At 62.8% G+C, this 227,500-nt stretch overlaps 4 protein-coding genes across 6 annotated transcripts; 2 read left to right on the top strand and 2 right to left on the bottom strand.

The window, feature by feature from the left end:
* Positions 1–26,018: 26,018 nt before the first annotated feature.
* Positions 26,019–95,997, top strand: PPP2R3B (protein phosphatase 2 regulatory subunit B''beta). 2 transcript variants are annotated; one of them, XM_075999293.1, is made up of 13 exons: positions 26,019–26,330; positions 65,131–65,316; positions 81,486–81,589; positions 81,740–81,842; positions 82,476–82,550; positions 84,774–84,860; positions 84,977–85,133; positions 88,484–88,532; positions 88,981–89,070; positions 89,200–89,375; positions 90,565–90,683; positions 90,762–90,868; positions 95,733–95,997. In XM_075999293.1, exons 1-13 carry the CDS (start codon positions 26,034–26,036, stop codon positions 95,881–95,883), a joined length of 1,701 nt encoding a protein of 566 aa, XP_075855408.1. In that variant the 5' UTR covers positions 26,019–26,033; the 3' UTR covers positions 95,884–95,997. The 2 variants fall into 2 exon arrangements, with proteins under 2 accessions (XP_075855408.1, XP_075855409.1); XM_075999294.1 differs by lacking the exon at positions 26,019–26,330 and adding an exon at positions 32,230–32,606.
* An 8,135-nt stretch (positions 95,998–104,132) lies between these two features.
* On the top strand, positions 104,133–120,590 carry GTPBP6 (GTP binding protein 6). Its single transcript, XM_075999336.1, has 10 exons — positions 104,133–104,529; positions 110,869–111,006; positions 111,622–111,692; positions 111,782–111,912; positions 112,150–112,220; positions 113,370–113,528; positions 115,505–115,713; positions 117,279–117,427; positions 118,512–118,664; positions 120,049–120,590. The coding sequence occupies exons 1-10, from the start codon at positions 104,160–104,162 to the stop codon at positions 120,170–120,172; spliced, it is 1,575 nt and encodes a 524-aa protein (XP_075855451.1). The 5' UTR covers positions 104,133–104,159; the 3' UTR covers positions 120,173–120,590.
* A 4,581-nt stretch (positions 120,591–125,171) lies between these two features.
* Positions 125,172–151,759, bottom strand: PLCXD1 (phosphatidylinositol specific phospholipase C X domain containing 1). Of its 2 annotated transcripts, none has more exons than XM_075999350.1 (7): positions 151,647–151,759; positions 137,783–137,914; positions 132,211–132,347; positions 130,718–130,846; positions 129,010–129,165; positions 127,132–127,315; positions 125,172–125,532 (listed from the first exon to the last, which is right to left on the bottom strand). In XM_075999350.1, exons 2-7 carry the CDS (start codon positions 137,907–137,909, stop codon positions 125,291–125,293), a joined length of 975 nt encoding a protein of 324 aa, XP_075855465.1. In that variant the 5' UTR covers positions 137,910–137,914; positions 151,647–151,759; the 3' UTR covers positions 125,172–125,290. The 2 variants fall into 2 exon arrangements, with proteins under 2 accessions (XP_075855465.1, XP_075855464.1); XM_075999349.1 differs by having other exon boundaries at positions 151,655–151,759.
* A 33,001-nt stretch (positions 151,760–184,760) lies between these two features.
* LOC142865828 (regucalcin-like) lies at positions 184,761–200,073 on the bottom strand. The gene is made up of 7 exons (XM_075999203.1): positions 200,053–200,073; positions 195,013–195,178; positions 191,167–191,349; positions 190,182–190,397; positions 186,554–186,685; positions 185,178–185,332; positions 184,761–184,905 (listed from the first exon to the last, which is right to left on the bottom strand). Exons 2-7 carry the CDS (start codon positions 195,173–195,175, stop codon positions 184,855–184,857), a joined length of 900 nt encoding a protein of 299 aa, XP_075855318.1. The 5' UTR covers positions 195,176–195,178; positions 200,053–200,073; the 3' UTR covers positions 184,761–184,854.
* Positions 200,074–227,500: the final 27,427 nt, after the last annotated feature.

Here is a 227,500-nt window from a genome sequence, read left to right as displayed (position 1 = left end):
GCCGAGGCAGGAGGATCGCTGGAGGTTAAGGAGTTAAAAACCAGCCTGAGCAAGAGCGAGACCCCGTCTCTACTATAAAAACAGAAATTAATTGGTCAACTAAAAATATATATATATAGAAACAATGAGCTGGGCATGGTGGTGCATGCCTGTAGTCCCAGCTACTCGGGAGGCTGAGGCAGGAGGATCGCTCGAGCCCAGGAGTCTGAGGTTGCTGTGAGCGAGGCTGAGGCCACGGCGCTCACTCTAGCCTGGGCAACAGAGTGAGACCCTGTCTCAAGAAAATAAATAAAAATAAATAAAAGACGGTGTTCGCGACGCCCAGCGGTGTGTGTCACCTCCAGCGTTACCAGAATCCAGAATCCGAGCGGATTCCTCGGTCCTCCCCGCGCCTTGTTCACCCGCAGAGGCCGCTCGGGGCTTGGCCGGAGAGAACCACTCTCCCGAGATGAATCGGAGTAAAAATAACGACGCCACCCTCTGCGCTCGGCTTGCTTCTTTCCTCGATCCCTTTATCCTGCTCGGGATTTAATTTTTTTTTTTTTTAATTTTTAATTTTTTCTTTCTTTTTTTGTTGTTTTGAGACAGAGTCTCACTGTGTTGCCCAGGCTAGAGTGAGTGCCGTGGCATCAGCCTCGCTCACAGCAGCCTCAGACTCCTGGGCTCAAGCGATCCTCCTGCCTCAGCCTCCCGAGTAGCTGGGACTACAGGCATGCGCCACCATGCCCAGCTAATTTTTTCTATATATATTAGTTGGCCAATTAATTTCTTTCTATTTTTATGGTAGAGACGGGGTCTCGCTCTTGCTCAGGCTGGTTTCGAACTCCTGACCTCGAGCAATCCGCCCGCCTTGGCCTCCCAGAGTGCTGGGATGACAGGCGTGAGCCACCGCGCCCGGCCCCGATTTTTTAATTTTTTCACATGCCCCAGATCTTACAAAGCGCGGCAGTAGAATAAAAAAAAAATAAAAATAAAAACCAGAGTTTCTTTTCATTCAAGCTTATTTATTTGGAGATATATATATATATATATGTATGTATGTATTTCAAATTATCGAGACGTCCAAAGAGTAATTTTAATCTCCACGATCTCTACTTGCGGAGTCGCCTTTGCTCGGCATCCCGGGGCAAAGGGTTAAAAGGCGACAAAGCGTGACCGGCCAAACTGGGCAGAGACAGCCCACACGGGCATCCGGGGTTGTATATACCCCTGGGCTAAAAAAAAACAAAAAAAAGAAAAAAAAACTTCCAGGGCTTTAATTTAAAACAAAAAACCAAAACGGATACGAGCGCGATGAGTATAGCCAACTCAGACCCCATGAGACAGAGCTGAATTTTCATAGAAAGGCTCTTTATTTAAAACATTAAAATATATATATATATAAGAATCAAAGGCGCGTGAGGCCGGCCGCGCCCGGACGGATGTCTAAATCCGTGTCTGCCGCTAATCCCGCCCGGAGCGAATCCTCCCCGCCTGCCCCGGCCCACCTGTCTCCCCGGAGTGTGTGAAGGAAAGGCCGGGACCAGGGGACCCCACGGAAGAAGGCCGTCCTCCTCCTCCTCCTCTTCCTCCTCCTCGGAGCCTATTCTTAGCCACCGGCTCTGCTCCGGGGACAGTTTTCTCCCGGGTGTTGTAGGAACCGAGCCCCCGGCCGGCCCACGAAAGCCTCCGGAGAAGCTCGGGAATTTCCGGAGGGGCCCCGGGGGCCGGGCTGGGCTAGCAGACGGCAGCTGCTCCCCTCCCGCCCTCCTGCTTTCCTTTTTTATTTTTATTTTATTTATATATTTTATTATTTTTGAGGCAGAGTCTCGCTCTGTCTGTTGCCCGGGCTAGAGTGAGTGCCGTGGCGTCAGCCTCGCTCACAGCAACCTCCGACTCCTGGCCTCAAGCGATCCTCCTGCCTCAGCCTCCTCCCGAGTGGCTGGGACGACAGGCATGCGCCACCATGCCCGGCTAATTTTTTCTATATATATTAGTTGGCCAATTAATTTCTTTCTATTTATAGTAGAGACGGGGTCTCGCTCTTGCTCAGGCTGGTTTCGAACTCCTGACCTCGAGCGATCCTCCCGCCTCGGCCTCCCAGAGTGCTGGGATGACAGGCCTGAGCCACCCCGCCCGGCCCTGGTTTTCTTTATTATTCAAATCTCCCTCCTTGGAAGCTTTTTCTCTTCCCGGCTTCCTCCCTGCCCGGCTGTGTGAGCCCCCAGCTGCGCTCTGCAGCCCTGGGCCCCTCTTCCTTCCCCGGAAATCCCGATTCGCCCACGGGGGCGTGGAGCCCACGTCTGGGGCCCGTCCCGGCCAAAATGACGAGAGCGCAGAGCCCCAGCATGGCAGGCCGCGAGACTCCAACCCTGGGACGGAAGCCGGACGAGGAAGGCCACAAGGCGCGTGACTCTGTTTACCTGAACAGATGTCTGACCGGAACAAGCGGATCCATAGAGCCAGGAAGAGGATTCGAGGTTGGCAGGGGCTGGGAAGAGGGACAGGGTGATGGGAAAATGGGACTTCATATTACGGAGGTACAACAGTGGGAAAGTGCTAGGCAACACCCAATTATATGCTTATGAATTCACTGATGTGGTTGTGTTTGGCGTAATGAAAATAAATAGTTACCCCCAAAACATCCCCCACAGTGTACTCCACAGCAGATGATGGGCCAGGGTGTTCAGTGGCCCCACAGGCCCATGTCCTGACAGCTAAGACAACAGTATACATCTGACCCTAACCCTAACCCATAACCCAAACACCAACCCTAGCCCTAAACCCTAACCCTAACTTTAATCCTAACCCTAAACCCTAACCCTAACCCTAAACACTAACTCTAACCCTAACCTTAACCCTAAACCTTAACCCTAAACCCTAACCCTAAACACTAACTCTAACCCTAACCTTAACCCTAACCCTAAACCCTAACCCTAACCCTAACCCTAAACACTAACTCTAACCCTAACCCTAACCCTAACCCTAAACCCTAACCCTAACCCTAACCCCAACCCTAAACACTAACTCTAACCCTAACCTTAACCCTAACCCTAAACCCTAACCCAAAGGCCCAAGTCCTGCCTGCTAAGAAAAAAGTATACATCTGACCCTAACCCTAACCCTAACCCTACTAAGACAACAGTATACATCTGACCCCAACACGAACCCAAACCCTCAACCCCAGCTCCAACCCTAACCCTAACACCCAACCACAACTCTAAACCAAACTGCCAACCCCAGCTCCAACCCTAACCCTAACCCTAACCGAAACCCTAACCCTAACTGTAACCCTAACCCTAACCCTAACCGTAACCCTAACCCTAACTGTAACCCTAACCCTAACCCTAACCCTAACCCTAACCCTAACCCTAACCCTAACCCTAACCGTAACCCTAAGACAATGGTATACACCCGAACCTAACCCTAACCCTAATTCTAATCCGGCTCTGCCTTCTCCCTTCCTGGGGGACCGGCGTCTGTCCCGCCCCACCCGAGAGATGCCCCCGTCGGCTGGCAGTGCTGGCGGAGCCCTCAGCCCTCGCCGGCCTCCAAGAGCTGCCTCCACCCCCTGCCCTGCTGTGGCTTTAAAACACTGCGGGTTGCCGCCCCGTGGCTCACTCCTGTCATCCCAGCACTCTGGGAGGCCGAGGCGGGAGGATCGCTCGAGGTCAGGAGTTCGAAACCAGCCTCAAACGAGCACGCTCCTGCTCACGGCAGCCTCATTGGCCGGTCGCCGAAAGGCGGGAACAGCCCCAGTGCCCATCAAGGCAGAGTGGATAACCTCAACCTGTTCCAGCCACACGGTGGAATATTACTGGGCCAGGAAAAAGGCCCGGGGTGTCCGACACCTGCCACGCGACGTGGACGGACCCTGAGGCGTGGTGCTCCGTGGGAGAAGCCAGACACGAAAGGCCACGCGGAGTGCGGACTCCATTTGCGCGACATGCCCGGAACCCGCGAATCCGCAGAGTCGGGATGCGGCCTGGGCTTGTCCGGGGCTGGGAGTGGCGGAGACAGAGACTTGCTTTCGGGGCGACGGCACAGAGACGGGAAGTTTGTTTCCCACGAGGTGAGAATGTCCCAAAGTCTGCTGCGGTGACAGTCGCTCGAGTCTGTGAGTACACTTCAAGCATCCTCAAAAAATAAAAATAAATAAAAATAAATAGTACAAATGTTAAGGTTACGTAAAAAAAAAAAAATTAAGAGCCAGCATGCTCAGAGCCACTGCCTGGAACCCTTGAAATGGGTGACTTGTAGGACGTGTCTGCGTTGTATCTCAATAAAGCTCTTTAAAAAAATAAAAATAAAAATCGGCCGGGTAGCGCGCAGTGGCTCACGCCTGTTCATCCCAGCACTCTGGGAGGCCGAGGCGGGAGGATCGCTCGAGGTCAGGAGTTCGAGACCAGCCCGAGCAAGAGCGAGACCCCGTCTCTACTAAAAATAGAAAGAAGTTAATCGGCCAACTAATATATATAGAAAAAAATGAGCCGGGCGTGGTGGCGCATGCCTGTAGTCCCAGCTACTCGGGTGGAGGCTGAGGCAGGAGGATCGCTGGAGCCCAGGAGTTGGAGGCTGCTGTGAGCGAGGCTGACGCCATGGTGCTCTAGCCCGGGTGACAGAGCGAGACTGTCTCAAAAATAAATAAATAAAATAAAAATAAAAAAGAAATCAAGCAATGTCACATACCATATTAATAAACGACAAAAAAAGCATTTTTCTGTCGAAACGACAGAAAAGGCATTTGGAAAAAAATCCAACCACCTTTTGATGATAAAAAAACTGCATAAACCAGGGAGGGAGGCCGGGTGCGGTGGCTCACGCCTGTCATCCCGGCACTCTGGGAGGCCGAGGCGGGCGGATCGCTCGAGGTCAGGAGTTCGAAACCAGCGCGAGCAAGAGCGAGACCCCCCATCTCTACTAAAAATAGAAAGAAATTAATCAGCCAACTAATATATATAGAAAAAAATTAGCCGGGCGTGGTGGCGCATGCCTGTAGTCCCAGCTACTCAGGAGGAGGCTGAGGCAGGAGGATCGCTTGAGGCCAGGAGTCGGAGGCTGCTGTGAGCGAGGCTGACTCCATGGTGCTCTAGCCCGGGCGGCAGAGTGAGACTCTGTCTCAAAAGTAAATAAGTAAAATAAAAATTAAAAATAAATCAAGCAGTGTCATATGCCGTATCAATAAACGACAAAAAAGCATTTGGAAACGACAGGAAAAGCATTCGGGAAAAAAAATCCAACCACCTTTTGATGATAAAAAACCGCACAAACCGGGGAGGGAGAGGGACTTTCTCAACCCGGGAAGGGGCTGGGGCCCGGCTCGCGTCCGCCTGGGCCCGCCCCGCCGTGCAGGACAAAAGCCCGTGGTCGATGGATTCCGACTCACCTCCGCGACCCCGGGCGTCTCGGAAAAAAAAAACAAAAAAAAACCGTGACTTCGTGACTCCTCGTAAAATAAAAACGTCACGGAGGGAAATGAGCTACCGTTTCATTAAAAACACGCAACAAAGCGAATATTGCAACAGAGCATTTACAACAAAAGCACTTTTCTGTTGCTTCGAAAACAGATCACACACACAAAAATAACACAACGTTTTAGATCAAACGGGAGCCTGTAAATGTCAGCTAAAGGGTTTTTTTTTTTTTCTTTCTTGCTCGCTTGTTTTTTTTTTTTTTTTTTTTTTTTTTGAGACAGAGTCTCACTTTGTTGCCCAGGCTAGAGTGAGTGCCGTGGCGTCAGCCTCGCTCACAGCAACCTCAAACTCCTGGGCTCGAGCAATCCTGCTGCCTCAGCCTCCCGGGTAGCTGGGACTACAGGCATGCACCACCATGCCCGGCTAATTTTTTCTATATATATCAGTTGGCCAATTAATTTCTTTCTATTTATAGTAGAGACGGGGTCTCGCTCTTGCTCAGGCTGGTTTCGAACTCCTGACCTTGAGCAATCCGCCCGCCTCGGCCTCCCAAGAGCTAGGATTACAGGCGTGAGCCACCGCGCCCGGCCCTTTTTTTTTTTTTTTTTGGTAAATTTCCCCCCTTTACAACAGTTAGGTCTTGTCCCGAATTATGACCGCCTTGAACAAAAAGCACATTTTTTTTTTTGTCTAAAAGAAAAAAAAACAAAACAAAACCACAATTATGCTGTTCAATGTGTGGCCACAAAGATGTAGTGTGTAATACGAGGCCGTAAAGAAGGAAAAGCAATATAAAGTACGAGTGAGAGAGATTAAATTGTCTAATAGAAACCGGGGAAGGGCGGGGAGGAGGGAGGCAAGTCTGTTTTATGGAGAGAGACTCTTTCTCACGAACGTGCAATCGATGATAAGGTTTATACGCCCTGCCTCGCCACTTGATTAAAAAAAAAATTTTTTTTTCTTCTGTTTGTGAAATAAGCCCGCGTTCTTCCGAGAAGAGATGGGACAGCCGCGGGGTCATTTTCCCGTCCCCCGATCTGCAGAACGAACCCTGCCGCCTCCCGGCCGTGTCTTCCCCGGATGCCGACCGGCCGAGGTGGCTTGAAGCCACCGGGGTTTAACCCGGGGATGCCTCGGTTTCCCTGCCTTCCCTCCCCGAGGAAGACTGAAGCCACCGGAGTTTAACCCGGGGATGCCTCGGTTTCCCTGCCTTCCCTCCCCGAGGAAGACTGAGGCCACCGGAGTTTAACCCGGGGATGCCTCGGTTTCCCCACCTCCCCTCCCCGAGGAAGACTGAGGCCACCGGAGTTTACCCCGGGGCCGCCTCGGTTTCCCCACCCTCCCTCCCCGAGGAAGACTGAGGCCACTGGAGTTTAACCCGGGGCCGCCTCGGTTTCCCCACCCTCCCTCCCCGAGGAAGACTGAGGCCACCGGAGTTTAACCCGGGGCCGCCTCGGTTTCCCCACCTCCCCTCCCCGAGGGAGACTGAAGCCACCGGAGTTTAACCAGGGGACGCCTCGGTTTCCCCACCTCCCCTCCCCGAGGAAGACTGAGCCCACCGGAGTTTAACCCGGGGACGCCTCGGTTTCCCCACCTCCCCTCCCCGAGGGAGACTGAGGCCACCGGAGTTTAACCCGGGGACGCCTCGGTTTCCCCACCTCCCCTCCCCGAGGAAGACAGCACGGAGGGACGCGGCGCGGCCGGGGGTGTGGGACCCCGGGTTTTCCGACTGTCGCCGTCTCTTTGCGGGGAAATCGCACGGCTGTCATGGGCGACTATTTCTATCTCCATCTCCAGCCCGGAGGGAAACAGCAGCGAGCTTTGATGCCGCGGCAAAGGCATTTGGTGTCTAGGCGGGCAGCCACAACCGCCCGGCTGCCCGTTCCCAGCCGCAAGACACGCTCAGCTTACAGTTTTCTTTTCTTTTTTTTTTTTTTTTTTTGAGACAGCGTCGCTCTGTCACCCGGGCTGGACTGCCGTGGCATCAGCCTCGCTCACAGCAGCCTCCGACTCGTGGGCTCCAGCGATCCTCCTGCCTCAGCCTCCTGAGTAGCTGGGACTACAGGCATGCACCACCATGCCTGGCTAATTTATATATATATATATTTTTTTTTTATTTATTTTTTTATTTTTTCATGTTCCTATGGATTCTGATATTTTTTTTTTAGTTGGCCAATTAATTTCTATTTTTATAGTAGAGACGGGGGTCTCTCCCTTGCTCAGGCTGGTCTCGAACTCCTGACCTCAAGCGATCCTCCTGCCTCAGCCTCCCGAGTAGCTGGGAATACAGGCACATGCCACCGTGCCCGGCTCATTTATATATATATATATATATATATATATATATATATATATATTTTTTTTTTTTAGTTGGCCAATTAATTTCTTTCTATTTTCATAGTAGAGACGGGGTCTCAGTCTTGCTCAGGCTGGTCTCGAACTCCTGACCTCAAGCGATCCTCCTGCCTCAGCCTCCCAAGTAGCTGGGACTACAGGCATGCGCCACCGTGCCCGGCTAATTTATATATATATATATATTTTTTTTTAGTTGGCCAATTAATTTCTTTCTATTTTTATAGTAGAGAAAGGGTCTTGCTCTTGCTCAGGCTGGTCTCAAACTCCTGACCTCAAGTGATCCTCCTGCCTCAGCCTCCCGAGTAGCTGGGAATACAGGCACATGCCACCGTGCCCGGCTCATTTATATATATATATACATATATATATATTTTTTAGTTGGCCAATTAATTTCTTTCTATTTTTATAGTAGAGACGGGGTCTCGCTCTTGCTCAGGCTGGTCTCAAACTCCTGACCTCAAGTGATCCTCCTGCCTCAGCCTCCCGAGTAGCTGGGACTACAGGCACGTGCCACCGTGCCCGGCTCATTTATTTATATATATATATTTTTTTAGTTGGCCAATTAATTTCTTTCTATTTTCATAGTACAGACAGGGTCTCACTCTTGCTCAGGCTGGTCTCGAACTCCTGACCTCGAGCGATCCTCCCGCCTCGGCCTCCCAGAGAGCTGGGATGACAGGCGTGGGCCTCCGCGCCCGGCTAAGTTAATGTCTTTGAAACCAATCAGGTGGAGTTAAAAGACCCAAGGTGGCCGTTTCCTGTCTTCTGTCTTTCCTCCGAGCTTGCTAATTAACTCGAGGTTTGGAGAACCCGGAAAGCTCTCGCTTTGCTCAGTATACGTAACCTTAACATTTGTACCCCCGTAATACGCTGAAATTAAAAAATAATAATAATAAAAAAAAAAACCAGACAAGGAACAATGTTTGAATGCACGAGCTTCCCGTGCAAGAAGCCAATCTCCCCGAGGACCCAGGAGGGCGGCCACCGGGGGCCACTGGTTTAATATAGAGAAAGGGAGAGAGAGGGAGGTTGGTATCTGTGGAATTTCACATTTCAAAAAAAAAAAACAAAATGCAGTCGTGCAAGAAAAGATAAGGGCGTGCTGTGTGCCGGGACTTTTGTGCCCGGCTTTTGCTCCGGGGAGCCTCCGTTGGCATCTTAATGAGAAGCTGACTTTGGGGGCACGTGTGAAATTCCGGGGAGTCCCGTGCAGAGGACGGGGGTTGGGAGGGCACCGGGTGAGAGAGTCCGGGGACCTTTTGGGGGGGGACGACGTGAGAGGCAGCTCGAGTCACAAACTCGGGAGACAAATGGGGACCCCATGTCCCCCAGAGCAGCCAGGTGGTTGCAGCGGCAAAGGGGAAATTAGGTGTCCGCCCAGGGTGGGGCCCGATGTCATGGATTGAAGCCAGACTGTCCCCAGTCGGGTGGGCCCGGTGCAGGGAAGGGCTCAGCAGCCGCCTGAGTGTGCACGGCAGATCACGTTTCCCCTAAAATAAGCTCTACCCACAAGACAAGCCCCAGCAGGATTTCTGAGCATGTGCCAGATAGGAGCCCCACCCCGAAAATCAGCCCTAGTGATGGGCGTGGCCATGAAAATCAGTTCTAGTGGTGGGCGTGGCTATGAAAATCAGCCCTAGTGATGTGCGTGGCTATGAAAATCAGCCCTAGTGAGGGGCGTGGCTATGAAAATCAGCCCCGGTGATGGGCGTGGCTATGAAAATCAGCCCTGGTGATGGGCGTGGCTATGAAAATCAGCCCCAGTGAGGGGCGTGGCTATGAAAATCAGCCCCGGTGATGGGCGTGGCTATGAAAATCAGCCCTAGTGAGGGGCGTGGCTATGAAAATCAGCCCCGGTGATGGGCGTGGCTATGAAAATCAGCCCTAGTGATGGGCGTGGCTATGAAAATCAGCCCTAGTGATGGGCGTGGCTATGAAAATCAGCCCTGGTGATGGGCGTGGCTATGAAAATCAGCCCTGGTGATGGGCGTGGCTATGAAAATCAGCCCTGGTGATGGGCGTGGCTATGAAAATCAGCCCTGGTGATGGGCGTGGCTATGAAAATCAGCCCTGGTGATGGGTGTGGCTATGAAAATGAGCCCTAGTGATGGGCGTGGCTATGAAAATCAGCCCTAGTGAGGGGCGTGGCTATGAAAATCAGCCCCGGTGATGGGCGTGGCTATGAAAATCAGCCCTGGTGATGGGCGTGGCTATGAAAATCAGCCCCAGTGAGGGGCGTGGCTATGAAAATCAGCCCTAGTGATGGGCGTGGCTATGAAAATCAGCCCTAGTGAGGGGCGTGGCTATGAAAATCAGCCCCGGTGATGGGCGTGGCTATGAAAATCAGCCCTAGTGATGGGCGTGGCTATGAAAATCAGCCCTAGTGATGGGCGTGGCTATGAAAATCAGCCCTGGTGATAGGCGTGGCTATGAAAATCAGCCCTGGTGATGGGCGTGGCTATGAAAATCAGCCCTGGTGATGGGCGTGGCTATGAAAATCAGCCCTGGTGATGGGCGTGGCTATGAAAATCAGCCCTGGTGATGGGCGTGGCTATGAAAATCAGCCCTGGTGGTGGGCGTGGCTATGAAAATCAGCCCTGGTGATGGGCGTGGCTATGAAAATCAGCCCTAGTGGTGGGCGTGGCTATGAAAATCAGCCCCAGTGACGGGCGTGGCTACGCAGCGCGTCTGCACAACCCGTGCGTGTCATTGCAGAGCGGGAAAGAACACGAGCAGCCCTTCTCATCCGCCCCATCGTGAGAGCTCTAGTGCTCGACAGGAGAGATGGGGACTGGTGGTTCTAAAGGAAACTGAGTCACAAGACATTCAGGATGGGATTCGGGGTCTGGAGAGTGAGGATGATGTTCCAGAAGAAGACGCCTTCACTGTACTTCACTATACATTTGAATCACTGTAGATGGTTGTGCCGTACTTTAAAAAAAAATAAAATAACACGTCCCCTGAAAATAATTCCCAAGGTGTCTTCTTGAGGAAAAACAAATACAAGACCCTGTCTTGTGTTGGGGGAAACAGGGTGCAAGGGGACCTTTGGAACCAGGGGGGAAAAATCTAACCTTCTGTCCCAGGAAAAACAAATCACCAACTCACGCGGTCACTCCGTCCTGGCCCTGGAACTCTGCAAACGGGCGTTTCCTGCACTGTTTGCAAAGCCGAGCCAAGCAAGGCTAAAAAAAAAAATAATAATAAAATGCAACCAATGCCAAGAATCCCTTAATCCTCCTCCCCGTAATAGCAACACCACACCGACCCGCCCTTCCCCCAGCTAACCCTCCCGAAATAAACCGCTCAGCCCGGCCGCGGTCAGGTGACCGGCACGGAGGGGAGCGGACGGATGCCGTGAGCCCGCTGTGCCCGGGATGTTTTCAGGGCGCTGAAATCCAGTCCGTGGGTCCAGCGGCCAGAAATAGCCGCCCCCGCCCAGATGCCCGGCGTCCCGGGGGAGGGGCAGGGGCGGGCTCGGTGGCATTTGGTCTTCCTGGTTCCCCCGTGAGGGGGTGACAGAGTTGGAGGACATGTCCCAAGGGTCCTGTATTTATGTTTCCTCAAGAAGACACCCTGGGGCTTATTTTCAGGGGATGTGCTATTTTTTTTCACGTACGGCACAACCGTCTATATTGATTCAAACACAGTGAAGGCGTCTTCTTCTGGAACATCATCCTCACTCTCCAGACCCCGAATCCCGTCCTGAATGTCTTGCGACTCAGTTTCCTTTACAGCCACCGGCCCCGATCTCTCCTGTGGAGCACTAGAGCTCTCACGGGGCGGATGAGAAGGGCTGCTCGTGTTCTTTCCCGCTCCGCGACGACACGCACGGGTTGTGCAGATGCTGCGCAGCCACGCCCATCACTAGGGCTGATTTTCATAGCCACGCCCGTCACTAGGGCTGATTTTCATAGCCACGCCCGTCACTAGGGCTGATTTTCATAGCCACGCCCATCACTAGGGCTGATTTTCATAGCCACGCCCACCACTAGGGCTGATTTTCATAGCCACGCCCACCACTAGGGCTGATTTTCATAGCCACGCCCATCACTAGGGCTTATTCTCACAGCTACGCCCATCACGAGGGCTCATTTCCATAGCCACGCCCACCACTAGGGCTGATTTTCATAGCCACGCCCACCACTAGGGCTGATTTTCTGGGTGGGGCTTCTACTGCGCACCTGCTCAGACATCCTGCTGGGGCTTGTTTAGTGGGGAGGTCTTATTTTCGGGGAACACTCGATAGCTGAGGGCCTCACAGTGACCGTTTGCAGGTGTTTTTTGAGTCTTCTCCCCCGGATCTGTCTGGCGGGCCCTCACCCGTGTCTCTGTCACTCAGGAGCTGAGAGGCAGCTCGGACGGCCCCGTCAGCCCTCGATCTCTCCATCCTCTGAGCCCAAACCGGGTCCCTCTTCCCGGAGGTTCAGAGCACGCGAGACCGGGTCCGGCCGTTGCAGGTTGGCGTGGCCCGCTGAGGGTCAGGGCGGGTGGACCCGTGCGTGTGTCTGCTCCCAGGCGGGTGATTTCCACGTTCGGTATGTCCACGGGGGGAAAAAAAAAAAGGCAAACCCTGCAAAATAATTTTGAAGGGGCTTATTCCGAGCCAGATCTGAGGACCGTGACCGGGAGCCGCCGCCCTGAGGCCTTGGGCAAGTGCACTGGCCGCGGCCGGGTCCCGGTTCGGTTTTTAGACACTTCAGGGAGAGACGGGGGTCAGGGGTGAAGCCGTCAATCAACAGGTGGGAGGCGGTCATGGGATTGGCCCGAAAAGGTGGGAGATCTCGAAGGCAGGGGGCTTACACAGGTGACAGGTGGGCTTCACGGTTCTTGGGCTGGCAATTGGCTGAGAGAGCTAGGCTTTGTCTAAAAGACCAGAAAGGACATGCTTAATTTAAGATAAAGGGCCGGGGCGCGCGGTGGCTCACGCCTGTCATCCTAGCTCTCTGGGAGGCCGAGGCGGGAGGATCGCTCGAGGTCAGGAGTTCGAAACCAGCCTGAGCAAGAGCGAGACCCCATCTCTACTATAAATAGAAAGAAATTAAGTGGATAACTAAAAATATATATAGAAAAAAATGAGCCGGGCGTGGTGGCGCATGCCTGTAGTCCCAGCTACTCGGGTGGAGGCTGAGGCAGGAGGCTCGCCTGAGCCCAGGAGTCTGAGGTTGCTGTGAGCGAGGCTGACGCCACGGCACAAAACAACAACAACAAACGGCAGCTCTCAGACTGTCCGGCAAGCCCAGACGCCGGAGCCCGGAGTCCAGGCGGCTCTAATGCCGTGTGTGGCCGGGCCTCCCTGCAACGCCCTGGCACATACGTGGCCTCCGTCTGGGGCACGCTCGGGACGGCCGGCCCCGAAATAGCCCCCCCCGCCGGGTTCTGCACGGCCAACACGGGGCCCGGCCCCGGCTGTCCCCTGAGATAGGCGTGTTCCCTGCGCTGCTCGGCAACGGGACCCGGGTCTGCAGCTCACACGGAGCAGACGGCCCGGACACGCACGCCGTGACTTCCCCAATGCGGCCAAGTCCGTGCAAAGGCCCTGGGGCTGCAGAACAAACCGCGCAGGCTGCGGGGGGCTCGAACCGCAGGACGTGTCCCCTCCGGGTCCCGGATCCCGGGGATGCGGGACGCGGGGGTCTCGGGCCGCGCTCCCTCCACGGCTCCAGGGGAGGCTCCTTCCCGCCTCTCCCGGCTCCCGGGGGCTCCGGGCGTCCCTGGGCTTGTGGCCGCAGCCTCACTCCCGTCTCTGCCTCCTCCGTCTGCCTCCACGGGGCTTCTCCTCCGCGTCTGCGTGTCCCCCGCCGTCCCTTTTAAAGACGCCTGTCACCGGGGTCAGGGCCGGCCTCAACGGCCTCACCTTAACCAATCGCCTCTGCAAAGACCCGGTTTGCAAAGAAAGGCTCCGTCCCCCTGCGAGTCCGGCCTTCCCCAGTTTTGGGGTTTTTTTGAGACAGAGTCTCGCTCAGGCTAGAGTGAGTGCCGTGGCGTCAGCCTCGCTCACAGCAGCCTCCAACTCCTGGGCTCAAGCGATCCTCCTGCCTCAGCCTCCCGAGTAGCCGGGACTACAGGCATGCGCCGCCACGCCCGGGTCATTTTTTCTATATATATTAGTTGGCCAATTAATTTCTTTCTATTTTTAGTAGAGACGGGGTCTCGCTCTTGCTCAGGCTGGTTTCGAACTCCTGACCTGGAGCGATCCTCCCGCCTCGGCCTCCCAGAGTGCTGGGATGACAGGCGTGAGCCACCACCGGGCCTGGAAAACTTATTATTATTTTTTTTTCTTAAAGGAAAATCCGTAAACTGTTGCCTACACCCACACGCTGCGGAGAACGGTGAGACTGCGTTCTCGGCCTGGGTTTTTCTGGACTTGTCCGTAGCCTCGCCTTTCCCAAAATGATTTTCACCGGGGCTTCGTTTGAAATCACGAGGGCAGACAGTCGATTAAAGTCCGGAAGCTCGCGGACCGTTTTGACCCGCAGCACGTCTGATGCCTGGTGTGTGGGTTCCGCCTCCAGCGAGGCAATTCTCCAACTACCCAGTGGAATATTACACAGCCAGGAAAAGGAACAAGCGCCGGCACCTGCTGCAATGGAGCATGGTCCATCCACACAGTGGAATACTACACAGCCAGGAAAAGGAACAGGCACCGACACCTGCTGCAATGGAGCGTGGCCCATCCACACAGTGGAATACTATGCAGCCAGGAAAAGGAACAAGACCGGACTCCTGCTGCAATGGAACACGGCCAATCTACGCAGTGGAATATTACGCAGCCAAGAAAAGGAACAAGCTCTGACATCTGCTGCAACAGAGCATGGTCCGCCCACACAGTGGAATATTACACAGCCAGGAAAAGGAACAAGCTCTGACATCTGCTGCAATGGAGCCTGGTCCATCCATGCAGCGGAATATTACACAGCCAGGAAAAGGAACAAAACCTGACACCTGCTGCAATGGAACACGGTCCATCCACACCGTGGAATATTATGTGGGCTGGAAAAGGAACAGGGACCCTGACATCTGCTGCAATGGACCGTGGCCCGTCCACACAGTGGAATATTACGCAGCCAGGAAAAGGAACAAGCCCTGGTGCCTGCTGCAATGGACCATGGACCACACACATAGGGGAATATTACAGAGCCAGGAAAAGGAACGAGCACTAACACCTGCTACAAGGCAGCGTGGCCCGTCCACACAGTGGAATACTATGCAGCCAGGAAAAGGAACAAGCCCTGGCACCTGCTACAATGGAACACGGCCGATCTACGCAGTGGAATATTACACAACCAGGAAAAGGGACAAGGCCCTGACACCTGCTGCAATGGACCGTGGTCCTTCCACACCATGGAATATTACGCAGCCAGGAAAAGGAACAAGCTCTGACACCTGCTGCAGTAGAACATGGACAGTGGAACATGTCGGTCCACACAGTGGAATATTACGCACCCAGGAAAAAGAACGGGGCCCCGACACCTGCTGCAAGGGACCACGGTCCAGCCACATAGTGGAATATTATGCAGCCAGGAAAAGGAACAAGCCCTGACACCTGCTGCAATGGAACACGGTCCGTGCACACAGTGGAATATTACACAGCCAGGAAAAGGAGCACGGCCGGGGAGGGGGATGTCCCAGGACTCAGTCCCCCCCGAGGCTGTGCACCTGTGTCTGCGCGAGTCCTCCAGGTGAGGCCGGTCCCAGAGGGCCGACCCCGACTCAGAAGCCGGCTCCGGCCCGAGGGACGTCCCCACGCACACGGCTCACCCCGAGACCCTTCACCGAGTGGCGTCTGCAGGGCCGTGTGCAAACACGCCCCACCACGGGCCCGGCGGGTGCGGAGTTTAGAGGGAAACACGCGGCAGCCTCGGGCACGCCTGGCCGGCAGCGGGTCTGTGACGCGGGTCCCGTTCTGAGCCCCAGCCGGGAACCGATGGCCGGGTCTCCCCCGTCGGGTCATCAGAGGCTCAGATGGCCGAAGGCAGCGCCACAGATGGGGAAACCGAGGCTCAGAGAGGGCAGGGCGGGGCCCAAGGCAGGAACGACCAGAGTGTCCGTCAGGGCTGAGTGGACAAACAGAACGCGGTCCGGCCACGCAGTGGAATACTACGCAGTCAAGAAAAGGAACAAGGACAGACACCTGCTGCAATGCAGCGTGGTCCGTCCACACGGTGGAATATTACGCAGCCAGGAAAAGGACCGATCCCCTGTGCCCAGTGAGACGGAACATGGTGCATCCACACAGTGGAATATTACGCAGCCAGGAAAAGGACCAATCCCCTGTGCCCAATGAAATGGTACATGGTCAATCCACACAGTGGAATATTACACAGCCAGGAAAAGGAACAGCCCCTGGTGCCCAATGCAATGGAACATGGTCCGTCCACATGGTGGAATATTACACAGCCAGGAAAAGGAACAAGCCCCGACATCTGCTGCAGTGGAATGTGGCCCGTCCACACAGTGGAATATTACGCAGCCAGGAAAAGGCACAAAACCAGGCATCTGCTACAATGGACCGTGGTCCGTCCACACAGTGGAATATTACGCAGCCAGGAAAAGAAATGAGCCCCATCACCTGCTGCTGTGGAGTGTGGTCCGTCCACACAGTGGAATATTATGCAGCCAGGAAATGGAACAAAATCCAGCACCTGCTACAATGGAACGTGGTCTGTCCACACAGTGGAATATTACGCAGCCAGGAAAAGGAACAAGCCCCGATGCCTGCTGCAATGGAGTGTGGTCTGTCCACTCCACTCAGTGGAATATTACGCAGCCAGGAAAGGAACAAGCTCTGACACCTGCTGCAATGGACATGGTCCACCCACACAGTGGAATATTATGCAGCCAGGAAAAGGAACGAGCCCTGACACTCACTGCAACGGAACACGATTCATCCACACAGTGGAATACTACACAGCCAGGAAAAGGAACAAGGTCTGACGCCTGCTGCAATGGGATGTGATCCATCCACATGGTGGAATATTACGCAGCCAGGAAAAGGAACAAGCCCTGGTACCTGATGCAACAGAACTTGGTCCGTCCGCACAGTGGAATATTACACAGCCAGGAAGAGGAACAAGCCCTGACACCCACTGCTATGCGACGTGGTCTATCCATGGTGGAATATTATGCATCCAGGAAGAGGAACAAGCCCCAATGCCTGCTGCCACAGAACACAGTCCATCCACACAGTGGAATATTATGCAGCCAGGAAGAGGAACAAGCCCTAATTCCTGGTGCCACAGAACACAGTCCATCCACACAGTGGAATATTACGCAGCCAGGAAGAGGAACAAGCCCTGACACCCGCTGCTATGGGACGTGGTCTATCCATGGTGGAATATTATGCAGCCAGGAAGAGGAACAAGCCCCAATGCCTGGTGCCACAGAACACAGTCCACCCACACAGTGGAATATTACGCGGCCAGGAAGAGGAACAAGGGTGGGGCAAAGGCAATTTGCACGGCCCTAAACATTTCTCTCCCCCGGATACCCTGAGGTTTAAAAACAAACTAATAAAAACAAAAAAAACGGGATTGCCGGTTGTCAGGGGCTGGGGCCAGGGATGGGAGGGCCCGCCCACGGAGACGGGTGAGAATGTTCCGGAAGTGGACAGACACCCGAGATCCACTTCAAAACGCTTCCCGTTTCCCCACGTGAAAGTGACCTCCGTACAGAAAAAGGAAAACCGGCCGGGCGCGGAGGCGGCTCACGCCTGTCGTCCCAGCGCTCTGGGAGGCCGAGGCGGGAGGATCGCTCGAGGTCAGGAGTTCGAGACCAGCCTGAGCAAGAGCGAGACCCCTGTTGTCTCTACTAAAAATAATAGAAAGAAATTAACTGGACAACTAAAAATATACATAGAAAAAAATGAGCCGGGCGTGGTGGCGCACGCCTGTAGTCCCAGCTACTCGGGAGGGAGGCTGGGGCAGGAGGATCGCTTGAGGCCAGGAGTTTGAGACCAGCCTGAGCAAGAGCGAGACCCCATCTCTACTAAAAATAGAAAGAAATTAGCTGGATGACTAAAAATATATAGAAAATATCAGCCGGGCGTGGTGGTGCATGCCTGTAGTCCCAGCTACTCGGGAGGGAGGGAGGCTGAGGCAGGAGGATTGCTTGAGGTCAGGAGTTTGAGACCAGCTTGAGCAACAGCGAGACCCCTTCTCTACTATAAATAGAAAGAAATTAGCTAGATGACTAAAAATATATAGAAAAAATTAGCCGGGCATGGTGGCGCATGCCTGTAGTCCCAGCTACTCGGGAGGGAGGCCGAGGCAGGAGGATCGCCTGAGCCCAGGAGTCTGAGGTTGCTGTGAGCGAGGCTGGCGCCACGGCACTCACTCCAGCCCGGGTGACAAGAGCGAGACTCTGTCACAAGAACAACGACAACACAAAGAGTCGACCGTCCCTCTCACTCTCAGCCGCCGGTTCTCAACCCCACACCCTTCTCCGGCCTCCGAGAACCCGAGTGCCGCCTGCACCTCCGGGCTCCGCTGGCACCGGCCGAGAGGCGGGGGTCTTCCAGCCTGTCCACACGGCCTGCGCGGGGCCGCGGGGTCTACACGCCGCGGGGTCTACACGCCTCGGGGTCTACACGCCGCGGGGTCTACACGCCGCGGGGTCTACACGCCGCGGGGTCTACACGCCGCGGGGTCTACACGCCGCGGGGTCTACACGCTGCGCGGCCCTCCCGACCCTCCATCACCGCGGGGGAATCATCCGCCCTCGCTCCGAGTCTCCTTTAGGGAACTGTCGGCGGCCCGGGCGGTGCAGCCCTGTCTGCGTGTTTCTTTTCTTTTTTCTTTTTATTATTTTGAGACAGAGTCTCGCTCTGTCGCCCGGGCTAGAGTGAGTGCCATGGCGTCAGCCTCGCTCACAGCAACCTCACACTCCTGGCCTCGAGCGAGCCTCCTGCCTCAGCCTCCCCCAGAGTGGCTGGGACTACAGGCATGCGCCACCATGCCCGGCTAATGTTTTCTATATATATCAGTTGGCCAATTAATTTCTTTCTATTAATAGTAGAGACGGGGTCTCGCTCTTGCTCAGGCTGGTTTTGAACTCCTGACCTTGAGCAATCCGCCCGCCTCGGCCTCCCAAGAGCTAGGATTACAGGCGTGAGCCACAGCGCCCGGTTCTTTTCTTTTTTATTTTTATTATTTTGAGACAGAGTCTCGCTCTGTCGCCCAGGCTTAGAGTGAGTGCCGTGGCGTCAGCCTCGCTCACAGCAACCTCAGACTCCTGGGCTCAAGCGATCCTCCTGCCTCAGCCTCCCGAGTAGCTGGGACGACAGGCATGCGCCACCACGTCCGGCTCATTTTTTTTTTTTTTGTATATATATATATTTTAGTTGGCCAATTAATTTCTTTCTATTTTTAGTAGAGACGGGGTCTCGCTCTTGCTCAGGCTGGTCTCGGACTCCTGACCTCGAGCGATCCTCCTGCCTTGGCCTCCTCTCAAGTAGCTGGAACTACAGGTACACGCCACCACGCCCGGCTAATTTTTTATAATTGTTTTTAGTTGTCAGGCTAATTTCTTTTTCTTTTCTTTCTTTCTTTTTTTTTTTTTTTTTGAGACAGAGTCTCACTCTGTTGCCCGGGCTAGAGTGAGTGCCGTGGCGTCAGCCTCGCTCACAGCAACCTCAGACTCCTGGGCTCAAGCAATCCTCCTGCCTCAGCCTCCCGAGTAGCTGGGACGACAGGCATGCACCACCACGCCCGGCTAATTTTTTCTATATATATTTTTAGTTGGGCAATTAATTTCTTCCCATTATTTTTTAGTACAGACGGGGTCTCGCTCTTGCTCAGGCTGGTCTCGAACTCCTGACCCCGAGCGATCCTCCCGCCCCGGCCTCCCCGAGTGCTGGGATCACAGGCTCGACCCTCCGCGCCCGCCCGTCCGTCCGTCCGTCCGTCCGCATATCTGGCTCCTGCAGACCCGGCCGGCCGCTGCTCTGCGCACCTGGGATTTACCGCTGCAAACGCTCGGCCTGCCTGGGCCGCGGCTGCTCCGGCTCTGCACGCTCCCGGCTCGCGTCCAGTCGTAATTCCGGGCCTCCCTGCCTTCTTTTTCTGTTTTTTTTTTTTTTTTTTTTTTTTTTTTCCGGGCCCTTCCACAGCGGAGACGGGATCGCTCGGGTAAGGAGAGAACAGCGGGCTCCCCGCGATGCCAGGGGCGCGCCTGCCCCTCGGAGAACATCGGACAGATCCCGAGGTTTCCCTCCCAGCCCAGGCGAGCGCCCCGGTCAGCCGCCTGACTGCCTGCACCCCGGCGGCGTCTCCGGGCCCGGGGACACCCATCACCCCGCCCCGGGCCGCCCGCCGAAAACACCGCTGCGTGTCCAGGTCGGATTGGGGCTTTCCTCCCCTTCGCATGAGGCCTCTGACTCTCTTCCACCACCCAGATCCACAGACCTGTCTCCCGGGGAGAGCAAATCGAGTTTTGACAGAAAAATGCTTTTTTGTCATTTCGACAGAAAAATGCTTTTTTGTCATTTCGACAGAAAAATGCTTTTTTTTGTCGTTTATTAATATGGCATGTGACACTGCTTGATTTATTTTTTATTTTTATTTTATTTATTTACTTTTGAGACAGAGTCTCACTCTGCCGCCCGGGCTAGAGCACCATGCAGTCAGCCTCGCTCACAGCGGCCTCCGACTCCTGGCCTCAAGCGATCCTCCTGCCTCAGCCTCCTCCCGAGTAGCTGGGACTACAGGCACGCGCCACCACCACGCCCGGCTGATTTTTTTTTCTGTATATATTTGTAGTGGGCCAATTAATTGCTTTCTATTTTTAGTACAGACGGGGTCTCGCTCTTGCTCAGGCTGGTCTCAAACTCCTGACCTCGAGCGATCCTCCCGCCTCGGCCTCCCAGAGTGCTGGGATGAACAGGCGTGAGCCACTGCGCGCTACCCGGCCGATTTTTATTTTTTTTTAAGAGCTTTATTGAGATACAACGCAGACACGTCCTACAGGTCACCCATTTAAAGGGTTCCAGGCAGTGGCTCTGAGCGAGCCGGGAAATTGCGTTAGCCAAATACAAAATGCTTTTCCCGCCCCAGGGACCATCAAGATCCCAGGTCGGGGGGAGCCGGGGAGCAGGGGCCGGGAGGGAGGATCCAGTCGGAGGTGGAAACGGAAAACACAAGGCATCTTCCAACGAACGGACGCACGCGCGGGGCCTTTCATTTTCCCAAACTCGAGGCGGCCAGGAGCGATCGGGGGGGAAAGAGCAGGTTGTTTGTCACGGGCTCTTGCGGGCAGGTGGCGCGGTGACCCGTCCCGGTGAAGTTATGAGGAGACGATAACAGCGTGTGACCGAGCGCCCTAAGGAGCGAGCTAAGGAGGTCCCCCCAGTTGCAGATTTCGGGGAAGCCCGAGACGGGGCACACGCTTTTCAGTCTGGGATCCGGGAGGAGGCGTGAGGGAGCCCCCACGCCCAGCCGTGCCGGGCGGCTCAGACGTGTGCACCCGCCGGCATCTGTCCCGAGGACTCAGACATCTCTCGGCTCTGACATGCATCAAAAACAAACAAAAAATAAAATGTGTTCACAAGAGACGGCAAGCACGGGCAAGGTGCAAACCCACAGCGCCGAGATCCACCGCGGCTTTTCAAAGAAGAAGAACTCGAGACTCTCTTCTTCTTGCGAGATCTGGCCGGAGGGGTCGCCTTGGACTTGATTGAGGCTGAGGTTTAAAATCCAGCGGACTGGGTGGGCGCGGTGGCTCACGCCTTGTCATCCCGGCACTCTGGGAGGCCGAGGCGGGAGGATCGCTCGAGGTCGGGAGTTCAGAACCAGCCTGAGCAAGAGCGAGACCCCGTCTCTACTATAAATAGAAAGAAATTAATTGGCCAACTAATATATATATATAGAAAAAAAATTATCCGGGCGTGGTGGCACATGCCTGTAGTCCCAGCTACTCGGGTGGAGGCTGAGGCAGGAGGATCGCTTGAGCTCAGAAGTTTGAGGTTGCTGTGAGCGAGGCTGACGCCACGGCACTCACTCTAGCCTGGGCAACAGAGCGAGACTCTGTCTCAAAAAAAAAAAAAATCCAGCCAACGGACCATCGGGTGGTCTGCCCGGACGGGCAGGAGACCCACAGGGTTCTGGGTCTTTTCCCGAGAGAATCCACCGGTTTTAACAAGCACGCAGTGTACGAGTGTCCTGAGGCTGCCCTGCCAAAGCATCAGAACCAAGTGGCTTAAAACAACAGGAACAGGCCGGGCGCGGCGGCTCACGCCTGTCATCCCAGCACTCTGGGAGGCCGAGGAGGGAGGATCGCTCGAGCTCAGGAGTTCAAAACCAGCCCGAGCAAGAGCGAGACCCCGTCTCTACTAAAAACGGAAAGAAATTAATTGGCCAACCAAAAATATATAGAGAAAAAATCAGCCGGGCGTGGTGGCGCATGCCTGTCGTCCCAGCTACTCAGGTGGAGGCTGAGTCAGGAGGATCGCTTGAGCCCAGGAGTCTGAGGTTGCTGTGAGCGAGGCTGACGCCACGGCACTCTAGCCTGGACAGCAGAGTGAGACAAAAAAAACAGGGACGTGTCCCCTCCCCGAGTCCCGGATCCCGGGAGTGTGGGACGCGGGGGTCTCGGGGCCTCGCTCCCTCCACGGGCTCCAGGGGAGGCTCCTTCCCGCCTCTCCCGGCTCCCGGGGGCTCCGGGCGTCCCTGGGCTTGTGGCCGCAGCCTCACTCCCGCCTCTGCCTCCTCCGTCTGCCTCCACGGGGCTTCTCCTCCGCGTCCACGTCCCCCCTGCCGTCTCTCACGGGGACGCCTGTCGCTGCATTTAGGGCCCTCCCCGATCCAGGGTGGTCTCGTCTTGAGATCCTTCGCTTAATCACCTCTGGGGAGACCCTGTTTCTAAACGAGGTTCTGTCCCGGGCTCCGGGGTTGGGACGTGGACCCATCTCTTGAGGAAAACACGGCTGAACCTCCTGTGCCCAGGTTGATGGGGCACAGGGCAGGCGCCGTTTTCTAGAAGTTCCGCCGGGCTGGGTCTACACTCACAAAAACCCCCAGCGAATCCCACCCTGGCCCTTGTCCACGCTCGCCAAATGCCTTGCTTCTCCTCTCCAAAACAACGGTGCTGGTTCGTCAAACGTACGTCAGCAACGGCTTTAAAAATTACAGGGCGAGTCCCACGCAAAGCGTGCGGCTCTGTAAGTCTTTTTTTTTTTTTTTTGAGACAGAGTCTCGCTGTCGCCCGGGCTAGAGTGAGTGCCGTGGTGTCAGCCTCGCTCACAGCAACCTCAGACTCCTGGGCTCGAGCAATCCTCCTGCCTCAGCCTCCCCCCAGTCGCTGGGACTACAGGCATGTGCCACCATGCCCGGCTCATTTTTTCTATATATATTAGTTGGCCAATTAATTTCTTTCTATTTATAGTAGAGACGGGGTCTCGCTCTTGCTCAGGCTGGTTTCAAACTCCTGACCTCGAGCGATCCTCCCTCCTCGGCCTCCCAGAGTGTTGAGATGACAGGCGTGAGCCACCGTGCCCAGCTGGCTCTGTAAGTTTTATTTTATTTTTTGAGACAGAGTCTTGCTTTGTCGCCCGGGCTAGAGTGAGTGCCGCGGCGTCAGCCTCACTCACAGCAGCCTCAAACTCCTGGGCTCAAGTGATCCTCCTGCCTCAGCCTCCCCCCAGTAGCTGGGACTACAGGCATGCGCCACCATGCCCGGCTGATTTTTTCTATATATATGTTAGTTGCCCAATTAATTTCTTTCTATTTTTAGTAGAGACGGGGTCTCGCTCTCGCTCAGGCTGGTTTCGAACTCCTGACCTCGAGCGATCCTCCCGCCTCGGCCTCCCAGAGTGCTGGGATCACAGGCGTGAGCCGCCGCCGCGCCTGGGGCCTTGGGTCACGCTTTGATGTCTTGCTGCACCTGCTTGTCAACCTGGGGCTCGGGGCCGGCCCAGGACCAGAGATCCCACTGCAGGACACTTCTCAGGGCTGGGCGGCCAGGGTCCCAGCGGTAGTGAGCCGTCAACCACCTGGGGCCCCGGGTGAGGCTGGAGCACCAGGTGTGTGGACCGCAGTGGGAGGGCCGGCAGGCTGCAGAGACTGTGAGCCACACGGGGCACCTGGGCTCAGGTGGGCGGAGGAAGGTTCCAACTCTCCCCCACCTCCCCGGGACAATGCCCACACACATGCTGCCCCTGACCCTCCCTCCCCACCCCTGCCTTTCCTTCCCACCCAGCCACCACCCCTGCAAGGTGCATGGGACCCCGCCGGCCGGCCGGCCTTCCCCTCTGCCTGCAGCCAGCCAGGATCGCAGCAGCCAGCAGAATGCAGCCCCTGTGTCTGGGGTGACCTCCAGGCTCCTCCCCGGCCCGTCCAGCCTCAGGATCCCACAGCACCTCCTTGTTCTTCCCGGGGAGGGAGGCAGTGCCAGGGCCCCCAGGCCCGGCCCAGGCTTGAAGGCACATTCTGTGTCCGCCCCGGGTTTATTTCTGTCCCGTTGGCGTCAGGCCTCGCTGCCGTGCCTGGGCAGATAAAGCCCTCTTGTGCGGTTGGTCCAAGCAGCCCTCCCCTCCCACCCCCTGCAAAAAAAAAAAAAAAAAAAAAAAAAAAAACCACACTGATGGACCGCACAGTGACTTACAGCTCGTCGAAATGGCCCGGAGTGAAAAGCTCGCCTGTTCTGTGAAAAGACAAGTCTGCACACGACAAACTCAGACAGACACCTGCATTCACAGCTCCCGCCCCTCCCTCCAGAAATCGCAGCCGCGAACACACAGAACGTTTGCCTGCCAATTAATAAAAATAACTTCACAGGATTCCTGCGTGATGGCGCTCTTAGGAGCAAGCACACGCTGGTTTCTATCTGCAACAGGCCGGCCCGGCGGCGGCTCCCGCCTGTCATCCCGGCACTCTGGGAGGCCGAGGCGGGCGGATCGCTCTCGAGGTCAGGAGTTCAAGAGCGAGACCCCGTCTCTACTGTAAATAGAAAGAAATTAATCGGCCAACTAATATATATAGAAAAAAAAAATTAGCCGGGCGTGGTGGCGCGTGCCTGTAGTCCCAGCTACTCGGGAGGAGGCTGAGGCAGGAGGATCGCTTGAGCCCAGGAGTCTGAGGTTGCTGTGAGCGAGGCTGACGCCACGGCACTCACTCTAGCCCGGGCAACACAGTGAGACTCTGTCTCAAAAAAAAAACAAAATTAGTGACACGCATACTAAGTCTGAACCCACAATGCACACAGAACCCCGGGCCCAAGCGAGTTATCTAGTGAGCCTCGCTCTATCCATACAGCCCAGAATTAGGAGGACTCAGCCCATGGGAGACCTTGAAGCCACCCTCCAAAGGGTGCAAAAGCCTTCTTTGATATAAATCCAAAAAACAAGCAAACATCTCCCAGAACACGGCCAGGGCTAAAGGGCACAGGCGCACTCGTGCAGGACAGACGGCAATGCAATAATTGCAATCCATCCCTAAAAAGCAGCAACCTCATCCAAATAACGCCCCCTCCCCAGCAGAAATTATTATTTTTTGCAATTATCAAAGCAGCTCCTTCCCATCCCGGGACGCGGGTGCTTAAAGAATCCGACCTCCTGCAACCCGTCATCACTGCTCAAGAAGCAAAAATGCCGCAAACCGGGCCCCCCGGGTCAGAGGTCGCGCGTTCTCATTGCAAAACTGCAAGTCCCGGCTCCGCGCGGGCTCCAGGGCCGCCCACTGCGCATGCGCGCCCCCTCCCCGCGCCCCTGTCCCAGCGCACACCTCCAGGCCTCAGGCTCGGTCCCGGAGGGCACGTACTGCGCATGCTCGCCCGGCCGCCCTCCCGATCCCTGGCTTCAGCGGCACCCACGGCGCATGCTCCATCCAGCCAGTTGCCCCGCCCACCCGCGAGGGCAGGTACGCACTGCGCATGCCCGCACCTCCGCGGTCTGAGGGTCTCCCCTCTGGCGTGGGCCGCACCCCTAAAACGCTTAAGTGCGCCAAAGCGTACCGTGTCCGCGTTCGCGCCCCAGCCCCTCGGCCCCACGAGAGTCTCCTTCGAAGGCTCCGAGGCGGCAGGGCCGGCGTGCGGCGAGCCGCGCGGTCGCCGCGGCGATGACGTCGCCGCCGCGGGGACGTCGCGCGCGATGACGCGCCGCGTGCGCCCGTGAGTGGGAGCGCGGCCGGCGCGCCCGTTTTGAAGCCGCTTGGAGCCGCGCGGGCCCCGCCTCGGCCCCGGCCGCGCCCCCTTCCGCGCCCGGCCCCGCCAGTGCGCGCAGCCCCGAGGCCCGGCCGTGCCCCGCCGCCGCCCCGCGCCCGCGGGTCCGTCCGGAGGGCGCGGGGCCGGGCCGCCATGCCGCCCGGCAAGGCGCTGCAGCCGGTGCTGAAGATGAAGGTGGACGAGCTGTTCCTGCGCTGGCTCAGCGAGGCGGGCACGCAGCTCATGCTGCAGGAGTGCCTGCGCCGCATCCAGGCGCCCGCGCCCGCCCCGCCGCCCGCACCGCCGCCCGCCAGGCCCGCCCGCCCCGCCGCGCCCGCCCCGGCCCCCGCCAGGCCCGACCGCGCCCCCGCCGCGCCCCCGGGCGCCCCCGCCAGTCCCCGCAGCGGGCCCCACGCGCGGGCCGCGCGCAGGTCGGCGGGGACGCGAGCGGTGAGTCTCCCCTCCTCCCCCGCCCGGCGCCCGCCCGCTGACCCTGACCCCTGACCCCCGCACAGGGACCCCGACCTCCCGGCACAGGTGACCCGGTCCCGCTGACCCCTCCCCCCGCACAGGTGATCCTGTCCCCCTGACCCCCGCACAGGTGACCCTGACCCCTGACCTCCCCGCCCAGGTGACCCGGTCCCCCTGACACCCCCCCCCACAGGTGATCCTGTCCCCCGACCCCCCGCACAGGTGACCTGGGCCCGCTGACCCCCCACCCAGGTGACCCTGTCCCCCTGACCCCCCACCCAGGCGACCCGGTCCCCCTGACCTCCGCACAGGTGACCCTGATTCCCCACACAGGTGACCCTGATTCCCCACACAGGTGACCCGGTCCCCCTGTCCCCCCCCCCCGCACAGGTGACCCTGTCCCCCTGACCCCCCCGCACAGGTGACCTGGGCCTCCTGACACCCACACAGGTGACCATGTCCCCTGAGCCCCACACAGGTGATCCAGTCCCCCTGACCCCCCGCCCAGGTGACCCTGACTCCTCATCCCCTGCACAGGTGACTTAGACCCCCTGATCCCCCACACAGGTGACCCTGACCCCCCGCCCAGGTGACCCGGTTTCCCTGAACCCTCCCCCCCCACACAAGAAAGTCCCTGCACTGCAGGTTTCATCACAGACAGGTGCGGGTCCAAGTTGGTCGCACCTTCAGAGCTTGTTTTGAGGCTTGCACTGTGTTTCCCTGAAAACAAGACAGGGTCTTCTATTTATTTTTCCTCCAGAAGACACCCTGGGGCTTATTTTCAGGGGATGTGTTATTTTCCCCTCGAAGCCTCAGCTTGCAGCACGCACAGGACGGCCGGGACCCGACAGGGGGAGCCGACCTTGCTGGTGGGGCTGCCCCCACCTTCCCGGTCACCTCTGGGATAGTCGCTGTGACGATGGGGCAGACGAGAAGGGCTGCTCGTGTTCTTTACTGCTCCGCGGACGCATGGGTTGTGCAGAAGTAGCCACGCCCGTCACTAGGGCTGATTTTTGGGTGGGGCTTCTATTGCGCACGTGCTTAGACATCCTGCCAGGGCTTATGTTTTGGGTAGGTCTTATTTTCGGGGCAACGCGGTAGGTTGGTTTCTGTTTATCCACTTCTCAGCAGTCTCTTCCACTCCCCTAACCCGAGGAAGGAAGGAGCCTGGAGGTTTTGTCCCTCATGTGTCTGGTGGCAAAGCTACAGTAATTGGAGCTGGACAGCTGTCACTTTAAAAAAAAACAACAAAAAACCGGAAACTTCTGCTGTTTAATACTGTGTACATTAAAAGGAATGAAAGGTCGCCTCCAGACATTATAGAAAAATGTAGGGTTGGTGCATTTTTTTTTTTTTTTTTTTGAGACAGAGTCTCATTCTGTTGCCCAGACTAGAGTGCTGTGGCGTCAGCCTCGCTCACAGCAACTTCCAACTCCTGGGCTCAAGCGATCCTCCTGCCTCAGCCTCCCGAGTAGCTGGGACTACAGGCACTCACCACCACGCCCGGCTAATATATATATATATATTTTTTAGTTGTCCAATTAATTTCTTTCTATTTTTAGTAGAGATGGGGTCTCGCTCTTGCTCAGGCTGGTCTCGAACTCCTGACCTCGAGCAATCCTCCCGCCTCGGCCTCCCAAAGTGCTAGGATGACAGGCGTGAGCCACCGCGACCGGCTGGGTTTGGTGCATATTTTAGAACACTCCTGAACTCTGGCGTATTAAGAATATCCCAGCGGAACTTGTTGGTAACATTCCTGGTTTTAGGACTGGACCTCGGGCTCTGGTCCACAGCACCACGCATGTCGCGAAGTGGTAGTTCCACGGTGCAACAGTTTCCCAGCCATGGCGCCCGGCCGTCCAGTGCTCAGTGACAGGCGGGCGTCTGTCCCAGGAGAGCTCGTTTGTTTCCGAGTCACCGGTGGTTGTCTGATGTGTTCGAATGGCTCTGGAACGTCTCCAGAAAGCAGGAGCAGGGTGAGAATGTGAAGTAACACTGGGGGCAGCCCGGGAGACCGCCGTCTGGCCGAGGTTCTCCAGACGGGTCCAGGGGGGACTTGCCGGGACCCGCAGAAGCTCATGGCCCCGGGACCGTCCCTGGAGCGCCTGGGTGGACAAGGGGGTGACAAGAGGGAGGAGAAGAGGGGACAGGAGAGGGCGTCTCCTGAGGAGAGTCTGGGAAGGGGTGGGGGCTGGGTGGACAAGGGGGTGACAAGAGGGAGGAGAAGAGGGGACAGGAGAGGGCGTCTCCTGAGGAGAGTCTGGGAAGGGGTGGTGGGGGCTGGGTGGACAAGGGGGTGACAAGAGGGAGGAGAAGAGGGGACAGGAGAGGGCGTCTCCTGAGGAGAGCCTGGGAAGGGGTTGGGGGCTGGGTGGACAAGGGGGTGACAAGAGGGAGGACAAGAGGGGACAGGAGAGGGCGTCTCCTGAGGAGAGTCTGGGAAGGAGTGGGGGCTGGGTGGACAAGGGGGTGACAAGAGGGAGGAGAAGAGGGGACAGGAGAGGGGGTCTCCTGAGGAGAGTCTGGGAAGGGGTGGGGGCTGGGTGGACAAGGGGGTGACCTAGGGAGGAGAAGAGGGGACAGGAGAGGGGGTCTCCTGAGGAGAGTCTTAGAAGGGGTGGGGGGGCTGGGTGGACAAGGGGGTGACAGAGGGAGGAGAAGAGGGGACAGGAGAGGGCGTCTCCTGAGGAGAGTCTTAGAAGGGGTGGGGGGGCTGGGTGGACAAGGGGGTGACAAGAGGGAGGAGAAGAGGGGACAGGAGAGGGCGTCTCCTGAGGAGAGTCTTAGAAGGGGTGGGGGGGCTGGGTGGACAAGGGGGTGACGAGGGAGGAGAAGAGGGGACAGGAGAGGGCGTCTCCTGAGGAGAGTCTGGGAAGGGGTGGGGGCTGGGTGGACAAGGGGGTGACAAGAGGGAGGAGAAGAGGGGACAGGAGAGGGCGTCTCCTGAGGAGAGTCTTAGAAGGGGTGGGGGGGCTGGGTGGACAAGGGGGTGACAGAGGGAGGAGAAGAGGGGACAGGAGAGGGCGTCTCCTGAGGAGAGTCTGGGAAGGGGTGGGGGCTGGGTGGACAAGGGGTGACAAGAGGGAGGAGAAGAGGGGACAGGAGAGGGCGTCTCCTGAGGAGAGTCTGGGAAGGGGGTGTCGGGGCTGGGTGGACAAGGGGGTGACAGAGGGAGGAGAAGAGGGGACAGGAGAGGGCGTCTCCTGAGGAGAGTCTGGGAAGGGTGGGGGGAAGGGTGGACAAGGGGTGACAGAGGGAGGAGAAGAGGGGACAGGAGAGGGCGTCTCCTGAGGAGAGCCTGGGAAGGGGTGGTGGGGGCTGGGTGGACAAGGGGGTGACAGAGGGAGGAGAAGAGGGGACAGGAGAGGGCGTCTCCTGAGGAGAGTCTGGGAAGGGTGGGGGGAAGGGTGGACAAGGGGTGACAGAGGGAGGAGAAGAGGGGACAGGAGAGGGCGTCTCCTGAGGAGAGTCTGGGAAGGAGTGGGGTCTGGGTGGACAAGGGGGTGACAAGAGGGAGGAGAAGAGGGGACAGGAGAGGGGGTCTCCTGAGGAGAGTCTGGGAAGGGGGTGTCGGGGCTGGGTGGACAAGGGGGTGACAGAGGGAGGAGAAGAGGGGACAGGAGAGGGCGTCTCCTGAGGAGAGTCTGGGAAGGGTGGGGGGAAGGGTGGACAAGGGGTGACAAGAGGGAGGAGAAGAGGGGACAGGAGAGGGCGTCTCCTGAGGAGAGTCTGGGAAGGAGTGGGGTCTGGGTGGACAAGGGGGTGACAAGAGGGAGGAGAAGAGGGGACAGGAGAGGGGGTCTCCTGAGGAGAGTCTGGGAAGGGGGTGTCGGGGCTGGGTGGACAAGGGGGTGACAGAGGGAGGAGAAGAGGGGACAGGAGAGGGCGTCTCCTGAGGAGAGTCTGGGAAGCGGTGGGGGCTGGGTGGACAAGGGGGTGACAAGAGGGAGGAGAAGAGGGGACAGGAGAGGGCGTCTCCTGAGGAGAGTGTGGGAAGGGGTGGGGGCTGGGTGGACAAGGGGGTGACAGGGAGGAGAAGAGGGGACAGGAGAGGGCGTCTCCTGAGGAGAGTCTGGGAAGGGGCGGGGGGGCTGGGTGGACAAGGGGGTGACAGAGGGAGGAGAAGAGGGGACAGGAGAGGGCGTCTCCTGAGGAGAGTCTGGGAAGGTCGTGTCGGGGCTGGCTAGGCGACCTTGTGTGAGAAGGAAGTGGGTCTACCCTGGCTACACAGTGTGGTCCCAACCATAGCACCCTTTTCTCTGGGAAAGGCCGAATGGAATGGGGAGCGGAGTTGCAGGGGAGGGCGGGAGGCTGAGCAGGGCCAGCGTGAGGGTTTCCTGGTCGGTTACACTGTCTTCCTGTGATCTGGCATGGGACACTGGTGGTCACAGGTTACTCCAGACCCGTAGGGGACACCTCCCGGCGTGAATCTCAGTGAGTACTGTGCAAGCAGGGATGGCGGTGACTCTGTGTTGGTCCATGAGCTGTGACAAGTGCGCCCAGCAGTGAGGCGGGATGCCGCTGACCGGGGACCCGGGGCGGGAGGTGGGCAGGCTCACAGAGCGCCCTGCCTGTGCGGAATGGCTCTGACACTTGCGTGGGGCTGCTCTCCCCGGTCCGGGAGGGGACGCCCGTCCTCTTGAGTGGGCCTCGTCCACAATCGGGGCCTTCCCGGTGTGGCCTGTCTGCGTGCCTGCGTGGGTCTCCTTTCAGGGCTTCTGTGTTTTCCAGTGGCTCTTTATTTTTTTATTATTATTTATTTACTTATTTCTGAGACAGAGTCTGTCTGTTGCCCGGGCTAGAGTGCCGTGGCATCAGCCTGGCTCACAGCAACTTCACACTCTTGGGCTCAAGCGATCCTCCTGCCTCAGCCTCCTCCTGAGTAGCTGGGACTACAGGCATCCGCCACCATGCCCGGCTAATTTTTTCTATGTATTTTTGGTTGGCCAATTAATTTCTATTTTTAGTAGAAACAAGGTCTCACTCTTGCTCTGGCTGGTGTCAAACTCTTGAGCTCAAGCTGTCCTCCCGCCTCAGCCTCCCAGAGTGCTGGGATTGCAGGCGTGAGCCACCGCCCCCGGCCATGCGGTAGTTTTGTTGAGTTTAGTAGTTTTATCTCCTGCAGGCCTTTTTGATGCGTGCCGGTGAGCGTGGGCCGTCCTGAAGTTCTGCCCTGCGCTGCTGTGGCGTGTTGCGTGTGGCGTGTGCATTAACGGCTGCCTTAGTTCCAAAAGGGGGGCCCAAGATGCTCCGGGGTCCCGTCCCCAGACTGGCTCTTGTGGGCTTCGTGCCTGGCACCCACCCCCTGGGCCCAGGAGTGTCCGATTCCTGCCAGGCTGGTGGGGGAGGAGGCAGGGGAGCGTGAGCTAGTCCTCAGGCAAAGCCCTGAGCGCACCTGTTCCTTCTCAGGATGATCGCAGACAGGTGCGGTTATCCAGGTGCAGCTGGCAGGGAAGGCAGGAAAGCCGGCATACCCGCACTCCCCAATCTTGGGGAGAGAGCGTTGGTGTCCGTCCCCTTGGTGGTTCAGCCTCCCCTCTCACGCGGGCGTCCTGGGCAGTGTGGGCAGCGTGGGCAGAGCTGTGTGCGGCTTGCACTCCGTGCCGGGACGGGCTGGGGGCCGTGCAGGAGCGGCTGCCCGCGGGGGGCCTCGGGGGGCAGGGCCCTGCCTTCCAGCCAGGTCCGGCTCTGTCTCCGCAGACCCCACCTCCGGGGAGAGGGCCGGCTGGCCGCGTCCCGCGGGAGGATCTGCTGGTGCCTGTCAGGGCCACCCCCACGTGACGGCCGCTGGGAGACAGCTGCCTGCGCCTGGGACGCCCCGCCCGGGAGGGGAGAGAGGAGAGGGGAGAGGCCAGCAGAGCAGGCAGCGTCCTGTCCCCGCCGCGCACAGGGACAGCACAGAGACAGCCCGGACGGACGGCGAGTGGCGGCCGCCGGCTGCCCCCACGCCCCTCCGCGCCATGCGCCCCGCGCGGCCTGTGCAGTGCGCGCGGCCCGGGGCCGGTCCCCACTGCGCCTGGCCCGCGACCCATGGAGCGCGCTGAGCCCGCTCGCCGCCCCGAGCGCCCCGCCGGCCCCGGCCCGCCCCGCGAGCAGCGCGGCGCCCGCAGGCCCATGCGCGCCGACGGCACGCGGCTCCGGGAGCTGTCCCTGCGCCAGGACCCCGACCTGCGGCAGGAGCTGGCCTCGCTGGCCCGGGGCTGCGACTTCGTGCTGCCCTCCCGCTTCAAGAAGAGGCTGAAGGCCTTCCAGCAGGTGCGGTCCGCCGCCGCCGCCCTCCACGCGTGTCTGCCCGGGTGGGGTTCTGGTGCTCAGGGCACTTCCCTCCCCTCTGTGTGCCTGTGCGTGTTTTCCCTGCCCCCGTCGCGGGTGTGGGCCGGGCTGTCCCGTGTTGGTCGGCGTGAATACCAGTGTTGCAGGATTAACCGTGTGTGCGGGCGTGGACCGGGGTGTCCCGTGTGGCGTGGCGTGAATACCAGTGTTGCAGGATTAACCGCGTGTGGGGTGGGGAGTACGGGCCGCTCTCCGGGGCAGAAGCAGGTGTTTCTGTTTGGAACGCTGGCCGAAGCTCGTTAGGGAAGCAGCTCTTTGAAAAGGGCACCTGGCTGCTTTCCCTGTGGTTCGAGCTGCAAACACAAACACCCGGTGGAGTGAGCATTTTTCTGTGCCGATCGTCTGCAGAGAGACTTCAGGTTTAAATACAAGCTTGGGTTGTTGGCGATGATAAACACTTGGGAACTTCTCCACTCCGTCAGTGTGCTAGCGAGGCGTCCCCCTCCTCGCAGGAATGGGCATGGGCCGCATTCCTTCCTACAGCCGCCCGATTTGGTTTCCAAAGGGCTTTGTTGGGCGGCCACATGCCCAGCGACTCACCCGGCACGGGTTTTGTTACCTAATTGGCTTTGAAATTTAATCTCAACTCTCACAAGTGCCTGGGGTAGCAAAATTTGTCTGCGTCTATTCCACATCAGCTTTAAGAACGCCAAGTATGAGACTCTTCACTTAACAACTCGGGTATCACCTGGAGACGTTAGGTTTTGGCTGCGGCCGTATCTTGTCCTCACCTGGCCGCCCTCGGGGACCGGGGAAGATCTCTCCGTGACCGGTTCTCACACGCACACACGTGCTCCGAGGGCCTTGCATGTGGTTCGGGGACATTTGGCCCCTTAAACAGGTGCGTTTTCTCTTGGTTTAGGAGTTCAGTGGCCCCAAACACCAAATGAACCAAACCATCCTGTTTTGGAGGGAAAAAAAAGACCTGCTTTGCGTTGATATCTTAACTGCAATTTTTCTAAGATCACATCTCAACTTTTACACTAGGTTGAGTTTTTCCTGTCTGGCCTCTGTCTTACAAGTTTTGAAATTTTGTCTGTAAGCGGGTAGGCGGTGGATTTAAGTTTCTTCTGCGTTTTAGAGGAAAGTCTCTTGAAAATCCCGCTAATTTGGAGACCCTCAGCGTGAAATCGGCCTCACGATGAGCTTGTTTTAGTTGATGTGAAAATGGAAGTTTGCTGGTGCAAACGTCTCTTCCGCGGTTAGCTCGGCTGTTTGTGAGCGTGGAAACCCTCCTGCCGGCCTGGTGCTGCTGATCCGCTTGGGCTGTTCTGACCCGACAGAGCTCTTGGCCTTTGCGGGTCCCAGACTCCAGGAGCCAGAACCTGCTTATCAAAGTCCGGTGGCTTCAGGATGACTGTTCCTCTTACAAAAATTGCTTTTCGGGGCGCGAGGAATGGCCTTCACAGGAGGTTGGCTGGTTTCACAGGAAGAGTCTGTGTTTCTTAGGAGTGGGGGCGTTTGCTGCCCAAGGCCAGTGCTCTCCCAAGGGTGGTGGGGGCACTGCGGGCTGATTGGGGGCCTGGGGCTCATGTTGGGGAGCAGAAGGGACCTGTCCTGGCTCCGTGGGAGTGGGCATGTGTCTGTCTGTCTGTCCGTGGGGGGCGTGGCCTCAGTGGCTCACCTGCGGCGTCCGTGGCCCACCACTGCAGGTGGGGGCGCCGTGCCCCCCACCCTCCGACGCTCTCTGCGGTGGTTCTGGCATGGTTTTCAGGGCCCTGAGACGGGTGCTGCCTTCTGAGGCGCTCCTCAGTCCCACCCGGGAGCCCCCACAGGTGCCCTGTGCCGTGTCTTGTGCCTGTACCCGCCCCCCCTCCCCGCTGTTCCTGTTTCCATCCACCTCTGCTGCCCCAGCAGTGGGGCCAGGGCCAGACCCCCCACCCCGCTGCCTTCCTGTCGCGGCGGGTGGGGTTCTGGCCGCTGTTGGCTGTGGAGAGTGGGCAGATGGTGCGCCCACCGTGGGGTCAGGGAGGCCCGGTCCCCACGAGACAGCGCCCTGTTACGTGCTGCTCACTGCCACCTGCGCTTGGTCCCGCTTGCCCTCCTGGGGCCGCCCTGCGCTCCCCATCTGTGTGGGGTGGGATGGCCCTCCTGCCCGGCCGCCCTGCACTCCCCATCTGTGTGGGGTGGGATGGCCCTCCTGCCCGGCCGCCCTGCGCTCCCCGTCTGTGTGGGGTGGGATGGCCCTCCTGCCCAGCCGCCCTGCACTCCCCATCTGTGTGGGGTGGGATGGCCCTCCTGCCCGGCCGCCCTGCGCTCCCCGTCTGAGTGGGGTGGGATGGCCCTCCTGCCCGGCCACCCTGTGCTCCCCGTCTGTGTGGGGTGGGATGGCCCTCCTCCTGCCCAGCTGCCCTGTGCTCCCTGTATGGGTGGGGTTGGATGGCCCTCCTGCCCGGCCACCCTGGGCTCCCCGTCTGGGTGGGGTGGGACAGCCCTCCTGCCCGGCCGCCCTGCACTCCCCATCTGGGTGAGGTGGGATGGCCCTCCTGCCCAACTGCCCTGTGCTCCCTGTCTGGGTGGGGTGGGACGGCCCTCCTGCCAGGCCGCCCTGTGCTCCCCGTCTGGGTGGGGTGGGACAGCCCTCCTGCCCGGCCGCCCTGCACTCCCCGTCTGGGTGGGGTGGATCGGCCTGCCTCGGGGCTTGTGGACTCACACCTGGTAAACTGCAGTGCTGTGTGGCCGGCCTCACACCAGCCCTCCCTGGTGACGAGAGGCCTGGGAACCCACCTATGCTTTCTCCTCTGCCATTCCGGCTCCCGCACTTTAAACTTGACCTTTGTCTCCTGTTTGCCCACCCAGTGTGTCATTCCCAAGTTTTGGGGGTCCCTGGGAGACGCCAGCGCTGGCCCGCAGGAAGCTTGCGGTCAGCGGCAGGCCCTCCCTCCCAGGTGGTGACGGTTCACGCTGGACTGCCCACGCCCTGGCCAGTTCCCCTGGACCCCACGGTGCCGGTCCACACTGGACTGCCCACACCCTGGCCAGTTCCCCTGGACCCCACAGTGCTGGTCCACGCTGGACTGCCCACGCCCCAGCCAGTTCCCCTGGACCCCACGGTGCCGGTCCACGCTGGACTGCCCACAGCCCGGCCACGGGCTGCTGCTTCCTGCTGTGGCCTGGAGAGGGGCCGCCTCTGTGTGGGGACCCAGGACCCTGCGGGGCTGTGCACCCCATCCTGAGCGCCCGCCTCCTGCCGTCCCCGGCCTGTGCTGAGGCTCCCCTGTCACGTCTGGTATTGCTGGGGTCCCAGCGGGCGCCTCCGTGCCCCCACAGCGCCCTCCCGCACCCACCCACAGGATGCTCAGGCCGCCTGGCCGAGGGCCGGAGTTTGGGGCGGTGCGTAGCCCGTTTCCCGTGCCCTGGCCGCTCCCTCTCGGAACAGAGCCACTCCCCAAACATGCGTCCTCTGTGCGGACACCCTCGTCTCGTCCCAGGTGTTGTTTCTGTCATCCGTGGGCACGCTTTGCAGGACCGCGTGTGGCTCTGGAAGCCCGGGGGCGTGCCTGTGATTTCTGGAATCCCAGCGGGCCAGGGAGGCGTCTTCGCCGCCGTCTACGGGAATAGCTCTCCGGGAGGCGTCTTCACAGGAAGCTGCGCCCTGCACATTCCGGGTGGGATTAGGCGCGGAATGGTCTGGCAGCCCACGGCTCCCTTGTTTGTCTCAGTTCTCCCTAGGATTGAGCCTGCATGAGAAGGGTCCGTTCACGTACACGCGTGTTCGCGCAAACACACAAACACGTGTATTTTCTGCCAGTCACATTTCTGTCATCGGCGCCCAGTTGCGCACTGAGGAGTGGCCTCTGGTTCCCTCAGAGCCTCCCGGGCCAGCCCCCAGGCGCGGGCGTGTCGGGGAGGAATGCGCCTTCCGCAGCTGTGCCGGCCAGGGCTATTTATGTCCTGCGGTTAAGCGTGCAGGTCCATCCCCCGTGCCCTTTCCGGGGCTGTGCTGTTTGCGGTCGTCGATCGGTGCCCGGCATGGCGGGCTCGGCCTCCCATGTGCTGGCCTCTGCGTGTCTCCACCAGCTGTTCCCGGGCTGCACCGTGGGCCGGATCAGCCGAGCTGGCCCTCCCTCCCGGGACGTGTCACCGTCAGTGCTGTGGGGCCTCCCTGTCCCAGCAGGACACCCCGCCCGTTGGCCTGCAGACCCCGGCGTGCCCACAGCAGCTGCTTGGGTTTGCCGCTTCCCGCTACGGCTCTTAAAAATTTTTAACTTCTGTGTCTTTATGTCTCACTCTTTTTTTTTCTTTCCTTTTGAGACAGAGTCTCACTTTGTTGCCCAGGCCACAGTGCCGTGGTGTCAGCCTCGCTCACAGCAACCTCAGACTCCTAGGCTCAAGTGATCCTCCTGCCTCAGTCTCCTCCCGAATAGCTGGGACTCCAGGCATGTGCCACCATGCCCGGCTGATTTTTTCTATATATATTAGTTGGCCAATTAATTTCTATTATTTATGGTAGAGACGGGGTCTCGCTGTTGCTCAGGCTGGCTTTGAACTCGTGACCTCGAGCAGTCCACCCTCCCAGAGTGCTAGGATGACAGGCGTGAGCCACCGCGCCCGGCCCTTTATGTCTCTCTCATCAATGCGTATTATTCCTTTTTTCCAGGCTGACCTTTGTCTTTGAACTGGGGCATTTGGTCCATTTCTTTTGGCTTTTACTCCACTTGAATTATTTTCACTGTCTTTGCGTCCATGTTTCTCCTCTGCGTTCTTGCCTGCTGTTCACCTCCCCTTCCAGTCTGGAGTCTCCCCTTCCTACTCGCTTACTGCGTACCCCGGACGTTTCTCTGAGTCCAGAATGAATCACTATCTTGTCTCCCTCTAACTCAGACCCTCAGACACCCGATGGACTGTTGTTGCTGCTGCTGGCGTCCCGAGTTTTGTCTTTTTGTAGAGACTCACACGTGCAGTGCAGTGACCGAGCCTGTGGCCAGTGTGTTTAGGTTTTCCCACACGACCCCAGGTGACCTTGCTTCTGCGGAGCCCGGCCGTTCGGGGCGCCCTGCCCCTCCTGAAGTGCATGCCCCGCTTTCCCGGGAAGAACGGGTGTCCGCTAACGGCACACACAGCCTTTTTTTTTTTTTTTTTTTTTTGGTCTAAAAATGTCTCGGTGTTAATCTTGCGAGATAGTTCCCAGGACACGGAGTCCCAGGCCGGCAGCTGTTTCCGCCCGCTCCTGGTGTCTGCTGCTTGTTGGAAAGTCGGCTGGAGTCTGACCGTTAAGTGTGCTGCCTTGAAGATGGCCCCCTTGTGTTGCTGGTTTCGTTTTGTCTGCTTTTGCTGATCTTCTGGTCGTCTCGGGCGTTCTCCCGTTTCAACACTGTGTGTCTGGGTCTCTTTTCCCGGTCGTGCTGGGGTTCGCTGGGAGCCTCAGTCCCCGCACCTGCCTCCAGGCCTTGGGGCTGCCTTGTGAACACTTTCTTCACCTCCTTCTCTCAGTTCACTGAGCTCCCCTGCACTGTGTGTGATCTGCTCTTTAACTCATCCAGCAAGTCTGTGTGCACGTCTGTCTTTTTTTTTTTTTTTTGGAGACAGGGTCTCGCTCTGTTGCCCAGGCTAGAGTGAGTGCCGTGGCGTCAGCCTCGCTCACAGCAACCTCAGACTCCTGGCCTCAAGAGATCCTCCTACCTCAGCCTCCCGAGTTATTGGGACTACAGGTGTCTGCCACCATGCCTGCGTAATTTTTTTCTGTTTTCAGTAGAGACGGGATCTCGCTCTTGCTCAGGCTCCTCTCAAACTCCTGACCTCAAGCGATCCTCCCGCCTCGGCCTCCCGGAGTGCTAGACTTAGAGGCGTGAGCCACCGCGCCCGGCCCCAACTGTGTTTTCTGTTAATCTGTTTTTTCAGTTTTAGAAGTTTTACTTGGGTTTGTTTTTACTTGCTCTTTGCTTGTATTTTCAAGCTGCTGTTTTGTCTCTTAAAATGTACGAAGAGTATTTGGTTTATATTCTGATAATGCAAGAGTCTGAAGGCTGTGAGTTCTGGGTCTCTTTCCTTGTGCTTTCTTTCTGTGCATTTTGGTGATCTTTGACCGGGAAACACTCATTTTTCTTGGAACTTGGTCTCAGGAATTTTTAGAGTCCCAGATTTCCCCAAGAAGACCCTACGGCTTCCGGGTGCTGCCAGTCTGGGGGTAACGTCACATTTGTGGCGTGAGGGTTTTTGACCGTGCAGGTGACGCGGGCTCGGTGTGCAAACCTGAGTGCGCGTGCTCTGCGGCTGTAAGTGCTCAGGGAGAACTTGCCCGCCCCACCTCTGCAGCTCCTGACGCAGCACCGAGTTCGAGGCCTACAGTTGTCCTTTCATTCCCGGACGTTAGGGGTGGGGTGGGTATTTATTTCTAGCTCATTCTTCTCACTGAAGGTGAAGGCTCCTGGCATCCCCGCTTGGGGGGCAGCTTCCTGTGAGGACCCTGGATCCGCCTCCCGTCCCCAGAGCTCTGCCAGGCTGTGACGGGGACTCCGCCTCACCCCGTTGGGCCCGCACTCCTGAGGGCCAGCCTTGCCAGGCTCCGCTGGCTGTGCTGGGCTGCTCCTTCCAGGCACCCGTGGCCCCAGCCTGCCTTACTTCTTGCCGACCTATGGACGCTCTCTGGAAGACGTCTGCAAACGTTCTAAATGGTGTTTGCAGCGTCTCCAGCAGAAGGGTGGGTTGGTCTGCGGCCCTGGTCGTCGGAAAAACTGGTGCCCACAACTTCACTTGGGACGTAGGTCTTCTGCCTGAGTGAATTCCGTAGACCCCACTCCACAGCTGCGTCCGCCTGGCCTTTCCCGAGGGGGAGTTCCCGGAAGGCTCCAGGCTCCGTCCCCACAGCTCGAGACACGGGACAGGGTCTTCAGGGAGGACGCGTGTGGGACACAGGAGGATGCAGCCTCCTGCTGCCCTGGTTCCCGATTCACGTTCTGAAGCAGAGGCAGAACAGTGTGCGCCTTAGGTGGGAGTGTGACATACATTCAGCCAGCTCCCGTCCAAGGCCTGCTCTGTGCCCCGGGGTCGGGGGGATGCGGCCTGCTCCTCTGGTGGGGACAACAGAGAAACCTACTTATGAGGCCTGGGTGAGGGGTTGTGCAGGAGCAGTGGAGGGCAGTGAGGTGCCCTTTCCTGTTGTCTGTGAGGACAGGCTGTGACCTGTGACTGGGGGAGGGGCCTGTGCAGGAGCAGTGGGTGTGGTCTGTGAGGGTGACCTGTTACCTGGGGGTGGGGCCTGTGCAGGAGCAGTGGGTGTGGTCTGTGAGGGTGACCTGTTACCTGGGGGTGGGGCCTGTGCAGGAGCAGTGGGTGTGGTCTGTGAGGGTGACCTGTTACCTGGGGGTGGGGCCTGTGCAGGAGCAGTGGGTGTGGTCTGTGAGGATGACCTGTGACTGGGGGTGGGGCCTGTGCAGGAGCAGTGGGTGTGGTCTGTGAGGGTGACCTGTGACTGGGGGTGGAGCCTGTGCAGGAGCAGTGGGTGTGGTCTGTGAGGGTGACCTGTGACTGGGGGTGGAGCCTGTGCAGGAGCAGTGGGTGTGGTCTGTGAGGGTGACCTGTGACTGGGGGTGGGGCCTGTGCAGGAGCAGTGGGTGTGGTCTGTGAGGGTGACCTGTGACCTGGGGGTGGGGCCTGTGCAGGAGCAGTGGGTGTGGTCTGTGAGGGTGACCTGTGACTGGGGGTGGAGCCTGTGCAGGAGCAGTGGGTGTGGTCTGTGAGGGTGACCTGTGACTGGGGGTGGGGCCTGTGCAGGAGCAGTGGGTGTGGTCTGTGAGGGTGACCTGTGACTGGGGGTGGGGCCTGTGCAGGAGCAGTGGGTGTGGTCTGTGAGGGTGACCTGTGACTGGGGGTGGAGCCTGTGCAGGAGCAGTGGGTGTGGTCTGTGAGGGTGACCTGTGACTGGGGGTGGGGCCGGTGCAGGAGCAGTGGGTGTGGTCTGTGAGGGTGACCTGTGACTGGGGGTGGGGCCTGTGCAGGAGCAGTGGGTGTGGTCTGTGAGGGTGACCTGTTACCTGGGGGTGGGGCCTGTGCAGGAGCAGTGGGTGTGGTCTGTGAGGGTGACCTGTGACTGGGGGTGGAGCCTGTGCAGGAGCAGTGGGTGTGGTCTGTGAGGGTGACCTGTGACCTGGGGGTGGGGCCTGTGCAGGAGCAGTGGGTGTGGTCTGTGAGGGTGACCTGTGACTGGGGGTGGAGCCTGTGCAGGAGCAGTGGGTGTGGTCTGTGAGGGTGACCTGTGACTGGGGGTGGGGCCTGTGCAGGAGCAGTGGGTGTGGTCTGTGAGGGTGACCTGTGACTGGGGGTGGGGCCTGTGCAGGAGCAGTGGGTGTGGTCTGTGAGGGTGACCTGTGACTGGGGGTGGAGCCTGTGCAGGAGCAGTGGGTGTGGTCTGTGAGGGTGACCTGTGACTGGGGGTGGAGCCTGTGCAGGAGCAGTGGGTGTGGTCTGTGAGGGTGACCTGTGACTGGGGGTGGGGCCTGTGCAGGAGCAGTGGGTGTGGTCTGTGAGGGTGACCTGTGACTGGGGGTGGGGCCTGTGCAGGAGCAGTGGGTGTGGTCTGTGAGGGTGACCTGTTACCTGGGGGTGGGGCCTGTGCAGGAGCAGTGGGTGTGGTCTGTGAGGGTGACCTGTGACTGGGGGTGGAGCCTGTGCAGGAGCAGTGGGTGTGGTCTGTGAGGGTGACCTGTGACTGGGGGTGGGGCCTGTGCAGGAGCAGTGGGTGTGGTCTGTGAGGGTGACCTGTGACTGGGGGTGGGGCCTGTGCAGGAGCAGTGGGTGTGGTCTGTGAGGGTGACCTGTGACTGGGGGTGGGGCCTGTGCAGGAGCAGTGGGTGTGGTCTGTGAGGGTGACCTGTGACTGGGGGTGGAGCCTGTGCAGGAGCAGTGGGTGTGGTCTGTGAGGGTGACCTGTGACTGGGGGTGGAGCCTGTGCAGGAGCAGTGGGTGTGGTCTGTGAGGGTGACCTGTGACTGGGGGTGGGGCCTGTGCAGGAGCAGTGGGTGTGGTCTGTGAGGGTGACCTGTGACTGGGGGTGGGGCCTGTGCAGGAGCAGTGGGTGTGGTCTGTGAGGGTGACCTGTGACTGGGGGTGGGGCCTGTGCAGGAGCAGTGGGTGTGGTCTGTGAGGGTGACCTGTGACTGGGGGTGGAGCCTGTGCAGGAGCAGTGGGTGTGGTCTGTGAGGGTGACCTGTGACCTGGGGGTGGGGCCGGTGCAGGAGCAGTGGGTGTGGTCTGTGAGGGTGACCTGTGACTGGGGGTGGGGCCTGTGCAGGAGCAGTGGGTGTGGTCTGTGAGGGTGACCTGTTACCTGGGGGTGGGGCCTGTGCAGGAGCAGTGGGTGTGGTCTGTGAGGGTGACCTGTGACTGGGGGTGGAGCCTGTGCAGGAGCAGTGGGTGTGGTCTGTGAGGGTGACCTGTGACTGGGGGTGGAGCCTGTGCAGGAGCAGTGGGTGTGGTCTGTGAGGGTGACCTGTGACTGGGGGTGGGGCCTGTGCAGGAGCAGTGGGTGTGGTCTGTGAGGGTGACCTGTGACTGGGGGTGGGGCCTGTGCAGGAGCAGTGGGTGTGGTCTGTGAGGGTGACCTGTGACTGGGGGTGGAGCCTGTGCAGGAGCAGTGGGTGTGGTCTGTGAGGGTGACCTGTGACTGGGGGTGGAGCCTGTGCAGGAGCAGTGGGTGTGGTCTGTGAGGGTGACCTGTGACTGGGGGTGGGGCCTGTGCAGGAGCAGTGGGTGTGGTCTGTGAGGGTGACCTGTGACTGGGGGTGGGGCCTGTGCAGGAGCAGTGGGTGTGGTCTGTGAGGGTGACCTGTGACTGGGGGTGGGGCCTGTGCAGGAGCAGTGGGTGTGGTCTGTGAGGGTGACCTGTGACTGGGGGTGGAGCCTGTGCAGGAGCAGTGGGTGTGGTCTGTGAGGGTGACCTGTGACCTGGGGGTGGGGCCGGTGCAGGAGCAGTGGGTGTGGTCTGTGAGGGTGACCTGTGACTGGGGGTGGGGCCTGTGCAGGAGCAGTGGGTGTGGTCTGTGAGGGTGACCTGTGACCTGGGGGTGGGGCCGGTGCAGGAGCAGTGGGTGTGGTCTGTGAGGGTGACCTGTGACTGGGGGTGGGGCCTGTGCAGGAGCAGTGGGTGTGGTCTGTGAGGGTGACCTGTGACTGGGGGTGGAGCCTGTGCAGGAGCAGTGGGTGTGGTCTGTGAGGGTGACCTGTGACTGGGGGTGGAGCCTGTGCAGGAGCAGTGGGTGTGGTCTGTGAGGGTGACCTGTGACCTGGGTGTGGGGCCTGTGCAGGAGCAGTGGGTGTGGTCTGTGAGGTGACCTGTGACTGGGGGTGGGGCCTGTGCAGGAGCAGTGGGTGTGGTCTGTGAGGGTGACCTGTGACTGGGGGTGGGGCCTGTGCAGGAGCAGTGGGTGTGGTCTGTGAGGGTGACCTGTGACCTGGGTGTGGACCCTGTGCAGGAGCAGTGGGTGTGGTCTGTGAGGGTGACCTGTGACCTGGGAGTGGGGCCTGTGCAGGAGCAGTGGGTATGGTCTGTGAGGGTGACCTGTGACCTGGGGGTGGGGCCTGTGCAGGAGCAGTGGGTGTGGTCTGTGAGGGTGACCTGTGACTTGGGGTGGGGCCTGTGCAGGAGCAGTGGGTGTGGTCTGTGAGGGTGACCTGTGACCTGGGGGTGGGGCCTGTGCAGGAGCAGTGGGTGTGGTCTGTGAGGGTGACCTGTGACTTGGGGTGGGGCCTGTGCAGGAGCAGTGGGTATGGTCTGTGAGGGTGACCTGTGACCTGGGGGTGGGGCCTGTACAGGAGCAGTGGGTGTGGTCTGTGAGGGTGACCTGTGACTGGGGGTGGGGCCTGTGCAGGAGCAGTGGGTGTGGTCTGTGAGGGTGACCTGTGACCTGGGGGTGGGGTCTGTGCAGGGGCATTGGGTGTGGTCTGTGAGGTGACCTGTGACTGGGGGTGGGGCCTGTGCAGGAGCAGTGGGTGTGGTCTGTGAGGGTGACCTGTGACCTGGGGGTGGGGTCTGTGCAGGGGCATTGGGTGTGGTCTGTGAGGTGACCTGTGACTGGGGGTGGGGCCTGTGCAGGAGCAGTGGGTGTGGTCTGTGAGGTGACCTGTGACTGGGTGTGGGGCCTGTGCAGGAGCAGTGGGTGTGGTCTGTGAGGGTGACCTGTGACCTGGGTGTGGGGCCGGTGCAGGAGCAGTGGGTGTGGTCTGTGAGGGTGACCTGTGACCTGGGGGTGGGGCCTGTGCAGGAGCAGTGGGTGTGGTCTGTGAGGGTGACCTGTGACTGGGGGTGGGGCCTGTGCAGGAGCACTGGGTGTGGTCTGTGAGGTGACCTGTGACCTGGAGGTGGAGCCTGTGCAGGGGCAGTGGGTGTGGTCTGTGAGGGTGACCTGTGACCTGGGTGTGGACCCTGTGCAAGAGCAGTGGGTGTGGTCTGTGAGGGTGACCTGTGACCTGGGGGTGGGGCCTGTGCAGGAGCAGTGGGTGTGGTCTGTGAGGGTGACCTGTGACCTGGGTGTGGACCCTGTGCAGGAGCAGTGGGTGTGGTCTGTGAGGTAACCTGTGACTGGGGGTGGGGTCTGTGCAGGGGCATTGGGTGTGGTCTGTGAGGGTGACCTGTGACTGGGGGTGGAGCCTGTGCAGGAGCAGTGGGTGTGGTCTGTGAGGGTGACCTGTGACTGGGGGTGGGGCCTGTGCAGGAGCAGTGGGTGTGGTCTGTGAGGGTGACCTCTGACTGGGGGTGGGGCCTGTGCAGGAGCAGTGGGTGTGGTCTGTGAGGGTGACCTCTGACTGGGGGTGGAGCCTGTGCAGGAGCAGTGGGTGTGGTCTGTGAGGGTGACCTGTGACTGGGGGTGGGGCCTGTGCAGGAGCAGTGGGTGTGGTCTGTGAGGACTACCTTAGACTGCAGGACTGTGTCACTGTGCGTGGTGACTGTGGTCAGGGGGGACGTGACTCTGGGTAGTCAGAGGTGAGACTGCGAGTGCAGGAGTGCAGACTGCAGGACTGTGTCACTGTGCGTGGTGACTGTGGTCAGGGAGGACGTGACTGGGTAGTCAGAGGTGAGACTGCGAGTGCAGGAGTGCAGACTGCAGGACTGTGTCACTGTGCGTGGTGACTGTGGTCAGGGGGGACGTGACTCTGGGTAGTCAGAGGTGAGACTGCGAGTGCAGGAGTGCAGACTGCAGGACTGTGTCACTGTGCGTGGTGACTGTGGTCAGGGAGGACGTGACTCTGGGTAGTCAGAGGTGAGACTGTGAGTGCAGGAGTGCAGACTGCAGGACTGTGTCACTGTGCTTGGTGACTGTGGTCAGGGAGGACGTGACTCTGGGTAGTCAGAGGTGAGACTGTGAGTGCAGGAGTGCAGACTGCAGGACTGTGTCACTGTGCATGGTGACTGTGGTCAGGGAGGACGTGACTCTGGGTAGTCAGAGGTGAGACTGCGAGTGCAGGAGTGCAGACTGCAGGACTGTGTGTCACTGTGCGTGGTGACTGTGGTCAGGGAGGACATGACTCTGGGTAGTCAGAGGTGAGACTGCGAGTGCAGGAGTGCAGACTGCAGGACTGTGTCACTGTGTGTGGTGACTGTGGTCAGGGAGGACGTGACTCTGGGTAGTCAGAGGTGAGACTGCGAGTGCAGGAGTGCAGACTGCAGGACTGTGTCACTGTGCGTGGTGACTGTGGTCAGGGAGGACGTGACTCTGGGTAGTCAGAGGTGAGACTGCGAGTGCAGGAGTGCAGACTGCAGGACTGTGTGTCACTGTGCGTGGTGACTGTGGTCAGGGAGGACGTGACCTGGGTAGTCAGAGGTGAGACTGCGAGTGCAGGAGTGCAGACTGCAGGACTGTGTCACTGTGCGTGGTGACTGTGGTCAGGGAGGACGTGACTCTGGGTAGTCAGAGGTGAGACTGTGAGTGCAGGAGTGCAGAATGCAGGACTGTGTGTCACTGTGCGTGGTGACTGTGGTCAGGGAGGACGTGACTCTGGGTAGTCAGAGGTGAGACTGCGAGTGCAGGAGTGCAGACTGCAGGACTGTGTGTCACTGTGCGTGGTGACTGTGGTCAGGGAGGACGTGACTCTGGGTAGTCAGAGGTGATACTGCGAGTGCAGGAGTGCAGACTGCAGGACTGTGTCACTGTGCATGGTGACTGTGGTCAGGGAGGACGTGACTCTGGGTAGTCAGAGGTGAGACTGCGAGTGCAGGAGTGCAGACTGCAGGACTGTGTGTCACTGTGCGTGGTGACTGTGGTCAGGGAGGACGTGACTCTGGGTAGTCAGAGGTGAGACTGCGAGTGCAGGAGTGCAGACTGCAGGACTGTGTGTCACTGCGTGGTGACTGTGGTCAGGGGGGACGTGACTCTGGGTAGTCAGAGGTGAGACTGTGAGTGCAGGAGTGCAGACTGCAGGACTGTGTGTCACTGTCTGTGGTGACTGTGGTCAGGGAGGACGTGACTCTGGGTAGTCAGAGGTGAGACTGCGAGTGCAGGAGTGCAGACTGCAGGACTGTGTGTCACTGCGTGGTGACTGTGGTCAGGGGGGACGTGACTCTGGGTAGTCAGAGGTGAGACTGTGAGTGCAGGAGTGCAGACTGCAGGACTGTGTGTCACTGTGCGTGGTGACTGTGGTCAGGGAGGACGTGACTCTGGGTAGTCAGAGGTGAGACTGTGAGTGCAGGAGTGCAGACTGCAGGACTGTGTCACTGTGCGTGGTGACTGTGGTCAGGGAGGACGTGACTCTGGGTAGTCAGAGGTGAGACTGCGAGTGCAGGAGTGCAGACTGCAGGACTGTGTGTCACTGTGCGTGGTGACTGTGGTCAGGGAGGACGTGACTCTGGGTAGTCAGAGGTGAGACTGTGAGTGCAGGAGTGCAGACTGCAGGACTGTGTCACTGTGCGTGGTGACTGTGGTCAGGGAGGACGTGACTCTGGTAGTCAGAGGTGAGACTGCGAGTGCAGGAGTGCAGACTGCAGGACTGTGTGTCACTGTGCGTGGTGACTGTGGTCAGGGAGGACGTGACTCTGGGTAGTCAGAGGTGAGACTGCGAGTGCAGGAGTGCAGACTGCAGGACTGTGTCACTGTGTGTGGTGACTGTGGTCAGGGAGGACGTGACTCTGGGTAGTCAGAGGTGAGACTGCGAGTGCAGGAGTGCAGACTGCAGGACTGTGTCACAGTGCGTGGTGACTGTGGTCAGGGAGGACGTGACTCTGGGTAGTCAGAGGTGAGACTGCGAGTGCAGGAGTGCAGACTGCAGGACTGTGTCACTGTGCGTGGTGACTGTGGTCAGGGAGGACGTGACTCTGGGTAGTCAGAGGTGAGACTGCGAGTGCAGGAGTGCAGACTGCAGGACTGTGTGTCACTGTGCGTGGTGACTGTGGTCAGGGAGGACGTGACTCTGGGTAGTCAGAGGTGAGACTGCGAGTGCAGGAGTGCAGACTGCAGGACTGTGTCACTGTGCGTGGTGACTGTGGTCAGGGAGGACGTGACTCTGGGTAGTCAGAGGTGAGACTGCGAGTGCAGGAGTGCAGACTGCAGGACTGTGTGTCACTGTGCGTGGTGACTGTGGTCAGGGAGGACGTGACTCTGGGTAGTCAGAGGTGAGACTGCGAGTGCAGGAGTGCAGACTGCAGGACTGTGTCACTGTGCGTGGTGACTGTGGTCAGGGAGGACGTGACTCTGGGTAGTCAGAGGTGAGACTGCGAGTGCAGGAGTGCAGACTGCAGGACTGTGTCACTGTGCGTGGTGACTGTGGTCAGGGAGGACGTGACTCTGGGTAGTCAGAGGTGAGAGTGCGAGTGCAGGAGTGCAGACTGCAGGACTGTGTGTCACTGTGTGTGGTGACTGTGGTCAGGGAGGACGTGACTCTGGGTAGTCAGAGGTGAGACTGCGAGTGCAGGAGTGCAGACTGCAGGACTGTGTCACTGTGCGTGGTGACTGTGGTCAGGGACGTCGTGACTCTGTGTAGTCAGAGGTGAGACTGCGAGTGCAGGAGTGCAGACTGCAGGACTGTGTGTCACTGTGCATGGTGACTGTGGTCAGGGAGGACGTGACTCTGGGTAGTCAGAGGTGAGACTGCGAGTGCAGGAGTGCAGACTGCAGGACTGTGTCACTGTGCGTGGTGACTGTGGTCAGGGAGGACGTGACTCTGCGTAGTCAGAGGTGAGACTGCGAGTGCAGGAGTGCAGACTGCAGGACTGTGTCACTGTGCGTGGTGACTGTGGTCAGGGAGGACGAGACTCTGGGTAGTCAGAGGTGAGACTGCGAGTGCAGGAGTGCAGACTGCAGGACTGTGTCACTGTGCGTGGTGACTGTGGTCAGGGAGGACGTGACTCTGGGTAGTCAGAGGTGATACTGCGAGTGCAGGAGTGCAGACTGCAGGACTGTGTCACTGTGCGTGGTGACTGTGGTCAGGGAGGACGTGACTCTGGGTAGTCAGAGGTGAGACTGCGAGTGCAGGAGTGCAGACTGCAGGACTATGTCACTGTGCGTGGTGACTGTGGTCAGGGACGTCGTGACTCTGGGTAGTCAGAGGTGAGACTGCGAGTGCAGGAGTGCAGACTGCAGGACTGTGTCACTGTGTGTGGTGACTGTGGTCAGGGAGGACGTGACTCTGGGTAGTCAGAGGTGAGACTGCGAGTGCAGGAGTGCAGACTGCAGGACTGTGTCACTGTGCGTGGTGACTGTGGTCAGGGACGTCGTGACTCTGGGTAGTCAGAGGTGAGACTGCGAGTGCAGGAGTGCAGACTGCAGGACTGTGTGTCACTGTGCGTGGTGACTGTGGTCAGGGAGGACGTGACTCTGGGTAGTCAGAGGTGAGACTGCGAGTGCAGGAGTGCAGACTGCAGGACTGTGTCACTGTGCGTGGTGACTGTGGTCAGGGACGTCGTGACTCTGGGTAGTCAGAGGTGAGACTGCGAGTGCAGGAGTGCAGACTGCAGGACTGTGTGTCACTGTGCGTGGTGACTGTGGTCAGGGAGGACGTGACTCTGGGTAGTCAGAGGTGAGACTGCGAGTGCAGGAGTGCAGACTGCAGGACTGTGTGTCACTGTGCGTGGTGACTGTGGTCAGGGACGTCGTGACTCTGGGTAGTCAGAGGTGAGACTGCGAGTGCAGGAGTGCAGACTGCAGGACTGGGTCACTGTGCGTGGTGACTGTGGTTAGGGAGGACGTGACTCTGGGTAGTCAGAGGTGAGACTGCGAGTGCAGGAGTGCAGACTGCAGGACTGTGTGTCACTGTGCGTGGTGACTGTGGTCAGGGGGGACGTGACTCTGGGTAGTCAGAGGTGAGACTGCGAGTGCAGGAGTGCAGACTGCAGGACTGTGTCACTGTGCGTGGTGACTGTGGTCAGGGAGGACGTGACTCTGGGTAGTCAGAGGTGAGACTGCGAGTGCAGGAGTGCAGACTGCAGGACTGTGTCACTGTGCGTGGTGACTGTGGTCAGGGACGTCGTGACTCTGGGTAGTCAGAGGTGAGACTGCGAGTGCAGGAGTGCAGACTGCAGGACTGTGTGTCACTGTGCGTGGTGACTGTGGTCAGGGAGGACGTGACTCTGGGTAGTCAGAGGTGAGACTGCGAGTGCAGGAGTGCAGACTGCAGGACTGTGTCAGTGTGCGTGGTGACTGTGGTCAGGGAGGACGTGACTCTGGGTAGTGAGAGGTGAGACTGCGAGTGCAGGAGTGCAGACTGCAGGACTGTGTGTCACTGTGCGTGGTGACTGTGGTCAGGGAGGACGTGACTCTGGGTAGTCAGAGGTGAGACTGCGAGTGCAGGAGTGCAGACTGCAGGACTGTGTCACTGTGCGTGGTGACTGTGGTCAGGGAGGACGTGACTCTGGGTAGTCAGAGGTGAGACTGTGAGTGCAGGAGTGCAGACTGCAGGACTGTGTCACTGTGCGTGGTGACTGTGGTCAGGGAGGACGTGACTCTGGGTAGTCAGAGGTGAGACTGCGAGTGCAGGAGTGCAGACTGCAGGACTGTGTCACTGTGCGTGGTGACTGTGGTCAGGGAGGACGTGACTCTGGGTAGTCAGAGGTGAGACTGCGAGTGCAGGAGTGCAGACTGCAGGACTGTGTCACTGTGCGTGGTGACTGTGGTCAGGGAGGACGTGACTCTGGGTAGTCAGAGGTGAGACTGTGAGTGCAGGAGTGCAGACTGCAGGACTGTGTCACTGTGCGTGGTGACTGTGGTCAGGGAGGACGTGACTCTGGGTAGTCAGAGGTGAGACTGCGAGTGCAGGAGTGCAGACTGCAGTACTGTGTCACTGTGCGTGGTGACTGTGGTCAGGGAGGACGTGACTCTGCGTAGTCAGAGGTGAGACTGCGAGTGCAGGAGTGCAGACTGCAGGACTGTGTCACTGTGCGTGGTGACTGTGGTCAGGGAGGACGAGACTCTGGGTAGTCAGAGGTGAGACTGCGAGTGCAGGAGTGCAGACTGCAGGATTGTGTCACTGTGCGTGGTGACTGTGGTCAGGGAGGACGTGACTCTGGGTAGTCAGAGGTGAGACTGCGAGTGCAGGAGTGCAGACTGCAGGACTGTGTGTCACTGTGCGTGGTGACTGTGGTCAGGGAGGACGTGACTCTGGGTAGTCAGAGGTGAGACTGCGAGTGCAGGAGTGCAGACTGCAGGACTGTGTGTCAGTGTGCGTGGTGACTGTGGTCAGGGAGGACGTGACTCTGTGTAGTCAGAGGTGACACTGCGAGTGCAGGAGTGCAGACTGCAGGACTGTGTCACTGTGGGTGGTGACTGTGGTCAGGGAGGACGTGACTCTGGGTAGTCAGAGGTGAGACTGCGAGTGCAGGAGTGCAGACTGCAGGATTGTGTCACTGTGCGTGGTGACTGTGGTCAGGGAGGACGTGACTCTGGGTAGTCAGAGGTGAGACTGCGAGTGCAGGAGTGCAGACTGCAGGACTCTGTCACTGTGCGTGGTGACTGTGGTCAGGGAGGACGTGACTCTGGGTAGTCAGAGGTGAGACTGCGAGTGCAGGAGTGCAGACTGCAGGACTGTGTGTCACTGTGCGTGGTGACTGTGGTCAGGGAGGACGTGACTCTGGGTAGTCAGAGGTGAGACTGCGAGTGCAGGAGTGCAGACTGCAGGACTGTGTCACTGTGCGTGGTGACTGTGGTCAGGGAGGACGTGACTCTGGGTAGTCAGAGGTGAGACTGCGAGTGCAGGAGTGCAGAATGCAGGACTGTGTGTCACTGTGCGTGGTGACTGTGGTCAGGGAGGACGTGACTCTGGGTAGTCAGAGGTGAGACTGCGAGTGCAGGAGTGCAGACTGCAGGACTGTGTCACTGTGCGTGGTGACTGTGGTCAGGGAGGACGTGACTCTGCGTAGTCAGAGGTGAGACTGCGAGTGCAGGAGTGCAGACTGCAGGACTGTGTGTCACTGTGTGTGGTGACTGTGGTCAAGGAGGACGTGACTCTGGGTAGTCAGAGGTGAGACTGCGAGTGCAGGAGTGCAGACTGCAGGACTCTGTGTCACTGTGCGTGGTGACTGTGGTCAGGGAGGACGTGACTCTGGGTAGTCAGAGGTGAGACTGCGAGTGCAGGAGTGCAGACTGCAGGACTGTGTCACTGTGTGTGGTGACTGTGGTCAGGGAGGACGTGACTCTGGGTAGTCAGAGGTGAGACTGCGAGTGCAGGAGTGCAGACTGCAGGACTGTGTCACTGTGCGTGATGACTGTGGTCAGGGAGGACGTGACTCTGGGTAGTCAGAGGTGAGACTGCGAGTGCAGGAGTGCAGACTGCAGGACTGTGTCACTGTGCGTGGTGACTGTGGTCAGTGAGGATGTGACTCTGGGTAGTCAGAGGTGAGACTGCGAGTGCAGGAGTGCAGACTGCAGGACTGTGTGTCACTGTGCGTGGTGACTGTGGTCAGGGAGGACGTGACTCTGGGTAGTCAGAGGTGAGACTGCGAGTGCAGGAGTGCAGACTGCAGGACTGTGTGTCACTGTGCGTGGTGACTGTGGTCAGGGAGGACGTGACTCTGGGTAGTCAGAGGTGAGACTGCGAGTGCAGGAGTGCAGACTGCAGGACTGTGTCAGTGTGCGTGGTGACTGTGGTCAGGGAGGACGTGACTCTGGGTAGTCAGAGGTGAGACTGCGAGTGCAGGAGTGCAGACTGCAGGACTGTGTCACAGTGCGTGGTGACTGTGGTCAGGGAGGACGTGACTCTGGGTAGTCAGAGGTGAGACTGCGAGTGCAGGAGTGCAGACTGCAGGACTGTGTGTCACTGTGCGTGGTGACTGTGGTCAGGGAGGACGTGACTCTGGGTAGTCAGAGGTGAGACTGCGAGTGCAGGAGTGCAGACTGCAGGACTGTGTCACTGTGCGTGGTGACTGTGGTCAGGGAGGACGTGACTCTGGGTAGTCAGAGGTGAGACTGCGAGTGCAGGAGTGCAGACTGCAGGACTGTGTGTCAGTGTGCGTGGTGACTGTGGTCAGGGAGGACGTGACTCTGTGTAGTCAGAGGTGACACTGCGAGTGCAGGAGTGCAGACTGCAGGACTGTGTCACTGTGGGTGGTGACTGTGGTCAGGGAGGACGTGACTCTGGGTAGTCAGAGGTGAGACTGCGAGTGCAGGAGTGCAGACTGCAGGATTGTGTCACTGTGCGTGGTGACTGTGGTCAGGGAGGACGTGACTCTGGGTAGTCAGAGGTGAGACTGCGAGTGCAGGAGTGCAGACTGCAGGACTCTGTCACTGTGCGTGGTGACTGTGGTCAGGGAGGACGTGACTCTGGGTAGTCAGAGGTGAGACTGCGAGTGCAGGAGTGCAGACTGCAGGACTGTGTGTCACTGTGCGTGGTGACTGTGGTCAGGGAGGACGTGACTCTGGGTAGTCAGAGGTGAGACTGCGAGTGCAGGAGTGCAGACTGCAGGACTGTGTCACTGTGCGTGGTGACTGTGGTCAGGGAGGACGTGACTCTGGGTAGTCAGAGGTGAGACTGCGAGTGCAGGAGTGCAGAATGCAGGACTGTGTGTCACTGTGCGTGGTGACTGTGGTCAGGGAGGACGTGACTCTGGGTAGTCAGAGGTGAGACTGCGAGTGCAGGAGTGCAGACTGCAGGACTGTGTCACTGTGCGTGGTGACTGTGGTCAGGGAGGACGTGACTCTGCGTAGTCAGAGGTGAGACTGCGAGTGCAGGAGTGCAGACTGCAGGACTGTGTGTCACTGTGTGTGGTGACTGTGGTCAAGGAGGACGTGACTCTGGGTAGTCAGAGGTGAGACTGCGAGTGCAGGAGTGCAGACTGCAGGACTCTGTGTCACTGTGCGTGGTGACTGTGGTCAGGGAGGACGTGACTCTGGGTAGTCAGAGGTGAGACTGCGAGTGCAGGAGTGCAGACTGCAGGACTGTGTCACTGTGTGTGGTGACTGTGGTCAGGGAGGACGTGACTCTGGGTAGTCAGAGGTGAGACTGCGAGTGCAGGAGTGCAGACTGCAGGACTGTGTCACTGTGCGTGATGACTGTGGTCAGGGAGGACGTGACTCTGGGTAGTCAGAGGTGAGACTGCGAGTGCAGGAGTGCAGACTGCAGGACTGTGTCACTGTGCGTGGTGACTGTGGTCAGTGAGGATGTGACTCTGGGTAGTCAGAGGTGAGACTGCGAGTGCAGGAGTGCAGACTGCAGGACTGTGTGTCACTGTGCGTGGTGACTGTGGTCAGGGAGGACGTGACTCTGGGTAGTCAGAGGTGAGACTGCGAGTGCAGGAGTGCAGACTGCAGGACTGTGTGTCACTGTGCGTGGTGACTGTGGTCAGGGAGGACGTGACTCTGGGTAGTCAGAGGTGAGACTGCGAGTGCAGGAGTGCAGACTGCAGGACTGTGTCAGTGTGCGTGGTGACTGTGGTCAGGGAGGACGTGACTCTGGGTAGTCAGAGGTGAGACTGCGAGTGCAGGAGTGCAGACTGCAGGACTGTGTCACAGTGCGTGGTGACTGTGGTCAGGGAGGACGTGACTCTGGGTAGTCAGAGGTGAGACTGCGAGTGCAGGAGTGCAGACTGCAGGACTGTGTGTCACTGTGCGTGGTGACTGTGGTCAGGGAGGACGTGACTCTGGGTAGTCAGAGGTGAGACTGCGAGTGCAGGAGTGCAGACTGCAGGACTGTGTCACTGTGCGTGGTGACTGTGGTCAGGGAGGACGTGACTCTGGGTAGTCAGAGGTGAGACTGCGAGTGCAGGAGTGCAGACTGCAGGACTGTGTGTCACTGTGCGTGGTGACTGTGGTCAGGGAGGACGTGACTCTGGGTAGTCAGAGGTGAGACTGCGAGTGCAGGAGTGCAGACTGCAGGACTGTGTCAGTGTGCGTGGTGACTGTGGTCAGGGAGGACGTGACTCTGGTAGTCAGAGGTGAGACTGCGAGTGCAGGAGTGCAGACTGCAGGACTGTGTGTCACTGCGTGGTGACTGTGGTCAGGGGGGACGTGACTCTGGGTAGTCAGAGGTGAGACTGCGAGTGCAGGAGTGCAGACTGCAGGATGTGTCACTGTGCGTGGTGACTGTGGTCAGGGAGGACGTGACTCTGGGTAGTCAGAGGTGAGACTGCGAGTGCAGGAGTGCAGACTGCAGGACTGTGTGTCACTGTGCGTGGTGACTGTGGTCAGGGAGGACGAGACTCTGGGTAGTCAGAGGTGAGACTGCGAGTGCAGGAGTGCAGACTGCAGGACTGTGTCACTGTGCGTGGTGACTGTGGTCAGGGAGGACGTGACTCTGGGTAGTCAGAGGTGAGACTGCGAGTGCAGGAGTGCAGACTGCAGGACTGTGTGTCACTGTGCGTGGTGACTGTGGTCAGGGAGGACGTGACTCTGTGTAGTCAGAGGTGAGACTGCGAGTGCAGGAGTGCAGACTGCAGGACTGTGTGTCACTGTGCATGGTGACTGTGGTCAGGGAGGACGTGACTCTGGGTAGTCAGAGGTGAGACTGCGAGTGCAGGAGTGCAGACTGCAGGACTGTGTCACTGTGCGTGGTGACTGTGGTCAGGGAGGACGTGACTCTGGGTAGTCAGAGGTGAGACTGCGAGTGCGGGAGTGCAGACTGCAGGACTGTGTGTCACTGTGTGTGGTGACTGTGGTCAGGGAGGACGTGACTCTGGGTAGTCAGAGGTGAGACTGTGAGTGCGGGAGTGCAGACTGCAGGACTGTGTCACTGTGCGTGGTGACTGTGGTCAGGGAGGACGTGACTCTGGGGAGTCAGAGGTGAGACTGCGAGTGCAGGAGTGCAGACTGCAGGACTGTGTGTCACTGTGCATGGTGACTGTGGTCAGGGAAGACGTGACTCTGGGTAGTCAGAGGTGAGACTGTGAGTGCGGGAGTGCAGACTGCAGGACTGTGTCACTGTGCGTGGTGACTGTGGTCAGGGAGGACGTGACTCTGGGTAGTCAGAGGTGAGACTGTGAGTGCAGGAGTGCAGACTGCAGGACTGTGTCACAGTGCGTGGTGACTGTGGTCAGGGAGGACGTGACTCTGGGTAGTCAGAGGTGAGACTGCGAGTGCAGGAGTGCAGACTGCAGGACTGTGTGTCACTGTGCATGGTGACTGTGGTCAGGGAAGACGTGACTCTGGGTAGTCAGAGGTGAGACTGTGAGTGCGGGAGTGCAGACTGCAGGACTGTGTCACTGTGCGTGGTGACTGTGGTCAGGGAGGACGTGACTCTGGGTAGTCAGAGGTGAGACTGCGAGTGCAGGAGTGCAGACTGCAGGACTGTGTGTCACTGTGCGTGGTGACTGTGGTCAGGGAGGACGTGACTCTGGGTAGTCAGAGGTGAGACTGCGAGTGCAGGAGTGCAGACTGCAGGACTGTGTCACTGTGCGTGGTGACTGTGGTCAGGGAGGACGTGACTCTGGGTAGTCAGAGGTGAGACTGCGAGTGCAGGAGTGCAGACTGCAGGACTGTGTCACTGTGCGTGGTGACTGTGGTCAGGGAGGACGTGACTCTGGGTAGTCAGAGGTGAGACTGCGAGTGCAGGAGTGCAGACTGCAGGACTGTGTGTCACTGTGCGTGGTGACTGTGGTCAGGGAGGACGTGACTCTGGGTAGTCAGAGGTGAGACTGCGAGTGCAGGAGTGCAGACTGCAGGACTGTGTGTCACTGTGCGTGGTGACTGTGGTCAGGGAGGACGTGACTCTGGGTAGTCAGAGGTGAGACTGTGAGTGCGGGAGTGCAGACTGCAGGACTGTGTCACTGTGCGTGGTGACTGTGGTCAGGGAGGACGTGACTCTGGGGAGTCAGAGGTGAGACTGCGAGTGCGGGAGTGCAGACTGCAGGACTGTGTGTCACTGTGCGTGGTGACTGTGGTCAGGGAAGACGTGACTCTGGGTAGTCAGAGGTGAGACTGTGAGTGCGGGAGTGCAGACTGCAGGACTGTGTCACTGTGCGTGGTGACTGTGGTCAGGGAGGACGTGACTCTGGGTAGTCAGAGGTGAGACTGTGAGTGCAGGAGTGCAGACTGCAGGACTGTGTCACAGTGCGTGGTGACTGTGGTCAGGGAGGACGTGACTCTGGGTAGTCAGAGGTGAGACTGTGAGTGCAGGAGTGCAGACTGCAGGACTGTGTCACTGTGGGTGGTGACTGTGGTCAGGGAGGACGTGACTCTGGGTAGTCAGAGGTGAGACTGCGAGTGTAGGAGTGCAGACTGCAGGACTGTGTCACTGTGCGTGGTGACTGTGGTCAGGGAGGACGTGACTCTGGGTAGTCAGAGGTGAGACTGCGAGTGCAGGAGTGCAGACTGCAGGACTGTGTGTCACTGTGCGTGGTGACTGTGGTCAGGGAGGACGTGACTCTGGGTAGTCAGAGGTGAGACTGCGAGTGCAGGAGTGCAGACTGCAGGACTGTGTCACTGTGCGTGGTGACTGTGGTCAGGGAGGACGTGACTCTGGGTAGTCAGAGGTGATACTGTGAGTGCAGGAGTGCAGACTGCAGGACTGTGTGTCACTGTGCGTGGTGACTGTGGTCAGGAGGACGTGACTCTGGGTAGTCAGAGGTGAGACTGCGAGTGCAGGAGTGCAGACTGCAGGACTGTGTGTCACTGTGCGTGGTGACTGTGGTCAGGGAGGACGTGACTCTGGGTAGTCAGAGGTGAGACTGCGAGTGCAGGAGTGCAGACTGCAGGACTGTGTGTCACTGTGCGTGGTGACTGTGGTCAGGGAAGACGTGACTCTGGGTAGTCAGAGGTGAGACTGTGAGTGCGGGAGTGCAGACTGCAGGACTGTGTCACTGTGCGTGGTGACTGTGGTCAGGGAGGACGTGACTCTGGGTAGTCAGAGGTGAGACTGCGAGTGCGGGAGTGCAGACTGCAGGACTGTGTGTCACTGTGCGTGGTGACTGTGGTCAGGGAGGACGTGACTCTGGGTAGTCAGAGGTGAGACTGCGAGTGCAGGAGTGCAGACTGCAGGACTGTGTCACTGTGCGTGGTGACTGTGGTCAGGGAGGACGTGACTCTGGGTAGTCAGAGGTGAGACTGCGAGTGCAGGAGTGCAGACTGCAGGACTGTGTGTCACTGTGCGTGGTGACTGTGGTCAGGGAGGACGTGACTCTGGGTAGTCAGAGGTGAGACTGTGAGTGCGGGAGTGCAGACTGCAGGACTGTGTGTCACTGTGCGTGGTGACTGTGGTCAGGGAGGACGTGACTCTGGGTAGTCAGAGGTGAGACTGCGAGTGCAGGAGTGCAGACTGCAGGACTGTGTCACTGTGGGTGGTGACTGTGGTCAGGGAGGACGTGACTCTGGGTAGTCAGAGGTGAGACTGCGAGTGCAGGAGTGCAGACTGCAGGACTGTGTCACTGTGCGTGGTGACTGTGGTCAGGGAGGACGTGACTCTGTGTAGTCAGAGGTGAGACTGCGAGTGCAGGAGTGCAGACTGCAGGACTGTGTCACTGTGCGTGGTGACTGTGGTCAGGGAGGACGTGACTCTGGGTAGTCAGAGGTGAGACTGCGAGTGCAGGAGTGCAGACTGCAGGACTGTGTCACTGTGCGTGGTGACTGTGGTCAGGGGGGACGTGACTCTGGGTAGTCAGAGGTGAGACTGCGAGTGCAGGAGTGCAGACTGCAGGACTGTGTGTCACTGTGCGTGGTGACTGTGGTCAGGGAGGACGTGACTCTGGGTAGTCAGAGGTGAGACTGCGAGTGCAGGAGTGCAGACTGCAGGACTGTGTGTCACTGTGCGTGGTGACTGTGGTCAGGGAGGACGTGACTCTGGGTAGTCAGAGGTGAGACTGCGAGTGCAGGAGTGCAGACTGCAGGACTGTGTGTCACTGTGCGTGGTGACTGTGGTCAGGGAGGACGTGACTCTGGGTAGTCAGAGGTGAGACTGCGAGTGCAGGAGTGCAGACTGCAGGACTGTGTGTCACTGCGTGGTGACTGTGGTCAGGGGGGACGTGACTCTGGGTAGTCAGAGGTGAGACTGCGAGTGCAGGAGTGCAGACTGCAGGACTGTGTGTCACTGTGCGTGGTGACTGTGTCAGGGAGGACGTGACTCTGGGTAGTCAGAGGTGAGACTGCGAGTGCAGGAGTGCAGACTGCAGGACTGTGTCACTGTGCGTGGTGACTGTGGTCAGGGAGGACGTGACTGGGTAGTCAGAGGTGAGACTGCGAGTGCAGGAGTGCAGGAGTGCAGACTGCAGGACTGTGTCACTGTGCGTGGTGACTGTGGTCAGGGAGGACGTGACTCTGGGTAGTCAGAGGTGAGACTGCGAGTGCAGGAGTGCAGACTGCAGGACTGTGTGTCACTGTGCGTGGTGACTGTGGTCAGGGAGGACGTGACTCTGGGTAGTCAGAGGTGAGACTGCGAGTGCAGGAGTGCAGACTGCAGGACTGTGTCACTGTGCGTGGTGACTGTGGTCAGGGAGGACGTGACTCTGGGTAGTCAGAGGTGAGACTGCGAGTGCAGGAGTGCAGACTGCAGGACTGTGTCACTGTGCGTGGTGACTGTGGTCAGGGAGGACGTGACTCTGGGTAGTCAGAGGTGAGACTGCGAGTGCAGGAGTGCAGACTGCAGGACTGTGTCACTGTGCGTGGTGACTGTGGTCAGGGAGGACGTGACTCTGGTAGTCAGAGGTGAGACTGCGAGTGCAGGAGTGCAGACTGCAGGACTGTGTCACTGTGCGTGGTGACTGTGGTCAGGGGGGACGTGACTCTGGGTAGTCAGAGGTGAGACTGCGAGTGCAGGAGTGCAGACTGCAGGACTGTGTGTCACTGTGCGTGGTGACTGTGGTCAGGGAGGACGTGACTCTGGGTAGTCAGAGGTGAGACTGCGAGTGCAGGAGTGCAGACTGCAGGACTGTGTCAGTGTGCGTGGTGACTGTGGTCGGGGAGGACGTGACTCTGGGTAGTCAGAGGTGAGACTGCGAGTGCAGGAGTGCAGACTGCAGGACTGTGTCACTGTGCGTGGTGACTGTGGTCAGGGAGGACGTGACTCTGGGTAGTCAGAGGTGAGACTGCGAGTGCAGGAGTGCAGACTGCAGGACTGTGTCACTGTGCGTGGTGACTGTGGTCAGGGAGGACGTGACTCTGGGTAGTCAGAGGTGAGACTGCGAGTGCAGGAGTGCAGACTGCAGGACTGTGTCACTGTGCGTGGTGACTGTGGTCAGGGAGGACGTGACTCTGGTAGTCAGAGGTGAGACTGCGAGTGCAGGAGTGCAGACTGCAGGACTGTGTCACTGTGCGTGGTGACTGTGGTCAGGGGGGACGTGACTCTGGGTAGTCAGAGGTGAGCCTGCGAGTGCAGGAGTGCAGACTGCAGGACTGTGTGTCACTGTGCGTGGTGACTGTGGTCAGGGAGGACGTGACTCTGGGTAGTCAGAGGTGAGACTGCGAGTGCAGGAGTGCAGACTGCAGGACTGTGTCAGTGTGCGTGGTGACTGTGGTCGGGGAGGACGTGACTCTGGGTAGTCAGAGGTGAGACTGCGAGTGCAGGAGTGCAGACTGCAGGACTGTGTCACTGTGCGTGGTGACTGTGGTCAGGGAGGACGTGACTCTGGGTAGTCAGGGGTGAGACTTCGAGTGCAGGAGTGCAGACTGCAGGACTGTGTGTCACTGTGCGTGGTGACTGTGGTCAGGGAGGACGTGACTCTGGGTAGTCAGAGGTGAGACTGCGAGTGCAGGAGTGCAGACTGCAGGACTGTGTGTCACTGTGCGTGGTGACTGTGGTCAGGGAGGACGTGACTCTGGGTAGTCAGAGGTGAGACTGCGAGTGCAGGAGTGCAGACTGCAGGACTGTGTCACTGTGCGTGGTGACTGTGGTCAGGGAGGACGTGACTCTGGGTAGTCAGAGGTGAGACTGCGAGTGCAGGAGTGCAGACTGCAGGACTGTGTGTCACTGTGCGTGGTGACTGTGGTCAGGGAGGACGTGACTCTGGGTAGTCAGAGGTGAGACTGCGAGTGCAGGAGTGCAGACTGCAGGACTGTGTCACTGTGCGTGGTGACTGTGGTCAGGGAGGACGTGACTCTGGGTAGTCAGAGGTGAGACTGCGAGTGCAGGAGTGCAGACTGCAGGACTGTGTCACTGTGCGTGGTGACTGTGGTCAGGGAGGACGTGACTCTGGGTAGTCAGAGGTGAGACTGCGAGTGCAGGAGTGCAGACTGCAGGACTGTGTCACTGTGCGTGGTGACTGTGGTCAGGGAGGATGTGACTCTGGGTAGTCAGAGGTGAGACTGCGAGTGCAGGAGTGCAGACTGCAGGACTGTGTCAGTGTGCGTGGTGACTGTGGTCAGGGGGGACGTGACTCTGGGTAGTCAGAGGTGAGACTGCGAGTGCAGGAGTGCAGACTGCAGGACTGTGTGTCACTGTGCGTGGTGACTGTGGTCAGGGAGGACGTGACTCTGGTAGTCAGAGGTGAGACTGCGAGTGCAGGAGTGCAGACTGCAGGACTCTGTGTCACTGTGCGTGGTGACTGTGGTCAGGGAGGACGTGACTCTGGGTAGTCAGAGGTGAGACTGCGAGTGCAGGAGTGCAGACTGCAGGACTGTGTCACTGTGCGTGGTGACTGTGGTCAGGGAGGACGTGACTCTGGGTAGTCAGAGGTGAGACTGCGAGTGCAGGAGTGCAGACTGCAGGACTGTGTCACTGTGCGTGGTGACTGTGGTCAGGGAGGACGTGACTCTGGGTAGTCAGAGGTGAGACTGCGAGTGCAGGAGTGCAGACTGCAGGACTGTGTCAGTGTGCGTGGTGACTGTGGTCAGGGGGGACGTGACTCTGGGTAGTCAGAGGTGAGACTGCGAGTGCAGGAGTGCAGACTGCAGGACTGTGTCACTGTGCGTGGTGACTGTGGTCAGGGAGGACGTGACTCTGGGTAGTCAGAGGTGAGACTGCGAGTGCAGGAGTGCAGACTGCAGGACTGTGTGTCACTGTGCGTGGTGACTGTGGTCAGGCAGGACGTGACTCTGGGTAGTCAGAGGTGAGACTGCGAGTGCAGGAGTGCAGACTGCAGGACTGTGTCACTGTGCGTGGTGACTGTGGTCAGGGAGGACGTGACTCTGGGTAGTCAGAGGTGAGACTGCGAGTGCAGGAGTGCAGACTGCAGGACTGTGTGTCACTGTGCGTGGTGACTGTGGTCAGGGAGGACGTGACTCTGGGTAGTCAGAGGTGAGACTGCGAGTGCAGGAGTGCAGACTGCAGGACTGTGTCACTGTGCGTGGTGACTGTGGTCAGGGAGGACGTGACTCTGGGTAGTCAGAGGTGAGACTGTGAGTGCAGGAGTGCAGACTGCAGGACTGTGTGTCACTGTGCGTGGTGACTGTGGTCAGGGAGGACGTGACTCTGGGTAGTCAGAGGTGAGACTGTGAGTGCAGGAGTGCAGACTGCAGGACTGTGTCACTGTGTGTGGTGACTGTGGTCAGGGAGGACGTGACTCTGGGTAGTCAGAGGTGAGACTGCGAGTGCAGGAGTGCAGACTGCAGGACTGTGTCACAGTGCGTGGTGACTGTGGTCAGGGAGGACGTGACTCTGGGTAGTCAGAGGTGAGACTGCGAGTGCAGGAGTGCAGACTGCAGGACTGTGTCACTGTGCGTGGTGACTGTGGTCAGGGACCTCGTGACTCTGGGTAGTCAGAGGTGAGACTGCGAGTGCAGGAGTGCAGACTGCAGGACTGTGTCACTGTGCGTGGTGACTGTGGTCAGGGAGGACGTGACTCTGCGTAGTCAGAGGTGAGACTGCGAGTGCAGGAGTGCAGACTGCAGGACTGTGTCACTGTGCGTGGTGACTGTGGTCAGGGAGGACGTGACTCTGCGTAGTCAGAGGTGAGACTGCGAGTGCAGGAGTGCAGACTGCAGGACTGTGTCACTGTGCGTGGTGACTGTGGTCAGGGAGGACGTGACTCTGCGTAGTCAGAGGTGAGACTGCGAGTGCAGGAGTGCAGACTGCAGGACTGTGTCACTGTGCGTGGTGACTGTGGTCAGGGAGGACGAGACTCTGGGTAGTCAGAGGTGAGACTGCGAGTGCAGGAGTGCAGACTGCAGGACTGTGTCACTGTGCGTGGTGACTGTGGTCAGGGAGGACGTGACTCTGGGTAGTCAGAGGTGATACTGCGAGTGCAGGAGTGCAGACTGCAGGATTGTGTCACTGTGCGTGGTGACTGTGGTCAGGGAGGACGTGACTCTGGGTAGTCAGAGGTGAGACTGCGAGTGCAGGAGTGCAGACTGCAGGACTGTGTGTCACTGTGCGTGGTGACTGTGGTCAGGGGGGACGTGACTCTGGGTAGTCAGAGGTGAGACTGCGAGTGCAGAAGTGCAGACTGCAGGGCTGTGTGTCACTCTTCGTGGTGACTGTGGTCAGGGAGGACGTGACTCTGGGTAGTCAGAGGTGAGACTGCGAGTGCAGGAGTGCAGACTGCAGGACTGTGTCACTGTGCGTGGTGACTCTGGTCAGGGAGGACGTGACTCTGGGTAGTCAGAGGTGAGACTGCGAGTGCAGGAGTGCAGACTGCAGGACTGTGTGTCACTGTGCGTGGTGACTGTGGTCAGGGAGAGCAGGGGCTCTGGAGCAGTCACAGATTAGAGCTGTTTGTGTTCTTGCCTCCCTGTTGCTGAGTGGGGATGGTGTTTTCGGCAGCCCTGTCTGTTCAGGGAGAGCGGGCCCATCCTGCTCAGCAGGCGCTGTCTGTGTGTAGAGGGAGGAGGAGGTGCAGTGTAATGTCCGTGCTAGGACAAGACTGGGCTCTGTCCTGTGGGTAACAGCAGCGTTCTGTGGGCGAGTGGTACTGACTCCCCCAGTTAACAGGGCCTGTGGTGCCAGTGTCCAGCGTTCTCTGAGCACTGGGCCGAGGGCAGTCTTGCTCGTGGAGGGCAGGGTGCACCGTTAAATGCAGCACCGTCTGCTCACAGAGAAAAGATCCGCCACAGCAGCCATTGTCACAGCGCTTAGTGCCCACAGGAATGAGACGTGGGACCTTGGCAGGCGTTCCGGAAATAGGGAAAGAAATAATGTTCTGGCCGGGCGCGTTGGCTCACGCCTGTCAATCCAGCTCTCTGGGAGGCCGAGGCAGGAGGATCGCTCGAGGTCAGGAGTTAGAAACCAGCCTGAGCAAGAGCGAGACCCCCGTCTCTACTATAAGTAGAAAGAAATTAATTGGCCAACTAATATATATAGAAAAAATGGGCCTGCCACGGTGGCGCATGCCTGTCGTCCCAGCTACTGGGGAGGCTGAGGCAGGAGGATCGGTTGAGCCCAGGAGTCTGAGGTTGCTGTGAGCGAGGCTGACGCCACGGCACTCACTCTAACCTGGGCGACAGAGGGAGACTCTGTCTTTAGAAAAAAAAAAACACAGCAGTGCTGAGACCCATTCTTTGAGGCCGCCCAGGTTGGTGCTGGGGTGGCAGATGCAGGCACCCTTCTCTGGGAGGTGCTCGTGTGGGACAGTGAGGACGGACAGGGTCCTGGCAGGGGCAGAATAGGGTGGGCCGGAGCCAGAGCCAGACAGCTTGTCCTTGTGCCGTGCGACCCCTGTCCCCGCCCCCACCCACAGCCCAGTGCTGAGTGACATCCTTCCCCTGGTCCACAGTCACGTGCCATTTGACTGGCCCTGGCCCTGTGCTGTGCGACCCCTGTCCCCAGCCCTGCACCGAGTGACCCCCGTCCACAGCCCTGTCCCTCCCCGGGGTCACGGGGTGGCTTCTCTGCAGACCGGGGCAGGCCTGCCAGACTCGCGTGCTCTGTGCGCCGGCCACCCGGCCCGCAGCCACGCTGCGCCGGAGGGGTGGTCTGGGTGCGGCTCGGCAACCCCGGGTAGGGGTGGCCAGGTCCTGGGGGCCCCCTGCATGGACGTGGCCTCTGCATTAAGTGTGGGGTCAGCCTCCGGGGTCGTCCGGCGCCCCTGGACTCACACCCGCCTCTGGGCGGGCCCATGTGCGTCGCGCGTCCGTGGGGGGCGGGTGTGTGCATAGCGCGTCCGTGCCTGGCGAGTGCGTGTGCATCGCGCGTCCGTGCGGGGCAGGCCCCTGTGCATCCCGCGTCCGTCTGTGCGTGGCGGGTGCATGCGTCGCGCGTCCGTGCGGGGCGGGTTCGTGCATAGCGCGTCCATGCGGGGTGGGCCCCTGTGCGTCGGGTCTCCATGCGGGGCGGGTGCATGCATAGCGCGTCAGTGCGGGGTGGGCCCCTGTGCGTCGCGTGTCCGTCCGTGGCGGGCGTGTGCGTCGCGCGTCCGTCCGTGCGGGGCGGGTGCGTGCATAGCGCGTCCGTGCTGGGCGGGTGCGTGCATAGCGTGTCCGTGCGGGGTGGACCCCTGTGAGTAGCACGTCCTGCAGGGCGGGTGCGTGCATCGCGCGTCCGTGCGGGGCGGGTGCGTGCATAGCGTGTCCGTGCGGGGTGGACCCCTGTGAGTAGCGCGTCCTGCAGGGCGGGTGCGTGCATCGCGCGTCCGTGCGGGGCGGGTGCGTGCGTAGCGCGTCCGTGCTGGGCGGGTGCGTGCATAGCGTGTCCGTGCGGGGTGGACCCCTGTGAGTAGCACGTCCTGCAGGGCGGGTGCGTGCATCGCGCGTCCGTGCGGGGCGGGTGCGTGCATAGCGTGTCCGTGCGGGGTGGACCCCTGTGAGTAGCGCGTCCTGCAGGGCGGGTGCATGCATTGCGCGTCCGTGCGGGGCGGGCCCCAGTGCGTCCCGCGTCCGTCCGTGGCGGGTGCGTGCATAGCGTGTCCGTGCGAGGCGGGCCCCTGTGTGTCGCGTGTCCGTGCGGGGCGGGTGCGTGCATCGCGCGTCCGTGCGGGGCGGGCCCCTGTGCGTCCCGCGTCTGTCCGTGGCGGGTGCGTGCATAGCGTGTCCGTGCGGGGCGGGCCCCTGTGTGTCTCTCGTCTGTGCGGGGCAGGTGCGTGCATCGCGTGTCCGTGCGGGGTGGACCCCTGTGCGTCGCGTGTCCGTGCGGGGCTGGTGCGTGCATCGCGCGTCCGTGCGGGGCGGGCCCCTGTGCGTCCCGCGTCCGTCCGTGGCGGGTGCATGCGTCGCGCGTCCGTGCGGGGCGGGTGCGTGCATCGCGCGTCCGTGCGGGGCGGGTGCGTGCGCGCTCCGGCTCTGACGTCCGCTGTCGCCCGCAGGTGCAGGCGAGGAAGGAGCAGCCCGTGCCGCCCGCCGCCAGCCAGAGCATCCCCGCCTTCTACTTCCCGCGCGGGCGGCCCGCGGGGACGCTGAACGTGGACGCTGTCATCGCCAGGGTGGAGAGCGCCTTCGCGCAGTTCCCGCACGAGAGGGCCGCCCTGGAGAGCATGGGCCCCGTGGCCAAGGTGGGTGCCCGCGCGCGGAAGCGTGGCGCGCTCGCGTCCCAGCCTGCCGCCACCTTAGAGGTTTGCAGCCTGAGTCCCGCTTACTGAAATCCCGGAACACGAGGGCGACTCTGTTTTGTTTGAGACAGAGTCTCACTGTGTCGCTCGGGCTAGAGTGCCGTGGTGTCAGCCTCGCTCACGGCAACCTCACACTCCTGGCCCCAAGCGATCCTCCTGCCTCAGCCTCCCCAGTAGCTGGGACTACAGGCATGCGCCACCATGCCCGGCTAATTTTTTCTATATATATTTTTAGTTGTCCAGATAATTTCTTTCTATTTTTGGTAGAGACGGTCTCTTGCTCTTGCTCAGGCTGTTCTCAAACTCCTGAGCTCAAGCGATCCTCCTGCCTCAGCCTCCCCAGTAGCTGGGACTACAGGCATGCGTCACCACGCCCGACTAATTTTTTATATATATGTGTTTAGTTGACCAGATAATTTCTTTCTATTTTTGGTAGAGACAGGTCTCGCTCTTGCTCGGGCTGGTCTCAAACTCCTGACCTTGAATGACCTGCCCGCCTCGGCCTCCCAGAGTGCTGGGATGACAGGCGTGAGCCCCCGCGCCCGGCCTGGTGTGAGGGTTTTTGCACTCGGTTTCACCCTGAGGGGTCAGAGAGCACAGACGCCTCCATGGCACCCCGCCCCCAGCGTGAGCGAGCGGTGGCTCTGGCGGCTTCAGGAAGCCGTTAGGGAGGCGCAGGCCTTTCTCTGCACTCCCTGACCCGCGTCAGCCTCAGTTCCTCAACAGCACGAGCCTGGGGCTGCGGTCCCTGCAGGTGATGGCGGGGTGCACTGTCAAATCCGGCTAAACGCCGTCCTGCGTTTTGCTTGGCGGTTCCCTTCCGCAGCGTGTCCCGGGCACCTGCGCTGAGCTGTGCAGATTCTGCGTGTCCACTTTGGTTTCGGGCGCCCTCCTGTTGTGGGAACATGCCAGGGCTCACACATCCCCTCCCCACTGTGGTATGTGCGTGTGTGTGTTACACGGGACCTGTCACCCGTGTTCCGAGCCAGTTCCCCAGCGCCCGGCGCCCGATCAGGAATTGCTGGGGCAGACAACGTCCTCACCCCTCGTCCCGCGCGGCCCGGTGCTTCCCTAAACCCCGTGGGAGCGACCTCCTGCCCCCCAGCCCCGTGTGGCCCGTGCGGGCGGGCAGGGCTCGTTCTCGGGGCTCCTCCCTGGCGTGTGCCGGGAGGTGAGGCGGAGCCGCTTCAGGGCGTGCTCTTGGCTCGGTCGTCAGCGTCCCCTGCCAGTCGCCTGTGACCCCCTTTCCCTGCGGCTCCGGGGCGGCAGCCTGACGTCCGCCCTGTCTTCACGTGGAGTCTCTGACGTTCGGACGTGAGCCCCGCGCTGCCTTCTGCTCGCAGCGTTAGGATTGTGCTTTTGCTTTTTGCCACGGCTCTGCTGGGACGTGCCTCACACGCCGTGCCGTTCTCCCGTCGACGGTGCACGGCTCCGTGGATTTTAGCACATTCACAGGGTGTGCGGCCGTCACCTCAGTCCGCTTGAGGACATTGCCGTCCATCACCCCAAAAGGGAAGGCCTGCGCTCTTAGCTGTCACCCTCCGTCCCTTCTCCCCAGCAAACTGCTAATGCAGTTCTTTCTCCACACATGTGCGTGTTCTGCACACCTCACAGACGTGCGCTTGGACGGTAGGTAGCCTTTGCGCTGGCTTCTTTCACTCCGTGTCTTTTCGGGGTTTATCCGTGTTGTGACACAGAGGTGTGGGAATCCACCCCATTTTGTGGCCGGACACTCTCCCGGCGAGTGTTTGTCCATCCGTCCCTTGGTGGACACTCGGGCTGTCTCCACCGTGGGCCGGCGCGGACAGTGCTGCCGTGCCGTTTGTGGGCCAGTGCTCGTGTGGGTCCCGCCTGGGATCGCCGAGTGGCCAGGCGGCAGCTCCGTGTGACTTTTGAGGACCCACCGCTGTCTTCCCGGGCGGCCGCCCCACCTCACGCCCCACCAGCAGTGGGAGGGTGGCGGGGTCCTGGCTCCCGGGGGCCGTGCTCCTTGGCACTGCGGCCACCCTGTCCTGGGTGCAAAGGGGCACCTCGCCGTGTGGGACGTGTCTCCGTCACGCCCAGGATGCCGAGCGTCTTCTCTGTGCCCGTCGGCATTTGTGCGTCTCCTTTAGAGAAACGAACGTTCTGATCCTCTGCCCGCGTTTGAGGTGGGCTGTCTGTCTCTTCGTTGTTGCGTTGTGAGAGTTCTCCGAACATTCTAAACGCAAGTCCTCCACTGCTTACACCATGTGCAGTGTTTTCTCCCACTCGGTCGGTCGCCTTTTTGCTTTTTCGTTAGTGTCCCTTGAGGAACAAGTTAATTAGTCTTGATGAAGTTCATTTCATCTGTTTTTTTCCTTTTGTTGCCTGTGCTTTTGGTTGTATATCTGAGAAATCATTGCTAAATCCAAAGTCATGAAGATTTTTTTTCCCTGTTTTTTTCCTAAGAGTTGTACAGTTTTAGCTCTTACAACTCTGATCCGTTTTGGTTTTGAGTCAATGTTTGTATGTCATGACGTCGGGCTCTGGCTTCCATAGTTTGCGTGTGGACACCCGGTTGTCCCAGCACCGCGTGTCGAAGAGACTCTTCTTTCCCCATTGGGTGGTCTCGGCCCCCAGGTCCAAAACCGCTTGACTGCAGTGGCGGGTTTGTTACCGGACTGGGATTCTCTTCCATAGCTGTGTACGTCCCCCCGTGTATACCACACCGTCTTGGTTACTGTGGCTTTGTAGGAAGTTTTGAAATAGGACAGTGTGCGTCTTCCACTTTTGTTCTTTGTCAAGCTCGTTTTGGCTTCTTGGGATGCCTCGCTATTCCCTACGCATTTTAGGACCAGCTTGCCAATTTCTGCGAAGATTTCAGCTGACACTTTGATGGGGATTGTGTCGAAACGGTAGACCAGTGTGGGGAAGCGTTGCCGTCTTAGCGATGGTGAATCTTCTGATCCATGTACTGGCATCTCTTTCCACTTAGTTACAGCTCCGTTAATTTCTTTCAGAAATACTTTGTGGTTTCCAACGTGCAAATTTTCAGACTGTCACTGCAAGCGTGTGGAAGTACGATTAATTTTTGTGTGTTGATGCTGTATGCTGTGATCCTTCTGAGCTCATTTATTCTCAATACCTTTTTAGTGGATACAGAATCACGTCACCTTCAAGTAGAAATACTTTTAACTTCCCTTGCAGTGTAGATGCCCTTTATTTCTCTTTCTAGCCTAACTGCTGTGGTTGGGTGCTCCAGTGCAGCTTCGATTGGTTAGAGGTTGGAATGGTCAGAGGTTGTCCCGCCCTGGTCACCATGGAGTTGATGTGTATTTCCAGTTTTGGGAGAAGACCAGTCTCTCCCCAAGGCGTGGGCTGTCAGCCGTGGGTTTGGTCTGTGTCCTGTATCAGGTTGGGCACATGGCTTTCTATTCCTAGTTTGTCACGTGTTTTCTTAACAAGAATAGATGGTGGATTTCGTTAAATGGTTTTTTGGCATCTGTGAGATGATCGTGTGTTTTCTTTTTTTTTTTTTTTTTTTTGGATCTATTAATATGGTGATTAAATGAGTTGATTATTGGCTATTCAACCAACCTTGCATTCCCAGGATAAATCCCACTTGGTCACCACGTCCAATATTTTTTACATTCCGATGATTTGGGCATCTGTATCCATAAGCGACAGTGTTGGATAGTTCTCTTGTGATTCCTTTGTCTGGTTTCAGTATTAGGGTAATTAATACGGTCTCAAAGGACAAATTGGGGAGTGTCCCTTCCTCTTCTATTAGGGAGTTTGTTTTTACATTACTTTTAAACGTTTTGTTTTATAAATACGTAAAAACATACACGTGGCTACAAGGTCAGAACTGAAGAACCAGGTACATTCAGATATGTCCAGATTCCATTCCTCTGCTCTCCTCCTCCTCCTCGTAAGTAACATTGTCATAGCTCTGGCTTTTATTCCGTTTTATAATATGAGCAGATGCATATAGATATGTATGTGTCTGTGCATATTTACTTTTTTGTTAATTATTAACCCCTAATTATTAAAGGGGTTTTATTTCATTTTTTATTTCAGCATATCATGGGCCTGCAAAAGTTTAGGTGACATACATTGCCTTTGTCTCACCCAGGTTGTAGCTACACCCCCAGACGGTGCACACGGCACCCATTAGGTGTGAACTTACCCATCCCCCCCCCACCTGCTTGATTTCTGAAGAATGTTGTTTCCTTGTGTGCACATAAGTGTCGATCAATCCGTATGGATTTGCTGGTGAGTCCATGTGGTGCTTGATTTTCCATTCTTGGGACACTTCACTTAGTAGGAGGGGCTCCAGCTCCATCCAGGATAACACAGGAGGTGCCAGATCACCGTTGTTTTTCGTGGCTGAGTAGAACTCCATGGTGTGCATAGACCACAGTTTATTAACCCGCTCATGTAATGATGGGTTGTTGCCGTGTCTTTGTTGTTGCCGTATCTTTGCAGTTGTGAGTTGTGCTGCTGCCAACATCCGAGTGCAGGTGTCTTCTTTGTAGAATGTCTTTTTCTGCTGTGTGCATGTTTAATTAATTTCATTCCTTAGATAAAGTCGAGCACCCTGTTCTGCACTTGGGTGTCTTTGCGCTAAGCATCGTACCCCGGAAGTGTCCCTATCAGCAAGCAGGCCTTGTGCCTGCCTCGCTCGGCAGGGAGGGGTCGTGGGGATGACCAGACAGGACGGGACCACGCAGAGCAGTCTCGTTGGCGGGAAAAATCACAGTAGTTCTGTGATCTGTAAACACTGTTGTGACAATACTGAACACTCTGCTGCAGCTGACTGCAGCCGTGCAGGGGACCAGATGTGTCCGTGGTGCGCTGTCACTGAAAACGCCGGGCACGCTGGGGGCCGAGTGCTGGCTTCCTCTGTGAACGCTCACGGGGCAGTTAGTGCGGTCTCGGGGCGTCGACCTGTGACCTGCAGCGCGAGTCCCTGCCCCGGCCCCGGGGACCGTCACTCGACCTCCCAGGCTTTGCCGGGCGCCCACGTCTCCTCCCGCCTGCTCTCGGGGATGGGCGTGGCTCTGGTGCAGGGTTTCCATGCCGGCCTGCCGGCCTCCCCACCCCGGCCTCCCCACCCACCATCCACCCTGAGCATGTCCTCGCTGGGTCCCGGGGCCACACCCGCGCGTCCGTCCCTGCGCCGCTGTCTGTCCTGCGGCTGGGCGGGGTCTTGCTGTCCTGTCCCGGCAGTAGGGAAGTCTCCACCGCGCCTGAGGTGTGTTCCTCTAGTTGCTTCCCGCCGCTGCGCGCAGCCCTCGCCCCCACGTCCTGCTGCGTCTCGGCCCGCAGAGAGGTCTGGCCCAGCGCCCGCGCCGTCTGCACGCCCGTCTGGGACCGGGCTCTGAGGAGAGCGCTCCCGGTCCATCGCCTGAGGAGGAGAGCGTGTGGCAGTCCGAGCCCGAGGAGGGCGGGTGACCCGGAACGCCGCTCGGCAGGGCAGCAGGGTGGTCCCGCTGGGGAGGGCGGGCGGGAGCACACGCTGGGCGGGGCAGGGCTGCAGGGCAGTTCCTCTGGGGAGGGCGGGCAGGAGCACACGCTGGGCAGGGCAGGGCTGCAGGGCAGTTCCTCTGGGGAGGGCGGGTGGCGGGAGCACACGCTGGGCGGGGCAGGGCAGCAGGGCAGTTCCTCTGGGGAGGGCGGGCAGGAGCACACGCTGGGCAGGGCAGGGCAGCAGGGCAGTTCCGCTGGGGAGGGTGGGTGGCTGGAGCACACGCTGGGCAGGGCAGGGCTGCAGGGCAGTTCCTCTGGGGAGGGCGGGTGGCGGGAGCACACGCTGGGCAGGGCAGGGCTGCAGGGTGGTCCCGCTGGGGAGGGTGGGTGGCTGGAGCACACGCTGGGCAGGGCAGGGCTGCAGGGCAGTTCCGCTGGGGAGGGCGGTCAGGAGCACACGCTGGGCAGGGCAGGGCTGCAGGGCGGTCCCGCTGGGGAGGGCAGGTGGCGGGAGCACACGCTGGGCGGGGCAGGGCTGCAGGGCGGTCCCGCTGGGGAGGGCGGATGGCAGGAGCACACGCTGGGCAGGGCAGGGCTGCAGGACGGTCCCGCTGGGGAGGGCGGATGGCGGGAGCACACGCTGGGCAGGGCAGGGCTGCAGGGCGGTTCCACTGGGGAGGGCGGGCGGGAGCACACGCTGGGCAGGGCAGGGCTGCAGGGCGGTTCCGCTGGGGAGGGCGGGAGCACACGCTGGGCAGGGCAGGGCTGCAGGGCGGTTCCGCTGGGGAGGGCTGCAGGGCGGTTCCGCTGGGGAGGGCGGGAGCACACGCTGGGCAGGGCAGGGCTGCAGGGCGGTTCCGCTGGGGAGGGCGGGAGCACACGCTGGGCAGGGCAGGGCTGCAGGGCGGTTCCACTGGGGAGGGCGGGCGGGAGCACACGCTGGGCAGGGCAGGGCTGCAGGGCGGTTCTGCTGGGGAGGGAGGGCGGGAGCACACGCTGGGCAGGGCAGGGCTGCAGGGCGGTTCCGCTGGGGAGGGAGGGCGGGAGCACACGCTGGGCAGGGCAGGGCAGGGCTGCAGGGCGGTCCCGCTGGGGAGGGCGGCGGGAGCGGCACAAGCGTTGAGTCTGTGCAGAGACAGGAGGGCAGGCAGGGGGAGGAAGGGCAGACACGCCCCCGATTGGCGAGGTGGTCACGCTCCCCTCCTCGGATGGTGCGTGTGTGCTGCCGTGGGCGTGAGCACCGGCGTGTGCAAGGAACACATGGACGGCCACCCTCGGGGTATCCTGGCGCTCCTGCGTCTCATAGGTGGCCAGGAACCTGCCCAGGTTCGTCCGGTCTGCTCCCCTCCGTGAGCCTGGCCGGCGGCGGCCTTAGCCTCCCTGTGAGCTCAGGGGTGTGTGCTCCCTCCGCCTGTCGTGCCCGTCCACCTGGGAGGGGAGGAGGGTTGGTTAGGGGAGCCACCGCCTGTCTTTCCTGTCCCTCCCGCAGTGAGGGGTGTGTGCTCCCTCCGCCTGTCGTGCCCGTCCCCCTGGGAGGGGAGGAGGGTTGGTTAGAGGAGCCGCCGCCTGTCTTTCCTGTCCCTCCCGCAGTGAGGGGTGTATGCTCCCTCCGCCTGTCGTGCCCGTCCCCCTGGGAGGGGAGGAGGGTTGGTTAGAGGAGCCGCCGCCTGTCTTTCCTGTCCCTCCCGCAGTGAGGGGTGTGTGCTCCCTCCGCCTGTCGTGCCCGTCCCCCTGGGAGGGGAGGAGGGGTGGTTAGGGGAGCCACCGCCTGTCTTTCCTGTCCCTCCCGCAGTGAGGGGTGTGTGCTCCCTCCGACTGTCGTGCCCGTCCCCCTGGGAGTGGAGGAGGGTTGGTTAGGGGAGCCGCCGCCTGTCTTTCCTGTCCCTCCCGCAGTGAGGGGTGTATGCTCCCTCCGCCTGTCGTGCCCGTCCACCTGGGAGGGGAGGAGGGTTGGTTAGGGGAGCCGCCGCCTGTCTTTCCTGTCCCTCCCGCAGTGAGGGGTGTGTGCTCCCTCCGCCTGTCGTGCCCGTCCCCCTGGGAGTGGAGGAGGGTTGGTTAGGGGAGCCGCCGCTTGTCTTTCCTGTCCCTCCCTGCAGTGAGGGGTGTGCTCCCTCCGCCTGTCGTGCCCGTCCCCCTGGGAGGGGAGGAGGGTTGGTTACAGGAGCCGCCGCCTGTCTTTCCTGTCCCTCCCGCAGTGAGGGGTGTGTGCTCCCTCCGCCTGTCGTGCCCGTCCCCCTGGGAGGGGAGGAGGGTTGGTTACAGGAGCCGCCGCCTGTCTTTCCTGTCCCTCCCGCAGTGAGGGGTGTGTGCTCCCTCCGCCTGTCGTGCCCGTCCCCCTGGGAGGGGAGGAGGGTTGGTTACAGGAGCCACCGCCTGTCTTCCCTGTCCCTCCGCAGTGAGGGGTGTGTGCTCCCTCCGCCTGTTGTGCACGTCCACCTGTGAGTGGAGGGGAGTTGTTAGAGTAGCCACCGCCTGTCTTTCCTGTCCCTCCCGCAGTGAGGGGTGTGTGCTCCCTCCGCCTGTTGTGCACGTCCACCTGTGAGTGGAGGGGAGTGGTTAGAGTAGCCACCGCCTGTCTTTCCTGTCCCTCCCGCAGTGAGGGGTGTGTGCTCCCTCCGCCTGTTGTGCCCGTCCCCCTGGGAGGGGAGGAGGGTTGGTTACAGGAGCCCCCGCCTGTCTTTCCTGTCCCTCCCGCAGTGCTGTCCCCGAAACCACCCGAGAAAGGACCACGGTCTCCCGACCTCCCCCGTACTGCTGCCTCTGCCTGAAAACATGTTTTGTCCTTGCTAATTCCCTTTAAATCTTGTCGGCTTATTCCTCAGGAGTTTAATTCCTTGAGTTGATTTTCATCGTTTATATGTTTTCTAAAACAATTTGTCACATAATTTATTAATTTAGTACCTTGGAACTTTTGCTCGTCTTCTGGTACAATTTTTAAAAGTCTTTATCGTGTCTGTGTGTCCAACTCTTTTTGTTTCTGGGATCGTTTATTTTTCTTTCCTCCTTTAGTTGCCACGACACATTGATTTGTGATACTTTTCTGTAAGCATCTGTTGGTATTACGGGTGATTTCTTGAATTCTTTGTTTACCTCTTTCATGAATCTCTGCTGTCAACTTTATTACTTCTGCTTTTCCTATTTCTTCATTGTTTTCTAGCCTCCTTGAATTGAACTCCCGTTCTGGTCGGCTTTATGGGGGTATGATTTATACGCGCGAATGTTCACCAATTGGAAACGTTTTGGTGAACGCGTACGCCTGTGTGCCCACCGCTGACACAGGTCAGCCCCACATCTCCCTGCGCCCCTCCGCGGTGGGCCCCCTCCTCCCGGGCCAGGCGGGCAGCGGCGTGCGTCCGGGGCTGAGCTTTGCTGCCTTTGCACAATCGCACACGGGCAGACTCCTGCCGTTTGTTGGTGGTGGTTTCTGACGTGTTTCACTAGCATGTGTTTTTTTCTTCTTCTTTTTTGAGACAGACTCTCACTCTGCCGCCTGAGCTAGAGTGAGTGCCGTGGCGTCAGCCTCGCTCACAGCAACCTCAGACTCCTGGGCTCAAGCGATCCTCCTGCCTCAGCCTCCTCCCGAGTAGCTGGGACTACAGGCATGCGCCACCATGCCCGGCTCATTTTTTCCATATATTTTTAGTCGTCCAGTTAATTTCATTCTATTTTTAGTAGAGACGGGGTCTCGCTCTTGCTCAGGCTGGTTTCCAACTCCTGACCTTGAGCGATCCTCCCGCTTTGGCCTCCCAGAGTGATAGGATTACAGATGTGAGCCACTGTGCCCAGCCTCTCATCCTTGGCTTTTTGTTGTTGATGTTGTTGTTTTTTATTCATTTATTTATTCTGAGACACAGTCTCACTCTGTCGCCTCAGCTAGAGTGAGTGCCGTGGCCTCAGCCTCACTCACAGCAACCTCAGACTCCTGGGCTCAAGCGATCCTCCTGCCTCAGCCTCCCGCGTAGCTGGGACTACAGGCATGCACCACCATGCCCGGCTAATTTTTTCTGTATATTTTTAGTTGGCCAGCTAATTTCTTTCTATTTTTAGTAGAGACGGGGTCTCGCTCTTGCTCAGGCTGGTTTCCAACTCCTGACCTTGAGCCATCCTCCCGCTTTGGCCTCCCAGAGTGATAGGATTACAGGTGTGAGCCACTGTGCCCAGCCTCTCATCCTTGGCTTTTTGTTGTTGATGTTGTTGTTTTTTATTCATTTATTTATTCTGAAACACAGTCTCACTCTGTCACCCAGGCTAGAGTAGGTGTCGTGGTTTCAGCCTCGCTCACAGCAACCTCCAACTCCTGGGCTGAAACGATCCTCCTGCCTCAGCCTTCCGAGTAGCTGGGACTACAGGCACGCACCACCACGCCCGGCTGATTTTTGTGTATATATATTAGTTTGCCAATTAATTTCTTTCTATTTATAGTAGAGACAGGGTCTTGCTCTTGCTCAGGCTGGTCTTAAACTCCTGACCTTGAGCAATCCGCCCGCCTCGGCCTCCCAGAGTGCTGGGATGAAAGGCGTGAGCCACCGCGCCCGGCCTGCATTTTCTTGAGTGAGCCTGTTGCCCTGACCGTGTGTGCACACGTAGGGTGCTGTTGCCTGTTCAGTGTGTGTGTGTGCGTAGGATGTTCCTGCCCTGCCCATGTGTGCACACGTGTGGGGTGCTGTTGCTCCTCCAAGCTGACCCCATCCTCCACCCCCCCTGTGTGTGGCGGGGTCTCCCTGGTGGGCAGCTCTGTCCGGGGGGCAGGAGAGCCGCGGCGGGTGCGGCTCAGCAGAGACGGGCGCGGGCGCACAGGCCCTGCCGCGAGCCCCGCCGTGCCGTGCCGAGAGGGAGGCCCAGCCCGCAGGTGCTCCCCCGTGGGCCTCCTTCTCTGTGGCCTTCGCAAAGGCCAGCCCGCAGGGACGGGACGAGGGCCGCGGGCGGGGGCTCGGCCGTGGGGGCGCCACCGGCTCCCCGACGCGCCGTCTGCCCGCACGGCGACCTCGCCGCGCCCACACCGTAAAGACCCTGCAGAGACTCAGATGTCCATGTGACGTGTCCTTCCCTTCTCGGCGACAGACGCAGACTGTCGCAGGACGCTGTCCTTTGCACCCGTTGCACCTGGTCAGCGTGGGTTCTGCGCGCCCCTGCAGCCCTCTGTCTGGAGTTGGGGCGCTTGCTTCTCTGAGCGCGGGGCCGCGGGGCGCGGTGGCCGTGCGCTGCCCGCGGGGCTGGCTGTGACCTGCGTCTGGGTGTGACCTCCGTCGCGGGGCTTCCGCGGGCCGGCGTGCCCTGCGTGCCGTCCACCACGCGGCGGGGAGACACGCGTGCAGGTGTGCGCGTGGCAGCGGGCTGTTCCTCCTGCTGCTCCGTGCGTGCCACTGTGTGGCTCCGGCCGCCACGCGGCCTCGTGTCCCGGCCCACGCCGTTGGCGCGCGTCCTCCCGTCTGTCCGCCCGGCCCGCAGCCCACGCAGGCGGTGGCTTCCCGGTGGTGGCTGCGTGTCGCGTCCCTGTGGCGTTGGCTCTTGGGGACACAAGCACTTGTCCCCTGGGGTGTGCTCCTGGCTGGGCCACAGGGCGGATGCAGGGCGGAGAGGCAGGGCGGGGGCGGGGCTGCAGGGCGGGGGTGGGGCTGCAGGGTGGGGGTGGGGCGGGGCTGCAGGGTGGGGGTGGGGCGGGGCCGCAGGGCGGGGCGGGGCCGCAGGGCGGGGGCCACAGGCGGGGGGCGGGGCCACAGGGCGGGGGCGGGGCTGCAGGGCGGGGGCGGGGCTGCAGGGTGGGGGCGGGGCGGGGCCGCAGGGCGGGGGCGGGGCCTCCTGCGGGCCCTGCCCGTGGCTCCTGGTCCGGGCGTGGAGGCTTGGGCTCCCTGCCATCCTGGCCGGCACGTGCGCGTGGGTCTGTCCGTCTTGCCCCGTGTGGTGAGCTTCGCCATCGGCCCGTGCCCGAGCGTGTGGCGTGGGCGGGACCCGGCGCGTGGCGCCTGCACCCGTCCCGGGCGGGCCCGTGTGGCGCTGCCTCCTCCTCCGGTCCGTGCGAGCCCTTTAGCGTGTGCGTGGCGTGTCCGCCGTGCGCACTGTTACTGGGGCGTTTCCTCCATCCGCGCCGCGCCCCTCCGCCCAGCGGGGCCGTGCCCGCGCCCGGTGCCCACGCGCCCGGCGTGCCCGGTGCCCACGCGCCCGGCGTGCCCGGTGCCCACGCGCCCGGCGTGCCAGGGTCCGCGTCCTGGGAGCTACTGGCTTGTGTCCTGTTCACGGCGTCTCTGCCACTCCAAACCCGCGCAGCTCTTCGCCCGTGTTTCCTTCTAGAAGCTTTGCCCGCTTTGCCGCTCACGTTTAGGGCTGGGGTCCAGCTCATCCATTTTGCGTGCGGTGTGAGCGGGGTTTGCACGTGTGTGGGGTGAGGTGGGGCTTGCGTGTGTTCCGTGTGGGCTCTGCAGGGCACAGGCCCTGTCCCTCAAGACAAGGGGGTTTGCGTGTGTACGGTGTGTGTTGGGGTTTGCACGTGTTCAGTTTGAACTGGGGTTTGCACGTGTTGAGTGTGAGGCGGGGTTTGCACGTGTGTGCTGTGAGGTGGGGCTTGCGTGTGTTCCGTGTGGGCTCTGCAGGGCACAAGCCCTGTCCCTCAAGACAAGGGGGTTTGCATGTGTAGTGTGTGGTGGGGTTTGCATGTGTTCAGTGTGAACTGGGGTTTGCACGTGTTGAGTGTGAGGCGGGGTTTGCACGTGTGTGGGGTGAGGTGGGGCTTGCGTGTGTTCCGTGTGGGCTCTGCAGGGCACAGGCCCTGTCCCTCAAGACAAGGGGGTTTGCATGTGTACGGTGTGTGTTGGGGCTTGCACGTGTTCAGTTTGAACTGGGGTTTGCACGTGTTGAGTGTGAGGCGGGGTTTGCACGTGTGTGCTGTGAGGTGGGGCTTGCGTGTGTTCCGTGTGGGCTCTGCAGGGCACAAGCCCTGTCCCTCAAGACAAGGGGGTTTGCATGTGTAGTGTGTGGTGGGGTTTGCACGTGTTCAGTGTGAACTGGGGTTTGCACGTGTTGAGTGTGAGGCGGGGTTTGCACGTGTGTGCTGTGAGGTGGGGCTTGCGTGTGTTCCGTGTGGGCTCTGCAGGGCACAGGCCCTGTCCCTCAAGACAAGGGGGTTTGCATGTGTACGGTGTGTGTTGGGGCTTGCACGTGTTCAGTTTGAACTGGGGTTTGCACGTGTTGAGTGTGAGGCGGGGTTTGCACGTGTGTGCTGTGAGGTGGGGCTTGCGTGTGTTCCGTGTGGGCTCTGCAGGGCACAAGCCCTGTCCCTCAAGACAAGGGGGTTTGCATGTGTAGTGTGTGGTGGGGTTTGCACGTGTTCAGTGTGAACTGGGGTTTGCACGTGTTGAGTGTGAGGCGGGGTTTGCACGTGTGTGCTGTGAGGTGGGGCTTGCGTGTGTTCCGTGTGGGCTCTGCAGGGCACAAGCCCTGTCCCTCAAGACAAGGGGGTTTGCATGTGTAGTGTGTGGTGGGGTTTGCACGTGTTCAGTGTGAACTGGGGTTTGCACGTGTTGAGTGTGAGGCGGGGTTTGCATGTGTGAGGTGGGGTTTGCATGTATTCAGTGTGAAGTGGGGTTTGCATGTGTGAGGTAGGGTTTGCACGAGTGGCGTGAAGTGGAGCTTGCACGTGCACAGTGTGAGGTGGGATTTGCACCCGTGCAGTGTGCGGTGGGTTTTGTTTGCGTGTCTTTAGTGTGAAGCAGGGTGTGCATGTGTGAGGTGGGGCTTGCACATGCGCGGTGTGAGCTGGAGCTGGCACATGCGCGGTGTGAGGTGGGGCTCGCACATGCGCGGTGTGAGGTGGGGTTCGCACATGCGTGGTGTGAAATTGGGCTCATACATGCGCGGTGTGAGGTGGGGCTTGCACATGCGCGGTGTGAGGTCGGTTTTGCATGTCTTTAGTGTGAAGTAGGGTGTGCATGTGTGACGTGGGGCTTGCACACGTGTAGTGTGGGGTGGGGTTGGCATGTGGCTGTCCCGCCGGCGCAGCGCCGTCAGTGGCAAGACGTGGCCTCCTCCTGAGCTGCAGTGTCGCCTCTGGCCTGACCCCGCTGGCCCCCCCCGGGGTCTGCACCTAACCTGCCTCCCTCCCCTCCCCTGGTCTTCCCTGCCCAGACTTTGTGGGGAGCCCTAAAATCGGGCAATAAAAGTTACACCAACTTGGTTTTCCCTCCAAGTCCCTCTGCATTTCCTTACAAGTTTTAAAATAAGTGTATCGATTTCTACCTAAAATCCCCCAAACAGCAGCAAAACCCCTGTTGGATGTTGATCGGGTTTGTGGATGACTTGGGGGAAACATTGACATTCTAACGCCATGGAGTCTGCAAACCCAGGGGTGAGGTACCCCTGCCGTCTCGGGTTGCCTTTGATTCTCCCAGCAGCGTTGCATGGTTCGCTTTCCCGAGATCTTACGTGGTTTTGTTAGATTTATGCATAGGTTGATATTTTTTTAATCCTCTTGATAAATGGTGCTGTTAAAAATTTAGTTTCCCAATTGTTTGTTGCCGGAATCTTGAAATGTGATTGATTGCTGTTTATCGTCCTTGGATCCAGCAACTTTGCTAGAGCTACTTACTAACCCGAGTATTTTGTAAATGTTTCGGATTCTCCACACTCTCATCCCGTTTGCGAGTTACGACCATTCTGCCTCTCCCTTCTCTCGTCTGTGTATGTTTTTCTCCCGTTGCCCTGGCCGGGGCCCCCAGCACGGCCTTGATGGGGACATCGGCTCTCGTTCCCAGCACGGGGGGAAGCACTCATGGGCATCATTGTGTGTGGTGGTGGCCCTGCGTGCTCTGTGCGTACCTGTGTCTCGGTCACTCTGGCTGCTGTGACAAAACGCAGCATCACAAATGGGTCTTATAACCAGCAGGCTCTCACTGCTCGCAGCTCTGCAGGCCGGAGGAGCGAGATCCCGGCGTGGCAGGGGCCGTGTCTGGCGGGGACTCACCTCCTGGTTCACAGACGGCGCCATCCCGCCGTGTCCTCACGTGGTGGAAGGGGCGAGGGAGCTCTCTGGGGCCCCTCTTATTATAAGGACCCCAGTCCCATCCGTGAGGCTCCACCCTCGGGACCTCATCACCCCCCAGAGGCCCCACCTGCCAGCACCACCACCTTGGGGGTGAGGAGCTCAACACAGGAATTTGGCAGGAACACAAACATCCGGACCATGGCACCCTTTATTCGAATACGGGTGTTGTTATCTTCTGCTCCTGGTCTGTTTATTATTATCTTGAATTTTTAAAGGCTACTGAATTGAACGTGCGGATGTGCATTCTGTGCACACTTGTGCCGTGACTCAGCATAACCGGCCTGTGATTTCCGAGTCCTTGACGGTTCAGTATCGGGAACACGCCAGCCTCCTAATGAGACTGGGAAGTGGCCCGTGTTCTGCTCTCTCTCTCTCTCTCTCTCTCTCTCTCTGGACGTGCGTGTGTGATTTCTCCCTCACACGCTCCGCGGAATTCACTGGCCAGGGCTTCTGGGTCTGGGGTTCTCTCGGCGGGAAAGTTTTTGGGTGTGGATTCCCTGAAGAGATGCAGGGCTGTTCAGCTGTCCTGCGTGAGCAGTTTAGGTCAGGGGCGTTGCTCAGGGAGTGGGTCCCTGTCACCAGACCTGTCCAGTTTGCTGGCAGAGTCAGGCACGGGTGTCCACCGACTGCCTCTCTGGTGTTTGCAGGCTCCACTGCAGCCGAACCGATGGTGGCAGTTTGTGCTTTCTCTCGTTGGCTCTTGAAGCTTTGCTAAGTGTTAATGTTTTTTAATTTCAAATCATCGAGTTTCGGTTTCGTGGATTTTCTCAATTGAACATTCGCTTTTTCTTTCATCTCTGCCCTTTACCGCCTACCTGCTTTCCCGGTGCAGGCCTTTAAGGCTGTGGACCTGCCGCAGGTCACTGCCGTGGCCGCGCCCACCAGTTCTGACGTGTGACATTTTCGTTACTGTCACCTAAGTTTCTGCTCACGTGGTCGCATGTTCCTTTGCGAATGGGCGACTGGCAGTAGCTGCCTCATTTCTTTCTTTCTCTGTTTTTCCTTTTGTTTGTTTGTTTGTTTGAGACAGAGTCTCACTCTGTTGCCCGGGCTAGAGTGCCGTGGTGTCAGCCTAGCTCACAGCAACCTCAGACTCCTGGGCTCAAGCCATCCTCCTGCCTCAGCCTCCCGAGGAGCTGGGACTACAGGCATGCGCCACCATGCCCGGATAATTTTTTCTATGTATTTTTAGTTGTCCAGCTGATTTTTTTAGTAGAGACGGGGTCTCGCTCTTGCTCAGGCTGATCTTGAACTCCTGACCTTGAGCGATCCTCCCGCCTCTGCCTCCCAGAGTGCTGGGATGACAGGCGTGAGCCCCCACACCGGGCAAGCTGCCTCGTTTCCACACAGGTGGGACCGCGGTTCCCGCTGGTCATCCACGCGGCCTCCCGCGGTTGCAGAGCCGAGGGGAGCCCCCCCAGGACGCTGGCCTCCCGCCCCGCCAGAGCCGAGGGGAGCCCCGCGTGCCACCGGCCTCCCGCCCCGCCAGAGGCTGCGGGAGCGGCGCCCCTGCGGGCTGTGCGTTCTCAGATCGCGGGCACCCAGCAGGGCGGCGAGGGCCGCGTGTCTGTCCCGCAGGGCTTCAGGGCGGAGCTCGGTCTGTCTGGGGGTGTCGGTCGCTCACGCGCCCCGTCCCCGCCCGCAGGCCTGCGGCTGCCCGCTGTACTGGAAGGCGCCCCTCTTCTGCGGCGCCGGCGGGGAGCGCACGGGCTCCGTGTCCGTGCACAAGTTCGTCGCCATGTGGAGAAAGTGAGTCCGGGCCCGGGGAGGGGTGGGGACGGGGGTGGGGGTGGGGTTCCCCCGTCCTCCCAGCGCCCTGTCCCCGCGCCACCCCGCCCCGCATCGCACGGGAGGAGGGTGCGCGCCGCAGGGACGCACCGAGTCTCAGTGTCGCTGCAGGGTCCTGCTCAGCTGCCACGACGACGCCGCCAGGTTCGTGCACCTGCTCGCCAGCCCCGGCTGCAACTACCTGGTGCAGGAGGACTTCGTGCCCTTCCTGCAGGTGAGGCTGCGTCCACACCACACACACCTTCCTGTGTCCACACCACACCCACCTTCCTGCGTCCACACCACACCCACCCTGTAGCCTGGCACCCTCCCTTGGGTGCCGTTTCCCGCGCAGCCTGCTCAGAGACCATCACCCGCGCATGCCGTGGCGCGTGCAGACCTTCTCAGTGCCTTTGGAGCGTGGCCGCACAGAGGCAGAGGCGATGGAGCCCTTGGCGCCGTGCCGTCTGCACGAAATGGGCGGGGCGGGGCGGTGCAGACCGGGGCGGTGCAGACCGTGTCCCCTGCCCCTCTGATCCTGGGGGACAGCGCAGAGGTCACTCCGAGGTGAACGTCGCCAGACGTTGCTTACAGACGTCCCGAGCAGCGTGAGTGACGATGGTGCAAACGGCGGTGGCGGGTCTGTGACCGCCCCGGACTCCCGCGCCCTGGGCGCGACGGCCTTGACGCACGCGGTGTCCGCGAGGTGCCGGGTCACGGCGGGAGGGCGGGCCGCCGTCCTGTGAGGCCCCCGCGCGTGCTCGCGCAGTCGCTGTGCGGGGGCGACCCGCAGAGGCAGCGTGTCCTGCGGCGGGTGCGGGTGCGGGGACGGGCCCGCGCTCCAGCTGTCCGCGCCCTCCCCCCGCAGGACGTGGTGAACACGCACCCCGGCCTGTCCTTCCTGAAGGAGGCGTCCGAGTTCCACTCGCGCTACATCACCACGGTGAGTGCCCCCGCGCAAGCCCGGACCCCACACCGCGGGGACAGCCCGCCCGCCCCCGCGCTGCGCCACCGTCCGTGTCACTGCAGAGCCGGCCCCACGGGCTGCGCGCCCACCCCGCCCCTGCGCATCCCGGCGGGCCGTGGCCCTGCCTAGCGGCTCGGCCAGGACGGAGTGCGGCGCGGGCGTGTCCTCACCGCGTGCGTGCGGCGCGCTCTGCGTGGTGGCGCGGGGCGCGTGCGGGGCGGAGCAGCCGAGCAGACACTGCCGCGGCAGGGCAGGCGCTTCTGGGGGCGGGCGGGTGTCGGCCTTCCTGCGAGACTCGCAGGGCGACCCCCGGAAAGACGGACGGCGACACCGGTGCGGGCGGGGCGGTGAGGGGGGCGGGAGCACCTCTGCCCTGGGGGAGGGAGGACTGATGAGGGGGGCGGGAGCACCTCTGCCCTGGGGGAGGGAGGACTTGGTGAGGGGGGGCGCGAGCACCTCTGCCCCGGGGGAGGGAGGACTGGTGAGGTGGGCGGGAGCACCTCTGCCCTGAGAGAGGGAGGACTCAGTGAGGGGGGCGGGAGCACCTCTGCCCTGGGGGAGGGAGGACTTGGTGAGGGGGGGCGCGAGCACCTCTGCCCCGGGGGAGGGAGGACTGGTGAGGTGGGCGGGAGCACCTCTGCCCTGGGAGGGAGGACTCAGGTGGGCAGGAGCACCTGTGCCCCGGAGTAGGGAGGACTGGTGAGGTGGGCGGGAGCACCTCTGCCCCGGGGGAGGGAGGACTGGTGAGGTGGGCGGGAGCACTTCTGCCCCGGGGGAAGGAGGACTGGTGAGGTGGGCGGGAGCACCTCTGCCCCGGGGGAGGGAGGACTCAGGTGGGCGGGAGCACCTCTGCCCCTGGGGAGGGAGGACTCAGTGAGGTGGGCGGGAGCACCTCTGCCCCGGGGGAGGGAGGACTGGTGAGGTGGGCGGGAGCACTTCTGCCCTGAGAGAGGGAGGACTCAGGTGGGCGGGAGCACCTATGCCCCCGGGGAGGGAGGACTCAGGAGAGCAGGAGCACGGCTGCGGTGAGACTCGCAGGGTGAGCCGTGGCCGGACTCAGCAGATGGGGCGGACCCCACACCTCGTCCCCAGCGCTGCCGGTGTTGTTGGAGGGGTGTGACCCGCCACCGTGCCCCCAGCTGTCCTGACTATGCTGCACTCGGCGCAGGTCACCCGCGCCCCGCTCGGAGGGGACAGGAGCCCCAGAAAGGCGCAGCCCCGCCGGGGTGGCCCCCTTCACAGCCCCACTCTGGGAGCGGCCGGGCCGGTGGCATCTGCGGTGGGCGGTCACTCAGCCACCGTGACATCAGGACGGGGACAGGGCAAGTGGCCTTCAGTGAGGACAGGGCAGGCATTGTCTTTGGGTCCTGAGTTGGTGGCATCCCAGGACACGGGAGGTGACATCCTGGCATGGGGAGGTGATGACCTGGGACAGGAGTTGATGTCCAGTGGGGGAGGGGACCTGGGACAGGAGTTGATGTCCAGTGGGGGAGGGGACATTCTGGGACAGGGAGGTGATGACCTGGGACAGGAGTTGACGTCCAGTGGGGGGAGGGGATATTCTGGGACAGGGACAGGGAGGTGACAACCTGCGAGGGAGGTGATGGCCTGCCCAGTGCGTGGAGCAGGGCCTGTGGCCCAGCCTGGCCCACGCCTGCAGAGTCTCAGGGCCCCTGACCCGTCCTGTCCCCGCGGACTCAGTTGAACTCAAGCTGGGGAGTGTCCAGGGCCGGGTTCAAACGGGGCCCCTCCCCAGCGCGGCCCATCCTCCCCGGGCTCTGTCCCTGCTGTGCGGTGTGCAGGAGCGTCACCCAGCCCTGGGCTGAGCCCTGCGCAGCCACGACACCCCAAGGCCCGGGAGCCTTTCCCACACTCGGCCTACGGACCCCCATCCCTCCGTCCGCACATCTCCCCTCCCCTCCCCTGCCCTGCCCTCTCCTCCCCTCCCCCCTCCTCCCCTCCCCTCCCCCCTCCTCCCCTCCCCTCCCCCCTCCTCCCCTCCCCTCCCCTCCCCTCCCCTCCCCTCCCCTCCCATGACAGGGGTCCTCCGTGTGTCGGTGGGGTCCCGCCGTGGCTCACGCCCTGCTGCCCGCCCCCGCTGACCCCACGCTGACCCCCCGCCCACGCTGACCCCCGCCCCCGCTGACCCCCGCCCCCGCTGACCCCCGCCCCCGCTGACCCCCGCCCACACCCCCGCAGGTCATCCAGAGGATCTTCTACACGGTCAACAGGTCCTGGTCGGGCAGGATCACCTGCGCGGAGCTCAGGAGGAGCACCTTCCTGCAGGTGGGCGCGGCGGGCGGTGGCGGGCACCCTCCCCCACGGCCCCGAGAGGCCAGCCGACCCACCGCGAGCTGCGGGCGCCCTCCGCGCGGGCCGCCCTCACGCCGCCGGTCCCGCAGAACGTGGCGCTGCTGGAGGAGGAGCCGGACATCAACCAGCTGACGGAGTTCTTCTCCTACGAGCACTTCTACGTCATCTACTGCAAGTTCTGGGAGCTGGACGCCGACCACGACCTGCTCATCAGCGCGCGGGACCTGGCGCGCCACAACGACCACGGTGGGCGGCGCCGCGGCCCCTCGGCCTGCCGGGTCCTCCGCCCCAGCCTCCTCCCCTCTCTCCCTCCCCGGTCCTCCGCCCCAGCCTCCTCCCCTCTCTCCCTCCCCGTGTCAGCCTCTGGGCGCCGCGTGTGCGTGGGGAGGCCGGTCCTCCGCCCCAGCCTCCTCCCCTCTCTCCCTCCCCGGTCCTCCGCCCCAGCCTCCTCCCCCCTCCCCGTGTCAGCCTCCGGGCGCCGCGTGTGCGCGGGCGAGGCCAGTCCTCCACCCCAGCCTCCTCTTCCTCCCTCCCCGTGTCAGCCTCTGGGTGCCACGTGTGCGCGGGCGAGGCCAGTCCTCCGCCCCAGCCTCCTCCTCCCCCCTCCCCGTGTCAGCCTCCGGGCGCCGCGTGTGCGCGGGCGAGGCCGGGTCCTCCGCCCCAGCCTCCTCTTCCTCCCCCCTCCCCGTGTCAGCCTCCGGGCGCCGCGTGTGCGCGGGCGAGGCCGGGTCCTCCGCCCCAGCCTCCTCTTCCTCCCCCCTCCCCGTGTCAGCCTCCGGGTGCCGCGTGTGCGCGGGCGACGCCCTTTGTGAGGCCGCGTCCGGGTGCCGCGTGTGCGCGGGCGAGGCCGTGCCCGGGCTTCCAGCACAAACTGGGGCCTCACCCACAGGGACGTGTCCCCTCCGGGTCCCGGATCCCGGGAGTGTGGGACGCGGGGGCCTCGGGCCGCGCTCCCTCCACGGGTCCAGGGGAGGCTCCTTCCCGCCTCTCCCGGCTCCCGGGGGCTCCGGGCGTCCCTGGGCTTGTGGCCGCAGCCTCACTCCCGCCTCTGCCTCCTCCGTCTGCCTCCACGGGGCTTCTCCTCCGCGTCTGTGCCCCCTCTGCCGTCTCTCACGGGGACGCGTGTCGCCGGGTTTAGGGCCCTCCCCGATCCAGGGTGGTCTCGTCTCGAGATCCTTCGCTTAATCACCGCTGCCGAGAGCCCGTTTCTACACGAGGTCGGGTTCCCAGGCCCAGAGGTCAGGACAGGGACACGTGTTCGGGGCACAGTGCAGCCCGTGACGGCGTCCGGTCCCCTCTCACGGGGGAGGCTTGGCGGGGCAGGGCGAGTCGGGCTTGGGGAGGCACTGCCTTCATGCCCCGTCTCACGGGCATGTTTGCCACGGAGCAGCCGCGCACCCCCGAATTCGTACATTGGAGCCCTGACCCCGGGACCCCAGACGGCTGTGTTTGGAGACGGGTGTTTAAACGGGTGACTGAGGTAAACTGAGGTCACCATGGCGGCCCTGATCCAACAGGCCGGAGTCCTCATAAGCAGAGGAGGTGAGGACACAGGCATGGGGGAGGACCCCGTGAGGACACAGGGAGGGGACGGCGTCGGCACGCCCAGGAGGGAGGACTCGGGAGGCAGGCCACCTCGGGAGGGAGGACTCAGGAGGCAGGCGACCTGGGGGGGGAGGACTCGGGAGGCAGGCGGCCTCGGGAGGGAGGACTCGGGAGGCAGGCGACCTGGGGGGGAGGACTCGGGAGGCAGGCCACCTCGGGAGGGAGGACTCAGGAGGCAGGCGACCTGGGGGGGGAGGACTCGGGAGGCAGGCGACCTGGGGGGGAGGACTCGGGAGGCAGGCGACCTCGGGGGGGAGGACTCGGGAGGCAGGCGACCTGGGGGGGAGGACTCGGGAGGCAGGCGGCCTGGGGGGGAGGACTCGGGAGGCAGGCCACCTCGGGAGGGAGGACTCAGGAGGCAGGCGACCTGGGGGGGGAGGACTCGGGAGGCAGGCGACCTGGGGGGGAGGACTCGGGAGGCAGGCGGCCTGGGGGGGAGGACTCGGGAGGCAGGCGACCTGGGGGGGAGGACTCGGGAGGCAGGTGACCTCGGGGGGGAGGACTCGGGAGGCAGGCGACCTGGGGGGGAGGACTCGGGAGGCAGGCGACCTGGGGGGGGAGGACTCGGGAGGCAGGCGGCCTGGGGGGGGAGGACTCGGGAGGCAGGCGACCTGGGGGGGGAGGACTCGGGAGGCAGGCGACCTGAGGAGGGAGGACTCGGGAGGCAGGCGACCTGGGGGGGAGGACTCGGGAGGCAGGCGACCTGGGGGGGGAGGACTCGGGAGGCAGGCGACCTCGGGAGGGATGTACGCAGGAGACAGGCGACCTCAGGTTCCCGCCTGCGGGCCGCGGGGGAGAAGTCCTGAGGTCTAGGCCCGGGGTCTGTGTCCTGCCCAGACGGCGCCACTCGCCGCGTCTTAGTCGGGTTCCTGTTGGAACACGCTCGCTCGCGTGACGGCGGTCGGGTGACAGTGTGGGGCGCGGGACAAGGAGGCGCAGGTTTCCGGGCCGAGAGTGTGGGGCGCGGGCGTCCGGCGCACGGTGGAGTGAGGCCCGGGCGTCCGCGGTGTGAGTGTCCGGGGCGCGGTGGAGTGAGGCCCGGGCGTCCGAGGTGTGAGTGTCCGGCGCGCGGTGGAGTGAGGCCCGGGCGTCCGAGGTGTGAGTGTCCGGCGCGCGGTGGAGTGAGGCCCGGGCGTCCGAGGTGTGAGTGTCGGGGGCGCGGGCGTCCGGGGCGCGGTGGAGTGAGGCCCGGGCGTCCGCAGTGTGAGTGTCGGGGGCGCGGGCGTCCGGGGCGCGGTGGAGTGAGGCCCGGGCGTCCGAGGTGTGAGTGTCGGGGGCGCGGGCGTCCGGGGCGCGGTGGAGTGAGGCCCGGGCGTCCGCAGTGTGAGTGTCGGGGGCGCGGGCGTCCGGGGCGCGGTGGAGTGAGGCCCGGGCGTCCGAGGTGTGAGTGTCGGGGGCGCGGGCGTCCGGGGCGCGGTGGAGTGAGGCCCGGGCGTCCGCAGTGTGAGTGTCGGGGGCGCGGGCGTCCGGGGCGCGGTGGAGTGAGGCCCGGGCGTCCGAGGTGTGAGTGTCGGGGGCGCGGGCGTCCGGGGCGCGGTGGAGTGAGGCCCGGGCGTCCGCAGTGTGAGTGTCGGGGGCGCGGGCGTCCGGGGCGCGGTGGAGTGAGGCCCGGGCGTCCGAGGTGTGAGTGTCCGGCGCGCGGTGGAGTGAGGCCCGGGCGTCCGAGGTGTGAGTGTCGGGGGCGCGGGCGTCCGGGGCGCGGTGGAGTGAGGCCCGGGCGTCCGCAGTGTGAGTGTCGGGGGCGCGGGCGTCCGCGGTGTGAGTGTCCGGGGCGCGGGCGTCCGAGACACGGCGTGGGTTCTGCTCTTCACAGCGCTGTCTGGGAGCCCCAGCTGCTTCCACTCAGGTCCGACCTGGGGCGCGGCCGCGGCGGCGGGAAAGGCTGGTGCAGGCGGGGCGCCCGTGTGGGCGTCGGCCCGGGACCCCGCCTGGCCTCTGGGCACGTGGGGCGCCGTCCCCGCCACGCCCTGCTCACGACCCTCTCCCCGCAGCCATCTCCAGCAAGATGATCGACAGGATCTTCTCGGGCGCGGTGACGCGGTACGTGCCGGGCGCCCCTCCCGTCCCTGCGGCCTCTGCGCTGAGCCGGCCCCGCGCGGCGCCTCCGCGACCGGCGGGGATGCATCCCGCGAGGTGCCAGCGGGGACGCCCAGCTCAGTGTCGCCAGGTGCTGAGTGGCGGGGCGCACGCCTCCGTGACGGGAGCCCCAGTGGGGACGTGCGCCCTGCAGGGGCCCCCAGGAGGGTCCGCGCAGGCTCCTAGGCGGTCCCTGCCGGCCCTGCGCGTCGGCGTGGGTCTGGGGGCGTCTGGAGGTGGCCACTTGTGACCCCCTGGGGCCTGGACGCCTCTCCCTGGCTACACAGGCCCCTCACGCGGGGGACACCTGGGCGTGGTGGGCGGGGCCTCCCCTCCCAGGGAGGGTGGGCGCGGCACAGTGGGCGGGGCCTCCCCTCCCACACCCCACCTCACCTGTCTGGGTCCGGCGCAGTGGCAGGAAGGTGCAGAAGGAAGGGAAGATCAGCTACGCCGACTTCGTCTGGTTCCTCATCTCCGAAGAGGACAAAAAGACCCCGACCAGGTGGGGCTTGGGGGGCGGGGCGGGAGCTGCGTACCTACCTGACACCCCGCGGGTCCCCACGGGTCCCCAAGGAGGGCGGGCGGGCGGGCGGGTCCCCGCGGAGGGGCTGACGGGCGCGCGCCGCCGCAGCATCGAGTACTGGTTCCGCTGCATGGACCTGGACGGGGACGGCGCGCTGTCCATGTTCGAGCTCGAGTACTTCTACGAGGAGCAGTGCCGCCGGCTGGACAGCATGGCCATCGAGGCCCTGCCCTTCCAGGACTGCCTCTGCCAGATGCTCGACCTCGTCAAGCCCCGCAGCGAAGGTGCCGGGAGGGGACGCCCGGGGGAGGGGACGCCGGGGGGAGGGGACGCCCGGGGGAGGGGGCGCCCAGGGGGAGGGGACGCCGGGGGGAGGGGACGCACGGAGGGAGGGGCTGGCCCCACTGGGGTCCTGACGGGGCAGAACCAGTGTGGCCTGTTCCCGCCCAGGGACCTCCCATCACAAGGATGTCACCGCCACCCAGGGTGACCTCTGGGGTCGCTGAGGATGAGAGGGCCGGGAGCAGGGGTCCTCACGGTGGGGGAGTTTGGGGTTGTCTGCACAGCACGGGGATCCCCAGCCCCGTGTCCTCTCCCAATCCCTCTCGAGCCAGAGGGACGTGGGACCCCCTCCCTGAACTCGGTCCCCACTGGGACCGGGTGACTCTGCCCACGCTCAGTCCCCTGGGGACAGGGACCCTCTCTAGACTCCACCACCTCAGTTAGTTCCGTGCTGTGTTTGGGAATCCGGGTCCGGATCTGGGGGGGCTGACTGTGGGAATCGTTCTGAGACGGGGGACACGGGTCCCCTCCTGTCCCTGACTGTGGCCTGTCCCTGCGGGGTACCCTTCCTAGCTGCACCAGGGCCTGCTATTCCAGGTCCAGGGGCGCCCCCTGGTGGCCGGCGCCCCCCCTGTCCCCAGCTTCGCCCCGTCCATGCTCGATCTCCCCGCGCACGTGCGGCCGTCCACGCCTGGGCCCCCCGCCCCGCCCCGCCCCGCCCCGGTGTCTCCTTTACCCGAGTCGGGTGTGAAGCACGGAGCGTTGTGCCACCACCCACCCCCGTCACGGCGTCCTCACGGCACACGCCACGCGTGAGCGCGCCCCTGACGCGCCCGCCCCCCACACCTGTCCCCCGCGCCCGCCCCCCACACCTGTGCCCCGCCCCCGCCCCCCACACCTGTGCCCCGCCCCCGCCCCCCACACCTGTGCCCCGCCCATCCCCCACACCCGCCCCCCACACCTGTGCCCCGCCCCCGCCCCCCACACCTGTGCCCCGCGCCCGCCCCCCACACCTGTGCCCGCGCCCATCCCCCACACCTGTGCCCCACGCCCGCCCCCCACAACCTGTCCCCCACGCCCGCCCCCCACACCTGTGCCCCACGCCCCCCACACCTGTGCCCCACGCCCGTCCCCCACACCTGTCCCCCGCGCCCATCCCCCACGCCCGTGCCCCACACCTGTCCCCCGCAGGGAGGATCACGCTGCGCGACCTGAAGCGCTGCAGGCTGGCCGACGTCTTCTTCGACACCTTCTTCAACGTGGAGAAGTACCTGGACCACGAGCAGAAAGAGCAGGTCTCCCTGCTCAGGGTGAGCACGGGCGTGCGGGCGGGCTGCCCCGTGACATGGCGTGACACGGCGTGACCTGTGACACGTGCCGTCCCCCAGGAGAGCGACAGCGACGGCCCGGAGCTCTCGGACTGGGAGAGGTACGCCGCCGAGGAGTACGACATCCTGGTGGCCGAGGAGGCCGCGGGGGACCCGTGGGACGAGGGGTGAGTGCAGGGCTGGGGCCGCGGGGCGGTGGGGACGCAGGGTGGTGGGGACACGGGGCTGAGGTAGGGACCCGTAGGACGAGGGGTGAGTGCAGGGCTGGGGACGCGGGGCGGTGGGGACGCGGGACGGTGGGGACCCATAGGACGAGGGGTGAGTGCAGGGCTGGGGACGCGGGGCAGTGGGGACGCGGGACGGTGGGGACCCATAGGACGAGGGGTGAGTGCAGGGCTGGGGACGCGGGGCAGTGGGGACGCGGGACGGTGGGGACCCATAGGACGAGGGGTGAGTGCAGGGCTGGGGACGCGGGGCAGTGGGGACGCGGGACGGTGGGGACCCATAGGACGAGGGGTGAGTGCAGGGCTGGGGACGCGGGGCAGTGGGGACGCGGGACGGTGGGGACCCATAGGACGAGGGGTGAGTGCAGGGCTGGGGACGCGGGGCAGTGGGGACGCGGGACGGTGGGGACCCATAGGACGAGGGGTGAGTGCAGGGCTGGGGACGCGGGGCGGTGGGGACGCAGGGTGGTGGGGACACGGGGCTGAGGTAGGGACCCGTAGGACGAGGGGTGAGTGCAGGGCTGGGGACGCGGGACGGTGGGGACGCGGGGTGAGTGTGGACGCGGGGTGGTGGGGCGAGGGGTGAGTGGTGTGGACGCGGGGTGGTGGGGACAGGGGTGAGTGGTGTGGACGCGGGGTGGTGGGGACAGGGGTGAGTGGTGTGGACGCGGGGTGGTGGGGACAGGGGTGAGCGTGGACGCGGGGCGGCGGGGCGAGGGGTGAGCGTGGGCGCGGGGTGGCGGGGCGAGGGGTGATGTGGTGGGGCGAGGGGTGAGCGTGGACGCGGGGTGGTGGGGCGAGGGGTGGGCGCGGGGCGGCGGGGCGAGGGGTGAGTGTGGACACGGGGTGGTGGGGCGAGGGGTGAGCGTGGACGCGGGGTGGTGGGGCGAGGGGCGAGTGCGGGGCTGAGGTGGGCAGAGCCAGGGGCGCGGGAGCGGCGGGGCGGTCCTGCTGCCGTCCCCACGCGCCGTCCCCGGAGGACGTGGCTCAGCAGCGGCCCCTGAGCAGCCCTGTCCTCGTGTGGGATTCGGCCATTCCCGGGGTGAGCTTTCACACCTCGGCCAAAAAAAGGGGACACCGAAGCGGGCACGTGTGCGCGTGACGTGGGTCCTGCCGCTCCGCAGACTAGCCGGGCGCGGGAAGGGCGGGGCAGGCGGCTTAGGGACGCCACAGCCCCTTTGTCCGCCACCTCGGACCCGACCACCGTTCGGGTCCCTGTGTCGGCCGCCTCGGCGGAACCCAGCCCGGGGCTCTGTGTGTTCCGGTTACGAACCCCGCCGGGGGTGACCTGCGAGGGCTTCCCGCTCGCACCTGCCTGTCTTCTACTCCCTGCCCTGCGAGGTGCTTTCCGCCCAGGTGCGCTGCCCCTCCCCACCTGCCGCGCTGGGCGCCGTGTGCGCGAAGCCACGGCCGGCTCGGAGCCCCGAGATTCCCTGCGGGTTTTCTCGTTCCACCCCAGACCTGAGCCCACCTGGGGCAGGTGTTCCCGAGGGTGCGGGCTTGCTCCCGGCCGTGCGGGTGGCCGTCCGCCGTCCGCGGTGGGAGTTACTCGGCGGGGCCTGGGGTCCGCTCCTGCACCTGGCTCAGTCGTGCTGCCGCGCGCCTGTCCCCGCCCACGGGCCGTGTCCCGGGCACCGACGCCACAGCGCGGGGCCTCCGGCTGCCTGCCCGTCCCGCCGCCCGGCCTTCCCCTCCCCGCGTCCCCTGCCAGCGGTTCTGACTCGGCACCACGCCTGCGTCCCCCACCAGCTCCGGGGCGGCTCCGGGGCAGCCTCCCCACGTGCAGTCGTGCAGGGAGGGCTCCGCAATGTGCTTTTTAAGCATTTTATTTTATTTTATTTTATTTTTTTTGAGACAGAGTCTCGCTTTCTTGCCCAGGCTAGAGTGAGTGCTGTGGCGTCAGCCTAGCTCACAGCAAACTCCTGGGCTCAAGCGATCCTCCTGCCTCAGCCTCCCGAGTAGCTGGGACCACAGGCACGCGCCACCACGCCTGGCTGATTTTTTTCTGTATATATTTTTATTTGGCCAATTAATTTTCTTTCTATTTTTAGTAGAGATGGGGTCTCGCTCTTGCTCAGGCTGGTCTCGAACTCCTGACCTCGAGCGATCCACCCACCTGGGCCTCCCAGAGTGCTGGGATGACAGGCGAGAGCCACCACACCCGGCCTCTTTTTTTATTTTTAGAGTCAGGGTCCTTCTCTGTTACCTGGGTTGGCGTGCAGTGGCGTCATGGTAGCTCACGGCAGCCTCCACCTCCTGGGCTTGAGCCATCCTCCTGCCCCAGCCTCCCTGTCGGCTGGGACTGCAGGTGCCACCACGATGCCCGACCAATTCTTCTGTTTTTTGTGGAGGAGGGATCTCACTGTGTGGCCCAGCCTGGTCTCAAACTCCTGGCCTCTCGAAGTGCAGGCCACAGGCAGGAGCTGCCGCGCCTGGCCAGTGCTTGTGTTCCCCCCACGTTGCCTCCGTTGGCTGTTCCAGTTTCTTTGCGTTTATGTGCAAATTAAGAGTGAGGTGGTTTATTTCCACAAAACCACCTGCTGCTGCTCTGAACGAGGTTCTCATGAGAGGAGGTCGTGGAGACGGAGGTGTGGGGACGGCCGTCGTGCGCGGTGGGTCCGCCCACCGACACCCTCTAGTCGGGTCTCCGGTGCCTTCTCCCTTCAGCTCTCTGTGAGCAGGTGTTACGTGGATCTCGTGATTTTTTTTTGGTGCTGTAAAAGGCCGTTTCTAGATTCCCATTTCCAGCCGTTCCCCGGCAGCATAAACAGGTCGCTTCTAGCGGCTTTCCACGGGCTGTTCAGGGGTTCCTGCGCGCACGCGTGTGCGTTTCCTTTCTTCCTCTCGCTCGGGCGTGCGGGGCGGGGCGCCTGCGTGTGCCCAGTCTGGGGAGGGACGCCCGACCCCCGCCGCGGGGCAGGTGGCCTGTAGGCTGGGGGACGTCCCTTCCGTCCCCGTGCGCCGGGGCGCGTCGGGAGTGACCCAGAAGCGTGCCGGCTCGGTCCGCGGTGGCTCCGCCTTGCGTGCGCGGTCACCTGGGGCTCGGTCACGACACCTCGTCGTCCTCCTCCCGTGCGCCCGGTCCGCCGGCCGCGCCCACCGCGGTTCCTCGCGGGACGCGCGCTCTGTCTCCCCAAGCTCCGGGTAGGATTCGCCTTCAGGGCCTGGAGTTGGGTTTGAGAGCGGCGGTTTTCACTGCGGGGTGAGTGGGGCGCGGTGCGCGCATAACGTGTGCCGCTCGGGAGCTTGGACACGCGTGAGCGTGCAGCCGAGACGACACGGACCCGTGTCACCCCGGAGCCTCCCGCCCCGCCCTGAGCCAGAGGCGGCGGCCTCGTCTTGGAGTTCATGTAAGCACTGGCCGCTGAGGCCGCCCGGACCCGCGGCTTTCTCAGGCTTCCCGCCAGATTCCGTGGCGGGTTCGAGGCCGGGTTCCCCGTCTCCACTTGGGGATCGCCCGTGCTCTGTGCCCTTGGGACACCGGTCCAGCCGCCCAGGCCGGCCGCGCACCGGGGCACTGTTCACACAACCCCGGGTGTGATGTCACCGCCGGCAGAACCCAGTGAAACTACCTCGCGCCCCCAGCGTTGACGGTCACTGTTTTCTCTGACAGCCTGGCGTCGTCGGTCACCCAGAGCGCCTGGTCCCTTCTGTTCTGTGCGTCTCTTTATTACTTTTGTGGGGTTTTTTTTTTTTATGTTTTTAGTTGTCCAGTTAATTTCTATTTTTAGTAGAGACGGGTCTCGCTCTTGCTCAGGCTGGTCTTGAACTCCTGACCTCGAGCGATCCTCCCGCCTCGGCCCTCTGCGTCCCTTTGTGTTGCTCTCTGCCGGGACCTCCTCCCCCTCCTCCTCCCCCTCCTCCTCCTCCCCCTCCTCCCCACGTTCGCGCAGGCCGTGGACGGGGCCTTAGTTCCCTTCCCAACGTGCCCGCAGCCCGCGAGCAGGCGGGACCGCGCGTCCTCACTGGGGCGCTTCGACGCCAGGCCGGGACTCCGGGCTCGCAGGCGCGCGTGGGGGGACCGCGGTCGGGGCTCCGCGGAGGGGTCTCGGCCCCGCCCCACGCCGGGCGGGAGGCCCTTCTGCGTCCGGTCCTGCGGCCTCCACTGGGCGTCCCAAACGTGCGTGTGTCTCTGTCCCCCCTCCTCGCCTCTCTGCGCAGGCGGCTGACCTGGTCCCCACTCTCTAGAACCTTCCACCCGCAGTATCTCGGGGAGCGGCTGTGGCCGCCGGGCGCATTCTGTGGGCGCCGCCGCCCGACCTCCGTCCCCACTGCGCCCGCTTTGAGCCCGAGCGTCTCTGCGCGCAGGTCTCCGCCTGGCTGCGCGGCCACGTCCACCCCTGCCGCTCGGGGCTGCGGCCCAGGCCTGCGGGGACAGGGGACAGGGAACGCCGGGGACAGGGACCGCCGGGGGCCGGGCACCCTCCGGAGGAGCAGGGCGCGGATGGGGCTGCGCAGCGCTCGCTGGTCCCTGCCGGGGCTCCGCCGGGGAAGGCGCGTCCCGGCCTTCCTGCTGCCGCGCGTCGGTAAAGATCGCCCGTACCGGCCGCAGGTGGGGAGACGATCTTTTTAACGGTCTTGGAGGAAGTTGCCGGAACCCAGTGAGTTAGTCCCACAGTTCATGGAAACGGCCTGCACCGTCCCGGGGCCCGCCATCCGCGCCGGGCGCTATGGACGGAAACGCGCGGACGGCGCAGTGGGCAGACGGAGGGAAACGCGCTCGGCCGGCTCAGGGCGCGTGCTCGGGGGCGCGTGCTCGGCCGCGCTCCCCGCCCGCCCCTCACGCCGCCCCGCCCGCCCGTTGCAGGTACGAGGCGGAGCTCAGCCCTGCGGAGCAGAAGCTGAGCGCGCTGCGCACGCCGCTGGCACACAGGCCCTTCTTCGAGGCGCCGTCGGCGCTGGGCGCGGTGGACCTGTACGAGTACGCGTGCGGGGACGACGACCGGCAGCCGCTGTGACGCCGCCCGCACGCCGGGCGCAGCGCCCCGCGCCAGCACGGGACCGCGGGACTGCGGGACGCCTGCGGTGGGGTGGAGTGCGTTTGTACGGGACGATAAATTTTTATTTATTCACGGACGCGTCTCGGTGTCTGTTGGCGGCGCGCGCGTGTTCCCACCGGTCTCCAGGGCCGGCACGTTTCGGGGCAGGCAGCCCCGGGGACCCGCGCCCTCTGGGGAGGGCCGGCGCGGTTGTGCGTGCCGCGCACTGGCCGGGCTCGGGCTGCAGACGCAGCACGCCACGGGCACTCGGCACTTCACGGGGGTCTCGGCGCCGTGCCCGCGCGGAGACAAGGCCACCGTGCCGGGACCCCGTGTGCCTCGGCGCAGGGTGGGCGACTCCAGGCTCCCTGAGGGCAGCCCACGTCCGGGGAGGCCGCGGCGCATCCGACCCTGCGGAACCCTCAGCCCGGACCCGCAGCTCCGCCCGCCCACGGAACTCCAGCCACCAGCGCAGGGCGGCATGAGGGAGGCGCTCGTGTGTCCTGTGTCCCCGGGGTGGGGTGGGCTCAGGGCGGGACCGGCAGGCGCCCGACGGCCGTGGCAGCACCTTCCACAGACAGGACGGCGCCCTGTGGCCGCCCTCGCTTCTTGCCGGGCACCCCTGGCGGCTCCCGCCAAGCCCCCGAGGATGGGCCGCCTGGGTCTGAAGCGGCCACGAGCGAGCTCGGTGGGGCCGCCCCCACCAGCCAGCCCTAGGCCCCCAAGACCCACTAAAACCCCGGCAGGGACACACTCGGGAACACGCGTGGGCAGGAGGGTCCAGCCGCAGCCCCAGCCCAGGGGACCCATGAGAGCCGGACCTTGCAGGAGCTGGGTGGGGCCGCTCCCTGCCAGGCCGGCCGCGGGCACCTGCGGCCCCTCAGTGACCACAGGACGCTGGGCAGCGCTGGGAGCCAGGTCCCCGAGGGCCGAGGGAGAAACGACAGGTCCCTTCTTGCCCCGGGGCTCGCCGGGCCACCGGGGGTCTGTGCCACAAGCTCCGGGCCGGGACGTCCAGGCCAAACCGTGGGGAGGCCTCACCCACTGCCACTCCCGGCAGGTCTGGGGACCCCCAGCCCCATCAGGGACCCCGTCCCCGAGAGCCCACCTGTGGGGGACCCCGGGCTCGGGCCACCTGACCCTGCTGGGGACCCCATCCCCGAGAGCCCACCTGTTGGGGGACCCCTGTCCCTGAGAGCCCAGCTATGGGAGGACCCCGGGCTCGAGCCACCTGACCCTGGCAGGGACCCCATCCCTAAGAGTCCACCTGTCAGGGGACCCCGGGCTCGAGCCACCTGACCCTGGCAGGGACCCCATCCCTAAGAGTCCACCTGTCAGGGGACCCCGGGCTCGAGCCACCTGACCCTGGCAGGGACCCCATCCCTAAGAGTCCACCTGTCAGGGGACCCCGGGCTCGAGCCACCTGACCCTGGCAGGGACCCCATCCCTAAGAGTCCACCTGTCAGGGGACCCCGGGCTTGGGCCACCTGACCCTGGTGGGGACCCCGGGCTCGGGCCACTGGACTTTGGTGGGGCAGTGTCCTTCATGGGCTGTGCCCAGGCCATGGTGACAGAATCCACGAGGGCCACACACCGGCTGCAGCCGCACAGCCCAGAGGGGCCCATCCCCCACCCTTGGGTCCCCAGGGTACCTGCCTTCCTGGACTGCCGGACAGCCGGCCGGGGCCCCAGCACCCCACGAGGGCCTGCAGAGTAGGCGGGCCTTCTCAGGGGGCCCTGTCCCCCCCACACTCCCCACACAGACCAGAGGGGACTCGGGATAGCCGGGCCTTTTGTGGGGGGCCCTGCCCCCCCCACACTCCCCACACAGACCAGAGGGGACTCGGGATAGCCGGGCCTTTTGTGGGGGGCCCTGCCCCCCCACACTCCCCACACAGACCAGAGGGGACTCGGGATAGCCGGGCCTTTGGGGGGGGCCCTGCCCCCCCACACTCCCCACACAGACCAGAGGGGACTCGGGACAGCCAGGCCTTCTCGGGGGGCCCTGCCCCCCCCACACTCCCCACACAGACCAGAGGGGACTTGGGACAGCCGGGCCTTTGGGGGGGGCGCCTGCCCCTCCCCCTCACAGCACCACGGGGGCCGAGTCGCAGACAGGAAGTAGGAGCCGGGAGCCCCAGGGTGCTGCTGGGTGCCCTGCTCACATGCCTGGGACGAGGACACGCGTGTCCCCAGAAGGAGGGAGCAGGCCGGCGTGTGCCGAGCTGAGGTCCCCGGGGGTGCAGGTGTGGCGGAGCGCCCCTCAGCCCCCAGGACAGGACAGGACGGGATGGGCGGGGCCAAGTGGGACCCAGGGTGCCGGGCGCAGGGACGGGGACAGATGGGTCCTTCGGAGCAGGGGTGCGGCCCAGGGGGTCCCAGTCCGGACGCCCACAGTCCCACCAGGCCCCCACGACCCTGGGTCAGCGGCCCCACGGCCCGGACGCAGCCCTCGCCGGGGGTCCAGGTGCCCGATCTGTCCCCCTGCCAACCTTCCCAGTCTCCAAGCCCTGCCCGCGCCCGCCCGGCCCTCCCAGCCCGCGGGGCCCTCTGTCCCCAGCCTCACCGTCCCGTGGGACCAGAACAGCCGACCCACCGCAAGGGGCTGGGCCCGAAGGTCGGAGGGCGTCCAGGGTCAGAGTGCGCCCTCCCTCCCTCCCTGCAATTGGGGAGCTCCCAACCCCTGCCAGGGAGCACCCCAGCAGGTGGGGGTGGGTGTAGCCCCAGGACACCTGCGGGCGGCCATAGTGGCCACACCTGTGCCGTCCAGACTGAGGACGAAGGACCCCCCAACACAGGAGTCCCGCCTGCGGCAGCCCTGGGGGCAGCACCCCGTGGCTGAGGGGACGACGCCCCCCTGGGTGACCCGAGCCCCACCTGGCACCTGCACCCTGCCCTCTGGGGCTGGACCGGCCGGCTACAAGCCGCTCGGACGTCGCCCGCGCCCACGGCAGACCTGCCAGGATGTGCACGCCACGGCACCGCCACCTTCTGTCCCAGCCCTGGGCCCAGCAGGTGCACCTGCTGAGTGCACGGCTCGGGCTGGGTTGTAGCTCGACACGCCCCGCCACGCCCGGGCCCTGCTCAGATCCAGGGACAGGGGCCCCTGTGACCCTGGGCACGGCCGGGGTGGCCCCCGGGGGCACGGCCCAGGCCGCTGGGCGCCGGCTGCAGTCTCACCCGGGTCCCCCTCCGCACGGCCCCTGGGGACCTGCCCGTGCCTGCGTCCTGCCCACGGTGCGGCGGCCTCAGCCCTCGCCCGCGCCCACGGCCGCCCTGGCCACGGCGGGACTCAGCCCGGCTCTCGGGCCCTGCCCCGCGGGGAAGGCAGGCGCGGGCGGCGCCCACGGTCTTGGGGTTCACGGTGCAGATTGTGGGGTGAGAGCGCAGCCCCTCCGAGAGTCACAGAGCCCCTCGGCCCCCAGCCCAAGGCTCCCAGCAGGGCCACCGCCCCCAGACACCCCCAAAGTCCAACACCCGGGATCTCGCAGGGGGACTCGGGGACAGGAGCAGGAAACTGAGGCAGGGGGTGTGGCCGCCCTGGGGCGTGGAGCAGTGACGGGGTCACGGCGTCCTCCTCACCCAGCACCCCCTGTGGGTGCAGACGCCCCACCCAGTGCCCTGGGCAGTCTGAGCCCGGCGTGGGGCGTCAGGCCAGGAGGGGAAGGGTGGGGCGGGCTGCGTGGAGCTCCAGGGGTTTGCCGGCCGGGCCCAGGCGTCCACTGGCATCGTGCCTGGGGGCTCCAACAAGTCCTGGGGTCTGTGGCGGGGGGGCGGGGGGGAGCAGAATCCCAGGGTCAAGGGGGGGGGGTCCCTGAATCCCAGATCCAGGGGGGGTCCCTGAATCCCAGATCCAGGGGGGGTCCCTGAATCCCAGGTTCAGGGTGGGGTGTCACTTAATCCCAGGTTCGGGGGGGGTCCCTGAATCCCAGGTTTGGGGGGGGTCCCTGAATCCCAGGTCCCGGGGGTCCCTGAATCCCAGGTCCCGGGGGGGGGGTCCCTGAATCCCAGGTTCGGGGGGGGGTCCCTGAATCCCAGGTTCAGAGGATCCCAGAATCCCAGGTTGGGGGGAGGTCCCTGAATCCCAGGTTCAGGGGATCCCAGAATCCCAGGTTCGGGGGGGGGTCCCTGAATCCCAGGTTCAGGGGATCCCAGAATCCCAGGTTGGGGGGAGGTCCCTGAATCCCAGGTTCGGAGGGTTCCTGAGCTCTGGGGTCTGGGGTGCAGGTGGCCCAGGGCCGGCGCTGTGCAGGCCCTTCCTCAGTTTACTTGCTGAGCCGCAGCCGAGGGCTCTGTCGCCGCCACCTGGGTGCCCCCGAGACCCAGCAGAGCCTGGAGTCACCCCGTGTGCGGCCATGGCGGCTCCACCCGGGGCTGACCCACGGGGAGGGGTGAGCGACTGGCAGAGGGCCAGGCCCTTCCCCTGCAGCCCTGGGGGCCTGGGGACCCCCCACACACCTGCCCAGCCCTGGGGACCCCCTCCACATCGGACCAGGCCGCCCCTGCCAGGTCCAGTCCGGCCAGGTCCACTTTCTCCATTCAAAACAGTCTCCCCCAGGGCCCAGCCCCCCAAAGGTGGGAAAGCAGACTCAAGGGCCGGCCCCACAGTCACTTTTTTCTTTTTTTTTTTTTTGTTTGAGACAGAGTCTCGCTCTGTTGCCCAGGCTAGAGTGAGTGCCGTGGTGTCAGCCTCGCTCACAGCAACCTCAGACTCCTGGGCTCAAGCCATCCTCCTGCCTCAGCCTCCTCCCGAGTAGCTGGGACTACAGGCATGCACCACCACGCCCGGATAATTTTTTGTGTGTATATATATATATATATATCAGTTGGCCAATTAATTTCTATTTATAGTAGAGACGGGGTCTCGCTCCTGCTCAGGCTGGTTTCGAACTCCTGACCTCGAGCGATCCTCCCGCCTCGGCCTCCCTCCCACAGTGCTGGGATGACAGGCGTGAGCCACCGCCCCCGGCCCAACCGTCACTTTTTGTTTGGGGAAAAGGGCGACTCACATCCCAGGAGGAGGAGGAGGGAGGAAGAGGAGGAGACGCTGCCCGCCCACCGCTGGGGTGTGTGGGTGTCAGTCCCACCTGCAGGGGGGTGGGGGGAGAGGAGGCCGGGCCGTGGGGGGGAGAGGGGTGCACTGTGGACCGCCAGGTGGCAGGTGGGACCCGCAGGGGACCAGGCAGCAGCGCTGAGCGGGCGGGGGGTGCTGAGGCCGGACCTCCGGTTCCGGACAGAAACGTGTTAAGTAAGGGCAGCAACACGGCCAGGGAACACGTAGACCCGGGGACTGGGGCCGCTCAGGACACGCTAGCCGTCCCCGTCACGCGTGTGCTGTGAAAGCCGTCACGCCACGACGACCCAGATGTCTGTATCCCACACACACACACACACACGCAAGTGCCCACGATGAAGCCCTCACCCCCAAGGTGGTGGTGTTGGCAGGTGGGCGTTTGGGAGGTGACCAGGTCCCAAGGGTGGAGCCTCACGGATAGGACCGGGGTCCTTATAATAAATAAGAGGGGCCCCAGAGAGCCCCCTCGCCCCTTCCACCAGTTATTGCCATTATTTTTAGCTCGGCCCTCATCACAGTTCGCTCCTTGCACCCCGTTACTGAAGGGGGGTGTCAGCTGCAGGTGGGAACTGGCACCTGGAATGATGTGATGCTTCAATGGGTTTGACACCGACTTTTTTTTTTGAGACAGAGTCTTGCTCTGTTGCCCAGGCTAGAGTGAGTGCCGTGGCGTCAGCCTCGCTCACAGCAGCCTCCGACTCCTGGGCTCAAGCGATCCTCCTGCCTCAGCCTCCCGAGTAGCTGGGACTACAGGCATGTGCCACCATGCCCGGCTGATTTTTTTCTATATATATATATATATATATATATATATATATATATATATATATATTAGTTGGCCAATTAATTTCCTTCTATTAATAGTAGAGACGGGGTCTCGCTCTTGCTCAGGCTGGTCTCGAACTCCTGACCTGGAGCGATCCGCCCGCCTCGGCCTCCCAGAGTGCCGGGATGACAGGCGTGAGCCACCGCGCCCGTCCTGACCCCAACTCTTGAAATATCACAAAGGCCACAGCTTTCTGGACACTTCAGAAGGAAGATTTCAACCTAAACCCCTTTCCTGGAAAACAAAAGAAGAGCCCTAGTGGCGGCTGGGATGCCAGGACCCTGTGCTCACCTGCCCAGAGCACATGCTGTTCCTTTTCAACCTCTGGGTGCAGGTGGCTGGAGGATGAAAAAGGCATCCACCAAGAGAAAAGGAGAAAGCCTTGGGTTTTACAGAGGGTTTTTTGGCAGGGAGGAAATAAAATTCCTTTTGTGAACTAAAATAAAATCTTGGCCGGGCACGATGGCTCACAACTGTAATCCCAGCACTCCGGGAGGCCGAGGCGGGAGGATCGCTCAAGGTCAGGAGTTCGAGACCAGCCTGAGCAAGAGTGAGACCCCCTCTCTACTATAAATAGAAAGAAATTAATTGCCCAACTAAAAATATATAGAAAAAAAATCAGCCGGGCATGGTGGTGCATGCCTGTAGTCCCAGCTACTCTAGTGGAGGCTGAGGCAGGAGGATCGCTTGAGCCCAGGAGTCTGAGGTTGCTGTGAGCGAGGCTGACGCCACGGCGCTCACTCTAGCCCGGGCGACAGAGCGAGACTCTGTCTCAAAATAAATAAATAAATAAATAAAATATAAAATTAAAAATTAAGGCTTACCCTCCCACCAGCTGACTGAACGGACCTCCTCGGGGCCAAAGGAATATCCTAAAGCTAAACTGCCTGCCAGGAGGAGGGAGGTCAGACAGGCCTCATCATGCCCCCCTCCGTTTTGGGGGACTTCCTTTATTACCCATTAACAAGCCTAAGGGTGTGCAAGACACACCTGCAGGTCCTCGGTTTACACAACAAATCTGTGTTGAAACATCCCAAGACTTCAGACAAAGCTTCATGTCTTTAACCAATTACAGTCCAAAGAATCTTTAAACCCACTTGTAACCTGTAAGCCCCCCAACTTCGAGATGTCCCACCTTTTCGGGCCAAACCAACGTCCACCTCCCACGTATTGCCTGATGGCTTTCCCTGTGACCCCCGTCTCTCCCTGAAATGCATAAAAACCAAACTGTGACCCGGCCACGGGGAGCCCACTTCCCCAAGGCCTCTTGGGCAGGGGTCCTCGAATTTGGCTCAGAATAAACCTCTTTAAAATTATTTCACAGGCCGGGCGCGGTGGCGGCTCACGCCTGTCATCCCGGCACGCTGGGAGGCCGAGGCGGGAGGCTCGCTCGAGGTCAGGAGTTCGAGACCAGCCTGAGCAAGAGCGAGACCCTCGTCTCTACTATAAATAGAAAGAAATTAATTGGGCAACTAAAAATATATAGAAAAAAAATCAGCCGGGCGTGGTGGTGGCGCATGCCTGTGGTCCCAGCTACTCTGGTGGAGGCTGAGGCGGGAGGATCGCTGGAGCCCAGGAGTCTGAGGCTGCTGTGAGCGAGGCTGACCCCACGGCACCCACTCCAGCCCGGGCGACAGAGCGAGACTCAAAAAATGAAATAATTTCACAGATTTGGCTTTTTTCCGTTGACGCTTCCGAGCAAGCAGGCGGGACAAGGAGAGCAGGCGCCCGTCCCGCATCTCACCCCGCTGTCCCCAGGGCCCGGCAGGGCCACGGGCCTCACGCAGCCCTGGGCAGGGGACCCCGGGTCCGCAGGGGTCCGGACGGGAGTTCGGGGCGCGCGAGCTCTCCCAGCCCAAATCGGGGTTCCCGCGGGACCTGCGAGCCCCGCTGGGGACCCCACCTGCCCCTCCGGGGGCCCGGGCGGGGCTTGGGAGCCCCGACACCGCGCTCGAGTCCCCAAGGCATTCTCGGGGACCCCACGGCCGACCGGGACTCCGCACGGGGAGGAAGGAGGCGGGCGACATTAGGAACCCCTCGCTGCTCTTCATGGCGCCGGTCTAGCCGGCCCCGCACCTCCCTCCTGAGCCAGGCGCGTTCTGATGACGTAGTCCCAGCGACGCGGTCCCCGCTAGAGCTACCGGTTCTATCTCCCCGCCCCTGACGTGCATGCGCATCACAAGCACGCGACGCAACTTGGCCAATGGGAGCGTGCGGATCACAAGCACGTGACGCGTTTTGGCCAATGGGGACGTAGAGACCCCGAACACGTGACACAACATGACCCATGGGGAGCCCGCCCCCGGCCGCGCTGCGCCGAAGCCCCCCCCCCATCGCGTTCGGGGCGGATGCGGCATGTGGGCCCTGCGGGCCGCCGTCCGCCCGGTGTTCCGGCTCCCTCGCGGAGGCCGCGGCCGCCCCGCTCTGAGGGCCGGGCCGCCGCCGCCATGCCCCGCGCGCGCGCTCGCCGCCGTCGGGCGCTGGGGACCCGGAGGCGCGGAGGGGCCGGGGAGCGGACGGCGGGGCCCACGGGCGGACGGCCGCGGAAGCCGAGCGGAAGAGGACGAGGAGGAGCCAGGAGAAGCGGATGAGGAGGACGAGGAGGAGGAGGAGGAAGAGGAGGAGCTACTGAGGAGGGACCTGCTGCTGCCCGCGGGGACCCAGCGCGTGTGCTTGGTTCACCCCGAGGTCAAGTGGGGCCCGGGCAAGCCGCAGATGACTAAAGGTGACCGGTCTGGCCTGCCGGGGGCGGGGCGTCCGGGGGCGGGACTCCGAAGGGAGAAACTCATTGGATAGTGCCGGGGGCGTGGCTCTGGGGGAGGAGCTCGTTGGATGAAGGTGCGGGGCGGGGACTTTGAGGGACGAACTCGGGGCGGGGCTTAATGGTGGGAGGCGCTCATTGGGTGGAGATGCGGGGGCGGGCACTCTGGGGGGAGGAACCCTGGGCGGGGCCTGTGGGCGGGACTTAACGGTGGGAGGAGCTCATTGGGTGGAGAAGCAGAGGCCTGACTCTGGAGGGAGGAACTCATTGGGTGGAGATGCTGGGGCGGGCACTCTGGGGGGAGGAACTCTGGGCCGGGCCTGTGGGCGGGACTTAACGGTGGGAGGAGCTCATTGGGTGGAGAAGCAGAGGCCTGACTCTGGAGGGAGGAAGTCATTGGATGTAGGTGCGGGGGGCGGGCACTCTGGGGTGGAGCCTATGGGCGGGTCTGACCGGTGGGAGGAGCTCACTGGGTGGACACGTGGGCGGGGCCTTGCGGAGCTGCTGGGGCCGAGGATGGGTATGTCCGCGTGTCAGCCCTGTGGGACGGCGCAGTGCCTGCCCAGCCTGCCCTTGAGGGCCCGCGCGCAGCCCCCACCCGCTGCAGCTTCCGGAAACTCCTCCTGTCACCCCTGCTCGTCACTGTCACCCTGCAGGTCCTCCTGTCCCCTGGTCATGACTTTCTGCGCCTGGCTGTCACTCTCACCCCCTGGTTGTCACTGCCCTGCTACCTCCTGGTCACCACTGTCACCCCCTGGTGGTCACTGCCCTGCTACCTCCTGGTCACCACTGTCCCCCTGCAGGTGCTGCTGCCCCCCGATCATCACTGTCACCCCCTGGTCATCACTGTCCCCCTGCAGGTCCTACTACCCCCCTGATCATCACTGTCAACCCCCGGTCATCACTGTCACCCCCTGGTTGTCACTGCCTTGCTACCTCCTGGTCACCACTGTCCCCCTGCAGGTGCTGCTGCCCCCCCCCCCGTCATCACTGTCTCCCCCCGGTCATCACTGTCACCCTGCAGGTCCTACTACCCCCCTGATCATCACTGTCAACCCCCGGTCATCACTGTCTCCCCCCGGTCATCACTGTCACCCCCTGGTCATCACTGTCACCCTGCAGGTCCTACTACCCCCCTGATCATCACTGTCAACCCCCGGTCATCACTGTCTCCCCCCGGTCATCACTGTCTCCCCCCGGTCATCACTGTCACCCCCTGGTCATCACTGTCCCCCTGCAGGTCCTACTACCCCCCTGATCATCACTGTCACCCCCTGGTCATCACTGTCCCCCTGCAGGTCCTACTACCCCCCTGATCATCACTGTCACCCCCTGGTCATCACTGTCCCCCTGCAGGTCCTACTACCCCCCTGATCATCACTGTCACCCCCTGGTCATCACTGTCCCCCTGCAGGTCCTACTACCCCCCTGATCATCACTGTCACCCTCTGGTCATCACTGTCACCCCCTGGTTGTCACTGCCTTGCTACCTCCTGGTCACCACTGTCCCCCTGCAGGTGCTGCTGCCCCCCCATCATCACTGTCACCCTCTGGTCATCACTGTCACCCTCTGGTTGTCATTGCCCTGCTACCTCCTGGTCACCACTGTCACCCCCTGGTTGTCACTGCCCTGCTACCTCCTGGTCACCACTGTCCCCCTGCAGGTGCTGCTGCCCCCCGATCATCACTGTCACCCCCTGGTCATCACTGTCCCCCTGCAGGTCCTACTACCCCCCTGATCATCACTGTCAACCCCCGGTCATCACTGTCACCCCCTGGTTGTCACTGCCTTGCTACCTCCTGGTCACCACTGTCACCCCCTGGTTGTCACTGCCCTGCTACCTCCTGGTCACCATTGTCACCCCCTGGTTGTCATTGCCCTGCTACCTCCTGGTCACCACTGTCACCCTGCAGGTGCTGCTGTCCCCCCCCTCCCCCCCCCCCGATCATCACTGTCTCCCCCTGGTCATCACTGTCACCCTCTGGTTGTCACTGTCCTGCTACCTTCTGGTCACCACTGTCACCCTGCAGGTGCTGCTGTCCCCCTGGTCATCACTGTCACCCTGCAGGTCCTACTACCCCCCCAATCATCACTCTCACCTCCTGGTCATCACTGTCTGCCCCTGGTCATCACTGTCACCCTCTGGTTGTCACTGTCCTGCTACCTCCTGGTCACCACAGTTACCCTGCAGGTGCTGCTGTCCCCCCGATCATCACTGCCACCCCCTGGTCACCACTGTCACCATGCAGGTCCTACTACCCTCTGATCATCACTGTCACCCCCTGGTCATCACTGTCACCCCCTGGTCATCACTGTCACCCCCTGGTCATCACTGTCACCCTCTGGTTGTCACTGTCCTGCTACCTCCTGGTCATCACGGTCACCCTGCAGGTCCTGCCGTCCTCCAGCCCACCCCCTGCCGCTCCACACTGCCCACCCTCCCCCGGGGGCCTGCCGTCCCTTCTCCCCGTCTGTGAAGACAGGACTGAACACGACCAGCACCCACCCTCCCCCGCTGTCCAGAGGGCAGGTGTCAGGGGCCCTTTCCCTCATCCACCAGCACTCCACTTGGGGAACTTCGACCCTAGACGTGTAAACACAAACGTTCATCACGCTTGTTAGTGTAAAAGCCACAGGCTCCTGGCGTGTGGAGCTTTGGACCCTAGACATGTAAAGACAAGTACACAGAAAGGTTCATCACGCCTGTTAGTGTAAAAGCCACAGGCTCCTGGCGTGTGGAACTTTGACCCTAGACATGTAAAGACAAGTACACAGAAAGGTTCATCACGCCTGTTAGTGTAAAAGCCACAGGCTCCTGGCGTGTGGAACTTTGACCCTAGACATGTAAAGACAAGTACACAGAAAGGTTCATCACGCCTGTTAGTGTAAAAGCCACAGGCTCCTGGCGTGTGGAACTTTGACCCTAGACATGTAAAGACAAGTACACAGAAAGGTTCATCACGCCTGTCAGTGTAAAAGCCACAGGCTCCTGGCGTGTGGAACTTTGCACCCTAGACATGTAAAGACAAGTACACAGAAAGGTTCATCACGCCTGTTAGTGTAAAAGCCACAGGCTCCTGGCGTGTGGAACTTTGACCCTAGACATGTAAAGACAAGTACCCGGAAACGTTCATCACGCTTGTTAGTGTAAAAGCCAGACTCCTGGCATCTGATGCACAGTTGTCTGACGGGGACGTCCATCCTGTCATTGTCCCTGCGTTCAGCTGCACTCGGCCCCCCACGCTGCGCCCGCACCCTTGGGGGCCGAGGGGTGCAGCGGACACGCCCGCAGAAACCGGCCCACCTGCAGGGCAGCGGGGGTCAGGATGTCAGGGGTGGCCCCCACGGAGACCAGGGTCCCCTGGGGAAGAGAGGCCCTCGGCGGGAGGGACACAGATGTCTGGGGCGCTGTGCAGACCTGGGGGGGGGCTCCAGGGACAAGTCCTGGGGACCGCAGGACCCCTAAAGGGCCGGCCGGCACAGCCGGGGGTAGGGCCAAGCCACACAGGGTCTCATGGTCACATGGGGACTTGTTGTTCACCCCGAGTCCCTGGGATTTGAGCAGATGAGTGACCCCGAGTGGTGGTGGTGTCTACACCTCTCTTCTTTTCTCTTTTTGGTGAGACCTTTGTTGACGCAGGATTTGCAGAGCATACAACCGTCCGTCGGAAAGGGCACGATTCAGGGGCGTCTAGCACATTCTCAACGTTGTGCAACCCCACCTCTTGTCTTCTTCCAGAACATTCCCATCACCCCAAAAGGGAGCCCCGCCCCCACCGGCAGTCACTCCCCAGCCCCTGGCAACCCTCTGACCCACTTTCTGTCTCTGTGGTCTGCCTGCGCCCCCCGTTTCCTAGAACCGGACTCACGTGTTGTCCCCGGCCGCCTGGCTTCTCGCTCTGGGCATCACGTCTTCAAGGTCCATCCGTGTCGTAGCGCCTGCGTCAGCCTCGTTCTTTTTTCCTAACGTTCCACGCACGTTGTGGGCGGACCACGTCGTTTACCCGTTCAGGCCTGGACTGACAGACGCTTGGTTGTTTCTGCCTCTTGGCTGTCGTGCACACGCGTGAACAGGCATTCCCGTGCACGCATACCTGCAGTTCCCCAGCAGGACACCCCGGGGGTGCAATTGTGGGGGTCCAGCGTGGTCTTGTGACCGGAACCCCCAGCCAGACGGCTGTGTCTGGGAGCCGGGGGTCCCGGAAGCTGCCCAGGACCTCACGGTTGATCCAGGGCCTTTGACCCGGGGAGGAGGGGTGCAGACAGCACCCGCAGGGGTTGCAGATGGGCTGGGCTTGATGTGTCAGGAAAACGGGGGGCCCACCAGGAGTCAAGCCTGAGAACTTTTGTGTCCCCCCCACGGGAGAGAGGACCGACCTCACCCGCCCGGGGCACCCACTCACCGGCCTTGTCCCCGGTGTCCTCCCCTGCCCGTGGCCTGGAGCCCTGCAGGTTGCTGGGAGGAGCAGGGCTGGCCCGGGGGCAGCACCAGCCAGCCGTGGTCTGAGGGAGGACCCAGTGCACACACAGACCACAGGGGCACTGCAGCGGGCGCTGTGCACACGGTGCAGGCTCGGGGGCCGTCCCCGGGGGGCGTTGGCTGTTGTCGTGAGACAAGAGGACTTAAGATGAGAAAATAGGGCACAGCAGGGCAGAGGAGAGTGCTGGGAGGTGGGCCTGCAGGACCAGGCAGTCCTGGGCCGTGTGTGAGTCTCCTGGGGGCCGTGACCCTGTGCCACAGGAGCCTGTCCCCTCCCAGCCCCGGATCCCGGGGGTGTGGGACGTGGGAGTCTCGGGGCCGCGCTCCCTCCACGGGTCCAGGGGAGGCTCCTTCCCGCCTCTCCCGGCTCCCGGGGGCTCCGGGCGTCCCTGGGCTTGTGGCCGCAGCCTCACTCCCGCCTCTGCCTCCCCCGTCTGCCTCCACCTGGCTTCTCCTCCGAGTCTGTGTTTCCTCTGCCGTCTCTCTCTCTCTCTCTCTCGAGACAGAGTCTCGCTCTGTCGCCCAGGCTAGAGTGAGTGCCGTGGCGTCAGCCTTGCTCACAGCAACCTCCAACTCCTGGGCTCAAGCGATCCTCCTGCCTCAGCCTCCCAAGTAGCTGGGACTAAAGGCACACACCACCGAGCCCGGCTAATTTTTTCTACATATATTTCTAGTTGGCCAATTAATTTCTTTCTATTTATAGTAGAGACGGGGTCTCGCTCTTGCTCAGGCTGGTTTCGAACTCCTGACCTCGAGCGATCCTCCCGCCTCAGCCTCCCAGAGTGCTGGGATGACAGGCGTGAGCCACCGCGCCCGGCCTGCTGCCTCTCAGGAGGACACTTGTCACTGGGTTTAGGCCCTCCCTGACCCAGGATGGCCCCATCTGCAGATCCTTCTCTGATTATACCTGCAAAGACCCTCTTCCACATAAAGCCCTGTGCACACGCATTTGGGGGACACCGTTCACCCCCACAGGCGGCGGCGGGAGGAAGGCAGGCTGAGGGCACACACACAAGGGGACGCACAGGCTGTCCTGGGGACCCGACAGCCAGCCTGGTGCCACCGCCTGGACACCATGCCCTGCGCCCTGCGGCCCGACACCCTTGCCCAGACCTGGGACGCTGCCACACGGTTGCTTAACTTCAGAGCCCGCCTGGCGTCTCGGGCCCTTTCCTCTGCCCCCCTCCTCCTCCTCTGCCCCGTCGTTCACCCCAGAAGCGCCGTGTGCAGGGTGCGTGGGAGCCGGCGTGTCCTGTTCAGGCCCTGACCCCACCACCTCCCACCCCCAGGTGTCACCGCCCTGGCCACCAGCTCCCAGACCCCCACCGGCAGCCCTGACCCGCTTGGGGACCCCCCAGTGACCCCGGCTTCAGCCCTTGCTGAGCTCTGTTCGCCCTTCCTGCCCACGTGGGGGCTGCCTTCCCCGGCCCTTCCAGAACCTTCCGGCAGGTCCTCCTGTCGCGTTCTGCGCACGCACCTGGGCGGGTAGGGGCCTCCTGGAGGACAGAGGTGTGGAGCCCGTCGTGACACCCCAGGGTTCCTCACTAGCGCGTCCCCGGCTCCTTCCGCGCCAGCCCTGAGCGCTGACCCACCTGCGCAGGGTCCTACCTGGGCTGCGACTTCCTCCCGCCCCCACAGCCGTGCACCTGGGGACCTCGCGGGAGGAGCGCCCTGGTGTTGGGGACAAGCGCTGGGTCCCCAGGTGCACGGCTGGGTCCAGTGCCCTCTTCGCTGCGGTGGGGCAGGTGCGGCAGGTGCGGCGGGGGGTGTGGCCGAGGCCAAACCCAGGGCGGAGTCCTCACGGCCGCCTCGTGTCCCGCAGCCGAGTGGCAGGTGGCGGAGGCCACGGCGCTGGTCCACACGCTGGACGGCTGGTCCGTGGTGCGCACCATGGTGGTGTCCACCAAGACGCCCGGCAGCAAGCTCGTCTTCGGCAAGGGCAACTTCCAGCACCTGACAGGTGAGTCCCTCAGACCCAGCCCTCCCCTCTGCCGCTTCCGGTCTCCGCGACCGAGAAAATGCAGCCCAGGGGAGCCGCAAGGGCTGGCGGGAGGCGGCAGGTGAGCTTGCACCAGACCCCGCCGATAAGGTGGGCAGCCTATGAGGCTGCGCCTGCGCGGGGCGGGGAAGGGCCCGGTGGGCGGGGCGGAAGGCGGAGCAACTGCAGCTTAAGAGACCCCTGGCGGCCACGCCCCCTCCGGGAGGCCCAACCCCCACTCTCAGCGCACCTTGGGGTGGGGTCCTGCGTGGGACCCCCAGTCTCGGGTTCCTGACGCCCCACTCACGGCGCGGAGTGAGGAGGCCCCACGCGCTTGCCAGGTAGGGGGCTGCTTCCCCACCTGGCCCTCAGGTGCACCTAATCCCCGCCCGTGTGTGTGCACGTACATACATGTGCATGTGTGTGCATGTGTCAGACGTGAACACCTAAAGGCAGCCCCCGATCCCGCACCGCGTGCCCAGGAAGCCGGGGATGTGGGTGAACTCGGCCCACGAAGGCGCGTCCGCGGGCCAGCACCCCGGGCGGCCCACGCGTGCGCGAGGCTCAGCCGCGGACCCGACCTTCTCTTTCCCGCAGAAAAAATCAGAGCGTCCCCGGAGATCACGTCGGTGTTCCTGAACGTGGAGCGGATGTCTGCCCCGACCAAGGTGCGGCGCGCCCCTCGCGGGGTCGGTGCGTTGCGGGAGTCGCGCCGCGGCGCCCCGGGGCCCCTCACTGGGTCTGCCGTTTTTTGCAGAAGGAGCTGGAAGCGGCGTGGGGCGTGCAGGTGTTCGACCGCTTCACGGTGGTGCTGCACATCTTCCGCTGCCACGCCCGCACCAGGGAGGCCCGGCTGCAGGTGGCGCTGGCCGAGGTGCCCCTGCTCAGGTACGCGGGGCGCCCGGCCTCGGCCCCGCCCAAGCGCCCCCTTTCCGCTTTCCCGCGTTCCGGCGCCTGGCTGTGCGCGCGGCGGGGAGGCGGGGAGCCCCTGCCCACAGCCGGTGCGTGGCCCCCACGTGGGTCAGGCCCCAGAGGCCCCACCGCCCCCGCACCCTCGCCGTGGGCGCCGGCGCCCTGCCTGGCGTGCGTGTCACCGCAGGCCGCTCCCTCCTGTCCCCGCACCAGGTCGAACCTGAGAGACAGCGTCGCTCACCTGGACCGGCACGGAGGGGGCTCCCGCTACATCATGGGCTCAGGTGACGCGGGGCCCCAGGGCGTCGTCACCGGGCGCTCGGGGTGGGGGACACACCCAGGTGGCCGCTCCGGGAAAGGGGACCCCAGCCCTGCAAGATCCCGGCAGGGCAGGGGCCAGACGTGGGCTTAGCTTGGGCAGGAAGTCCACGTCCAAGCAGACCAGGGTGTCGTAGCGATTCCCAGCGGCTGTCCTAACACCTCAGCGCGACTGGGGGCTTCAAACCACAGGAGCGTGTCCCCTCCGGGTCCCGGAGCCCGGGAGTGTGGGACGCGGGGTCTCCGGGCCGCGCTCCCTCCACGGGCTCCAGGGGAGGCTCCTTCCCGCCTCTCCCGGCTCCCGGGGGCTCCGGGCGTCCCTGGGCTTGTGGCCGCAGCCTCACTCCCGCCTCTGCCTCCTCCGTCTGCCTCCACGTGGCTTGTCCTCCGCGTCTGCGTCCCCTCTGCCGTCTCCCACGGGGACGCCTATCGCTGGGTTTAGGGCTCTCCGTAGTTCATTCAGAGTGGTCTCATCTCGAGATCCTTCGCTTAATTATATCTGGAAAGATCCTGTTTCCGCATGAGGCTCTGGGGTGAGGACGTGGACAGGTCACTGACATGGCCCTGCAGCCCCGTAAGGACACCGCTCCGCTCCCCCCCTTCCTCCTCCTCGCCCCTCCCCCCCAGGCGTGGAGAACCCGAGGCCTTCCTGCAGGGAGGACCCTTCCGGCATTGCACACGCTGCGTCTCCGCCTCCCGCCCTGGGGGCTCACGCGGGGCTCCCCGCGCCTCCACCTGCCGCCCTGGGGGCTCACGCGGGGCTCCCCGCGCCTCCACCTGCCGCCCTGGGGGCTCACGCGGGGCTCCCCGCGTCTCCACCTGCCGCCCTGGGGGCTCACGCGGTACTCCCCGCGTCTCCACCTGCCGCCCTGGGGGCTCACGCGGGGCTCCCCGCGTCTCCACCTCCCGCCCTGGGGGCTCACGCGGGGCTCCCCGCGTCTCCACCTCCCGCCCTGGGGGCTCACGCGGGGCTCCCCGCGTCTCCACCTGCCGCCCTGGGGGCTCACGCGGGGCTCCCCGCACCTCCACCTGCCGCCCTGGGGGCTCACATGGGGCACTCGCTGCGCCTCCACCTGCCGCCCTGGGGGCTCACGCGGGGCTCCCCGCGTCCCCAGGGGAGTCGTTCATGCAGCTGCAGCAGCGGCTGCTGCGGGAGAAGGAAGCCAAGCTGCGCAGGGCGCTGGAGCGGCTGCGGAGGAAGCGGCGCGTCCTGCGCCGGCAGCGCGCGCGGCGGGAGTTCCCGGTGGTGTCCGTGGTCGGCTACACCAACTGCGGTGAGTGGTCCCGGAGGGGCGGCGCGATTCGGGGAGACGCCGCCCACGCACGCCTGGGGACTGTGCTCTGAGCAGGTGGAAGGAGGCGGGAGGAGGGGACCGAGCCACGCGGCTCCCCGGCTGGGCGTCCTGCGCCCTGGGAGTTGCTGGCGCTGGCGCTGGCCGGGGCACTTCCTCCTCTTTCCGAGGTGCTTCCCAAGCTCTGAGAAACAGACAGAACACCAAAGCGCGGGGCGTTCGCAGTGTGAAGTCCAGGCACAGTGGACACCCGAGAAGGGTCCAAGCGGCTCAGGTTCTGTAAAACGAGACCTCAGAGCAAGACCTGGGCCTCCAGGGAGTCTGGCGCGGGAGGCGACCCTGGCCCTGCCGGGGTCTCGGGGCCCTGGGCCGTCGTGGCACGCAGCCTGGCACGCACGCCACCCCAAGCGTCCCTCCCCGGCCCCGTGTCCCCTGGGCACCTGCACACGCTTGTCACGTGCAGGCTTGGGAAATGTCGGGGTGAGCAGACCGGGGCCCTGTGCTCCCCGAGCTTTGGTTGGAGTTCACCACGGGCGGGGCCTCCCCTAAACCTGGTACCTAGGCCTGGGCCAAAAACCACGGCTCCTTTTTTTTATTTTTTTATTTTTTATTTTTTTTTGAGACAAAGTCTCACTTTGCTGCCCAGGCTAGAGTGCCGTGGCATCAGCCTCGCTCACAGCAACCTCAATCTCCTGGGCTCAAGCAATCCTCCTGCCTCAGCCTCCCGAGTAGCTGGGACTACAGGCATGTGCCACCATGCCCAGCTAATTTTTTTTTTGTGTGTATATTAGTTGGCCAATTAATTTCTTTCTATTTATAGTAGAGACGGGGTCTCGCTCTTGCTCAGGCTGGTTTCGAACTCCTGACCTCTAGCGATCCTCCCGCCTCGGCCTCCCAGAGTGCTGGGATGACAGGCCTGAGCCACCGGGCCCGGCCTAAAACCACGCTTTATATGCACATAAAGTCGTACTTTGTGGGGAATGCAGAATGCGCTGCCTGGCAGGACTGTGCAGGCCGGCTGTGGAGCTTCCATCACACACGGTTCTGTGTGTCTGAGACGGTGCCTCCGTTTTCCAGGCAGATCCCCAAGGCTGGGCCAGGCACGGGACGTTCGATGTTAGGGTCCACACGCACGCTGTGTGTCAGTGTGGTCGGTCCCTGGGGCACACGTACACACCATCATCATCAGTGTGGTGTACCCACGGGGTTCACTTCACTCAGAAATGACTGTCGCGGCCGGGCGCGGTGGCTCACGCCTGTCATCCCAGCACTCTGGGAGGCCGAGGCAGGCAGATCGCTTGAGGTCAGGAGTTCGAGACCAGCCTGAGCAAGAGCGAGACCCTGTCTCTACTATAAATAAAAAGAAATTAATTGGCCAACTAACATATATATATATAGAAAAAAATTAGCCGGGCGTGGTGGTGCATGCCTGTAGTCCCAGCTACTCGGGAGGAGGCTGAGGCAGGAGGATCGCTCGAGCCCAGGAGTCTGAGGTTGCTGTGAGCTAGGCTGACGCCACGGCACTCACTCTAGCCTGGGCGACAGAGTGAGACTCTGTCTCAAAAACAAAAAAAAACAAAAAAACAAAAAAAGAAAGAAATGACGGTCCAGTGTTCCCGGACTCTGTGCGGTGTTTGTGCCGCGGCAGCAGAGCCGTGTGCCGCCATTGCCGGCGTGGCCCCTCAGTACACGGCTCCCCCCACCCGCACGCACACCATCCCCCCTTCCCCGTGGGCAGCCCGGCCTCCCGTGTGCTCGAGACGCCCACGCTGGGTGCTGCCCCTCCCCCTGACGCAGGGACGGCCGCCAGTGTCTGTCCCCCGCGGGTCTGAGCGTCCCCGAGTCTGCGCGGCCCCGGCCCGGGCCAGCAGGGACGGGGTCCCAGGGCGGCGCCCGCGTGCACCTGCAGGAAGGGGGACGCGGGGTCTCCCGGCCGCCAACGCCCGGCCTCGCCCTAGGCAAGACCACGCTGATCAAGGCGCTGACGGGCGACGCGGCCATGCAGCCGCGGGACCAGCTGTTCGCCACGCTGGACGTCACGGCCCACGCGGGCTGGCTGCCCTCGCGGCTGGCCGTGCTGTACGTGGACACCATCGGCTTCCTGTCCGAGCTGCCGCACGGCCTCATCGAGTCCTTCTCCGCCACCCTGGAGGACGTGGCCCACTCGGTGAGCGGGGCGGGGCCGGGTCCCGGACGCTCACACGACCCGGGGGCCGGACACTCGCACAACTGGGGGGCCGGGGTCCCAGACGCTCACACAACCCGGGGGCCGGACACTCGCACAACTGGGGGCCGGGGTCCCAGACGCTCACATGACCCGGGGGCCGGGGTCCCCACTCACTCATACGACCCGGGGGCTGAGGTCCCAGACGCTCACACAACCCAGGGGCCGGGGTCCTCACTCACTCACACAACCCGGGGGCCGGGGTCCCCACTCACTCACACGACCCGGGGGCCGGGGTCCTCACTCACTCACACAACCCGGGGGCCGGGGTCCCCACTCACTCACACGACCCGGGGGCCGGGGTCCTCACTCACTCACACAACCCGGGGGCCGGGGTCCCCACTCACTCACACGACCCGGGGGCTGAGGTCCCAGACGCTCACACGACCCGGGGCCGGGGTCCCCACTCACTCACACGACCCGGGGGCCGAGGTCCCAGACACTCACACGACCCGGGGGCCGAGGTCCCCACTCACTCACACGACCCAGGGGCCGAGGTCCCAGACGCTCACACGACCCGGGGGCCGGGGTCCCCACTCACTCACACGACCCGGGGGCCGAGGTCCCAGATGCTCACACGACCCGGGGGCCGGACACTCGCACAACTGGGGGCCCGGGGTCCCAGACACAAACACGACCCGGGGGCCAGGGTCCCTGACGCTCACACGACCCAGGGGCCAGGGTCCCCAGACACTCACACGACCCGGGGGCCGGGGTCCCAGACGCTCACACGACCCAGGGGCCAGGGTCCCCAGACACTCACACGACCCTGGGGCCGGGGTCCCCACTCTCATGGGCCAGGGTCCCGGACATTCACACAACTGGGGGGCCGGGGTCCCAGACACTCACACGACCCGGGGTCCCCAGACACAGGCAGGACGCAGGGCCGAGCGCAGCAGCTCCCCGGGGAGCCTGGGCAGGCCGGGCGGGGGACACAGGAGCCACAGGGGACTCCGGGCAGAGGACGGGACGTCAGGGAAAAGCTGGTGAAAAGTCGGGGCGAAGCCTGGTGACTGGCGTGTGCCGTGCCGCCTTGGCGACCCGAGCTCGACATGCTGCAGGGACAACAGGGAGGAGGCTGAGGGCCCGGGGCGGCTCTCCCCTGTCCTGGCAAGTTCTCTGAGAGTCTAAAATCTTTCTAGAGTAGATGATTTAAAACACTGTGGGTGCATCCAACCCAAAAGCCAGCCCGAACCCCGGCGTGAGTCCCCGCAGCGGACGTGGGACCTCTCTCTGGCGGCAGGGCCACCCAGGCGCCTTTGCTTTCCCGTGTTTTGCAGATTTTGCAGGAGGCCCTTCTCTGCAAACCCTCTGGGGGAAAAGCAAGCTTTCAAACGTGAAATGCTCTGAATGTCTTTTGCGAGTTCTCACCAAAGGACACGGCAGCCGGAGCCCTGAATGCAGTCCGGCGGGCGGGCGGGATGGGGGGCGCGTCCCAGCCCCTGCCCAGACGCAGGGCTGGCACGGTGGCCCCGCAGCTCTGACCGCCCGCCCGGCCCGCCCCGCAGGACCTGATCGTGCACGTGAGGGACGTCAGCCACCCCGAGGCCGAGCGCCAGAAGGCCAGCGTGCTGGCGGCTCTGCGCGGGCTGCGTCTGCCGGACGTGCTGCTGGACACCATGGTGGAGGTGCACAACAAGGTGGACCTGGTGCCCAGGTGAGTGGGGCCCACGGCTACGTCCCCCCACGGGGGGCAGCTGCTCTGGGGTCCCCCATGCTCGGACCCGAACAGGTGGGTCTGGGGCTCCCCCAACCGCCCCAACCCTGGTGCCCGTGGCCATTGTCACCCACAATGTGCTGGTGGGGTGGGGTGAACCCACAGTGGTCAGTTCCCTGCCACAGCCTGTCCCAGCTGTCTTCCCGCCTTTCTGGTTGTCACCCCCATGCTCAGCTGCTGTGGACAGGCCTCTCCTGTTACTGGGGTCACAGCCGGGGCACAGGCCCCATGGGCGGGTGACTCGGGGACCTCTCTCTGGCAGGTGGTCTCAGCCCTGTGGGTGACTCAGGACTCCTCTGGGCAGGTGGCCCCTGAAGGCTGAGAGCCCCTCAGGCGGGTGACTCTTGGGGACCGTTCTCTCTGTGAGACATCCCCCCAGGCTGAGCAGGCTCTGTGGGACATCCCCCCAGGCTTAGTGGGGTCTGTGGGACGTCCCCCCAGGCTGAGCAGAGTCTATGGGACGTCCCCCCCAGGAGTCCCCCCCCCCGGGCTGAGTGGGGTCTGTGGGATGTCCCCCCCGGGCTGGGTGGGGTCTATGGGACGTCCCCCCCAGGCTAGTGGGGTCTGTGGGACGGTTCCCCAGGCTGAGCGGGGTCTGTGGGACGTCCCCCCCAGGCTGAGCGGGGTCTGTGGGACATCCCCCCAGGCTGAGCGGGGTCTGTGGGACGTCCCCCGTGGGCTGAACGGGGTCTGTGGGACGTCCCCCCGGGCCGAGCGGGGTCTGTGGGACGTCCCCCCTAGCTGAGCGGGGTCTGTGGGACGTCCCCCGTGGGCTGAACCCGGGGTCTGTGGGACATCCCCCTGGGCTGAGCGGGGTCTGTGGGATGTCCCCCGCGGGCCAAGCGGGGTCTGTGGGACGTCCTCCCCAGGCTGAGCGGGCTCTGTGGGACTTCCCCCCCCTGGGCTGAGCGGGGTCTGTGGGATGCCCCCGCCGAGCGGGCTCTGTGGGACGTCCCCCTCGGGCTGAGTGGGCTCCGTGGGACGTCCCCCCGGGCTGAGCAGGCTCTGTGGGACGTCCCCCCAGGTACAGCCCCGCTGAGCCCAGTGCCGTGGCCGTGTCTGCCCTCCTGGGCCTCGGGCTGGAGCAGCTCAAAGCTGAGCTGGAAGACGCTGTTTTGAGAGCAACCGGGAGACGGGTGCTCACTCTGCGCGTGCGGCTGGCAGGGGACCAGCTCAGGTGAGCAGGCGCACCTGGTGGGAGGGTGTCTGGGGAGAGCCGAGTGTGCCAAGGACCCCAGGATGCACGGAGCAGCAGCGGGTTTCTGTGCGGGCCGAGTAGTCCGTGTCCTGCTCCGCAGTGCAGAGTCCAGGGGCCTCGCCTGCACCCCTAACCCTGACCCTGCACCCCTGACCCTGTGACCTGACCTTGCACCCCTACCCTGACCCTGCAATCGCTGACTATGACCCTGCATTCTTAACCCTGACCCTGCACCCCTAACCCTGACCCGGCACCCCTAACCTTGCACCCCTGACCCCAACCCTGCACCCCTAACCCTGACACTGCACCTCTAACCCGGCACCCCTAACCCTGACACTGCACCTCTAACCCGGCACCCCTAACCCTGACACTGCACCTCTAACCCGGCACCCCTAACCCTGACACTGCACCTCTAACCCGGCACCCCTAACCCTGACACTGCACCCCTAACCCGGCACCCTTAACCATGACTCTGCACCCCTAACCCTGACAGTGACCCACGTACACTGACCCTGTGCCTGCTGACCTTGACCCTGCACCTGCTGACCATGAATCCCTAACCCTGACCCTGCACCTCTAATCCTGACAGTGCACCGCAACACTGACCCTGCACCGCCAACCCTGACATAGCACCCCTAACCCTGACACTGCCCACTAACCCTGACAGTGCACCCCAACACTGACCCTGCACCCCTAACCCTGACACGGCACCCCTAACCCTGACTCTGCCCCCAACCCTGACAGAGCACCCCAACACTGACCCTGCACCGCCAACCCTGACACTGCACCCCTAACCCTGATCCTGCCCACTAACCCTGACAGTGCACCCCAACACTGACCCTGCACCCCTAACTTGACATGGCACCCCTGACCCTGACAGTGCACCCCAACACTGACCCAGCACCCTCTGTCCCTGACCCGGCTAACCATGACCCAGCACCCCTAACCCTGACCCTGCGCCCGCTGACCCTGACCTTGATGACCCTGACCCTGCACCTCCTGACCCTAAACCTAACCCACTAACCCTGACTCTGAACCCGCTGGCCCTGACCCCGATGACCCTGACCCTGCACCTCCTGACCCTAACCCTAACCCACTAACCCTGACTCTGAACCCGCTGGCCCTGACCCTGCACCCGCTAACCCTAACCCCAATTCTGCACCTGCTAACCCTGACCCCGATCCTCCACCCGCTAACCCTGACCCTGACCCTGACCCCGACCCCGACCCCGCACCCCACCAGGGAAGCCAGAGCCCGGAGCAGGGGGCCGGGGCGGGCGGGGGTTGGGACGGTCCCGCTGCCTCGGGGCCAAGCCTGCGCGCGGCTGACCACGTCTTCCGGTCCCGGCCGTGTGCCGCCACAGCTGGCTGCACCGGGAGGCCGCGGTACAAGCAGTGGACGTCGTCCCCGAGGACGGGGCGGCCGACGTCAAGGTCCTCATCAGCAACGCCGCCTACGGCAAGTTCCGGAAGCTCTTCCCAGGATGAAAGGACGGACGCCGGGCCGCCGGGCCGCCGGAGCCGCATCTTTGCAGTGTCACTCGCGCGGCCGCCTCTTCTGTCTCGCTCCTCGGCGTTTCCATGGCAGCGGCCGCCGAGTGGGCAGCCGCACGGCCACCCCGGACGGGTCCGGCCACCTCAGGGTGCTGGGCACGGCTCGGCCCCCCGGCGGTTTCCGTGGCGGGACGGGCGGTTTCCGTGGCGGGGCGGTGAGCCCTCCTGCGTGAGGAAGCGCCAGACAGACAGACGGCAGGGCAGACAGAGGGCGGCAGTGGTGGCCTCACACGCCACCCGCCGACACACGCATTGACAGCCTCGCCCCGAGGCAGCCGGGCACACGCCCCTGCGCGTGTCAGCCGTTGTCATCGTCAACAGGGAAAATAAAGCCGCTCCCACCTTTCGGATGCTCGGGAGGTGACGTGTGGGTGCAAACCCCCCAGGGGCGGCCACAGCCCCCTCTGCAGACACGGGTCCCCAGGCCGAGAGGGACGTCCGCCCGGCACAGCGTCCAGGGTCCCTGGGGCGTCAGGGACGTCCTGTCCCTCTCCCACGGGGGAGGGCCGGACCACGGCAGGGTGGCTGCAGGGAACGCCGAAGTCCCCTTCCTTTTGGGTACAGGGGACGGATTTCTAGCTGATCTTTTCCCTCAGACGTGTGCCCACGACTGACCAGCGTCATTTGAGTTGTCCCAGAGTGTCAGCATCCAGGGATAGGAGAAAAAATCTCTGTGCCTCTCCGGGGCGTGCCAGTGGGGTGCGTGGGCTCCTCCCACGGCAGGGTGGCAGGGTGACAAGCGTCCCTGACACGTGGGGTCTGTTGGTCACACGGCTGCCCCAGCACCTGCCCCGCCCACAGCTCTCCCGGGATCCAGGAGCCGTCACCACTGGCCCTGGACACTCGGCTTGGGAAGGTGTGGTTGGCAGAGTGACGTCTCCAGAGATGTCCACGTCCTGATCCCCTGTGGTAGACAGAATAACGTCCCCAGAGATGTCCACGTCCTGATCCCATGTGGTAGACAGAATAATGTCCCCAGAGATGTCCACGTCCTAATCCCATGTGGCAGACAGAATAATGTCCCCAGAGATGTCCACGTCCTGATCCCATGTGGTAGACAGAATAACGTCCCCAGAGATGTCCACGTCCTGATCCCATGTGGTAGACAGAACAATGTCCCCAGAGATGTCCACGTCCTGATCCCATGTGGTAGACAGAATAATGTCCCCAGAGATGTCCACGTCCTGATCCCATGTGGTAGACAGAATAACGTCCCCAGAGATGTCCACGTCCTGATCCCATGTGGTAGACAGAATAACGTCCCCAGAGATGTCCACGTCCTGATCCCATGTGGTAGACAGAATAACGTCCCCAGAGATGTCCACGTCCTGATCCCATGTGGTAGACAGAACAATGTCCCCAGAGATGTCCACGTCCTGATCCCATGTGGTAGACAGAATAACGTCCCCAGAGATGTCCACGTCCTGATCCCATGTGGTAGACAGAACAACGTCCCCAGAGATGTCCACGTCCTGATCCCATGTGGTAGACAGAACAATGTCCCCAGAGATGTCCACGTCCTGATCCCATGTGGTAGACAGAACAATGTCCCCAGAGATGTCCACGTCCTGATCCCATGTGGTAGACAGAATAACGTCCCCAGAGATGTCCACGTCCTGATCCCATGTGGTAGACAGAACAATGTCCCCAGAGATGTCCACGTCCTGATCCCATGTGGTAGACAGAATAATGTCCCCAGAGATGTTCACGTCCTGATCCCACGTGGTAGACAGAATAACGTCCCCAGAGATATCCACGTCCTAATCCCATGTGGGAGACAGAATAATGTCCCCAGAGCTGTCCATGTCCTAATCCCATGTGGTAGACAGAATAACGTCGCCAGAGATGTCCACGTCCTGATCCCACGTGGTAGACAGAATAACGTCCCCAGAGATGTCCACATCCTAATCCCACGCGGTAGACAGAATAATGTCCCCGGAGATGTCCACGTCCTAATCTTATGTGGCAAACAGAATAACATCCCCAGAGATGTCCATGTCCTAATCCCATGTGGTAGACAGAATAATGTCCCCAGAGATGTCCATGTCCTAATCCCATGTGGTAGACAGAATAACGTCCCCAGAGATGTCCACGTCCTAATCCCACATGGTAGACAGAATAACATCCCCAGAGATGTCAATGTCCTAATCCCACATGGCAGACAGAATAATGTCCCCAGAGATGTCCACGTCCTAATTCCTCGTCAATCTCTACGACTGGTCTTAGAGACTCTCCAGCCCCAGCCCCATCCCCCACCCCACCCCCGGGGCCGTGGGTCCCGGCTGTCTGTGCGGGGGGTTGGGATGGGTCCCGGGTCCACACTGGGAGCCTCCGTCCCTGTCCTGGTGGTTACTGAGCAGAACCTGCACCTGTTTTACCGCTTCAGTGGCCGAGGACCTGCCTGCCTCAGCTCGGGTTTACCCAGGGGGACCACACTGAGCTTCTGGCCTCTGGAACCATCCACTGTGTGTGGTTTTGGCCACCACTCTGTTGTCACTTGTCATATTACCCGGTGGGGACTCCCAGTCACGGAGCCCTGGGGTGCAGGATGCAGGACCAGCTCCACGAGCCTGAGCCTATGCCGGCTCAGACGTCCCTGTCACCAAACAATCTGCACTGTCACCCCGACCTCCGAGCTGAGGGTGGGGGGTCTCTGGGAGTCCAGGGGACAGGGTGGGGGTGTGGGGAGTCCAGGGCACAGGGTAGGGGTGTGTGGGGAGTCCAGGGGACAGGGTGGGGGTGTGGGGAGTCCAGGGGACAGGGTGGGGGGCTGTGGGAGAGTCCAGGGGACAGGGTGGGGGGCTGTGGGAGAGTCCAGGGGACAGGGTGGGGGGCTGTGGGAGAGTCCAGGGGACAGGGTGGGGGTGTGGGGAGTCCAGGGGACAGGGTGGGGATGTGGGAGAGTCCAGGGGACAGGGTGGGGGTGTGGGGGGGAGTCCAGGGGACAGGGTGGGGGGCTGTGGAGGAGTCCAGGGGACAGGGTGGGGGGCTGTGGGAGAGTCCAGGGGACAGGGTGGGGGTGTGTGGGAGAGTCCAGGGGACAGGGTGGGGGGCTGTGGGAGAGTCCAGGGTACAGGGTGGGGGTGTGTGGGGGAGTCCAGGGGACAGGGTGGGGGGGGTGGGAGAGTCCAGGGGACAGGGTGGGGGTGTGGGAGAGTCCAGGGGACAGGGGTCGTGGCAGGGATTCCGAGAGCCCGGGTGCCACATGGCTGAGTCTGCGCACTCAGCAAACAGGCAGGCGTGAGGTGGGTGGGGGCGGGTTGGCTCCCGCAGGGCCAGGGACGGAGACACCTGACAGACACGCCCCCTCCTGAACATGCAATTCTGGGACACCCCCCTCCCAGACAAAATGCCCGTGCCCTGACGCCCACGGAGCGGCTCAGGACGGGCAGACCCAGACCTGCCTGCAGCCCTCGCCGCCGGGGCAGAAATAACCTGAAGCACGCAGAGGCACCGTCTGACTTTTTAAAGCTCCCCGCCCATTAAGTATGAGCATAATTCAGAAAAAAAAATAAAATAAAAAAATAAAGCTCCCCGCCCATTAAGTATGAGCATAATTCAGAAAAAAAAAAAAAAAAAATAAAGCTCCCCGCCCTTAAGTGCGTGCTCCGGCGTTCGCTAAAGATCCTTCCCGCGCGGTACCGCAAAGCTCCCAGAAGCTCCTCGGTGGTTGACGTGGAAACAAAGTCGGTAAACGTGTTTGGCTTCAGTGTCAATTTTAATTCTGTAAAGTGAACGATTCGTGCGAGCAGCTCCCGACACACACGAGGGCATCGAGATGGGGTTTGCAGGGACGCCAGGCCCCGATGTCCGACTTAAACATGTTCCTTCATCTCCGGCATGTCCTTCCCTGACCCTTGACCTTGACCCTTACTCTGACCCTAACCCGATGGCATCGTGATGGGGGTTTGCAGGGATACAAGGCCCCGGCGTCCGACTTAAATACGTTCCTTCATCTCCGGCATATTCTTCTCTGACCCTTGACCCTGACTCTAACCCTTGACCCTGCCCCTGACCCTAACCTTGACCCAGGGTGATGGGGGTTTGCAGGGACGAGAGGCCCCGACGTCTGACTTAAATACATTCCTTCATCTCCAGCGTGTTCTTCTCTGACCCTGACCCTAACCCTATTTCTGACCCTTGACCCTGACTGACCCTAACCCTGACCCAGGGCATCGTGATGTGGGTTTGCAGGGACCTGAGGCCCCGACATCCAATCTAAATACATTCCTTCGTCTCCGGCGTGCTTTTCTCTGACCCTGGCCCTATCCCTGACCCGAGCTCTCCCAGGACGGCTGCCTGGCCGTCACAGCCCTGAGGTACCCGACGGGCCACGGCCCACACCTCTGCCACTTGGGATTCCAGGCACCTTGGTTTAACCACGGTCACCAGGCACCAAAGTCCGAGCAGATTTTCTTTGGGAAAACGCCGACTTGCTCCCGGGCCGAGCACAGCCCAGCGCAGGCTGGCCAGTCTCCTCCAAGCCTGCGCCGGGACCCCACGCCCCCCCGTTGTCTGCACAGCACGGGAGCCCCGACACGGCGACCCCCAGGCCCCCCTGCGGGATGGTGGAGGAGCGGACAGGCGCGCCCGGGAGCCGCCGTTTGCCCGCGAACGCGAACCCGCCAGCGCTGAGGCATCTCCGGGGCCCCACAGTGCGCGGCCGCCCTGTCCGCATCTTGCGTGGAGCGAGGCCCGCGCCACTCACGCAGGGGCGTCCCCGCGAGGACAATGGACGGCGCTGCTGTCCCTGTGGCACCGGCGGGGGTTCAGTGCAGGGGTGACGCGGTGCAGGGGAGACTTGGCGCTGGGAGACGCTGGCTTGCGCGTGAGGGTCGGGTCAGGGTGGCAGGTGTGGGGGTCACTCGCTCTAGGCACCCGATGGCCCCGGGAGGGGACGGCCCCAGGGCCACGACTGGGGGACACAGGGTCGCCGTCAAAGGCCCCGAGGTCGCCTGCGCCCGGCCCGCACCGCGGCGGAGCTCGCCCGACCGACGGGGACCGACGACGGGGACCCACGGGGACCGCGGGCGCGGGACGCGGCGGGGCAGCTCAGGGCGGCGGCAGCAGCTTGCGGTTGAGCCCCACGACGTCGCCCACGAAGGTGCCGGCGCCCACGAAGTCCCCGGCGATGACGCAGGTGCAGCGCGGGCCGGGCCCCGGGCGCTGCTCGCGCACCCAGGCGCACAGGCGCGGCAGGCCGGGCAGCGTGAGCCCGCGCAGCGACTGCGACGGGTGCGCCAGGATGTAGGCCAGGCTCTCCGTCAGGTTGATGCCCGCCACGAACAGGCCGCCTGCGGGGGGGGGGGCACGGGGTCAGCTGCTCCCGCCCGCACGGGGTCCCCAATGCCCGCGCCCCTCCCCGCCCGCACGGGGTCCCCAATGCCCGCGCCCCTCCCCGCCCGCACGGGGTCCCCAATGCCCGCGCCCCTCCCCGCCCGGACGAGGTGCCCTTGTACCCACACCCAGACCCGGCCCCGCGCCCCTCCCGGCCCCCACCCCCGCCCGGACGGGGCCCCGGGTCGGCCCCCCCACCCCGCTGGCCGGCCGGGTGGGGCTTAAATAAGCCATGTCTCGTGTGTGAGGTGGAGGCCACGCGGATGTCTGGCAAGGAAGCGGGTAGCTAAATGATGATGTTGAATTTGAGAGACAGGTGGAGAGACAGAGACAGAGGGAGAGATGGAGAGACAGACTGAGAGGAGAGGCAGTGACTGAGAGAGAGATGGACAGATGGAAACAGAGAGAGATGGAGAGACAGAGATGGAGAGACGGAGAGACAGATGGAGACAGAGGGAGAGATGAGAAACAGATGGAGAGAGAGACATAGAGATAGAGAGATGGAGAGAGAGATGGAGAGACGGAGAGACAGAGATGGAGAGACGGAGACAGAGAGATGGAGAGACAGAGAGAGATGGAGAGACGGAGAGAGAGATGGAGAGACAGTGACAGAGAGAGAGATGGAGAGACAGCGACAGAGAGAGAGATGGAGAGACAGAGAGAGAGGGAGAGACTGAGAGAGGGAGAGACTGAGAGAGGGAGAGACTGAGAGAGAGAGGGAGAGACAGAGAGAGAGAGAGAGAGGGAGTTCGCAGGCGTGGCCGTGCTCCGAGGAGCCACGTGGCTCCACCCTCCTCCGTGAGTGGCAGTGACGACAGTCCCTTATTTCATGCATTGAAAATAAGCCACAGGTTTCCCGGCCTCACAGAAAACGTGGCCACTGCCTCATCAGCCACGCCCTGCTCTCTTCCTTCTTTGCCGCATCTAACGTGCTGAAGGTCCCAGCCTCCCCTTGGAGAAAAACAGCCCCAGCTTGTCTGCGGTTTGTGTTTTTCCCAAAATCTCGGCCTGATAAAGCTCCGTCGAGTGAGATTTTTGCCTCAGTCATTCATCTGGGTCGACACGCAGATGCTCATGTTATGTATGCACACGCGCACACGCATCTGTGACTTTTAAATTTCTTTCACTTAAAAGTGCAGGTGAGGCCGGGCGCGGTGGCTCATGCCTGTCATGCCAGCACTCTGGGAGGCCGAGGCGGGAGGATCGCTTGAGCTCAGGAGTTCAAGACCAGCCTGAGCAAGAGCGAGATCCCGTTTCTACTAAAAATAGAAAGAAACTAATTAGACAAAAACATACAGAAAAAATTAGCCGGGCGTGGTGGCACATGCCTGTAGTCCCAGCTACTCGGGAGGCTGAGGCAGGAGGATCGCTTGAGCCCAGGAGACTGAGGTTGCTGTGAGCGAGGCTGACGCCACGGCACTCACTCTAGCCTGGGCAACAGAGTGAGACTATCTCAAAAAAGAAAAAATTAAAACGTGGAGGTGAGCGGGTGGCCGAGCAGCAGAAATGTACCCGGCGCCGTGGAATCTGCCCCGCTGGGAGCCCCCGTACGGTACCTGGGCGGCCTCTGCTCTTCATGGACTCCAGGTAGCGGATGAGCGCCTCCGTCTTGACCTTGTTCCCCCACCAGTAGGGGATGCCGGGCCACAGCTCGCAGTGCCGGCCCACACAGCTCTCGTCCTCGTAGGACACCAGCACCTGCTGCTCCCGCGACCAGAGCTGCCGCAGCGTGGGCACCTCCTGGGGGGCGGGGGCGGGGGTGAGGGGGTGAGGGGGCGAGGGGCGCGGGGCTGTCTCTACCCCAGCACCCCGTCCTCAGGAGGCCGCAGGGCCTGCTCGGTGGAAGCGGCCCCCAGCACGCACGCACCCGGTTTGAGACGACACCCCTCCATAGCGGTTAGTGCCGAGAAGATGATTAACGCAGACGTTAGTAAAGTTAGTTGTTAATCTGCCCACCGTCAGTCTCACCTGCAGGGCCCCGGCCACGGACCCCAGGGGCCCGCACTGCGGAAGTGAGGAGACCTGCTCAGTCGCTTCACCCAGCACCTCAGCAGTCACAGCCGGACACCTCAGCAGTCTCACCTGGACACCTCAGTGACTCCACCGGGATACCTCAGCCATCTCACAGGGACACCTCAGCCATCTCACAGGGACACCTCAGTGACCCCATCAGGATACCTCAGCCATCTCACAGGGACACCTCAGCCATCTCACAGGGACACCTCAGTGACCCCATCAGGATACCTCAGCCATCTCACCTGGACACCTCAGCCATCTCACAGGGACACCTCAGTGACCGCATCAGGATACCTCAGCCATCTCACAGGGACACCTCAGCCATCTCACAGGGACACCTCAGCCATCGCACAGGGACACCTCAGCCATCTCACCTGGACACCTCAGCCATCTCACAGGGACACCTCAGCCATCTCACTGGGATGCCTCAGTGATCCCACCAGGACACCACATCGATCTCAGATGGATACCTCAGTGATCCCACTCAGAACATGTCAGCAATCACACCCAGAACATCTCAGCAACCTTACCAGGATACCTCAGCGATCTCACCTGAGATACCTCAGCAATCTCACCAGGATACCTCAGCAATCTCACCAGGATATCTCAGCGATGTCACCTAGAAAACCTCAGCAATCTCACCTGGGATACCTGAGCAATCTCACTGGGATACCTCAGCAATCCCACTAACAACATGTCAACAATCACACCCAGAACACTTCAGCAACCCTACCAGGATACCTCAGCGATGTCACCTAGAATACCTCAGCGATGTCACTGGGATACCTCACTGATCACACCAGGATACCTCAGTGGTCATACCCAGAATACCTCAGTGATCCCACCACCAGGAAACGTCAGCGATCTCACCCAGAATACCTCAGTGATTACACCAGGACACCTCAGCAATCTTAACTGGGACACCTCAGCCATCACACCAGGATACCTCAGCGATCTCACATGGATACCTCAGCAATTACACCAGGATGCCTCAGCAACTTCATGTGTAATACCTCAGCAATCTTACCTGGAATACCTCAGAGATCTCACCAGGATACCTCACTGATCTCACACGGATACCTCAGCAATCTTACCTGGGGATAACTCAGCAATGTCACCTGGGGATACCACAGCAATGTCACCTGGGGATACCTCAGCAATCTCACCCGGGATACCTCAGCGATCTCACCCGGATACCTCAACAGTCACACTCAGAACATCTCAGCAACCTTACCATGACACCTCAGCGATCTCACCCAGAACATGTCAGTGATCACACCTGGAATATCTCAGCAATCTCACCTGGGTTCCTCAGTGATCACACAAAGGTTGGGGGGGGACCAGGTGAGTAAACTGAGGCCGAGGCTGTCAACCCGCAGGAGAGACATAGGGGGACACGCCCATCCCTGTCCACTCACCCCTCGGGGGCACAGCATGTCCCCAAAGATGTTCTTGATGCAGGTGACCAGGTACTCGTGCAGGTCCTGCGTCATCCCCTCGAAGTTCCTGCAGGCCAGGATGACCACCTCCCGGGGGTGCTTCTCCAGCCACTCCGAGATTTCCGTGAGCGTGTCCTGGGAGGGGAACGGGCGCTGAGTCACGTGGAGACTGCCGCGGGGGCTCGAGGAAGCTCCTCCTGGCAAAGGGGCTTCCAAGGGCAAAACTCTCTCCATGGAGGTGTCGGGCCGTGCACGGACAGAATGCAGCGGCCGCCCCGTGGAAAAACAGTCCCGCAGAACCACAGCTGGGCAGGCAGCCCTCACGGCTCCTCATCATATCTGTGTGCATGTGATGTGTCTATTTTCGTGTGCATGTACACGTGCATGTTGGTGTACACGTGTGAATGTGCATGTGTGTAGGCATGTCTGTGTGCATGTGTGCAGGTGCATGCACATGTGCTTGTGACGTGTGTGTGTGCATGCACATGTGTAAGCACACGTGCATATATGGATACATGTGTATGTGTATATGTGCATCTGCGCATGTGTATATTTTCATGTTATACTGACATGCATGCATGCATGTACATGTGACGTGTCTGTGTGTATGTGTGCATTTCGGTGGACATGTATGTGTATGTGTGTGCATCGAGTCCCAGCATGTTTGCATGTGCATGTCTGTGCACATGCACACGCAGACAGAAGGCACCGGCTATGCAAAGGTGTGAAGTCGGGAAGCTCAGGGAGCCGGCGGGGACCAGCAGGTGCACAGGGAGCCCCAGCGAGGACACCTGCAGACCAGGGTCCCGGGGGGCTTTGGGGTGGGGTGCAGGGGCTGCTGAGGCTTTAAGGACAGCGGGGACTTGTCACGTGAAAGTTTAGAACCCCCGAGGCAGCCAGGAAGAGGAGGAATCGAAAACAGCGTAAACTGGGCCAGGGAGGTAATGGACTCGTTCTGCACAAGCCTGGAGGCCTCAGGGAAGCCTGGGGACAGGAGCTGAGGAGACCCGTGCAAGCTCGGGAGGCCGAGGTGCGAGTTCCAAACCCCACGTGGGCCAAGACCCCACACGACTGATGGCCGGGGGTGGAGCTGCCTCCTGGACCCTGCCCTTTCCCCTGCGTCCACTCCAGCCCCGCCGTCTGGCTCCAGCCCTGCTGTCCACTCCAGCCCCAGCCCCAACATCCACCCCAGCCCCACCATCTGCCCCAGCCCAGCCCTGCCATCTGGCCCCAACCCCAGTCCTGTCATGCGGCCCCAGCCCAGCCCCGCCATCCAGCCCCGCCGCCCGGCCCCAGCCCCAGCCCCAGTCCCTCCGCCCAGCCCCAAACCCGCCATCCAGCCCCAGCCCCGCCATCCAGCCCCAGCCCCACCGTCCAGCCCCAGCCCCATCATCCAGCCCCAGCCCCTCCGCCCAGCCCCAGCCCCTCTGCCCAGCCCCAAACCCGCCATCCAGCCCCAGCCCCGCCATCCAGCCCCAGCCCCACCGTCCAGCCCCAGCCCCATCATCCAGCCCCAGCCCCTCCGCCCAGCCCCAGCCCCTCTGCCCAGCCCCAAACCCGCCATCCAGCCCCAGCCCCACCTCCCAGCCCCACCGTCCAGCCCCATCATCCAGCCCCAGCCCCACCGCCCGGCCCCATCGTCCAGCCCCACCGCCCAGCCCCACCGCCCAGCCCCAGCCCGCGGCACCTCCACCAGCGCGGTGGTGTACACGGTGTGCACGAAGTGCAGGTTCCTCTCGGCGCCCCCCAGCACGTGTGCGATGCGCAGGTCCATGTACCGCACCCCGGCGTCCAGCTGCTCGGTGACGTCCAGCGTCTGCGGACAAAGGCGGCTGTGAGTCTGCTGGCGCCGGCGGGCAGTCGCCGGGGCTGGGGCCGGGAGCAGGCGGCGGCCACCTGCCCACTGCAGCCCGCGACGCCACACGCCACACGGATGTCGTCATGACAGCCCACGGGAGCTGCTCGGCCACGGGGCCGTGCGTCGGGAAAACCCGCTCTCAGGGCCTGGCCTGGTGTGCGCGGACCCGCAGGCCCCGTCGGGGCTGGGGTGGGGACAACAGCCCGTTCACCCCCCGGAGGGGACGCCCCTCGGCCGACAGGTGCAGGACGTCCGAGCACAGCTGGCACCCTCCCGCCCGTGGGTGCCAGGAGGGGCCGCAGTCGGGGACCCCGGCCCCAGCAGCCCGGGACTGCGTCCGGACACGCCGCCCGGACCCGCGGGGCAGGACTGCAGCAGAGGCCAGCAGAGAGACAGAGAGGACAGGGACGGAACGGGACGCCAGGCAGAACTGCGCCAGCAAACGCCACACGGAGCAGGCGGCCGTGCTGTGCTGTCTGCACACGGCAGCAGGAAAGCCGAAAGTGAACGTCAAAATAAAAAGGAAAGTGAGACTATCCTCTCCACTCAGGGTAAAAACAGAAAAAGGGGCCGGGCGCGGCGGCTCACGCCTGTCGTCCCAGCACTCTGGGAGGCCGAGGTGGGAGGATCACTCGAGGTCAGGAGTTCAAGACCAGCCTGAGCAAGAGCGAGACCCCGTCTCTACTACAAATAGAAAGAAATGAATTGGCCAACTAAAAATATATAGAAAAAATCAGCCGGGCGTGGTGGCGCATGCCTGTAGTCCCAGCTACTCGGGAGGAGGCTGAGGCAGGAGGATCGCTTGAGCCCGGGAGTTTGAGGTTGCTGTGAGCGAGGCTGACTCCACGGCACTCACTCTAGCCTGGGCGACAGAGTGAGACTCTGTCTCAAAAAAAAAGAAAAGAAAAGAAAAAAAAGAAAAAGGGGCCGGGCGCGGTGGCTCACGCCTGTCATCTCAGCACTCTGGGAGGCCGAGGCGTGAGGATCGCTCTCAAGGTCAGGAGTTCGAGACCAGCCTGAGCAAGAGCGAGACCCCTGTCTCTACTAAAAGCAGAAATAAACTAATTGGTGAAGTAAAAAAATATATAGAAAAAATGAGCCGGGCGTGGTGGCGCATGCCTGTAGTCCCAGCTACTCGGGAGGAGGCTGAGGCAGGAGGATCGCTTGAGCCCAGGAGTCTGAGGTTGCCGTGAGCGAGGCTGACACCACGGCACTCACTCTAGCCCAGGCGACAGAGCAAGCTTCTGTCTCAAAACAGAAAGAGGCAGTCGTGGGCCGGGAGCCCACGGATGGCAGGGGTGTGCAGCCCCACGCGGACCCACCTGGGTGACGGACCACTTGAGCACCACGGGCATCGTGACGCAGGGCGCGGCCTTGGCGAGCAGCTGCAGCAGCCGGGGCTGGGCTGGGGAGATGGGCGACCGCTTGTCCAGGCAGTAGGTCATGGTGTCGTGGCTGCCTGCAAGCACGGCGGGGGGTGGGGGTGGGGGGTCCCGGTCAGTCCCTGCTCTCCCTCCGCCCTGCGCAGTCACGCACACGGAACACGCGGCCCAGAGGCGGGGGCAGCGCCCCCCAACACCCACGGGGCGGTGCGGACACAGGTGTGTGCAGGTGCATGTCCAGGTGCCGCCTGTCATCTGCCACCAGGGGGCGCTGCCCTGACCGGGGAGGGCCTCGAACCCGGTGACAGGTGACAGGTGTCCCCGTGAGAGACAGCAGAGGAGAGAAGCCACGTGGAGGCAGACGGGGGAGGCAGAGACAACGGGAGTGAGGCTGCAGCCACAAGCCCAGGGACGCCCGGAGCCCCCGGGAGCCGGGAGAGGCGGGAAGGAGCCTCCCCTGGAGCCCGTGGAGGGAGCGCAGCCCCGAGACCCCCGCGCCCCACACTCCCGGGATCCGGGACAGGTGACATTTTGTTCTTTAAGTCTCCAATGTGGCACTTTGTCACGGCAGCCCCTGCACACGCATGCACCCAGGAACTGTATCAATTGCAGAAAAATGGGAACACACAGATACAAACTGAAATCCTCTATTGGAAGCTGGAACCCATACTACTAAGGGAAGCACCCCAAGAATGGAAAAACAAGCACCACATACACTCACCAGCAAATGGGCACTAACTGAGCAGCACCTAAGCGGACACACAGGAACTACAGTAATAGGGTGCCGGGCAGGTGGAGGGGGCGGGTATACACATACATGAGTGAGGCGTGCACCGTCTGGGGGACGGTCACGCTGGAGACTCAGACTTGTGGGGGCATTTATTGAAACCTTAAAATCTGTTCCCCCATAATATGCCGAAATAAAAAAAAACAATAAATAAAAAAAAAGAAATGAAAAAAAAAATCTGTTCCCCCATAATATGCCAAAATAAAAAAAAACAATAAATAAAAAAAAAGAAATGAAAAAAAAAATCTGTTCCCCCATAATATGCCGAAATAAAAAAAAAACAATAAATAAAAAAAAAGAAATGAAAAAAAAAATCTGTTCCCCCATAATATGCCGAAATTAAAAAAAAAAACAATAAATAAAAATAAAAAGAAATGAAAAAAAAAATCTGTACCCCCATAATATGCCGAAATAAAAAAAAAAAAATACGGAAATCCTCCACAGCGTTGCGACACATGCACTTCAATATATCTGTTCTGTGTGTGCTGCGTATGGACCCACGTGCCTGGGAGGATCCGTCGGGTGTCACGTGTTCCCTAATGACGGGGAGGTGTCCGGAGAAGCGTGTCATTAGGTGACTGTGTCACTGTGTCACATCCTCACACACGCCCGGGTGGCACGGCCTCCCAACCCCCACGCCCCGGCCGGGCTATGTGGTCCGACCTGCTGGCCCCGCGCTGCCCACTGCGGGCACGTGACCTCGGACTGCCGTGCGCGATGGCAACACAGCGGTGCGTGCCTGTGTGCTGGACACGCAAACACGGTGTGATGACCTCATGCGGCCGCTGTTGCATGTGTGGTCTGCTGTTGACTGAAACGGCGTCATTGCGTGCATGGCTGTGTATGTGTTTATTATATGAAATCATCTGGTTTTTTTTTTTTTTTTTTTTGAGACAAGAGTCTCTGTCGCCCGGGCTAGAGTGAGTGCCATGGCGTCAGCCTCGCCCACAGCAACCTCCGACTCCTGGGCTCAAGCAATCCTCCTGCCTCAGCCTCCCGAGTAGCTGGGACTACAGGCATGCACTACCATGCCCGGCTAATTTTTTCTATATATTTTTAGTCATCCAGCTAATTTCTTTCTATTTTTAGTAGAGATGGGGTCTCGCTCTTGCTCAGGCTGGTCTCTAACTCCTGAGCTCAAATGATCCCCTTCCTCAGCCTCCCAGAGTGCTGGGATTACAGGCATGTGCCACCGTGCCCGGCTAATTTTCTCTCTCTATATTTTTAGTTGGTCAATCAATTTCTTTCTATTTTTAGTAGAGACGGGGTCTCGCTCTTGCTCAGGCTGGTTTCGAACTCCTGACCTTGAGCGATCCTCCCGCCTCAGCCTCCCAGAGTGCTGGGATGACAGGCGTGAGCCACCATTCCCAGCCTAAAATCTGTGTTTGTGCGTGTATATATATATATATATACGCACACACACACACGCACACACACATATATGTATTTTTTTTTAAACTAACAACAGCACCAAACCATGCCAATTTCTGCTTGCTTTTTCACTTAAGTATTGTCAGCATTTTCCAAACCGGTAAACACGGAGCCACGGCATGGCCGTGACACCTGCGTCCACTGCCTGGATGTGTCTAGAAGCGCGTGTGGCCGACAAACGCCGTGGACCTGGGCTCTCTAAAGTCCTCTCGCAGATGTCTGCCCTACTAAATTGTTGCGTTTGAACTAAACCGTGGAGCTGGAATCCCTGAGCCGTGTGGGGAAACACGCCCACGGCCAGGTGCCCACGAGTCTCCCTGCCTCCAGGCGGGCCTGTCCCCCACCCCGCCCATAAATCCACCCTCAGTGTCAAAAACCACCTTGATTTTCGCCAGTGTGCTCCAAGGAAAAGTGGACCCCGCTGTGTGTCTCTCTGTGGATTCTCCCTCACTCGCGGGGTTAGACGTTTTTTCACTCACTCACGAGTCATCTGCGTTTCTTCCCTCGGGAATCTCCAGTCTCGCCGGAGCCGGTTCCTGCTGGAGTCCACGTTCCTGCCGTGGACTCCTGGGGAACGTGTCCCGTGCCACCAGACACGCCCTTGCCGTGTCGAATGCGTGAGGGTGCGTTTCCTCAGGTTCCCGTGGGCTGGTTTCGGGGCAGGTTGGAGGAGGTGGGCAGGGCCACGTGGGCTGGTGGCCGGGTGTTTTCATGACATTAACTCAGCCGCCACGGATGGGCCACGGATGGGCCACGGCGTCCGCTTTAGAGCAATTGAACTTCTGTTCATGCAGTTTCTCAATGAGGGAAGACTTACGTTTTTATTTCTTAAGGCAAATCGGTCAGTCCTTCCCGTGGCTGTTGTACGTGGCATTACGCTCGGGACCCCAGATTCACCTACGTAGTCTCACGGAATGATATGGTTTTATTTTTTCCCTTAAATCTTTAAAAATCTGCAATATGTGTGTATATATATATATATATATTTTTTTTTTGAGACAGTCTCGCTCTGTTGCCCAGGCTAGAGTGAGTGCCATGGCGTCAGCCTCGCTCACAGCAACCTCAGAATCCTGGGCTCAATCCTCCTGCCTCCCGAGTAGCTGGGACTACAGGCATGCACCACCACGCCCGGCTAATGTTTTCTATATATATATTAGTTGTCCAATTAATTTCTCTCTATTCATAGTAGAGACGGGGTCTCGCTCTTGCTCAGGCTGGTTTCGAACTCCCGACCTCGAGCGATCCTCCCGCCTCGGCCTCCCAGAGCGCCGGGATGACAGGCGTGAGCCGCCGCGCCCGGCCTGCAATATATTTTGATGTAAAATAGGAAGCGAGCGTCTCGCTTGGTTTTTCCCCACGTGTTTTGCCGACCTCCCAGCATCACGGGGGGACTTCTGCGCCCTCAAATTTGAAATGCCGCCTTCTGGGCCTGTCGGATGCTCAGGGTTCTATCCCATTTTCGAGTTTAACAGTCTCGTCCCGTGATCTATAGGATCGCATGACACCGTTTTTATTTATATTTGTAACTTGCAGTGCAAATGTCTCTTCTCTCTTTTTGTTTTTGTTTTTTTTTTTCCGAAAGTTTCCTAGATGTTCTTAACATTTTTTAATCCGGGTAAATGTGAGGGTTATTTGTCAAGCTGCAGGAGACTCTCGAGGGCCAGAGAGCACGGTCTGCAACCGCTCGATGCCGTTTCTTCCTCCCGACTGACTCCTCACGAAGGTGCTGCTTTCCTCGCCTCTACTTGGTGCAGGTTCGACTCTTTTCTAGGCACTTCACGGCTGTCGTGGATGAAGGTTTCGTCTTCTTGTTTTCTAACCAGCAAGTATTGGCATAACTAGTGTCTTTAAAATTATTACAGGCCGGGCGCGGTGGCTCACGCCTGTCACCCTCGCACTCTGGGAGGCCGAGGCCGGGAGGATCGCTCGAGGTCAGGAGTTCGAGACCAGCCTGGGCAAGAGCGAGACCCCGTCTCTACTAGAAATAGAAAGAAATTAATTGGCCAACTAATATATAGAGAGAAAATTAGCCGGGCATGGTGGCGCATGCCTGTAGTCCCAGCTACTCGGGAGGCCGAGGCGGGAGGATCGCTCGAGGTCGGGAGTTCGAGGCCAGCCTGGGCAAGAGCGAGACCCCGTCTCTACTAGAAATAGAAAGAAATTAGCTGAACAACTAAACCATATAGAAAAAGTTACCCAGGCACGGTGGCGCACCTGGGGCCCGAGGTGGCCGTCCCTGCGGGGCCGTCCCCGTGACCCTGTCCCATCACGCGGGCTCAGCGGAGCATCGAACCCAGGGGACGCTCAGCGCAGCCCGGTGGCGAACTGCGCAGGCGCGGCTGGGCGGAGAAGGGCGCAGACTGGCACGGGTGGAGAACGGCGCATGCGTGGACTGGTGGTGAACTGCGCATGCGTGGACTGGTGGTGAACTGCGCATCCGTGGATGTGTGGAGAACTGCGCTTGCGTGGACTGGTGGTGAACCGCGCATGCGTGGATGTGTGGAGAACTGCGCATGCGTGGACTGGTGGAGAACCGTGCGGGCGTGGTCGGGTACAGAACGGCGCATGCGCGGCCGGGCCTCAAATCCCGAGTGAATCCCAGAAACCACCGACGCCCCGAGTTCCTCGGCGGACAAGGCCCCGAGTGTCACCTGCCGGGGTGCAGGGGGGGCCTCCTGCGCTGTGCGGGACCAGGGGGACAGACGGGGACAGGTGTGTCTGCATGTGCACGTGTGCACGTGCGCGTGTGCGCGTGTGCACGTGTGCATGTGTGTGACCACCCGTGTTCCCCCGGGGTCTCCCCACACCCACGACCGGCCCCCGGGGGACACGCAGGTGACCCGCCACCTCCCCCGCCTCACCTGGGATGGATAGGTGGTGCAGCGGCAGGTCCCACGACCGGCCCCCCGGGGGACGCGCAGGTGACACCGCCACCTCCCCCGCCTCACCTGGGATGGACAGGTGGTGCAGCGGCAGGTCCCACGACCGGCCCCCCGGGGGACGCGCAGGTGACGCCGCCACCTCCCCCGCCTCACCTGGGATGGACAGGTGGTGCAGCGGCAGGTCCCACGACCGGCCCCCGGGGGATGCGCAGGTGACGCCGCCACCTCCCCCGCACACACCTGGGATGGACAGGTGGTGCAGCGGCAGGTCCCACGACCGGCCCCCAGGGGACGTGCAGGTGACGCCGCCACCTCCCCCGCCTCACCTGGGATGGACAGGTGGTGCAGCGGCAGGTCCCACGACCGGCCCCCGGGGGACGCGCAGGTGACGCCGCCACCTCCCCCGCCTCACCTGGGATGGACAGGTGGTGCAGCGGCAGGTCCCAGAGGCGCGGGCTCAGCGCCGACATCCAGTCCGCGTTCTCGCCGCCGCGGCGCAGGCTCCGGGCGAGGCCGCCCGCGCTCACCTGCCCGCCCATCGCACCTGGGCAAGGAAGACAGGTTCGCGGTCAGGACCCGTGCAGGCTACACGGGCGCTGCGACTCGGCGGAAACAAAGCCAGAGCCACCTGACGTCCCCGGGAGGGGTGGGGGGTGGCGGCAGAGAGCTGGGCGGGAGGGGCAGGCAGTGTCCCCACGGGGACCGAGCACACGGAGCTCAGCACGGCAGGTGCGGGGCAGCGCTCTGCCCTCCCGTCCGCCCGAGAGCGGGGTGCAGGTTTGTGCAGGGTCTGTGCTGGGTGCCGTCTGCCGTGTAGACACTGTGGTGTAGACACTGTGCACACGGACAGCCCTGGTTCCCGCTCTGCCCCTGGTGCTGTCTGTGGTGTAGACGCTCTGTGGTGTAGACACTCTCTGTGCACACGGTCAGCCCTGGTTCCTGCTCTGCCCTGGTGCTGTCTGTGGTATAGACACTTTGTGGTGTGCACGCTCTGTGGTGTGGACACTGTGGTGTAGACACTCACTGTGCACACGGTCAGCCCTGGTTCCTGGTCTGTGTGTGGTGCTGTTTGTGGTGTAGACGCTCTGTAGTGTAGACACTCACTGTGCACACGGTCAGCCCTGGTTCCTGGTCTGTGTGTGGTGCTGTTTGTGGTGTAGACGCTCTGTAGTGTAGACACTCACTGTGCACACGGTCAGCCCTGGTTCCTGGTCTGTGTGTGGTGCTGTTTGTAGTGTAGACACTCTGTGGTGTAGACACTCTCTGTGCACACGGTCAGCCCTGGTTCCTGGTCTGTGTGTGGTACTGTTTGTGGTGTAGACGCTCTGTAGTGTAGACACTCACTGTGCACACGGTCAGCCCTGGTTCCTGGTCTGTGTGTGGTGCTGTTTGTGGTGTAGACGCTCTGTAGTGTAGACACTCACTGTGCACACGGTCAGCCCTGGTTCCTGGTCTGTGTGTGGTGCTGTTTGTGGTGTAGACGCTCTGTAGTGTAGACACTCACTGTGCACACGGTCAGCCCTGGTTCCTGGTCTGTGTGTGGTGCTGTTTGCGGTGTAGACACTCTGTGGTGTAGACACTCTCTGTGCACACGGTCAGCCCTGGTTCCTGCTCTGCCCTGGTGCTGTCTGCGGTATAGACACTCTGTGGTGTGCACGCTCTGTGGTGTGGACACTCCCCTACACCGGCTCCCCTCGCCATCCTGGGCTCCCTCAGCTCCCGCCCGGGGCCCCGCGGGGACCCTGCTGGGTGGCCAGGTCCCGGGACCCCTGGGGACAGGTGACGATCACACCACAGAGTCGGGCACCCTGCAGGTGGCCAGGTTCCGGGACCCCTGGGGACAGGTGACGATCACGCCACAGAGTCGGGCACCCTGCAGGTGGCCAGGTCCCGGGACCCCTGGGGACAGGTGACGATCACGCCACAGAGTCAGGCACCCTGCAGGTGGCCAGGTCCCGGGACCCCTGGGGACAGGTGACGATCACGCCACAGAGTCGGGGACCCTGCTGGGTGGCCAGGTCCCGGGACCCCTGGGGACAGGTGACGATCACGCCACAGAGTCGGGGACCCTGCAGGTGGCCAGGTCCCGGGACCCCTGGGGACAGGTGACGATCACGCCACAGAGTCGGGCACCCTGCAGGTGGCCAGGTCCCGGGACCCCTGGGGACAGGTGACGATCACGCCACAGAGTCGGGGACCCTGCTGGGTGGCCAGGTCCCGGGACCCCTGGGGACAGGTGACGATCACGCCACAGAGTCGGGCACCCTGCAGGTGGCCAGGTCCCGGGACCCCTGGGGACAGGTGACGATCACGCCACAGAGTCGGGCACCCTGCAGGTGGCCAGGTCCCGGGACCCCTGGGGACAGGTGACGATCACGCCACAGAGTCAGGCACCCTGCAGGTGGCCAGGTCCCGGGACCCCTGGGGACAGGTGACGATCACGCCACAGAGTCAGGCACCCTGCAGGTGGCCAGGTCCCGGGACCCCTGGGGACAGGTGACGATCACGCCACAGAGTCGGGGACCCTGCTGGGTGGCCAGGTCCCGGGACCCCTGGGGACAGGTGACGATCACGCCACAGAGTCGGGGACCCTGCAGGTGGCCAGGTCCCGGGACCCCTGGGGACAGGTGACGATCACGCCACAGAGTCGGGCACCCTGCAGGTGGCCAGGTCCCGGGACCCCTGGGGACAGGTGACGATCACGCCACAGAGTCGGGGACCCTGCTGGGTGGCCAGGTCCCGGGACCCCTGGGGACAGGTGACGATCACGCCACAGAGTCGGGGACCCTGCAGGTGGCCAGGTCCCGGGACCCCTGGGGACAGGTGACGATCACGCCACAGAGTCGGGGACCCTGCAGGTGGCCAGGTCCCGGGACCCCTGGGGACAGGTGACGATCACGCCACAGAGTCGGGCACCCTGCAGGTGGCCAGGTCCCGGGACCCCTGGGGACAGGTGACGATCACGCCACAGAGTCGGGGACCCTGCTGGGTGGCCAGGTCCCGGGACCCCTGGGGACAGGTGACGATCACGCCACAGAGTCGGGCACCCTGCAGGTGGCCAGGTCCCGGGACCCCTGGGGACAGGTGACGATCACGCCACAGAGTCGGGGACCCTGCTGGGTGGCCAGGTTCCAGGACCCCTGGGGACAGGTGACGATCACACCACAGAGTCGGGGACCCTGCAGGTGGCCAGGTCCCGGGACCCCTGGGGACAGGTGACGATCACGCCAGAGTCGGGGACCCTGCAGGTGGCCAGGTCCCGGGACCCCTGGGGACAGGTGACGATCACGCCACAGAGTCGGGGACCCTGCAGGTGGCCAGGTCCCGGGACCCCTGGGGACAGGTGACGATCACGCCACAGAGTCGGGCACCCTGCAGGTGGCCAGGTCCCGGGACCCCTGGGGACAGGTGACGATCACGCCACAGAGTCGGGGACCCTGCTGGGTGGCCAGGTCCCGGGACCCCTGGGGACAGGTGACGATCACGCCACAGAGTCGGGCACCCTGCTGGGTGGCCAGGTCCCGGGACCCCTGGGGACAGGTGACGATCACGCCACAGAGTCAGGCACCCTGCAGGTGGCCAGGTCCCGGGACCCCTGGGGACAGGTGACGATCACGCCACAGAGTCAGGCACCCTGCAGGTGGCCAGGTCCCGGGACCCCTGGGGACAGGTGACGATCACGCCACAGAGTCGGGGACCCTGCAGGTGGCCAGGTCCCGGGACCCCTGGGGACAGGTGACGATCACGCCACAGAGTCGGGCACCCTGCAGGTGGCCAGGTCCCGGGACCCCTGGGGACAGGTGACGATCACGCCACAGAGTCGGGGACCCTGCTGGGTGGCCAGGTCCCGGGACCCCTGGGGACAGGTGACGATCACGCCACAGAGTCGGGCACCCTGCAGGTGGCCAGGTCCCGGGACCCCTGGGGACAGGTGACGATCACGCCACAGAGTCGGGCACCCTGCAGGTGGCCAGGTCCCGGGACCCCTGGGGACAGGTGACGATCACGCCACAGAGTCGGGCACCCTGCAGGTGGCCAGGTCCCGGGACCCCTGGGGACAGGTGACGATCACGCCACAGAGTCGGGGACCCTGCTGGGTGGCACCCTGAAGCAGCCCCCCGTGGCACCTGCTGTGCAGGGTGGTGGTGCCGCCCAGCCCCCCACGTGGGATCCTTGCGAGCCGGGCGGGGGGCCAGGGCTTGGGGTGCACCCCCCTGACCCCACGCGGTGACCTCGTCAGCCTTGTGCACAGGTGACGCCTGACCTACGACCTCATCGGGGCGTGGTCGCCCGAGCACCTGGCCCGTGGCGTCCGCCCCCATCCGGGTCCCCCCAACCCGCGTACCCCAAGCCGGAGCCGGCCCACAGCCCTGAGCCCGACCCCCGCCCCGCTGGGACCCCGTGACCAGGCTGCTCGTGGGCCAGCCGGGCACCTGGCGGGGGACCAGCACCCACCCGACCTCGAGAAGCCCCCGCCCAGACCCAGGCACTGAAGCTGCGGCACCTGCTCCCCAAACCCGGGCGCCAGAACCCCCACGGATCGCGTGGGCCGGCCGTCAAACACGGGCACGGTCGGACGCTACACCCAGACCGGACGAACCAACACGCTCTGTCGGCAAAGGCTGTAGATGTGCCGACAAGTCCCCACTCCTAGCTGCTGTGCCGTGCTGCGCTCCGTCTGCTCGCGCTGGTCCTGCCATTACTTTTGGCCAATTAATTTCTTTCTATTTTTAGTAGAGACGGGGTCTCGCTCTTGCTCAGGCTGGTCTCGAACTCCTGACCTCGAGCGATCCTCCCGCCTCAGCCTCCCAGAGTGCCGGGATGACAGGCGTAAGTGAGCCACGGCGTCTACACGGCGGAAACACCACCGGAAGCTCGTGTATCTACCGCGCTTCCCCCAAAATGAGCCTTACCCCACGAACACGCGCAGCCGACTGTTTCCGGGGAGCCATCGTGTGTTGCTATGTTACCGTGGGACATTAATGCCATATCCCAGGGTGGCTGCGTGGCACATGTGCTGTATGTCACAGCGTGTGTAACGAACAGCATATGCACGCCTGCCTTCCTTCCCGGGGGCCCGGTTCTTGACTGTGGCCCAGTCCGCACGGCCCTTTCTCCCATCCCCTCTGCACAACTCGGACCACCCTGCCGGTCTCGCCCAAACGTCAGCGGGCCTGCAGCCAGACCGGGGGTATCGGGGAGACACAGTTTCTCCACACGTTTCCCTCAGCTTCCCGACTCAATGAATCGGATCAAAACGGCCCGTATTGTGCACACAAAAAGGGTCAACGCTTTGAAGAGCAGGAAAAAAAAAAAAAAAAACCTTCTCCTCTAAACTCTCAAGTTCTGCGACGGGGGTCTGCGGATGAAACTGCCGAAAGACAGACGGACGAGAGAAGAGGCGTGCAGACGCTATTTTACGTGGACAGGAAGGTCACAGGAGAGAAGCGGGAACCCCAAAGACGCCGTTGGATTCGGGGGCTCTGTAGCATCTCGACCAAGGGCCCCAAGTCGTGGAGAAGCAACGGGGCGAAGGAAAGGGCTTGGGCTCCCAGCACTGGCCGACTGGGGGACAGTGACCGGCTTTGCCGTCTCTTGTGCTCCCGGTCCCGGAAAAGAGAACTCCTTTGCAAAACAAAGTTGGCTTCAGCTCTGCAAGGGAAGGTCAGGGCCTCTTCTGGGGAGAAACAGGGGCACGGAGAGGCCCACCCGCACCTGCTGTTTCCCAGCCGTCTTCAGCCCGGAATGACCCTTACGCCAAAGTGGCCGAGTTTGGGGTGACACACGCTGATCCCTCCAAGAGCTCCCGTGAGGTGCAGAGAAACCGTCCACAGAGGGGGTCACAGGGGGTGTCCACAGAGAGGGTCACTCACGAGCATTTTCTTTTTCTTTTTTTGAGACAGAGTCTTGCTCTGTCGCCCAGGCTAGAGTGAGTGCCGTGGCGTCAGCCTCGCTCACAGCAACCTCAGACTCCTGGGCTCAAGCGATCCTCCTGCCTCAGCCTCCTCCCGAGTAGCTGGGACTACAGGCATGCACCTCCACGCCCGGCTAATTTTTTTTTTGTATATATATATATTTTTTTAGTTGGCCAATTAATGTCTTTCTATTTTTAGTAGAGACAGGGTCTCACTCTTGTGGATGGGTGGGTGGGTAGATGGATGGATGGGTGGATGGGTGGATTGATAGGTGGAAAGATGGGTGGATGGATGGATGGATGGATGGATGAGTGGTGGGTGGATGGATGGATGGATGAGTGGTGGGTGGATGGGGGGGTAGATGGGTGGATGGATGGATGAGTGGTGGGTGGATGGGGGGTAGATGGGTGGATGGATGGATGAGTGGTGGGTGGATGGGGGGTAGATGGGTGGATAGATGGATGAGTGGTGGGTGGATGGATGGATGGATGAGTGGTGGGTGGATGGGGGGGTAGATGGGTGGATGGATGGATGAGTGGTGGGTGGATGGGAGGGTAGATGGGTGGATGGATGGATGAGTGGTGGGTGGATGGGGGGTAGATGGGTGGATAGATGGATGAGTGGTGGGTGGATGGGGGAGTAGATGGGTGGATGGATGGATGAGGGGTGGGTGGGTGGATGGGTGGGTGGAAGGATGGGTGGGGGGTGAGTGAAGGATGGAAAGATGGATGGATGGGTGGGTGGATGGTTGGAGGGACTGGTGGGTGGAAGGATGGATGGGTGGATAGATGTGTGGGTTGGTGGACGGATGGGTGGACGGTTGGACGGGTGAGGGGTGGGTTGGTGAATGGATGGGTGGTTGGCCGGATGGACAGGTGGGTGAGGGGTGGATGGATGGGTGGAAGGATGGGTGGGTGGGTGGACAGATGGATGGACAGGTGGGTGGGGGGTGGAGGAATGGATTGGTGGTTGGCTGGACAGACGGGTGGGTGGGTGAGTAGATAGGTGGACGGACGGATGGGTGGGGGGTGGATGGATGGACGGATGGGTGGGGGGTGGACAGATGGGTGGTTGGCTAGATGGACAGGTGGGTGGGTGGGTGGATGGATAGACGGACGGATAGGTGGACGGGTGGATGGATGGATGAGTGGTTGGATAGATGGACAGGTGGGTGGGGTGGATGGGTAGACGGGTGGACAGGTGGGTGGTGTATAGACAGGTGCCCAGCAAGTCCCACGTCAGGGACCCCATAAGCCCCCCCACAGAGCAGCCTGGCTTCGCCCCACAACAGGGAGCTCACCTGCCCAGCACCGCCCTTGGTCACCTGCATTGCGCCACCCCCACATTCCTTGACCCCGGAGGGGGTCAGGACACCCCTCCCCAAGGCATACCGGCTTGTCACAGGCTCAGCACCTTGTCACAGGCCCAGCAGCTTGTCACAAGGCTGGCTTGCAGCAGAGGGGACTGGAGTCCCGACACGCACCTGTGTTCAGCAGAGCCCCCCACGGAGCTCACCTGTCACAACCCCCTCTGGACCCACTCTGAGCGGCACCACCACAGCGGCCACTGTCTCACCAAAGGACGCCCGCCCCATCTGTCCCCCCAGGGGACTGCATGTTCCCCAAATGGTCCTCCGCTTTTCCGGAAGGGTCCTTCCCCACTGCCCGGGTTCCCCTGCTAAGTCAGACTCACACACACCCCGGTTTCTGACCGCCCCTTCCCGTCACTCATTCCTGAGCACTGCGGTGACGTCAATGACAGCGCCCTGTTAATCAGCACGCTCGTTTTGCTCTTATTCACCCGTCCTCTGTTAGTCTGGCGTACCGGCCCGCGGCCCGGGCACCCAACACTCACTGCCCTTCCTGCCCCGCGGGCTCCGCACGCCCTTGTGCAATGGCTGAGCACACCTGCCCCCACCCCCACAGGTGCACGGGAATTCTCCTCCCCATGGCACGGCATTCGTAAGTAAATGGCTCCGACAGGAAATTCCAGGTGAGGCGCTGGCTTAGAAGTTGAGAAAGGACCCCCTCCCCCCACACCTTTCCGCAGCCTCCCGTGTATGTACGCACACCTGAGTAATCTGCCTGTGAGATGGCATTCCTGGCAGCTGTTTCGGCAGCGGGTTGCGGAGGTAGTGGCTAGGCTGCTATTTGCGTACCGCCTCGCGATTGTCGTCCTTCGCCGAGTGAAATAATTCCTGGGCCTCACTCGCTCGGACAGAGCACGGAAAACATGCTCTCGAGGATCCAGGTGGCCTTGAGAAACCAGGCTGAGGGTTTGTGACGCACAAAGAACACCTGACTCTGGGCTGCACGCACAGCACTGCAGGCCAAGTGTGAGTCACAGGTAAGAGGCTTCACGTTCTCCCTGTGCAAACGCACCTTTTTTTTTTTTTTTAATTTTTTTTTTAGGTGCATCAACTTTAGAAAACTTTTAAGTTTTTTCTCTGTCTCTGAAATGCATGTAAGTCCTTGTAACGGATACACCAGCCTGTTTTTTTTTTTTTTTTTTGAGACAGAGTCTCAGTTAGCTGCCCAGGCTAGAGTGAGTGCCGTGGCGTCAGCCTCGCTCACAGCAACCTCCAACTCCTGGGCTCAAGCGATCCTGCTGCCTCAGCCTCCCGAGTAGCTGGGACTACAGGCATGCGCCACCACGCCCGGCTAATTTTTTCTCTATATATTTTTAGTTGGCCAATTAATTTCTTCCTATTTATAGTACAGACGGGGTCTCGCTCTTGCTCAGGCTGGTTTCAAACTCCTGACCTCGAGCGATCCTCCCGCCTCGGCCTCCCAGAGTGCTGGGATTGATTACAGGCGTGAGCCGCCAGAGGTTTAGTTTTAATTACGTCTTCCCGACACTGCTTGCTCCCAGGCCCTGGGCGACTAGCCGGGTCGGCGCACGGCCCCGGTGTGCGGCAGTGACCTGGGGGAGGGGGTCCCCGAGGACCCCAGGCGCCCACCAGGGTGAGGCCCATTCCAGGGACACCAGCTCAACCCCAGCCTCCTGCCCCCGGGGAATCCGACCGGAGCTGTTCCCCCATGACGGACGGACGGACGGCGGCCCAGGACTGGGAGGTCTGAGAGGGGCATGGCCTTGGTGGGGTGCGTGACCCCCAAAGGCACCCGGGACAGCCACGGCGGGGGAACCCATTTCCCACACTGCCCTGCCAGGAGCGTACCCCATGTGCAGACCCCCGCTCTGCGGCACACCCACCGGGAACCCCAAACGGCCTCCTCAGTGGCTGTGTGCCTCGGTTTCTACAACCGGTGAGCTGGGACAAAGGCCTACCTGAGGATGTTGAATTTTACGGGAGGAGTAATAAACGCCGCCCAGCTTTTCCTCAGAAGAAAGGGCTCCCCCCAAGGCCCAGGCCCGAGCGACCCAGACGACAGTCACGGACGCCCTGGCTACCGGGCACGGGATGGGGCAGACCCCGGCGGTCCCATGCGGCGTCTCGAGAAGGGTGTGTGGAACTGGGGGTGCTCACCAGCCAGACGACCGACCGGAACAAATGGACCAGGCGGGTCCAGAGTGACCACAACCCACACTGTCCAAGGGCCCTGCAGTGTCTAACCCTAAATCTAACCGCGACCCCAACACCACCAGGGCTGAGCCAGGACAGGCCCCAACAAGGGCCCTGCAGTGTCTAACCCTAAATCTAACCATGACCCCAACACCACCAGGCCTGAGCCAGGACAGTCCCCTCCCAAGGGCCCCTGCAGTGTCTAACCCTAACCATGACCCCAACACCACCAGGGCTGAGCCAGGACAGGCCCCAACAAGGGCCCTGCAGTGTCTAACCCTAAATCTAACCACGACCCCAACACCACCAGGCCTGAGCCAGGACAGGCCCCAACAAGGGCCCTGCAGTGTCTAACCCTAAATCTAACCATGACCCCAACACCACCAGGCCTGAGCCAGGACAGGCCCCTCCCAAGGGCCCTGCAGTGTCTAACCCTAAAATCACCCTAACCCCACCAGGCCTGAGCAGGACAGGCCCCTCCCAAGGGCCCTGCAGTGTCTAACCCTAAATCTAACCATGACCCCAACACCACCAGGCCTGAGCAGGACAGGCCCCTCCCAAGGGCCCTGCAGTGTCTAACCCTAAATCTAACCACGACCCCAACACCACCAGGGCTGAGCCAGGACAGGCCCCAACAAGGGCCCTGCAGTGTCTAACCCTAAATCTAACCATGACCCCAACACCACCAGGCCTGAGCCAGGACAGGCCCCAACAAGGGCCCTGCAGTGTCTAACCCTAAAATCACCCTAACCCCACCAGGCCTGAGCAGGACAGGCCCCAACAAGGGCCCTGCAGTGTCTAACCCTAAAATCACCCTAACCCCACCAGGCCTGAGCCAGGACAGTCCCCTCCCAAGGGCCCTGCAGTGTCTAACCCTAACCTTGACCATGACCAAAGACCACCAGGCCTGAGCCAGGACAGGCCCCCACAAGAGCCCCTGCAGTGTCTAACCCTAACCCTAACCATGACCCCAACACCACCAGGCCTGAGTCGGGACAAGCCCCAGCCAAGGGCTCTGGACTGTCTAACCCTAACCCTAACCATGACCCCAACACCACCAGGCCTGAGCCAGGACAGTCCCCTCCCAAGGGCCCCTGCAGTGTCTAACCCTAACCATGACCCCAACACCACCAGGCCTGAGCCAGGACAGGCCCCTCCCAAGGGCCCTGCAGTGTCTAACCCTAACCCTAACCATGACCCCAACACCACCAGGCCTGAGCCAGGACAGGCCCCTCCCAAGGGCCCTGCAGTGTCTAACCCTAACCCTAACCATTACCTAACACCACCAGGCCTGAGCCAGGACAGGCCCCTCCCAAGGGCCCTGCAGTGTCTAACCCTAACCCTAACTATGACCCCAACACCACCAGGGCTGAGCCAGGACAAGCCCCACCCAAGGGCCCCGAGGTGTCTAACCCTAACCCTGACCCCAACACCACCAGGCCTGAGCCCGGACAGGCCCCTCCTGGGAATCCCGTGGGCTCAGGCAACACCTTTCCCATCCCCCTCCTCTGCCAGAGGTTCTCAACTCTGTTCACTCCAAGAGCAAAGGCCTCTTGGCTGACCCCAGAGAAGACTGCGGCCCTCTGGGTTGGAGTTCTCCGTATTCCAGCGCGAAGTGCCCTACGCCACTCCCTACCACCAGCTCTGTCCTTACAGTCCTGTCCCCCCCTTCCCCACCTCCTGTCCCACCCCAGGTCCCCTGGCCAGCGAGGAGTGTCCCCTCCTGTCCCACACCCTCCACCCCTGCCCTCCCCTCGCACCTGTGGAGTGCAGACAGCAGCCCGAACCCTAACCTGGACGTGCCCTCGGGACAGTGCCCACCGCGGTGGGGAGCGCCCCAGGGAGCCCCGGCCCCTGCTCAGAGGGTCCTCTCTGCCCCTGGCCTCACAGGACGGAAGCAAGTGTGTGGCAGGTAACGGCGAGGCTGAGCCGCCAGGCAGGTGAGACACCTGTGACTCCACCTGTGACTCCACCTGTGACTCCACCTGTGACTCCTTCCGGGCTCGGCCGCCGGCCACACTCAGCGGATAGGTGTTGGGTGACCGGGCGCTGGCCCAGGGCAGGATGCCCACGTTGCCCTCCCCCCACGTTCCGACCTGCCCTGGCCCCGAACACGCACCCTCCGGCCCCCCACACCGAGCCGCAAGGCCCTTCCCAGGCTGGCCCCGGTCTCCGGCTCGTCCCGGTCTATCCGCAGCTGCCAGGAGTTGGAGGTGCCCCTGGCTCCCGCATGGAGTTCCCCGAGGTGCGGTGACACCAGGTGACACCAGGCCAGCAGTGTCACAGCCCCAGGGGCCGCATGGAGCCGTCTAAGAAGCGTAGACGCCCCCGCATCCCCGTCCAGGCCCTGGAGCCCCCTGTGACCCCGCAACCAGGGTCCCGGCAAGGACGACAGGGAGACCTGAGCGACAGGAAGGGCAGGAGGGACGCAAGCACCATCAGACCCCCCACTCCGGAGGACTGACAATCCCACACCAAGCCAGTCTAGGGGTCCCTGGGTCTCGGGAGTGCTTAACCCTAACCCCGTCCCGGGGGACCTGGGCCATGGGGTGCGCTACCCTAACCCTCACCCCGCCGGGGGACCCGGGCCATGGGGGTGCACTACCCTAACCCTAACCCCGCCGGGGGACCCGGGACATGGGGTGCGCTACCCTAACCCTAACCCCGCCGGGGGACCCGGGCCATGGGGTGCACTACCCTAACCCTAACCCCGCCCGGGGGACCTGGGCCATGGGGTGCACTACCCTAACCCTAACCCCGCCCGGGGGACCTGGGCCATGGGGTGCGCTACCCTAACCCTAACCCCGCCCGGGGGACCCGGGCCATGGGGTGCACTACCCTAACCCTAACCCCACCGGGGGACCCGGGCCATGGGGTGCGCCACCCTAACCCTAACCCCGCCCGGGGGACCCGGGCCATGGGGTGCGCCACCCTAACCCTAACCCCGCCGGGGGACCCGGGCCATGGGGGTGCGCTACCCTAACCCTAACCCCGCCGGGGGACCTGGGCCATGGGGGTGCGCTACCCTAACCCTAACCCCGTCGGGGGACATGGGCCATGGGGTGCGCTACCCTAACCCTAACCCCGCCGGGGGACCCGGGCCATGGGGTGCGCTACCCTAACCCTAACCCCGCCGGGGGACCCGGGCCATGGGGTGCGCCACCCTAACCCTAACCCCGCCGGGGGACCTGGGCCATGGGGGTGCACTACCCTAACCCTAACCCCGCCGGGGGACCCGGGCCATGGGGTGCGCTACCCTAACCCTAACCCCGCCGGGGGACCCGGGCCATGGGAGTGCGCTACCCTAACCCTAACCCCGCCGGGGGACCCGGGCCATGGGGGTGCGCTACCCTAACCCTAACCCCGCCGGGGGACCTGGGCCATGGGGGTGCGCTACCCTAACCCTAACCCCGCCGGGGGACATGGGCCATGGGGTGCGCTACCCTAACCCTAACCCCGCCGGGGGACCCGGGCCATGGGGTGCGCCACCCTAACCCTAACCCCGCCGGGGGACCCGGGCCATGGGGTGCGCTACCCTAACCCTAACCCCGCCGGGGGACCCGGGCCATGGGGTGCGCCACCCTAACCCTAACCCCGCCGGGGGACCCGGGCCATGGGGTGCGCTACCCTAACCCTAACCCCGCCGGGGGACCCGGGCCATGGGGGTGCGCTACCCTAACCCTAACCCCGCCGGGGGACATGGGCCATGGGGTGCGCTACCCTAACCCTAACCCCGCCGGGGGACATGGGCCATGGGGTGCGCTACCCTAACCCTAACCCCGCCGGGGGACCCGGGCCATGGGGTGCGCCACCCTAACCCTAACCCCGCCGGGGGACCCGGGCCATGGGGTGCGCTACCCTAACCCTAACCCCGCCGGGGGACCCGGGCCATGGGGGTGCACTACCCTAACCCTAACCCCGCCGGGGGACCCGGGACATGGGGTGCGCTACCCTATCCCTAACCCCGCCCGGGGGACCCGGGCCATGGGGTGCACCACCCTAACCCTAACCCCGCCGGGGGACCCGGGCCATGGGGTGCGCTACCCTAACCCTAACCCCGCCGGGGGACATGGGCCATGGGGTGCACTACCCTAACCCTAACCCCGCCGGGGGACATGGGCCATGGGGTGCGCTACCCTAACCCTAACCCCGCCGGGGGACCCGGGCCATGGGGTGCGCCACCCTAACCCTAACCCCGCCGGGGGACCCGGGCCATGGGGTGCACCACCCTAACCCTAACCCCGCCGGGGGACCCGGGCCATGGGGTGCGCTACCCTAACCCTAACCCCGCCGGGGGACCCGGGCCATGGGGTGCGCCACCCTAACCCTAACCCCGCCCGGGGGACCCGGGCCATGGGGTGCACCACCCTAACCCTAACCCCGCCGGGGGACCCGGGCCATGGGGTGCGCTACCCTAACCCTAACCCCGCCGGGGGACATGGGCCATGGGGTGCACTACCCTAACCCTAACCCCGCCGGGGGACATGGGCCATGGGGTGCGCTACCCTAACCCTAACCCCGCCGGGGGACCCGGGCCATGGGGTGCACTACCCTAACCCTAACCCTAACCCCGCCGGGGGACCCGGGCCATGGGGTGCACTACCCTAACCCTAACCCCGCCGGGGGACATGGGCCATGGGGTGCGCTACCCTAACCCTAACCCCGCCGGGGGACCCGGGCCATGGGGTGCGCCACCCTAACCCTAACCCCGCCGGGGGACCCGGGCCATGGGGTGCGCCACCCTAACCCTAACCCCGCCGGGGGACCCGGGCCATGGGGTGCGCTACCCTAACCCTAACCCCGCCGGGGGACCCGGCCGCGGGGAGGCGGGCGCTCACCTCCTCACCTCCTTCCGCGGGACGCTCGCGTTCCGGCAGCTCCGGGCGCTCTGCGGGGCGCCAGCACCTCGCGACCCAGACTCACCCCAGCGGCACCGAGCGCGGCCCTCCCCGCGCGGGACGGAGGGACGGACGGAGGGAGGGGCCGAGTCCCCGCGCCCGCCCGCCCGCCCCGCCCCCGCGGGCACCGACGGCTCGCCCCGCCCCTCTCCGGCAGGGATCCAATCCCCGCCACCTCGGGCAAGGCCCAAACTCCGCCCCCTCGTGCTCGGGCCGCTCGCTCCGCCCCCTCGGGCAGGGTCCAACCTCCATCCCCCTCGTGCTCGGGCCGCTCGCTCCGCCCCCTCGGGCAGGTCCCAATCCCCGCCCCCTCGGGCAGGACCAAAAGCCGCCCCAGACGTACTCGGGCTGCTGGCTCCGCCCCCTCGGAGGGGCAGTACCCAATCCCTGCCCCCTCGTGCTGGGGCCGCTGCCTCCGCCCCCCTCGGGCAGGGCCAAAACTCCGCCCCCCTCGTGCTCGGGCTGCTGGCTCCGCCCCCCTCGGCAGGACCCAATCCCCGCCCCCCTCGGGCAGGGCCAAAACTCCGCCCCCCTCGGCAGGACCCAATCCCCGTCTCCTAGGGCAGGGCCAAAACTCAACCCGCCTCGGGCAGGACCCAACCTCCGCCCCCCTCGTGCTCGGGCTGCTGGCTCCGCCCCTCTCGGGCAGGGCCCAATCCCCGCCCCCTCGGGCAGGGCCAAAACTCCGCCCCCTCGTGCTCGGGCTGCTGGCTCCGCCCCTCTCGGGCATGGCCCAATCCCCGCCCCCTCGGACAGGGCCAAAACTCCGCCCCCTCGTGCTCGGGCTGCTGGCTCCGCCCCTCTCGGGCATGGCCCAATCCCCGCCCCCTCGGGCAGGGCCAAAACTCCGCCCCCTCGTGCTCGGGCTGCTGGCTCCGCCCCTCTCGGGCATGGCCCAATCCCCGCCCCCTCGGGCAGGGCCAAAACTCCGCCCCCTCGTGCTCGGGCTGCTGGCTCCGCCCCTCTCGGGCATAGCCCAATCCCCGCCCCCTCGGGCAGGGCCAAAACTCCGCCCCCTCGTGCTCGGGCTGCTGGCTCCGCCCCTCTCGGGCATGGCCCAATCCCCGCCCCCTCGGGCAGGGCACAACCTCCGCCCCCTCAGACACTGGTCGCTGGCCCCGCCCCCTCGCGCTCGGGCTCCAGTCTCCGCCCCCGCGGGCAGGGCCAAAACTCCGCCCCTCGCGCTCGGGCTCCAGTCTCCGCCCCCGCGGGCAGGGCCGCCCGCCCCGCCCCCCTCGGGCGCGCACCCGCCCCGCCCCCACCCCGCGGGTCGCACTGCCTGGGGCGCCACCCGGGCGACAGCGGCGGGTCCTGGGGGACGCTGGGACGCCGGGCGCCCGCTGTGAGTCTGCGGGCCGGACGCACGAGGGCCGGCGAGGGCGCCACCCTGCGGTCACGGCGCTGGGGACAGGGAGGCCGTGTGACCCCGCCCCGCCTCTGCCCGCCGAGGCCCGGGGGCACGACAGGCCTCGGAGGGTCGCCATGTGCTCCTGAGGCCGGCCGGCACGCCCGGGCCGACCGCTCTGACCCAGGGGTGGCCCGTCCTGTCCCGCGGGGTGGCCCGTCGGGGGCCTGGCCAGGCTGCGCCGCCTCAGGTGGGCAGGCGGCTCCTCCCGGCGCAGGTGCCTCCCACCAGCTCACCCACAGTGACCCTGCCCACATTGACCCCGCGGTGACCCTGCCCACACTGACCCCGCGGTGACCCTGCCCACACTGACCCCGCGGTGACCTGCACCTGGGCCCTGGTCTATACACGCCCGCTCAGCCTCCCCTGCCTGTCCCTGCCTGCTAACCCTAACCCTAACCCTAACCCTAACCCTAACCCTAACCCTGCCTGTCCCCTGCCTCCTAACCCTAACCCTGCCTGTCCCTGCCTCCTAACCCTAACCCTGCCTGTCCCCTGCCTCCTAACCCTGCCTGTCCCTGCCTGCTAACCCTAACCCTGCCTGTCCCCTGCCTCCTAACCCTAACCCTGCCTGTCCCTGCCTCCTAACCCTAACCCTGCCTGTCCCTGCCTGCTAACCCTAACCCTGCTTGACCCTGCCTCCTAACCCTAACCCTGCCTGTCCCTGCCTCCTAACCCTAACCCTGCCTGTCCCTGCCTCCTAACCCTAACCCTGCCTGTCCCTGCCTCCTAACCCTAACCCTGCCTGTCCCTGCCTGCTAACCCTAACCCTGCCTGTCCCCTGCGTGCTAACCCTAACCCTGCCTGTCCCTGCCTGCTAACCCTAACCCTGCCTGTCCCCTGCCTGCTAACCCTAACCCTGCCTGTCCCCTGCCTGCTAACCCTAACCCTGCCTGTCCCCTGCCTGCTAACCCTAACCCTGCCTGTCCCTGCCTCCTAACCCTAACCCTGCCTGTCCCTGCCTCCTAACCCTAACCCTGCCTGTCCTTGCCTCCTAACCCTAACCCTGCCTGTCCCCTGCCTGCTAACCCTGCCTGTCCCTGCCTCCTAACCCTAACCCTGCCTGTCCCCTGCCTCCTAACCCTAACCCTGCCTGTCCCTGCCTCCTAACACTAACCCTGCCAGTCCCCTGCCTGCTAACCCTAACCCTACCTGTCCCCTGCCTGCTAACCCTAACCCTGCCTGTCCCCTGCCTCCTAACCCTAACCCTGCCTGTCCCTGCCTGCTAACCCTGCCTGTCCCTGCCTCCTAACCCTAACCATGCTTGACTCTGCCTCCTAACCCTGCCAGTCCATGCCTCCTAACCCTAACCCTGCCTGTCCCTGCCTCCTAACCCTAACCCTGCCTGTCCCTGCCTGCTACCCCTGCCTGTCCCTGCCTCCTAACCCTGCCTGTCCCCTGCCTCCTAACCCTAACCCTGCCTGTCCCTGCCTGCTAACCCTAACCCTGCCTGTCCCTGCCTCCTAACCCTAACCCTGCCTGTCCCTGCCTGCTAACCCTAACCCTGCCTGTCCCCTGCGTGCTAACCCTAACCCTGCCTGTCCCTGCCTGCTAACCCTGCCTGTCCCTGCCTCCTAACCCTACCATGCTTGACTCTGCCTCCTAACCCTGCCAGTCCATGCCTCCTAACCCTAACCCTGCCTGTCCCTGCCTCCTAACCCTAACCCTGCCTGTCCCTGCCTGCTACCCCTGCCTGTCCCTGCCTCCTAACCCTGCCTGTCCCTGCCTCCTAACCCTAACCCTGCCTGTCCCTGCCTGCTAACCCTAACCCTGCCTGTCCCTGCCTCCTAACCCTAACCCTGCCTGTCCCTGCCTGCTAACCCTAACCCTGCCTGTCCCCTGCCTGCTAACCCTAACCCTGCCAGTCCCCTGCCTGCTAACCCTAACCCTGCCTGTCCCCTGCCTGCTAACCCTAACCCTGCCTGTCCCCTGCCTGCTAACCCTAACCCTGCCTGTCCCCTGCCTGCTAACCCTAACCCTGCCTGTCCCTGCCTCCTAACCCTGCCAGTCCCTGCCTCCTAACCCTAACCATGCTTGACTCTGCCTCCTAACCCTGCCAGTCCATGCCTGCTAACCCTAACCCTGCCTGTCCCCTGCCTCCTAACCCTAACCCTGCCTGTCCCCTGCCTGCTAACCCTAACCCTGCCTGTCCCCTGCCTCCTAACCCTAACCCTGCCTGTCCCTGCAGTCCCTGCCTCCTAACCCTAACCCTGCTTGGCCAGTGCCTGTGTCACCCGCTGCCTCCCCGCCCAGACCCCTGGGGACGGGGCCAGCCTGGCCTTCAGAGACGGGCGCAGGGCCCGCAGGGCAGGCTGGAGGCGCTGACTGGGCCCGGTCCGGGCGGAGTTCTCCAGCTCCCATGGTCTCCCTGCACCCGGTCCAGGGTCTGCCCCCCATCCCAGTGTCTCAGCCGCACCAGCTGCAGGGCCTCCTGGGGACACCTGCCCTCCCGTGGGGACAGGCCAGTCACACTGTCTCTCCCTGCCTCCCCCTGCAGCCTCACTCAGACCTGGGCAGCCCACCCTCCTCCCTCCTCTCATCTCCCTGCTCCTCCCTCCTCTCACCCCTTCTCTTTCCTCCTCCTCCTCCCCTCAACCCACTTTCCTCCTCCCTGCCCCCAGCCTCACTCAGGCCTGGTCCGCTCCCCTCCCCTCCCCCTCCCCTCTCCGCCTGCCCCTCCCCTCCCCTCCCCTGCAAGCACTATACCCCCTCGGTGCCCCTCCCCCTCCCCTCTCCGCCTGCCCCTCCCCTCCCCTGCCTGCACTATACCCCCTCGGTGCCCCTCCCCCCTCCCCTCCTGTCCTCCTCCTCCCCTCCCCCCTGCAAGCACTATACCCCCTCGCTGCCCCTCCCTTCCCAGCGGTCCTAAGCCCCTCGGCGCCCCTCCCCCTCCCCACTCCGCCTGTGCACACCCCTCACCACCTGTCCTCAGCCCCTTGGTGCTCCGCCCCCCACCCCTCCCCACCTGTCCTAAACGACTCGGTCTCCCTCCCCCCTCCCCCACCTGTCCTAAACGACTCGGTGACCCTCCGCCACCCCTCCCCACCTGTCCTAAGCCCCTCGGCGCCCCTCCCCCCTCCCCCCACCTGTCCTAAACGACTCGGTGCCCCTCCCCCACCCCTCCCCACCTGTCCTAAGCCCCTCGGCGCCCCTCCCCCCTCCCCCCACCTGTCCTAAACGACTCGGTGCCCCTCCCCCACCCCTCCCCACCTGTCCTAAATGACTCCGTGACCCTCCCCCCACCTGTCCTAAACCACTCGGTGCCCCTCCCCCACCCCTCCCCACCTGTCCTAAGCCCCTCAGCGCCCCTCCCCCCACCCCAGGAGGTTAGGGTTAGGGACGCGCTGCGCCCTGCTGTGACGTGGCCACTGTCCCCAGGTCTGGCCGGCCCGGTGTGGCCCCTCAGCGGGTGTGGCCGGCCCGTGTGGCCCCTCAGCGGGTGTGGCCGGCCCGTGTGGCCCCTCAGCGGGTGTGGCCGGCCCGTGTGGCCCCTCAGCGGGTGTGGCCGGCCCGTGTGGCCCCTCAGCGGGTGTGGCCGGCCCGTGTGGCCCCTCAGCGGGTGTGGCCGGCCCGTGTGGCCCCTCAGCGGGTGTGGCCGGCCCGGTGTGGCCCCTCAGCGGGTGTGGCCGGCCCGGTGTGGCCCCTCAGCGGGTGTGGCCGGCCCGTGTGGCCCCTCAGCGGGTGTGGCCGGCCCGTGTGGCCCCTCAGCGGGAGTGGCCGGCCCGTGTGGCCCGCCAGCAGTGTGGCCGTCGCGTGGGCCGTCGAGGGCCGAGGGCCCTGCGCGTGGGGCTGGGGTGTCGCAGGCGCTGGGCTGAGCGGCTGCGGGCCGGGCTCTGGCGCTTCCGAGCGGAGGGCCCTCTTGTCCCCAAAGTCCTGCGACCCCGTGACCCCGCGTCAGTTGGGGTGCAGCGCCCTGCAGCGTGCAGATGGAGACCTTGTCGTTTACGGGTCCTGGGGTGCCCAGCCTGGCCGGAGGCCCCACACGGGTGTCTGGGGGGGTTGGGGAGCAGGAGAGAGACGGGCCGCGGCCGGCCCTCTGTGGGGTCCGGGGGTCACCCAAAGCGGAGTGTCACCGTGCGCATCTGATTGGGGTTCACAGCCAGACGGCAGGAGCCCCGTGGGTGCTGTGACCACCAGGGGGTCCCCGTGGCTGCAGAGCCCGGGGCTGGGGGCGCGGGGGTCAGCAGGCTGCGTGCAGCCGTCTGCGGCGGTGGAGCACCCCGACAGCCCACGGGGGTGACGGCCGGACAGTGGGCTGTGTGAGGGTGGCCCAGCCCTTTCCTGGGGAGAGAAACCCCAGCGAGCGGCACTCACTCACAGGGGATACCGAGGCACCCGCAGTCCCCACCCTGCCTGACCTAGGCACGGGGCAGGGCCCCCCCAAGAGCAGATTCGGGGGGCAGAGGCCGGGGGCGACCCCCAGAGGCAGGACTGCTGAGACATGGGCACGGCCATTTCCAACGTCAGCCTGCCGCCAGCCCCACACTGGGGACCCTCAAAGCCTGGCCTGACCCCGGCGGCCACGGGCAGAGGGCGGAACCTTCCGGACCGCAGGACTGGCGGCCGCCCCTGGGAGTGGCTCAGGGGACGGCCGGTGGGCACCAGGACAGGGACGTGCGGCTCTTTCAGGCCGACACCCTCCACTCTTCACTTGAGGCACGCAAGCAGCGGCTGGGGGGCTGCGGAGCTGCGAATTCGCTAGCCACGAATGTAATCTTCCCAGCGCAGTCCCCTGCCAGTGGCTCTCCCTGCGGTTCCGGGCAGAATGAGCAGGCTGTGATCCGGAGGGGAGACCACGCCAGGCCTCACACATGGGACTTAAGGTTGAGGCCACAGTGACTGACCAGCAGTTTTCTCACCAGCTCCTGTGCTTTCCTCATCTTGTTCTCTTAGGGTTTGGCCAACTTAAACTCTCTGTGGCTGACCCTGCCTTACCCTAACACTAATCCTAACCCTAGCCCCCTACCCCTAACCCCCTAAACCCCGAACCAAACACTATTCCTAACCCAAACCCCATAACCGGAAACCCAGACCCTAACACTAATCCTAGTCCTAAACCCCTAACCCCGTAACCTAACACTAATCCTAACCCTAATCCCCTAACCCTAACACTAATCCTAAACCTAGCCCCCTACCCCTAACCCCCTAAACCCCTAACCCCGAACCAAACACTATTCCTAACCCAAACCCCATAACCGGAACCCAGACCCTAACACTAATCCAAGTCCTAAACCCCTAACCCCATAACCTAACACTAATCCTAACCCTAATCCTCTAACCCTAACACTAATCTAACCCTAGCCCCCTACCCCTAACCCTGTAAATCCCGAACCAAACACTATTCCTAACCCAAACCCCATAACCGGAAACCCAGCCCCTAACACTAATCCTAGTCCTAAACCCCTAACCCTAACCCCCAAACCTAACACTAATACTAACCCTAATCCACTAACCCTAACCCCCTAACCCTAACCCACAACCCTAACCTCCTAACCCTAACCCACAACCCTAACACTAACCCCCTAAGCCTAACCTCCTAACCCCCGAACCAAACACTAATACTAACCCTAACCCCATAACCATAACCCCCGACCCTAACACTAATCCTAGTCCTAAACCCCTAACCCCATAACCTAACACTAATCCTAACCCTAATCCCCTAACCCTAACCCTAACCTAATCTAACCCTAGCCCCCAACCCCTAACCCCCTAAACCCGGAACCAAACACTATTCCTAACCCAAACCCCATAACCGGAAACCCAGCCCCTAACACTAATCCTAGTCCTAAACCCCTAACCCTAACCCCCAAACCTAACACTAATACTAACCCTAATCCCCTAACCCTAACCCCCTAACCCTAACCCTAACCTCCTAACCCTAACCCACAACCCTAACACTAACCCCCTAAGCCTAACCTCCTAACCCCCGAACCAAACACTAATACTAACCCTAACCCCATAACCCTAACCCCCGACCCTAACGCTAATCCTAGTCCTAAACCCCTAACCCCATAAACTAACACTAATCCTAACCCTAATCCCCTAACCCTAACACTAATCTAACCCTAGCCCCCAACCCCTAACCCCCTAAACCCCAAACCAAACACTATTCCTAACCCAAACCCCATAACCGGAACCCAGACCCTAACACTAATCCTAGTCCTAAACCCCTAACCCCATAACCTAACACTAATCCTAATCCTAACCCCCTAACCCTAATCCCCTAACCCTAACCCCCTAACCCTAAGCCCGACCCTAACACTAATCCTAACCCCCTAACCCTAACCCCCTGACCCTAACCCTAACCACTCCTTCCCTCTCTCCTCCCACTTAAGTGCCTGCCGCTCATCCCCCCCGAGGGGGGGAGGGCTTGTGCTCAAGGACCCCACCCACACCCTGACCTCTCACCCCTAACCCCAGGTGCGCCTCCTCCACCCCACCCCACCCGCTAACCACTGCGGCCCCAGCTCAGGAATTGACGTGCGGCCCTGCTGGAACCCAGGTGTCCTGGGCCGCACACGAGCAGGGACGTCCCTGTAGCCGCCTGGAACGGCTCACACGGACAACAGACCCTGATTTTCCTCCGGTCGCGTGACTCGGTGCTGAGAGGGGCGGCCCCAGACCGCGCCGGGTTTTCGTTTTTGAGGCAAGGTCCCGCTCTGGTGCCCAGCCCGGAGTGCAGCGGTGGGACCCTAGCTCACTGCAGCCTCGAAGTCCTCGGCCAAGGCGATCCTCCTGCCTCAGCCTCCCTTGTAGCTGGGACTGCAGGCGTGCGCCCCCACGCCCGGCTGATTTTTTAGTATTTTGTAGAGACGGGGTCTTGCTATGTTGTCCCGTCTGGAATTCTACTAGTTTTCCTGGTTTGATTCCTCCCCTTGTCCAGCTCATGTGGCGCAATCCGATAATAAACGTCATGCCGTGGAGCCGTCCTTGCCACCCTAGCGTGGGCACCGCGTGGGCACCGCGTGTCGTCACGGGAACACGCCTCAGCACCCTGAGCCCGGTGCAGCACCTTTGCACCAGTGTTCGTGTGTGAGAGGGTTTACAGCTTCCCTTTACCCCGAGTTGGGGTGTTTCAATATAAAACTTAGATTTGAGGCCGGGCGCGGTGGCTCACGCCTGTCATCCCAGCACTCTGGGAGGCCGAGGCGGGAGGATCGCTCGAGGCCAGGAGTTCGAGACCAGCCTGAGCAAGAGCGAGACCCGTCTCTACTATAAGTAGAAAGAAATTAATTGCCCAACTAATATATATATATAGAAAAAAACGAGCCGGGCGTGGTGGCGCATGCCTGTAGTCCCAGCTACTCGGGAAGAGGCTGAGGCAGGAGGATCGCTTGAGCCCAGGAGATTGAGGTTGCTGTGAGCGAGGCTGACGCCACGGCACTCACTCTAGCCCGGGCAACAGAGCAAGACTCTGCCTCAAAAAAATAAAAAAATAAAACAAAACTTGGCTTTGAAAAAGGGAAGCATTTGCTCCTTCTCAATGGAAGCGACTGAAGAGAGGAACCGTGTGTTCCCTGGGGCTGCACGGGCCCCGCTTCACTCTGCGGGCTGGGGCCGCGCAGGCTTGGCGGGACCGGCCGTTCACTGAAACCGTTTGACTTCCCTCGGCCGGCCGCGGCCGCTCTGCGTGGCTCTTGCTCCTGAGCCCGCTGTTCTCATCCCCATTCTCCTTGAGAGCTGCGTGTTTCGTAGAGACCCTCAAACGTGTCGGCCCCGATATCGCACACGGCACTGGCTCGTGGGCTAGGACAAATTCTACGCCCGCGGTTTTGTTCCCTCTCTTTCGTTCCCAGCAGCGTGTGATTATATTTTCCCGGTGAGCTCCGCCAGAGGGGAATATATCTACGTACACACACATACATGTGCACACACACACATGCATAAATATGTGTGTCTGTGTACACACGCATTTGTGAGCTACAATGAAACGTTAACCTCCCCCCACCGGCTGACTGAGTGGACCCCGTCCTGGCCAAGGGGACGCCCTAAAACCGAGTTGCCGGCCAGGAGGAGGGAGGTCAGACCTGCCCCGTCACGCCCCTCCCTTCTTGGGGACGTCCCTGGTGACTCGCTGGCAGGCTGAGGCCGTGCGAGTCACCCCTGCAGGTCCTCAGTCTACACAACACATACGTGTCCGGAGGCGTTTGTCTCTGATGAGCAGACTTCCTTATCTCGAAACACCCCAAGCCTTTACGCAAAGCTTCACGTCTTGACCAATCACACGCCGAAGAGTCTTCCAACCCACCCGTAACCCGTGAGCCCCCCTGCGGGACGCCCCAGGTTTTCAGGCCAAACCAACAGAAGGCCTTCCGGGCACTGATTCACGACTTCGCCTGTGACCCCCGTCTCTCCCCGAACCGCGGGAAACCAAACCGCGGCCCAGCCCCGGCCAGTCCCCTCGAGCAAGGCGTCCTGGGCGTGGCTCCCCGCGTGGTCCCCAGATTCGGCTCAGAAAAAACCTGTCCACATTATCTTACAGGCTTTGGCTTCTTTTCCACGGCACGTGTATATATATATGTAGTTTTAAGGTTATAGCATGGGGGGTTATTTGTGTGCCCTCTTATGTTTGTTGCCGGGTTCATTTCGGCTACAGCCGCTGTCAATCCTGCTCCCTTCAGGGTTACTTTGCTCTTTCCCGGCATTCCGGGCAGACATTGCATAAGCTCCCATACGCTTTGGTCGCCTTCCCATGTTTCTGCCTGCTCTGTCCCTCCCCGTCTGCTCGCTTTCTTTCTTTCTTTCTTTCTTTCTTTCTTTCTTTCTTTCTTTCTTTCTTTCTTTCTTTCTTTCTTTCTTTCTTTCTTTCTTTCTTTCTTTCTTTCTTTCTTTCTTTCTTTCTTTCTTTCTTTCTTTCTTTCTTTCTTTCTTTCTTTCTTTCTTTCTTTCTTTCTTTCCTTTCTGTCTTTTCTTTCCCTTCCTTCCTTCCTTACTTTTTCTTTCTTTCCTTCTTTTTCTTTCTTTCTTTCTTTCTCTTTCCTTCTTTCTTTCTTTCCTTTCTCTCCATCCTTCCTTCCTTTTTCTTTCTTTCCTTTTTTTCTCTTTCTTTCTTTCTTTCTTTCTCTTTCTTTCCTTTCTCTTCCATCCTTCCTTCCTTTTTCTTTCTTTCCTTTCTTTCTTTTCTTTCTCTTCCTTCCTTCCTTTTTCTTTCTTTCTTTCTTTCTTTCTCTTTCCTTTTCTTTCTTTCTTTCTTTCTTTCTTTCTTTCTTTCTCTTTCTTTCTTTCTTTCTCTTTCTTTCTTTTCTTTCTCTTCCTTCCTTTTTCTTTCTTTCCTTCTTTTTCTTTCTTTCTTTCCTTTCTTTCTTTTCTTTCTTTCTTTCTCTTTCTTTCTTTCCTTTCTTTCTTTTCTTTCTCTTCCTTCCTTCCTTTTTCTTTCTTTCCTTCTTTTTCTTTCTTTCTTTCTTTTTCTTTCTTTCTCTTTCCTTCTCTTTCTTTCTTTCTTTCTTTCTTTCTTTCTTTCTTTCTTTCTTTCTTTCTTTCTTTCTTTTCCCTCCCTCCCTCCCTCCCTCCCTCCTCCCTTCCTTCCTTCCTTCCTTCCTTTTTCTTTCTTTCCTTCTTTCTTTCTTTTCTTTCTCTTCCTTCTTTTTTCTTTCTTTCCTTCTTTTTCTTTCTTTCTTTCTCTTTCCTTCTCTCTCTCTCTCTCTCTTTCTTTCTTTCTTTCTTTCTTTTCCCTCCCTCCCTCCCTCCCTCCCTCCCTCCCTCCCTCCCTCCCTCCCTCCCTTCCTTCCTTCCTTTCTTCCTTCTTTTTTTTTTGACAGACTCTCACTCTGTTGCCAGGGCTAGAGTGAGTGAGTGCCGTGGCGTCAGCCTGGCTCACAACAACCTCAGACTCCTGGGCTCAAGCGATCCTCCTGCCTCAGCCTCCCGAGTAGCTGGGACTACAGGCATGCGCCACCACGCCCGGCTAACTTTTTCTATATATATCACTTGGCCAATTAATTTCGTTCTACTTATGGTAGAGACGGGGGTCTCGCTCTTGCTCAGGCTGGTTTCGAACTCCTGACCTCAACCGATCCTCCTGCCTCGGCCTCCCAGAGTGCGGGGATGACAGGCATGTGAGCCGCCTCGCCCGGCCCCAGTTTGCTTTCTCAGGCAGCCCCAGCCTCCTTCCTGGGGCTGCTGGGCAAGACAGAGCCCGTGTGCACAGACCACGTCCCCAGGGCCAGACGTCCAGGGACCCCCCCCACCCGGTCCCAGATGCCCCCAAACGTGTCTCACGACAGTGGGGGCAGCAGGCAACAGTCGGCGGTCACAGGCTGAGCCGCTGCCCACGGTTTGCCTGGCAGGTCCCCACCGCCTCCACCTGTCAGCAGGCCACAGCCCCGGGGGGCCGGGGGGCCCGTGGGTGTCACCCCTCAGCGCTGGGAGCCCACGGGGCACCGCTGTCAAATACAGGCAACGCTGGACACTCCAGAAAGTGCCCAGCGCGGATTTGACCGCGGATTTTTTTTGAGACAGCGTGACAGAGTCTCACTTTTTATTTATTTATTTTTTTGAGACAGAGTCTCGCTCTGTCGCCCAGGCTAGAGTGAGTGCCGTGGCGTCAGCCTCGCTCACAGCAACCTCAGACTCCTGGGCTCAAGCGAGCCTCCTGCCTCAGCCTCCCGAGTAGCTGGGACTACAGGCATGCGCCACCATGCCCGGCTAATTTTTTCTACGTATATTAGTTGGCCAATTAATTTCTTTTTTATTTACAGCAGAGACGAGGTCTCGCGCTTGCTCAGGCTGGTCTCGAACTCCTGACCTCGAGCGATCCTCCCGCCTCGGCCTCCCAGAGTGCTGGGGTGACAGGCGTGAGCCGCCGAGCCCGGCCTATGGTGTGACTTTAAAAGAAGAATTAGCGGAGCCAAATTGAAACGGAATTGGTTTTCATCTTCAAACAGGCAGACCTTCTATTCTAAAAACTTAGGGATTGCATGTGACCACAGCAAGTAAACAACATCCTTCAGTGTGATCAGTTTCTGCAAACCTTCTGGAGGAACGATTATTCCAAATGGGATGAAAGAATGGAAGTTAACCCAATCAAATAATGAAGGGGGATGTTGTAGTTGTTTGCCTGTTAATTTTAAGTGGAAACAAAGACAGATCATTAAAGGAGAAAAAAAAAAAAAAAGCTATCTCCCAGGCCCCGCAGTCCAGCGGACGGACTGGCCCACCCGGACCGGCGCGCCACACCAGGAACCCGACTCACCTGCCGTCGTGACCCCAGGCGCGGGGTCAACACAGGAAGGCGATTTCCACGCCCCTGTAGTCCCGCCCCAATTAGCAAAGCTGATCACCTACTCCCCTGCCGCCTACACGGCCCTCGACCACTGGGGCACGGCGCTCACCGGCTGCCGCCACCCCTCGCCCACGGCCGGCACTCGCGGTCCGCGCGGCGGTCTGTGCCCTGCATGGACCACGGGCCCGGCTTGCTCTCGTGTGACGAGGAAAGCTTGGAAGCACCGAGAGCTCGTTTCACTTCACAGGCAGCTTTGCTTGTCACGTGAATCGGAGCAGGTAACATAGGCAGGTATGTTTTCATGACGTTATTTTTAAATGTGCACAATTTTATTTTGATGAGTGAAAAATCAGGGGCTGGGCGCGGGGTGGCTCACGCCTGTCATCGTAGCACTCTGGGAGGCCGAGGCGGGCGGATCGCTCGAGGTCAGGAGTTCGAGACCAGCCTGAGCTAGAGCGAGACCCGTCTCTACTATAAATAGAAAGAAATTAATTGACCAACTAAAAATATATATATAGAAAAAATTAGCCGGGCACGGTGGCGCATGCCTGTAGTCCCAGCTACTCGGGAGGCTGAGGCAGGAGGATCGCTCGAGCCCAGGAGTCTGAGGTTGCTGTGAGCTAGGCTGACGCCATGGCACTCACTCTAGCCTGGGCGACAGAGCGAGACTCTGTCTCAAAAAAAAAAAAAAAAAGAAAAATTAGAAAAGTCACACCACGGCTGCCGTCTAAAATTGACGCTTGGCTGTGCCTTCAGGTCACAGCCTGGGCTTGGCTGTGCGCGTTCAGCTCCTGCGGAAGTGGTTAAAGCCCCGTGTGCCAAATCGTCGGATTTGAGAAATGTCTCCCGCGTCCGGGCTGGGCGCCCTGCGGGATAAAGCTCCCTCCCCACCGCGCCCCGGGTCTCCTGCACTCGCTGTTCTCTGACACACAGCAAATCTCTCTGTGGGCTGCACTTCCGGGCGCCGGGTTACCCTGGGAGCGTGGCCGTGGCCCGGCCCTGCTGGACCCGCTCCTGCTAGTCCTGGTCTCCAACGCGGACACGGCCGAGATGGCTCCTGGGTCTGAGCGTGGGGCGGCCTGGAGTCTCCGGCCGCAGATCAGTCCTGGGAGCTCTTCCTGCCGGACTCTGTCTTCACAAACGACCGAAAAGAACCCGCAGAAAGGAAACGTGAACCATTCTGCTCACCTTCCCCAGCTCCCGGCCTTCAGAATTCGTGTTACAGCCTCCGCATGTCCCTGAGAAGCTGCAGGGCAGGGGGCAGAGGGCAGAGAGCAGGGGGCAGAGAGCAGGGGACAGAGAGCAGGGGGCAGAGAGCAGGGGGCACAGTGCAGGGGGCAGAGAGCAGGGGACAGAGAGCAGGGGGCAGAGAGCAGGGGGCACAGTGCAGGGGACAGAGGGCAGGGGACGGGGCAGAGGGCAGGGGGCAGAGAGCAGGGCACAGAGAGCATCGGGACAAGGGGCAGAGAGCAGGGGGCAGGGGGCAGGGGGCAGGGGGCACAGAGCAGGGGGCAAACTTCAGGCCTTCGCTTCCTGCCCCGACCGGCCTGACCACGTCTCAGAGACAGCCACGTGGCCAGGGACGGGAAGAAACAGGAAAGACGGACGTGGCCGCCCTGCACGGCCTGCTGATTGCTCCACGCTAATTGCTGTTTTCCTTGGCAGCCCACAGGAGAACCTGCTTCTCGTTCTCTGGAGGCCACCGCCCTCCGCCCTCTCGCAACACCCCTGCTCCCTCTCTGCTCTCTGTCTCCCCCGAGAAGATAAAACAACCCGACTTCCACATGCCGTAGTCTCTGTGTGAGAAACCTCGCCCCCCGCGAGCTCCGGGAGGTTCCACCCTCTCCCTGCGTCCAGCTCTGCCCTGGAGGCCGGGGGCTCCCCGAGAACAGGATGGAGACGCAGATCAGAAACCTGCAGTGGGACCCCGACACAGAGACTGGGACCCCGACACAGAGCCTGGGACCCCGACACAGAGCCTGGGACCCCGACACAGAGCCTGGGACCCATGACACAGAGCCTGGGACCCCGACACAGAGCCTGGGACCCCGACACAGAGACTGGGACCCATGACACAGAGCCTGGGACCCTGACACAGAGCCTGGGACCCCGACACAGAGCCTGGGACCCCGACACAGAGCCTGGGACCCATGACACAGAGCCTGGGACCCCGACACAGAGCCTGGGACCCCGACACAGAGCCTGGGACCCCGACACAGAGCCTGGGACCCATGACACAGAGCCTGGGACCCCGACACAGAGCCTGGGACCCCGACACAGAGCCTGGGACCCATGACACAGAGCCTGGGACCCCGACACAGAGCCTGGGACCCCGACACAGAGCCTGGGACCCCTGACACAGAGCCTGGGACCCCGACACAGAGCCTGGGACCCCGACACAGAGCCTGGGACCCCGACACAGAGCCTGGGACCCCGACACAGAGCCTGGGACCCCGACACAGAGACTGGGACCCATGACACAGAGCCTGGGACCCCGACACAGAGCCTGGGACCCCGACACAGAGCCTGGGACCCCGACACAGAGCCTGGGACCCATGACACAGAGCCTGGGACCCCGACACAGAGCCTGGGACCCCGACACAGAGCCTGGGACCCCGACACAGAGCCTGGGACCCATGACACAGAGCCTGGGACCCCGACACAGAGCCTGGGACCCCGACACAGAGCCTGGGACCCCGACACAGAGCCTGGGACCCCGACACAGAGCCTGGGACCCATGACACAGAGCCTGGGACCCCGACACAGAGCCTGGGACCCCAACACAGAGCCTGGGACCCCTGACACAGAGCCTGGGACCCCGACACAGAGCCTGGGACCCCGACACAGAGCCTGGGACCCCGACACAGAGACTGGGACCCATGACACAGAGCCTGGGACCCCGACACAGAGCCTGGGACCCCGACACAGAGCCTGGGACCCATGACACAGAGCCTGGGACCCCGACACAGAGCCTGGGACCCCGACACAGAGACTGGGACCCATGACACAGAGCCTGGGACCCCGACACAGAGCCTGGGACCCCGACACAGAGCCTGGGACCCCGACACAGAGCCTGGGACCCATGACACAGAGCCTGGGACCCCGACACAGAGCCTGGGACCCCGACACAGAGCCTGGGACCCCGACACAGAGCCTGGGACCCATGACACAGAGCCTGGGACCCCGACACAGAGCCTGGGACCCCGACACAGAGACTGGGACCCATGACACAGAGCCTGGGACCCCGACACAGAGCCTGGGACCCCGACACAGAGCCTGGGACCCCGACACAGAGCCTGGGACCCATGACACAGAGCCTGGGACCCCGACACAGAGCCTGGGACCCCGACACAGAGCCTGGGACCCCGACACAGAGCCTGGGACCCATGACACAGAGCCTGGGACCCCGACACAGAGCCTGGGACCCCGACACAGAGCCTGGGACCCCGACACAGAGCCTGGGACCCATGACACAGAGCCTGGGACCCCGACACAGAGCCTGGGACCCCAACACAGAGCCTGGGACCCCTGACACAGAGCCTGGGACCCCGACACAGAGCCTGGGACCCCGACACAGAGCCTGGGACCCCGACACAGAGCCTGGGACCCATGACACAGAGCCTGGGACCCCGACACAGAGCCTGGGACCCCGACACAGAGCCTGGGACCCCGACACAGAGCCTGGGACCCCTGACACAGAGCCTGGGACCCCGACACAGAGCCTGGGACCCCGACACAGAGCCTGGGACCCCTGACACAGAGCCTGGGACCCCGACACAGAGCCTGGGACCCCGACACAGAGCCTGGGACCCCGACACAGAGCCTGGGACCCTGACACAGATCCTGGGACCCCCAAAACAGAACACGGGAACCCCAACACAGAGCCCAGGACCCCCGACACAGAGCCCGGGACCCCCAACACAGAGCCTGGGACCCCGACACAGAGCCTGGGACCCCGACACAGAGCCTGGGACCCCGACACAGAGCCTGGGACCCTGACACAGATCCTGGGACCCCCAAAACAGAACACGGGAACCCCAACACAGAGCCCAGGACCCCCGACACAGAGCCTGGGACCCCGACACAGAGCCTGGGACCCCGACACAGAGCCTGGGACCCTGACACAGATCCTGGGACCCCCGACACACAACCTGGGACCCCCAACACAGAGCCTGGGACCCCCAAAACAGAACACGGGAACCCCAACACAGAGCCCAGGACCCCCGACACAGAGCCCGGGACCCCCAACACAGAGCCTGGGACCCCGACACAGAGCCTGGGACCCCGACACAGAGCCTGGGACCCCGACACAGAGCCTGGGACCCTGACACAGATCCTGGGACCCCCGACACACAACCTGGGACCCCCAACACAGAGCCTGGGACCCCCAAAACAGAACACGGGAACCCCAACACAGAGCCCAGGACCCCCGACACAGAGCCCGGGACCCCCAACACAGAGCCTGGGACCCCGACACAGAGCCTGGGACCCCGACACAGAGCCTGGGACCCCGACACAGAGCCTGGGACCCTGACACAGATCCTGGGACCCCCAAAACAGAACACGGGAACCCCAACACAGAGCCCAGGACCCCCGACACAGAGCCTGGGACCCCGACACAGAGCCTGGGACCCTGACACAGATCCTGGGACCCCCGACACACAACCTGGGACCCCCAACACAGAGCCTGGGACCCCCAAAACAGAACACGGGAACCCCAACACAGAGCCCAGGACCCCCGACACAGAGCCCGGGACCCCCAACACAGAGCCTGGGACCCCGACACAGAGCCTGGGACCCCGACACAGAGCCTGGGACCCCGACACAGAGCCTGGGACCCTGACACAGATCCTGGGACCCCCGACACACAACCTGGGACCCCCAACACAGAGCCTGGGACCCCCAAAACAGAACACGGGAACCCCAACACAGAGCCCAGGACCCCCGACACAGAGCCCGGGACCCCCAACACAGAGCCTGGGACCCCCGACACAGAGCCTGGGACCCCGACACAGAGCCCGGGACCCCTGACACAGCCCGGGACCCCCGACACAGAGCCTGGGACCCCGACACAGAGCCTGGGACCCCGACACAGAGCCTGGGACCCCTGACAGAGCCTGGGACCCCGACACAGAGCCTGGGACCCCGACACAGAGCCCGGGACCCCCAACACAGAGCCCGGGACCCCCGACACAGAGCCTGGGACCCCGACACAGAGCCTGGGACCCCTGACAGAGCCTGGGACCCCGACACAGAGCCTGGGACCCCGACACAGAGCCTGGGACCCCGACACAGAGCCTGGGACCCTGACACAGATCCTGGGACCCCCGACACACAACCTGGGACCCCCAACACAGAGCCTGGGACCCCCAAAACAGAACACGGGAACCCCAACACAGAGCCCAGGACCCCCGACACAGAGCCCGGGACCCCCAACACAGAGCCGGGACCCCTGACACAGAACCCGGGACCCCCAAAACAGAGCCTGGGACCCCCGACACAGAGCCCGAGAACCAGAAACAGAGCCCGCTGTGGGGGTCCCGGTCAGGTACACAGAGCCGCTGTGGGGTCCCCGTCAGGTTAGGGTTAGGGTCGGGCAGGTCCCTGGAAACTGACTCTTCCCCCTGGTGGGGACTGTGGGGACACAGACACCCGGGCTCAGCCCAGGGTCAGGGCTGCGACTGGGAGGGCCGGGCGGGAGCGGAGCCCAGCCAGCAGGAGCGGCTCTCCGGAACCTTCCTTCTTCCACCCGCAGGTGCAGACGCTGGCACCACCTGCAGGTGGAGAAGGGCAGGACGCCTGAGTCCGCCAGGGCCGGGCACCCACCAGCGGACCAGGGGTGCAGTGCAGGCGGGGGGCCCCGACCGTCCCCCAGGCCGGAGTCAGGCCGGAGCCGCCCGGAACCACCCACAGCCCTGTGGAGGCTGCGCCCAGGGACGCCCCACCGCCTCCGCCTGGCCACGCAGCGCCGCTCACCTCGAGACCCGGCCGGACCTGCAGGCCTGGGGCAGGCGGGCACTGGGTGCACGTGGAGGGGGATCCGCAGATGCCCCCGCACAGTCACGCACACACACGCACACACATGCACACACACTCTCACAGCACACGCTGTATGCACACTGGGGCATGTGCATGCACACACAGAAATGCACACATGGAGATGCACCCACACACGCAAATGCACACACACACGGAAGTGCACACGGAGATGCACCCACACACCCACAATGCACACACACACGGAAGTGCACACATGGAGATGCAGCCACACACGGACAATGCACACACACACGGAAGTGCACACATGGAGATGCAGCCACACACGGACAATGCACACACATACGGAAGTGCACACGGAGATGCACCCACACCCACAATGCACACACACATGGAAGTGCACACATGGAGATGCAGCCACACATACACCATACACACACACAACTGCACACATGCAAATGCACCGATACAAGCACGACGCACACACACAGGTCCTAGTGACGTGTCCTCACACACAGTCTGGGGACACACAAGGAGGACGTGTGCTGGCGACGTGTCCTGTCCCTCCGGCTCTGCACTCTGGTCTCCTTACTGCATGAGGACAATTGCCCGTTGTCCTCAATATCTCGTTTCTGCCAACATTTTTTGGCAGCCGTGGGAAACCGAGTCAGTGTCCCGCACAACCCCATGCCCCCCGACACCGCAGCCCTGCCCCCCGTTGCTGGCACCTGTCCGTCCAGGCGGCCCTGGGAAACTGAGTCAGACTCCCGCACAACCCCGTGCCCCCCGACACCGCAGCCCTGACCCCGTTGCTGGCACCTGTCCGTCCAGGTGGCCCTGGGAAACTGAGTCAGATTCCCGCACAACCCCGTGCCCCCCGACACCGCAGCCCTGCCCCCCGTTGCTGGCACCTGTCCGTCCAGGCGGCCCTGGGAAACTGAGTCAGCGTCCCGCACAACCCCGTGCCCCCCGACACCGCAGCCCTGCCCCGGTTGCTGGCACCTGTCCGTCCAGGCAGCCCTGGGAAACTGAGTCAGCGTCCCGCACAACCCCATTCCCCCCGACACCGCAGCCCTGCCCCGGTTGCTGGCACCTGTCCGTCCAGGCGGCCCTGGGAAACTGAGTCAGCGTCCCGCACAACCCCATTCCCCCCGACACCGCAGCCCTGCCCCGGTTGCTGGCACCTGTCCGTCCAGGCGGCCCTGGGAAACTGAGTCAGCGTCCCGCACAACCCCGTGCCCCCCGACACCGCAGCCCTGCCCCGGTTGCTGGCACCTGTCCGTCCAGGCAGCCCTGGGAAACTGAGTCAGCGTCCCGCACAACCCCATTCCCCCCGAAACCGCAGCCCTGCCCCCCGTTGCTGGCACCTGTCCGTCCAGGCGGCCCTGGGAAACTGAGTCAGCGTCCCGCACAACCCCGTGCCCCCCGGACACCGCAGCCCTGACCCCGTTGCTGGCACCTGTCCGTCCAGGCGGCCCTGGGAAACTGAGTCAGCGTCCCGCACAACCCCATTCCCCCCGACACCGCAGCCCTGCCCCGGTTGCTGGCACCTGTCCGTCCAGGCGGCCCTGGGAAACTGAGTCAGCGTCCCGCACAACCCCGTGCCCCCCGGACACCGCAGCCCTGACCCCGTTGCTGGCACCTGTCCGTCCAGGCGGCCCTGGGAAACTGAGTCAGCGTCCCGCACAACCCCATTCCCCCCGACACCGCAGCCCTGCCCCGGTTGCTGGCACCTGTCCGTCCAGGCGGCCCTGGGAAACTGAGTCAGCGTCCCGCACAACCCCATTCCCCCCGACACCGCAGCCCTGCCCCGGTTGCTGGCACCTGTCCGTCCAGGCAGCCCTGGGAAACTGAGTCAGCGTCCCGCACAACCCCATTCCCCCCGAAACCGCAGCCCTGCCCCCCGTTGCTGGCACCTGTCCGTCCAGGCGGCCCTGGGAAACTGAGTCAGCGTCCCGCACAACCCCGTGCCCCCCGGACACCGCAGCCCTGACCCCGTTGCTGGCACCTGTCCGTCCAGGCGGCCCTGGGAAACTGAGTCAGATTCCCGCACAACCCCGTGCCCCCCGACACCGCAGCCCTGCCCCCCGTTGCTGGCACCTGTCCGTCCAGGCGGCCCTGGGAAACTGAGTCAGCGTCCCGCACAACCCCGTGCCCCCCGACACCGCAGCCCTGCCCCGGTTGCTGGCACCTGTCCGTCCAGGCAGCCCTGGGAAACTGAGTCAGCGTCCCGCACAACCCCATTCCCCCCGACACCGCAGCCCTGCCCCGGTTGCTGGCACCTGTCCGTCCAGGCGGCCCTGGGAAACTGAGTCAGCGTCCCGCACAACCCCATTCCCCCCGAAACCGCAGCCCTGCCCCGGTTGCTGGCACCTGTCCGTCCAGGCGGCCCTGGGAAACTGAGTCAGCGTCCCGCACAACCCCATTCCCCCCGACACCGCAGCCCTGCCCCGGTTGCTGGCACCTGTCCGTCCAGGCGGCCCTGGGAAACTGAGTCAGCGTCCCGCACAACCCCGTGCCCCCGACACCGCAGCCCTGCCCCGGTTGCTGGCACCTGTCCGTCCAGGCGGCCTTGGGGAAACTGAGTCAGCGTCCCGCACAACCCCATTCCCCCCGAAACCGCAGCCCTGCCCCGGTTGCTGGCACCTGTCCGTCCAGGCGGCCCTGGGAAACTGAGTCAGCGTCCCGCACAACCCCATTCCCCCCGACACCGCAGCCCTGCCCCGGTTGCTGGCACCTGTCCGTCCAGGCGGCCCTGGGAAACTGAGTCAGCGTCCCGCACAACCCCGTGCCCCCCGACACCGCAGCCCTGCCCCGGTTGCTGGCACCTGTCCGTCCAGGCGGCCCTGGGAAACTGAGTCAGCGTCCCGCACAACCCCATTCCCCCCGACACCGCAGCCCTGCCCCGGTTGCTGGCACCTGTCCGTCCAGGCAGCCCTGGGAAACTGAGTCAGCGTCCCGCACAACCCCATTCCCCCCGAAACCGCAGCCCTGCCCCCCGTTGCTGGCACCTGTCCGTCCAGGCGGCCCTGGGAAACTGAGTCAGCGTCCCGCACAACCCCGTGCCCCCCGGACACCGCAGCCCTGACCCCGTTGCTGGCACCTGTCCGTCCAGGCGGCCCTGGGAAACTGAGTCAGCGTCCCGCACAACCCCATTCCCCCCGACACCGCAGCCCTGCCCCGGTTGCTGGCACCTGTCCGTCCAGGCGGCCCTGGGAAACTGAGTCAGCGTCCCGCACAACCCCGTGCCCCCCGGACACCGCAGCCCTGACCCCGTTGCTGGCACCTGTCCGTCCAGGCGGCCCTGGGAAACTGAGTCAGCGTCCCGCACAACCCCATTCCCCCCGACACCGCAGCCCTGCCCCGGTTGCTGGCACCTGTCCGTCCAGGCGGCCCTGGGAAACTGAGTCAGCGTCCCGCACAACCCCGTGCCCCCCGACACCGCAGCCCTGCCCCGGTTGCTGGCACCTGTCCGTCCAGGCAGCCCTGGGAAACTGAGTCAGCGTCCCGCACAACCCCATTCCCCCCGACACCGCAGTCCTGCCCCCCGTTGCTGGCACCTGTCCGTCCAGGCGGCCTTGGGGAAACTGAGTCAGCGTCCCGCACAACCCCGTGCCCCCCGGACACCGCAGTCCTGCCCCCGTTGCTGGCACCTGTCCGTCCAGGCAGCCCTGGGAAACTGAGTCAGACTCCCGCACAACCCCATGCCCCCTGACACCGCAGTCCTGCCCCCCGTTGCTAGCACCTGTCCGTCCAGGCAGCCCTGGGAAACCGAGTCAGCGTCCCGCACAACCCCATTCCCCCCGACACCGCAGCCCTGCCCCCCGTTGCTGGCGCCTGTCCGTCCAGGCAGCCCTGGGAAACTGAGTCAGACTCCCGCACAACCCCATGCCCCCTGACACCGCAGCCCTGCCCCCCGTTGCTGGCGCCTGTCCGTCCAGGCGGCCCTGGGAAACTGAGTCAGCGTCCTGCACAACCCCATTCCCCCCGACACCGCAGCCCTGCCCCCCGTTGCTGGCACCTGTCCGTCCAGGCAGCCCTGGGAAACCGAGTCAGCGTCCCGCACAACCCCATTCCCCCCGACACCGCAGCCCTGCCCCCCGTTGCTGGCACCTGTCCGTCCAGGCGGCCCTGGGAAACTGAGTCAGCGTCCTGCACAACCCCGTGCCCCCCGACACCGCAGCCCTGCCCCCCGTTGCAGGTACCTGTCCGTCCAGGCGGCCGTGGGAAACTGAGTCAGCATCCTGCACAACCCCTATGCCCCCCTGACACCGCAGCCCTGTCCCCCGTTGCTGGCACCTGTCCGTCCAGGCGGCCCTGGGAAACTGAGTCAGACTCCCACACAACCCCATGCCCCCTGACACCGCAGCCCTGCCCCCCATTGCTGGCACCTGTCTGTCCAGGCGGCCCTGGGAAACCAAGTCAGCGTCCCACACTAACCCCATGCCCTGCCCCCCGTTGCTGGCGCCTGTCCGTCCAGGCACCCCTGGAAAACCGAGTCAGCGTCCCGCACAACCCCGTGCCCCCTGACACCTCAGCCCTGCCCCCCGTTGCTGCCGCCTGTCCTTCCCGCCCGCCCTGGCGCCGGACTCTGGATCTCTCCCGGCCCTCCCTGCGGCCACGGCCCCACCTCACTCAGTCCAGGGTCGCGCTGAGCGGGGTGGCGGCCCCTCCTCCGCCGTCCCAGCCCCCGCCGCGGGAGAAGGCTCCGGAAAGCTCCCCGAGCAGGACGGGCGGGGACCCTCCGGCCCTGGGCAGGTCTGGACCCGGGCTGGCTCGCTGCGCGCTCCGACCGGTCTGGGCACCGGCCCGGACACACCCGTCAGCCCAGCGAGCCGGAGCCCTGCCCGCCCGGCCCCCGCCGCCCCACGGCAGGAATGGCGCTGTGTGCGGGCGGGGTGGCCGCGCGGTGTCTCCGTCCCTTCTGTCCTCCTTGGGGCGGCTGCCACAGCAAGGCCGCGGGGCTCGAGGTCCGCCGGGACTCGCACCCGGTGCGGCTGTGGCCCCCGGCGTCTCCCACGGCTGTGCTGGCACCTGCCGCAGGTCCACGGTCCCCTGGGGACCCGGTCCCCAATGCCAGGTGGCGTCCGGAGCGGGGCCTGGTGGAGGTGACCGGGCCGTGGGGACTCTGTCCCCAAGGAAGGATCGGTCCGCTCCAGGGTTCAAGGACTCACGGGGCGTCCCAGGAGTGGGGATTTGTAGAGCCCTGAGCCAGCATGTCACCACGCCCGGTCCCCTCGTGACGCCCTGTGCCACCTCGGACCGCAGAGTCCTCCCCCCCCCGCCCCAGTGCAGACACCCCCACCAGACGTGGCCTCTCGACCTTGGGCTCCCCGGCTCCGGAACCGTGAGGAATGAACCCCTAGTCTCCACGGACGGGCCGGGTCCAGCCATTCCGTTACGAGCAGCAGGAACGGACTGAGGCCGCCTTTCAAACCGAGTCCACCCGATGGAATCGTAAATGCCGGAAGGGTTTTGTGCCCAACACCAGCCACTTAAAAACCCACAATGCCGGCCGGGCGCAGCGGCTCACGCCTGTCATCCCGGCACTCTGGGAGGCCGAGGTGGGAGGATCGCTCGAGGTCAGGAGTTCGAAACCAGCCTGAGCAAGAGCGAGACCCCGTCTCTGCTATAAATAGAAAGAAATTAATTGGCCAACTAAAAACATACAGAGAAAAAATGAGCTGGGCATGGTGGCGCATGCCTGTAGTCCCAGCTACTCGGGAGGCTGAGGCAGGAGGATCGCTTGAGCCCAGGAGTCTGAGGTTGCTGTGAGCGAGGCTGACGCCACGGCACTCACTCTAGACCAGGCAACAAAGAGAGACTCTGTCTCAAAAAATAAAAACAAAGAAAAACAAAAAACAAATATAAAAATGTATGTGAATGGTATCTCTAATAGACTAAATACAACCAGCCTTCCTCCCTCCTCCTCCTCTCCCTCCCTCTCTCTCTCTCTCCTCCCAAGTGGTTGATGAATTCCAAGGAGGAACATGACTTACTGCCAGGAGAAAAAAAGACTCAATCATTAAACCTATTTCTTTTTTATTTTTGTTTTTTTTTTTGAGACAGTCTCGCTCTCTTGTCTGTGCTACTGTGCCTACACAATGGGCTAACGTTTCTCATGAAACAGCTGTTATATCTGTACATAAACTCTTTTTTCAAATTTATTTATTTATTTTTGAGACAGAGTCTCACTCCGTTGCCCAGGCTAGAGTGAGTGCCGTGGCGTCAGCCTCGCTCACAGCAACCTCAGACTCCTGGGCTCAAGCGATCCTCCTGCCTCAGCCTCCCGGGTAGCTGGGACTACAGGCATGCGCCACCACGCCCGGCTCATTTTTTTAATATATTTTCAGTTGTCCAATTAATTTCTTTCTATTTTTAGTAGAGACAACAGGGGTGTCGCTCTTGCTCAGGCTGGTCTCCAACTCCTGACCTTGAACGATCCTCCCTCCTCGGCCTCCCGGAGCGCTGGGATGACAGCAGGCATGAGCCACCGCGCCCGGCCTAGATCTATTTCTAGTTTTTCCTTTTTACATACCAGCACTAAGGCTCATTGTTCACATAAACAACGAGAGAGTTTGGTTGTGAAACGTCACTTAATTCTCCCAGTTCTGCCCAGCCACATGCCCGCGCGTGGCCGAGGGCTTTGGCAACGGTCAGCTGACCACTTGCTCAGCTTGTCCTGCGGGCCGGCGGGGAACAATGGGGCGCTGAGGACAGCTCTCCGTTTCCTGGCTTCTGGGACGCGGGCCAAAGGGCCCTGCCAGGGCTTGCCGACTTAGCAGCCCGCATTCCAGCGGCTTCCCTGCCGCTCAGCAATTCCCGTTCGACTTGATGAGCTCCCAGGCTCTGGTGAAACTGCAGCGTTGCCCAACCCGGTCCGCCTTTGCCCTGCAGCTCACCGTCAATCGGAAGATTCTCTTTTATTTATTTATTAAATTACAGTCTTTTAATTCTATTTTCCTAATAAAACACCGCGGCCCCAAGGAAAAAACTTTTTTCCTAGTGGCGCAATGTGTTAAAAAGTACCATCTTCCTCCATTTAAGCAGAAATACAGAGCTTTTTTTTTGTCCTTTTTTTTTTTTTTTTTGACACAGAGTCTCGCTTTGTTGCCCGGGCTAGAGTGAGTGCCGTGGCGTCAGCCTCGCTCACAGCAACCTCAGACTCCTGGGCTCAAGCAATCCTCCTGCCTCAGCCTCCCGAGTAGCTGGGACTACAGGCATGCACCACCATGCCCGGCTAATTTTTTCTATAGATTTTTTAGTTGGCCAATTAATTTCTTTCTATTTGTTTAGTAGAGACGGGGTCTCGCTCTTGCTCAGGCTGGCCTCAAACTCCTGAGCTCAAACGATCCTCCAGCCTCGGCCTCCCAGAGTGCTGGGACGACAGGCGTGAGCCACCGCGCCCGGCCGGCTGTCCTCATTTTCACTTTGACTTTACCACAAGTTTTTCTACCGTGTTAGAAAACGGTAAAAGGGCTGGGATTTCTTGACTCACCAGGAAGTGCACCAGCGTTGCCGTAACCACGGTGGCTCAAGAACGTATCTGCAGTATTTAAAATATTACAGATCGACCTGAAGAACAAAAATTGCACAAGTGTGTGAACATGAGCCCAAAGATGTATTTCATGATGCTCATGATATTAACACATTGGAAAAAAACCTAAATAAACCTTCAGTAGAAGATGGGTCAAATAAACTACATGCAACTGTCATTAAAAATTATTTACATCTATGTTCATCGCTATGGAAATTTGTCCCTGAAATAGTGTTGAATGAAGAAGCAGACTGCACCATGGCGTGTTTCATATGAGCCATTTATAACACTGAATGCTTTAAAATAATACACGTTTTGTAGAGAAAGCTTTGCCAAGTGTTAATGGCGGCTTTTTTTTTTTTCCTGGGCTGTGGTATTTGGATGACCTTTAATTTCTTTAGACTTTAACGTATCTGAAGTTCTTATCACGAGCATATCCCACCTTTATTATTAGAAAAGAACAGAGCTGTTTTTACAAACCGAGAAAAAAATTACGGACGGAATTCAGTTGCATGTTGCGTTTTCTGAATTCCAAACCGAAGCATTAGCTGGGCAAACCTGTGATGACTGAACTGCCTCTCGCACACAGAGTGGAGGCCGAGCGCTTACACAGGAAATCGTTGATACACGTTAACACACGTGAGATCACACGTTTGCTGCGTTAGCGCTTCCTGTCCCCATTGCACTGCGATGACGACTCACGGACGCACACGTTTGGTTATGCCCGAATCGTGTGCACGGGGAGTTCCGTGTTCTCCGCATCTCCCTTCGGAGAGGACCACAGCGCGGAGGCGGCATAAACGCGCCCCTCCGGCCCCTGGAGGCGGCCGGGCCGGGCCGGGCAGACGGGGCCGGCGGGGCAGCAGCCGAGCCCTCCGCGCCGCTGCTGGGCGGATGGGGGCCGGCCCGCTGAAGGGAGCTGCGGCCAGCCGAGGGAGCCGGCCCAGGTCAGATGGGCCGAGACCCGGGGGTCAGCAGGACGGCCCGTCGCTCGTGCCCACGGTCGGCAGCCCGTGGCTTGGCGGCCGGCTGAAGGAGCCGCCTCTCCAGGCAGACGCCGAGGACCTGTGGCCTGGCGTGCCGGCCGAGGCTGCCTGGAAATCGGCACGCGCGGGGCCAGGCCCTTGCAAGGCGGCCTGGGGTTCGCCGTCCCGCACTCGAGCCGAGACTGTCCGTCACCCGGAAGAGCGCACAGCGCCCAAGGGGCCCCCGTGGAAGGCCACGCTTTCTGCTCCGGCTGGACAAGCAGGCGTCGTCGGCCGCGGGAAGTCACGCACCAGAGAGTGGCTGGGGAGCAGCTGGCGTGAGCAAACAGGCGCGGGCGCTCGCCCGGTTAAACCGCGCACGATACACCGACGGGCACTTGTCCAGGGCTGCAGCCCGAGACCGTCTCTTGTCTCTGCGTCCTTTTTCCTTCCATCTGCGTCTCGTGTGTATGTTCTGTGCGTGTCACCCCCGTCCTGTGATCGGGCCACGGGAGGCGGCCACGTTGGGAGACGGGCCGGCCGCCCCTCGGGACATTAGACATTAGGCGGGCACCCCGGAGAACTGGGAACACGCAAAGCAGACACCGGCCCGGGGATGTTCGCGGCAGCCTCACTCGCAACGGCCCGGGAAGGGGACCAGCCCAGCCCCCACTGACGGACGGACACGCGGCCCGTGCGGTCTGTCCAGCCATGGCCGGGGCAGGCGCCCGCGGTCCCACCTGAGGTGGGAGATCGCTTGGGCCGAGGGGCTCGAGGCCAGCCCGGGCAGCACAGAGACCGCCCCTGAAAGCAAATAGATGAAATAAATCCGTGCAATGGAATAGTACGCAGCCATAAAAAGGAGAGGAATTCTGAGGCGCCCTGCAACGTGGACCGGCCGGGAAAACAAGTTTTTCAGCGAAAGGAGCCAGAGGCAGAGGCTGCCCGCGTGTGATCCCGTTAGAGGGAAAAGCGTGGGACAGGCCGGTGTGCGCGAACAGACGCAGATCGGCGGTCGCCAGGGCTGGGGAGGGCGGGCTGCGGAGACACGGTGGATGCGAACGCTCCCAGATTGGCCGTGCTGTGGAGGTGGCCGTGCAGCCCTGTGCATACCCCCAAACCACTGAGCCCCGCGCCGCTCGTGGGCCAGTGGCATCCCGGCAAAGCTGTTTCACAGAACAGGGCCTGCTCGGCCGAGAACCACAGGCGATCCTGCTCTTTGCAGCCCTGCTCCACAGTGTGGGCCCGGCTGTCGTTTGGCCGACCTGTCGTGAGGGTGTTCTGCCCGGGGATTCCGTGGGCGGGCTTCCGCTGAGAAACTGAGATCTACAGGAGGAAACAGACTCGATGCCTGGAGCCACAGCAGCCATTCTGGGACCAGAGGAGACCAGACCAGGCAAAGCCCACCGGCTGCATGGAGGAGAGTAACAGCGGAAACCCTGAGCCCTTGACGCCAGGTAACCCACCTGGGCTGCACCTGGGTCTGTGCAGAGGCTTAGTCCTCCTCTTCTGTCACTTGCAGGCAGAGCTGCCAGGCGTGTGTGCGCGCGTTTGTGGGCACATCTGAGTATTTGTGCGCATGAGTTTATGGGCACGTATATGTGTGCACACATGTGCATTTCTATTACTCTGTGTATGTGTGTGTGCCTGCATGTCTTCGTGTGTGTAGCTGCACACACACATGTTGGCGTGATGTACAAATATGTGTGCACACGTATATGGTATGCTGTACGTGTGCATGCATGTGAACATGTGCGTGTGTTTGCGTGTGGAGTGCCTGTGTGTCTGTGTACACCGGCATGCATGTCTTGCGCATTCATGTGTGTACACACGTGTGGCATGCGTGTGCACGTCCGTGTGCAGGTGTGTATGTGGGTACAAGTGGCCTGTGCCCGTGCATGCGTGCCTGTGGGATGTATCCAGAAGGGAGGTCGCGTGTGCAGAACCACAGCAGCTGCCCTGCCCCTCTGCACTCGGCTGCCCCTCCCCTGCAACCCCTCCCGGCCCCCACTCCTCCCTTGGGGCGCCCGTCCCGGGATCCGCCCGTCTGCGCAGGGAGGGGCAGGGAAAGGAGGATGAGAGGGGGAGGAGGAGGAGCAGGGGGAGGAGGAGGAGCAGGGGGAGGAGGAGGAGCAGGGGGAGGAGGAGGAGCAGGGGGAGGAGGAGGAGCAGGGGGAGGAAGAGGAGCAGGGGGAGGAGGAGGAGCAGGGGGAGGAGGAGCAGGGGAGGAGGAGGAGCAGGGGGAGGAGGAGGAGCAGGGGGAGGAGGAGGAGCAGGGGGAGGAGGAGGAGCAGGGGGAGGAGGAGGAGCAGGGGGAGGAGGAGGAGCAGGGGGAGGAGGAGGAGCAGGGGGAGGAAGAGGAGCAGGGGGAGGAGGAGGAGCAGGGGGAGGAGGAGCAGGGGAGGAGGAGGAGCAGGGGGAGGAGGAGGAGCAGGGGGAGGAGGAGGAGCAGGGGGAGGAGGAGGAGCAGGGGGAGGAGGAGGAGCAGGGGGAGGAGGAGGAGCAGGAGGAGGAGGAGGAGCAGGGGGAGGAGGAGGAGCAGGGGGAGGAGGAGGAGCAGGGGGAGGAGGAGGAGCAGGGGGAGGAGGAGCAGGGGAGGAGGAGGAGCAGGGGGAGGAGCAGGGGGAGGAGGAGGAGCAGGGGGAGGAAGAGGAGCAGGGGGAGGAGGAGGAGCAGGGGGAGGAGGAGCAGGGGAGGAGGAGGAGCAGGGGGAGGAGGAGGAGCAGGGGGAGGAGGAGGAGCAGGGGGAGGAGGAGGAGGAGCAGGGGGAGGAGGAGGAGCAGGGGGAGGAGGACGAGCAGGGGGAGGAGGACGAGCAGGGGAGGAGGAGGAGGAGCAGGGGAGGAGGAGGAGCAGGGGGAGGAGGAGGAGCAGGGGAGGAGGACGAGCAGGGGAGGAGGATGGAGGGCAGACCGGGGGAGGGGCCTGAGGCCGGGCGCGGAGGCCCAGGGAGGGACACCCCACAGGCCCACGTGTGGGTCACCATGCGTGGGACGCGGCCGTCCACGCTGGCACCGCTGGGCCGGGTGCCGGGAGGTCCCAGAGCCCAGGGGCAGCAGCGGGTGCCGGGTGACAGGAGTGACAGGACACGCCAGCCCCCACGGGGCCAGCACGGCACACGCCACGTCCACACGCCTGGTCCTGGCTCTGCGGGGAGACTCCCCCTCCAGCAGGGCCGGACCCGGACGCAGCCGAGAGGGCAGCCCCCACGCAGCCGGGGTGAGGCCCCTCGCCCTCCGCGGGTGACAACACCACAGCACAGGACGGCTCTCGGGGGGGACAGGATGGCCCTCGGGGACAGGACGGCCCTCGGGGACAGGACGGCCCTCGGGGACAGGACGGCTCTCGGGGAGACAGGACGGCTCTCGGGGGACAGGACGGCTCTCGGGGACAGACGGCTCTCGGGGGACAGGACGGCTCTCGGGGGGGACAGGACGGCTCTCGGGGACAGGACGGCTCTCGGGGGGACAGGACGGCTCTCGGGGACAGACGGCTCTCGGGGGACAGGACGGCTCTCGGGGGGGACAGGACGGCTCTCGGGGACAGGACGGCTCTCGGGGACAGACGGCTCTCGGGGACAGGACGGCTCTCGGGGGACAGGACGGCTCTCGGGGGACAGGACGGCTCTCGGGGGGGACAGGACGGCTCTCGGGGACAGGACGGCTCTTGGGGGGGACAGGACGGCTCTCGGGGGGGACAGGACGGCTCTCGGGGGGACAGGACGGCTCTCGGGGGGGACAGGACGGCTCTCGGGGGGGACAGGACGGCTCTCGGGGGACAGGACGGCTCTCGGGGGGGACAGGAGGACTCTCGGGGGGACAGGACGGCTCTTGGGGGGGACAGGACGGCTCTCGGGGGGGACAGGACGGCTCTCGGGGGGACAGGACGGCTCTCGGGGGGGACAGGACGGCTCTCGGGGGGGACAGGACGGCTCTCGGGGACAGGACGGCTCTCGGGGGACAGGACGGCTCTCGGGGGGGACAGGACGGCTCTCGGGGACAGGACGACTATCGGGGGGGACAGGACAGCTCTCGGGGGACAGGACGGCTCTCGGGGGACAGGACGGCTCTCGGGGGGACAGGACGGCTCTCGGGGGACAGGACGGCTCTCGGGGGGACAGGGGCTCCCAGAGGACACTTGGTGCAGAGGTGACGGCCCAGCGTGGCCGACACACGCCAGGCAGAAAGCCCGGCTCCCAGAGGGGGTGGAACCGGATGATAACACTGTTCGCTGCAGGCCAGGTGTGAGGCGAGGGCAGGCCTGCCAGGTAGCCGGCGCAGAGGTCCAGACCAGCCGAGTCTGCCAGTGAGGACCCGGAAGGCGTGTGCAAGCTTGTGCACGTGTGCATGTGTGTGTGCGTGCGTGTTTGTGCACATAGGTGTGCGTGCACGTGTGTGCGTGTTTGTGTGCATGTGTCTGTGCACACGTGTGTGCGTGCATGTGTGTGCACGTGTGGCGTGTTTGCATGCACGTGTGTCTGTGCACATGTGTGTGCATGCATGCATGTGCGTGCGTGTGCATTTCCTTGGATGTGAGACCAAGAGCCCAAGGCCGAGCGTCCCGGGACCCGCTCACAGGAGCCCGCGCCTCAGAGGTGACGCAAGCCCTGGCCGGGCCTGGACGTGGGTCAGCCGGACCCGGAGGCGACCCCAGCACCCCAAGTTCCCTCCCGAGCAGCGAGCTGCGGGGCACTGCGAACGCCATGGCAACGGGGCGTCCCGTCTGAGACGGCTGACGCCATGCCACACGCACCCTGCTTCACAGCTCCGTGCCACGCGCACAGTGAGACCGCACGTGCCACCCCGGGGAGCCTTCCGGAATCAGCGGCTCAAGCCTCCCCATCTCGACGGGCGCGTGTCTGCCGTGGGGACGCACGACGGCCCATGCGTGTGCGTGGCAGGTGAGCGGCTCACAGGCTCCTCCGTAATGGACGGTGGGGTCGCCCTGACCGGGGAGGACTCGTGGACAGAGACTCGCTGGCAGGTGATGGCTCACCGCGGGTCTCTGCGCGGGAGCCGGGGGGCAGAGGCAGCCGGAGCCCGCAGCTGAGGAGCCACGGACAGAACGTGGCCGTCACACGCGGACTCACTCTACGCCCTAGAGAGGAGGGACGCCCACACCTGCCACCGCCGCAGACGGGCCGGGGCACTTCGTGCACGGTGGGAGCACCAGCCCAAGGGCCACGGGGCACAGCTCCACGCCCACGAGGTCCAGAGACACGGAGAGAGGACTGGTGGTCGCCGGGCAGGAGGGGCTGCATAACGCAGATGGGAATTCTTTCAGGGGAAAAGAACATGCCGGAGCAAACAAAGGTGGGGCCCCAACGCTGCATGCACTGACCGCAGTGACCTGTTCAGTAAAAAATTAGGGCTTCTGTGGGTGTCCAGACCAGATTGAAATTGCTGGGAATGTCAGTGGCATGCCTAGCCCAGACAATAGCCCTAACTCTAACCATAATGCTAACCTAACGCTAACCCTAAGCCCAACCCGAACGGAAAACCCACCCCAGTCATAACCATAACCCTGACCCTGACCCAGACCCTAACCTAACGCAAATACTAACCCAAATCCTGACCCCAACGGCAAACCGTGCTCCAGCCTTAACCTACCATAACCCAAAACCTAACCCTAACAGAACCCTAACCTAACCCTAACCGTAACCTAACCCTAACCCTAACCCCACCCCAACTGCAAACCCAGCCCCAGCCCTATCCCTAACCCTAACCGTAACCCTAACTGTAACTCTAACCCTGGGCCCGGAATTACAATTCTGCAGCTGTGCCTGTGTTTTGCGTGATGAGTCCGGGGCGGCGCGGAGACCACGCGGGCCCACGCGGGCCGGACCACCCGACCGGGACGAAGGCAGAGAGCAGAGCCGGGTCCGCCCTGCACGACTCGGGTCCCCAGAGCAGCGAGCCAGAGTCCACGGTGAGGTCGGCCACGTTTATTGCGGGCCACGCGGAGCCGAGCTCGGTGCCCGCGAGCCCCGGAGCCGCCCTGCCCTGGGCGGAGGAGATGCCGGCTCAGCAGGGGAAGCAGTGGGGGGCGCGCCCGCACACGCCCAGGCCCGAGACCTGCGGGGAAAGAGAGGCGCTGTCAGCCCGGGGCCGCCCCACAGGGCACCCGCTGTCGGGACGGCGAGAGTCTCCCGCCGGGTCACCCACGGGGAAACGCGATCTCCGTGTGGCCCGGGGCGTGTGCAAGCATGTTCCCCAGGTGGGCGGGCGACACGGCCCGGCCGTCTGCGCCCCCACGCCCTCCCCACCCTCCCAAGCGTGGGGTGACCCACCGCGGCCCGCAGGGGCACAAGGCCGACGCGGGGCTCTCCGGGTGGCGGCTCCCGCACCTTGAAGACGTGTCCGGCCTGCGGCTCCTGCAGCAGCTGCTCGGGGCCCAGCCCGTCGGCCGCGGACGTCACGTACAGGTCCGCGAAGCTCGGGCCCCCGAAGCAGCAGGACGTGACCCGAGACACCGGCATGGCCACCGTGCGCAGCAGCGTCCCTGCGGGCGGGCAGGGCCGGTGACCCTGTGGGCGGGACTGCCCGCCTGACCCCTGGCCGACCCCCACCTGACCCCACCTGACTCCCCGCCTGACCCCCGGCTGACTCTTGGCGTGACCCCTGGCCACCCCTGGCCCCTGGCTTATCCCCAGCCAACCTCCACCTGACTCTTGGCATGACCCCCAGCCGACCCTCAGCTGACACCCCAGCTGACCCCCTCCTGACCTCCCACCTGACCCCCAGCTGACCCCACCTGACCCTCGCCTGACCCCCCGCCTGACCCCTGGCTGATCCCCGGCCAACCTCCACCTGACTCTTGGCGTGACCCCCGGTCAACCCCACCTGACCCCTGCCCAACCCCTGCCTGACCCCCCCACCTGACCCCCGGACAACCCCCGCCTGACCCCCCACCTGACCCCCAGCTGACCCCTGCCTGACCCCTGCCCAACCCCTGCCTGACCCCCCCACCTGACCCCTGGCCGACCCCCACCTGACCCCCGGCCAACCCCCGCCTGACCCCCCCACCTGACCCCTGCCTGACCCCCCACATGACCCCCTGCTGACTTGTAGCCTGACCTCCCACCCTGACTCCCCTCCTGACCCCCAGCCGCCCCCGGCTGACCCCAGCCAACCCCCGCCTGACCCCTGGCTGATCCCTGGCTGAACCCCACCTGACTCTTGGCCTGGCCCCTGGCTGACCCCCGGCTGACCCCCGGCCGACCCCCGGCTGACCCCCGGCCGACCCCCGCAGCACGGACATCTCTGCAGCACCAGCCCCACAGCTCCCAGCCAGCCCTGCCTCAGCAATGCGGGGCTCACAGCGACCCCCAGTTCACGCCAGCTGGGACCCCAGAAGGGGACCGTGTGGGGAAACAGGGTCTCTGCAGATGCAGAGATGAGCACCTCGAGATAAAGTCATGCTGGGTCAGGGAGGGCCCTAAACCCAGCGACAGGCGTCCCCGTGAGAGACGCAGAGGGGACGCAGACGCGGAGGAGAGGACACACGTCCCTGTGGTTCCAGCCCCAGTTTGTGTTGGGACGGCAACCAGGGGACAAGGACACACGGGGCAAGCAATGACGCAGGAACCCGGGACCGTGTCACGTAGGAGAGCAAGAACCCCGTAGCTGGACAGCCTCCCTGCAGACGCTGTCTGTCCCGGTCCCCACTCCTGGAGCCAGAACACGGCCCGGCGTGCCCAGCCCCCACGCCCTGCGGGCACACCTGTCTCGGGGTCCAGGCAGACCACCCTGCCGCCATCGATGCACGCCACCCAGAGCTTGCCCGTGGCGTCCACGCACAGCCCGTCCGGCATGCCCTGGCCCTGCGCCAGCCGGCACAGCAGCCGCGGGTTCCCTGCAGCGAGAGGGGTGCTACAGGTGACCTGGCGGATCCCAAACCCTGTCCCAGGTGACCTGGGGAGCCCAACTCTGTTCCAGGTGACCTGGGGAGCCCAACTCCTGTCCCAGGTGACCTGGGGGAGCCCACACTCTGTCCCAGGTGACCTGGGGGAGCCCACACTCTGTCCCAGGTGACCTGGGGGAGCCCAACCCCTGTCCCAGGTGACCTGGGGGAGCCCACACTCTGACCCAGGTGACCTGGGGGAGCCCACACTCTGTCCCAGGTGACCTGGGGGAGCCCACACTCCTGTCCCAGGTGCCCACAGCCATTGTGCCCAGGTCTCTAGGGGTGACACTGGGACATCCCTGCCATTGTCCCCAGGTCCCTAGGGGTCAGTGACATTGGGACATCCCTGCCTTGTCCCCAGGTCCCTAGGGGTGAGTTACATTGGGACATCCCTGCCATTGTCCCCAGGTTCCTAGGGGTGAGTGACATTGGGACATCCCTGCCATTGTCCCCAGGTCCCTAGGGGTGAGTGACATTGGGACAACCCTGCCATTGTCCCCAGGTCCCTAGGGGTGAGTGACATTGGGACAACCCTGCCATTGTCCCCAGGTCCCTAGGGGTGAGTGACATTGGGACATCCCTGCCATTGTCCCCAGGTCCCTAGGGGTGAGTGACATTGGGACATCCTAGCCATTGTCCCCAGGTCTCTAGGGGTGAGTGACATTGGGACATCCCTGCCTTGTCCACAGGTCCCTAGGGGTGAGTGACATTGTCACACCCTGCCCTTCCCATTCAGTGTTGTGGCGGGTGTTGCGTTGACTTCGTCCTTCCTGGGGCACCAACTGTGTCAGGATCTGGGGGGGAGCAGGTGGGCTGTGGGGAGCAGGTGGGGTGTGGGTGCTGGGGTGTGGGGAACAGGTAGGGTGTGGGGAACAGGTGGGGTGTGGGGAACAGGTAGGGTGTGGGGAACAGGTGGGCTTGGGGAGCAGGTAGGGTGTGGGGAAAATGTGGGGTGTGGGGCGCAGGTGGGGTGTGAGGAGCAGGTGGAGTGTGGGTGCCGGGCTGGTGTACGGGGGCAGGTGGGGTGTGGGTGCCGGGCTGGGGTACGGGGGCAGGTGGGGTGTGAGGAGCAGGTGGAGTGTGGGTGCCGGGCTGGTGTACGGGGGCAGGTGGGGTGTGGGTGCCGGGCTGGGGTACGGGGACAGGTGGGGTGTGGGTGCCGGGCTGGGGTACCAGGGCAGGTGGGGTGTGGGTGCCGGGCTGGGGTACGGGGGCAGGTGGGGTGTGGGTGCCGGGCTGGGGTACGGGGGCAGGTGGGGTGTGGGTGCCGGGCTGGGGTGCGGGGGCAGGTGGGGTGTGGGTGCCGGGCTGGGGTACGGGGGCAGGTGGGGTGTGGGTGCCGGGCTGGGGTACGGGGGCAGGTGGGGTGTGGGTGCCGGGCTGGGGTACGGGGGCAGGTGGGGTGTGGGTGCCGGGCTGGGGTACGGGGGCAGGTGGGGTGTGGGTGCCGGGCTGGGGTACGGGGGCAGGTGGGGTGTGAGGAGCAGGTGGAGTGTGGGTGCCGGGCTGGTGTACGGGGGCAGGTGGGGTGTGGGTGCCGGGCTGGGGTACGGGGGCAGGTGGGGTGTGGGTGCCGGGCTGGGGTACCAGGGCAGGTGGGGTGTGGGTGCCGGGCTGGGGTACGGGGGCAGGTGGGGTGTGGGTGCCGGGCTGGGGTACGGGGGCAGGTGGGGTGTGGGTGCCGGGCTGGGGTGCGGGGGCAGGTGGGGTGTGGGTGCCGGGCTGGGGTACGGGGGCAGGTGGGGTGTGGGTGCCGGGCTGGGGTACGGGGGCAGGTGGGGTGTGGGTGCCGGGCTGGGGTACGGGGGCAGGTGGGGTGTGGGTGCCGGGCTGGGGTACGGGGGCAGGTGGGGTGTGGGTGCCGGGCTGGGGTACGGGGGCAGGTGGGGTGTGAGGAGCAGGTGGAGTGTGGGTGCCGGGCTGGTGTACGGGGGCAGGTGGGGTGTGGGTGCCGGGCTGGGGTACGGGGGCAGGTGGGGTGTGGGTGCCGGGCTGGGGTACCAGGGCAGGTGGGGTGTGGGTGCCGGGCTGGGGTACGGGGGCAGGTGGGGTGTGGGTGCCGGGCTGGGGTACGGGGGCAGGTGGGGTGTGGGTGCCGGGCTGGGGTGCGGGGGCAGGTGGGGTGTGGGTGCCGGGCTGGGGTACGGGGGCAGGTGGGGTGTGGGTGCCGGGCTGGGGTACGGGGGCAGGTGGGGTGTGGGTGCCGGGCTGGGGTACGGGGGCAGGTGGGGTGTGGGTGCCGGGCTGGGGTACGGGGGCAGGTGGGGTGTGGGTGCCGGGCTGGGGTACGGGGGCAGGTGGGGTGTGAGGAGCAGGTGGAGTGTGGGTGCCGGGCTGGTGTACGGGGGCAGGTGGGGTGTGGGTGCCGGGCTGGGGTACGGGGGCAGGTGGGGTGTGGGTGCCGGGCTGGGGTACGGGGGCAGGTGGGGTGTGGGTGCCGGGCTGGGGTACGGGGGCAGGTGGGGTGTGGGTGCCGGGCTGGTGTACGGGGGCAGGTGGGGTGTGGGTGCCGGGCTGGGGTGCGGGGGCAGGTGGGGTGTGGGTGCCGGGCTGGGGTGCGGGGGCAGGTGGGGTGTGGGTGCCGGGCTGGGGTGCGGGGGCAGGTGGGGTGTGGGTGCCGGGCTGGGGTGCGGGGGCAGGTGGGGTGTGGGTGCCGGGCTGGGGTGCGGGGGCAGGTGGGGTGTGGGTGCCGGGCTGGGGTGCGGGGGCAGGTGGGGTGTGGGTGCCGGGCTGGGGTACGGGGGCAGGTGGGGTGTGGGTGCCGGGCTGGGGTACGGGGGCAGGTGGGGTGTGGGTGCCGGGCTGGTGTACGGGGGCAGGTGGGGTGTGGGTGCCGGGCTGGTGTACGGGGGCAGGTGGGGTGTGGGTGCCGGGCTGGGGTGCGGGGGCAGGTGGGGTGTGGGTGCCGGGCTGGGGTGCGGGGGCAGGTGGGGTGTGGGTGCCGGGCTGGGGTGCGGGGGCAGGTGGGGTGTGGGTGCCGGGCTGGGGTGCGGGGGCAGGTGGGGTGTGGGTGCCGGGCTGGGGTGCGGGGGCAGGTGGGGTGTGGGTGCCGGGCTGGGGTGCGGGGGCAGGTGGGGTGTGGGTGCCGGGCTGGGGTACGGGGGCAGGTGGGGTGTGGGTGCCGGGCTGGGGTACGGGGGCAGGTGGGGTGTGGGTGCCGGGCTGGTGTACGGGGGCAGGTGGGGTGTGGGTGCCGGGCTGGGGTACGGGGGCAGGTGGGGTGTGGGTGCCGGGCTGGGGTGCGGGGGCAGGTGGGGTGTGGGTGCCGGGCTGGGGTGCGGGGGCAGGGGGGGTGTGGGTGCCGGGCTGGGGTGCGGGGGCAGGGGGGCTGTGGGTGCTGGGCTGGGGTACGGGGGCAGGTGGGGTGTGGGTGCCGGGCTGGGGTGCGGGGGCAGGGGGGGTGTGGGTGCCGGGCTGGGGTACGGGGCGCAGGGCAGGTGCATACCGATCCCACCCGTGTGCGTGTCGTAGTCGTAGGCGCGCACGCAGTACTCCAGGCTGTCCACGTGGTAGAAGGTCCTGTGGTCCAGGGACCAGTCCAGCCCGTTGGAGATGCCCAGCCCGTGCAGCCGTCGGGCCACCGAGCCGTCGGGCTGCAGCGAGTACAGCGAGCCCTGCCCCCGCTGCCACTCGCCCGGCGCGGACGCCTCCGGCATGGTGCCTGCAAGACCCGGGGTCAGCCCGGGCGCCCGCCTCCCGCAGACCCTGACGCGCCACGGCCCTCCCGCCCGGCCCCACGCGCTCGACACCCCTCCCGCCCCGCCCCCACGCGCTCCACACCCCTCCCGCCCGGCCCCACGCGCTCGACACCCCTCCCGCCCCGCCCCCACGCGCGCCACGGCCGTCCCGCCCCGCCCCCACACACCACGGCCCTCACATACCACAGCCACACACCACGGCCCTCACACCACAGCCCACACGGCCCTCACACGCCACGGCCCTCACACCACAGCCCACACGGCCCTCACACGCCACGGCCCTCACACCACAGCCCACACGGCCCTCACACGCCACGGCCCTCACACCACAGCCCACACGGCCCTCACACGCCACGGCCCTCACACCATAGCCCACACGGCCCTCACACACCACGGCCACACACACCACACCTCCCCACACCCCTCCCAGGTGAGAGCCAGCTCCCCTCCCGGGGCTGAGCATTTCTGGCATTTGGGGCCGTGTGCAGGGCTGGAACCGAGGGGCTGATGGGGAAGACGGGTTTGGCCCTGACAAAAGCCGCCAGGATGGCAGGGCAGCCCGATGGGCCAGGGCGGGACACATGTACGGCCCCTCCTAGAGCACACGAGGACAGGTCACAGGCCCCCAGCTCCCCCGCACCTGCCGCGAGTGAGGACCGCCCGTGCCTGCGGCCTGCCCGTGCCCACCCACCCGGCCTCGCAGTCCCGAGTCACCCTGGCTGGGCAGCTCACCTGCCACGAACCTCCCAGCGGGGTCCACCTTCCCGTCGTTGAACCTGTTGTGGGGCTTGTCCGTGTCCAGCCGGGCCACCCAGCGCGCCTCCTGCGTGCCCCAGTCCAGGAAGCCAAGGCAGGTGCCCGCGGCCACCACGTACGTCCCCTCCCGGCACAGGCCCACGCAGCCCACGCGGTTTCCTGGGGAGTCAGAGGACAGGGGGACCCCTGCTGGTCTCCCCGGGGCCAGCGCGGCTCCCGCCTGCCGCACAGGTCTGGACCGGCAGAGGTGGGTCGCGCTCCTCCTCCCAGGCATCGCCGGCTGCGCCCAGGCACGTGTGGGCTGCCCGCCTGGACACCTGCGCTCTGCCAGACGTCGCTCTGCCCCCCCCACAGCCACCTGCGGGCCCCCCAGGTGACTGACCCCAGTCTCTGCCTCCTGTCTGCGGGGACGGTGTCCCTGCCTCCCTGTCTGTGGGGACGGTGTCCCTGCCTCCTGTCTGCGGGGACGGTGTCCCTGCCTCCCTGTCTGCGGGGACGGTGTCCCTGCCTCCTGTCTGTGGGGACAGTGTCCCTGCCTCCTGTCTGCGGGGACAGTGTCCCTGCCTCCCTGTCTGCGGGGACAGTGTCCCTGCCTCCCTGTCTGCGGGGACGGTGTCCCTGCCTCCCTGTCTGCGGGGACGGTGTCCCTGCCTCCCTGTCTGCGGGGACGGTGTCCCTGCCTCCTGTCTGCGGGGACAGTGTCCCTGCCTCCTGTCTGCGGGGACAGTGTCCCTGCCTCCCTATCTGCGGGGACAGTGTCCCTGCCTCCTGTCTGCGGGGACGGTGTCCCTGCCTCCCTGTCTGCGGGGACGGTGTCCCTGCCTCCCTGTCTGCGGGGACGGTGTCCCTGCCTCCCTGTCTGTGGGGACGGTGTCCCTGCCTCCCTGTCTGCGGGGACGGTGTCCCTGCCTCCCTGTCTGCGGGGACGGTGTCCCTGCCTGCCTGTCTGTGGGGACGGTGTCCCTGCCTCCTGTCTGTGGGGACGGTGTCCCTGCCTCCCTGTCTGTGGGGACGGTGTCCCTGCCTCCCTGTCTGTGGGGACGGTGTCCCTGCCTCCCTGTCTGTGGGGACGGTGTCCCTGCCTCCCTGTCTGCGGGGACGGTGTCCCTGCCTCCTGTCTGTGGGGACGGTGTCCCTGCCTCCCTGTCTGTGGGGACGGTGTCCCTGCCTCCTGTCTGTGGGGACGGTGTCCCTGCCTCCCTGTCTGTGGGGACGGTGTCCCTGCCTCCCTGTCTGTGGGGACGGTGTCCCTGCCTCCCTGTCTGCGGGGACGGTGTCCCTGCCTCCTGTCTGTGGGGACAGTGTCCCTGCCTGCCTGTCTGCGGGGACGGTGTCCCTGCCTCCCTGTCTGCGGGGACGGTGTCCCTGCCTCCCTGTCTGCGGGGACGGTGTCCCTGCCTCCCTGTCTGCGGGGACAGTGTCCCTGCCTCCTGTCTGCGGGGACGGTGTCCCTGCCTGCCTGTCTGCGGGGACGGTGTCCCTGCCTCCCTGTCTGTGGGGACGGTGTCCCTGCCTCCTGTCTGCGGGGACAGTGTCCCTGCCTCCTGTCTGTGGGGACAGTGTCCCTGCCTCCTGTCTGTGGGGACAGTGTCCCTGCCTCCGGGGAGGGTGTGAGGGTGGGTGGAGGACGCACCTGGGACTCAGCAACTGCCGCGTGGATGGTGCGAGGCCACACAGGGGCAGCAGCTCCACACAGGCGTATGATGCCACATAGGTGTGTGAGCCCTTACAGGTGTGTGAGCCCCTACAGGTGTGTGAGCCCCTACAGGTGTGTGAGCCCCTACAGGTGTGTGAGTCCCTTACAGGTGTGTGAGCCCCCTACAGGTGTGTGAGTACCTACAGGTGTGTGAGCCCCTTACAGGTGTGTGAGCCCCTTACAGGTGTGTGAGTACCTACAGGTGTGTGAGCCCCTTACAGGTGTGTGAGCCCCTTACAGGTGTGTGAGACCCCTACAGGTGTGTGCGCCCCCTACAGGTGTGTGAGCCCCTTACAGGTGCCTTAGCCCCATACAGGTGTGTGAGCCCCTTACAGGTGCATTAGCCTCATTCAGGTGTGTGAGCCCCTTACAGGTGCATTAGCCTCATACAGGTGTGTGAGGCCCATACAGGTGTATTAACCCCATCTAGGTGTGAGCTCCATATAGTTGTGTGAGCCCCCTACAGGCGCATTAGCCCCATACAGGTGTGTGAGTCCCATACAGGTGCATTAGCCTCATTCAGGTGCGTGAGCCCCATATAGGTGCATTAGCCCCATACAGGTGTGAGCTCCATACAGGTGTGTGAGTCCCATATAGGTGCATTAGCCCCATACAGGTGTGAGCCCCATACAGGTGTGTGAGTCCCATATAGGTGCATTAGCCCCATACAGGTGTGAGCTCCATACAGGTGTGTGAGCTCCATACAGGTGTGAGCCCCATACAGGTGTGTGAGCTCCATACAGGTGTGAGCTCCATACAGGTGTGTGAGCTCCATACAGGTGTGAGCTCCATACAGGTGTGTGAGTCCCATATAGGTGCATTAGCCCCATACAGGTGTGAGCCCCATACAGGTGTGTGAGCTCCATACAGGTGTGAGCTCCATACAGGTGTGTGAGTCCCATATAGGTGCATTAGCCCCATACAGGTGTGAGCCCCATACAGGTGCATGAGCCCCATACAGGTGTGAGCTCCATACAGGTGTGTGAGTCCCATATAGGTGCATTAGCCCCATACAGGTGTGAGCCCCACACAGGTGTGAACCCCATACAGGTGTGTGAGCTCCATACAGGTGTGAGCCCCATACAGGTGTGTGAGTCCAATATAGGTGCATTAGCCCCATACAGGTGTGTGAGCCCCATACAGGTGTGTGAGTCCCATATAGGTGCATTAGCCCCTCACAGGTGTGAGCCCCATACAGGTGTGAGCCCCACACAGGTGCGTGAGCACTTTAGACCATGTGTGTTCATCCTGCCAGGCCCCGGCACTGTGCTGACGTGCAGGAGTGGCGACCAGCAGGCGGTCACTGGTCTCCAGTGCTCCGGCGTCTCTGAGCTCGGAGAGCCGCCCACGGAAGAACCGGCGTGGGCTCGGGAGGCCGTTCCCGGCGCCATGATGAGGAGGCCGTTCCCGGCGCCATGACCAGAGAAGTGGTTCCGTGCAGTGGGACGCGTGTGGATGTGGGCCCTCCCCGACTGTCTGTCTAGAGCGAGACAGGTGCGGCGATCGCTGTGGACGCAGGAGCGCCGCGCTGCGAGCTCACCTGGGCCGACGGTTCCCACGTGAGACGGCCCAGAAGCAGCGGGCACGGCCTGGGCCACGCAGGGGCCTCCAGCCAGAACGCTGCGGCCCTCAGCCCCGCAGGGCCACGCTCAAGCCTCGCAGCGAGGGCCGGGGCCGGGGCTGGGGCCGGGGCTGGGGCCAGGGTTAGGGTTAGGGCCAGGCCTAGGGCTAGGGCTAGGGTTAGGGCTATGGTTAGGGTTATGGCTATGGCCAGGGATAGGGCCAGGTCAAGGGCCAGGGCTATGGCTATGGCTATGGCCAGGGCTAGGGCTATAGCTAGGGCATGTCTACGGTAGGGCTAGGGTTAGGGCTAGGGCTAAAGGAAGGGATTGTACCAGGTCAAGATCTCGAGCTAGTGCTAGGGCCAGGGTTAGGGTTAGGGCCAGCGCTAGGTCTATGTGTATTGCCTGGGCTATACCTGGGCTAGGGCTGGTTAGGGCGTGTGTTGGGCACACCCTAGAACTTCGGCTGGCAGGGAGACAGTCTTCACCTGACGGCTCTCCCAGCCCGCCCACACGGATACCTGTTGGGGTTGAATCCCCGACCCTCCCGGCGCCCGTACTCACTCAGGCCCACGGTCTGCACCTCTCCGGACAGCGGGCTCCACCGGCACACCTTCCTGGCGTTGATGTCCACGTACACGAGCCGCCCGGTCTCCTCCTCCCACACGGGACACTCAGCCATGCGGTGCCGCTCCCTGACGACAGCCTCGATCTTGGGGGACGCCATGTCCTGAGGGGTACGACAGGCAGGTGGGTGCCGGCCCGGGTCCCCGCTGCTTCTCCGGGTCGCCAGCGTGGGGTGCCAGTCAGCCTGAGGCCAGGACCCCGCAGGTGTGTGAAGACTCGGTCCCCGGGCTGCAGGACAGCTCCGATGCCCTCTTGGGGTCACCCACCGAGAGACCCGGAAACAGAGACCGAAGGGCCCACCCAGAGCAGGGCCTTCTCGGGGCCCTGGACAACGGTGCTCGCCCTGAGCCTCGCAGCGAGTGACACGGACAATGCGGGTGCAATTCCCCGGAGCAGGTGGCAGAAATTCCGGAAATTCTGCAGAATTCCCTCCAGCCCCTCCCCCAGATGTGCTTGTCCCTGTCCTGGGCACACCGGGCGTATTAGCTCGGGCACCTGTCGTCAGCCACAGACGGGGAGGCTGAGGCACTTCTCAGCGCGGGGCCGGGGGCAGGCGTGGCACAGAGGGCTGGCTCAGGGCGTCCCCTACCTCGGGGCCGGGGGCAGGCGTGGCACAGAGGGCTGGCTCAGGGCGTCCCCTACCTCGGGGCCGGGGGCAGGCGTGGCACAGAGGGCTGGCTCAGGGCGTCCCCTACCTCGGGGCCAGGGGCAGGTGTGGCACAGAGGGCTGGCTCAGGGCGTCCCCTACCTCGGGTCCAGGGGCAGGTGTGGCACAGAGGGCTGGCTCAGGGCGTCCCCTACCTCGGGTCCAGGGGCAGGTGTGGCACAGAGGGCTGGCTCAGGGCGTCCCCTACCTCGGGGCCAGGGGCAGGTGTGGCACAGAGGGCTGGCTCAGGGCGTCCCTACCTCGGGGCCAGGGGCAGGTGTGGCACAGAGGGCTGGCTCAGGGCGTCCCCTACCTCGGGGCCAGGGGCAGGTGTGGCACAGAGGGCTGGCTCAGGGCGTCCCCTACCTCGGGGCCAGGGGCAGGTGTGGCACAGAGGGCTGGCTCAGGGCGTCCCTACCTCGGGGCCAGGGGCAGGTGTGGCACAGAGGGCTGGCTCAGGGCGTCCCTACCTCGGGGCCAGGGGCAGGTGTGGCACAGAGGGCTGGCTCAGGGCGTCCCCTACCTCGGGTCCAGGGGCAGGTGTGGCACAGAGGGCTGGCTCAGGGGCGTCCCCTACCTCGGGTCCAGGGGCAGGTGTGGCACAGAGGGCTGGCTCAGGGCATCCCCTACCTCGGGGCCAGGGGCAGATGTGGCACAGAGGGCTGGCTCAGGGCGGCCCCTACCTCGGGGCCGGGCCTCTCTTCCCTCTGAAGGGTTTCCCCACACAGTCTTCCTTCCTTCGTTTTGCAGACCCAACATTCGCTTAGCAAGGTCCTTCCTCAGTGGGATCCCTTTACAAAACCCTTCCTGTATTTCTGACACCGGAAAGTTTCCCCACCTAGAAGCGGGTTCAACCTCACACCACCAGGGTGGCTTCTGCAAGGCACTCCGCTCTGCACACACTCTCCTCTGCACACACTCTCCTCTGCACACACTCTCCTCTGCACGCACTCTCCTCTGCACACACTCTCCTCTGCACACACTCTCCTCTGCAGACACTCTCCTCTGCACACACTCTCCTCTGCACACACTCTCCTCTGTAGACACTCTCCTCTGCACACACTCTCCTCTGCACACACTCTCCTCTGCACACACTCTCCTCTGCAGACACTCTCCTCTGCACACACTCTCCTCTGCACACACTCTCCTCTGCACACACTCTCCTCTGTAGACACTCTCCTCTGCACACACTCTCCTCTGCACACACTCTCCTCTGCACACACTCTCCTCTGCACACACTCTCCTCTGCACACACTCTCCTCTGCACACACTCTCCTCTGCAGACACTCTCCTCTGCACACACTCTCCTCTGCACACACTCTCCTCTGCAGACACTCTCCTCTGCACACACTCTCCTCTGCACACACTCTCCTCTGCACACACTCTCCTCTGCACACACTCTCCTCTGCACAAACTCTCCTCTGCACACAGTCACCTCTGCACACACTCTCCTCTGCAGACACTCTCCTCTGCAGACACTCTCCTCTGCAGACACTCTCCTCTGCAGACACTCTCCTCTGCACACACTCTCCTCTGCAGACACTCTCCTCTGCAGACACTCTCCTCTGCACACACTCTCCTCTGCACACACTCTCCTCTGCACACACTCTCCTCTGCACACACTCTCCTCTGCACGCACTCTCCTCTGCACGCACTCTCCTCTGCACACACTCTCCTCTGCACACACTCTCCTCTGCACACACTCTCCTCTGCACACACTCTCCTCTGCACACACTCTCCTCTGCACACACTCTCCTCTGCACAAACTCTCCTCTGCACACAGTCACCTCTGCACACACTCTCCTCTGCAGACACTCTCCTCTGCAGACACTCTCCTCTGCAGACACTCTCCTCTGCAGACACTCTCCTCTGCACACACTCTCCTCTGCAGACACTCTCCTCTGCAGACACTCTCCTCTGCACACACTCTCCTCTGCAGACACTCTCCTCTGCACACACTCTCCTCTGCACACACTCTCCTCTGCACGCACTCTCCTCTGCAGGCACTCTCCTCTGCACACACTCTCCTCTGCACACACTCTCCTCTGCACACACTCTCCTCTGCACACACTCTCCTCTGCAGGCACTCTCCTCTGCACGCACTCTCCTCTGCACACACTCTCCTCTGCAGACACTCTCCTCTGCACACACTCTCCTCTGCACACACTCTCCTCTGCACAAACTCTCCTCTGCACAAACTCTCCTCTGCACGCACTCTCCTCTGCACACACTCTCCTCTGCAGACACTCTCCTCTGCACACACTCTCCTCTGCACACACTCTCCTCTGCACAAACTCTCCTCTGCACACAGTCACCTCTGCACACACTCTCCTCTGCACACACTCTCCTCTGCACGCACTCTCCTCTGCAGGCACTCTCCTCTGCACACACTCTCCTCTGCACACACTCTCCTCTGCACACACTCTCCTCTGCACACACTCTCCTCTGCAGGCACTCTCCTCTGCACGCACTCTCCTCTGCACACACTCTCCTCTGCAGACACTCTCCTCTGCACACACTCTCCTCTGCACACACTCTCCTCTGCACAAACTCTCCTCTGCACAAACTCTCCTCTGCACGCACTCTCCTCTGCACACACTCTCCTCTGCAGACACTCTCCTCTGCACACACTCTCCTCTGCACACACTCTCCTCTGCACAAACTCTCCTCTGCACACAGTCACCTCTGCACACACTCTCCTCTGCAGACACTCTCCTCTGCAGACACTCTCCTCTGCAGACACTCTCCTCTGCAGACACTCTCCTCTGCACACACTCTCCTCTGCAGACACTCTCCTCTGCAGACACTCTCCTCTGCACACACTCTCCTCTGCAGACACTCTCCTCTGCACACACTCTCCTCTGCACACACTCTCCTCTGCACGCACTCTCCTCTGCAGGCACTCTCCTCTGCACACACTCTCCTCTGCACACACTCTCCTCTGCACACACTCTCCTCTGCACACACTCTCCTCTGCAGGCACTCTCCTCTGCACGCACTCTCCTCTGCACACACTCTCCTCTGCAGACACTCTCCTCTGCACACACTCTCCTCTGCACACACTCTCCTCTGCAGACACTCTCCTCTGCACACACTCTCCTCTGCACACACTCTCCTCTGCACACACTCTCCTCTGCACACACTCTCCTCTGCACAAACTCTCCTCTGCACACAGTCACCTCTGCACACACTCTCCTCTGCAGACACTCTCCTCTGCAGACACTCTCCTCTGCAGACACTCTCCTCTGCAGACACTCTCCTCTGCACACACTCTCCTCTGCACACACTCTCCTCTGCACGCACTCTCCTCTGCAGGCACTCTCCTCTGCAGACACTCTCCTCTGCAGACACTCTCCTCTGCAGACACTCTCCTCTGCAGACACTCTCCTCTGCAGACACTCTCCTCTGCAGACACTCTCCTCTGCACACACTCTCCTCTGCACGCACTCTCCTCTGCACACACTCTCCTCTGCACACACTCTCCTCTGCACGCACTCTCCTCTGCAGGCACTCTCCTCTGCAGACACTCTCCTCTGCAGACACTCTCCTCTGCAGACACTCTCCTCTGCAGACACTCTCCTCTGCACACACTCTCCTCTGCACGCACTCTCCTCTGCACACACTCTCCTCTGCACACACTCTCCTCTGCACACACTCTCCTCTGCACACACTCTCCTCTGCAGGCACTCTCCTCTGCACACACTCTCCTCTGCACAAACTCTCCTCTGCACACAGTCACCTCTGCACACACTCTCCTCTGCAGACACTCTCCTCTGCAGACACTCTCCTCTGCAGACACTCTCCTCTGCAGACACTCTCCTCTGCACACACTCTCCTCTGCAGACACTCTCCTCTGCAGACACTCTCCTCTGCACACACTCTCCTCTGCACACACTCTCCTCTGCACACACTCTCCTCTGCAGACACTCTCCTCTGCACACACTCTCCTCTGCACGCACTCTCCTCTGCACGCACTCTCCTCTGCACGCACTCTCCTCTGCACGCACTCACCTCTGCACGCACTCTCCTCTGCACGCACTCTCCTCTGCACGCACTCTCCTCTGCACACACTCTCCTCTGCAGACACTCCCCTCTGCACACACTCCCCTCTGCACACACTCCCCTCTGCACACACTCCCCTCTGCACACACTCCCCTCTGCACACACTCCCCTCTGCACACACTCCCCTCTGCACACACTCTCCTCTGCACACACTCTCCTCTGCACACACTCTCCTCTGCACACACTCTCCTCTGCACACACTCTCCTCTGCACACACTCCCCTCTGCACACACTCTCCTCTGCACGCACTCACCTTTGCAGGCCCTCACCTCACTCTGTCCCTCTCTGCTCCACTAGGGAAAGCCACTGCAGGCCCCAGGTAGCCGGGCCCCACCTGGGCCTTGTAGGCGGTGGTGGCAGTAACTCCCTCCAGCTGGTCCCTCCCTCTCCCTCCCTCTGTGTCCTGGCCAAGGCTTTGGGAGAGGCAAGGCAGGATCTGTCACTCCGCCCTTCCCCGGGGCTGTCAGTCACCTCTGCGTTGGGGTTAAGAAAGGGAGCTGGGGGAGGGGAGTGGAGCGTACAGGAGCCGGGCGGTAGCCTTGGGGTCCAGCCAGCCTGTGCAACCTCCACACGTGGGTAGTGGGGCGTGGCGGGCGCCTCAGCCCGTGTGGGTTTTATCTCCATCTCGGGGTGCTCGTGGAGTCACTGAGCTCTCCCCGCCGGCAGCTGGCGGTGCACAGAGTTCACCTGGGCAGGTGCAGACAGAGCCCTGCGCACCTGGCGTATGTGGGAAGGAAAGCGTGGAGCCCTGCACCTCGGCGATCCAGGGCAGGCACTGGAAGTCCTGCAGACTCCACTTACTAGAAAACCAGCAAAGAGCTCCCTCTGCTGAGCGACCGGCCTCACCTGCTCCTCAGACCTCAGAGGCGCACCTCAGAAGAGACCCAATTTAACAGACAGGACATCTTCACCCTCCCCCGCAGAGGGACCCCAGTTATCCCTCCGTACGCCCAGGTAGGGTCGTTGCACGCCCAGAGGCCCCGTCCCGTGAGAAGGGTCACGCACCAAGCTACAGCACTGCACCGCTTCCTCTACCTACCGCCCCTTCCCCTCCACAGACTCAGGATTTCTTGGAAGCATTGGCTCACGGCAGGCCCTTAGCCCCACCGCCCAGGACAGGCTCTATGCCTGCAAAAAAGAATTTGGAGCCAGGCCAAGGCAACTCCACTCTCGCGCTACCCCAAGGCACTGATACACGTACCTGTCCGGAGCCCACAGCTGCAGCTTGCCTGGGCACCTGAACTCCTCTGCCCTAATCTCAGACATTAACCCTGAACCCTAACCCTAACCCTAACCCTAACCCTAACCCTTAACCCTAACCCTTAACCCTAACCCTAACCCTAACCCAACCCTTAACCCTTAAACCTAACCATAACAGTAACCCTTAACCCTAACCCTAACCCCAACCCTTAACCCTAACCCTAACCCTTAACCCTAACGCCTAACCCTAACCCCAACCCTTAACCCTTAACCCTAAACATAACCCTAACCCTTAACCCTAATGCCTAACCCTAACGCCAACCCTTAACCCTAACCCTAGCCCTAACCCTAACCCTAGCCCTAACCCTAACCCCGGAGCCTGCATCCCCACGGGGCGGGGTGGGGTTCAAAGGGAAATACAGCCGGGCCTGGGTTCGGGCGGGGAGCCCGGGCTGCGGGGTGAGCCACCTCTGGGGCCACTCCCAAGAAACGGCCTTTGGCGTGTGGTGCAAACACGGCTCAGCTCAGGTTAGACCAGCGGTGCCCCGAGAAGTTCTCTGCACGAGGGGTCATTTCTGCGCGCGTTTGGGTGCTGTGACCCCCGGCCTCCTCCTGGGACCCCTCGTTGGGAAGTGCTGTCCGGCCGCTCGGACCGTGCAGCCTGCCTCTCTGCACGGTCCGGCCGGGGCAGTGCCTGCCCGTGCTGGCCTGCGGGCTCCTGCGGGCACGGAGGGCCTCGCCCACCCGCAGTTACACGTGTGTGGGGCACACGCACGCACACGCAGCCTCTGAGGGTGCATTCACAGAACCGCAAGCCCGGCCTGGCCACCAGCCATGCTCCGACGCAAGAGCCAAGACAACGGTCCCCGATGCCGGTGCCCGACCCCAGACCGGGCTCGGAAGGGGCTGGAGCCCACGACCTGGGCAGCAGGCCGGCTCCGCCCGTCGGGAGCCCAAAGGGGAGCTGGCGGCAGGCCCAGAGACGTTCTGAGCCCTCAGACAGGCTGGAGCCCCAGGGAGCACAGGCTGAGCCAGCCCTGGGGAGGGGAGGGCTGTGGGGGGTGGTGGGGGGGGGTGGGGGTGGGGTGGGGGTGGGGCGGGCGGGGCCCAGGACGGGGACAGAGCCTGGGCACAGGAGAGCCGGTGTCCAGAGTCCACACCAGCCCTGTGCTGCCGCTGCTCCGTGTCCCCAGGGCCCACCCACCCGAGGGGTGCTCAGCCCCGACGACGTCCTGACCTGGGGGGACACCAGCACCCCCTGCTGCGGGAGCTCCCACCCCCCCCCCCGCCCCTCCCCACGGCTCGGGCTTCCTCCTACCGAGAGCCGCTCCTGGGTGGGTCTTGCGCGTCCGCCGCCCTGCCCGGCCTGCGCGGATCCCGGCTCGTCTTCGACCCGCTCCGGCGCTGCCGGGTGGATGAGCTCACCTGTCTCATGACCACACGCCATGTGCCGATGACTCGGGGTTCCGGCGATGGCCGGGCACCTCCCACACAGGCGCACACGGCCCGCGCCCCGTTTGGGGCAGACTCGGGGTTCACGGCGGTGGCCGGGCACCCCCCAGCGCAGACGCACACGGCCCGCGCCCCGTTTCGGGCAGACTTGGGGTTCACCGCGGTGGCCGGGCACCTCCCACACAGGCGCACACGGCCCGCGCCCCGTTTGGGGCAGACTCGGGGTTCACGGCGGTGGCCGGGCACCCCCCAGCGCAGACGCACACGGCCCGCGCCCCGTTTCGGGCAGACTTGGGGTTCACCGCGGTGGCCGGGCACCTCCCAGCTCAGACACACACGGCCCGCGCCCCGTTTGGGGCAGACTCGGGGTTCACGGCGGTGGCCGGGCACCCCCCAGCGCAGACGCACACGGCCCGCGCCCCGTTTCGGGCAGACTTGGGGTTCACCGCGGTGGCCGGGCACCTCCCACACAGGCGCACACGGCCCGCGCCCCGTTTGGGGCAGACTCGGGGTTCACGGCGGTGGCCGGGCACCCCCCAGCGCAGACGCACACGGCCCGCGCCCCGTTTCGGGCAGACTTGGGGTTCACCGCGGTGGCCGGGCACCTCCCAGCTCAGACACACACGGCCCGCGCCCCGTTTCGGGCAGACTTGGGGTTCACCGCGGTGGCCGGGCACCTCCCAGCTCAGACACACACGGCCCGCGCCCCGTTTGGGGCAGACTCGGGGTTCACGGCGGTGGCCGGGCACCCCCCAGCGCAGACGCACACGGCCCGCGCCCCGTTTCGGGCAGACTTGGGGTTCACCGCGGTGGCCGGGCACCTCCCAGCTCAGACACACACGGCCCGCGCCCCGTTTGGGGCAGACTCGGGGTTCACGGCGGTGGCCGGGCACCCCCCAGCGCAGACGCACACGGCCCGCGCCCCGTTTCGGGCAGACTTGGGGTTCACCGCGGTGGCCGGGCACCTCCCAGCTCAGACACACACGGCCCGCGCCCCGTTTGGGGCAGACTCGGGGTTCACGGCGGTGGCCGGGCACCCCCCAGCGCAGACGCACACGGCCCGCGCCCCGTTTCGGGCAGACTTGGGGTTCACCGCGGTGGCCGGGCACCTCCCAGCTCAGGCGCACACGGCCCGCGCCCCGTTTCGGGCAGACTTGGGGTTCACCGCGGTGGCCGGGCACCCCCCAGCGCAGACGCACACGGCCCGCGCCCCGTTTGGGGCAGACTCGGGGTTCACGGCGGTGGCGCCGGCACCTCCCAGCTCAGGCGCCCAGCCCCCCCGCTCCCCTCCTGCCTCCTCTCGGTCGCTCAGGGCAGCAGCCGGGGACGCCCGGCGTCCAGCCCACCATCCACACGCCTGTGCGGGGTGCATGGCCCCCAAAATGCACGCCCCCCAGACCTCGGCCTCCCAGCCCCCAATCGGAGCTCCCGAGGGAACCCCCCTAGCTGGCAACCTGGACCTGGCAGGGCCCCTGTCCTGTCCCCCACACGCGGTGGGTGCAGCCTCGGGTCGGCCCTGCCCTCGCCTGCCAGGCAGCCCGCCCGCCCCCTCGGCTGTGAGTCAGACTGCCCTGTCATCCTGGTCTGCTGTGCACCGCTCGCGCGCCTGACCTGGCCCCACCTGGCTCTCACCTGCTCCCCTTCTGCGTCTCACCTGGTTCCACCTGCCCCTCACCTGGCCCCACCTGGGTCTCACCTGGTCCCCCGCTGCATCTCACCTGGTTCCACCTGCCCCTCACCTGGCCCCACCTGGGTCTCACCTGGTCCCCCACTGCGTCTCACCTGGCCACCTGCTGCATCTCACCTGGCTCCACCTGGGTCTCACCTGGCCCCACCTGGGTCTCACCTGGTCCCCCGCTATGTCTCACCTGGCCACCTGCTGCATCTCACCTGGCCCCACCTGGGTCTCACCTGGTCCCCTGCTGCATCTCACCTGGTTCCACCTGCCCCTCACCTGGCCCCACCTAGGTCTCACCTGGTCCCCCGCTATGTCTCACCTGGCCACCTGCTGCATCTCACCTGGCTCCACCTGGGTCTCACCTGGCCTCATGCCCGACTCTCCCCGCAGGGCTCTCGGGGACGGGGACGGTAGCCGTACGGCAGGACAAGCTGGATGCAGCACACAGAGCCAGGCCCGCCAGGACGCAGGCCTCATGTGACACGCCCAGACACCCCGGACACGGCACTGTGGCCGCCTGCCAGGATGGAGACGCCGCTTTGGAAATGCACCCTGGGCACCCACCACCACACGTCCCGGACCCGTTGGGACACGCTAGGATGCGGTGCCCACGCTCCAGAGACTCAGCACCTCACGGGGGGACACAGCTCACCCCTGCACTTACTCCAACCAAATTGGCCTGGCCTGGGCTGCAAGTCCTCCTCCAGACCCGCCAGCCTTGCCCGCCCAAACCCGTCTCGCTCCAGTCCATCCACCCACAGGGTCCCTGCCTCGGGTCTCTGTACCCCCCACAGGGTCCCTGTTTCAGGTCTCTGCACCCCACACAGGGTCCCTGCCTCAGGTCTCTGTACCCCCCCACAGGGTCCCTGCCTCGGGTCTCTACACCCCCCACAGGCTCTCTGTCTCGGGTCTCTGCACCCCACACAGACTCTCTGTCTCAGGTCTCTGCACCCCACACAGACTCTCTGTCTCAGGTCTCTGCACCCCCACAGACTCTCTGTCTCAAGTCTCTGCACCCCCCACAGACTCTCTCCCTCAGGTCTCTGCACCCCCCACAGGCTCTCTGTCTCAGGTCTCTGCACCCCCCACAGACTCTCTGTCTCAAGTCTCTGCACCCCCCACAGACTCTCTGTCTCAGGTCTCTGCACCCCCCACAGACTCTCTCCCTCAGGTCTCTGCACCCCCCACAGACTCTCTGTCTCAGGTCTCTGCACCCCCCACAGACTCTCTGTCTCAGGTCTCTGCACCCCCCACAGACTCTCTGTCTCAGGTCTCTGCACCCCCCACAGACTCTCTCCCTCAGGTCTCTGCACCCCCCACAGACTCTCTGTCTCAGGTCTCTGCACCCCCCCACAGACTCTCTGTCTCAAGTCTCTGCACCCCCCACAGACTCTCTGTCTCAGGTCTCTGCACCCCCCACAGACTCTCTCCCTCAGGTCTCTGCACCCCCCACAGACTCTCTGTCTCAGGTCTCTGCACCCCCACAGACTCTCTGTCTCAGGTCTCTGCACCCCCCCACAGACTCTCTGTCTCAGGTCTCTGCACCCCCCACAGACTCTCTCCCTCAGGTCTCTGCACGCCCCACAGACTCTCTGTCTCAGGTCTCTGCACCCCCCACAGACTCTCTGTCTCAGGTCTCTGCACCCCCCCACAGACTCTCTGTCTCAGGTCTCTGCACCCCCCACAGACTCTCTCCCTCAGGTCTCTGCACCCCCCACAGACTCTCTGTCTCAGGTCTCTGCACCCCCCACAGACTCTCTGTCTCAGGTCTCTGCACCCCCCCACAGACTCTCTGTCTCAGGTCTCTGCACCCCCCACAGACTCTCTCTCTCAGGTCTCTGCACCCCCCACAGACTCTCTGTCTCAGGTCTCTGCACCCCCCACAGACTCTCTGTCTCAGGTCTCTGCACCCCCCACAGACTCTCTGTCTCAGGTCTCTGCACCCCCCCACAGACTCTCTGTCTCAGGTCTCTGCACCCCCCACAGACTCTCTCCCTCAGGTCTCTGCACCCCCCACAGACTCTCTGTCTCAGGTCTCTGCACCCCCCCACAGACTCTCTGTCTCAGGTCTCTGCACCCCCCACAGACTCTCTCCCTCAGGTCTCTGCACCCCCCACAGGCTCTCTGTCTCAGGTCTCTGCACCCCCCCACAGACTCTCTGTCTCAAGTCTCTGCACCCCCCACAGACTCTCTGTCTCAGGTCTCTGCACCCCCCACAGACTCTCTCCCTCAGGTCTCTGCACCCCCCACAGGCTCTCTGTCTCAGGTCTCTGCACCCCCCACAGACTCTCTGTCTCAGGTCTCTGCACCCCACACAGACTCTCTGTCTCAGGTCTCTGCACCCCCACAGACTCTCTGTCTCAGGTCTCTGCACCCCCACACAGACTCTCTGTCTCAGGTCTCTGCACCCCCCACAGACTCTCTCTCTCAGGTCTCTGCACCCCCCACAGACTCTCTGTCTCAAGTCTCTGCACCCCCCCACAGACTCTCTGTCTCAGGTCTCTGCACCCCCCACAGACTCTCTCCCTCAGGTCTCTGCACCCCCCACAGACTCTCTGCCTCAGGTCTCTGCACCCCCCACAGACTCTCTGTCTCAGGTCTCTGCACCCCCCACAGACTCTCTGTCTCAGGTCTCTACACCCCCCACAGACTCTCTGTCTCAGGTCTCTGCACCCCCCACAGACTCTCTGTCTCAGGTCTCTGCACCCCCCACAGACTCTCTGTCTCAGGTCTCTACACCCCCCACAGACTCTCTGTCTCAGGTCTCTGCACCCCCCACAGACTCTCTGTCTCAGGTCTCTGCACCCCCCCACAGACTCTCTGTCTCAGTCCCTACACACCCCACAGGCTCTCTGTCTCAGGTCTCTGCACCCACCAGACAGGGTCTCTGTCTTATGTCTCTGCACCCACCCACAGGCTCTCTGTGTCTCAGGTAAGACTTTGGAGGTAGCAGCCCCCACAGAGAGTCTGGCAGGTCTGGGAGGAAGCAGTCCCCACAGAGAGTCTGGCGGGACTGGGAGGAAGCAGTCCCCACAGAGAGTCTGGCAGACTGGGAGGAAGCAGTCCCCACAGAGAGTCTGGCAGGGCTGGGAGGAAGCAGTCCCCACAGAGAGTTGGGCAGGACTGGGAGGAAGCAGTCCCCACAGAGAGTCTGGCAGACTGGGAGGAAGCAGTCCCCACAGAGAGTCTGGCAGGACTGGGAGGAAGCAGTCCCCACAGAGAGCCTGGCAGACTGGGAGGAAGCAGTCCCCACAGAGAGTCTGGCAGACTGGGAGGAAGCAGTCCCCACAGAGAGTCTGGCAGGGCTGGGAGGAAGCAGTCCCCACAGAGAGTCGGGCAGGACTGGGAGGAAGCAGTCCCCACAGAGAGTCTGGCAGACTGGGAGGAAGCAGTCCCCACAGAGAGCCTGGCAGGACTGGGAGGAAGCAGTCCCCACAGAGAGCCTGGCAGACTGGGAGGAAGCAGTCCCCACAGAGAGTCTGGCAGACTGGGAGGAAGCAGTCCCCACAGAGAGTTGGGCAGGACTGGGAGGAAGCAGTCCCCACAGAGAGTCTGGCAGACTGGGAGGAAGCAGTCCCCACAGAGAGTCTGGCAGGACTGGGAGGAAGCAGTCCCCACAGAGAGCCTGGCAGACTGGGAGGAAGCAGTCCCCACAGAGAGTCTGGCAGACTGGGAGGAAGCAGTCCCCACAGAGAGTCTGGCAGGGCTGGGAGGAAGCAGTCCCCACAGAGAGTCTGGCAGGACTGGGAGGAAGCAGTCCCCACAGAGAGTCTGGCAGGACTGGGAGGAAGCAGTCCCCACAGAGAGTCTGGCAGGGCTGGGAAGAAGCAGTCCCCACAGAGAGTCTGGCAGGACTGGGAGGAAGCAGTCCCCACAGAGAGTCTGGCAGGGCAGGGAGGAAGCAGTTCCCACAGAGAGTCTGGCAGGGCTGGGAGGAAGCAGTTCCCACAGAGAGTCTGGCAGGGCTGGGAGGAAGCAGTCCCCACAGAGAGTCTGGCAGGGCTGGGAGGAAGCAGTCCCCACAGAGAGTCTGGCAGGGCTGGGAGGAAGCAGTCCCCACAGAGAGTCTGGCAGGGCTGGGAGGAAGCAGTCCCCACAGAGAGTCTGGCAGGGTTCGGGGAAAGCATTCCCCACAGAGAGCCTGCCAGGACTGGGAGGAAGCAGTCCCCACAGAGAGTCTGGCGTGACTGGGAGGAAGCAGTCCCCACAGAGAGTCTGGCAGGGCAGGGAGGAAGCAGTCCCCACAGAGAGTCTGGCAGGGCAGGGAGGAAGCAGTCCCCACAGAGAGTCTGGCAGGACTGGGAGGAAGAAGTCCCCACGGAGAGTCTGGCAGGGCTGGGAGGAAGCAGTCCCCACAGAGAGCCTGGCAGGACTGGGAGGAAGCAGTCCCCACAGAGAGTCTGGCAGACTGGGAGGAAGCAGTCCCCACAGAGAGTCTGGCAGGACTGGGAGGAAGCAGTCCCCACAGAGAGTCTGGCAGGGCTGGGAAGAAGCAGTCCCCACAGAGAGTCTTCCAGGGCTGGGAGGAAGCAGTCCCCACAGAGAGTCTGGCAGGACTGGGAGGAAGCAGTCCCCACAGAGAGTCCTGCAGGGCAGGGAGGAAGCAGTTCCCACAGAGAGTCTGGCAGGGCTGGGAGGAAGCAGTTCCCACAGAGAGTCTGGCAGGACTGGGAGGAAGCAGTCCCCTCAGAGAGTCTGGCGTGACTGGGAGGAAGCAGTCCCCACAGAGAGTCTGGCAGGGCAGGGAGGAAGCAGTCCCCACAGAGAGTCTGGCAGGGCAGGGAGGAAGCAGTCCCCACAGAGAGTCTGGCAGGACTGGGAGGAAGCAGTCCCCACAGAGAGTCTGGCGTGACTGGGAGGAAGCAGTCCCCACAGAGAGTCTGGCAGGGCTGGGAGGAAGCAGTCCCCATAGAGAGTCTGGCAGGGCTGGGAGGAAGCAGTCCCCACAGAGAGTCTGGCAGACTGGGAGGAAGCAGTCCCCACAGAGAGTCTGGCAGGACTGGGAGGAAGCAGTCCCCACAGAGAGCCTGGCAGACTGGGAGGAAGCAGTCCCCACAGAGAGTCTGGCAGACTGGGAGGAAGCAGTCCCCACAGAGAGTTGGGCAGGACTGGGAGGAAGCAGTCCCCACAGAGAGTCTGGCAGACTGGGAGGAAGCAGTCCCCACAGAGAGTCTGGCAGGACTGGGAGGAAGCAGTCCCCACAGAGAGCCTGGCAGACTGGGAGGAAGCAGTCCCCACAGAGAGTCTGGCAGACTGGGAGGAAGCAGTCCCCACAGAGAGTCTGGCAGGGCTGGGAGGAAGCAGTCCCCACAGAGAGTCTGGCAGGGCTGGGAAGAAGCAGTCCCCACAGAGAGTCTGGCAGGACTGGGAGGAAGCAGTCCCCTCAGAGAGTCTGGCAGGGCTGGGAGGAAGCAGTCCCCATAGAGAGTCTGGCAGGGCTGGGAGGAAGCAGTCCCCACAGAGAGTCTGGCAGACTGGGAGGAAGCAGTCCCCACAGAGAGTCTGGCAGGGCTGGGAGGAAGCAGTCCCCTCAGAGAGTCTGGCAGGGCTGGGAGGAAGCAGTCCCCATAGAGAGTCTGGCAGGGCTGGGAGGAAGCAGTCCCCACAGAGAGTCTGGCGTGACTGGGAGGAAGCAGTCCCCTCAGAGAGTCTGGCAGGGCTGGGAGGAAGCAGTCCCCATAGAGAGTCTGGCAGGGCTGGGAGGAAGCAGTCCCCACAGAGAGTCTGGCGTGACTGGGAGGAAGCAGTCCCCACAGAGAGTCTGGCAGGGCTGGGAGGAAGCAGTCCCCATAGAGAGTCTGGCAGGGCTGGGAGGAAGCAGTCCCCACAGAGAGTCTGGCAGACTGGGAGGAAGCAGTCCCCACAGAGAGTCTGGCAGGACTGGGAGGAAGCAGTCCCCACAGAGAGCCTGGCAGACTGGGAGGAAGCAGTCCCCACAGAGAGTCTGGCAGACTGGGAGGAAGCAGTCCCCACAGAGAGTCTGGCAGGGCTGGGAGGAAGCAGTCCCCACAGAGAGTCTGGCAGGACTGGGAGGAAGCAGTCCCCACAGAGAGTCTGGCAGGACTGGGAGGAAGCAGTCCCCACAGAGAGTCTGGCAGGGCTGGGAAGAAGCAGTCCCCACAGAGAGTCTGGCAGGACTGGGAGGAAGCAGTCCCCACAGAGAGTCTGGCAGGGCAGGGAGGAAGCAGTCCCCACAGAGAGTCTGGCAGGACTGGGAGGAAGCAGTCCCCACAGAGAGTCTGGCAGGGCAGGGAGGAAGCAGTTCCCACAGAGAGTCTGGCAGGGCTGGGAGGAAGCAGTTCCCACAGAGAGTCTGGCAGGGCTGGGAGGAAGCAGTCCCCACAGAGAGTCTGGCAGGGCTGGGAGGAAGCAGTCCCCACAGAGAGTCTGGCAGGGCTGGGAGGAAGCAGTCCCCACAGAGAGTCTGGCAGGGCTGGGAGGAAGCAGTCCCCACAGAGAGTCTGGCAGGGTTCGGGGAAAGCATTCCCCACAGAGAGCCTGCCAGGACTGGGAGGAAGCAGTCCCCACAGAGAGTCTGGCGTGACTGGGAGGAAGCAGTCCCCACAGAGAGTCTGGCAGGGCAGGGAGGAAGCAGTCCCCACAGAGAGTCTGGCAGGGCAGGGAGGAAGCAGTCCCCACAGAGAGTCTGGCAGGACTGGGAGGAAGAAGTCCCCACGGAGAGTCTGGCAGGGCTGGGAGGAAGCAGTCCCCACAGAGAGCCTGGCAGGACTGGGAGGAAGCAGTCCCCACAGAGAGTCTGGCAGACTGGGAGGAAGCAGTCCCCACAGAGAGTCTGGCAGGACTGGGAGGAAGCAGTCCCCACAGAGAGTCTGGCAGGGCTGGGAAGAAGCAGTCCCCACAGAGAGTCTTCCAGGGCTGGGAGGAAGCAGTCCCCACAGAGAGTCTGGCAGGACTGGGAGGAAGCAGTCCCCACAGAGAGTCCTGCAGGGCAGGGAGGAAGCAGTTCCCACAGAGAGTCTGGCAGGGCTGGGAGGAAGCAGTTCCCACAGAGAGTCTGGCAGGACTGGGAGGAAGCAGTCCCCTCAGAGAGTCTGGCGTGACTGGGAGGAAGCAGTCCCCACAGAGAGTCTGGCAGGGCAGGGAGGAAGCAGTCCCCACAGAGAGTCTGGCAGGGCAGGGAGGAAGCAGTCCCCACAGAGAGTCTGGCAGGACTGGGAGGAAGCAGTCCCCACAGAGAGTCTGGCGTGACTGGGAGGAAGCAGTCCCCACAGAGAGTCTGGCAGGGCTGGGAGGAAGCAGTCCCCATAGAGAGTCTGGCAGGGCTGGGAGGAAGCAGTCCCCACAGAGAGCCTGGCAGGACTGGGAAGAAGCAGTCCCCACAGAGAGTCTGGCAGGACTGGGAGGAAGCAGTCCCCACAGAGAGTCTGGCGGGGCTTGGAGGAATCAGTCCCCACAGAGAGTCTGGCGGGGCTGGGAGGAAGCAGTCCCCACAGAGAGTCTGGCAGGGCGGGGAGGAAGCAGTCCCCACAGAGAGTCTGGCAGGACTGTGAGGAAGCTGTCCCCACAGAGAGTCTGGCGGGACTGGGAGGAAGCAGTCCCCACAGAGAGTCTGGCAGGACTGGGAGGAAGCAGTCCCCACAGAGAGTCTGGCAGACTGGAGGAAGCAGTCCCCACAGAGAGTCTGACAGGACTGGGAGGAAGCTGCCCCCACAGAGAGCCTGGCAGGACTGGGAGGAAGCAGTCCCCACAGAGAGTCTGGCAGGGCTGGGAGGAAGCAGTCCCCACAGAGAGTCTGGCGGGGCTGGGAGGAAGCAGTCCCCACAGAGAGTCTGGCGGGGCTGGGAGGAAGCAGTCCCCACAGAGAGTCTGGCGGGACTGGGAGGAAGCAGTCCCCACAGAGAGTCTGGCGGGGCTGGGAGGAAGCAGTCCCCACAGAGAGTCTGACGGGACTGGGAGGAAGCAGTCCCCACAGAGAGTCTGGCGGGGCTGGGAGGAAGCAGTCCCCACAGAGAGTCTGACGGGACTGGGAGGAAGCAGTCCCCACAGAGAATCTGGTAGGGTTGGGAGGAAGCAGTTCCCACAGAGAGTCTGGCAGGGCTGGGAGGAAGCAGTCCCCACAGAGAGTCTGGCAGGACTGGGAGGAAGCAGTCCCCACAGAGAGTCTGGCAGACTGGGAGGAAGCCGTCCCCACAGAGAGTCTGGCAGGACTGGGAGGAAACAGTCCCCACAGAGAGTCTGGCAGGACTGGGAGGAAACAGTCCCCACAGAGAATCTGGTAGGGTTGGGAGGAAGCAGTCCCCACAGAAAGTCTGGCAGGACTGGGAGGAAGCGGTCCCCACAGATAGTCTGGCAGGGCTGGGAGGAAGCGGTCCCCACAGAGAGTCTGGCAGGGCTGGGAGGAAGCGGTCCCCACAGAGAGTCTGGCAGGACTGGGAGGAAGCGGTCCCCACAGAGAGTCTGGCAGGACTGGGAGGAAGCAGCCCCACAGAGAGTCTGGCAGGGCTGGGAGGAAGCAGTCCCCACAGAGAGTCTGGCAGGACTGGGAGGAAGCAGTCCCCACAGTGAGTCTGGCAGGACTGGGAGGAAGCAGCCCCACAGAGAGTCTGGTAGGGCTGGCAGGAAGCAGTCCCCACAGAGAGTCTGGCAAGGGGAAGCCTTCAGTGGCCGGTACCTCACCTGACCTTCGGTGGAGTCTCACAAGAAGCCAGGCAACCCCACTTCTCACTCCCTCAGAGTGGAGAAACAGCTCAGGTTCCCGGAGCACTAACCCTGGGCACAGCCAGGGACAAGCCCACGCCAGGGCTGCAGTGCGGTAAACAGAGCGTGTGAACAACCAGACGTTATTCCACGACGTCAAGGCAGGAAAATGACACGTACTGCAGCATAGGTGGACATGAAACCAGGACTCTGAGAGTTAGAAGCCACACGCATGGACCACACAGCATGATATCTCACTTGTGCCACGTGTCTGGGACAGGCAGCTCCACGGAGACACATGTACCACATGGTGTTTGGTTCCACTTTTGTCACGTGTCTGCGACAGGCAGCTCCACGGAGACACATGGACCACATGGTGTGAAGTCCCACTTGTGTGACATGTCTGGGACAGGCACCTCCACGGAGACACATGGACCACAGGGTGTGAGGTTCCACTTGTGCCACGTGTCTGGGACAGGCAGCTCCACAGACAGGACACGGTCACTGGCTGCCAAGGCTGAGGGTGGGGACTGGGTAGAGACTGTTTAATGGGTGTGGGTCTACTTTAGGGGCTATGAGAATGTTCCGGGGCTGGGCAAGGTGGCTCTCGCCTGTCATCCCAGCACTCTGGGAGGCCGAGGTGGGCGGATTGCTCAAGGTCAGGAGGTTGAGACCAGCCTGAGGAAGAGTGAGACCCCGTCTCTACTATAAATAGAAAAAAATTAATGGGCCAACTAATATATATAGAAAAAATGAGCTGGGCATGGTGGTGTGTGCCTGTAGTCCCAGCTACTTGGGAGGCTGAGGCAGGAGGATAACTTGAACCCAGGAGTCTGAGGTTGCTGTGAGCGAGGCTGACGCCACGGCACTGTGGTCCAGGTAGCAGAGTGAGACTCTGCCTCCAAAAAAAAAAAAAAATGTTGTGGGCCCAGACGGAGGCGATGGCGGCAGAGCCTTGTGGGGTATTGAAAACCAGCGAGCTATGACTTTTGCGTGGCTAAAATGATTTCGGCGACAGCACCAGGGCAGCAGCCTGTGCCCTCCCCAAGCCCTGCCGACCCCATCCCTGTCCCGGGGAAACAGTCCGGACCCCGAAGGACGGGTTTTCTGCAACCTCGAGCCCAGAGCTGCCCTGCGGTGCCGTGACCCGCCACGTGGGCAGCCCGAGCCAGAGGACCGCAGGCAGGGCCCTGGGCGCCTTCCCCCTCTCAGCTCCGAGGGGCGGGCGGCCGGCTGGCGTGAGGGGGACACGGACACATGTGCCCGTCTGGGGTGTGGCCGGAGTCCTGCACGGGGGGCCAGGAACTTCGTGCTGGCTGAGGGGACACACACACGCGTGCCCGTCCGGGTGTTGCGGAGCCCTGCAGGGCAGAAAGCTGCGTGCGGGCTGAGGGGACACACACACGCGTGCCCGTCCGGGTGTTGCGGAGCCCTGCACGGGGGGAGCTGCGTGCGGGCTGAGGGGACACACACACGCGTGCCCATGCAGATGTTGCGGAGCCCTGCAGGGGGGAGCTGCGTGCTGGCTGAGGGGACACACACACGCGCGTGCCCGTCCGGGTGTTGCGGAGCCCTGCAGGGGGGAGCTGCGTTCGGGCTGAGGGGACACACGAGCGTGCCCGTCCGGGTGTTGCGGAGCCCTGCAGGGGGGGAGCTGTGTGCTGGCTGAGGGGACACACGCGCGTGCCCGTCCGGGTGTTGCGGAGCCCTGCAGGGGGGCAGCTGCGTGCGGGCTGAGGGGACACACACACACGCGTGCCCGTCTGGGTGTTGCGGAGCCCTGCAGGGGGGAGCTGCGTGCGGGCTGAGGGGACACACACACGCGTGCCCGTCCGGGTGTTGCGGAGCCCTGCAGGGGGGAGCTGCGTGCTGGCTGAGGGGACACACACGCGTGCCCGTCCGGGTGTTGCGGAGCCCTGCAGGGGGGAGCTGCGTGCTGGCTGAGGGGACACACACACGCGTGCCCGTCCGGGTGTTGCGGAGCCCTGCAGGGGGGAGCTGCGTGCTGGCTGAGGGGACACACGCGCGTGCCTGTCCGGGTGTTGCGGAGCCCTGCAGGGGGGAGCTGCGTGCTGGCTGAGGGGACACACACGCGCGTGCCCGTCCGGGTGTTGAGGAGCCCTGCAGGGGGGGAGCTGCGTGCGGGCTGAGGGGACACACACGCGCGTGCCTGTCCGGGTGTTGCGGAGCCCTGAAGAGGCGGAGGTGAGGGGGAAGGGCCCCGGGCCAGGAAGGGGGACGAAACCCGCCCAGCAAACGGAATGACTCCGTAAATCTCGCGCCCACAGCGCGCCTGGCGGGACCCGGCGCGGGGCTCAGGAGGGCGGTGCGCGGCGGGGCTGGGCTGCAGCAGGTCGGTCCTGCTCCCCCGGCCCCCGTGGCTCCCGCATCGCCCCGCGCCGACGAGCCAGCGGAGCAGCAGCTCGGGCGCCGGCCAGACTTTCACCCTAGGCCCACACGCGGCCTGCGCCCTGAGGAGGCCCCGCCCGCAGGGCTGCGGCGTCCATGAGGGACCCCTCCCCTACTCCTCCCCCTCCCCCACTCCTCCCCCTCCCCCACCCCCACTCCACCCCCGCCTGCGGCGTCCATGAGGGACCCCTCCCCCACCCCACCCCCGCCTGCGGCGTCCATGAGGGACCCCTCCCCCACCCCACCCCCACCCCAGCCTGCAACGACCATGAGGGACCCCTCCCCCACCCCCACCCCCATCCCCGCCTGCAGCGTCCATGAGGGACCCCTCCCCCACCCCCACCCCCACCCCAGCCTGCAACGACCATGAGGGACCCCTCCCCCACCCCCCGCCTGCTGCATCCATGATGGACCCCTCCCCCACCCCCACCCCGCAGCGTCCATGAGGGACCCCTCCTCCACCCCACCCCCACCTGCAAAGTCATGAGGGACCCCTCCCCCACCCCCACCTGCGGTGTCCATGAGGGACCCCTCCCCCCACCCCCCACCCTCGCCTGCGAAGTCCATGACGGACCCCTCCCCTCCCCCCACCCCACCTGCAACGTCCATGAGGGACCCCTCCCCTCCCCCTCACCCCGCCTGCAACGTCCATGAGGGACCCCTCCCTCCACCCCCCACCCTCGCCTGCAAAGTCCATGACGGACCCCTCCCCTCCCCCTCACCCCCGCCAGCAACGTCCATGAGGGACCCCTCCCCTCCCCCCACCCCACCTGCAACGTCCATGAGGGACCCCTCCCCCACCCACCCCCACCTGCAGCGTCCATGAGGGACCCCTCCCCCACCCACCCCCGCCTGCAGCGTCCATGAGGGACCCCTCCCCTCCCCCCACCCCACCTGCAACGTCCATGAGGGACCCCTCCCCCCACCCCCACCCCCGCCTGCGGCGTCCATGAGGGACCCCTCCCCCGCCCCGCCTTCTGCCCCCCTCGCGATCCCCTCAGCACTGGTGTGGGGGCGCCCCCTGCGCAGCGTGACCGGTGACGCGGCGTCCCCCCCACATCCCTGAGAGCCGGAGCCCCCCGCCTGAACGGGCAGGTGTGGGAACAGCACCTGGCGGGGGGCACAGGCGCAGCCTCAGCGGTGACCTGGGCAGCCTGTGACCCCACAGATCTGGGGTCTCCGGTGCCCAGGGCGGCCTCACTGCCCGTCCAGCCGCGGTCGGCCGCGCGACCCTCACCCGCACAGGCCTGTGGGGCAGGGTCTGCGTGAGGGGTCGGGGATGGAACACCTGACCGCAAACCCCGGCCTCACCCACAGGACGTGTCCCCTCTGGGTCCCGGATCCCGGGAGTGTGGGACGCGGGAGTCTCGGGGCCGCGCTCCCTGCACGGGCTCCAGGGGAGGCTCCTTCCCGCCTCTTCCGGCTCCCGGGGGCTCCGGGCGTCCCTGGGCTTGTGGCCGCAGCCTCACTCCCGCCTCTGCCTCCTCCGTCTGCCTCCACGTGGCTCCTCCTCCGTGTCTGTGTCCCCTCTGCCGTCTCTCACGGGGACGCCTGTCGCCGGGTCAGGGCCAGAATTAATTCTACCTGCAGAGACCCTCGTCCCAGACAAACTCACCTCCACAGGTTCTGGGGGACATCGTGCGGCCCACCACGCCGTGTGATGACACGACTCCTCCATCTCGGCGGTGACCCGACCCCAGGTCCAGCGGCACAGAGATCCCCGGGCAGGGGGGTCTCGGCCTCAAAGCCCCCCTGACTGCAGAGGTCCCAGGCCTCTGCAATCTCCCTCACCGGATGCCCGCTCAGCCGCGGTGAGGACCCAGGACAGCTAAGCCACCGTGGCCGCAGGAGGGCCTGGTGCCAGGTCAGGACTGGTTACCTGGGAGGATGGTTCTCCTGGACGTCACTTTAGGACACCTGCAAGGAGCAGCCTCAGGGCTGTCTGTGAGTGACGTCACAGGGGTGACGGGGACTCTCCCTCTCCAGGACTGTGAGTGAGTGACGTCACAGGGGTGACGGGGACTCTCCCTCTCCAGGACTGTGAGTGAGTGACGTCACAGGGGTGACGGGGAGTCTCCCTCTCCAGGACTGTGTGTGAGTGACGTCACAGGGGTGACGGGGACTCTCCCTCTCCAGGACTGTGTGTTAGTGACGTCACAGGGGTGACGGGGACTCTCCCTCTCCAGGTCTGTGTGTGAGTGACGTCACAGGGGTGACGGGGACTCTCCCTCTCCAGGACTGTGTGTGAGTGACGTCACAGGGGTGACGGGGAATCTCCCTCTCCAGGTCTGTGTGTGAGTGACGTCACAGGGGTGACGGGGACTCTCCCTCTCCAGGTCTGTGTGTGAGTGACGTCACAGGGGTGACGGGGACTCTCCCTCTCCAGGACTGTGTGTGAGTGACGTCACAGGGGTGACGGGGACTCTCCCTCTCCAGGACTGTGTGTGAGTGACGTCACAGGGGTGACGGGGACTCTCCCTCTCCAGGTCTGTCTGTGAGTGACGTCACAGGGGTGACGGGGACTCTCCCTCTCCAGGACTGTGTGTGAGTGACGTCACAGGGGTGACGGGGAGTCTCCCTCTCCAGGACTGTGTGTGAGTGACGTCACAGGGGTGACGGGGACTCTCCCTCTCCAGGTCTGTCTGTGAGTGACGTCACAGGGGTGACGGGGACTCTCCCTCTCCAGGACTGTGTGTGAGTGACGTCACAGGGGTGACGGGGACTCTCCCTCTCCAGGGCTGTCTGTGAGTGACGTCACAGGGGTGACGGGGACTCTCCCTCTCCAGGACTGTGTGTGAGTGACGTCACAGGGGTGACAGGGAGTCTCCCTCTCCAGGACTGTGTGTGAGTGACGTCACAGGGGTGACGGGGACTCTCCCTCTCCAGGGCTGTCTGTGAGTGACGTCACAGGGGTGACGGGGACTCTCCCTCTCCAGGGCTGTCTGTGAGTGACGTCACAGGGGTGACGGGGACTCTCCCTCTCCAGGGCTGTCTGTGAGTGACGTCACAGGGGTGACGGGGACTCTCCCTCTCCAGGACTGTGTGAGTGACGTCACAGGGGTGACGGGGACTCTCCCTCTCCAGGACTGTGTGTGAGTGACGTCACAGGGGTGACGGGGACTCTCCCTCTCCAGGACTGTCTGTGAGTGACGTCACAGGGGTGACGGGGACTCTCCCTCTCCAGGGCTGTCTGTGAGTGACGTCACAGGGGTGACGGGGACTCTCCCTCTCCAGGAGTGTGTGTGAGTGACGTCACAGGGGTGACGGGGACTCTCCCTCTCCAGGAGTGTGTGTGAGTGACGTCACAGGGGTGACAGGGACTCTCCCTCTCCAGGACTGTGTGTGAGTGACGTCACAGGGGTGACGGGGACTCTCCCTCTCCAGGACTGTGTGTGAGTGACGTCACAGGGGTGACGGGGACTCTCCCTCTCCAGGTCTGTGTGTGAGTGACGTCACAGGGGTGACGGGGACTCTCCCTCTCCAGGACTGTGTGTGAGTGACGTCACAGGGGTGACGGGGACTCTCCCTCTCCAGGTCTGTGTGTGAGTGACGTCACAGGGGTGACAGGGACTCTCCCTCTCCAGGTCTGTCTGTGAGTGACGTCACAGGGGTGACGGGGACTCTCCCTCTCCAGGACTGTGAGTGAGTGACGTCACAGGGGTGACGGGGAGTCTCCCTCTCCAGGACTGTGAGTGAGTGACGTCACAGGGGTGACGGGGACTCTCCCTCTCCAGGGCTGTGTGTGAGTGACGTCACAGGGATGACGGGGAGTCTCCCTCTCCAGGACTGTGTGTGAGTGACGTCACAGGGGTGACGGGGACTCTCCCTCTCCAGGACTGTGTGTGAGTGACGTCACAGGGGTGACGGGGACTCTCCCTCTCCAGGGCTGTGTGTGAGTGACGTCACAGGGATGACGGGGAGTCTCCCTCTCCAGGACTGTGTGTGAGTGACGTCACAGGGGTGACGGGGACTCTCCCTCTCCAGGACTGTGTGTGAGTGACGTCACAGGGGTGACGGGGACTCTCCCTCTCCAGGGCTGTCTGTGAGTGACGTCACAGGGGTGACGGGGACTCTCCCTCTCCAGGGCTGTCTGTGAGTGACGTCACAGGGGTGACGGGGACTCTCCCTCTCCAGGACTGTGTGTGAGTGACGTCACAGGGGTGACAGGGAGTCTCCCTCTCCAGGACTGTGTGTGAGTGACGTCACAGGGGTGACGGGGACTCTCCCTCTCCAGGGCTGTCTGTGAGTGACGTCACAGGGGTGACGGGGACTCTCCCTCTCCAGGGCTGTCTGTGAGTGACGTCACAGGGGTGACGGGGACTCTCCCTCTCCAGGGCTGTCTGTGAGTGACGTCACAGGGGTGACGGGGACTCTCCCTCTCCAGGACTGTGTGAGTGACGTCACAGGGGTGACGGGGACTCTCCCTCTCCAGGACTGTGTGTGAGTGACGTCACAGGGGTGACGGGGACTCTCCCTCTCCAGGACTGTCTGTGAGTGACGTCACAGGGGTGACGGGGACTCTCCCTCTCCAGGGCTGTCTGTGAGTGACGTCACAGGGGTGACGGGGACTCTCCCTCTCCAGGAGTGTGTGTGAGTGACGTCACAGGGGTGACGGGGACTCTCCCTCTCCAGGAGTGTGTGTCAGTGACGTCACAGGGGTGACAGGGACTCTCCCTCTCCAGGACTGTGTGTGAGTGACGTCACAGGGGTGACGGGGACTCTCCCTCTCCAGGACTGTGTGTGAGTGACGTCACAGGGGTGACGGGGACTCTCCCTCTCCAGGTCTGTGTGTGAGTGACGTCACAGGGGTGACGGGGACTCTCCCTCTCCAGGACTGTGTGTGAGTGACGTCACAGGGGTGACGGGGACTCTCCCTCTCCAGGTCTGTGTGTGAGTGACGTCACAGGGGTGACAGGGACTCTCCCTCTCCAGGTCTGTCTGTGAGTGACGTCACAGGGGTGACGGGGACTCTCCCTCTCCAGGACTGTGAGTGAGTGACGTCACAGGGGTGACGGGGAGTCTCCCTCTCCAGGACTGTGAGTGAGTGACGTCACAGGGGTGACGGGGACTCTCCCTCTCCAGGGCTGTGTGTGAGTGACGTCACAGGGATGACGGGGAGTCTCCCTCTCCAGGACTGTGTGTGAGTGACGTCACAGGGGTGACGGGGACTCTCCCTCTCCAGGACTGTGTGTGAGTGACGTCACAGGGGTGACGGGGACTCTCCCTCTCCAGGGCTGTGTGTGAGTGACGTCACAGGGATGACGGGGAGTCTCCCTCTCCAGGACTGTGTGTGAGTGACGTCACAGGGGTGACGGGGACTCTCCCTCTCCAGGACTGTGTGTGAGTGACGTCACAGGGGTGACGGGGACTCTCCCTCTCCAGGGCTGTCTGTGAGTGACGTCACAGGGGTGACGGGGACTCTCCCTCTCCAGGGCTGTCTGTGAGTGACGTCACAGGGGTGACGGGGACTCTCCCTCTCCAGGACTGTGTGTGAGTGACGTCACAGGGGTGACGGGGACTCTCCCTCTCCAGGACTGTGTGTGAGTGACGTCACAGGGGTGACGGGGACTCTCCCTCTCCAGGGCTGTCTGTGAGTGACGTCACAGGGGTGACGGGGACTCTCCCTCTCCAGGACTGTGTGTGAGTGACGTCACAGGGGTGACGGGGACTCTCCCTCTCCAGGACTGTCTGTGAGTGACGTCACAGGGGTGACGGGGACTCTCCCTCTCCAGGGCTGTCTGTGAGTGACGTCACAGGGGTGACGGGGACTCTCCCTCTCCAGGAGTGTGTGTGAGTGACGTCACAGGGGTGACGGGGACTCTCCCTCTCCAGGTCTGTCTGTGAGTGACGTCACAGGGGTGACGGGGACTCTCCCTCTCCAGGACTGTGTGTGAGTGACGTCACAGGGGTGACGGGGAGTCTCCCTCTCCAGGAGTGTGTGTGAGTGACGTCACAGGGGTGACGGGGAGTCTCCCTCTCCAGGTCTGTGTGTGAGTGACGTCACAGGGGTGACGGGGACTCTCCCTCTCCAGGTCTGTCTGTGAGTGACGTCACAGGGGTGACGGGGACTCTCCCTCTCCAGGACTGTGTGTGAGTGACGTCACAGGGGTGACGGGGACTATCCCTCTCCAGGTCTGTGTGTGAGTGACGTCACAGGGGTGACGGGGACTCTCCCTCTCCAGGTCTGTCTGTGAGTGACGTCACAGGGGTGACGGGGACTCTCCCTCTCCAGGTCTGTCTGTGAGTGACGTCACAGGGGTGACGGGGACTCTCCCTCTCCAGGTCTGTGTGTGAGTGACGTCACAGGGGTGACGGGGACTCTCCCTCTCCAGGTCTGTCTGTGAGTGACGTCACAGGGGTGACGGGGACTCTCCCTCTCCAGGTCTGTCTGTGAGTGACGTCACAGGGGTGACGGGGACTCTCCCTCTCCAGGACTGTGTGTGAGTGACGTCACAGGGGTGACGGGGACTCTCCCTCTCCAGGTCTGTCTGTGAGTGACGTCACAGGGGTGACGGGGACTCTCCCTCTCCAGGACTGTGTGTGAGTGACGTCACAGGGGTGACGGGGACTCTCCCTCTCCAGGTCTGTGTGTGAGTGACGTCACAGGGGTGACGGGGACTCTCCCTCTCCAGGACTGTGTGTGAGTGACGTCACAGGGGTGACGGGGACTCTCCCTCTCCAGGACTGTGTGTGAGTGACGTCACAGGGGTGACGGGGACTCTCCCTCTCCAGGACTGTGTGTGAGTGACGTCACAGGGGTGACGGGGACTCTCCCTCTCCAGGTCTGTGTGTGAGTGACGTCACAGGGGTGACGGGGACTCTCCCTCTCCAGGTCTGTGTGTGAGTGACGTCACAGGGGTGACGGGGAGTCTCCCTCTCCAGGAGTGTGTGTGAGTGACGTCACAGGGGTGACGGGGACTCTCCCTCTCCAGGTCTGTGTGTGAGTGACGTCACAGGGGTGACGGGGAGTCTCCCTCTCCAGGACTGTGTGTGAGTGACGTCACAGGGGTGACGGGGAGTCTCCCTCTCCAGGTCTGTGTGTGAGTGACGTCACAGGGGTGACGGGGACTCTCCCTCTCCAGGTCTGTGTGTGAGTGACGTCACAGGGGTGACGGGGACTCTCCCTCTCCAGGACTGTGTGTGAGTGACGTCACAGGGGTGACGGGGACTCTCCCTCTCCAGGACTGTGAGTGAGTGACGTCACAGGGGTGACGGGGAGTCTCCCTCTCCAGGACTGTGAGTGAGTGACGTCACAGGGGTGACGGGGACTCTCCCTCTCCAGGACTGTGTGTGAGTGACGTCACAGGGGTGACGGGGAGTCTCCCTATCCAGGGCTGTGTGTGAGTGACGTCACAGGGATGACGGGGAGTCTCCCTCTCCAGGACTGTGTGTGAGTGACGTCACAGGGGTGACGGGGACTCTCCCTCTCCAGGACTGTGTGTGAGTGACGTCACAGGGGTGACGGGGACTCTCCCTCTCCAGGACTGTGTGAGTGACGTCACAGGGGTGACGGGGACTCTCCCTCTCCAGGACTGTGTGTGAGTGACGTCACAGGGGTGACGGGGAGTCTCCCTCTCCAGGACTGTGTGTGAGTGACGTCACAGGGGTGACGGGGAGTCTCCCTCTCCAGGACTGTGTGAGTGACGTCACAGGGGTGACGGGGACTCTCCCTCTCCAGGACTGTCTGTGAGTGACGTCACAGGGGTGACGGGGACTCTCCCTCTCCAGGACTGTGTGTGAGTGACGTCACAGGGGTGACGGGGACTCTCCCTCTCCAGGACTGTGTGAGTGACGTCACAGGGGTGACGGGGACTCTCCCTCTCCAGGACTGTGTGTGAGTGACGTCACAGGGGTGACGGGGAGTCTCCCTCTCCAGGACTGTGTGTGAGTGACGTCACAGGGGTGACGGGGAGTCTCCCTCTCCAGGACTGTGTGAGTGACGTCACAGGGGTGACGGGGACTCTCCCTCTCCAGGACTGTGTGTGAGTGACGTCACAGGGGTGACGGGGACTCTCCCTCTCCAGGACTGTGTGTGAGTGACGTCACAGGGGTGACGGGGACTCTCCCTCTCCAGGACTGTGTGAGTGACGTCACAGGGGTGACGGGGACTCTCCCTCTGCAGGACTGTGAGTGAGTGACGTCACAGGGGTGACGGGGAGTCTCCCTCTCCAGGACTGTGTGAGTGACGTCACAGGGGTGACGGGGAGTCTCCCTCTCCAGGTCTGTGTGTGAGTGACGTCACAGGGGTGACGGGGACTCTCCCTCTCCAGGTCTGTGTGTGAGTGACGTCACAGGGGTGACGGGGACTCTCCCTCTCCAGGGCTGTGTGTGAGTGACGTCACAGGGGTGACGGGGACTCTCCCTCTCCAGGACTGTGTGTGAGTGACGTCACAGGGGTGACGGGGACTCTCCCTCTCCAGGACTGTGTGTGAGTGACGTCACAGGGGTGACGGGGAGTCTCCCTCTCCAGGACTGTGTGAGTGACGTCACAGGGGTGACGGGGAGTCTCCCTCTCCAGGTCTGTGTGTGAGTGACGTCACAGGGGTGACGGGGACTCTCCCTCTCCAGGTCTGTCTGTGAGTGACGTCACAGGGGTGACGGGGACTCTCCCTCTCCAGGACTGTGTGTGAGTGACGTCACAGGGGTGACGGGGACTCTCCCTCTCCAGGACTGTGTGTGAGTGACGTCAGAGGGGTGACGGGGACTCTCCCTCTCCAGGACTGTGTGAGGGGACAGACAGGGCGGTGCGGAACTGGCTGTGGCCTGTGTGACCGTGCGTGAGTCGGGCCCACTGCCGCGTCGTGAGACGGCATGGTGCCGCCCGCATTCGAGAGATGGGCTCCACTGCCCTGCGTTGGCGGGACGGGCGGGACCGCAGCGTGTGCAGGAGGCAGGGCCTGACTGCGGTCGCGTGGGATGGCGCCGTGCCCTCGCGTCCCCACAGGAGAACGCGCGCCACTGAGGTGGCCCCGATTGAGAAGGCGCGGTGCTGCCCTGGTAATGAGAAAATGGCGGCTGCCACCCCAGTGAGTGGAAAGGCCGCCATCACCGGAGCACACGTGTGAAAATGGCTACGGCCGCCTCCATCATGCACAAAAATGGCCGCCGACAACGCCGGGCATGCACAAAATGGCTGCTACCAACGCAGCACGTGTGCCAGAATGGTCGCAGCCCCACTGCACATGCACAAAATGGCCACCGCCACAACAGGACATGCGCAATATGGCCACCGCCACAACAGGACATGCGCAAAATGGCCACCACCACCAATGCACATGCGCAAAATGGCCACCGCCACAACAGGACATGCGCAAAATGGCCACCGCCACCAATGCACATGCGCAATATGGCCACCGGCACAACTGGACATGCGCAATATGGCCACCGCCACAAGAGAACATGCGCAAAATGGCCACCGGCACAACAGGACATGCCCAAAATGGCCACCGCCACAACGGGACATGCGCAAAATGGCCACCGCCACAACAGGACATGCGCAAAATGGCCACCGCCACAACAGGACATGCGCAAAATGGCCACCGCCACAACGGGACATGCGCAAAATGGCCACCGCCACAACAGGACATGCGCAAAATGGCCACCGCCACAACAGGACATGCGCAAAATGGCCACCACCACCAATGCACATGCGCAATATGGCCACTGGCACAACAGGACATGCGCAAAATGGCCACCGCCACAACAGGACATGCGCAAAATGGCCACCACCACCAATGCACATGCGCAATATGGCCACTGGCACAACAGGACATGCGCAAAATGGCCACCGCCACAACAGGACATGCGCAAAATGGCCACCACCACCAATGTGCAGGCACAAAAAGGCCACCGGCACAACAGGACATGCGCAAAATGGCCACCACCACCAATGCACATGCGCAATATGGCCACCGCCACAACAGGACATGCGCAAAATGGCCACCACCACCAATGCACATGCGCAATATGGCCACCGCCACAACAGGACATGCGCAAAATGGCCACCACCACCAATGCACATGCGCAAAATGGCCACCGCCACAACAGGACATGCGCAAAATGGCCACCGCCACAACAGGAAATGTGCAATATGGCCACCGCCACAACAGGACATGCGCAAAATGGCCACCACCACCAATGTGCAGGCACAAAAAGGCCACCGGCACAACAGGACATGCGCAAAATGGCCACCACCACCAATGCACATGCGCAATATGGCCACCGCCACAACAGGACATGCGCAAAATGGCCACCACCACCAATGCACATGCGCAAAATGGCCACCGCCACAACAGGACATGCGCAAAATGGCCACCGCCACAACAGGAAATGTGCAATATGGCCACCGGCACAACAGGACATGCGCAAAATGGCCACTGCCACAACAGGACATGCGCAAAATGGCCACCGCCACAACAGGACATGCGCAAAATGGCCACCGCCACAACAGGACATGCGCAAAATGGCCACCGCCACAACAGGAAATGTGCAATATGGCCACTGCCACAACAGGACATGCGCAAAATGGCCACCGCCACCAATGTGCAGGCACAAAATGGCCACCGCAACCACTGAGCATGCACAAAATGGCCAATTCTACAAAGGGACATTCGCAAAATGGCCTCCGCCACCCACGTGCATGCGCAAAATGCCCGCCACAACAACAGAACATGCTCAAAATGGCCACCTCCATCAACCCACATGCTCAAAATGGCCACCACCACCAATGTGCAGGCACAAAATGGCCACCGCAACCACTGAGCATGCGCAAAATGGCCAATTCTACAAAGGGACATTCGCAAAATGGCCTCCGCCACCAACGTGCATGCGCAAAATGCCCGCCACAACAACAGAACATGGTCAAAATGGCCACCTCCATCAACCCACAGGCTCAAAATGGCCACCACCACCAATGTGCAGGCACAAAATGGCCACCATGACTGCTGAGTATGTGCAAAATGGCTGCCACAACAACTGTCCAGGTGGAAAATGGCCACCAGCACCCCCGGATATGAGCAAAATGGCCGCTGCCACTGCAGCACATATGCGAGAATGGTCTACGCCTCCATCAGGCATGCGCAAAATGGCCGCCACCACCGGGCATACACAAAATGTCCGCCGCCACATAAGGGCACGGGCGACAATGACCACGACCTCTGTTGTGCATGCGCAAAATGGCCGCCACCACCGGGCATACACAAAATGTCCGCCGCCACATAAGGGCACGGGCGACAATGACCACGACCTCTGTTGTGCATGCGCAAAATGGCCGCCACCACCGGGCATACACAAAATGTCCGCCGCCACATAAGGGCATGGGCGACAATGACCACGACCTCTGTTGTGCATGCGCAGAATGGCCGCCACCACCAGGCATACACAACATGTCCGCCGCCACATAAGGGCACGGGCGACAATGACCACGACCTCTGTTGTGCATGCGCAAAATGGCCGCCACCACCGGGCATACACAAAATGTCCGCCGCCACATAAGGGCACGGGCGACAATGACCACGACCTCTGTTGTGCATACGCAAAATGGCCGCCACCACCAGGCATACACAAAATGTCCGCCGCCACATAAGGGCACGGGCGACAATGACCACGACCTCTGTTGTGCATGCGCAAAATGGCCGCCACCACCGGGCATACACAAAATGTCCGCCGCCACATAAGGGCACGGGCGACAATGACCACGACCTCTGTTGTGCATGCGCAAAATGGCCGCCACCACCAGGCATACACAAAATGTCCGCCGCCACATAAGGGCACGGGCGACAATGACCACGACCTCTGTTGTGCATGCGCAAAATGGCCGCCACCACCGGGCATACACAAAATGTCCGCCGCCACATAAGGGCACGGGCGACAATGACCACGACCTCTGTTGTGCATGCGCAAAATGGCCATCACACCACCAGACTGGAGCAAAAATGGCCGCCGCCACCACAGTGCATGCCCGAAAATGATTGCCACAGTCACGAAAATGGCCGCCACACTGCAAAAATGACACCCGCCGACACGCATGTACCAAAATGGCTGCCGCAGCTGCAAAGTAGGAGTCCTGCTACTGTGCGTGCACCAAAATGGCCGCTGCAGCCAAAAGAATGGCTGCCACACCTTCAAAAATGGCTCCTGACAACTCGCATGCGTGAGAATAACTGCCACATTCACCAAAATTGTCAATGCATTTGCTGAAATGGCCCCCACTCGCGAGCATGCGCCAATATGGCGGCCTCCAAAGACAATATGGCTGCTGGAGAAGACAATATGGCTGCCAGTGCTGCCAAAATTGGCACGGCCACTATGCATGCGCCAAA

This window comes from Microcebus murinus, chromosome X (genome assembly GCF_040939455.1).
Source record: "Microcebus murinus isolate Inina chromosome X, M.murinus_Inina_mat1.0, whole genome shotgun sequence".
In the NCBI taxonomy this organism is placed as follows: domain Eukaryota; kingdom Metazoa; phylum Chordata; class Mammalia; order Primates; family Cheirogaleidae; genus Microcebus; species Microcebus murinus.
Note: the sequence above shows the minus strand (reverse complement) of the source record. Positions and strands in the feature narration are given on the sequence as shown.

Excerpts from the sequence above, each read along its gene's own strand:
- GTPBP6 (XM_075999336.1), top strand. The coding sequence starts at position 104,160 with ATGTGGGCCCTGCGGGCCGCCGTCCGCCCGGTGTTCCGGCTCCCTCGC. Across the intron at positions 104,530-110,868 it reads CAAGCCGCAGATGACTAAAG|CCGAGTGGCAGGTGGCGGAG; the intron begins GTGACCGGTCTG and ends CGTGTCCCGCAG. Across the intron at positions 113,529-115,504 it reads GGTCGGCTACACCAACTGCG|GCAAGACCACGCTGATCAAG; the intron begins GTGAGTGGTCCC and ends GCCTCGCCCTAG.
- LOC142865828 (XM_075999203.1), bottom strand. The coding sequence starts at position 195,175 with ATGGCGTCCCCCAAGATCGAGGCTGTCGTCAGGGAGCGGCACCGCATG. Across the intron at positions 185,333-186,553 it reads CTGCCTGGACCCCGAGACAG|GGACGCTGCTGCGCACGGTG; the intron begins GTGTGCCCGCAG and ends GCCCGCCCGCAG. Across the intron at positions 184,906-185,177 it reads AGGCCGGACACGTCTTCAAG|GTCTCGGGCCTGGGCGTGTG; the intron begins GTGCGGGAGCCG and ends CTTTCCCCGCAG.
- PLCXD1 (XM_075999350.1), bottom strand. The coding sequence starts at position 137,909 with ATGGGCGGGCAGGTGAGCGCGGGCGGCCTCGCCCGGAGCCTGCGCCGC. Across the intron at positions 132,348-137,782 it reads GCACCACCTGTCCATCCCAG|GCAGCCACGACACCATGACC; the intron begins GTGAGGCGGGGG and ends CCGTGCTTGCAG. Across the intron at positions 127,316-129,009 it reads ACATGCTGTGCCCCCGAGGG|GAGGTGCCCACGCTGCGGCA; the intron begins GTGAGTGGACAG and ends CCCGCCCCCCAG.
- PPP2R3B (XM_075999293.1), top strand. The coding sequence starts at position 26,034 with ATGCCGCCCGGCAAGGCGCTGCAGCCGGTGCTGAAGATGAAGGTGGAC. Across the intron at positions 26,331-65,130 it reads GGTCGGCGGGGACGCGAGCG|GTGCAGGCGAGGAAGGAGCA; the intron begins GTGAGTCTCCCC and ends TGTCGCCCGCAG. Across the intron at positions 89,071-89,199 it reads GACAAAAAGACCCCGACCAG|CATCGAGTACTGGTTCCGCT; the intron begins GTGGGGCTTGGG and ends GCGCCGCCGCAG.